General features: G+C 43.1%; 2 protein-coding genes across 15 annotated transcripts; one reads left to right on the top strand and one right to left on the bottom strand.

The window, feature by feature from the left end:
- Positions 1-44,557: 44,557 nt before the first annotated feature.
- On the bottom strand, positions 44,558-263,838 carry UNC79 (unc-79 homolog, NALCN channel complex subunit). Of its 14 annotated transcripts, none has more exons than XM_061612016.1 (52): positions 263,159-263,838; positions 253,866-253,986; positions 246,806-247,110; positions 243,465-243,635; positions 234,805-234,897; positions 230,908-230,963; positions 226,349-226,478; positions 224,356-224,420; positions 220,372-220,460; positions 218,122-218,162; positions 215,439-215,467; positions 208,162-208,391; positions 203,218-203,389; positions 200,507-200,737; positions 199,791-199,981; positions 196,387-196,510; positions 193,593-193,733; positions 191,609-191,857; positions 188,530-188,757; positions 187,382-187,541; positions 173,871-173,953; positions 172,984-173,132; positions 171,210-171,367; positions 169,302-169,483; positions 166,766-166,967; positions 164,387-164,566; positions 159,729-159,794; positions 150,231-150,517; positions 142,918-143,100; positions 140,585-140,747; positions 137,128-137,280; positions 133,489-134,724; positions 125,625-125,732; positions 113,530-113,646; positions 109,230-109,313; positions 107,235-107,337; positions 101,886-102,026; positions 100,269-100,307; positions 98,472-98,584; positions 98,289-98,374; positions 95,666-95,839; positions 93,700-93,768; positions 91,411-91,521; positions 81,403-81,507; positions 69,044-69,121; positions 64,640-64,729; positions 63,398-63,573; positions 62,117-62,303; positions 60,273-60,467; positions 59,500-59,577; positions 54,442-54,483; positions 44,558-46,920 (listed from the first exon to the last, which is right to left on the bottom strand). In XM_061612016.1, the coding sequence occupies exons 1-52, from the start codon at positions 263,178-263,180 to the stop codon at positions 46,720-46,722; spliced, it is 8,187 nt and encodes a 2,728-aa protein (XP_061468000.1). In that variant the 5' UTR covers positions 263,181-263,838; the 3' UTR covers positions 44,558-46,719. The 14 variants fall into 14 exon arrangements, with proteins under 14 accessions (XP_061468000.1, XP_061467997.1, XP_061467998.1 ...); XM_061612013.1 differs by having other exon boundaries at positions 60,270-60,467; positions 263,159-263,837; XM_061612014.1 differs by having other exon boundaries at positions 60,270-60,467; positions 137,128-137,277; positions 263,159-263,837.
- LOC133376089 (vesicle-associated membrane protein 3-like) lies at positions 214,375-214,729 on the top strand. Its single transcript, XM_061607496.1, has one exon. It carries the CDS (start codon positions 214,424-214,426, stop codon positions 214,727-214,729), a length of 306 nt encoding a protein of 101 aa, XP_061463480.1. The 5' UTR covers positions 214,375-214,423.
- Positions 263,839-267,726: the final 3,888 nt, after the last annotated feature.

Here is a 267,726-nt window from a genome sequence, read left to right as displayed (position 1 = left end):
AGTGACTGGCCCAAGGTCACCCAGTGAGCTTCATGGCTGTGTGGGGATTTGAACCCTGGTCTCCCAGGTCGTAGTCCAAGACCTTAACCACTACACCACACTGGCTAGATTCATCATGGGCTAGTTCCACTCTGACCTTAGAGTCTCTCCACACTCTTCAGGAAAGGTATATTCACCCTCAACTCTTGAGTTCCTTTCTCTTCTTTTTCTGCTGTACGGCGTGATACAACTCTGACTATACTGTAGGTTTAGGGTCTCTGTTCAATTCTATCTATAACACTAGGGAACTAATGACTGGGTAGAGACAGACACTGCTCACATTGATTGTAATTGTAAACATTATATTTTTCCTGTTTCTTCCTCTAATAAAGCAACCTTTATTTTACTCTTCGTGTGCTTTATTGGGATTGAGGGTAAGATTATACATGCATAAGAGTGAAGTGCAGGTTTAATTCCAGTAAAAGGTTCTGCTGCACTCTTGGAGGGGGGGGCATTTGAGTTTCCAGTGAGTATACACACATATGGGGATTCAAACGTACACATGTAACATATTCAATAGCCTGAGTGCACTCTAAAGACATTTGTCTCAAATATGAAGGATTATTATTTTATATTATTTTATTCTATTTTATTTACTTTAAATCAATTTTAGATTTCGTGTGATTCATTGTGATGTATAATGTATAAGTTACTCACTGAATATTGTAAATTGGAATTCATGCTAGAAACTTGTACACTGTAAAACTGCAATAAAATTTGCAAAAAAAATTGATGGAGTGTATCATTTGTTCACACTGCCTGGCCCCATGCCATAGAGAAGAATAATCTGGGATGCCTAAAAAGCCGACTCATCTCTTTTGATGGCTGCAGTCTAGCAGCATGTACTGGAAACAAATGGCCTTTTATCTAATAAAGAAACCAAGCCAGGCCTTTTATTTATTAAGGAAACAGAGTTGATGGAAGCAACATGGTGTTCTGTGAAATCCCAAAAAATTGGAAGCATTTAGCATGGGCATTATCACTGGAACAGGTTGTGCTTACCTTGATTTATGCCTAAACAAAAGCAGATTTCAATCTCTTGCTGAACCAACTACAACATCTTTCCAAAGTATTCATCTGTACTCAACTCCCAAACTATCAAAAAGTTCCAACACATCATGATTTGCAATCCAAAACTTTCTTTCTCCCTCCGAAACCTATTCTCAAACACAAGGCATTGTATGAACAAATTACTTACGACCACCATCTTAAGCTTTTCTACTTGAAAGTAAACCCTGTTGGTCTGGACTGAGGCAGAGGTGGCTGCTTGTCACCTTTGCTTGGATCAATATCGGCTTGATTCCCTAGAGGATGTTGACAAGCTATTTGAGGTTGCACACGTCGCTTATGTCACAGTCCTTCTTGGTTTGTAAAAGCTGGACAGTAGAGTGAGGCCATTGCTGAGGGCCTTCATATCTAAATAAAACTTAGGTGATATTCACACTATAGGAACATAGGAGGCTGCCTTATTCTGAGCTAGACCACCGGTCCATCTAGCTAAATCTTATCTATACTGACTGGCCGTGGGTTTCCAGGGTTTCAGGTAGTGGACACTCCCAGCCATACTTGGAGATGCTGGGGGTTGAACCTGGGACTGTCTGCATGCAAAGCAGATGTTCTACCACTGAGCTGTGGCATATCTTTCCCTTAAACTTCTGGGTTATCCTTCCCACAATGCTCCTTAGTAGGAATGGGGAGATATTACAGCAAAGTGTGAAAGGAGTGATTAAATCCCCCCTTAGGGAGACATTATTTTTTAGATGAAAGAAAGGACACTAACAAGCAGCCCTTGAAAGCAAGGCAATGAAAAAAAAAACGCTCAACATTTTTTGGGGTGGTAAAAAACAAAAGGGATTTCAAGGACCTCCAAACGGATCTTTCCACATTGGGTGAATTGGTATTAAAAGGCCAAAGGCAACTGAATGTGAGCAAGCATAAAGCGATGCACATTGGCAGCGACCACCCACAGGAAGGAGAACTTGGGGTTATGTTGGGGTTATGTTGGACAGATCAATGAAAATATCAAACCAGTGTGGAGACAGCTGTGAAAAGGCAAATTCCATGTTAAAAATGGTTAGGAAAGGGACTGAAAATAAAACTGGCAATATCATAATCATATTATTAATAACATAATCATATTATTAATATCATATTATACTAATCAATGTTGTGACCACACTTAGAATACTGTCTATATACAGTTCTGGTTGCCATACCAGAAAGAGCATATTCTGCACAAAGGCACAGAAAAAGGTGACCAATATGATCAAGGAGTTGGAGCAACTCCCCTTTCAGGAAAGGTTATGTTTCAGAGCTCTTGAGTTTGGAAAAACAATGCATAAATGAGGACACAATAGAGGTGTATAAAATTATGCACGGTGTGGGGAAAAGGGGTAGAGAGGTTCCCCACACACCCCTTTTTTCATGATACTAGAACCCAGGCTTATCCAGTGAAGCTGAATCTTGGGAGATTCAGGACAGACAGGGCACAATTTCATGATGGAATTTGATACCATAAGATGTATTAATGGCCACCAACTTGGAAAGCTTTAAAGGGGGCATAGACAAATTCACAAATTCACAAATTCAGAGATGGGTTGATTCCAATAATGCTGGGAAAAACAGAAGGCAGTAGAAAAAGAGGAAGACCAAACAAGAGATGGATTGATTCCATAAAGGAAGCCACAGACCTGAACTTGCACAATCTGAACAGGGTGGTTCACGACAGATTCTCTTGGAGGTCACTGATTCACAGGGTCGCTGTAAGTCGTACCTGACTTGAAGGCACATAACAACAACAAGACAAATTCACGGTGAATGAGGCTATCAGTGGCTACTAGTCATGCTTTCTATTACTAATACCAGTTGCCAGGGGAAAAAAGTGGAGAGAGTGCTCATGTCCTGCTTGCAGCCGTTCCATAAGCATATTGGGATCAGGATACTGGACTAGATGGGTCTTTAGTCTGATCCATCAGAGCTCATCTTATGTTCTTAACATGTGTTCAGTGCACTGTTTTTGTCTTATTTTTTATTTTCCTATTTTTTATATTCCTAATGCAACCCTATTGGACACTTATCTTGTGCAAGTCTCCATTTGAGTACAAATGGCATTCAATTAAATGGGCCCTGCATAAGAGAAATTCCAGCTGATTACTATTAGTGTTATCCAGTGGCAGCTGGTGGCTCCTCATCAGTGGGGCAGTGGAATCTGCTTTAGTCTGAACTTTGAACAAGTTGTTCAAGGAGCTGAAATCTATTCCCAAAATAGTTTCAGCATCTTGGAGAGCTCATTGGAAGTTCAGTCTAAAACTCAGAGCAGATTCCACTGCCCACTGATATGGAGCCACCAGCAGCCACTGAATGTAGTAAAGTAGCTCATCAAACCATTGCATAATAGTTGATGGGTATTTTCCTTCCAGGCTTGAAGTATAAGTCTGTCAGTGATCATTAGGGCATTTAAAGTCCAGTCTTGTTGCCCTGCCCTTAATCCTGATACAGCAGGAACATAAAAGTACATGAACATCCACAGGTTTCAAGGATTTTGCCAATACAGAGTTAATTCGAACAACAACTTCAGACTAAAAAGATAATTTCACTGAATATTACATGCCCATATCATGTTCCTCAATTAGGCATTTCCAGCATTGCACCTCCAGGGCTGTGTTGTCACATTTTGGAGTAAGTGACATAATACATGTTATCATTTAAAGAGGGAGAAGTGGTGGCATAAAATAATTAAATCCAGAATCAAAAATTATCTGATTTGCACTGCTGGAATGATTTAAATCTTTAACTGAAATGTAAAGCGAGTCAAAATGAAGTTCTTGCGTACTTTCACAATAGCTTTTTGCACAATGCAGCCACAAACTTAGGCGTTTTCCCATTCCACTGATTTCAGTGGAAGATTTAGGTTACACACATGTACCTAGGTGTGGTCTGAGGGCACGTGATGCTGAAGCTAAGCATATCTGGGTCTGCTCAGTGCCAGGATGGGAGACCATCTTGGGAGCTTTAGGCATGCTGAGTTCCATGATAGGTGGGATATAAATATGAAATTAAAATAGAATGCTTATAAACAGACACAGGTTATACTGTATGGAACAAACCACAGTTTAGGGGGGAAATTTTCATCAGGAAAATAATGTAGCAGAAAGGGTTGGATCCCTTCCCCACTATGGCTGCTATTTACTTAAGGACCACCTGAAACCTCACATCACACCTCATTCACTGAGCTAGAGGGAGCCCCCAGCTGACGAAGCATCAAGGCCCCAGCTGACAAAGCGTCAAGGTGAGTTAAGCAGCAGAGCAAGAAGAGGGTAAGTAGCTCCCATTTATTTCATTATTTAATTGAATTAAAACAGCTCAGAGTAATAAGTAATAAGGGCAGCCTAGGGTCACCGTGAGCTAGGAGCCAAATCCTGAAAGAACCTATATCTTAGGACACAGATCCTAGGGGTAGGAAGCCTATAGAAAGCTAGTTTTCAACACCACCCTAGCAGGAAAGCTTCAGGGGACACTGTAAACAAGGCTAAATTCCAGTTGGAGAGAAGGGGGAAAAGGAAACTCCACCAATACATACAGGGAGAGAGTCAGCTCAGTCTTTGCTAAAAAGGGCAGCTTTAGCCTCCCTTAAATACAACCACAAGCTCTGTTTCCCTAGGTTAAAGAAAGGTCAGGCTGTTCTAGGTGGGAAAACAAAAAACAAAAAAAGACTTGTCTGGAAGTCGCAGCCCCTTGCTTAGATTAAAAGCAGCGAAAAGCTAGTCTAGTTTGTCCAGGCCAGAGTGGAAGGCACCACTTAAAACTACCGGGGAACTTGCAGTGATAAAAGTGGTTGTTGTCGGCAAATAAAATAAAAATAGAGTAAAAGCTAGTTAACCTTTCTTAGTACCACTAGTCAAAATCCTTAAACAGCCCCCCTCGCTAAGGAAGGAAGCCTGCCTTCCTGCCTTCAAAGGAAGGAAGCCTGAGATAATCCTAAGGAGTTAACCCCCAGCTGATAGTTGAGCCATCAGCCTCAATTAACACATCATTGGCTGGCAGCAGCAGCTGGGAGGGACCAGCCACACATATAAATTCAGAGCACCCTAGCGAGGGAGCCTGCTCCACAAGCTAGAGGAAGCCCCCAGCTGACAAAGCATCAAGGCCCCAGCTGACAAAGCGTCAAGGCGAGTTAAGCAGCAGAGTGAGGTCGGCAGCAGGGCGGGGAGGCCAGGGTCCCCCACTCTGCCCGTCTGTTCCCTGACCTCAACTAAACCGCAGTCACCAACCCATTAATGGAATAAACCTTAAACAAAACTATGCAGGTAAGAAGACAGCAGGGGTGTGGGGGCTTTCCAGTGTTTTGCACTGCCTGCAGCATGTATGACTATCTGCCTGTTGGACAGAAGTCGTGGGTGTGCTCTTGGTGCAATGAGCTCCTGGCTCTCCGGGAACGACTTCATTTCCTTGAGGCGAAGGTGGCGGACCTGGAAACGCTGAGAAAGGCAGAGAGGTGTGTGGATGAGGCCTTCAGGGACACTATAGCTGTGTCCCACTCCAACGATGATAGCTCTCCTGCTATCATGGAGTACGATGGTCTTGGGGAAGGAAAGCATCCAGCCGAGGAAGAGGGAAACGATCCCTTAGAAGGGACCCATTCCTTGGGGGATGAGCAGCTATCCTCTCATGCTGAGGATATATCTCCAGGGGGTGGAGGGATCCTTGTAGTGGGCGATTCGATCATTAGGAACATAGACAGTGGGGTGTGTGATGGGCGTGTAGACCACAAGGTGATTTGCCTGCCTGGTGCGAAGGTTGCAGATATCGCCCGTCGTTTAGATAGTTTGGTAGACAGTGCTGGGGAGGAGTCAGTGGTCATGGTGCATGTTGGCACCAATGACATGGGGAAATGCAGCCGTGAGGTCCTGGAAGCAAAATTTAGGTTGCTAGGTAGGATGCTGAAAGCCAGGACCTCCAAGGTGGCTTTCTCTGAAATGCTACCGGTTCCATGCGCAGGACCAGCCAGACAGGCACAGCTTTATAGTCTCAATGCATGGATTAGACGATGGTGTCGGGAGGAGGGGTTTGGATTTGTTAGGCACTGGGGAACATTTTGGGACAAGCTGGGCCTGTACAAAAGGGACGGACTCCACTTGAACCAGCATGGAACCAGACTGCTGGCACTTAAAATTAAAAAGGTGGCAGAGCAGCCTTTAAACTGACTGAGGGGGGAAGCCCAACAGGAGCCCTCCCCCCTGGGATAAAGACCAAAGAAATGATGACATTGTAAAAGGGGTAGGCCTAGAAGTAGGCATTGTGAGAGCAGGGGCACAGGATATAAATTCAAAAGAGCAAAATTACCACAGGCCAAACCACAAGTGCCAAAGACACTTGAAGAGAGACACTGCTTACAAGTGCCTGTACGCTAATGCTAGGAGCCTCCGAACCAAGATGGGAGAACTGGAGTGCTTGGTCTTAGAGGAGAGCATTGATATAGTGAGCATAACGGAGACATGGTGGAATGGAGAAAACCAGTGGGATATGGTTATCCCTGGATATAAACTATATCGGAAGGACAGGGAAGGACATATTGGTGGCGGTGTCGCTCTATACATGTCAGGATGCAGGATTGGGGTCCTGGCACTTCAGAGGATGAGGAGGGGGAGGAGATCATTTTCCCAGAGTGGCTGCTGCCCAGCAGTAGAGACCTTGAAACTCTAGCCGACACAGACACAGACTCTTCCCAGGAACTTCCCACGCTCACCCCCCTTCCCGAATCAGAGCAGTTAGAAATGGAAGGAGAGGGAATTCAACTCCCTCCTCAGCCAGAGAAAAGCCCGCCTGATGGGCATGGCCTCCACCCCCCTCTTTCCCCAATACCAGAGATAGAATCCTCAGAAGGGGAGGGGGCAGCACTTCCCCCTTCACCACGAACCCGGAGAAAACAAAAGAGAGCAAGGGGGAGAGAGAGGAGGGGTGTGGAAGAGAGCACCTTGAGGCGGAGTGAGCGAATTCGTGCCAGAAAGCCCCCTTTATAAGGGTCAGGGGGAGCAGAGATTCCTTGTTCTGTCAACTCTCTTGCATGTTGCTGGACACGTGTTATTGTGTTGCTTCATGAGAAGACGTAGTTTCTGTTTGGATATTACTTTAATAAAGACTGAATTGCTTTCACCCACTGGTCTGGTTCCTGAGTTCAGTCCTGGACATGACAGATTGACAGAACCACCTACTTCACCCTCAACGCTCCCACCGCTTGAACGTGACAAGATGGAGAAGGGAGCAGGGGGAACAAATCCCACTTCTGAGATGGAGGAAGTGAGACAGCTGAGAGCTAATGTGGCGGATCTACAGGCAGATGTTCAAAACTTGTTAGCGGCTGTCAGGACTTTGAAGACTGACAATCAGACCTTGAAAACCACGATTGATCAGATGCGAACAGCCCCTCAGGCCGCTGTGGTGAAGATTCCTATAGGATTGCCACCAAAATATGCGGGACAGAGTGAGCAGCTCTCTACTTTCGTGGCTCAATGTGAATTGTATTTGGACATCAGGAATGCAGAGTTTCCTAGTGATGTGGCCAAAGTGGCCTTCGTGATCAGTCTCTTGGAAGGAGAAGCTGCCAAATGGGTAACTCCGTACCTGGTCAGAAAGGATGGCCTTCTGGGAAGATATAGAGAATTTATGCGAGCCATGACTGAGATGTTCCAGGACCCTCAAAGGGCTGAGACGGTGGCCAGGCAGTTGGGAGCCTTGAAGCAAGGAAAAGGAACCGTGTCGGAGTACACTAACGCCTTTAAAATTCTGTCCCAGGAAACTGGTTATAATGATGCAGCCTTGATGTTTATGTATAGGAGCGGACTGAGTTCTGAAATCTTGGATGACTTGGCTAGAACTACCCCCCCAAATAATCTGCCTGGACTGATTAGGCTGTGCCTGCAGATCGATCACCGGTTGGAAGGGAGGCGCCTGGAAAAGAAACAGGAGATCCAGAGATACTCAGTTTCGGCATCTCGCAGCAAGACCCCTTCAACCCCAGGGACATCAGGAAACGCGACCGAAGGATGGGGGGGGCTAGGCCAAAGCTGTCGGAAGAAGAAAAGGAGAGGCGACGTCGAGAACGTCTCTGCTTTACTGTGCCAAGCCGAACCACGTGGCTAGGGATTGCGAACTGAAAGGGAAAAAACCAGAGCCGGTGGGAAACTAACGAACCCAGTCCACGTACAGCCCGGTCGACTGGGGGCCGCGACGTACAAAGGGCCTCCGGTGGCAAAACCTCCTTCAAAAGGAGTCTTGGTGCTACCAATTCGGATTATAACTCCCAAAGGAGTAATGTTTAATTCCACCGCGTTAATTGACAGTGGAGCAACCACGAATTTTATTGATGCAGAGTTGGCAAAGCGTTACGAAATTTCCCAATGGAAATTAGACACCCCCTTGTTGGTGGAGACCATAGATGGGAGACCCTTGAAATCAGGGGGGGTAATGCGAGCCATGGAGGAATTGAAACTACAAATCCCGGAGCATGAAGAGTTCATTTCGCTGTATGTGTCAGACCTCTCAAACTTTGATGTGATCCTGGGAATGCCCTGGTTATTCAAGCATGACCCAAAGGTAGCGTGGAAGGACGCGGTGGTGTGGTTCACTTCTCAGTACTGCCAGGAAAACTGTCAGCCCGAAGAAACCACCAACACGTTGGCAGGGGCAGTGCAGGAAGCCAAGCAAGTGACCCTTCCCTTGAAGTATGTGGAATTTAAAGATGTATTTGATGAAAAAGAGGCAGAGATCTTACCCCCCCCACAGCCCTTATGACTGCGCAATTGATTTATTGCCTGGAGCGAGCATTCCATCGGGAAGAATTTACTCTCTCACAGAGAAAGAGAGAGAGGCACTGAGGGAATTTCTGGAGAAAAACCTGAAGCGAGGTTTTATACGTCCCTCTCAGTCCCCTGCTGGAGCGCCCCTGTTGATCTTGAAGAAGAAAGGGGGGGAGCTCAGGCCTTGTAATAACTTCCGTGCCTTAAATCAAATCACTATTCCTAACAGCTACCCGCTGCCCCTGATTTTGGAGTTGTTAGACCGACTGCGCTCTGCAAAAATTTTCACGAAACTGGACTTAAGATGAGCATACAATCTGATCAGAATGAAGGGGGGACATGAATGGAAGACAGCATTTCTGACCTCCTATGGTCAATTTGAATATTTGGTAATGCCATTCGGACTTTGTGGAAGTCCTGGCGTGTTTCAAAAGTTCATGAACGAAGTGTTTAGAGACCTCCTGGACAAGTATGTAATTTGTTATTTAGATGATATTCTGGTGTTTTCAAAGAACCAAGAAGACCATGATCAGCATGTGAAAACTGTGTTGGGAAGACTGAAAGAGAACCATTTGTATGGTAAGTTAGAGAAATGTGGGTTTGACCTATCGTCTCTGGACTTTCTTGGATATCGTATCTCAGCAGAAGGAGTGGAAATGGACCCAGAAAAAGTGAGTTGTATATTGGATTGGGGGCAACCAGCCACTAAAAAGGATGTACAACGTTCTTTGGGATTTGCCAACTACTACAGAAAGTTCATTCCAGGCTTTTCCAAGTTAACAGCCCCTCTCACTGACTGTTTAAGGGGGGAAAGGACGTTTCAATGGACAGAGGACGCTGCAAGCACCTTCGAAGAGCTGAAGAGAAAGTTTTCCTCTGACCCCATTTTGCATTTTGCCGACCCCACCCGTCCTTTCATCGTGGAAGCGGACGCTTCGGATTTTGCTATCGGGGGGGTTCTCTTACAGCTGAATGGGGAAGGAATGGAGCTACACCCTTGCGCATATTTTTCCAGAAAACTCAAGGACGCTGAAAGGAATTACACAGTGTGGGAAAAAGAGTTACTAGCCATCAAAGATTCTTTTGAGAATTGGAGACAATATTTGGAGGGAGCTTGGCATCAGATAAAAGTGCGTTCAGACCACAAGAACCTGGAGAGCCTACAGACGGCCCGAAAGCTGAATCAGAGACAGATACGCTGGTCGCAGTTCTTTACCAGGTTCAACTTCAAGATTACTTACCATGCCCATGCCAAAAACCAGAGAGCAGATGCTCTATCCAGACAACCGCAATACAAAGGAGGTGGAATTGACAACCAACCCCAGTACGTTGTTCCGCCAGAGAAGCTGATGTTGGGAACATGCCAGCCTTCTTGGGAAGAAGAGCTCAGAAAGGCTCAAAAGGAGGATCCAGGCATGCAACAGTACATTCAGGAGATGGAACAGAGTCAGGACCCAGAAGTAAACTTCTATTGGAAAGATGGACTGTTGTGGTTTAAAGCCACCAGATATGTGCCAAAGGGGGATCTAAGACTCAGAGTCTTGCGTCAATGTCATGACTCTATCATAGCTGGGCAGTTTGGCATCTTTAAGACCATTCAGAATGTAGCCAAGGACTTTTGGTGGCCCCAAATGCGCAGAGACATTGAGAACTATGTAAAATCCTGTTCTATCTGTATGCGGGCAAAAACAGACACGGGAAGACCCCCAGGATTGTTGGAACCCCTCCCCATTCCGAACGAACCCTGGAAGGACCTATCCATGGATTTTATAACTGATTTACCGAAGTCACAAGGAATGACGGCCATACTGGTCGTCGTGGACTCCCTTACCAAGATGGCACATTTCCTCCCTTGCCCAGGGGCCTTAGAGGCTAAAGAGACAGCCAAGCTGTTCATAAAGGAAATCTACCGGCTGCATGGTTTGCCAAATAGCTTAGTTTCGGATCGGGGAACTCAATTCACAGCTACGTTTTGGAGGGCAATTTGGAGACAGTTGCAGACGGAGTTAAAACTTTCTTTGGCTCATCACCCCAAGACGGACGGGCAGACCGAGAGACTGAACGCTGTTTTAGAGAGGTATTTACGCTGTTATGTTTCCTATCAACAGACTGACTGGGTTTCCTATTTGCATTTCGCAGAGTTTGCATATAATAATTCCTTGCACACTAGCACTGGACAAACACCCTTCTTTGCTAACTATGGATTCCATCCCAAAGCCTTCCCCAGTAGTACAGAGAGTGTACTTGTGCCTGCAGCAGGGGAATTTCTGCAGGAACTACAGGCCGTGCAGCAGGTACTTAAACAACAATTAAACGATGCCAAAATTAGGCCTGGATGGCATCCACCCGAGAGTTCTCAAAGAACTCAAATGTGAAATTGCTGATCTGCTAACTAAAATATGTAACTTGTCCCTCGGGTCCTCCTCCGTGCCTGACTAGAAAGTGGCAAATGTAACGCCAATCTTCAAAAAGGGATCCGGGGGGATCCTGAAAATTACAGGCCAGTTAGCTTAACTTCTGTCCCTGGAAAACTGGTAGAAAGAATTATTAAAGCTAGATTAACTAAGCACATAGAAGAACAAGCCTTGCTGAAGCAGAGCCAGCATGGCTTCTGCAAGGGAAAGTCCTGTCTCAGTAACCTATTAGAATTCTTTGAGAGTGTCAACAAGCATATAGATAGAGGTGATCCAGTGGACATAGTGTACTTAGACTTTCAAAAAGCATTTGACAAGGTACCTCACCAAAGACTTCTGAGGAAGCTTAGCAGTCATGGAATAAGAGGAGAGGTCCTCTTGTGGATAAGGAATTGGTTAAGAAGCAGAAAGCAGAGAGTGGGTATAAACAGACAGTTCTCCCAATGGAGGGCTGTAGAAAGTGGAGTCCCTCAAGGATCGGTATTGGGACCTGTACTTTTCAACTTGTTCATTAATGACCTAGTATTAGGAGTGAGCAGTGAAGTGGCCAAGTTTGCTGACGACACTAAATTGTTCAGGGTTGTTAAAACAAAAAGGGATTGCGAAGAGCTCCAAAAAGACCTCTCCAAACTGAGTGAATGGGCGGGAAAATGGCAAATGCAATTCAATATAAACAAGTGTAAAATTATGCATATTGGCGCAAAAAATCTTAATTTCACATATACGCTCATGGGGTCTGAACTGGCGGTGACCGACCAGGAGAGAGACCTCGGGGTTGTAGTGGACAGCATGATGAAAATGTCGACCCAGTGTGTGGCAGCTGTGAAAAAGGCAAATTCCATGCTAGTGATAATTAGGAAAGGTATTGAAAATAAAACAGCCGATATCATAATGCCGTTATATAAATCTATGATGCGGCCGCATTTGGAATACTGTGTACAGTTCTGGTCGCCTCATCACAAAAAGGATATTATAGAGTTGGAAAAGATTCAGAAGAGGGCAACCAGAATGATCAAGGGGATGGAGCGACTCCCTTACGAGGAAAGGATGCAGCATTTGGGGCTTTTTAGTTTAGAGAAAAGGCGGGTCAGAGGAGACATGATAGAAATGTATAAAATTATGCATGGCATTGAGAAAGTGGATAGAGAAAAGTTCTTCTCCCTCTCTCATAATACTAGAACTCGTGGACATTCAAAGAAGCTGAATGTTGGAAGATTCAGGACAGACAAAAGGAAGTACTTCTTTACTCAGCACATAGTTAAACTATGGAATTTGCTCCCACAAGATGCAGTAATGGCCACCAGCTTGGATGGCTTTAAAAGAAGATTAGACAAATTCATGGAGGACAGGGCTATCAATGGCTACTAGCCGTGATGGCTGTGCTCTGCCACCCTAGTCAGAGGCAGCATGCTTCTGAAAACCAGTTGCCGGAAGCCTCAGGAGGGGAGAGTGTTCTTGCACTCGGGTCCTGCTTGCGGGCTTCCCCCAGGCACCTGGTTGGCCACTGTGAGAACAGGATGCTGGACTAGATGGGCCACTAGCCTGATCCAGCAGGCTCTTCTTATGTTCTTAAGGACCACCTGAAACCTCACATCACACCTCATTCACTGAGATCATCCAGAGGAGCACTGTTTGATGTCGCCATGTTACAGAGGCCCAGCTGGCCTCAGCTAGAAGCCGGGCATTTGGTGTCACTGCTCCCACGCTGTAGAATACTCTTCCAGCAGAGATTTGGCAGACATCCTGGCTTTTGACTTTCAGGTGTCTCTTGAAGACTTTTTTTATGCTGACAGGCCTATGTAGCTAGGGTTGCCAGGTCGGAACCATCCAAAAACCTGAGAAAATGGGGGCGGGCCCTAGTGACGTCAGGGGGCGGGCCCTAGTGACGTCAGGGGGCGGGCCCTAGTGACGTCAGGGGGCGGGCCCTAGTGACGTCAGGGGGCGGGCCCTAGTGACGTCAGGGGGCGGGCCCTAGTGACGTCAGGGGGCGGGCCCTAGTGACGTCAGGGGGCGGGCCCTAGTGACGTCAGGGGGCGGGCCCTAGTGACGTCAGGGGGCGGGCCCTAGTGACGTCAGGGGGCGGGCCCTAGTGACGTCAGGGGGCGGGCCCTAGTGACGTCAGGGGGCGGGCCCTAGTGACGTCATTAAACATGATACATTGTATCAACCACAGTTGCTTGGAGCATACCATTCAAAAAAAATTCTCTGGAGATTAAAATAGAAATCTTACCTAAAATAGGGTGTTCCTAGGTCCATCTGAAGTGACAAGGTCATTCTTTCTCACAAGCTTAGGGTGATGCAAAATGGAAATGGACTGCCTTCAAGTTGATCCCAGATAGGGTCTTCATGGTAAGCAGTACTCAGACAGAGGTGGTTTACTATTGCCTTCCTCTGAGTCTGAGAGGCAGTGACTGGCCCAAGGTCACCCAGGGAGCTTCATGGCTGTGTGGGGATTCAAACCCTGGTCTGCCAGGTCACAGTTCAACGCCTTTAGGGAACATTTAATCTAGCTTACTTGCTTCTGGCAAGAAGGGTTTATGTGCCCTCAGGCCAGGCCATTATTGGAAGAAAGGAGCTTAGTGTTGCAGAGACGTTAGATGGGAGCACAGATAGATGCCCCTGAAGGCAGCAACTGTAAGCATGCTTATTAAGGAACTAAGCCCCATAGAACTCAATAGGACTTACTTCTGAGTAGATATGGTTGCAGCCATGTTAAGGACAAGGGAGGGCATTCTAGGCAAAACAGACAAATAATTGGGTGTCAGAACAAATTAAACCAGAACTATCACTAGAAGCTAAAATGATGAAACTGAGGTTATCATACTTTGGACACATCATGAGAAGACATGATTCACTAGAAAAGACAATAATGCTGCGAAAAACAGAAGGGAATAGAAAAAGAGGAAGGCCAAACAAGAGATGGATTGATTCCATACAGGAAGCCACACACCTGAACTTACATGATGTGAACAGGGTGGTTCATGACAGATGCTCTTGGAGGTCACTGATTCATAGGGTCGCTATAAGTTATAATCGACTTGAAGGCACATAACAACAACAACAAACCTCCCTGATAGACTGTGGGAATGCTGTGGACACAATATATTTCAACTTTAGCAAAGCTTTTGACAAAATGCCACATGATATTCTGATTAGCAAGCTAGCTGAATGTGGACTGCATGGAACAGCTATTGGGTGGATCCACAGTTGGCTACACAATCATATTCAGAGTGCCAATCAATGGTTTCTTCTCAACCTGGGGGGGGGTAACTAGCGGGCTACTATAGGGCTTGGTCTTGGACCCAGTGCTCTTCAACATTTTTATTAATAACTTGGATGAGGAGGGGCAGGGAATGCTTATCAAACTTGTAGATGATGCAAAATTGGGAGGAATACCTAATTCCCTGGAAGACAGAAACAAAATTCAAAGGGATCTTAATAGGCTGGAGCATTGGGCTAAAAACAGCAGAATGAAATTTAACAGGGATAAGTGTAAAGTTCTACACCTAGGAAAAAGAAACCAAATGCAGTTATTAAGATGGGGGATACTTGGCTCAGCAATACTACATGCAAGAAGGATCTTGGGATTGTTGTTGATCACAAACTGAATATGAGCCAACAGTGTGATGTGGCTGCAAAAAAGGCAAATGCTATTTGAAGCTGCATTAACATTTGGAGGCAATATGCCTCTGAAGGCCAGTTGCACTTATTTATTTTATTTATCTATTAAACTGATATCCCGCCCTTCCTCCCAGAAGGGTCCTGCTTGCAGGCTTCCTATTACGGTTGGGGTGAGGAACTAGATGTTCTTATGTCCTTAAGGGAACCTGAAAACTACTGAAAGGTACCAGGAGAATAGATGGGCCCAACTCCTGCTGTGCAGCTCCCAGCACGGGCAGATGAAGCAGGGTGGCCAAGGCAAACTAAGACTCCGAGCCCTGGCCTGAGGCAGGATTGGACCAGTTGCAAGGATCCGCTTCATTTACCCAGGAATGTTGGATGCAGACCCATGGGTGCTCTCTAGCCCAGTGCTGTCTGCACTGGCAGCGGCTCTCAGGGCTTCAGGCAGGGGTGTCTCTCAGCCCTACCTGGAGATGCCACTGAGGACTGAACCTGGGCCCTTCTGCATGCACAACAGTTTCCCTAAAAATAAAGTTTCTAGTCCTTATGGTTCTGAATGAAGGGTGATTTAAACAGGGAGCTGCTTTATACTGAGTTAGGCCATTGGTCCATCTGGTTCAGCATCAGCACTGTCTACAGCGACTGGCAGCGACTGTCCATGTTCTCTACCACTGAGTTACGGCCATCTTCCCTTGATTTAAAAGGGGGGGACGGGCTCTGGCCTGCAGGTCCCCCAATATCACCTGCTCCACAGGCTCTTCTCAGGTGGGAGGGTGTTCAGCACTGGGCAGTCTCTGCTTGAGGAGAATTTTGAAAGTGCACATTGGGCAGGCTGGCAGCTGACCCAAGGCATCTCCTCAGGCCACTGACCCACAGACAAAGCCAGCTGGGGCCTCAGGTTGATTTGGCTGCTGGTGGTCAATGGCTGTTGACAGACAAAAAGAGGCTTCCTACTCTGCTGCGGGGGGCTTTGCACGCACACTGAGAGGTTTAACTTCCAGAGTCTTGAGTGGAGGCAACTCAATGCTGAAAAAAGACTAGAAACTTGTTAGCAGTTAGGTTTGGGATCAAGAGCAGACCCAGCGCTGATGTGTGTGTGTGTGTGTATGTGTGTGTGTGTGTGTCAGAGAGAGAGAGAGAGAGAGACTTTTCCTGTGAAGAAGAAGACTTTTACGCTGCAGCAATAACTGAGGATTCAGACTTAGTAAAATAAGGAACAGCTTGCTTCATTGAAGGAAATACACAATAGATAGGAAAGGGATTCTAGTTCTAGTAAACTACCTGCATTGGAGGTTCATGGACCTGACATGGCCTTTGCCCTCATGCTGCAGGTGAGAGAGACAAAGCAAAGACATCTCTTCAAGAGACAGAGAAGAAGCAGGAAGGAGAGAGTTGGAAGGTGTGGTCAGCATTCCTAAGAGGTATCAGTTTTCAGGAAGGAAGATGAGCATATGACCAAAGGAAAGGCACAGCCTAGCAACCTGGAGGTCTCCTCTCTGTCTCCCTGCAGACGTGGAAACACCCAAATCGAGTTGCATTTCCACAATTCCAACACAAGTGATGCTTAAAATGGAAACTGTGATTTATAGGGACAGGGATTAGGAAACAGACATTGTTCCTGGGGAACCTGGCCTGGTTTTCCCTGCCTTCCATCTGCAAGATTCTTTCTTTATTTTAAGACCCACTCTGCACCCACCTGTTCCCCGGGCTGCCAGCTTTCTTTGGGTGGCAGCCAGAAATTCAAGATGTAGAACTTTCATTGTCACAGAGATGAGGGGACGGGCCTGTTCACCTGCTGAAGTTCCATACACACACAAACCCAGCTGGAAAAATCATATGGCAACCTCATCCTGCTATACATTTTGCTTATTTAAACATTTAGTTTTCAACAATCCAAGGAGCAGTGGCAGACATGGAACCACCAGCTTTCCACAATCAGAAAAGGAAGAGGGGGGGCCCAGGGTGTGAGAGTGTGTGTGATGGAATTTCCTCCCCCAAGGTGTGGTGATGGCCAGAGACTGCTGAGCCCCATCTCTCAGGCCTCTCTCTCTCTCTCTCTCTCTCTCTCTCTCTCTGGCCTCTCTTTCTCTCTGGCCTCTCAGGCCTCTCTCTCTCTCTGGCCTCTCAAGCCTCTCTCTCTCTCTCAGGCCTCTCCCTCTCACGCCTCGCTCTCTCTCTCAGGCCTCTCTCTCTCTCTCAGGCCTCTCTCTCTCTCTCAGGCCTCCCTCTCTCTCTCTCTCAGGCCTCTCTCTCTCTCCCTCTCAGGCCTCTCTCTCAGGCCTCTCTCTCTCTCTCTCTCTCTCTCAGGCCTCTCTCTCTCTCTCTCTGCAATCAGCCGCAGTCCAACCTGCTCCAGCTCCTGCCACCCAGCAGCCTTCTGCTTCCAAACGAGATTCCAAACTGCTCTATCGGCCACGATGCAAACCGCAGCCAGAAACGCCCATCGCGGCCGCTCCTCCCACCCAGCAGCCATGCGTGTCAATCACGCATGCGTGCCTGAGGGGGACGTCCAAAAGCCAGAGATCAGCCTCTTCACACCAAATATGGCCGGAGGCCGGAGACGGCCCACTTTTGCTGGAGACTCCAGCAGAAAACCGGAGCTGGCAACCCTAATGTAGCTGTTTGAAGCTTTTTTGACTGGCCAGCCATTTTAATGATTGTTTTGTACTGTTTTTAATGATGTTTTATGTTTCCTTTCTGTATACTGCCCTGATATTGCAGCATATAAATGGTGACATAAACAAACGTTTATAAATATAATACATTTTTTAAAAGAAAAAGAAGATCCAATCACAGATTTTTATAAGTTCATCTAGATGGACCCTTAAGCATATGCATATGCATGAAAGGATATTCTTTAGCATGGGATTCTGTTCTTGTTATATGCCTTCAAGTCGATTACAACTTATGGCGACCCTATGAATCAGCGACCTCCAATAGCATCTGTTATAAACCACCCTGGTCAGATCTTGTAAGTTCAGGTCTGTGACTTCCTTTGTAGAATCAATCCATCTCTTGTTTGGCCTTCCTCTTATTCTACTCTCTTCTGTTTTCCCCACCATTCTTGTCTTTTCTAGGGAATCATGTCTTCTCTTGATGTGTGCAAAGTATGATAACCTCAGTTTCATCATTTTAGCTTCTAGTTATAGTTCTGGTTTAATTTGTTCTAACACCTAATTATTTGTCTTTTTCGTAGTCCATGGTATGCACAAAGCTCTCCTCTAACACCACATTTCAAATGAGTTGATTTTTAAATGCCAGTCAGACTTCTGTAATACAGGGGCAACTAACAGCACTCTCTAAATGCTCTCAGCGATCAAGCTGGGATATAAGGTTTCAGGCAGTCCTTAAGTTATCCTGGAACCAGTTTGTTCAGGGCTTTGTATATTAACACAAAAGCCTTGAACCTGGCCCAGTAGCATACAGGCAGCCAGTGCAGATATTTTAACAAAGGTGTCACATACTGTTAGTCATCTGCCCCCATACGCAATCTAGCCATTGCATTCTGCACCAGCTGGAGCCTGCAAACCAAGCCTAAGGGTAGCCCCATAGCAGTAATCCAATCCTGGGATAACCAGTGCATGGACTACAGTGGCAGACTATCCCTATCCAGCTATGACCATGGGAGGGATAACAGACAAAGCTAGTAAAAGGCACTCCTGGCCACAGAGGTCACTTGGGCCTGTAATGACAAAGATATAGCCAGTGTTTCTGTTCCTTCAGAGAGAATGCAACCCCATTCAGAACCGGCAGTTGACCTATCTTCTGGGCACAGGAACCACCTACTCACAGAGTCTCCATCTTCCTACTTTGTGGGTTTGAAGCCTGAATCTGACATAGTTTGTGTTTCTGCTTTTGGCTGGTTCACACATCCATATTCCTCACTTTACTGTACCTGCCTATGGGTTAAATAAGCTATATGAGTAAAGATAACATGGGAGATACTGCCAGGAAACCCACCAATGTAGAGTGGAGAACACTAGAGGACACTTTGCCGAGAGTCTCCTCAAGTATGGAGCCATACTACCCCTCATTACCCAACAGCTTGAAGACAGAAAGACAAAATGTCTTCGCACAGCACATAAACTATGGAATTTGCTTTCACACGAGGTAGTGTTGGCCACCAACTTGGATGGCTTTAGAAAGGGTTAGACAAATCCATGGAAGATAAGGCTCGCAATGGTTACTAGCCACAATGGCTGTGTTCTGCTCCCACTGATGGAGGCAGTGTACTTCTGAATTTCAGCGGGGAGATCCTGTTGCACTCAGGTCCTGTTTGTGGACTTCCCATGGCCTATGCTGCCACACCCTCTGATCAAGGAAGTACCTCAGGCTCAGAAGAATCAAGAACTGAACCTCTGGACTTTGAAATGAGGAACGGCAGCTCCCTCCCCCCCCCCGATATGTGAAAACAAGAGTAAGACTTTGAAGCACCCAACACAATTACCCCATTTTTACCACCACCATCCCACCTCTTTCTCAAGCTATGGCTGCCCCCACCTTGTGCCTCACAACAGGTATTTAATTAACATTAACACAGTGAGATGATTTCAAGTGGAAAGAAAAAGGGAATACATGATAAACAAAACAGTGAAAGCAGGACTGAGGAAGATCACTGGAGGACAGGCCATCTAGCGCTGCCTCATGTAAATTCCATTATTTACAAGGCTCACTGAGTGATTGATTTTAAGGGAAAGCCAGATCCTATGGATAAAGGGTTGTTATTACATAAGTGCTGATAAACTGATGCCCTGCAGCTCATCTGGGGAGGAAAGGCTCTCTTGTTCTGTTGTTTGTGTAATAAAAAAAGATTTGGAGGGCAAAGAGTCAAGTTAAGATCTTCGGCCAAAGACAAAAAGTCTGTCATTGCATGACTGTAAGAAAGTCCCACCAGGCAGGAAGGGATCCTTTCAACATTTTTTTTCTTCACTGGGGAGGTCCAAACTAGGAACATCCTGCATGTGACATCACCACTCACTGACTCAGCAAAATGCAGCTACTTGCCTCCTGTTGCCCGGGGGGGGGGGAGGCACATGGAGATAAAAAGACAATGGGTAGTATTCAATGCTACTACTCAGAGTATTGAGTATTAATTGAAATTAATAGACATGACTAATGCAGGTTCTTTATTTTCAATGGGTCTACTTTAAGTAGGACTTATATGAATACAACCCAGTCTATTCGGCTTATTTCCTTCCATCTTCACTGGCTGAGGCCCAGTCTACATAGCCAACAAAAGGGTGTCACAGTGCTGATGTGATAAACTGGACGGCGCCATGTCAGACTGTGTGGGTTGGGCAGAGGGCATTGTTCTTATTTGTAATGGCCCTGTGTATATGAAAACTTCCCTGCAGATAGAAAACCAGCATAAGAAGCTGAGAGCTGGACTACACTGTTCCTCCCTGCTGCATTTATTTTCTATTTGCAATGTGTGTGTTTTTTTTTTACATAGAGGATCATTCAAATTTATATTCCCAATCTGACTGGTGTAAGGAATCTTTCTATGTTCCTGTTCATATGAGCAGTCCAATCTATAAGCAGTTGCCAGGTCCCCGGTTTTCGCCCGGGACTCTGGATTTTTAGGGTGCTCTCTGGGTGTCCAGGTGAGTCACCTTAATCTCCAGACTCTCGGCTTTAATTTTTTAAAATAAGTTTCTAGGTGGTCTGGATCACGAGATATACACCAAAACGTCAACCACCCCCCTACAACTTCAGTTAAATGAGCTCATAGCTGGCTGCTCTAATCTCGCCATTTCAGGTTCGTAGCCAACTAGTGAAGGCAGTAGTTAGACCACTTTGCAAGTCAGAAAAGGTGTTTTTCCTGCTATCTGAAAATTTCATAAATTGAGTAAGTATATAGTATTCAGCCTTTTTCTCCTGTGTGCAGGAGTCAAACAAGTTTAAATTTTCCTGGGCTGTTGAAGAGGGGCAGTGTTTTGAAAACCTTCCCGATATGAAGCTTTAATCCAGTACTTGCTTTTCTGGGAGTAAAACTGCCACGATAATCCCACATACCCAGAGTAAACCCCACTGAATTCAATAGGACTTACTTTTGAGTAGAGATGGTTAGGGTTGTGCTATAAATTGATGGGACTTTTGAGTGAAAATAGCAAAGAATTGTGTTTGTGTTGTAAATCTTTCCTCCTCCAATCCTATCTTTTAAAGCAATTAAGCAGGGCTTACATAGGTATCACTGCCTTGATTACATTGGAAACTAATACAGATTTTTAAATGTTCTGCAATAACCAACTGGTTTTGACAATAAACTATCATATTGGGTGTATGTATTTTTACATCTACAGTGTGTGTGTATATATGGAGTCTTCCCAACAATCCTGTGAGGCAGGGTTGCAGACTGGAAACCAAGGCAGCTCACAATAAGAAATAAATCCCTTTAAAATCCAATAACCATAAAAACAAGTATAAAACAGTTGCAAAACAGCTTAAAGTGGCATGATTCTGAAAATCTGGGTCAATGAAGTTCCTTATCACTTGAGACTGCAGTTCTGTGCACGTTTCCCTGTTTGAGTAAGCCTCATTGAATACACTGGGACTTGCTTCTGAGTAAATAAATATAGGATTGCACTATAAATATATTTACAGCTTGTGTAAATAATAAACATATTTGATAGTCATGCTTATATAAATATTTATTCATGCTATGTCCCAATAAGTATCTGATTTCACACTATGGTTGTACATCATTAGTTCCTGTACATTTTAAGTGTGACCTTCCTTGGGGTGTTTATAGCTTCCCTTTGTTGCTTTCATCCTGAGGGGCAGATTGAGATATGGTGAATAGCCCATGGTCACCCAGTAAACTTTATAACTCATTTCCATTTTAAAAAATTAATTACAACAATTTACATGCAGGCAAAGTTTATGATGTAGATCCACACAATATGTTTAAAGCACATCCAACTTGCCTTTAGAGCACATGACTTCCCCTAAAGAATCCTAGGAAGTGCCAATGCTGGTCCATGTCATCAGTACTCAGCTAGATGGCACGAAATGGCCTGAGTCAGTTCCTAAAAATGGAACGAGACCCAAGGGCCACAACGACTCTAACATTTATTAATGTATTTTATTTACAACAGTTATATACCGCTTTATTGTAAAGAAATCTCAAAGCGGTTTACAGAAAGAATTAAAACAAAATTATTAACAGTTAAAGACACGTATTTAAAAACATTCAAAATAATAAAACCAACAATGAGTTAAAAACAGATAAAAAACACAATAGCTTCTACATGCCTGGGTAGGGTAAACAAACAAGTTTTTAGCAGGTTCTGAAAAGAGTACAATGAAGGTGTCTGCCTAATGTCAATAGGCAGGGACTTCCAAAGAGTAGGAGCTGCCACACTAAAGGACTGATTTCTTACAAGAGCAGAACAAGTACTATGTGGCACCCGTACCATGGAAAGGACACCTTGAACTTGGCCTGGTAGCAAATCAGCAACCAGTGCAGATTTCAGAGCAGGCGTATTATGTGCTGATAGGGTCTCATTCATGTCAGCAATTATGCCACAGCATTCTGCACTAAGTGCAGCCCCAGGGTCAAGTTGTGCTGCATGGGGATTTCTGTGACCTTGGCTGACTGGCTGCTAGGATTTTGTTAGTTTTGGTTTTTGGTTAGGAATCCTGACAGGCTGTGGGATGCTGAGTTTACTGCCTTACTCATAGGAAACTCGTTGTGGTTGGTATGGTACTGCATTTAGGAAATCATCACTGTCTTTTTCTTTTCTTTTTCTATTTGCATTTCATTTACCTTTAACCTCACTCCCTTTCATCAATAGAAGCAACTACAGTGGTTCCATGCGCTCTGCTGAACCCCTTAAACCACTTATGGTGTACCTTATTGTTTGCATAATGGAATGTTTCTTGCCCAATAGTGGTAAAAATGATTTCAGATACTGGGCAGCATGGCTGCAATTGTTATTATTCCCAAACTGCTACCTATGAAGGTTGACCAAACCATGTGTGTTTTCTCTCTGTCAATTATTATTCACTGGAATTGGGTTACCTGTCAATGTGAGTTTAAGCAGCCCACAGGGTAGACAGAAAAGAGTAGAGAATATTCTTACTCTTACTCATTTCTCAGACCTCTTTCTGAAGTGAAGGGTTAAATCTGTAAAGAAATTTGGAGCAGCCATGTTAAAAGGTAGGGGCAGGGTATTCCAGGCAGTGGATCGCCAACCCTGCCTGGATATGGATATCTTTGCAAAGGATCCCTAGTCAAGTTTTACCAACAACACAATCCAAACTATATCTACTAAAAAGTAAGTCCTATTGAGTTCTATGGGGCTTAGTTCTTTAGTAAGTGTGTTAGAATTGCAGGCTTTAGGGGCATCCATCTTTACTTCTGATTGCTCCCATCTAACATCTCCACAACACTAGGCTCCTTTCTTCCTACAATGACCTTCTGGTGACTGGCCTGGCCTGACGGCACTTAAACCCTTATTGCCAGAAGCAAGTTGGCTAGATTAAATGTTCCCTACCCAGGCTCCATCTTTTAGCTAAGATTTCTATCTTAATTTCCAATCAGAGAAATGTTTTTGTTTGAATTGTATGTGCCAAGCAACTGTGTTTGATGCTTAATGTATCATGCTTAATGACATCACCATTGCCTCCCTCTGAGGCTGAGAGGCAGTGACTGGCCCAAGGTCACCCACTGAGCTTCATGGCTGTGTGGGGATTCGAACCCTGGTCTCCCAGGTCGTAGTCCAACACCTTAACCACTACACCACACTGGCTCTCAAGCAATGAATCTAGCAGTTGGAAAACACAAAGTTGGCTTGCCCAAGATGCATGTTTTCAGCCTGCTGTGCTTAAACCACTTATTTATTTTTTGTTTTGTTTTGTTACAGTTTATTTCTATGCCACCTTTTGGCCAAAAAGGCCCTCAAGGCAGCTAACAAAAAATAAACACAAATAAAAAACACACATCAGAAAAGAACAATACAGTTTACAAAAGATTAAATAAAAATATTAATATTGTTAAAAAAGCAACAGCAACATCTTTCAATAACAATACAATAACAAACGTCATATTGTCTCAGACGCAATGCTTCTTAATGGAGTTAGTTTGTATGTTCAGCTCCAAGTCATCCAGAGATGTACATGCATGTGTGAAACAGCCCCATGTGCCTTTGCTGGATCTCTTTGCAGGCGTGTAGCTCCTCTCCTTGAGTGGCGGTGCTTGCCCAAAACAGCAATACCAGAGAAAGCAAGAGAAGCGGCAGGCATCTCTGCCCGAGCTTAGCAGCACCGAGACACCACCAGCACCCAGCTGTATCCAGAGGAGGAGGATGGAGCCTATCAGTCCCAGCCATAGTGGCGTAGAAGCAGCAACGAGTACTGGTGGCCTGCCCTTCCTCCCAGCAGGAGCCCAGGGCGGCAAACAGAAACGCTAAAAACACTTTAAAACATCATAAAAAGACCTTAAAATGCGTTAAAACAAAACAACATTAAGAACATTTTTTTAAAAAGCTTTTAAAACATCTTTTTTAAAAAAGGGGTTAAAAACATATTATTAAAGAAAACATATTAAAAGCAATTCTAACACATACGCAGACTTTAAGGAAAGGTGGGCATGGTCAATTAAAAAGATAGAGCACACCTAGAATTTTGCTAGAGTAAATTTCACCTCCCACTGTTTTATCTTGTGCAAATAACAATAACAATAACAATGATAACAACAACAACAATAATAAAAGTGCCATTCTTCCACAATTGTTTTTGGAGATTTTTGTGTATCTGTACACATATTCACAGAAACGGAAGGAAAAGAAACTTCACTAAAATTGCAAAGTAAATCAAACATATTTAAAGTGACTATTGGAACTATATCAACTGTCTCAATAACGTTGCTTCCTCCTTGCTAAAACAAGATCAGCCCAGCACATGTCTTGTTCCTGTCATTTGGGCTGATTGCAGGAGTTGCCACCACTCACCATATGTTCAGAGGCACATGTTACCAAATTCTTCCAAGCTACACAGGAAGTGAATGAGACTGTGAAAGACCAACCGAAATAGTGTTTGCATTTTGACAAATTTGTAGAGCAGTGCAATATCTCAGAGAGGAGGTCAGGTCTCCTGCTTCCCTAGTGCATTCACTAGAGCTGCCCAATTTCCCTGTTTTTTAAAGTTTGATAGAAATATCTGTTGGCTATAGGTACATTCTTAAACCGCAAGGGTTTTTTTTTTGCCTATTAGTGAATTCTCTCTTTTAAATCTGGGAGATAAGAAATGGGATCCTGTGTAAGTTTGCTGAGAATGGATTTATCATTTATTTATTTATTGTATTTATATACCGCCCCATAGCCGAAGCTCTCTGGGCGGTTTACAGTAACTAAAAACATTAAAAACAAATATACAAATTTAAAACACATATTTTAAAAACAATTTAAAACACAATTTAAAAATATAAAACAATTTAAAACATTTGCATACTTATTGATTTCAATGGGATTTACTCCCCTGCAATCATGCTTAGGATAGGTGAAACTGGCCATGGGGGAGGGGGAGGAGGGGGAGGGGGAACAGAGGGCTTGAGTGGGCATGGGAGGAGGAAGAAGGAAGACAGAAGGGGAGAAGGAAGGGAGAGGAGAGGGGAAGGAGGGGGAAAAGGAGAGGGGGAGGGGAAAGGCAGGTCTGATCATTTGCATGCTTATTGAGTTCAGTGGGAATTACTCCTGTACAATTATGCTTAGGGTAGGTGAAACTGACTTGGGGGAGGGGCAGGGAGGGGGAAAGGGGAAGAAGGCGGAGGGGAGAGGGAGCAGAAGGGGAGGACATTGGGTGGGTGGGTACTGGGCAGAGGGGAAGCCCCTTTCCTTTCCAAAAGGAAAACATTGTGAATGGTATCATTCTTTTTCAGGGTGTCCCCCACCTTTTTATTCTAAGCAGGCATGTGTAGATTCCCACCCAAATTTAAACCATAGCTGTCCCTGGCCACATCCACACCAGGCCTTTATTTCACTTCAGACTGTCATAGCTTCTCCCAAAGTGTAGTTAGTGAAGGGTGCTAAGAGTTGCTAGGAGATGCCCTATTCCCCTCACAGAGTTTCAATCAGAGTGGCTGACCGTTAAACCCCTCTGGCCACTGGAGCTCTGTCAGGGGAGTAGGAGTCTCCTCTCAACCCCCTTCACAAACTACACTTCTCAGGATTCTCTGAGGGAAGCCATGACTGTCTCAAGTGAAATCAAAGTCTGGTGTGGGTGTGGGCTCTGATTAGGCAAGCCCAGCAGCTGTGAGTCTGGCTTTTAGAACACTGACAGCTGGTTCTTACTGAGCATGCCTAACATTATAATAGACTTCAATGCAAAATTTCTTAAATTAATTAAAAATCAGCCAGGCATTTTTTTAAAAATTTTAAACGGAAGAAGTTGAACGTTAAGAGTATGTGGCAAGGTCAGGAATAGGATTATAGGTAATCTGTGAACATGGCTGATTTTTAATTAATTTCAACAAAATATGAGACCACTGACAGATAAAAGTCTAACAGAAGTCTTTTTATCTTGGTTTACACTTTGAACTCTCAATTCTCTCTGACTGTTGTGTATATCGTTATGAAAACTTAAGGGGTTGTTAAGCCAGCATTTCTGAGTTCAGGATTGTAAATTTTGTAAGGTTTTGTTTTGAAATGTGCTTATGGGAAGCAGTAGAATGGCATGGGGGAATTTTCAATTTAACATTGTGGAATGCGAAAAATCCGTGCTGGCTACAGTATACAGCCACTCCTGTGTCTGTATAATCATGCTTTAACCTTGAGAAAAAAACTACTTTCTATTTTCCCTGCTGCTGCTTTCCTCTGTCAGAATCTCTTCCCTCAACATGAGTGCTTTTAACAAAGACCAATTCTTTTCTGCCACAGGACATTCTGCAGCTGTCTTATCCAATGAATCTAATCAACCTGCTGCAGTGAGCTAAATTGTTACAAATGTGAGACTGATTGAAATTAGTGAGTGTTAACTCATGATCCCAGTATGACAAAATGTGGCTTTGCATACTTAAATATCAGGCGATCTCAGTAAGTCAAAGGAAAAAAATAATAGCCTGAAGATGAGAGAGTATCTGTGCTGATCGTGTTGGAGGGACTAATAAAACACTGAGTAAATCAATGTAGCAATGAAAACTTAATGTCTGCGAAGGAGGGGGGTATTCTATTTTTAGCATTATGCTACTAACATATGAAATAGTTATTGTTATTATTATTATTATTATTAATATTAATATTAATATTAATATTAATATTATTAATATTAATAATAATATTTAATATTTGATATTAATATTAATATCTTTATTTATACCCCGTCCTTTTTCCAAACTGGAACTCAAGGCGCCTTCCAGCTAAAAGTAAGTACATATCATTAAGAACATATAAACATATAAAAATCAGCATTAAAACAGAATTAAACTATTAAGATATTAAAACCAATTAGACATACTCTTAAAATACTGCAACCCAGTTTAAGAGCCTACAAGTGAAACAATAACATACAGCACCCTCTTGAATCACTACCCTTAAAGCCTTCAGTTCCAATGGCCTTCCGGAAGAAAAAAGTCTTTAGCTGTCGGTGGAAGGACTGCACAGAGGAGGCCATTCTTGCCTCCCTAGGGAGGGAGTTTCAGAGCCTAGGGGCAGCCACCGAAAAGGCCCTATCTCGTGTCCCCACCAGTTCCACTTGTGAAGGTGTTGGGATTGCGAAAAGGGTCTCACCTGAAGATCTCAGGGCCTGGGCAGGTTCATATAAGGAGATACAGTCTGACAGATAGCCTGGACCTAAGCCGTATAGGACTTTATAGGTCATAACCAGCACTTTGAATTGTGTCCGGAAACAGACTGGCAGCCAGTGGAGCTGTTGCAGCAGGGGAGTTGTATGATCACTGTAACCAGCCCCAGTTAACATTCTGGCTGCAGCTCGTTGCACCAACTGAAGTTTCTGAACAGTCTTCAGAGGCAGCCCCACGTAGAGCGTGTTACAGTAGTCTAAGCAGGATGTAACTAAGGCATGTGTCACCGTGGCCAGATCAGATGACTCCAGGAACGGGCACAGTTGGCGCACTAGTCTTAACTGTGCAAAAGCACTCCTAGCCACTGCAGAAACCTGGGCCTCCAGGTTTAAGGCTGAGTCCAGGAGCACACACAAACTGTGAACCTGCATCTTATAGGAATTGCATTCCTCTCTCCATGCAGAAGATGCTCAGAAGTGAGATCCAAAGGTTCAGACCTTTCCAGAATCTGGACATGTTTGAGAGTGCATGTGAACTTTGTGGTTTGTGCCCACATCCAGTGGGGTATAGTGGGGTGGAGGTGCACACAGCTCTAGTGTTTTTTTCGCAGCAGGAACAATGATGTTGCCTGCTGGTGCTGTGCTAACCAGTGTTGCAAGCCTGAGAGATTAGAGGTTAGGTCTGACCTGGCACATGATCCCTTTCTTAGGCAGGCTAGACAGGGACTGGTCACCCAGCTATGGGAACCCAGATCTCTCTAGCCGAAGTCCAACATGCAAATTGCTATACTGCTCTTTGCAAGCTCAATGTGTTATGACTGTCAGCTGATTCCAGTCAAATACGGCTTGGATCCTAATATAAGTTAATTTAAGGAAGTTCACAGAAGGAAAGTTTCTTGTTCCCTCCTCCCAAGTGTAGATGCCTACACTCCCTGAAAAGTCTCTCTCTGGAAGGTCAGTGAGCCCTCCTGAACAACATGGGATGAGATGAAGGGGGGGTGCTATGAAAGTGGGGAATTGCCAAGATTGGACTTGGATCCTAAGATAAGTTGACTTAAGAAAGTTAATGGAAGGAAATTTCCTCCTCCCTCCTGTAGCCTTGTGCATTATTCAGGAGGGCCCACATATTTTCTGGATAGGCTTTTCAGGAGTCCCTGGTGAATGCGGGGGGAAGGTAGGAAAAAAGAAACTTTCCTTCTGTGAACTTCCTTAAGTTAACTTATCTCCATCTTAGCAGCTCTGTGTGTCTGTGTGTGTACAAATATGCTACAAGCAACACACACACACTTGTGAGTGGGTGGATGAATAGACAGGTAATGGATCAGCACAGGTGTCTCCATTTTTAGACCATTGAGGCTTTTGACACTGTCCTTGGAAATGCAGCTGCGGGGGCTGTCATGATGGAAACATGACATCATGCCATGGTGAGAATAGGCTGCTGGACTAGATAGGTCATTGGCCTGATCTAGCAGGCTCTTCTTTTATGTTCTGATCAGCTCTTGCAACTTCAAAATTTGCCACTACACCACTGGTCACTTCTCTTCCAGATGGATGCCTCCAATAGAGAAGGCAACTAAATATCGAAACTAATCTCTAGTCTGATTTCTGCATGGTGTTTAGTCAGTGGGTGTCAATGAAGGTTGGCGTCAAATGGGAGAATAACCATCAGAAATCCTAAGTTTTTATGCAGAGCTGCATTCAGCTGAGGATATGTATGATGAGAGACTTTGAATGCCTGAAATGTGCCTTATCAATGCTACGTTGGTGTGTAAGTTGTCAAGTATGCTAGCTTCTGTTGTTCACTGTGATTGTGAGTGGTTGCCTTCAAAAACTGGCTTCAGGAAATGATTTAACTACTTTATTTAATCCCAGTTTGTGTCTGTGTCTGTAGTGGATTTGAAACTGTTTTTACATACAAACATGTTTTTACTTTTAAAAAATGTTATTTATAATTGTATCATTATTACTGTGGTTTTTATTGTGGAGATATTTTATGGTTCATAAATGGAATTACATGAATAAATAAATAAATCATGTTGTTTACATCTGCTTTGTGGTAAAGCATTTTGATGTTTTCATCTGCTGTTTATATTTTATTCTAATGATTAGGGACACTATTTTAATTGATAGAAATGCTACCTGAAAGAATGTAAAATAGCATGAATTCTCTGAAAGCAGCACAGTATTCTTTGGAAAGACCCCTCACCTTGAAACTAGGCTCTTTCTTGCCAACTAGCTGCAACCCACCACCACAGACATTCAGTTTGCCAAACGTTCTCTTAGCTAGTAGCCAATAGCCATCAAAAGCCATGAACAAACATCCTAAGCTATTAGTTGTAACTAGAAGCTCACTGGGTGACCTTGGGCCAGTCACTGCCTCTCAGCCTCAGAGGAAGGCAATGGTAAAACCACCTCTGAATACCGATTACCATGAACACCCTATTCATAGGGTCGCCATAAGTTGGAATCAGAGCTTGGAAAAGTTACTTTTTTGAACTACAACTCCCATCACAGATCCTTGCTATTGAATTTATGGGCTGACTACTGAACACTCGGGTTAATAGCCAATGTTAGTCATACTCAGAGTAGACCCACTGAAATCAAGGGACTTGAATAGTTTAAGCTCATTCATTTTAATGGCTCTACAATGTGGTGTAGTGGTTAAGGTGTTGGACCTCTACAGTGTGGTGTAGTGGTTAAGGTGTTGGGAGACCAGGATTTGAATCCCCACACAGCCATGAAGCTCACTGGGTGACCTTGGGCCAGTCACTACCTCTCAACCTCAGAGGAAGGCAATGGTAAAACCACCTCTGAATACCGATTACCATGAACACCCTATTCATAGGGTCGCCATAAGTTGGAATCAGAGCTTGGAAAAGTTACTTTTTTGAACTACAACTCCCATCAGCCCAATCCAGTGGCCACGCTGACTGGGGCTGATGGGAGTTGTAGTTTAAAAAAGTAACTTTTCCAAGCTCTGGTTGGAATCAACTTGAAGGCAGTCCATTTCCATTTTCAGAGATAGAAGCATCTGTCCATTTTTGTTCTCTACACTTCTCATTTTTACAACCTTAAGTTCATTTCTCCACATTTCTGCAGCAATTCATGATTTTAAAAAAAAAAATCCTCGTGAAAATTCTTCAGCATTTTAGTGCAATTTTCTTCCTAATAAACACATTTTTGTGTGCAGGTTTGACTCATGTACACATTTTGCAAGCAATTTCTCCTCATATAATGCATGTTTGTATGTTGTTTTCACCAATGTGATATATTGTTCTAAACTGTTTTTAATGATGTATTTTATATTGTTATGACCTGCCCTGGGACCTAATAAAACGTATATTCATTTTTATGCACACTTTCCCCTAATGTATGCAGTTTTGTAAACATTGGTTGGAGAACTTTCAGATTCACATTCACAACATTCAGATAAGTGCAAAGTTTGAAGGATGGCTGTGTTTCAGAAATTACATAGATTTCAGGAATTACAGAGCCTGCCGAAGGACGCCTGGTCGAAACCCTGGTGATGGAGTGGAATAGAGAACTCGCCGGGGCATTAGACCAGGTGGCTCTGAAATATCCTCTCCCCCTGAATAGAACTCAATTGGCGCCGTGGTACACTCCAGGACTGCGAAAATTGAGACAGGAGGTGAGACGACTAGAGCGTCGGTGGCGGAAATCTCACTCCAAAGATGATCAGACACAGGTCAGAGCAGCAATAGCGGCCTACCATGTGGCAACAAAGGCAACAAAGAGGGATTTCTTTGCTGCCTCTATTGCGTCCGCAGAGTGCTGTCCCAGGAGGTTATTCCAAGTGGTCCGAAGTCTGGTCGGTCCAGTTACTCAGGAGCCCATGGAATATTCAAAAACCTCCTGTGACATATTTGCAAAGCACTTTGCCGATAAAATTGAGCATTTAAGGAGCTTAATCCCGTACACTGTGGATGCAGTAAGCGGTCCAGAGTCGGCCAATTGCAATCCAGTCTTGTGGGTTCGATTTCAGCCTCTTCCTTCTGAGGATGTGGACAAGGTGCTCTTAACTGTGAAGCCGACCACTTGTTTACTTGATCCTTGCCCACCGTGGCTCATTATGAGCTGCAAAGAGAGGTTGAGCAAGGGAGTCAAGGCAGTGGTAAATGCATCCTTGGAAGAGGGTGTAATGCCATTAGCCCTCAAGGAGGCAATAATAAAACCCATCTTAAAAAAGTCCTCCTTGGACCCCCAAGATCTGAACAACTTTCACCCAATCTCAAATTTACCATTTCTGGGCAAGGTGATTGAACGAGTGGTGGCCAATCAGCTACAGACACACTTGGATGAAGCGGATTATTTAGATCCATTCCAATCAGGCTTCAGGACTGGACACGGAACTGAAACAGCCTTGGTCGCTCTGGTGGATGATATGAGGAGGGCATTAGATAGGGGTGAATACACCTTCCTTGTCCTCCTGGACCTCTCGGCGGCTTTTGATACCGTTGACCATGGTATCCTGTTGGATCGTCTGGAGGGATTGGGTATAAAGGGCACCGTTTTACGGTGGTTCCGCTCCTTTCTCTCCAATAGACACCAATGGGTAGCATTGGGGGATGAGGTCTCTGACCCTTGGCCTCTCACTTGTGGAGTGCCACAGGGCTCTATCCTCTCCCCCATGCTATTCAATATCTATGTAAAGCCGCTGGGGGCTATCATCAGGAGATTTGGGCTGCAGTGTCACCAAAATGCAGATGACACTCAGCTCTATCTCTCGTTCAAGTCCTCACCAGAGTTGGCTGTGAAGACCATGTCCAATTGCCTGGAATCCGTGAATGGTTGGATGGGAAGAAACAGACTGAAGCTAAACCCTGACAAGACTGAGGTGCTACTGGTGGGAGACAAGGCAAGGTTAGGTGATATAGACCTGGTATTCAATGGGGTAAGATTGCCCCTAAAAGACCAGGTTGGCAGCCTTGGGGTCATTCTTGACTCCCAGCTGTCCATGGAGGCTCAAATTTCTGCGGTGAGCCGGGCAGCTTGGTATCAATTACATCTTATACGAAGGCTGCGACCTTACCTTCCTGTTCATCTGCTCCCGCCGGTGGTACATGCCTTGGTCTCCTCTCGCTTGGATTACTGTAATGCGCTCTACGTGGGGTTACCCTTGAAAATGGTCCGGAAGCTGCAACTAATACAGAATGCAGCGGCACGTTTAATTAAGAACAGCCATCGCTATGATCACATCACCCCAGTGTTGGTAGATCTACACTGGCTGCCAGTTGCTTACCGGGCCCAATTCAAGCTGTTGGTGATGACCTTTAAATCCCTATACGGTCTCGGCCCAGCTTATCTGAAGGAGCGCCTCCAGTATCACCAATTATGCCGCCAAACAAGATCAGCCACACAGGGCCTTCTCTCAGTTCCATCAGCTAAATCAGCTCGGCTGGTGAGGACTAGAGAGAGGGCATTTTCGGTGGCGGCCCCCACTCTCTGGAACTCCCTCCCGTTCGATCTTCGTCATGCCCCTTCCCTGAATGTTTTCCGCCGGGCCTTAAAGACCTGGCTCTTCAGGCAGGCCTATGGGATTTCTGTGGCGAGTTAGTTTTGCTGCTGCTGTTAATTTTAGTTCTTAGTTTTAACCTATTAATTATTGTGTTTAATTATTGTTATATTGTATTTTATTAATGGATTGTACGTCGCCTAGAGTGGCCGTTTTTTGGCCAGATAGGCAACTCAGAAATAAAATGTTATTATTTATTATTATTACATAGATTCAGCTTTAAATTAAAACTGAATCAAATTTCTCCCCCTTTGTAATCCACCTTATAAAGGCATTATCCTAACAGGCAGAATGGTAGACATAAATAAATTTAGACTATTCAGGCCTTGAGACAAGGCTGGCTACTCAATGGACAAGTTGCCCTTCATTTCTCCCAAGCTACTGCCAAGTACAAGCATGCTGAAGGTTGTTCCATTCCCGGCACAAAAGATTGACCTTGATGGATTGTCTTGTACAATTTTTTAAAAAAATCCATCACTTGCAAATCAAGTTTGAATCATGAAACCTAATTAATGAAAGAATGAACAAGCAAACAAGCTTGGGCAGGGGGAAAGATCTTCAGGATGGTGGAGAGAGCTTCCCTGAATAATTTGCTAAGCAATAGTCATGCTTCAAAAATTTCAGTCTTGTTAATTTCATTTAGAATGGAAGAAGCTGGAGAAGAGGGGATGGAATATGAGAAAAGCAATATAGGATTTTGCTTCAGTTTTGACAGGCACATCCATCTCAAATTTGCCAGGAATGGCAGGACCTACTATACCTGCCTTCCAAAATATTTAATGGTGCACAACAAAAGAGCATTACAAGAGGAGGCAACTGACTGAGCAGTTCTGTTCGATATTTTGTTTATCAAGAAGTAGATGACTTGACGCTTCCCTGCTGCTTAACAAAGTGTTGATTGTATTAAAAACCTAAACCTTTTTTGGGGGTGCTTCAGGCTTGATTATGCTCTGATTCTTAGCGTTACCAATTAGTCCTGCAGTACCTGAAATTGCTATTGCTCCTCAAAAAAGCCAAGGGGGTTCACTTGATGCAAGAGCGCAAAAGGGAGGGGGATCCTGCCTTCGTGTAATCAGCAACTAAAGTTGTTTGTTGCTGCTTCTTGATGCCGTAGGAGGAAAGGAGAGAGACTAGAGAAGAAGAAGCAACATCAGGCTTAAAGCTTGGCTAATCACCTTAAGGGGGTGGGGAGTCACTGCAAAACAGCCACAACACAATTACAGGTAGCCAGAGTTGTTTAGAATTATTTGTCTACTGTATATTGTTTGTTTGCTTGCTATATATTGGGACCCCTCTTAAGATATTGTAACCAAATTTTGCATGATGGCTCCTGAGATCAAGGAGCGGGTTTATGTCTATGTTTGGATACAACAGGACACCATTTTGAATCAAGACAGCAGACTGTACCTTTCAAAATGCCACTGATTTTAACCACTGATTTCAACACTGCACTGTTGTTGTTGTTGTTGTTGTTGTTTTGGTTGCACGAGCAACCCCGGTACGAAACTAAAAGTGGGCACTTTTTTTTTTTAAAAAAAAATCAATTTACATTTCATAACATTAACAAATAAGAGCTTATGCCCTCCAGGACTTTGTAGATAAAAATACAGACATGGTGTCATGTCCAACCATAAACCTGTTAAGAGCAGATGACACCTCAGAGGAAAAGGAGGGCCCTATTGCTGGCCCTGTAAGAGTTCATCTACAGGGCTGAAAGGAAGTCAGTAGACCATAACACACACCCCTGAGACCACAACCTAGGAAGATACCCTGTTTGAGGAGGCCACAGATGGACCAATGCACTTTGCTTGGGCCCCCTCCCCAAAGCTGCATACCTTCCAAGACCACCTCCAAGATCCTGTGAGCAGAGGCAGCAGCACATCTGAGCAGAAGTCCAAAGATGCTGCGCCTATCCAGCAGGACAAGGTATGCCATCTCTAAGCTGTACTCAGGAGGAGGAAGCCAGACTCCTCATCTGGTCCAGATCTGTGCCCAACAGACCAAGAAGTGGTGGAGCAGCAGGAACTGACCTCCTCCTGTAAACTGATTTCCCAAGCCATATTATTCTGCCTTGTTTGTCACATATCCTTCGCATTGCTTTAATGGTTAAGTGAATAGGGCAGCTATCAGAAGAGCTTAGCTGCAGTCCTTGATATCTCCAGCTGGTGTAAGTTCACCTCCACACCATACATTTAAAACACAGTTAAAGCACATGGCTTCCTCTAAAGAATCCTGGGAACTGTAGCTTACCTCTCACAGGCCCAGCAGTCTTAACAAACTACAGTTCTCAGGATTCTTAGTGGGAAGCCGTGTGCTTTAACTGTGCTTTAAATGCACGGAATGGGAGTTGTTTGTTTTTAAAGGTCTTCTGCTCAAGAACAGGGAAAGCTGCCTGCCAGTCAGGAGTCGACAATAGTTCACAATGTGTTCCCTCAGTCTGAATCATGGATGGTGCCAGTGAGAGAGATGGGGGAGTGACCTTTACAGTGGTGCTCTCCCCCTAGCTATGTCTGTGTACACACCATACATTTAAAGCATATTATTTCCCCAAAGAATCTTGGGAACTGTAGTTTAACCCTCACAGAGCTACAATTCCCAGCATCCTTAACAAACTATACTTCCCAGGAATATTTGGGGGAAATAATGTGTTTTAGATGTATGGTGTGTAGGCAGCCTATGTGTGGAATGCTCTCCCTAGGGAAGCCCACCTGGTACCCACATTTGTCTTTTTGGCACCACATTAAGATTTTTCTGTTCTCTCTGGCCTTTTCAGGATCTGTTTTCAGGTCTGGGATGTGGCTGGTGGTTTTCATCTATGCATCTGATGGCTTATTGTTAGGGTTGCAAGGCTCAGGGCCTGAGAATGATTCTGTATCTTTAAGAGAAGAGACAATTCAGCCAAGTGCAGGTTTTCTTTCAACACTGTAATGGGAAAAACCACAAGGTGGAATTCTCCCTTCCCCCTGCACAACTTTTAAAGATACTGAAGACCTCTTGGAGGCTGGGCCTGGCAACCAAGAGGTCTTCTGTATCTTTAAAAGTTGTGTAGGGAGACGAGTAGAGTTACCAGATCTCCGGTTTTCGGCCGGAGTCTCAGGTGTTTTGGGGGGCCCTCCGGCTCTCCAGCTAGCACCCCTTAATCTCCGGACTCTCAGCTTCAATTTAAAAAAATTAAGTTTCTAGGTGGTCTGGTTCCTGAGATATACACCAAAGCGACAGCCGCCCCCCCCCCATGACTGTTTAATCTATTTAACTGATACAACGCTGAAGTTGGTTCCTAGTTCCCAGTTCCTTATTTGCTTGAAAGTTCAAAACACTAAAAAAGAAGAAGAGTTGACAACTACAGCAACTTCAAACCAAACTTAACATGTCTCTGAACCCCAAAATATATGTTGCGGTACCCTGTATGATATATCACTGTGATCGGGGGACTCTCCCCGCCAAGAATAACAATACATTTATGCAATCAAAATAATCAGGCTTCTGATATTATCATAAATACATAATGATGTCATAAAATCTTAAAAAATAAGTAACTGGGGGTGCCCACCCCAAACTCTGCTCTGGGATAGGACAAATCATATACCCCAGGGAAAGGGGAGGGTATCCTCTATGAGATGCCACTGCGTCCCGCCTGCCCCAGAGCTTCTGCTGGGCGCAGGGCACGGAACGGTGCATCTATGCAAAATCAAAGCAGACCAAAACATACAGGAAAAAATAAGTAACTGGGGGTGCCCACCCCAAACTCTGTTCTGGGACAGGACAACTCATATACCCCAGGAAAGGGGACGGTGTCCTATATGAGATGACACTGCATCCCGCCTGGCCCAGAGCTTCTGCTGGGCGCAGGGCATGGCAGAGGGCATCTATGCAAAATCAAAATGGACAAAAACACGTAGGAAAAAAAAGTAACTGGGGGTGCCCACCCCAAAATCTGCTCTGGGCCAGGACAAATCATACACCCCATGAAAGGGGAGCGTATCCTCTATGAGATGCCACTGTGTCCCGCCTGGCCCGGAGCTTCTTCTGGGCGCAAGGGAAGGATGAGGGCATCTATGCAGACAGAAAGGGTAGAGAATCTTCTTATTCTTACTCATTTCTCACTCCTCTTTCTGAAGTGAAGGGTCAAATCTGTAAAGACGTTTGGAGCAGCCACATTAAAAGATAAGGGCAGGGCATTCCAGGCAGGGGGTTGCCAACCCTGCTTGGATATGGATGTCTTTGCAGAGGATCCCTAGTCAAGCTTTACCAACAGCACAATCCAAACTATATCTACTCATAAGTAAGTCCTGCTGAGTTCTACGGGGGCTTAGTCCCTTAGTACATGTGTTTAGAATTGCAGCCTTCAGGAGCATCCATCTTTACTCCCCAAAGCTCCCATCTAACATCTCTACAACACTAGGCTCCTTTCTTCCTACAGTGGCCTTCTGGTGACTGGCCTGGCCTGAAGGCGCTTAAACCCTTCTTGCCGAAAGCAAGTAGGCTAGATTAAATGTTCCCTACCCAGGCTCCATCTTTTAGCTAAGATATCTAGCTTAATTTACAGTCAGATTTTTTTTTTAATTGTACGCTCCAAGCAACTGTGATTGATGCTTAATGTATCATCCTTAATGACATCACTTGGGCCCGCCTCGTGACATAACTTGGGCCCGCCCCTAAAATCTCAGGTTTTGGGGTGCTTCTGACCTGGCAACCCTAGAGAAGAGAGAATTTCACCTTGTGTTTTTTCCCATTACAATGTTGCAAGAAAACCTGCACTTGGCTGGATTTTCTTTTCTTTTAAAGATGCAGAATCATTCTCAGGCCCTGAGCCTGGCAACCCTACTTATTGTAGTTTTGTGCTGTCTATTCTGTTTTACTGTGCTGGTTTTGCATTTGGGTTTTTATTACCACTTGTCCCTCAGATTTATTGTGGTTCTAGTGTTGAATAGGTTTCTTGTTTGGTCTTTTATTCTATAATAATAGTAGTAGTAGTAGTAGTAGTAGTAGTAGTAGTAGTAGTAGTAGTAGTAGCAGTAGTAGTAGTAGTAGTAGTAGTACAACACTGAGACAATTTATTTCATGAGGCATCTCATAAATCCCATGAAATACATAAACAATAAATAACTGGGCTAGGGGGACAAATGGTCTGACTTGGTGTAAAACAGGGTCTCACATGCCAGTTTCTCTCTGTGTTTGATCATACCCAAAGAAAAGCCATGGACTGTGAAAAAGACAAATAATTGGGTGTCAGAACAAATTAAACCAGCACTGTCACTAGAAGCTAAAATGATGAAACTGAGGTTATCATACTTTGGACACATCATGAGAAGACATGATTCACTAGAAAAGACAATAATGCTGGGAAAAACAGAAGGGAGTAGAAAAAGAGGAAGACCAAACAAGAGATGGATTGATTCCATAATGGAAGCCACAGACCTGAACTTACAAGATCTGAACAGGGTGGTTCCTGACAGATGCTCTTGGAGGTCACTGATTCATAGGGTCGCCATAAGTTGTAATCGACTTGAAGGCACATAACAATAACAAAAAAACCATCAGAAAGTGCAGAGTCACTACAAATTGGGGCTGTTTGGATGAGCCAGATGAATGATAGAGGCATGCAGCTTAGCTAAGCATATCTCAGTTAATACAATTCATTGGCAGATGGGTAGTATTAGGCAAACCCAATTTCATTTCAGTGAACAAGGTATTAAAATCCCACTCATAAAACCAATAAGCATAATCACTGAGAAAATTGGGAGAAAACAAATTAACATAGGATTCATAATGGGTAACACTCTGATCCCGAAAATGCTTCATTTTGTAAGTGAAAGTTGGAAAGGCTTGCACACCATCCAGCAAAGATCTCTCTCTCATCTCATTAAGGGAATGAAGGGACATTATGTTAAAATCTTTGAGTGTCATTAGAAAATTCAGTTGGCCCATCAAGGAGATTGCCTCCTCTGTGGGGTTGGCAAGAAAAGCTTTAAAAAAGGTATCTCGAGTGCTTGCATTAAGTGATATGCAGCCTGATTCTAAGGCTTGCTGTGCAGGCACACAAGCGCACAACCCATTCAAAAAATACAGGCTCACATAGGAACAAACGAAGAGCTCTGCTGCACCAGGCCAATAGCTCATCTAGTCCAGCATCCTGTTCTCACAGTGGCCAGCCAGATACCTATGGGAAGCCCACCAGCACGACCTGAGCATAGGAGCACTCTCCCCTCCTGCAGTTTCCAGCAACTGGTATTCAGAAGCATACTGTCTCTGATCATGGGGGTGGAGCAGAGCCATCATGGCTAGATAGCCCATCACAAATGGGGCCACCACCATTTTTCTGGAAAGATTCTCTTTCCCTTTAGTAGGTCGCAGAGCTTGGAAAAGTTACTTTTTTTGAACTACAACTCCCATCAGCCCCAGCCAGCATGGCCACTGGATTGGGCTGATGGGAGTTGTAGTTCAAAAAAGTAACTTTTCCAAGCTCTGGCGCTGCGCACAGAAATACTACAGGTGCATTTTCTCCTGTTGCTGTATCTCCCTATTGGGGAAAGCAACAGAAGTGTGGCTCCTGCCTCCTGAAGCTGCTTAAAAACACAGTCTCTCCTGAAAAAACGGAAAGGCAGCAACCCCTACCTTGCCACCATAAATACAGAACTACCCTTGCTGGCAATTTGTGTTTGTGTAAATGCTTAGGATATACTTTTTAGGCAGCCCTCTGCAACCTGGTGCCCTCCAAATATTTTGTACTACCATGCCCATCAGCACCAGCCAGCGCAGCCATGCCAGCTTGGGCTGATGGGTGTGGTAGTCCAAAAGATCTGGAGGGCACCAGGTTGGGGAAAGCTGATCTATGGCATAGCTGTTTTTCTTTCTTGTTTTTGCTGGATGTTTCAATTGTAGGAAGGTTTCCAGCCCTACAATGCTCCCCATTTGCTGCAATTCGCTGAACAGATTTTATGCAGAATTCTTTCCTTATATGACATAAGAACTTGTGAGGGCTGGGGACTGCACAACTTTGGAACAGTATAGAACCAGAAGATGCACTTTGGGAGTCTTCATCAGAAATGATGAATTCAGATTGGAGGGAATCATTGTGAAAGAGCTGTAAATGCATTCATTTTGTGAACCCTGATTGGTGAGACCACACTGATACATACAGGAACCCTTTCCTTTATTCTAAGTGGGCTTCATTTGCTCTTCATGATATTATTAACAAGTATTCACATCTGACTGGCTACATAAAATTAAGGCACTGCCCTTCCGATATGAGAATCCTGATTGGCTGGGACTACTTGAAGAACAGTGAAACAGAGGGGGGAAATGGCCACTGAAGTAGCAGCCGGGGTGTGTGCGATTGTGAACACAGACACAAAATTAGGATAAATAGGGCTTTCAGACACACATGCTCCAAAACCACTTCCTGGAAGCCAGAAAGTGAACCTGGAGAACATTCAGCTGCTTTGGAATCTGCAACTTTGAAAGTGAATAGGTCCTTCTTGTGGGCTTCCCATAGGCATCTGGTCACTGTGAGAACAGGATCCTGGATTAGATGGGCCACTGGCAGGATTTTCGTATGCTCACCTAGGAATTTTTAAGGTCTTGCATAAATGGTTTTTATTATTGTTTTAGCTGTTGTGTGTGTTGTAAGTCACCTTAGGTTCCTTTCAGGTAGAACAGCAATTAATATTTTACAAAACAAAAGAAACAAATGAAAAATGGCATTGTTACCCAAGCATCTAGATCCCTAGGCAGACCCTTCCACAGACAATGTTGGATCTGAAATTGAATTTAACCAGCTCGCCATCAAAACTGACAAACAAACCATGACAGCCAGTTTGATAGATGTAATGGAATGCTAGGTCAACTCTTTCCATGTATAATTCAGTAGCTTGGCAAACAAAACGGTTATGGCTGTTTAATATTTCACTAACTTTCAAGGAGATAAAATAGAACATGGGCAACATTTTTTTTTTATTACACACTGTAAAAATGTCACAGGCGATCTTGCGGTTTTGGGAAGGATTGTGTTTGCGTCCAAGAGATTCTGCACAGAGCACTGGAGACTTTGAGCTTGATCCCTTGCATGTGTCATTACATATGATTGGCTGGTTGCATGTAGTAATTCTATATTCCTTCCCACAAATGACTCGCAGGGTTGCTTGCAACACTCAGCTGTTGGGAAGGCTTCCACCAGTGGAATATGGAGGGAAACAATATTTGGCAAACCCCCCCCAAAAAAAAATCTGCTCCAGAGGGTTGGGGGCTCACCAGAGCAGACTAAGAGGGCCATGGAAGGCTGCAGGAGGAAGGGGGAATTGCTGAAAACAGCTCTCCTCAATTCTGCTTAACATCAGCTAGGGATGGAAGGATCTGTCAATTTCACTTCCCTCAGTTTCTCATTTTTGCAATCATAAATTCAGATCTTAATATTTCTGCAGAAATTTATTTTTAAAAAAGAATCTTCAGGAAAATTATTCAGCATTTGAGTGTGACTACAGACATTTTATATGCAGTTTTGACTAATTCAAAACTGATTCAGTTTTTGAAGCCATTTTTCCTTACACGGTGCATGTTTTATCTTATTTTCATTAATATATTCACTTTTATGCACACTTTCCCCTAATATATGACTTTTTGTAAACATTGTTTGGTTGGAGACCTACATTGCAAAATTCAGATAAGTGTGAATTTCAAAGGATGGCTGTGTTTCGGCTCTCACATTGTTTTGGAAAGTGCAAATTGGATAGATCCAGCTTTAAATGTAAACTGAGGTGTCAGCTGAGCAACACTGTTGGACCAACCCACTATCTATACATAAGTTTTGTATTGATTTTTATTATGACAAATCAAAGGAGGGTCCTTCAGTACATTTGGCTGAACAAAAGAAGGCCCAGTAAGTTTCTGCAGCAGGGCACTCGCACTGAAGATAAAAATAGCCACCTGGAAAGCCCACATTTTTTGTAAGACAGACCACTTTCAGTTTTTGTTAAATGCTGGGTTTCTGCTTAGAGTTAAATACCAGTAACTCAGATCTTAAATGAGGCTTCCCAAATGCCAGCTTTTATTGTACACATTTAAAAAATAATAAATCCTGCCCCCGCTCCCAGGGCTTGCAGTCCAGATTTCCCTCCAATATTCCTGTACCCAAAACGTTTTACAGATAAAAGTTACAGATCTTCATGCACGGAGCATGTGTATAGTCCTCCAATTACGGTAAAGAAAGCCTTCGACATGTTTAGAATTCAGAACCCACTCAAATTTGGTGAATGCTCTGGTAAGCTGGGTGGTGTCTAAAGATGGTGTAGAATATTTGCAAAACTGGGTTTAGTATTGAATTCTGGGATAATCCGCAAGTTCATCTTGTCGTTGATTAGGCTCCCACTCTTTGCGTGCGTTTGCAGCTGGTGGTGCAGATGTCAGCAACACCGTAAAGAAATCCACGCTGAGAATTACATAATTATTTACGTAATTATGTTTGTAATCAGCTGCTGCTATATACATTATACAAATTATACAGCAGGATAAGGAATAACAGGAAAAACTGTGTAATTATTCAGAAAAAATACTGGAATAAAAGGGAGAACCAGGAATCACGATAACTAGGGGAACACAGTTTATCAAGAATTGTAACTGGCTGCCCATTGAAAAATGAAACGTAATCAGATAGTGAACTCCATCCCTAGTGGTGTCTTCCTTCTGATTTACAAAAGTGATCTAGGAACTAGACACATGTTGGGTTCTCATAAAGTTGTTATGTGCCTTCAAGTCTATGTCGACTTATGGCAACCCTAATCAGCAACCTCCAATACAACATGGACTGCCTTCAAGTCGATTCCGACTTATGGCGACCCTATGAACAGGGATTTCATGGTAAGCTGTATTCAGAGGGGGGTTTACCATTGCCTCCCTCTGAGGCTAGTCCTCCCCAGCTGGCTAGGGCCTGCTCGGCTTGCCACAGCTGCACAAGCCAGCCCCTTCCTTGTCCGCAACTGCCAGTTGGGGGGCAACTGGGCTCCTTGGAACTCTGCAGCTTGCCCACGGCTGCACAGGTGGCAGGGCACATAACCCCTGAGCCACTCGCTGTGGGGTGATCTTTAGCTTGGCCCTTGACACCCAGGAGACACAAGTGGGGATTTGAACTCACAGACTAAGGACTCCTAGCCAGGCTGTCCTCCCCACTATGCTGTACCAGCTTCATATAGCATCTGTTATAAACCACCCTGTTCAGATCTTATAAGTTCAGGTCTTTGGCTTCCTTTATGGAATCAATCCATCTCTTGTTTGGCCTTCCTCAATAGATGGATTGATTCCATAAAGGATGCCACAAACCTTCATAAATAATTTCCTAATATTTAATATAATTAAACAACACCTTTTATTTCATATTCTTCTTGCATCTGATCCAACAGTAATCACACCGATGTAGTCAGGGGCTTGAATGTATACAACAGTTGAAAGTGCATTGAACTCTATCACAAAGGAGGAACAAAAAATGGCAGATCCAGTTTATGTCCTTCCATGACCACTTGTTTGCAAAAGAGCATTCTTGGATCAGGGTATAAATTCAGAGAACAGGGAAGCTTTATATTAGGTAAACATTAAGAGGATGCTTCTTACTAGTGTGAGTTCCATAATCTCCATATAACTGGCAATGGCCACAAAATTTAGGTGTCCTCTCATACCCTTCTCTGATCCCTTTGGACACACAGAAGCAGAGCCACAGGACATTTTGAAGAACAGGAAATCTGGGTGTTACTCCCATATCCCCATCCAGCCTTACTTCTCTGGATGACACAAATTACTTGAGATTCAGAGCTCAAGTAACTTGCACAGCACAGAGAGAGAGAAATGCACAGGCTGCCCATTCCTCATAATGCTCTGTTATGTCACCTGCTTCCCCCGGGTGGTGACAGAAAGGGGAAGCCAGAGCTCAAAATCCTACAGGGATCGCTTCCCCCGCATACACTAAGTGCTCACACACTAGGAAGGTTCATCCATGACTCCTCCCTGAAACCCTGGGGAACTGTTGCCAATCATTGTTGACAAACATCAGCTAGATGGACCAATGGTCTGACTTGCTGTAAGGCAACTTCTTATGTTCTTAACATCTCCTAAACGTGCAGCTTCTTAGTAGTGATTTCATTTTTTTTTCTGGATGATGAACTGGCACATCCCCTTAACTACATTTAACGCGCTACACAATGCTCCTGCATTTTTTATTTGATTTATTTATTATTTGATTTATATCCCGCCCTTCCTCTCAGCAGGAGCCCAGGAGCTTACTTGCATGCAAGTAACAGTGCAAAACTCACATGACCTCCACAATGGAGAAAGTGTTTACCATTTTATCTACCTCTGTTATCAGAAAACTCTGCTGTGGTACAGGTAAACACAGAGATAAATGATTACAATAAATCCAACATAATATGCTTGTGAGTTTATTTGAAGGAAAATAATAACAAATATTATTAATAGTAGTATTAAAGAGTTACTCGTTTTATAGCATTTTAATATAAAGCTGAAAACTGTATTCTTTTATCCAGCAGATTACAGCAATAAATACAGTATATCTTGGCTATGTATACACAAAAAAAGTTAAATTTTAATTACAAGGAGTTCTGCTGTTGTTAGGCTCTGATCCAAAGCCTGCTGCAAAGCAACAATTGGCTTTTCTGTACATCTCAGTGGATCAGTCTATCTCAATGCTATTAAAAGTTAATTTTAAAAAATATTTAACATCGCTTTCTATGCTGTGACATTATAATTTCTATGTACTATATGCAAATCTACAACCCTAAACCTTTTCCCCAGAGAAGCCAAGGAAGTTCTCCCTAGGAATGGGACTTGTTTTAAATCTTACAGTGTACAAGTATTTAAGAAGGAATAAAATACAGGATTACTATACAGGTAGTGTACAGAGGGATACTTAGTAGCTTGAGGATTGCAGGAAAGTATCAAAGATGAAACAAAATTAAAGCACTTCAATGTACTTAAACAAAAAAAGACAAGTGAACTGGCACAGTTTAACCACCTAATTTCTAAGTGCACTTTTGTAAGAAGGCCCCTTGCGAGCATGACTGGCTTCAGGTTCCCCTGTGCAAAAGGCCAGCATTGATGCTAGAACTCTACATTTTCAATTGTCGTCTCACCTACCCTCCTTTGCAAGGGGCACATATCAGCAAAAAGGTGCATGCCAGAGGGGGGGGGAAGGGAGAAGGGGTTAACCTGGAAGGTTTTCTCTCTCCTGACATGCTGAAGCCAGAGAAGACACCTGAAGGGCCCTTCAGTGCTACAGACGTCCCCATTCCCACCAGCAGAGAGGGCGGCCTGCGGGCACAGAAGGAAGTCCGCTGCCCGAGGCCTCCTCATTGCAGTGCTGAAAGCATAGCGCTGGAAAGGATCTGTGGCAGGGGCAGGCTGGGGGAGGATCTGCAGGATCCAAAGCCTCCCCCTCCCCAGATAAAGGAGAAAAGTGACGGTGGCTCTAGAGCTGATGTAGGTATTTTCCCTCCCATAGAAGGCAATGAGAATAAATTGATACCCCCTGCACACACACGGTTTTGCCTTGGCCACCACAGCCGTGGCAGGTCTTTGGAAATGATGGGTCCTCTACCACTGATACTTTCACACCCTGCCCTTCATAGGATTGCTTTGTAAAGCTGCAGCCCTATATGTGCATACCTGGGAGTATGTCCCATTGAATTCAGTAGGACTTTCTTCCTAGCAGACATGCATAGGATTTCTCTGTAAGTGGCCCCTCCTGAATCTGCAAGCTGTGGGCCAAGGCCTGAGCAGCTGACCCTCTGGCACCAGTCATGCTTTCAAGCTGTCACTATCATTTGGAAAACAGAAGGGGGGAAAAACCCTTACAAAAATCCTCATTATACAGTCACTATTTTAAAGTGACAATATTTATTGCATTACCTTGTTTGAGTTGCAAGATGACGACAGCAGCTAGAATGCACTGAGAAGGTTGCTAAAAACCCTGCTTATCATTTATAAATAGCAGCATAGAGCACTCATTGGTATCTATGAACACACACACACACAAAACTGTGGCATTGAAAAATATTTAAAGTAATCAGGGGTGGGGGGAGAGTAATTTCCTAAGGGGGGGATAAGAAAACGTTTTGAAACACATATTTCACATCTTGCTATGCTCAGGCCTCATTTAGTGAACCCTCATTTTGGAGAGCAGCCCTGTAAATTTTATGGGCCATTATTCACATGAGCAAATACGCAGCTATGGTTAGGGGTGGATGCAGTCAGACCAGTAACTTGACCCATTTCACCTATTTGTATACATCTACCAGACAAAGAGAAAGTGTTGCTACAGTACTGTTTTATACTTTTTAAAGATGGCCTTTAATCATATAGCTTTAGCCAGTGGCAGCTGTTGACTCCATGTCAGTGGGGTAGTGGAATCCACTATGGGTTTTAGTCTGAACTTTCAAGGACCTTGGACAGCTCCTTGAAAATCTGGACTAAACCCCGGACTGGCTTCCACTGCCCCACTGACATGGAGCCACCAGCCACCACTGACTTCAGCCCTATTATTGCTAGACTAAACAGAAAGTCCTGGAACATTCTGCCCAGCTCATAATGGATAAAACTGAGATGCTGCTTCAGACGACTGGATTTCCACTTGAGCCATTTTGAACTGGGTACACTGCAGCCATTTGCGGAGGACAGCGGAGTTAGCGTTCATCTGGCCCGAGCCCTGCAACATCCGAAGGGTATGATGGTTCACGTTGCTCTGAATAGCTTGCAGACGGAGCTGGAGCCCAGCTGACAAGTGCTGTTAAAAATATGGAAACGTTTGTGCTGCATCAGTCATTTTTTTTACTCTACTATAAAACATTTCAACCATAGGCCATAAAAAGCAACTTACAAAAACAATGATTTAGGACAATGCCGTCTTAAAATAAAATTAAAAAATCAATATTCAAAGCTGCCACAACACAGCCATAAAAGCTATTGCCCTCCTCTCCCCTTAGTGATGTGAACTTCTTTGGCAGACAATAATGGCCTGAGAAACAGGACGGACAGACAGACAGACACACACACATCAATAATCCATAATGAACACCCAATAAGCAATAGCATCATTCGGTTAATGAAAAGTCCATTGAACACCACCAAATGCCTGGTGCCTAAAAGTTATCAGAGTGGAGGAAGCCATTCCACAAACAAGATGCCACCACAAAAACATTAAGAACATAAGAAGAGTCCTGCTGGATCAGGCTAGTCTAGCAACCTGTTCTTGCAGCAGCCAACCATATTATTATTAGTAGTAGTAGTAGTAGTAGTAGCAGTATTGATATTGATAAATAATAAGATTTATATCCCACCCTTCTTCCAAGTAAGAGTCCAGGGCGGCAACAAAAGCACTAAAAATACTCTAAAACATCATAAAAATAACTTTAAAATATATTACAGCAAAACATCTCTAAGAACATATTAAAACAAAACGCCTTTAAAACCATCTTAAAAAGCAATTCCAACACCGACGCAGACTGGGAAGAGGTTTCTACTTAGAAAGCTTGTTAAAAGAGGAAGGTCTTCAGTAGGCACCGAGAAGATAACAACAGAGATGTGGCCTGTCTAATATTTAAGAGGAGGGAATACCAAAGGGTAGGTGCCACTACACTAAAGGTCCGTTTCCTATGTTGTGCAGAACGGACCTCCTGATAAGACGGTATCTGCAGGAGGCCCTCACCTGCAGAGTGCAATGACTGACTGGGTATATAAGGAGTAAGACAATCTTACAGGTATCCTGGTCCCAAGTTGTATAGGCCTTTGTACACCAAAACTAGAACCTTGAACTTAGCCCAGTAGCTAATGGGCAGCCTGTGGGAGATCTGCAAGCGGAACACAAGAACAACAGCACTATCCCACTCATGCTCTCTAGCAACGGGTACACAGAGGAATGCCGCCTCTGACAATGGACAAACTTTACAGCCACTGCAGCTAGTATTCACTGATAGCCTTATTAATTAGACCAATTTATCTAATCTCCCTTTTAAAGCCACCCAAGTTGGTGGCCACCACTGCATCTTATGGAAGCAAATCCCATTGTTTAACAATATACTGTGTGGAGAAATACTTCCTTTTGGGGATGGAGGAGGAATCTACCAAACTCTGATTCCAAAGCAGATTCAATCCAGGAAGATCATGACACAGATCAGATCATGGGTCCACTTCAATATCTATAGTCCTGCGGACCCCATTTATGAAGCAGTCCAAGGGCTGCAGCACTGCCTCTGTTCTCCAAGAGAGCAATGGAGCTTGATGATGCTCCATCACTCTCAAGGGGAATTATATGCAAAAAACAAACAAAAAACCTTGGCAGCCCCATTTAAAAATAGGGAGCACCCATGTTTATTCTATACAATTCCACTTGAAAGTGACAGGACATTGTCAGAGGTTCAACATCCTATATGGGTGAAAAACCTTTATGTTGGAACTTGAGAGGCCCCCAATAAAGCAAGGGCGCCTCAGATTTTCCCAAAAGCTATAAAGGTTCTACCCAATTGGGATGGCTCTTTGCACAGCACACCTGAACAGAATAAAAACAGAAATGGTCTTTTCTTATTTTCAGCTTTTTCATTATAAAAATATTCTCTTGCATTATTAATTAAACAGGATGGATGAGAAAGGTCAAAAGTAAGTAAAGATGGATAAAAGCCCATGGTCCATACAAATATATGTAATTCATTTCCCTTTGGTTTGTCCCAATCATAGTATTATAGCAGGCAAGCACAAGTATGTTGACATGTATCTAAGTTGACATGTATGTATGCTTCCCTCTTCCCTTGGTCACATACTTTTAAACCCTTCTTCCCTTCCCCTCAGCTTGCACAAAGACCTTGGGCTTGCTTGGTAACTATTATCTTGTCAGAAACTCAAGCAAGTAAACAAGGCCATCTAAGTTGGTTGTGTTTCCAACACAGACTCCAAGGTAACATGATCTCACAAAACATGTCCTTGAAAATAAAGCACAGTTCACTGTTCACAAAACTTGCTTCACTGGTCACTGGGTTACAAAATGGATTTCTTCTGGATATTTTTGGAGGCCTTGGTTTTCTGTTAAATTGCCAAATATGAGTTGCCAGCTAGGTCATCTGAGGTCTGTCACAACATCAAGTTCCATTGCTGTCAGGGGGACTTGCTGTATTGCATTCGAAGTGTATTGTGGCAGGAAGCCCTGCACACTAGTCACTCCAGGTTGTGGGTGGCTGGATTAGTCATTTTAAACAGTTAAAACACAAGAAATTTATTTTAAAGGGTTTCCCCTTGAAAATCCACATAGAAACATGATGAGATGGACTTAGCTCCATCCTCATGCACAACTGGGACAAACTGGACTTTAATGACTCAATTTGGGTTCCATTTCTGATAGCATGGAGACACTGATTCTGCTATTAGATGGAATGATCATAATGTTATTACTAGACGGGTGCACCAAACACAATGTTCAGTTTAGACTCCAGTTCATCCCTTCATGAAACAACCCAATTCAGCGGTCACTTCATCTCATCCACCCCCATTCACTATTGGGAAATCAAGAAATAGCAATAACGTTTCCCTTTTTGACACATGTGGATGGAATCTGCAGACATTATAGCTCTCCCAGAGTGGATGAAGCCTGCCAAATTACAGGCAAAATAGGTCTAAGGGTTTTTGTGCTGGACACCTCTAAAATGTATTTTTCTTCCTCAAAATGAAATGTCTAACTTTTTTTAAAAATGGTCAGAATTGGATGAAATTTGCAGGCAAGGTTACCCCTTCTAAAGGAATGAATCCTGGCAAACTTTGGAGTGGTTTTCTGCAAGAAAAGGGATTTGCTTTCAGAATAAAATCATTCCCCTCCCCTTCCTGACATCTTCCTTAAGCTTAGATATGTTTCACTCTTCTAAAGCTGCTCCTTTCTCCAAAAAGCAGTGAGATTGGACAGTACTGATGAAACCATTCCCTCTAATTACAAGCGAGACCTGTCAATCATAGCAGAGCTCTTCCTCCTCACTCTGCTCTCTCTTCCCACCATCATCCCACCCTGGCAGTATGCTAAATTAGAAGTCATTACTTTTGCTCTTACAAAATGCTAATGTTTGCAGCATTTTTTTTCATCTGTGGATTGCAGAGATGCCACAAAACACTTCAGAGGTTCCTGCTTCAACTCATGCCGCCAGGCTCACAGAGATCCTGCATCACATCTGACAAGCCCAATATACCTGCAAAGCATCCTGCTACACCTCTGGATTCATCCGAATCCAATGAATACCCCTAATTATTATGAAAGGTCTGTAAAAATAATCACTTAACTGGTTGCCTAGGATTATACATTGCCACCCCAAAGGCAATAAGACTGTGATGAGTGTGGCCCTTTAAAAAGGGGGGGAAAGCCACCTTGATTTCAGATAATCCATTCAGGTCCAAGGGAGTTTTCAGTAGCCACATATGAACAACTGAGCCAGTACTTCCACTTTTCTCTCCTGATGCTTCCTGCTCTGTTTTGCCAACAGCATGGCTGCTTGGGGGCTGCCTTTGTATTGTCTGTACTGCACCTAATTGAGACTTCACAGAGAACTGCCTGAGTCAGCTTCATTATCTGTGCCAGTATCTGTTCTCTTCTATGGGCTTCTGGTTTGCTTCTTCTGCATGGCCTGAGGCTGAGCCACTTGAAAGCTCAGCAATTCCTTCTTGGATTCTGAAGGACCTGCAGCTATTCTATCTCCTAGAACAGCAGTTCCCCCCAAAATATTTCCCCATGGACCACTTGAAAATTGCTGAGGGTCTTGGCAGACCTAAAGACCTTATCTTGGAAGACAATCTTACTCGGCCACGAGTGATTGCCAATGAATGAACAAATGCATCGTGCTAGATGCTGTATGATTTTAATTGTATTTTTATTGCTTCCTTTATTTCTTATATATTGCATTTTATTGTATTACCATTTGAATTCCATAGGATTCAGATTGTAAGTATCCTTCAGAGACATGCCACGGACCACCTGAATAAAGCTTGTGGACCACTGGCAGTATACGGACCATTGTTTGGTAATCCCTGTCCTAGAAGAAACATTGTGATGAGGGTTTTGTTGCTGGGAGTCTTTGAAAGCTCCCGGGTCCCTTGCTCCAGGGCTCCATTATAGCAAGGCTCAGTCATGACACTGGAAAAATGGCTTCTGGGGCTGAGCTTTGTTAGACTGGGTCAATGTTGGGGAGGGGCTGCACATCCCTACTGTGAAACATCCTTTGAAATAAAGGGTAAATTGCAGCTTTGTTCTATGCATGACATTGCAAATAAGTCTCACCAAATTCAGTGCGGCTTATTTACAAGAAAGCATATTAAGGATTGTGCATGGATATTCAGACCAGGTATAGGCAAATCTGTCAATTTCGGTTTCTCCCTGCATCTCATTTAAGTTCAGTTCTCCCCATTCCAACATCAGTTTGTATTTTTTTAAAGTCCTCATGAAAATTCATGAAAATGGATTCTCAGAATATACAAGTTTGCATCCAGTCTTGCCTAATATACACATTTTTGCGAAGCAATTTCCCCTAAAATAATGCATTTTGCATGCTGTTTTCATTAATATGTGTAGTTTTATGCACACGTTACCTTAATAAATGCATTTTTGTACACACAACTTGGCTGAACTGGGGTGCAAAATTTGGAGAAGTGCACATTTTGAAGGATGTCTGAATTTCCATCCTCACATTGTTTTACAAATAGCACCTTTAAACATGAACGGAATCAAATTTTCAGGCGAAGTATAACCAGAGATGGCAGCAGGGATGTGTAATTCCATAGCAGCTATTCCCCCACCCCATCCAGCTCACCTGTGCACACACATACACACACCCATGACTTTTAAGCACATGAGATTAAAGCATATTTTCAGAAAGTATTTTACAGGTATGAGCCAGGTGCCTAGAAAAACAACAACAAATAAATGTTGGTCTGGTAAGCTTTGTGGAATTATTTTCAAGACAAATTCCCTTTTTTAAAAAAAGGAAAAATAGGACTATGGAGCTGGAAAGGACAAACAGTATACTTAGTCTGGGGAAGAGAAGATTAAAGAAAGGTATTATAAACAAATATCTGACAATCTCTCATGCATAAGTAGGAGCAGATTTGTTTTCAGTTACTCCCAGTGGAGGCTGATCGCTCCGATATCAGTGGGACAGCAAATCCACTCCAGATTTTAGTTCAAACTTTCAAGGTGCTGTCCAAGGTTCTGAAAGTACAGGACTAAAACCAGTGGGTGGAAACAGCAAGGAAGCAGACTGTATGGTGGAAGCCATATGTTCGACAGTGGAACAGACTTCCCCAGGAGGTGCTGAGGTCTCTTTTGCTGCAGTTGTTTCAAGAGAGGGTGGATAGTCATCAGTCAGTGATGCTGTAGTTGCATCCTGGAACCTTCACTGTGCAAGAGGGCTGACCAGAGGACCTTCAAGGTACCTTTCAACTCTATTGTTCTATAAGCTCATCTAATCCAAGCCCCTCCTGCAAGGTGTGACCATCAATCCATCTGCCTACCCACTAGGTATAGGCAACCAATCCATGCCAGCCACACCATGGTGTGTCATAGGCAGGGAGCAGGTGGAATGCAGGTGTTTGTTTTGACAGCCATCTTCACAGGGCTTGTGGGAGGACAAAAGGAGCAGGGCGTGTATGTTGCCCTGAGCTCTTTGCATGAAGGACAAGTAAATAATAACAGTTTCAGATAAACCAACCTGTGCTTATAGGGGAGGAGCAATTAATCACTTTCCCTTCCTCTTAGTCTACAAGCTATTTATGGCTTTGTTCACACATGCATGTTCAATCACATGATGACTGCACTATCCAGTGATGGCTTGCATGTGTGAATTGACCAGCACAGATATATAGGCAGAACATTCATGTCGCCTTGCAGCAAAAATAACAAAGAGTCTCATGGCACTCTAAAGACCAACAAATTTAACATGGCATAAACTTTCATAGACCAAAGCAGGGATGGGAAACCTGTGGCCTTTCAGGTGTTGTTGGACTACAACTCCCATCATAACATAATGGCTATTATATCATTTTTAAGCTAGTTTGAACTCTTTTAGCTATATGTGTGTATGGTTTTAATATTGGAAATAGTTTAATCTTATTTTAATGCAGACTTTGTATGTTTTTAATTATATGTATTTTTTATCTGGAAGCCGCCATGAGTTCCAGTTTTGGAAAAATGGCGGGGTATAAATAAAGACAATAATAATAATAATAATAATCCCTGATCATTGGTCAAGCTGGCTAGACCTGATGTGAGTTGGAGTCCAATAACATTTGGAGGGCTACAGGTTCCCCATCTCTGGACTAGAGTCCACTTCATCAGATGCACCATGTCATCTTCTATCACCTCACACATAGTATTTAGAGTGGAATCCATCCACATGTAAAGTTACCAGTTGTCAATCAATTATGTACACAAAAGTGTGAATGAGTCTCTAGGGCAGCCTTTCCCAACCAGTGTGCCTCCAGATGTTGTTGGACCACAACTCCCATCTTCCTGACCATTGGCAATGCTGGCTGAGGCTGATGGGAGTTGTGGTCCAACAACATCTGGAGGCACACTGGTTGGGAAAGGCTGCTCTAGGATATCTTGGGGTGATCAGACAAGGAAAAGGGCAGACAGAATTTGCACCTACTGAAATTCCTTCTTGTACACATTTAGGTATTGAACATTTTGCACGATCTACCTAATCTAACCGGATTTTAAGTCACGAAAACCTTATGTGGCTCAGGACTTCAAAACCTTAGGATTGTCTCTCCCCAAAGGAACCTCTCCAGACCCTGCATTCGTCATTTGAGGTCCTTCTTCATGGGCTCCCTTCCTTCCAAGGGAGGTGTGGAAGGTGGCAACATGAGAACAGGCCTTTTCAGTGGTGGCTCCCCAACTGAAAGATGCACCTGGTGCCTTCATTGTTAACATTTAGGCACCAGACAAAGATGTTCCTGTTCACTCAGGAATTTGGCCCTTAATTAGGGTTACAGGGTACAATGATATAGTCTATTGTGGTATTCATCTTTTAGTAGGGTGGGATAGGATTTTTCCCTTTTTATACAATTGCATGATGATCAATTTAGTCTACTAATGTTCTTTTATCTTTTTGATGAATTTTAATTTTTTATCATGTATGTTTTATATTATTATTATTATTATTAATTATAATCATAATCATCCTTATGGATTTGTGCACAAAATTCAGTGTACTTATTTTCTTGACAAAAACTCATGCAAAAAGTTCGGGGAAGTGTTGCGGGCAACTGAAAGGGAAGAACCTACCTTTAGATTGGACTGAATCATCGGCAGCCACATTGGGATCAGCTGATGGAAAACAGAAACATTGTGTTATTTTACTTAGCATGGCCAGAATTAATTACAGTAACCTTGTCATAATGGTTAGAACTTGTCAGAAGAGGCTCTGATTATGTTCTTAGTCTGAAGAATGAACCATGATCCATGCCAGTAACATTAATTCACAAATAACACAAACAGCTTTTGCAGGCAGTACTGGCCAAGCAGTGTTCTGCGAAATGTCTTTTATTTATGCATCCATTTAGACACTTTTTGATTTATCAAAGAAGTAAAAGTAAAGTACATTATTTTTAAAGACAGTATTTAAATGTTATTCACAGGACATGAATTTGTTTTTAAACAAGATCGTATTTCTAATTGTCTGCAAACTTTTTTTTTATTTTTAAAAGCTATTGTTGAAACTCTGAATATCATGATCAGTTTTCCATTTCTGCTTCCTAAAGATACTGCAGCTGGTGCCCAGGAAATGGCCATAGTGTGGAATCTGCTTGAAACTGATTTTGGTGCCTCCTGCTTTTTGTGTACAGCAGCATGCAGTCAGGATTAGGCAATTGTCTTCAGGCTGCCAAAGGCAGGGGAGGCTTTGGCAGCCCTGTTCAAAAGCTTACACAGTCTGCATTGCATGCCATTGGACCTGAGCAACTGCCACACGGTGCAATTCAAATCATCCTCTATGTGGTGGTGATTTTATGGGGAAGAGCCGTTGCGGTTTATTATTTATTTATAAAAGTATTTATATACCGCCGTCTCGCAAAACATCAGGGCAGTGTGCAGCTGTTGGGGAAAGCTGTAGCTCAGTGGCACAGCATCTGCTTTGCATGCACAAGGTCCCAGGTTCAATCCCTGGCATCTCCAGGTTGGGCTGGGAGAGAGCCTTGCCTGAAACTCTGGAGAGCTGCTGCTGGTCAAAGTAGAGAGTACTGAACTAGATGAGCCAATCGTCTGACTCAGCATAAGAGGCAGCTTCCTATGTTCTTAGCGATAATGTGTAACCTCCCTCTTTTCTGCCCGTCAAAATTAACCCAAATTAATATTGCTAGTATTACTAAAGCTTCTGATAATCTTTCTTCTGTTTTGCCTGAGCAGAAACCTCCACATTAATGATGGGTGAGCAACTTGGTCCTTGCTCCCTAAATCAATCAGGCCCTTAAATCATTCAACACCCTCCTGCCCAATCCCTGGTGTCAAAAGATGCTGGCAGCATGAGCCACTTTCCTTTCTTCTGGGAAGGAGAGACCCAGAGGGCCTCTCTCATCCCTGATGGAGTCTTCTGACACCTACTATCTCTCTCTACTTCCCCAAGGTGAGTTTTTTTCAAGTGCAGCCCTCATGAAGGACAGGAGCCGGGAGAAAAGTGAATCTGACACTGAAAGCAAATTGATGCCACTATTTTTTATTTGTAATGCTATGGGTTGTGTCCAACACAGCGCTAAGACAAACATTCCGTCAGGGCAAAGATTTGTCCTTGTGTGACTGAACCATCTCCCCCTCTTGTTCCCCCATCCACCCCATAATCTGTTCTGGGAATTCCCCAACTGTCCAGGGCAGATTTGCGGATGGAGCAGGGTGCACACAGGGGGAGGAGATGAAATCTTGTTGTTCCTGTGCTAATCCTGGTGCTAGCCAAAAAGGTTAGTTGAGCACAGCAAATGAAAGCGTCGCGAGCTGATCTTTTGGCCAAAATGACTGTATGAATGACCTGCCACATGGCCAGATCACAACCTCTTGAAGACCACCACCTCTTGAAAAGACTCACATTGCAGAGATTTATCAAGACATCATAAAGCCACGAGGTTAATGCAGTTCTGGCAGGCATTCTTGATACTGGTCTCTTTGCCAAGGTCTCTATGGGGGGAGGGGATAATACACTTCTACTCATAAACCTAATGCAAACAAATTGGTCTGTGATGGCAAAGTGGCACACTCTATAGGGGGTGAGTATCCAACTAATGCATTCCAAAAGCTCAAGGATTTCTGCTTGTGCGACAGAACCATCCCCCCCAATGCCCTCCCCAAATCTGCAGAGGGTTGCAAGAATCCCTAGAACAGATTTAGGGGTGGGGAAAAGAGATATACTGCCCACTCTTGGCCTCCTGTATATGCTAGTGTGACATGCAAGGTACTTTGGTATGAAACAATGCAGGTAGCCTGTAATATCTTGAGGATAGCATTTAACCACCACAGTTCTTTTAGCACATAGACACATCTGTATCCCCACCCTGCTTTCTGACTTCTACAATGGCTCTACTTGAAGATACACCATAGCATCTGTGAACTGTGGTTGTTTCTGGCATTTGCTAGCTCAGATTCTGTCTATTCGCACTGTGGAAGAAACAAAAAAGGACTGGAAGTGCTGCTTTTTAAAAAAGTGTAAGCCTGAAGGCCTTTTTGACATGTTATCCATACTCTCCAATATTATTTAGAGTTGGACATATTATTCTAAAATGTTCCTTTTGGCATCAAGATCTGCAATTTTCCAATTAAGCTCCCAAGAGCTACATGTGCATCCTAATCCGTATTGACAGCATAAGATAAATCACCCTCCAGAGAATGCTATTTCATTGGCCAGACTAAATGGCGTAATATTTGGCTGTATTCTTCTGGCGGGCCAGCTTCAGTGCTCATCTCATTCACCCAAATTACCAACAGCGTTGTTTAGGGAATCCCAGTGAAAGACTAAGCACTTTAGTGAGCACAACTGATTTACAGCGTGCAAGGCAAGAACCTGAAGTGCTGGGAAGATGGCTTTGCCCTTTCAGTGACTGTCAACTACACAAAGAGGTGGAGTTGGATAACAAGCAGGCAGAAATCCAAACAGCTATGTCACTAGAAGCTAAAGCGATGAAACTGAGGTTATCATATTTTGGACACATAATGAGAAGACATGATTCACTAGAAAAGAACATAATGCTGGGAAAAACAGAAGGGAGTAGAAAAAAAGGAAGACCAAACAAGAGATGGATTCATTCCATAAAGGAAGCCACAGACCTGAACTTATAAGATCTGAACAGAAGGGAGTAGAAAAAGAGGAAGGCCAAACAAGAGATGGATTGATTCCATAAAGGAAGCCACAGACCTGAGCTTACAAGATCTGAACAGGGTGGTTTATAACAGATGCTATTGGAGGTCGCTGGTTCATAGGGTCGCCATCAGTCGTAATCGACTTAAAGGCACATAACAACAACAACAACAACATGATGCAGTATGAACAGATGTGTGGGGAAGGGCTGTGACTCGGTGGTAGAGCACCTCCTTTGCATGCAGAAGGTCTCGGGTTCAGCCTCTGGCATCTCCAGGTAGGGCTGGGAATGTTCCCTGCCTGAAACCCTGGAGAACTGCTGCCAGTCATTGTGGTCAATACTGAACTAGATAAACAACAGAAGGCAGATTCCTGGGTTCCTATGTGTGAGAGGTACATTGAACTCTATAGATCAGGGGCAGGGAATCTGTGGCCCTCCAGATGTTGCTGGACTCCCAACTATGGGAGTTGTGGTACTCTTTGTTTCCAAGCAAGCTACGTTCTGCCAGCCATCCCACTTTGGAGAGAAACTTTTCCTGTGCTTCCAGTTCAGCATCCTGGTGCCAAACAGGGAGCCAGAGACCTCCTTGTACAGACATGTCCCGCTGAATCCTCCCTATCATTACCATACCACATATTTGCACTGGGGCAGTGGACCTTGCTCTGGCATCTTCCTCCAAAATGGTATGTAGCTTGTGGCAATGCTATCCTTGCTAGGGGAAAAGCAGAAAGGAGGGCAATGGGGAAGATGTGCATCAATGCAACAGGCTGAGCAACAACTCAACCTGAAACTTTTATATGCTCCATCAGCTCAACTTTCTTGTTTGCTGATGTCTTTGCTGGCTCTTGAAGGAAGCTAGCTGCTGCTATAGAATGTTATGTATATTTTTACTGGATTGAATTTTAGTTGTGTTTGTATACAAGCAGTATAACAATATCTTAATCAAACAGAATAAAAATAAACTTTCTGTCTGCATTCTGAGAACTGTTTCCCACCTAATGCTCCAAGAAAAATGTTCATCAGTTGGCAACAAATGCTCCCTTTTATATAATACAGGAAGCTTTTTGGTAAATGGCTAGAATAAAGCAGAGAAAAATGATTGTTTATATTTTCCTCTTGTCCCTTTGACCCTGCTTTACTAAGAACTACATCCCTTTTGGAAGGGATGTAGCCAAGTTATATAAAAGCTGTACTGAAAGCTATTTTACCAGCTGTATCCAATAATCAGAGCTATTTTCCCCTTATTACAAGTGAAGAAATTTCAGCCTTGCATGCTAGCTCCAGGACAAGAAACAATCCAGTTCTGTTGACTGCTATCTTTTGCACTGGATCAGCTGCTATTCCAGAGAATCCCCCAATGGAACACTATGCACTGCCTTTTGGGTTCCAGCCATCTTTATTTTTTTTAAAGTATTGTTTTGAGCAGGGGGTGTTGGAATGGATGATCCCTGTGGGTCACCTTTCCAGCCTCTGATTTGGAATCCTGTGCCTTGGAATGAGGAACTCTCTGCTGGTCAAATGAGTCTTTTGTTAACCAAATACATCAGCCAGGTAAGATAATGGGCCGATCAGTTGCCTAGCAATGGAGAATGGGCTAGGTCCTAGGAAGACCCCTTTTGTTATTGAAACTCTTCTGGAGGAGAGCCTCTCCCCCACTCCTGGGAGCTAGTAGAAGTTGTGTTTGTAGTTTTGCGTGTGTCTAGAGAATGGCTGGGGCTGCAGGCACACAGAGAAGCTATCCCTCTGCATCATGGCTATAGAATGCCCCTGCACCCAGATGGAAAAGCTGAATATTGGACTGCTGATGCATTGAACCCCTCCATCTGAAGCTCAGGTTGGAATGTGTGTAAATAAATAAACCATATTTCATAAAGACACCGCAGTCTCTGCTGACCTTCTTCCCAAAGGAAACCAAACCCTGGATGAGCGCAGGGACCCCCGAAATCTCACCGCTCGGAGATTGGGGGAGGTGCGCAACAGTATTCTCAACAGAGAATTAACCTACCTTGACAAAAATAGTAGAATTACACTCCTGCAAAGCCTCCATTAAGCTGATCACGTGGAGACACACCATTTCTACCATCTGGGGGAGAAAATAAATTTTGAAATACAATAAATATTCAGTGCAACATTATCATGAAAATGCAAACCAGTGGTTGATGGGATTAACCTAAATTCATTAGTATGGAATTTTAACTGAAAACGGTGTAAAACCAATATAAGTCACTTAAACAAAAAAACTCTTTAAGCAGTGTATGCAATAAAACTATCAATAAAACACACCTAAAATCTTCATAGTTGTAAAAAACAAGTTTACAAAAGATAACGATCAATAAAACACAGATAAAATCAGTAAAACCTTTAAAACAAACATAGATAACTCAATCAGATGTCCGGGCAGGATTGCTTATTTTTTTAAAAAACGTTTTCAGTAGGAATCTAAAACAATATTTATGTATTTATTTTATTTACTTATGAAATAAATGCAATATAGCAAAGACACCTGCCTAGTGTCAACAGGCAAGGAGTTCCATAAGTCAGGACTGACTTGAAGGCAGTCCATTTCCACTTTTCCCAAAGCATATGTGCTGCCACACTAAAGGACTGGCTCCTCAGAAATGCATATGCTCCACTTTCTGAGCTATGGCCCTTGCCCCAAGTCTGCCAGGCGTGTGCATGAATACACAGCCTTGGGGTTTTCATTTTCAAATGGTACACCTATTGCTCTGGGCTTCAGGACATTGCTCTCAGCTCTTATTACTACATCTGACTCACCACCTTGTTATGCGCCATGAGCTGGAGGATGCTTGGGGTCACTCGGCTCCAGAACTCCAGGGCTGTGAGGACTGCTGTAAAGCTAAATTCATTCTGGTTTTGGACCGTGGGAGCAACTGCTGCTTGTTCACAATATACTGTCCAAAGCTGAGCAAATATAAAGGCATGGAAAAGGGAGCACATGTGCAAAACGGATGTCTGTAGAAAGAGAAATTGGCGGGGGGGAGAGATATTTGTTTTTCCTTCAAACAGCGTATTATGAGATGTGCACACACTCCCTCAGAGTACTAGAGCCTGGCAATTCCCTATTCCAATAACATGCACACCCGTCAAAGTAATCCTAATCAAATATGGCTCTGTCAAGAATTCCCTCAGCTTTTCTTTTCTGTCAACAAACAGTGAATGATATGACAACTCATTCAGATCGAAATAGCCGGCTTATAATTCATAGGCTAAAGTAGGCAAAAGGATGGACGAGCTAAAGGCTATGAAAGAAAATCACAGAGCTGTTTGGAACAGGGAGAGGAAAGGAATCAAAGAATAATTGCATGCTTTGAACAGCCTTCCCCATCCTGGTGCCCTCCAGATGTTTTGGTCCCCTTGACAGAGTTTGTAACACAGTTCTCCAGACAAGGAAAGTATACAAATATGCATATGCTAGGATAAAGTATGCATAAATTTATTTTATTTATTTATTATTTCAATTTATATACCGCCCTTAGCGAAATAGCTCTCAGGGCGGTGAACAAACAAAATAAAATACAATATATCATAATAAAAATACAAAAACATATACAAACAAACAACGAAAAGCACAGCAAAAACAAAATAAATACTACAAAAATTAAAATACAGATTAAAAGATTAAAAAAGTTAAGAAGATTAAAATGCCTGGGAGCATAAAAAGGTCTTTACCTGGCGCCGAAAAGATGGAAGTGTAGGCGCCAGGCGTACCTCTTCGGGGAGGCTGTTCCACAACTCAGGGGCCACCACAGAAAAGGCCCTAGATCTCGTAACCACCCTCTGGGCTTCCCGATGGGTTGGTACCCGGAGGAGGGCCTTAGATTCTGAACGAAGTGAACGGGTAGGTTCATAGTGAGAGAGGCATTCCACAAGGTATTGAGGTCCCACGCCGTGTAAGGCTTTATAGGTCAAAACCAGCACCTTGAATCTCGCCCGGAAGCAAATAGGAAGCCAGTGCAGACGCGCCAGGACAGGTGTTATATGCGAAGACCGACTGGTCCTCGTCAATAATCTGGCAGCTGCGTTCTGCACCAGCTGAAGCTTCCGAACTGTCTTCAAGGGCAGCCCTACGTAGAGCGCATTACAGTAATCCAATCTTGAAGTTACCAGAGCGTGGACAACGGAGGCGAGGTCGTCCCTGTCCAGATAGGGGCGTAGTTGGGCTACCAGACGAAGATGGTAAAACGCATAAAAATGCACGTTACTAAAAGTAACATACAAAAGTGCATTAAGGACATTTGCTGTGCAAAAAAGTGCGTATTAGGGAAAGTTGCATTCAAATGCATATTAGGAGAAATTTGCACTGAAATTCTGATGAATTCTCAGGAAGATGGAATGAGGAGAACTGAACCTAAGATTGGAAAAATGAGAAGCAAAGAGAAACCAAAATTGACAGATTGCCCCATCCCTAACGGTCAGCAGCCTCTAATCAAAAGCCTGTCCAACAACTGCAGATTCTTCACTGCCAAGGGGCAATAGCTCCAGCAATTATCTTAACTACTCAGGCAGGTTCTCAAAAGAGCAGGTGGCCATTCAAGTAATTAAGCTACAGTCTATATTGCTGGGCATCATTTAGTCATAACCATCTTGCAGAACACTTGTACCTTGGACTGCTCCGGAAACCCAATCAGGATCACAATTAGATGATCGGCAACATGAGAGCCTGCATCCAGTGGAATGGGCATACACACTGATGGAGAATTCGGACAGATGACATTGTGTGTCAGTGACCCCAACAGGAGCCAAGAGAGCAACCGGATGTGAGATACGCATTCGATGAATTCTTTGGGCCTATTGGAAAAGAACATTTGTTTCAGATTCTTATCATCTCAAAGGCTTGTTTTCCCCCAAACAAATTATTATTATTATCATCATCATTAATAATAATAATAATAACAATAACAATAATAATAATTATAATAATAATAATAATTATAATAATAAAAAGTATTAAAATTATTATAGTTGCAAAACATGGCCACAGCAAAGTGCAGACAATAATGCCTTTCCAGGTGATTCGCTTGTTTCAAACAGTAAATCAGGGGCGGAGAACCTCAAGCTGGGACCCAAATGTGGCTCTTCCAGCCTCTGTATCTGGCCCATGGAACTCTCCGCAGGCCACACCCTTCACTGGCCCTGTTTTGCACCTTGAATATTTTTGCCTGGCTGGAATGTGCGTGAACTCTGATATTGCATTTTGCTTGTCAGGACAGAGGACAGGGAGGGGGGATGCATGTAGAAAACAGCCTACTGTGCAAAGGTAAAATTTACATTTGTTACTCTGCCCACTTTTGCTGCTGGCCTTGCCCACCACTGGCATGTGGCCCTCAGAAGGTTGCCCAGAAGGGAATGTGGCCCTTGGGCTAAAAAAGGTTTCCCACCCCTGCAGTAAATAAACATTTGATAGGAATGTGTTGCAGATTCAGATGTCTTTCCTCAAGGTGTCATTTTTGTTGAAGGGATATGGTCTCTTTAGGACTAAAGCTACAATATTTTGTTAGTAGTGCAGTTTTCTCCCTCTCCCCAACTAGTGTGTACATGAAGAGGCGGCTAGTGGCTCCATGTCAGTGAGGCAGTGGAATCCACTTCAGGTTTTAGCTGAAGTGCACTGGACAGCTCCTTGAACATTCGGACTAAAACCCGGAGTGGATTCCACTGCCCCACTAACATGAAGCCACCAGCCTCCGCTGGTATATTATCAAGATGTAGTTGCATGCAAATAAACTTCTATTGGATACAGCCTGTAACATTATTAGTAACGAACACAACTCCCCACCCTCGCCCCTCATTATGCTACACCCATTTGGTGATGCATTTAACGTTCGTAATGTACTCTGTATTCTGAACAGAATAACATATTCTGTTCATAACCAATACTTCCTTACCCCTGTTGCATTGCAGATGGAGGATGGTACAGCCAAGGTAAGTAACGAACCACAGCCTTGTTGTCCCTATGGTTGCCACGTGAGATTTCCGTTGCAGCAATCTGAGCTAAACCGACCTTGAGATGACCACCAAAAGTGTCCTCATGCAGTGGCTGGGAACATGTCTTCATGTGACTCTGCGGTGCAAGGACATTCAGCACATTGAGGGAATTAAAAGGAATATAGTTGGGTATTTAAAAGTATTTTGAATATCAGGGATATTGTCACTTAATCTGAAAACAGTGTGCTCACTAAAGCAGCATTCGCCAACCTGGTGCCCTCCAGGTTGAACTACAACTGATGGGAGTTGTAGAGCAAAACATCTGGAGAGTGCTAGGTTGGGAAAAGCTGCACTAAAGAGTGAATGTCTAGTTTATACGATACTTTCATCATTTTACCAAAAAGTGATACTTTTATTATTTTGGTGCCAAGTGAAGATGTAGCAGAGCATCTGCTTTGCATGTAGAAGGTCACAGGTTCAATCCAGGTAAGGCTGGGAAAGACACCCTATCTGTCCTGGAGAGTTGCTGCCTGTCAATATAGACACTACTGAGCTAGACAGACTCAATGGTCTTCCTATGTTCCTAAGACTAATTTGTTTCATATAGCATCTAGCACAGTACATCACAATTGCTACAACAGGCAGGAAAAAACCAAAATATGGGCCGCCAAGAACATCAGCAATTTTCAAGTGGTCCATGGGGAAAAATTGGCAGAACCTCTGCTATAAACAATACAAAAAAGAACAGCCTAAAACCCCAGGGCAGGCTCAACGACTCCTCCAAAAGCCTGCCCTGACTGGATTAGATGACAGAAGTCCAACAATGATGTTGCGGTCCACACCTCTAAGGGGAGAGAGTTTCAAAATCAGGGCACCATCACCAAGGCGGCCCTGTCTCACCTTCCAGCACAGCAAGCAATACTCAACAGTTCTACTGGGCTAACACAAGTTCTTTGCAAGAACCTCAACAGTTCTATGAATCCTGGCCGCTATTTTCTACTCTGTGTCATGCATACCACCACCCTTTCTATAATCCTTATTGCAGAAAGCTGCTTCTTAAACCTTTCCATAAAACATGGCATGGGCCTTGAGAAACAGTCTTACACCTAGAAGTACTCCCAACTATAGATGGCCAGAATGCAGACCTCCACTAATGATGCAATATTATCATTTGAGCTGATGTCTCTGAATGCTATACTCACCTTTAATTTAGTCAAAGTATGCATATCAGCAATAAAGTCCAAAACTTCCCCAATATACTGTCTCATGCATTCCATTGCTGCTGTTCCACACTGAAACACAGAATAACAACTATCAACTTTCAGGATTCTCCAAAGCACAACAATAAATACCCAAGTTCCTCCCCCACCCTCAACCTAATATCAACTGAATCCTACCCAAAGAAAACCTGCCACCACCGCTCCCAAGATCTCACAACACTTCTGAAAGACAATTGGTCTCTAACGGGAAGATAGACACTCTCTTTGCATGATCTAGTACAGCAGCCTTCCCTAACCTGGTCTCCAAATAGTTTGGACAACAATTCCCATCAGCCCCAAATCAGGCATGATGGGAGTTGCAGTCCAAAACAGGTGGAGGGCTCCAAGCTGAGGAAGGTCAAGAGAGTACAAGACAGAACTCTTGAATTATCATAAAGATCACAACAGGATGCAGGGAAGACATTATCCGAGGTCTAAGACTTAAAACTGGCTTAATAGTCATCCACTATCCCTAGGAAATGTGGCTCTTTCAGTGATGCCAGTCTAAAGCTTCTGTCTGTTCAGAAGTAAGTTCCACTGAGTTCAGCTGGACTTACTCCCAGGTAAGTGGGTACAGCTATGCAGACTTAGAATATTATATTGCTTTTTTAAAATGTGTTTTTAAATTTGTATATTTGTTTTTAATGTTTTTAATTGTTGTAAACCATCCAGAGAGCTTTGGCTATGGGGCAGTATACAAACGCAATAATAAATAAATAAATATATTACAATCTCAATGAAAATATTGTCCCTGAAGAGGCAATTCACACAGATTTATACTAGGGTAGCCTAGTGCAATAGTGCTGCAAATGGTGACGTGTTCTCCCAAATATCCTAACATCAGCTGCTGCCAATAGCTATAGTTTTAAGAGCATAGGGAGAAATCAGAATGTAGGTGGTCAGCTCTGCAACAAAATATTCAACCTTGACTCCCTTTCCAACTCAAAATAATCAGTTGAAATAGATAACAAATTGCCCTTGGTTAACAAGGGGTGATTTGGGCCCTCAAATTCAGAGGGTCTCAACTGAGTTTTGCTTGCTGGATTTTGGAAGCTGGGAGAAAAAAAAATATGCTCAAATTTTGTATTTTAGCAGCTGACCCGTGTGTCTCATTTCTCTATGTTAATATAAAGACTACATGGGGCTGAACTACATCACCTTCTGTCTCCTCTGCTGTTATGCCTGTCAGTTGACTTGACAGGACAACAAAGAGCAAAAATAAGGTCACAGAGAGCCCTGTCAAGGTGTCCTCCATCTTGCAATAGGTTTGGAAGAAGGATTCCACACATTGCTTCTTTCAAACTGAGTGACTGAACGATAAAGGGTATTGTGCCAGCCTCTTGAATAACAATAATTGAATCTGAAGCCAAAGAGTTTTCTCTTCTTTTTTATTCACATTCTCTCCATAGCACTAAATATGTTGATTGCAAACAAAAATCTGTCCTGCCACACACACCCCACCCCCATTAAGTTACCAGATTCTCCATTGTATCATCAGAACTCAAAAAACAAATAGTTCAACAGGGAAATGGTGTTGATTGTTTGTATTGTTTAAGTTTGGAAGGTTTGTTGGGGAGTTCTCCCCCCCCCATGAAAGAAAACATGTACTATACTGAACTTTTCAATACTCCACATGATTCTGCAGTGGGTTAGCACAAACAAGAGAACAAAATAAGAGACCTGCTGGATCAGGATAGAGGTCCACGTCCAAGGGAAAGCTGCAACCAAGCTGAGCACAAGAGCACTTTCCCTTCCAGCGGTTTCCAGCAACTGGTATTCAGAAGTATATTACCTCTGACTATGGAGGCAGAGCATAGCCATCATGGCTAGTAGGCACTGATAGACTTATCCTCCATGAATCTGTCTAATCCTCTGTTAAAGCTATCCAAGTTGGTGGCCATCACTGCCTCCTGTGGGAGCGAATTCCATGCGTTGTGTGAAGGACTTCCTTTTGTTTGTCCTGAATCTTCCAACATTCAGCTTCATTGGATGTCCACAAGTTCTAGTGTTATAAGAGAGGGAGAAAAACTTCTATCCACTTCTCCACTGTCCATCAAGCTCTGGCCCCATTCTGTACCTAAAAAGAGTCCAACGGTATGAACACTAATAGATTTATTGTGGCTTAAGCTTTTCACTTCATTGGATGAAGACAGCCTCAGGCGTGGCTAACCTGTGACCTTCCAGATGTTGCTGGATTCCAACTCCCATCAGCCTCAGCTAGGGATATCAGAAAATTCCACTGGAAACAGGAGCAGAAATTGACACAATTTGCATGTTCATCTGAGGTCAGGAACGAAAATCGTGCAAGCAAATAAAAACAGTATTATCTTATTTTTTTTTAGTCCACAAATGGTATGTAAATAATTACATTATTTTCTGCATTGTTTTTGATGTGTCTCTTCCACTGAAATGCATTGAAATTAATTACATAATTTATTATGTTAATTTCAGTCATAGTGAGACGAATATTGTAGGTTTTCACAGAAGCAGAACAGAAACAGCACTGATTGTGATGAACACAGGATGGGATAAAAATTGCTGCCTCCTTACATCCCTAGCCCAGCCAGCATGACCAAGGTAGGCAAGGTGCTGGAGAAGATAGTGGCAGTCTAATTTCAGGCATATTTGGAGGAGACTGAATATCTGGATCCATTTCCAGTCTGGCTTTTGGTCGGGTCATGGCATTGAAACTGCCTTGGTTGCCCTGGTTCATGACATTTGTCAAGAGACAGATGCAGGGAGTGCAACCTTGCTTGTTCTTCTTGATCTCTTGGTGGCTTTTGATATTGTTGACCATGGTATCCTTCTGGAGAGGCTCAGGGGAGGTAGGGGTTGGAGGCACTGTACTTCAATGGTTCTGCTCCTACCTCCAGGGAAATTTCCAGAAAGTAGTTAAAAGAGGCTTCTGTTAAACACCATGGGAGCTTTCCTCTGGAGTCCCACAGGGTTCCATCTTGTTCCCCATGCAATTTAACATCTATATGAATCAGCTGGGAGCAGTCATCAGGGGTTTTGAAGTGGGGTGTCACCAGTACATGGATGACACTTCGCTCTGTCTCTCTGCTCCATCTGAATCATGAGACGTGATTGAAGTGCTGGACCACTGTCTAGAGGCAGTGATGGGCTGGATGTGGGCCAACAAACTGAATCCTGAAAAAACAGGGGTGTTATGTGTTCCAAGTTGTCGAGTTCAGGAGATGGGAAGAGGGCCCGTTCTGGATGGAGTTGCACTCCCCTAGAAGAAGCAGGTTCATAGCTTGGAGGTGCTCCTGGACCCAACATTGTCCAGGCGGTCTTGGTGGCTAGGAGTACCTATTTCCAGCTACAGCTGGTTTGCCAGGTATGGCCCCTTTTGGACAGATATGACTTGGCAACATTACTCCATGCTCTGGTAACTTCCAAACTGGATTATTGCAATGCAACCTCCCTACAGAGGTGTATCTGGCACCTTTGCTATACAATTTTTGGCAAATGCTAAAGATGCTCCTCTTTACTCTGGCCTTCAGCACTTTCCAGTCCCACCTTATTCTGGGTGAATGTAATGTATTTTAATTGTCTTTAATACTGTATTTTAAATTTCTGTAACCCACCTCAGAACCTACTGGTTGAAGGGTGGGCAATAAATATAACAACAACATTACTGAGAGAGAGAAACACAGGGTCACTGCATTTGGCAGAGATCATGGAACAGCCATAATGTTGTTCCAGCCTGAGAGTGTATCATAGTTATTTATAATCTATTTCATGTGGGTTCAGTGGTATAGGAATGGAAATAAATGAATACCTCATTTTAATTTTTTTGTTCATGTTCAGACTTTGTTACCTCCTAGTAGCGTTCAGGGAAATGGCTGTGGTAAAAACCGAAGGAATTAAATGCCGATAAAATATATATTCATTGTTTTGGAAGGGCTTATACTGGCTTTTTGAACAAAGCATGCCCCCCCAAACTTTGTATTCTTTGCAAGACGAGGCTGCAATGGTCCTGTTTTGTTTCAGGGGCTATAGTCTTGCCTAACGGAGGATCATGTCCATCCTTTTTAAAAAGAGTTGTAGGTTCTGGGCTTCAAGTGATTGCTGTGGAGAAGAATTTGGCACCTAAACTGTGAGACATAAACACACACTTATGTGCCCACACACCTCTTATCTATTTATACCTTTTCCCCAATGGTCTTCTTTCTTCCCTTCCAAATTCCCTTCACCCTGTTCTCTGATTGGTTGTCCTCGAAGATTCTTTTTTTCTTTTGTTTCAAGTCCCTTCCAACAGGAAAATTGGGGCTACATATATACAAAGCTAAGAATTGTTGTAGAAAATTGGAGAGTATAAAGAGCATCTGTTTTGTTACTTACTCCAGGGATGGAAGCGATCATCTGCTTGTGTAAGATCATTGATTCTGCCAGTTTTGTTCCCGCATCTACACAAACAAACTAATAAGAAATAAAATATTAACCAATTTTGTGTGGAGGTGGGAGGGATGCAATAATCTGCAATTTATGATTTTATTAAATAAAGTTTCTCCTTGCTGGTATTTGTGGAGATTTTGCTGGACCTAAATAGCAGATCTTAATATTGGAAACAAGCAGCATATTATATTGGAAACAAAGCATTATTCAACCAGTCAGTTAATTCAATTCTTTTTTTATTTTTAAAAAAGCACTTTACTATATAAAAATTAAGATGTGTATTCTCATTTCTGCAGCAGCAAGTTTAAAGCAAAAGAGAATTTTCAGTCAAGGCTCATTACACAGCATGTAGTCCTGGTGCCATTATGCCAATTATAGTTCCAATTGATTTAATGAAGGCTTTCATTCCAGAGCAAAACATTTACCGTCCTTGTGAATTTCCCCTTCTTTTTCTTACTGAGTGTGAGTCCTTCTGACTGTTCTACACAGTCTGGTTTGTAGAAGTTATAAATGATAAATATATGGGCAGTGTGTTAAACCAGAGGTCGCCAAGCTTTGGAGGCCCATAAGCATGTTTGTAAAGCAGGGGAACTGTCATCAACACCACCCACACGCCATAACCAAGCACACATTATAATCTATTCTACTGGTTACAACACTTCTTTCAAGCTTAATTATTGGGGGGCATGGGGAGAGGACTCTGTGGGCACAAGGAAAGGCTTCTGTGGGTGGATGTGCGCCCACAGGTGCCATGGTGGCAACCCGTATTAAACTCATATGCCCCAATCCAGACAGAGACATCTATGATTGAAAAGAGATTCCAACACATGAATCTCTCTTACCCAGAACCTACAGAATGCAATGGATGAGGCAACCTTGCATTCAAGGGTCAATATGTGGAGTAAATATGCTACATTGGGAGATCACTGAGTGACAGAGCATCTGTTTTGCATGCAGAAGGTCCCAGGTTCAATCTCTGGAATATCCAGGAAGGGCTGGAAATGTCCCCTGCCTGAAACCCTGGAGAGCTATAAGGGCCAGTGATATAAGAGAGCTCCCTATGCTCTTATACATACACCACCTAATGGATTATCAAAGCGGCTTACTCTGAGGACAGCAAACATAAGAACATAAGAACATAAGAAGAGCCTGCTAGATCAGGCCAGTGGCCCATCTAGTCCAGCATCCTGTTCTCACAGTGGCCAACTAGGGGCCTGGGGGAAGCCCGCAAGCAGGACCCGAGTGCAAGAACACTCTCCCCTCCTGAGGCTTCCAGCAACTGGTTTTCAGAAGCATGCTGCCTCTGACTAGGGTGGCACAGCACAGCCATCACGGCTAGTAGCCATTGATAGCCCTGTCCTCCATGAATTTGTCTAATCTTCTTTTAAAGCCGTCCAAGCTGGTGGCCATTACTGCATCTTGTGGGAGCAAATTCCATAGTTTAACTATGCGCTGAGTAAAGAAGTACTTTATTAAACATCTATTAAAGAGATCGGGAAAAGACACTGGGCTCACTCAGGATATCCATTGCCTTCCCCTCCTGACAGCCTAAGCACATGATCAGCTCTGTCAAACCTAACAATGTTGATCATATGGTAAGAGGAAGAAAGGCGTTGATTGAGTGTTCCTTAGTGAGTTATGTGGCACAGGCAACCATAACAGTAAAAGTAACACACTCTAATATATCCCTGCCACTGAAAAGTTGGGAGCAGTAAAGGTGGGTGGCATTTGCTACAAATGATGTCATGACATTTCAGAGTGATGTGTGATGATGACGGCAAACCCCTGCTGGGGAGTACCACTGGGGAGAGGAATGAAAATGTGGTAATGAAAAAAAATGGTCAGTACTTCTGCAGTACTTGGTAAGAGCCAAGATGTATTACAAGGATAGGCTAAAACAGCTGTCCCCCACTTGGTGCCCTCCAGATGTTTTGTACTACAGCTCTCATCATTCCTGACCACTGGCCATGCCAGCTACAGCTGATGAGAGTTGCAGTCCAAAACATCTGGAGGGCACCATGTTGGGGAAGTCTAGAATACTTTTTCTTTTTACAGGATGCCAAATGGAGAAACTGGGGACAAAGGTCTATGGTCATTAAGTATCTTTAATATATGTGTGTGCATATATGCTCCCACAGAGGTGCATGAGTGTTCCTTTTTTCTATCCTATTAATCTGCCACATGTATTATTCATTATTTATTTATTTATTAAATTTATATCCCACCATCCCTCCCAGAAGGACCCCAGTTTTAAAACACTAAAACACTCTAAAACATCTTAAAAACAGACTTTAAAACATATTAAAATAAAACATCTTCAACAAACAACTTTAAAAACATTAAAAAGAAATTCCAGCACAGATGCAGACTGAGATAAGGTCTCTATTTAAAAGGCTTGTTGAAAGAGGAAGGTCTTCAGCAGGCGCAGAAAAGACAACAGAGATGGTGCCTGTCTAATATTTAAGGGGAGGGAATTCTAAAGGGTAGGTGCCACTACACTAAAGGTCCGCTTCCTATGTTGTATGGAATGGACCTCCTGGTAAGATGGGGTCTGCAGGAGGCCCTCACCTGCAGAGTGCAGTGATCGACTGGGTAATATAAGGGGTAAGATGGTCTTTCAAGTATCCTGGTCCCAAGCTGTATAGGACTAATTAAGCTGAACGTGTTTTGAGATCATTTAAATGTGAACAGGTGACAGCAGCCATGCATTTGCAAAGAGCAACAGCCTCCAGTTCATCTTATCATTGCTGAAGTTATCATTTTGGACAATAGTATCTGCAGCCCTCCAGGAAGTGAAGTAGGTTTCTACCTGATACCATAAGCAAAAGTCCCACACTCATTTCCAAAGCATCCCACCATCGCCCATATCAGCTTCTTACAAGACACCAAGATGTCACCGACAACAGATTTAATGCCAGTATTGTAAAAGGAAAGCCACACAACAAAAGAACAGAAACAGGACAAATGTCTGCTGTGCCTCTTCCTAGAAATCTGCTGTTTGAGATAAAGTGCTGGCAAAGGCTTCAGGGATAGGTGGGTGGGCAGAGATCCAGGAGGCCAACTAGCCCAGGTTTGGGAATGAAGAGAATGGGTTCTGGCAGTGAGGTTGTAGTCCAGACAGAAGGCTCCAGCAATATGGGGAAGTCTACACAAGGACCTAGATCAGAATTTCAGGCTAAATCATTTATAAACATAGGAACATAAGGAGCTGCCTGAGACTGACTGGCAGTGGCTCTCCAAGGCTTCAGGTAGGAGTCTCTACCAGCCCTACATGGAGATGTCAGGGACTGGACCTGGGACCTTCTGGGACCAAGAAGATGCTCTACTACTAAGCTAAAGCCACACGGCATTCTGCCTAATGCTTACTGCTGAATCCCTATTGCTAAATGCTGCTGTCAGGAGAAATTAGTATGGAGACAGTATAAGGTCTTAGTGGAAAAACTTCCCTAGCATTCATGACAGAAGAGGTTCTACCCAAGAAGCAATTACAAATAGATTCCTATGAACAGAGGCGATAGGCAGGGAAGAGGGGTGAGCACAATTCAGTGGCGGAGAGTACATAGCTTGCAGGCAGAAGGCCTCAGATTCAGTCCTTGTCATCTCCACATAAAAGCATCTTAGGTAGCAGAGTGAGGTAAGAAGCCCCTTGCCTGAAATCTGAGATCAGCCTTCTGCAACCTGGTATCCTCCAGATGTTTTGGACAATACATCCCATTATCCCTGACCATTGGCCATGCTGGCTGGGGCTGATGGGAGATGTAGTCCAATGACATCTGGAGGGCTCCAGGCTGGGGAAGGCTACCTTGGAGAGATACTGAGGCTGGTTGAAGCAAACCAAGGCAGCTTCCCTCGGTATATCCTTCCTATGTTATTATGATCAATTTCCTGGGAAAACTTCCTTGCCCCAAATTTCATTGTATTTACATACGGTGGTCCTTGCACTTTTTAATTCAAATTAGGAAACTCCAGAACTAACCAGCATTTGCTTCTACTTCTTTTGCTGTTGACCGAGACACAATATGTAGCTTATAGTAAATTGCTGTATTGAGATTCCACCACATAAGCTTGTGGGGGGGGGGGGAGGAAGGCAGTGATTTGGGGGTTTGACATTTGGCCACAAATCTATTAATGCCATACATTAAAACAGGGTCGGGGAACCTGTGGCCCTCCAGATGTTGTTGGCCTACAGCTCCCATCAGTTCCAGGAAGTGTGGCCAATGCTCAGGTGTAATGGAAACGGTAGTTGGGCAATGTCTGGAAGGCATCAGATTCCGCCTTCCCCCCACATTAACAGATCAACTGGGATATCATAGAATCATAGAATAGTAGAGGTTGAAGGGGCCTATAAGGCCATCAAGTCCAACCCCCTGGGTTCATTGGCGATCACTCATGGCCAAGTAAGATCGCCTTCCAATATAAGGTCTTTAACGGTGGGTCCGTAAGTGACTGTGGAGGCCTGTCAACTGGGCTATGGGAGTCAGTGGTTGGTAGGGTGGGGAGGACATCTCTCCACTGAGTCAACTTTACCCAAAGAATTGGGCTACACAATCATCCCTCAGGCGCCATGACTCATGCTTGGACCATATGATTACAGGGAAGCTTTCGCCAACTTGGTTCCTTTCAAATGTCTCCCATCATCCCAGACCACTGGCAATGCTGGCTGGGACTGGTGGGAGCGGTAGTCCAATGCATCTGGAAGGGTACCAGGTTGGGGAAGGATGCCTCACACCCTTCAACATCCCATACAGCTGCTAATTGCAGGAGCTGCTCACTCCAGTGAATTCCCTCCATCCCCATGTTAAGAGCATTAGGACAGATTGGGATCTTCCACAACCCATAGGCTTTTCTCCTAGATATCATGAGACTCACCTGCAGTTCCACTCTTGCTTCCAAAGGAGGAAGGTAAGTGGCACTGCATCTCCTCACCCCCACAACCATTCTTCTCATGAGTGGGGCAGGGGGCACCCTGAATGCCTCAGGTAGATTCTACACCAATCATAGAAATATAGGGAGCTGCCTTCTACTGAGTCAGACTATTAGTCCAACTAGCTCAGTACTGTCTACACTGACTGGCAGTGGCTCTCCAGGGCTGTAGATTGGGTTCTCTCCGAGCTCTACCTGGAGATGTCGAGGATTAAACCTGGGACCTTCTGCATGCAAGGCAGATTGTGTAACACTGAGCTGCGGCCCGTCCCCAAAAAAGTTTGGAAATCCAAACTTTCCCATCTTCCAGCATAAGAAAACCCAATGAAATTTCATTCCTTCCTCTTGTTTGTGTCACTCCCAATGCTGATAACGATGAGTAAAATGGAAATAACAGGGGTATCAAATATAAGTGTCAGGAATATATCTTTTGTTATTCAGCCCGCCTTGCATCTTATTTAACACCCTGAGCTCCCATATTGCCATCTTTGTCAGATCAAGTAGCTTCCTGTGTCGCTACATGTCTCATGCAGCTAGAGGTTTATAGTTTTATATACAGGAGAATTACAGTACATGGTAATTAAAGTGATATTTCCATGCTCCACCTTGCTCCACCCTCTTCCAGCTGTGAGAGGTTGCTTCTTGTCCATTTATATAGCAGGGGTGGGGAACTGGATCCATCCAGTGGGCCAGAACCTTCTCCCCCACAGGCCAAGCTTGACAGGTGGGCGGGACCATCCACCTATCAATCACCTGAAATCACAATGCCATGAGGTGACCCTTTTTCCTTTGCCAACGTGGTTTAAAATCAAACCACATGGGCAAAGGCACAGGGCTTTGCAGGCGCAGCCAATCAGCTGATTTTATTGGTAATTGCAAAGCCCTGCTGTGCCTTTGCAAATGACGATGATCATGGCAGAGTGGGCAAAGGCAGAAAGGTTTGCAGGCATCGCCGATCAGCAAACCCCACTTTTGGCATGGAGCCACACCTTTACTTGCCCTATGCCTGATGCCACATATTGGGCAGGTGGGCATGGCTTGGGCAAAATGGTATGGGTCAAATGGGGAGGCCTGGTGGGCCAAATTGGGCCTATGGGCCAGAGGTGCCCCCTACCCACTGTTTCAGAGACTTTCCCTTCCTGTCCTAATATAAATTCTCCCTTCTGTCTAGCAGCCTGTCTTTGCAACAAAGTATCTATTGCATGCAGCTCCCTGCTTTGCCCCTGCCTATCGCTGCTCCTTGCTATGCCTTGTGCTCCTTGCCCATCTCTGCTTTGCCTCTCTACTGTCGCTAGGCTTTTCCTGGTTCGTTAGTTCCCCTAACTGTACTGCCTAGGCCTTATTTGCCAGGGCTGTATTTTGCAACTTACCTCGGCATACCCTCCAGCCCACAGTCACTTCCTCCTGATGACTCATTTGAAAAAGCCCAAATCTGCAAAGATCCATTTTGGGAGACTGGGATGGACAGGTTTTTATCACACTTGTTCTCCACAGGGTTCAGGATAATGCACATGGTCCTCTCCCCTGCACCACCACCATTTTATTCTCACAAGAAGCTTTTTGAGGCAGGTTGAGCTAAAGCTAGACCAAAAGACAACCCATGGTTGAGTGGGGATGTGATCCCCACTCAGTCTAACACTCTAACCATTCCATCACACTGTCTTTCCTTCTCTTCTGAGAGGCTCTAACCAAATCTTAGAGGGGTCTCCTTGAGCGCACTGCAATGCTCCTTAACAATTTGCTCTTTCTCTATTTCTCATACCAGGCTAGAATCCACAGGGGCAACCTGGCCAGGCACTAGTTGCTCTAATACTAGTCTGGTCTCAACTAAAGAAGCAAGTAGAGAGAGGTGTATGTAAAGCTCTGTCTACATGGAGAGAGCCTGACTGAGAGTTAAAAGTGCCTGAGGCTTGGCATGCATGTGGAGGAGGTTCACCAGGGATGCAGGTGGGTCTGGGGGATAGTCACTAGGGTCAGAGGTTGATGGCAGAGCTACAACCTCACAAACAGAGGATGGAGGCCTCATTGTCACCTGGGGATCCTCCTCCATGGAAGTCTTTAGCAGGGTAGTTGAAGAAGTCTTCCTCTGATATGGGAGGTGGAGTGGAGTGGCAGGGTCCTGGCCCGTGATGGTATTAATCACCCTCCCCAACCCTGCACCCTCCAGGTGTTTTGGGTTAAAACTCTCATCAACCCTATCCATCATGGCCAGTGGCCAGGAATTATGGTATTTGTGGTCCAAAACATCTGGAAGACATCAGGTTGGGGAAAGTTGGTATTAGTGCTGGGGCCAAAAATGCCCACCCAACTTTCGTAGGACCATTCATCTCCCACAAAAGTGTGTGTGCTTGTGTGTGTGTATGTGTGATCTTCAGAGACTTTTGCAGGGCTGATGCTGAATTCTAGTAAATTTTGGTGGGATAGGAGGCTTACCATTGAGACAAGTCAGCCAAGGGGAAACCCTCTCTCTTATTTTTAACAGAACAAGCTTTGCCCCCGCTTCTGTCATGGACCCCATGGAGACCCCTTGGCAAGACTGAGGAAATAAGTGGGTTATAGAAGTTTGGAAAGGGGCTGGAATAATCCTGGGGGAAATGCTTCTAGGAACCTCAGACCATTTCATGCTCAGAAAGCCTATTAGTGTTTCTGCCATGGAAAGCCCACAAACTCTCCCCTTGTCTACAACTGACAGAGAGCTTTTTCAGAGAGTTGAAAGCAAAAGTAAGTTTATCAGAGCAACTGGCTAGAAAAGAGATGCTGCTAATTAGGCAGTTTTCTTTCTGCTTCTAGAATGAGCTCCCGCCTTATAGCAGGTGCTTGAATCAACCTGTGGTATGCAGACCTCACTCTCCATTGATATATAAGCCTTGCACCGCTTGCAATTGTCTGTTGTGACAATAGTCTTGCTGCCTCCACTGTGCCCAGTTCTATCCTGAGGTAAGCCCAGTGTGTTCCTGTAGTCCTGATTTATGCCTTAGAGTTTCCTAGAGTGTAATGCTGCATTCCTGTACTAAATTCTTAACTAAAGCTTCATGCAGAAATATCCAGTTTCCCAAGTTCTGGTTCTGGTTCTTGGTTGGGAGCCAGAACTACTTCAGTGATAGAACTAGAATGAGCAGCCTATCCCATTCTTAAGTCCCATATAATGTCCCACTGGCAATGGCACTATGGGTGGTATTCAACTAGTGCAATGGGGCTTCCCCACTGTCCTCCCCCCACATGCCATCCTCAAATCTGATCTGGAGGAATGAGGGGGAAACCCATAACTGATTTAGGGGCACAGATTGGGGGCAGAGGGAGAGAATGTTCCATTGCGCAATGAAAAATCCTTACACTGATGGAAACAGCAACTTAGCGCTATATTGACTTCAACTGTATATCATGACAGACCCATGTTGTGTGAGGAGGAATATGTCTACCCCACCAGCCAGGACTCTTTCATTTTGTGTAGCATAGCTTGTCTGGCATAGAAGCAGAAATGAATACCCCTTTAAACAAAAAAAAAAGCAAGATTTTTGGTTTGTTTCCTTTTAATTAATAAGGAAGGACCTGATCAAATGTACTTGCAAACATCACCTCTTTTCTTAACCCACCCGCCCAACTCCCCAGCTTCTTCTCTAACGCTGATATTATAATAGTTGTTTTTAAGGAAATTCTAAACCCTGTGTAATTCAGAACGTCAATGCTTCCACTCCTCTGGCAATGGCTAATTTTCTCTGACTAATGTGTCCATTCTTATGAGAAACAGCGACTTGCAGAAACATATGCCTGAGCACAGCACCAGGCATTTTAGGGGTGTGGGGGGGAAGAGGCTGTCAATCATATGGAACTGTGCGTGACCCTGAGATCAAGTCTGCAGAGCTCTGCATGGTGCTGTGGGCCATCCCGGTCACTTCCATTTCAGCTTCTTGTCATTTCGACGTTATTAAGTGCCAGAGATTGCCAGGCCAGTCATTTTACAGTGGAGGACAGCTACTGCCAGATTATTTTAAAAAGTGTGCGTCTCTAGTGAGTGACATCTTTGCACTCAGGTCCTGCTTGCAGGTTTCTCTTGGGCAACTGATTGGCCACTGTGAGAACAGGATGCTGGAGTAGATGGGCCATTGGCCTGATCCACCAGGCTCTTCTTATGTCCTTACTGCTGTGTGCTTTCATTCCAGTCAGCTGGTGACTGTCAATTGTCTCAAGGCAATGAATAACAAAAATAGCAAAAACAGTTAAAAACACAAAAACAGCAGATATATTTAAAACAAAACAAAATATACTCATGGCAAAGACCTATACATTGAGTTAGGAAAACCCATCAGTTGTTTCCAGAAAGTGCAGATAGTGGGTGCCTGCTGTCATATCTCAACAGGAATGCTATTTCACAGTCCAGGGGCACCACACTGAAAGCCCAGCTCCAAATTATTATGGAGTAGGCTTCTGATATCTTTGAACTTGCAAGAGAAGCTCTCCTGAAAGGATAAGGCAGTCTCTCAAGTAACCTGGTCCTGAGCTGTATATGGCTTTATATGTTAGTACAACATCTTAAACTTGGCCTGGTAGCAGATTAGCAGCCATTGCAAATCCTGTAAGCAAGGTGCTATGGTTTGCCCCCACAAGCAACCTAGCTGCCATGTTCTGCACCAGCTGCAGCCTCATCATTCTAACTAAAAAACCCGACTTGTTTGCTGTTCTTGACCTGCTAACTCTTTAGAAACTTATGAATAATCTTCAGGGCTCCATGGAATACAGCTTGGAACCACTGCACTCACTCAAATGTTTTTTCATCTACTAGAGTTCCTATACAAAGGCTGAAGTAGGCATACACACAAAGACTCTCTCCTATCTACCCTACCCTGCTGGGGGGGGGGGGAAGAAGACAGAAAATATTCTCCCTCTCTCAAAGTACTGGAACTTAAGCCTTGCCAATGAAACTGAAAATCAGTAGGCTGATGAGCTACTTATTCACAAGTAAATGAGGTACTTATTCACAAAACCTATGACTAGCTTATAGGATTCACTACCACAATGTGTGATGGCCACTACCTTACAGAGATTTTGTAAAATGGAGTAGGCTGCATTCAATTGTCACTATAAACCATGGTTTATCCTGACAGTGATGAGAGTAGCCTCTCCCTGGGCTTGTGCTCCTCCTCTGGAGTGACCACAACACAGGAATTCAGAAGCGTTTGTTTCCATTTTTGATTATGACATCTGAATCCAACAAACTGTGTTTAATTTTCTCTATGGCTTGTTTGAAACATGTCAACTTTAAACTATAGTTTCAACAAAACAAATTACAGTTAAGATTAACCACAGTTTTTGGTTCAGATGTAACACTCAAATATGGCTAATTCAAATAATAACAAGGTTGGCTTTAGAAGAGGTTGGACACATCCTCCAGCATTGGAGACAGTATGCTTATGAATACTAGTTGCTGGGAATCGCAAGTGGGGAGAACACTGTTGTACTCAGGTCCTGCTTGTGGGTTTCCCATAGGCATCAGGTTGCCCACTGTGAGAATTGAATGCCAGACTAAACTGGCCTTTGGTCTGGTCCAGCAGGGCTCTTCTTATGTCCTTAGTCCTTATGTTAAGCTTCCAAACTCCTATCCACAGCTGTGCAGGAGAAGACGAGGGCTGGAGCACACAAGCCTGGGAAGATACTAGGATTGTTCCAATCATGATAAACCATGGTTTATCTAAACAAAGCCAAAGTCTATCAATGAAAGCATTTTCTGATCATAAATCACCTTGGAACTTCTCTCATGCAATTTGTGTTAGCAATTTATGTTAACATCTCTTCACTGTTAGTTGAAACATTTGCCATGAGCATTCGGGCCAATGTAGATTTTACACTGACTTTCCAAAGCAATTGACAAAGCAACCACTTTGAAAGTTTCATGTGTGAAAATGCCCTCATTTTGAGTTGCTAAATTTCCAGTTGCTAAATGGATCCTCCATGTTAAGAGACAGTATATCATAGTAGCAGGTGTATTGGGGAATGAACACTCCTTTCACACTCTACTTAAAAATGTCCAAGACATCTGATGTGTCCCCTGTGGAAATAGGATGCTGGGTTAGGTTTTATTTGGTCTGATCTAGCAAGAGCAATTCTTATGTTCTTGTTCTCCAGTGATGGGAAATTCTGGCCACAGAATTTTCAGGCTCAGTTTCCTTGGACAGGGAGTACATTGGAGACTGTAATGTAACAAGTCTATTTATCTACACACACCTTTAGCTAGCTGGGGGAAGGGTAGTATTTTAAAAACTGTCATCATTTCAACAAATCTGTTCTTTTGAAAGCATATTGGATTGCTTATCGCTTTGTGTCATTAATTGTCATCTCTCTTTCATTACACAAACTGAAATATTATATGTGTATGAATTACAGATGTGCTTTTACAGGGAGGGGGATTTCAGTGGGTGTTTAATTGCAAACTCTGTTGTTTTGTCCTTGAAAACTCCTGTAATTTAATTTGTACGATGTTTGTTCCTGTCTCTAAATGGAAGCATAAAGGGCTGGATCCAGCTTTATAATGAATGAAGTTCTATTTGTGATTGGGGGGGGGGAAGGCAATTTTTGCCAATTCCCCCTTCTCCCTGTAGTTCTCTGTGGCCCTGCAAAAGCTGCTCTAAAAGGTCTAGGGCCCTTTAGAACAGGGCAAGAGGTGGTGCTGGGGGCTGCAGGAGAAATCAACAAAAACAACAAAATCTCCTCCCCCCACTTCCTCCAGCAGGGAGACTCCACTGGATTCCAGTCTCCTTTGCAAATGGAAGGAGCTGAACCTTTCCATTTTAAAAGAAAAATGGAAGAGAAAGACAAAATGACAACAAATGTGTAGGAAAAGCAGGCACTGCAGAGACATAGCTGTAAATATAATAGGCCCAAATTTAAATGTAATACTCTGTGTGGGGATGCTTGACCGTACTTGGCAGTTAGGTGAAGCAAGCTGCTTCACACGACCGAATTTAGGGGGATGGATGAAGGCAGAACAAAGGGGAGGAGCTGCAGCTCAGTGATGAAGGCCCTGCTTTGTATGTAGGAAGTCCCAGGTTCAACCACTAGCAGCTCCAGGTAGGGCAGGGAGAGACTCCTCTCTGAAACCCTGGAGGGTTGCTGCCAGTCTGTGTAGACAATACTGAGCTAGATGGCATGAGGCAGCTTCCAGTGGTCCTAAGGCAGAAACTGAAGGTCCGAGTGGTGCAGCAAAGCTTGTTAAAGTGTTTGTGCCCTACCCTTGCGGAAGGGTGTGAGGTGCTGTTTGGAGCTTCAGGCAACAAAATTATACTGTCATTGGGGCCTTTAAAGCAACAAGTCATCAAGGGACTAAAACATTCACTGTGAAACCATTAAGAGAGAGAGAGAGAGAGAGAGAGAGAGAGTTTGTTCTGTACCTGGACCAAAAGAAGCAGGTTTGTATCTGGCAAGGGTGACTTTAACTTCAGAGCTTGCAGTAACTCTAAGATGACGCTGCGGGTTAAGTAGAACTTATCCCTTTCCTGAAACCAAAGTGAACAAAGCGGTGTTAGTTAAAGCTTCCAATATTCATGCGTGCCAAATCCTTGAACGTTATCTATTTGGATGATTTATATACCATCCTCTGCACAAGCCACAGGGAGTTTTATGACAACGTCAAGTAAGATAAAAAGAGTAACAGGAAATCCATAACATAACACAATCCTTAAAACAACGACACGGCGACTCATAACAAATCACTAAATCGCTATTATGTATGCATCACACACAGAGGTTTGGATCCTGAGTTGCCCTTCCGTGAATGAAGCCTCCATATCTAGTAGAGGGTCCGGAAAGGCGAAGGAGGCGAGTCCTCTCCCCCACCCCCTCTCTGCAGCCCCCAGCACCACCATGCTGTTCTGGAGAGCCCCCCCCCCAACTCGCTAGAACAGATTTTCAGGAGCTACAGGGGGCTGCAGGGGAAACTTGGTAAAACTGCCCTTTGCCCCTCCCAGCAGGCACATTCCGTGAGTGTGAATTTAGGATCCAGCCCCTAAAATTCGAATGAGAAAAGGCAGTTGAAGAAAAAGAAAACCTGTGACTTATGCATTTGCCTCACAGAGCACATACATTTTCATAGCTACTGGGGCTGTCCAAATTCCACAGTTCCTATGCCCCTGTAGGGGCAGAGGGGTTCTGTTCCACAAGGGAAGGGAATGTTATCTCAGAGAGGATTATGGCACTGACATCTGCTGTTCCATTGAGCGTTTTTGTTCCATGGAGAGATGGAGAAGGGCATCTCTCCACTTCCCGTAAGCTAATTTGCTCCCCTGTGAGATATACTCCAGATGTCCCTACAGTTTATTGATCTGGATTTTTCTCCAATGGAAACTCCCCCCTTATTTTCTGGGAGGAAGGACAACCTAATGCATGCTCAATAGAGTTGCTGATAATTCAAATGCCACAGCAGCAAGGTAAATGGCAGAGCACAGAGTAAAAACCCTGAAATCAAGGCAGGTGTGGAAAACGCAAGCACCTTTTTTCACATTCATGTAATGTTTCATCTAAAGTCACAAATGGGGGAGAACAACGTCAAATTCCGCAACCAGAATTAAATGCATTACTTTGTTGCTGTGTAATATATTTCACATAAGCCCTCTAAATGGGATGGCAGGGGCAGTGGAGCTGTGCATTTAGCCCCACCCCCAAAGTCACATAGATCCTTCCACCTCTGCTATGTTGACCATGTGGTGTAGTGGATAGGGTGCTGGACTGGGACCTGGGAGACCAGAGTTCAAGTCCCCACTCAGCCATGAAGCTCACCAGACAACCTGGGGCCAGTCACTGTCTCTCAGCCTAACCTACCTCACAGGATTGTTGTGAGGATAAAATGACGAGAAGGAGAACCACATTTGTATACCACCTTGTACTCCTTGGAGGAAAGGTGGGATACAAGTGTAATAAATAAATAAACTTCTGCAGCAGAGAGCCTCCTTTATACATGAGGTTTCCCATGACATTTAGAACCCTGACCGTCCATCTCCATCATAGAGCAGGTTATCTACAAGTAGAGCAAGTTCACCATGGCAGCAGTTATGGTGAACGTGGCAGCAGTAGCGTAGTGGGCAATTCATTTTTTTTTCCAATTAATTTTTATTCAAATTTTCAAAACCAAAACAATACAAAAAGAAAAAACACAAATCAATAACTAATACAATAAAAAAAGAAAAAAATTAAAATATTGACTTCCGATTTGTCGTAGTTCAGCTATAAGTCTATAATATATAACAAGCCTGTCTCTTAATAGATTATAAAATCACCTTCCTCCAGTGGTTATCTTAATTGGTATCAAATCTCATTAACATCATATCATTTTATTCTTCCACAAAAAGTCAAAGAGAAGTTTCCAATCCTTGAGATATATGTCCATCAATTTTTTTTCTAGATAAACATGTCAATTAATCCAACTCATCAAGTCTACTAAGTCCAGTAATTTCAAATCGCTCTTCTTCCATTATCCTTGTTGGTTCCATCTTCCATCTTCACGCACCCAATAATCTTGCTGTCATAGTCATATAATAAGAGTCTGATAGGAATTTCCTTTATCACAGATATTTCCTTGCCATCAATTCCAAACGTATCACTGAAGTATTGTTGCAAAGCCGCATCTCTGTTCCTCTTTTTTACAGAATACACTAGCACATCTCTTGAAGATTTTTCCATTGACACAAAACAGGGATTAATTCTGTTAACTTTCTCCATTTCAAGTTCCATCAAATCCTTCCAGTCCAGGAATTTTTTCGAACCGATAATATCTTTATCTCCAATCTCTTCATCAATTCCTTCAGGGACAGCGCTGAGTTCCAAACCGTAATATTTGTCTCCAGGATCCATCACAGCCAGGAAATCCAAATCTTTTTCCAGGTCCATATTTAATCCAATCTCCATAGTTTGAACCTTGCCTTTAATTTTTCTTTCATCCTTTTTTGGTTTTCCAGATCTATCTTTATTCTCCTTTCTCATAGAATCCTGAATTTCTTTCAGCTCCTGTCTCATTTCGTCAAATTCAATTCTCAACGCTTGACTATTATTTCTCAGTTCTTGTTTTATTGACTTAATCCCATTCATTATTTTCTGAAACATATCTAAAGATAAAGTCCCTTCTTGTACATCCATGATCTTCTTAATTGTCATTCTTAAAACCAAAGGAACAAAACTCCTTCAATTTTCAATGTCCCAAGCAAAGAGCAATTTATTTTTTTATCCAGTTACAAAGGAGTTAATCTTTCAAACCAACTGAAGTCACACTCTAGACAGCCCTTATCTCTTATATGCCCAGAAGTGCAAAAACAGCTTTAGTTCACAGCGTCGAAATAACTAGTAGCAGAAAGAATGAGCAGATTCATCAAAAAAAAAAAAAGTAGACCAGAAAAAATAGTCCCAGACATATATTACACAAAAGTCTTATAAATCAAAAAGATTTTTCTTTTCTCTTCCAATCAGAAACCCCTCATCCGTTCTGATCTTTATAATGCTAATTTCCATGTCAGCTTTTTGCAATAAAAAAAAGATAGGCTATTTTTATTTTCTTCCCCCTTAGTTCCGTGAGTAAAAGAGAAAGTTTTGACTCACCCAGGTTTTCTTAATTGCTGGTTCTTTGACAAATCTCTTTAGCTGTATAAATAACAAAATAATGAGCGTAGACAGGAGAATGCTTGCCTGTTAGACCGTTTTTCTTTGAAGAAAAAAAAACGGCTCACTTATTCAGCTGAGCTAGCTAGAAATCCTAGCTCCGTCTGAGCTGCTGGAAGACCTTCTTTCACAGACAATTCTGACGAATTCCAGTCTCCAACAAACACAACAAAGCTGTGTGGGAAATCTCACGTTTCTTCCTTATCCGGAAGAAATTATCCCCAGTCAAAAAAAAAACCTTCTGACTGGATTTAAAACTGAAAAAGTTTCATCCAAGACGGGAGCCCGTCTCAGAGGCTGCACAGGCGGAGGGATCCTCCTGGGAAGTCCACGTAGTGGGCAATTCAGAAATGCAGAGTCTCTTCATGATAGTCACAGCCACCACCACTCTTTTTTTGCTGCTGAGATCCTTGTTAGTGCCTTCTCCCACAACAACAGATGTTCCTAGGAGCCAATATGCATGAAAGGGGAGAGTATTAGCTACTGAGAAGAGTCTTCTCAGTGGCTGACTCACCTCCTTTCATTCTGATTTTCTCCAATCAGCAGGAAAGCATGTTAGAAGGCTCTTCTCAATAGCTAATACACTCCCCTTCATGCTGATTGGCTTGTAGGATGCTAGAGACAAAAGCACCCTGCTCCCAAAAAAGGAAGGGATCTAAGATCCCCCGAGACTCTGTACAACTACACCCCTGCACGGCAGGGATGGCAAGAGTTCAGTTACTTTGGACATAGGGCTAAATGCACAGCTCCACAGCCCATGTCACCACACTATCTGTGAGTAATGTGTGGAGAGGGCATTAATCTATTCTAAGGCCACATCCGCACCATACATTTAAAGAACCATGATATCACTTTAACAGTCATGTCTTGCCCAAAGGATCCTGGGAACTGAAGTTTGTTAAGGGTCCTGAGAGTTGTTAGGAGACCCCTATTCCCAGAGTGGTTTATCGATCAATTCCTCTTCCCAGGGACCTCTGGGAATTGTAGCTCCCTGAAGGGAACAGGGGTCTTCTAACAATTCTCGACACTCCTTACAAACTACCATTTTTGGGGAGAAGCATTGACTGTTGAAAGTAGTTTGATAATAGTTTAAATGTATAATGCAGATATGGCCCAAGATTCAGGTTTTCCAATATTTTGGGACAATGAATGGGTGAACAGACAGATTTGTTCTGGCTGTTGGGGTCAGAAGAGCAACAAAACATAGCCATTGGAATAGCCTAAAGGGTTGAAGAAAGCCCAAATGCTTATACTGCCACATTACCCTGACTAGAAAAACAAAGGATTAACAGTAATTTATGAACCTTCAGTGGACTCTGCCTACATGGTTTCAAATTTTCATCCATAATCATGAGAATTAGAACCCTGGATTTTTTAAAAAAATGAAAAGCTGACGTCCACCAACTGTGCGTTCAACTAATTCATACTCAGAACAGAACCACTGGTATTACTGGACATACGTTACTCAAGTCCATTGGTTTCAATGAGCATAATTTAGTAGGAAATGAGACAGGGCCACCCACCGTGGAGAATAATTAGGTATATATGCAGCCCTGTCTATGCTTTTTTTGGAAATGTGAGTCTCTTTGTGATGCTACGGGTATAGACATGAGAGAATTAATGAAACAGTTGGCCACTCATCACATTTTAATTGGAAAGAATAAATGCTGTGCTAGTCACAGCCAGGAATTGTCAACCTTTTTGGGCGAGTGGGCACATTTGGAGTTTTGAGAAAATGCAGTGACTGCCAGTCACAAAAAGGCTGCAGCAAGATGTAGCATAACGCAAAATGGCCACTGTGGGACACCGCATAGCGGCTGCCACGTCTAAAAGAGCAGAAACTGAGACTGGAGTGGGCATGTCCCCCCATTGGCTGCCCCATCAATGGGAGAAAAGGAACCTACATCAGCCACTACTGTGCTCACTCACAAGGTTCGTTGCATCTCCCCTCTGTTCAGAATGGAAGGGAAGGTGAGTGTCCAATCCCGGCATCCAATGAAATTGTGGGCAAGTTTAAGCAGGGGGTGTTCAACATAGGAGAGGCTGAGCCAGTGCAAACAGGGGCTGATCAGGAAGAGTCAACAGTCTCTCATGCAGGACAAATTTTTGAGAGAATATTTTGCAGAGACCTTTCATGAGTGCCATAAGAGCTGGCAGGCACATTGGCACCTGCAGGCACCTCACTGGCAACCCCTGAATAAGCCATATATAATTCAGTCTTGGAGCCCCATGTTTTCGTTAAGCTCAAGATTTGGACTTGATTCTGCATTCTTCTGCTGCTTCCTCCATAAAATCAGAGTGCCTCCGATAAATAAGCGTAGGCATCTTAACTCTATATTCATCAGGCATACAGTGTTCTTTCACTTCCATAGGGTTAAAAAAAGAGAGTTTCTCAGCTATATTTCTCACTACCGCTGTCTATATTAAACAAAGGACAACCTTTTGGCCAAGCCCTTACCTGCCTGACACCTAATGTCATGTAAGTATGACTCCTGGTGGGCGTGGCTTGGCCAAAATAGCCTTGTAGACCAAATGGAGAGGACTGGAGGGCCTGATTAGGCCCGTGGGCCAGAGGTTTCCCAATCCTACTGTGGAGCAAGCAGGAGCAGTAATAGGCCTGCTTAGCTGTTTCCAGGGATTATCTTTGTTGTGAGTTTGTGGGCTGTGTTTGGGGCCCAGGCAAGAGTCAGGGTGCATGCATGGAGTCCCGGGTGAGAGCCAAGAGGCTGAGAGAGGAGGTATGTCAGAAGAAGGAATTGATATTGGTCTGTATTTATTAGTAGTTTGCATTAATACAACGTTTGTATATGTAACATTTGCTAGATATATTTTTATATAATAAGCGGTAAGGAAATGAGCCAGTAGTGGTTAAGAGTGTTGGACTATGATCTGGCAGACCAGGGTTCGAATCCCCACACAGCCATGAAGCTCACCTTGGGCCAGTCACTGCCTCTCAGCCTCAGAGGAAGGCAATGGTAAACCTCCTCTGAATACCGCTTACTATGAAAACCCTCTTCATAGGGTTGCCATAAGTCAGGATCGACTTCAAGGCAGTCCCCAAGGAAATGAACTAAATAAATCTTCAGCTAACCTCCATGGAGGCAGGGGGAAAAAAGTTTCAGTATTTACTCTACAAAAGGCGATACAAGAAAAGAAAGCCTTGACTTTCCATGACAGAATGAGTCCTACAAGCTTTGCAGAGGACAGTATTCCACAGATACCATGACTAAAATGCTCTGCCCTTAGTAAAAGCCAGTTTCATGTCAGCACCTATATCAGGGCCACATTTGAGCCCACTCCTTGGGCCTTTGCCCTTTTAATGTCCCATTTTTTCTGCAAGCAAGTCAGAAGTTACAGACATGAAATCAATGGGAATGAAAGGAAAGAGCATAAGAAGAGCCATGCTACATCAGACCAAAGGCCTATCTAGTCCAGCATCCTGTTTCACACAGTGGTCCACCAGATACCTCAGGGAAGCCCACAAGCAGGACATAAGGGCAATAACCCTTTCCCACTATTTTTCCCAAGCAACTGGTATTCAGAGGCTTAGTGCCTCTGATCCTGGAGGAAGCATACAGCCATTATAACTATTTCCAGAGGAGTTGCCATTTTAGTCTCTCGAAGCAAAACCAACAAAGAATCTTGTGGCACTTTAAAGACTGACCTATTTAATATGGCATAAACTGTTGGAATAGGCAAATGTTGCATATTCACTTGGGGGGGGGATATTTGGGAAATATCCCATGTACCTGTTCGCCACGATGTAACTTCCTTATGGGCGGGGTTAGTTACCTGGTTTCCTCCTTCCTTTGTCCTGGAGGATTTTTGAATATTCTCCTTTGCTGATCAATCCACCATTGAGAGAGGCCGCATGGCAAATGATGCTCTCTGCTGAGCATCAATACCAAACACCAAAAATGGACTGAGACTTCTATTTTCTTTCATCTAAGCTACAGCCTATGTTTCTAACATATGAGGAGGTCGTGAGTAAATGTTTTTATCTTTTATCTAAGAAGATTGTGTCTGTTGTTATTTATATAGAGAAAGGTGGGGCTGGTTACATTCTCACTCTGCTGCTTGTGTTTTTATATCTCTGCTAAGAAATAGGACCAACCAAATTAGTTCCTATTTCTCTCTGGTATTTTTATAATACTGAACATAAATGTCACCGGAACAGAGTCCACTTCACCAGAAGCATGAAGTGTTATCCTGACTTGTGGGTTATGAGATTGATGGATTTCAATCCATAAGGTGAAATCTGTTCCTTTTAGTTCACTGGGTCTACTCTGAGTAGCATGAATATCACTCATTGTCCGGTATAATGCGTGTTTCTGAGGCAGTATTATAACAACAGGAGTCTTCATCTACACCTAAAATGGTCAGCTAGACTCTGGTCTGTTGAGCCCAACTTGAGTGAGAGCAACAGATAAGAAATTAAAAAAAGACTTCAACAGTGGTTGAAGGGGATGGAAGATCCTGAGTTTAGGATGGCACAAAGAAAAAAGCTCTTCTCAATAGAGAGTAAGGCTGTGCACCAGATTCACCTGAGACTCAAGCCCGGAGCCAAATCAGGTCTATTTGGATGCATTTGGTCCTTGGCTGTGGAGGGTTGATAGCCCCAGATCTGTATGGGTTGGGTTGGGTTGGGCAGCCCAGGGTGATCCAGGCTATCAGGGGTCAGGGTATCAGAAAGAAAGGAGAGGCAGGCATGCTCAGGAAGAAGGCAGGAAATCAGGAAAAGGAGGCACCTCTTTGAGGGAGAAGCTAAATGCCTTTCCTGCCCACCTCATCTTCCCACCAGGCCTTCCCAAGCCCTGCACCATATCCAAGTCCCCTTTGCGAGTGGCGTCCCTGTATGCAGAGAAGCTGCTCACAAAGGAACAGGACCCAGCAGGATGGAATCCTCCCACTGATCAGCTGCTAAGCAGGACAATTCATCCTGACAGTGCCAGTCACTGCTCCTTCATGGGTGAAGAAACTCTCAAAGAAGCAGCGACCAGCACCATGTCACCTACCTACAGGAGAAGGAGGTGCAGCATCTTCTCCTTTCCCTGCCCCCAACCATATTTTAAACCCTATTTGAAGTTAAAATATGGTTGAAAAATGCCATAGCCCCACCCCTCAAATGGCTTCGGGGATGGATCTGGAGCAGGCGGTGGTCCTCTGGTCAGGTCAGGGTGGATTGACCCTCATTTGGGCTCATAGATTGGGGCCATGGGGAGGATTGGCAGGATGGTGAAGTAGCATTATGGCAAGCGGCATAACATGCAGAAAGAGAGAGAGAGAAGAAAAGAGGACCGCGGAGAAGACATCCATGTGTGACAGATATGCAAGGACTCATTCACATGGCTTATACCAGTTTAGACAATTTCTCCATCCAGCCCAGTATTGTCTGCTCTGACCAGCAGCAGCTCCCCAAGATCTCAAGCGGAGAAAAGTCTGGGGAAGCCAGCAGTCAAACGTAGGACCTTCTGCATGAAAAGCAAGTGCTCTGCCACTGAGCCATGGTTCCACCCCAATGGTCCTTGGCATTAAAACAAACAATTGTAATAGTGAAAGCTGGTTTAGAGAGGAGCTAAGAGTGTAAGATGAGACATCCCTCGTTAAAATCTCACCTGAGCTATAAACTCATGGAAAAGACTCTGGCTGCATACACACCATACATTTGAAGCACATTTAGTGGGTTTCACAGCTGAGCTGAGATCTGGCTCCAGGTCATCTTAGTCCTAGATGATGACTGGCCTACATGCCCCACATTGTGTGCTCTAACCACTATACAACACTGGCTCAATGTATTGGAAGCACCGCAAACATATTTATAATGTGCTATGAGAAAGCTCAATATTTTTCATAGAAACACAGTTGGAAGGGACCTTTGAGGACATCTAGTCAACCCCCCTGCATCTGCAGTATCCTTGATAGATGCCTTTTCAGCCTTTGCTTAAATATCTGCAGGAACAGCTCAAACTGTGAGGAAGTTTCTCTTGATGGTTTAGCTGAAATTGAAATTTGCAATTTCCACCCATTGGTACTAGTTCTCCCCTCTGGAGCAATCAAAACCAAGTCTGCTCCATCTTCTGTGTGATAAATCTTCAGATATTTCTCACAGGATTTGGTTTTCCGCACTATCCTGGCCACCCTTCTCTGCAAATATTCCACTTCGTCAATGTCCTTCTTAAAGAGTAGTGCCCAGAACTGGACACAAACTCCCATTTTATTATCATTTGCTTCCTAGTGAACACAATGGTAACATTTTTTTAATTATTTGTATGAATGAGGAGTGCATCAGAATACTGGAAGCAGTCTTATACAGAGTTAGATCCATTGGTCTATTTAGCTCAGTGGTGTTTACACTGAGTGGCAGCGGCTTTCCAGGGTTTCAGAGAGGGAATATTCCCAGCTCTACTTGGAGATGCCAGAGATCAAACCAGGGACCTTCTACATGTAACGGATATGCTCTGCCACTGATCACAGCCCTTTCCCACAGCTTGGGCTGAATCCACATAACCATATGGACCGTAAAACTCTGCAACAGTAGGATTCCAAACCTGTATTTTATATAGTCTTTTTCATAGGCACATTGACATTACATGTTTGCGGCATGTCCATCAGGTCATTTTTATCCCAAGTTAATGAATGCATTCTGTGATCATGGTAATCATGGTATGCAGCTGCTCCTGGTGCTGCCACCAGTACTTTCTAACGTTCATTTAGTACTGGAGTGGAGAACCTTAAAAAACAAACCAGTTAATTACCTTTGTGAAAGCTCTGTGACATAAACCACACAGTTCTACCAAGTAAGCTAGGGTGAAGACAGCATTCTGAATGACAAAAGTCAGCAATTTTGAAAATGGCTCCAGCAGACTCTGCAATGAAAGAAAAATGGAAGGCATGTCAGGAAATATGCACTTCCTTCAGCAAAATGAACTGCAAGTGGATTGAGAAATTGTTGATTATAACAAAGCCTGCTCTTTTCACTTGGAGGACATGAGGTTGCAGGTGTCCAAACTGATCCAACTACTGTAGTCACACTTTGGGATTCCCCAGCCAATAACTGAGTGAACTCCTGGAAAGTGCTCCAGGAAAAAAACAGGAACCTCTTCTCCTGGGGTATTCTCAGGGTGAGCACAGAAAGCCAGATTAGCCGTCTGTTTGGCTCATATTAGCCCGTTAACCATGTGGATGCAAGAAGGCATCGTTCTCAGTTCTGCCCTGTATTCGTCACTTGCAGCACTGCTTCTATTCCACTGCAGTTTGTCTTCTTCCAAAAACTGCATTATTCATCTCACGTTCACTATCATAAAATTACATAATATACATAAATTACATTGTCATTTTGTTATTCCACTCCGTTCATGACAATGCAAAGGAAACACAGGGTAGGTACAGAAATGTATTCAATTACGTATCATTTGCAAACTGGAAGTGAATACCGATCATATTCATGGGAATGATTTCCATTCTGAACACGGGACGAATAAGAGAATATTGGCAATTTCCACTCCTGTTTCTGTTTTCATTGGAATTCTCCAACATCCCTAGTTAACCATGTGGATTAGCACAGATTTATTTATTTATTTGTATTTATTTATTAAATTTATTAGTCACCCATCTGGCTGGCTGTCCAGCCACTCTGGGCTACGTACAAAATAAAAACATACAAATACATTAAAACATTAAAAATCTCAACAATAATAATAAAACCTAACCTACCCCAAAAGCCTGCCTGAAGAGCCAGGTCTTCAAGGCCCGGCGGAAGCTCATCATAGACGGGGCATGGCAGAGATCATTTGGGAGGGAATTCCACAAAGTGGGGGCCACAATTGAAAAAAGCTCTCTCCCTAGTTCTCACCAGTCTAGCTGTTTTAACTGGTGGGATAGAGAGAAGGCCTTTTGAGGCTAATCTGATGATGCTGGAGGCACTCCTTCAGATAGACTGTGCCGAAACCGTATAGGGTTTTAAAGGTCAGAACCAACACCTTGAATTGGGCCCGGAAAACAACCGGTAACCAGTGCAACTCCTTCAGCACTGGAGTGATGTGATCTCACCGGCGGCTGCCTTTAATCAGGCGAGCCGCCGCATTCTGTACCAGTTGCAGCTTCCGGACCATTTTCAAGGGTAACCCCACATAGAGCGCATTACAGTAGTCTAGGCGAGAGGAGACCAGAGCATGTACCAGCGATGGGAGCAGATGGTTGGGAAGGTAGGGGCACAGCCTCCGTATCAGATGGAGTTGATACAGCGCTGCCCAGCTCACAGCCGAGACCTGAGCCTCCATGGACAGCTGGGAGTCAAGAATGACCCCCAGGCTGCGGACCTGGTCTTTCAGGGGCAATTGTACCCCATTGAGCACCAGGTCAACATCCCCCAACCTTCCCTTGTAAAGGAGATCAGCACAGACAAAAGCATCTCACTCTCCTAGGGACTGAAGCTGTTCAAAGAGTCATAGGAATCTGCCTTATACTGGCTCAGGCTATTTGTTCATTTAGTATTGTCTACTCTGACTGGCAGTGGCTCCTTGGGGGTTCAGGCAGGGAGCCTTTGTCATCACCTGCTACCTGGCTCTTTTAACTTGAAATGCTAGGGATTGAACACGAGACCTTCTGCATGCAAAGCATGTGTTCCGCTCTAATTAGAGGTGCCTGGTTGACCTCTTACATCTGGAAGACCAGATCACACAAGCATGATCAGTCTCTGCTACCCAGTATTTATGATGAACCAAAACTTGTACTTGCTCTCACCTCAATTTGGTTTGGACAAAACTGTGAATGGCAGGATCAGGCTCTAGGTAAGTCAAGTGGTGCTGAATTTTTAAAAAAGCAAAGAAAGAAAGACAATTCCTGAAGAAGATATAAGCTCCCACCCACATAGCGAATGTAATCCCATGCACACATTAATGTACCCTTGATTCTGAGACCTCCTATCCTTTCACATTGCACAATTTTACTCGGCTGCAACTTTTCTCCTGCTAAGAGAAAAGAAACTTGTAATGGTGAGAAACAAGGGAGGCTTTATATACATATATAAAATCTTGGGAGCTTACTCTGGCAGCACTGCTGGTGGGTATCTTCAGCAAGCAGATCATTATTCTTAAACTGGAATCCAAAGAACACTGAGGGTCAAATGGGAGAGGATACAGGGAAAAAAGAGTTAGAGCCTTTCCTTAAATTTTCATTTAGTATCACTGGGTATAAAATAGGCTAAAGACATTTGTGTGGGAGGGCAGCAGGGCAGAATGTGATACTCTCTGAGAGGCAGCTAAGTTGGGAGTTGGGGAGTTTTGCAATGGTTCCGGTGGTGGCTTGTGGCTCCATGTCAGTGGGGCAGTGGAATCCGCTCTGGACTTTAGTCCAAATTTTCAAGGAGCTGTCCAAGGTGCTGAATCACCTTGGACAGCTCCTTGAAAGTTTGGACTAAAGTCCAGAGCAGATTCCACTGCCCCATTGACATGGAGCCCTCAGCCACCACTGAATGGTTCCACTCCCACTTGAGTGATTGGCTCCAGTAGGCTGTGCTTGGGAGGTCCAGTTTGGCCCCAGCATGGGGTTCCAAAGGGTGTGATCTTATCTCACCTGCTCTTTAACATGTACATGAAACAGCTTAGAGGAGCCATCCAGAGATTTGGAGTACGTTGCCATCTATATGCTGCTGACATCCAACTCTGATTTCTCCTTTACATATCAAGCAGGTGTGTACAGAACTAGTGCCCAGCTGCAGTAATGGGAGCCAATAATCTAACATTCAATCCAGATAAAAAAGAGGCAGCATTAAGAGGGTGGTTCCTCCAATTGAATGCAACCTGTTCTGGATGGGGTCACAGTTCACCTGAAGGAGCAGGTACACAGCTTGAAGAAATTTATGGATCCATTATTGTTAACAGAGGTACAAATTGTCAGGTTTGGCTGGTGACCCAGCTGCAACTCTATCTAGCCAGGGACAGCCTAGCTTTAATTGTCTACACTCTGTAACCTCTAGGTTAGATTAATGCAATGCATTACATGTGAGACTGCCTCTGAAGACTTGTTTGGAAATGGGATGCTCTCCCAAGAAGGTTTGCCTGGCACCAACATTATCAGTTATTAGGCACCAGACAAAGACATTCTTGTTTTCCCAGGCATTGGGAAATGGGTGTGGTTTGATATATGGCCTGTTTTTGGTGTTCATCTTTCAGTTGGGTAGAGAAATATATTTTTCTTGTTATTACTGCTAGTGGATGAACACTCTTCAATATGGTTTTATTGCTTTTGGCTATTTTAGGGTATATTTCAGGGTATATTTGCATTCCTAGCTTGTAAACTGCTTTGGGCCTTTTTCTGTAAAAAACGATGCAACCGTGTAATAAATTGATAAATAAAATGGTATATCAAACTCAACATTCCCAAGGAACTAAATGTTTGCTTTTTTAAAAGGGCACGTTACTAGCCCGTATGGGTGCAAACTGTGCTGGAAAGTGTGTAACTAATGCCTGCTGAAACTCAGAACCAGAAGCAGACTTGGCAGGCCTGCTCCAGGTTCGGAGGGTGGTAGTGCTGGTGGCACGGACTAGTGAGGGCAAGTTGCCCTAATTGGGACCCCCCAGTGTGGCATCATTCTGCCAACAATGTCCATCCCCTGCTGCTTACTAGATGGTGGGTAGGCTGAGCAGAGCTCCAGGCTGACATGTATTTACCAGCCTGTAAGAACTTGACCAAACTCCATTCAGATTGCACAGAAACTTGCTTTATAACAAGTCAGACCATAGGTCCATCTAGCTCTGTATTGTCTACACCAGCGTTTCCCAACTAGTGGGCCACCAGATGTTGTTGGACCACAATTCCCATCTTTCCTGACCATTGGCAATGCTGGCTGAGGCTGATGGGAGTTGTGGTCCAACAACATCTGGTGGCCCACTAGTTGGGAAAGGCTGGTCTACACTGACCACCAGCAGTTCTCCAAGGTTTTAGGCAGGTAACTTTCTCAGTCCTACCTGGAGCTGCCAGGAATTTAATATGGGACTGTATCCACCATACCTTAAGTGGTAAAACACAGGGCAGCTTTGTAAAGAAAGTCTGAAACTGGTTGCTGATTGTGGTCCAGAGGTTGCTTGGGGAATCCATTGGCAAAGCTTCCATAAACGTAGCAATGTTTTCTAAGCAGCGTAACATTCCGCCCCCTGCTGGTAAATTCTTTTTGTTGTTTAAGCCCTAGGAAAATAAATATGCAAGCAATTCAGTTTCTCTTCCCCCAAAATTAAGACAGCAAGGAGCATTTTTTAAAAGTACAAATGGTAAGGACCACAGCCAGGAATGGAGTTCCCACTCCCTCGTGCAAATCAGTTATAAACCACCCTGTTCTTTCATTCATTCAGCAAATGGTATGTGAGCCTTTCTCAACCTGGTGCCCTCCAGATGTTATGGACTCCAGCTCCTGTCAGTTCCAGCCAGCACAGCTGAGGGGGGTTCAAAACATCTGGAGAGCACCAGTGTTGGAAAGGCTGGGCTATGTTAAGCATCACAAGAATTAAGTGAAACAAAAAGATCTGGAGATGCAGAGAGAGAGAGAGAGGAGAGAACAGAACAGAACACTATATATCTGTAACACATCCTGGAACCTTATGGTGAAGGTTGGGAAAGAAAGTGAAATGAATCCAGCATCCTACTTCTTGCAGTGACCAGCAAATGCTTCCGAGAATGCCACAACCAGGGCATAAAGACATCACTCCCTTGATTTTGCCCCACAGCAACTGGTATTCAGTTTCATGCTGTCTTGGGACACAGAAGGTATTTTTACCTATTATGACAATAGGCAACATCCTATTATGTCTGCCCACCTGCATAATGGAAATCCACTTGTACAATGGAAATTCCAAGGTTTTTTGTGTGTCCCCAAATCTGCCCCAATCCCTCTCGAGCAGATTTGGGGGGCTGCATGTGAGGCTACAGAGAGGAGGAGAGGAAGGTGAAATCCCATTGCACGAAAAGGCATCTGCCTGAGCTATATTGGATCTCACCCAATATCGTCCATATTTTTTTTCTAATCAAAATCATCTAGCAGCAGCTAACACTACATCTTGTGGAAGTTAATTCCATAATTTAATTATGCAGTGTGTGAATAATTTTTTTTGTCTCTCGTAATTCAATACAGTGATGCTCAAGGATGTTCTCCAGCTAATCTGTTTCCAGTCCATGTCACATTCACATATGTTGACCCGTAAGTCCTAAATGTTTTGGGACCATATTGTCTGAAGGACTGCCTACACCTAGATGAGCCTGCACACAAATTAAGATCCGTATCAGAGGCCTGATCTCTGGCCTGCTAGAGACAGCCACTGGGATGGCAGGTACTAGGGGATAAGCCTTTCTCGGTGATGGCCCCACACCTTAAGAACAGGGATGGGGAACCTGTGGTCCTCCAGATGCTTCTGGACTACAGTTCCCATCATCCCTGAACATTGGCTATACTGGCTGGGGGTGATGGAAATTTGGCTCCAACAATATCTGGAGGGCCAAAGATCCCCCATCCCTGCTTCAGAACTTTCTCCTCAGGGAAATATGTATGCCCTCATCATTGCTGGTCTTAAATAAACAGACTCTGAAGATCCATTTATTCAAGTCTGACTTTGGCTGAATTGGGTTGCACTTGGGGAAAAATCTTTAGCTGCTGCATTTTGATTTTTCCCCCACTTGGAATTGTATTTCCATGTATTCCATGTAAGCCACCTTGTGAGGGCAGTGTGCCCTGAAAGATAATTTAAAAATCTCTTAAATAAATAAAATAATAATAAATGTCCATTCCATCCCATTTCCGAATTAATGTGGTATTCTTTTAAAAAATGCACAAATGAAAATTCACATTCAAACACATATTTTTAATCATGCTTCATATCAAAATGCACATTAGGGGTTTGGCATCAAAGGATGCATTCCTGAATGAATTTTGTCTCAAAATATGTATTTTTGTGGGTTGAGAACTGTCAGAACATTTTGGAAGAGAAGAAGCCAGTAAATACAGTAATTAAATTCCAGCCCACACATCAATCTGGGAGGCGCAGAGCAGGTCAGTTCACAATGGAATTCGCATAGATCAGATTCCACAAGCAGCCCTACAGGGCAGCTACACAATCCCTAGCCTGCCCCTTTAAGGACAACACGTTCCTGTGGGCCTTGTGCAGTCCACTATGAAACTAGCGATAATCTCAGGAAGAGCTGAGAAAAGGGAGTTATATTTGCATGTGTTCCCTGGCAGCCAACCTCATTTACTTTTAATGCACACATAGCTTTGTTATAAACTTTCTCTCCTGACAACATCATCTGTTGTTTTTAATATTCAATATTTAATATTCAGTCTTACAAAAGAGGAGACCAAGGTCAATGGCTACTAGCCAAGATGGTTATATTCTTCCTCCACTGTCATAAGCAGTATGCCTCTGAATACCAATTGCTATGAATCACAAGTATGGAGAGCACCACTGTGCTAAAGTTGTACTTCTGGGCTTCCCATACACAAAATGAAAGTGTGCAAACAATTTCAACACTGTCCTAGTAAGAGTACAACTTGAGGCTACAAAAGATAAGGGTTGCGAGGATCTAAAATATGCATCCAGTGAGGGGAAAAAAACAGCATTTGTGAAAGTTACACTGATGGCAGACTAACCTCTAGGAGTTGGCTCAAAGCAGCTATGGAACTCAGTTCACTGAAATCCATAAGAGATGTGGCCAAGGTCCGTAAAAAACTTCCATCTGCAAACGACAACATTTGTTTTGTTTTTTTCAGAGAGGTTTCAGGATGGAGGTGGTGAAGAGTAGCAGAAACAAATTGTAGGCATTTGCACATTACCTTTGATGTTGCTCTGGAACAGCTGGGGAAATATACCATTGGGAGCCAGCTGATGGAAAATACAACGGAGAAACTGCTTGGCCACGCCTGCAGCATTCCCTGGGATCATCATGCTGAGGAACAAAATAAAGGAAGAAAGAGAGTGGGAGATGCCATGATTCTTCAAGCATATCTCACCATGGAAAAACTAAATATGACCCACTTTGATCTATTCAGTAGGAATTCCATTTTGAATATGGTGTGGCAAGAAAAGAGTAAGAGTAAACTGTGGGCAGGGGGGACAACACTGCTTTGGAAAATCTGTTTTTATTTTTTTAATTAAACTTCCATTTTTTTAAAAAAGACATTTTGGTTTCAGGCCAGATTTCTTTAAAAATGGATGCTTCTTGGTAATCAGTTCATTGCAGAACACACACTCATTTATTGCATGCGATTCAAATGACTTCTCTCAAATGTTTGCTTCTGTTTTGAAGTTATCACTTCCAGCTTGCATATTGTAACATCATCATCATTTCTCCTGGTACTCAGGTCATAATTATTTGGAACACTTGTCTACCATGGGGAATGCATAAGTGACACAGGCATTGACTGAATAATTCCCATATTACTGCTGATGAATGATGTTAACTCACATGCACACAACCCTGGCATACTACCTTCCAAAGACGGAGAAAACATAGGAGTTGAAACTGACTAGCCTAAGACAAATTGAAGAAAGCTTATTATCAATTTCTCTCTCATAATCAGACATGTGCATATAAGAACAATTCCAGTCCTATCATTAGGCAGAGTGAGGTGGCTGCCCCAGGCAGCTGGCTCTGGGAGTGATAAAAGGGTTCCCCTTCCCTGTTTTAGGGCATCTCCTCTCCTCACATTAGGACATTGCACATGATCATACACAGCTGCTGTACACGCAATGTACTTGTGATTTTTGAGGAGTTTAATCCGTGCTGACTTTTAAATTCACCACATGGACAGTAATTTACACAACCATCTGTACTTGTGTACAGACTCCTTGTACATGTGAACAGTTCTACTGGGTGATGCAGCATGGCTCTTTTTTGCAGCATTCAGGTCATGTCAGAAACCCCAGATCAGCCAGAAGGAGTCCATGACATGGCTCCTTCAAACAGTAGCATCGCCCCTCACAAGACTCACACTAGCATGGAAAGGAACTGCATTTTGGACTCCTCCTGTATGGTCTGAAACTTTAGATGGTATTTTGACAGTGTAGGAAGGAGCTCAGACCACAAAGCTCCCTTTGGGAGGAAGGGTAAGATATAAATTTATTGTTATCATTTATTATTTGAATTTATATCCTGCCCTTCCTCCCAAAGGAACCCAGGATGGCAAACAAAACAAATAAAAAATAAATAAAATGTAATGTGAGAACAGGTTTTTAATTAAAAATATGGCTATCAAAGCTGCCTCCCGGGAACATTTGCAAGTTCACAATTCCTTTCTAGACTCTAGTCTGTATCACCTTCCCCCAATGAGGTGCCCTTCAGGTAATTTGGACTGCGCTGGCTAGGGCTGATGGGAGTTGTAGTCCAAGACATCTGGAAGGCTCCAAGTCGGGGAAGGTTGGTATATACGCATAGTAAGCCATAGAAATCTGTCTGATGTAAGAAATGGCTCTATGTTTCGCCCTATGCTTGGATCCAAGATTTCCTAGTCCACAGATGTTTACTGTGGGCATTTGTTTTTAAAATTCAAAATCACCTCTGCCAAACAAGGGATATTTATACCCTTGTTTGCAATCTGTACACAAAAGAATGCATTTTTATTGTACTGTACCTTTCTGCTTGATTAGAAAAATTGGTGCTTGAAGCCAGCCTGGTGGAGAAAAAGCCAAACAAGAACAAGTCTTTATTTTTATTAATAGAAAAGAGCCGAAACAATCAAACCAATGCAATCAAATCAAATCCCAGAGAAATGACTTCGCAGCCAAAAGGCTTTAGCATCTGGTTGATAAAAACTGCCATCCTTGTGCTAAACCATTATGCTGTGAAACCGTTCCCCCCCCCTTGCAAAACTGTCAGAAATTCTATTCACATACCTTTATCATCACAAAGGGGAAGGGCCATAGTGCAGTGATACATGCACTAAGAGCACATGCACTTAGTATGCAAAAGGGCCCAGGTTTAATCCCTGCCATCTTCACAGGTAAGTGAAAGTACAAATTATGGAGAGAGTGAAAAGAGAGGCCATGACATGGGGAAAATCACGTTCAGCGGGGGGGGGGAGGCACTGTCTTCTGCAAGATGCGTTTACTGCACATAGTTCTCATTGTGAGGTGGAGACTGAGCACAGTAATTTCATCAGTTTTCTGACATTTACACCTCTTCCTGCATAGAATCCTCTAGCAGCAACGTCTAACCTGTTTTTCCAGTTTCTCCATGATACTTATCATATAAGCCTGAATTGGGGACTCTGTGCCTGCCCCCCAGGGAAGGGGAACCTGTGGCCCTCCAGATATGGACTACAATTCCCACAAGCCCTAATTGTTAGCCATGCTGGCTGTGGCTGGTGAGGCTTAGAGTCCAACATCTAGAGGTCCACAGGTTCTCCATCTCCTATATAAGCAGCAATCACTAACCAGTTTTCAAGTTCTTTCGCTGTACTTTCCTCTTCTCCCAGGTATTTTAGCATGTGTTTTTAATTTTTTTTAATTGTGTTTTTAAATTGTTTTTGTGTTTTTAAATTTGTATATTTGTTTTTAATGTTTTTAATTGCTGTAAACTGCCCAGAGAGCTTCGGCTATGGGGCGGTATATAAATGTAATAAAATAAATACTTATCAGACAACCTAAGAGTGAGGGAACCTGTGGCCCTCCAGATGTTGTTGGACAATAACTCCCACCGACTCCAGCCAGCATGGCCAACAGTCAGGGATAGGATTGCCAGGTTCTTGGCCTGAGACTGATCCTGTATCTTTAGAAGAGAAGGTCAGCCAAGTGCAGGTGTTCTTGGAACTCTGTAATGGGAAAAACCACAAGGTGGAATTCTCCCTTCCCCCTGCACAACTTTTAAAGATACAGAAGACCTCTTGGTTGCCAGGCCCAGCCTCCAAGTGGTCTTCTGTATCTTTAAAAGTTGTGCAGGGGGAAGGGAGAATTCCACCTTGTGGTTTTTCCCATTACAGAGTTGCAAGAACACCTGCACTTGGCTGACCTTCTCTTCTCCTAAAGATACAGGATCAGTCTCAGGCCATGGACCTGGCAACCCTAGTCAGGGATGATGGGAGTTGTAGCCCAGCAACATCTGGAAGGCCACAGGCTCTTATCTATTGATATACACTTTCCCATATAGTCAGATCTATCAAGTGACATTGGCAATAGTAAAAGTAATAAGTAAACTGCCTTTTCATGGTGAAACATTTCTACACAGAATGAAGGAAAGGAAAGGTTGTTACCTTCCTACAGACTGCATGATATCCAGCAGCAAAGGAGCAGCCAGATCTGGGCTGAGGTGAATAAAAGTGGACAGAACCACGATGGCCAGACCTAACGTTTCTTCATCATACTCTTCCAAGATGGCTCCACAATCATGGCATCTTGTAAGGAAATTACAAAAAAGAGATCTTGGCATTAAAAAAGGACATTACATTACAGTGATTAAAGTCATTACATTACAGTGATTAAAGTCATGAGTGATGGAATGATGGGCTGCAAGACAGGAAGGGACTCCCTGACTTTAAGGAGTTTGCTCCCAGTAGGCTGCTTGATCACTGAATAGCAGGCTGCTCTCACAATGCAAAGAGACATCTTTGACAACTTTGTCAACATTCTGTTATGTCTAATCTTAAGAGGCATGTCAGATACATAAGAGATGAGGCAGAATATTGCAGGTTATTTATTTGTTTGTTTCCCTGTTTATCAAAGTATTTATAAGCCACACTTTCATAAAAGTACATCAAGGCGGCTTACAACATACAAAAACATTATAAAATTAAAAAGAAATAAAAACATCATTAAAAACAATAATAAAAGCATCAGCGAATACTGCATTGGTTGAAAGGGGAAAAAAATCATGTTCAAAGGCATGTCTAAAAAGTTCAGATTTTAAAGAGACCCCAGGAAGAGATGGTTCCTGCTGAAGCTCTAATGGTAGGGAGTTCCATAGGGCAGGGCCTGCCACACTAAAGGCTTGGTTCCTGGTGGAGGCCAACTGAACCTCAGGGGTGTGGGAACCACCAAAAGTGCCCCATCAGAAGATCTTGGTGATCAAGATAGCACATAGGGAGTCAGGCCGTCCTTAAGGTACTTTGGGCCCAAGTTGTTTAGGGCTTTGTGAATTAACCCCAGTACCTTGAACCTGGCCTAGTAGCAAATTGGCAACCAGTTCAGCTCTTTCAGCATTGGGGCAACAGTAATCTGCTCCTGTAAGCAGTCTGGCCGCTGCATTCTGCACTGGTTGCATCTTCTGGACCAGATACAAGGGCAGCCCCACATAAAGCACGTTACAGTAATTGAGTCTTGAAGTTACCAATGCATGGACCACTGTGGCCAGGCTATCATGGTCCTGGAATGGTCACAGTTGGCATACCAGCCAAAGCCGGCAGAAAGCACTCCTGCCCACAGAATTCACTTGAGCCTCTAGTGACAGAGATGGATCATGGTACCCACAAACTGTGTACCTGCTCCTTCAGAGGGATTGCAACCTCAACCTCCTGGACATGGGAACCGCCCAACCACAAAGCCTCCATCTTCCCAGAATTCAAGTTCAGTTTATTGACCCTCATCCAGTCCTCCACTGCATCCAGACACCAGTCCAGGGCTTGCACAGCCTGTCCTGATTCAGATGTAATGGAGAAATAGAGCTCAGTATCTTACGTGTACTGATGGCACCTTGCTCCGAAGCTCCTGATGACCATTCCCAATGGTTCATGTAAATGTACTGGGGACAGGATAGTACCCTGTGGCACTCTACAGTATAAACACCATGGGGCCGAGGAGCACTCTCCCAATACTTCTCCCTGGACACAACTCTGCAGGTATGAACAGAGCCACTGCAGCATGGTACCACTAGTACCCATCCTGCAGAGCTGGTCCAGAAGGACACCACAGTCAGTGGTATCAACAGCCGCTGAAAGATTGAGCAGGGTTGCATTCCCCTGTCCTTCTCTCTATAAAGGTCATCCATCAAGGCGACCAAGGCTGGAATGGATCCAGTTAATCAGTCTCATCCACGAATGCCTGCAACTGTTCTACTACAATCCTCTCAATCACCCTTTCCAGGAAGGGGGTATTTGTTGCTGGGCACTAGTTGTTACAGTCCATTGGGTCCAGGGCTGGTTTTTTCAGTAGTGGCCACACTACTGCCTCTTTTAAGGCAGCAGATACTACCCCCTCATGCAAAGAGGCACTTACCACTTCCTGGACCCACCAAGTCAGCCCTCCTTGGCTCAATTTCATGAAAGCCATGATGGGCAGGAATCGAGAGGGCATGTAACACTACAAGCACCCTGTCCACATCATCAGGTCTTATAAACTGAAAGAGATCCCACAGAGTCGGAGAAGTCATAGCATTGGACACCTCAGCTGGAAATGGAACCCTAACAGGAAAATCTAAATCGCTGCAGAGTAGAATGAACCTTAAAATGATAGGCCAAATGGTCACAGCAGGCTTCTGTTGCCTCCAGAGGCCCATCCCCACCAGCAGGTGAGATCAGATTCTGCATGACCCAGAAGAGCTCTGCTGGACGATTACCTGAGAATGCAGTAGAGGCTGTGAAGTAAACCTTTTTTGCTTCCATTATTGCCACATGGTAGGGGCGATTATGCTCTCTAACCAGTTTTTGGTTGGCCTCAGAACAGGTTCTACACCATCCATGCTTTAGCCGTCAGTCTTCCTGTTTCATCGTATGCAGCTCCCTAGAGTACCAGAAGGCATTGTGGGCTCCACAGTGTAAGAGAGAGCACTCAGGAGCAATCACAGCAATAGCCCATCCACATCTCACCATTCCACAGTGAGAAGGGAGCCTGGACAGGATCACTTGCTCTATCCACTGGAAAGTCCCCCAACATTCAGGAATCCATCAGCATTCCTAAATCTCTGGGGATCAACCATTTTAACTGGTCCCCCCACCCTTGCAGAGGGGGGAATTTGCCATGAGTCCTAACTTCACAAGGAAGTGGTCTGACCATGTCAATGGAGTCTCAGAGACCCCCCCCCCAATTTCCAGACCATCTCTCTCTCCACTTGGAGCAAAGACCACATCAGGGATATGTCCTGCTCTGTGCACTGGGCCAGTGACAACCTGAGTCAGTCCCATGGTTGCCATGGAATCCCCAGCCAGTCCAGCATCAGCCTTGGAATAAATATTGAAGTCACCCAGGCTATCATCCAGGATTCCTTCAACACCTTGCTTGATACTATCTTGGCCAGCTTGGACAGGCAAGCTCTTGGGCAGCTGGGTGGGCGGTACACCAACAGCATCCCTAGGCTGTCTCTAAGGCCCAATGTGAGATGCAGGCCTTCAAATCCCATTCCAAAGTTTCCAGTGATGAAGAATGAACTCCAATAAACCACAGCAGTCCTACCTCCCTGACCCTCTAGTCTGGACTGGTGCTGCACCAAGTACTCATTGGGGCAGAGCTGGGTAAGATCTATCCCTCCTTACTCCGCCTCGCAGGTCTCAGGGATGCAAGCCAGGTCGGCACTCTCATCCACAATTAAATCATGAATGAGTGTGGTCTTATTATATACCAACCTGGCATATAGCAACAGCACCACCAAGCTATTGGGCAGAATGGAAGAGCACCCAACAGTACCATGGGGTGGGGTGGAGTCAGATATAGGCATGAGACGCAAGTATCTGTTGTCCCGTCTCTGCGCTCCCCACCCCCAGCCCCTCGATCGCTGAGACACATGATACCAATGTATCCTGGCTCTGTGTTACTCCGCCCCAAACACATACTGCAAGCAGCTAACCACAAAGCAAAACAACCATGTCAGACACTCACAGTACAGAGGGCCCATCCAATCAACCAGTCAGTACACAACACAAGGATACATGAACGACAGGAAAGGAAGGAGGGAGGTATAGAAAGGAACTATAGGAGAGAGAAAGAGAAGGGGGGAAATGGAGACTCAGGGATCCTACCCCACCTCTCACAGGAGGTATTGTGCAACTTGACCACCCCCACCTCTCACTTAAAGAGACAAACAACATTGGGAAACCAGTACATCTTGGCCCAATGGGGATGCTTCGTTAATTTGATCAACCACTCGCTAATGTCTCCAACAGATTGTGATATTTGAACTTAATGGGATTGTACAGGCAATTTTCCTCTTCCCTCTCAGCAGCAGGAGAAAATGCCAGCAAGGTCATGAGAGTCAATCTCATTTAGCCCAGTTTACTACCTGCTGCCAATGCTTTTTGAAATCAACCAAACCAACTGGCTGAAATAAATTAACCTCACAGGATACTTTGTCATTTACAAAACAAAAACAAAAATCTAAACCTACTTCCTTTTAGTTCCACTGTTATGCAACAGTTATTTTTCAGAGGTAATTGGTTAATGCTTTTGGGGGTACTGCATAATGGTCAGAGCACAAGATGAGATACCAAAGGATTCCAATCACATGTCTGTCTGAATACTTTGCCTCTGGACATCTGCTAGGATGGCTAAATGTCCTACTTTACAGAGAAGAGTCCCTTATTTGAAGGCTGCTCAATCCAAGTCCAGTTTAAAGATTTTTTTAAAAAAAATGCTAAGGAGGAAGAGCAGGGCCTTGAACTTGCCCACCAACAGTCAGCTCCTGGATAGCACAAATAGTCCCACTATTGTGAGGTGTATTGTATTTCTATTTAAATTTTAGTCATTACTTCAAATTTGCATACATATAAGCATATGCAAATTTTATGCACATCTGTTCATTAGTCCTCTTTTTTGACAATGTGCAATTGGCCATCTAACATTTGCTCTCTTTCCATAGTGTCCCTTTACAAAATGGTTGGAAACACACCTGTTCAAGATTGCATTGCAGTTTTCTCTTGTTATTTCCCTATTACTGCTCCCGAGAGCCAGTGTGGTGTAGTGGTTAGAATGTTGGACTACGACCTGGGAGATCAGGGTTCAAATCCCCACATAGCCATGAAGCTCACTGGGTGATCTTGGGCCAGTCACTGCCTCTCAGCTTCAGAGGGAGGCAATGGTAAACTACCTCTGAAAAGCGTTTAGCATGAAAACCCTATTCATAGGGTCGCTATAAGTCAGAATCGACTTGAAGGCAGTCCATTACTGTTTCCCCCCCCCCCGCTCCCCGCCAAAAGATCATGGAAGAAACAACACCCCCCCCCACTGGGGGAAAAGCAAGTTTCCTGCCTTGATTGGACATTTAAAAATCCCCATCGCCCATCTAGTCTAACACTTCATGCAAGTACCTCCTATTTATCTAGAATTTCTTCTAAGTTATAACCAGGAAACTGCCTATTATAACATCTTTGCCTGCTCCTGGAGTTAAAATAATAGCCATTAATTTGAATCAAATGGCTCAGATACAAATCAAGCTTTAATTCATGTTCTGTTTCTACATCACACAGAAAAGCCTATCAGAATTGTTTTCTCATATACAGGTACATTGTCAATCCAGTGTTCTAGATTAAAAGTTGAAGTAAGTCTTCTGAAGAGGATTCCAACGTTACTTCAGTTACAAAGTGCTATTCTGCTGCTGTCTTTGCTGTTTCTAAATCACCTCCTATGTCTATTGTTGGTCTTAAATGACAAATCATTCAAAGAAATACAAAAGTGCTTACTTGTCAGTCATCATGGTAGGCTGGTCATCAATAAAATCTTCTGGTGCTGGTACAAACATACTGACTATACTGGGTGCTGACAGCAAGCTGGATTTTGTGGCACCTAAAGAGGAAAGGAAGGAAGGAAGGAAGGAAGGAAGGAAGGAAGGAAGGAAGGAAGGAAGGAAGGAAGGAAGGAAGGAAGGAAGGAAGGAAGGAAGGAAGGAAGGAAGGAAGGAAGGAAGGAAGGAAGGAAGGAAGGAAGAAAGAAAGAAAGAAAGAAAGAAAGAAAGAAAGAAAGAAAGAAAGAAAGAAAAAGAAAAAGAAAAAGAAAAAGAAAAAGAAAGAAAAAGTAAGAAAGAAAGCTTTGAATATTAATGGGATCTTTTGGACAAAAGTAACTCTTCCATATGTTAAAGTAGATTACATTTTGACCAATGGCTTCTACAGATAACCTTTTGCTGATGTAAATTTTATTGAAAGTGATGGGATATTTCTAAAATAATTAGCCAAAAATCTGATAGAGGATGCTACTCCAGAGAATAGTAGAGGATTGTCTCCAATGAAGAGCTGTGCTAGAAAGGCAAATGACAGGTTGTTTGGATAACCCCTTTGATCATCCTTAGGCTCTTGTTCTTCTATGACATTTGCTAGGCAAATCAAGACAGCAACAGAAGAAATCAAGAGGATGCCCTAATTCTGAATTCATAAACTTGTTTTGTTCCCTTCTGCATGTAGAGGAAAGGCACACTGCAGCAAAGAACGGGGCAGCCAGAGGTTATTTCAATCAACAGGTTTTTCATGTGATGTTGGATGAAACATTTCTCACTTTTAAGGAAGGACAGGACTAAAAGATTGCATTCGTCAAGACTTGGCAAAAGCTTTTGATTAGATAAAGATGAAATGGAGTCTTATAGTTGCCTTATAGTCTGTCAAAAATAAAATCATCTATATATGCTGAGTGATTAAAGAGCACATTTACAAGTGGAACACTATTGTACTGGCACAATAACTTTCTATGTGCAAGATTCCAAAAACAGGAGAAAGCCATGTAAACCTAGGGGGAAAGTCATCTCTTGCTGTTTTTATGCAGAGTGGGTCATAGAGTTAAGGCTATCTGGAAAGCACAGGGAAGTAATGAAATGCTGGACGGTTAATAATGTTTGAAGGGAAGAGGGAACTATCATGTCCAAAGAAGCCTGGTAACCAATAATACTGGTGCGATTTCAACAACTGCCATTACATATTACCTATATTAAATAGTCTATTGCCACAACACATCATATATAAATTGATACTGTGGCGTTAAAATGGAGAAGAGGAGAATTTCAAACAGTCATTGTGTTAAGTTTGGATACAAATATTGCTTCTCTGTAAAGACTTCCTGAGCTTCACTTGATGGATTCTCAGTCTTCTTTAACAATGGTAACACAGAATGAAAGCTGTATTTTTATTACCTGCCTGGCCAAAGTCTTTCTTTGTGGCATAACTCTGGATATTTTATGGCTTCCCTAGCAAAAAGTTATATGACAGCTGGAGGATGATGTGTGCAGTTAGCAGATAACATGAAGCCGGAGGCCACAGATCTGGGCGGAAAGTCACCTACTCCAAGTAGTGCTTTGTCAGAAGAATGTACATTTTCCCTAACATATTGTGCTGCAGAATGAAATAAGGGTAGCTCAAAATCCATTGCAGGGGTTAGAACAGTGATATGCCTGAGACAGAAAGTGATTTCAGAGTCAGTTTGCTGGTCTTTTGTAAAGAAATGCTCACTTAAACTTTGCTTGAGATCATAAAGGAGAAAAATCAGATTGCTGTAAAGAAGAACAGCGAGACCTGTACGTTTCCTACTGGTTTGGAGAGATAACTGAATGTTATAATCCAAGGCCCTGTGCCAAGTGGGTCAATGAGGTCAGCTAAAGGACTACCAGAACCACTATCACAGTCAGTACTAACTAGGACCTTGGTTAGGAAGCTGCAGACACAAAACCAAGGTTGAATGGACTCTGAACTAACCTCTTATTCTTAGTGGTGGTCCCTCCAGGTCAGGGTTTAGGCAAACCGAGACATTGCACGGCCTCTTCCCATGCTGTATCTGTTCTGTGGATAAACAGAGAACTTCAGTCCCCTCTAGCCTCCATTGAGAGTCTGCCACCAGTATCACAAAGACACCACACACAGCTAGAAACAAACAGCTAATGCAAGGCAAGGGGGGGGGGGAGAGAAGCCTACATGAATATAGGAAGCCATCTTATACCAGATCAGACCATTTGCCCATCTAGCCCAGTGTGGTGAACTCTGACTGGCAGTGGCTCTCCAAAAAGTCTCCTAGAAGGAGCAGCCCTGGGCTCCTTCTGGGAGAAAGGGCGGGATATAAATTTAATAACTAACTAAATAAATAAAATAGATGATGAGCCCACTTCCCAACTAGTAAATATAGTTTTTAAAGAAGGTGGAGAATGCTTTGAAATAGTATCAGCCTGGTTAACCCCAAGACCTACTGATTATCTTGGATCTGAAGTTCCTCAGGTCTTTAGATTTGGGTACCACATCATTCCTACCAAACTCTAAAAGAGCTGAAGAGGACAGAGGATTTATGATATCTATGTATCAGATTGGGAGATTAGGGAAACATTTAGAAAGAAATGGAATACATAAAGTGCTGAAGTAAAAGGCAATGTCAAGCACACCACAAAATAAGATCAAAGACGCTCACCACAATGGTACAGGATACTTCAGATATACACAGTGAATTTGCATTGCAGAAAAAGACTTCAAGGGCGAACAGTTTGAAATGAAGGGTGAGAAAGGTGAACCCAAAGGTCATCTCAACAAAATGGAAGTGGTGGGTTTTTTGGTTTGTTTCAAATTGAGGTCAGTTGGAAAAAAATGTTGATGAACACAGCAAAGGACAACCAGAATGGCAAGATGGGGACATTGTGAGGATATAGCAAACAGAAGAATCATCTTCCTGCAAGAAAGACTAGCTAGATAACCAAAATAAAAGGAAAGCCATTATGACTCACTTCTATATCACTTTTTAATATACGAAGTGTTTTACTGTCTAATTAAGTTTACCCTCACTGCATCCACAGTACCATAAAAAGAGCCCTGCTGGATCCAGAACAAAGGCTTACTGTATCTCATCCAGCATTCTATTTCCCATAGCGGCCAGCCAGATACCAATGAGAAGCCCACAAGCAGAACATGGGTGCCATAACCCACTGTTGTGGCAACTAGTTAAGAGACATGTGCCCTAGAGGTAGTATACAGCCATCATGACTAGTAGTCACTTACAGCATTATCCACCATAAATCTATCAAATCCCCTTTTAAAGCTGTCAAAATTGAACGTTGGGGGCCATCAATACATCTTGTGGTAGCATATTCCATAGTTTAACTGTGCACAGTGTGACGAAGTACCTCCTTTTGTCTGTCCTGAATCATCTACTATTCAGCTTCATTGGATGATCCCAGGTTCTTATATTGTGTCTCTCTATCCACTTTCTTCATAGCTTTCTGCATACTTTTTGTACAGTTCTATCATGTCCCCCCTCACTTGTTTTTTCTACACTAGAAAGCACTTAACGGTGCATTAGCAATCCTCTAGTGTTCCATTTTAAAAAAAACAAATCTGGACTTTGCACAGATCATGTTGCTCTCTGAAGTGGAGCCCAAATTCCATTCCCTGCTAGAGTCAAAATGTTAAACAGTTTTACAGCACCATTCAGATTCCTGTTTTTCTATCTCCCCCCCCCAATCACAGTGCCATCTGAAGAAGGTAGTTTTATCATTGTCCCTATGCATGGCAGGAATAGCGCTGAGATCATTGCACCCGTGCAATTTGTCTTAGTTTTTAGTTCCTTTTGTTCATTTGTTTCTCATTTTCCCCATCCAGGTAGGGTGGCTATGTGTCATACTTTAAAGGACAATCTTCTATTTGAAAGGCTACTGAGTCCAAGTCCAGTTTAAAGACAAAGAACCATGAGAAGGATATCAATAGCTTTCATGCTTGCCCATCAACAGTTAGCACCTGGACAGCAGACTGAGCAGGCACACAGATCACCTAATAACCATTTTTCCATCAAGGTGAGATAGACTCCTAGCATATTCACTGAAATTAATGAACGTAAGTTAGGGTAGATACATACTGTTGTGCTGGTTCCAGTACTTCTCCATTTCTGTTATATGAAAACTGGGGCACACAACGCTAATCAAACTCTGCCGCTTTTTATTCTAAAATCTGGTTAGATCAGCTCGAGTGCATTTTTTTTTTAATTCAAACAGATTTTGCAACTGATTGGTAGATCAACCCATTGCTGCTTTAGGTGTGGCCAATGGAAATGCTTTGCTGTAGGCTCATGCAGAGACAGTGATTGGCACAACACTTTGCTGTGGGCGGGCATGAAAGGTTTGAAGTCAGCAGTGAGGAAGAGAGGTGTGTCCAGCAGAGGGCAGAGTCACTTCAAAATGCAGCCAGAAAAACCATTGTCATCACTACCAATTTTGTGAGGCTGTGTTAGGGCTTCAATCTGCTGCCTGCATGACACAGTTTGGGCCCATGCCACTGTCCCCATGCACTCACACTGCAGCTCCTATAATGCCAGAAATGCTAACCAGCTCTGAGAACAATGGGGGGGATGGGCAAGCTGTGCAATGAAACACTGTAAAGGCCAGGACACATGTCAGTGACATCATCAGCACACAACAGGGCCTAACAGAGGAAATTTGACCCTATAATAATAAACAAGATATATGAAAAGAATAATCCACTGCATCTTGACTGTTCATAAACTAGAATGTTTGCCCCATCCCCAGGGATGAATTATGCAAAACAGTGCTGATCTTCGAATAACAGGTGTCCAAGAAGGAACAGAAAACCAAACCAATTCTGAGTGAAATAGCTGTTTCTGATCTGTTTGTATCAACTAATCTTATGATATAAATATTTCTCTTGCTTTCTATCTCTGGAATTCTCCTGGCACTTCCTGCTTCATGGCTGAAGTCCCCGAATGCATAATTTTGGAAGATAACTGCAGTGAAGCATCTAGTATCTGCAATTTGCCAGAATCTATCATTCTGTAAAATCATCAGTGGAGTGAGATGTTCTGGAGGATTTTACAGAATTGGCGGCAGTGGGGGGGGGAGCCAGAGATTTAATAAGTTGTTAGGGTATTTAGTAGACACATACTTCACTTAAACACACACTGAAAGCTGAATGTCTTCATTTTATTTTTAATGAGGACAAGGGAAGGACAAGGACAAAGAACTTAATTATAAAAACTGCACATCTTGTAGCAGACCAGCCTGACTCAGTCAAGGATGAGGAGCCTATTGCTCTCCAGATGTTGTTGGACTCCAGCTGGCATGGCCAATGGCCAGGGATATTGGGAGTTGTAATTCAGCAATCTCTGGAGGGTCACCAGTTCCTCATCCTTGCTGTAGGGCATCATCATGCTTTACTTCAACATCCCAATGGTTGTAAGTGAGGGGGAGAAGTGAGGTGCAGGGTGCCCAGCATGGTGTGGGTATAGCACCAGGAGTGTTGGATTGGCTCTGCAGCCATGCCTGCACCATGCTGAGCTCCCCATGCCTCGCCCTTCCCCGTCTCAGAAAGTGTCAGTGAACCTTGGTGTCCAGAAGCCAGGTATGCAGTGCCACTCTGCCTTCATTGACCCACCAACCACTACTGCTTGTATTCATGCATTTACAGTGTAGTGTTGATATAATGTATTAAGTAGTATTCTCCACAGAATACTCCACGTCACTGGGACAATGGAATCCACTCCAGGGTTTAGTCTGAACTTTCAAGGAACTGTCCAAGGTGCTTTTTTGGACAGCTCCTTGAAAGTTCAGACTAAAACCCAGAGCAGATTCCACTGCCCCACTGACATGGAGCTACCAGCCACCATTGATTCCCCGCTTTAGTTATAATAAAAATTGACCACAATGAATGTATATACCCATACTTTCATTGTTGCTTCGCGTAAAGCATTAAAGTAAAATTTTATGCCTGACAAACAACTCTCTTGCTCAGGGCTCCAAAAACCCTAGGGCCACCACTGAAGTGGCTGAGTCAGAACAGCATGCACATTGTCAGTTTAGATAAAAGTGGAATACTGTGTACCTATAATCACATAAGAAAAAGAAAAACTCTATCAACAGTATTATAGTCTTGCTGCTGACTTGGTGTTCAGCCCGGCTCCTTTTCTGCAGTGTAAGATTTTACACCAACAATTCAACACAGTAAGCAGAAACAGCCACTGGTTAGTCTATGGGACAAGGGCCACAGAAGAGAAAGAAAGAGACATACTTACCAGTGTCCCATGTGCTGATATTATGGGGAGCACTAGATTGGTGCTCCAACTGCCTCTTCATTAGCTGGTTCATGGTGAGAGCTCCCAGAGAACCCCTTTTCATTTGTCGGAACTGAGCTACAAGTCAGAAATTAAAGAGGGAGATTTCATATTAGGGCTAGAGGAGATTTTTGTTTGGTACAAATTTCTTGCAAGCACATTTTTTGAGCAACCAAAAAGATGACTGTACACAAGGGCCCTGTTCACACGTTACAGTCAACGAGTGTACAGTCTGTGTACCTGGGTACAGAAGTAGTCGGGCTGTACACTCGTACAGTTATTCACATGTAATAGTCAACGAGTGTACAGTCTGTGTACCTGGGTACACAAGTAGCTGGGCTGTACACTCATACAGTTATTCACATGTAACATTCAACGAGTGTACAGTCTGTTATATACACATTTGCTGCCAGGGAAAGAAAATGGCTTCAATGACACTTTTTAAATGCACCATTGAAGCAATTCCCTTTTACTGGCAACAAGGCAAGGCATGCTGGGTCTGTTATACTTCCTGAAACTGTTTCCTGTCAAGGGGTACATTCAATAGAAAGAGTTTTGGCAGAAACAGGAATGTAGTTTTACTCTTTTCATTTTTCCTGCAGATTCTTAAGTTTTTAAAATCAAAACCCCAAGTTTTAAAAAGAAAATACTCACCTGTAACTATCATAATTATAGTTATTAAAATATTGCATTTTTCATTGCCTGTTATTAGAGTATGGATGGGTTTTGATGTAGGCTTTCATGCAACAATCCTATACATGTCTATACAGTCCTATAGAGATCAATAGGACTTACTCATAGATAAATCTATGAAAGTGCAGACCTAAATTTATTGAATATTTATATATGAAAATATTTTGAGGGGGCTGCAACATAAACAAGCTGCTTAAAAGAGTATAAACTGAAACTATTCTTCCAACATGGTACACCTGATTCTTTCTTGAGGATATCATGCGTTTTAATACACAAAACTACACTCAAAATATATATGTGGGGGAAATTCTTTATCAGTTGGGCTTTCCAGCCTACTGCTCCCATTGTAACATACTCTGTCACCTGGAAAGCCTTTCCTGGTATTTGGGAAACAGGAAAGCTCTGGGCTGTGGTTTTTATGGTTTTTCAGTAGAAATGTTTGTAGCTCAGTATCAAAGTGATCATCCGTATCTCTTTTTATGATCTATGTCAGTGGTTCCCAACCTTTATGAGTACGGGACCCCCTTTATAAGCTCAAAACATTTTGTGACCTCCCTCCAGGAAGGCAGCTTGGCTGCCAGGAAGGAAGGGGGAAAGCAGCCTTTGCTTGCAGCCTTGCTTCTTTTTGCTTCACTAAAAGCCCTCTCATTCTGAGTAAGGGCATCAGCAGCAGTGGTAGTGTGAGGAGATGGCAGTCAGTGGTAGTAATTCCCTCTTCTTTCTGGTAGCTTCACCCTCAGCCTCCTTTGGTGTCTGCCATGTATTTTATACCTTTGGTGCGCCTGAAAGATGCTCTAGCACTTCAGCAAAAGTCCTCCCCTCTCATTTGGAGCAAGGAGGTGGCAGTGGCAGTGGGGAGCAGACAGTGTCCAGGGAGTGAAGACTTTTTAAAAAAATAAATAATTAATTTCTTTACTGTTTGCAGCCCCCTCTGGATTACTTCGCGGCTCCCAGGTTGGGAACCGCTGATCTGTGTCATAATATTTAGCTTTTGGACAGCACTTTAAATGCAGGGTGGGCAGAAAGTAGATCAAAATGTATTGGTGTATCTCAGGATGACTCACAGAAGATCAGTGAAGATTTCAGACTCCTGTTTCACAATGAAAACAAGAAAATGACCACCCCACCATTATACTGCTGAAATGAAGAAAGTGCGGGGGTAATCAGAGTGGATTTTTGTGTGGAAATACTGTGAGCTCAGTTCAATTTTGGAACTCCAAACAAATTCCTGGGCTAAGAATTATTTAACTAAGTGCATATATTTTGTGGCTTGCTCTGGTTGGTGGATCTTGGGTTTTTGTAATAATAATAATAAAATCAATGCAAAAAACCTGAAGTCTAACCATCCTGATCTAGAGTATTAGATCCTGATCTAGTCTAACCATGAAGTCTAACCATCCTAACCATAGAGTATTTGCCACCCTGGGCTCCTGCTGGGAGGAAGGGCAGGATATAAATCAAATAATAAACAAACAAACAAAACATTACAACCCTACAAGGCAGGTTTGTGTTACCATAAAACCATGTGATGCAGCTACTTCTGACAGCAGTTTCTAATGGAGGCAGCCATTATCATGTGTTTGACCATCAGGTGTGTCTAATTTTGATGCATGACACTTGACATAGAAAGTAAGAGCTGCACAGAGATGAGCAAATCCACAATTTTTCTCTTCTCAATTTCTGGATACACAGTAGAAAGGTGACATTGCTTTTTTGAAAATGCCTTCTTTGGCAATGTTTTGAAGAGTCTTACCTCTGCTACTGTAGTTTCATTCTTGCAAGCACTCTTTTGAACCATGCTACAACAACCCTGCAAGGTAGGTCTGTGCCCATACAAATGATTTAGTGCAGGGATGGCCAGAAGATAGACTGTAATCTATTGGTAGATCCCTGGGAGATTTGTAGTCAATTGGCAAGCGCTTCTGGTTTCCAGTTGTTTAACAATAACAACAAAAGGGCACACATCCGTTTGGAAATTTGACAACTGAAATTAAGAATACTTGTGTAAAGTAGGAATAGATCTATGTGTGGAAAGACTGTGAGCTCATCTCAGGTCTGATAACCCTGTGCTCAGCAGCTTCGCAGAGACACCATGTTCTTTCATACTAGACGTATGTCTTGTGCAGCTGGCTGCAGCTGGTGGTTCTTGAGGTTTTAGCAAAACACAGGGTGGATCCCAGACTCTGCAATAGCAGTGCTCTCTTAGTAATGGCACCATTGCCACTCACTGAATGGGGCAAGGTGCCTGCAAGTTCAGAGCTGGTGACACCACCATCCTGCAGCAGGTGGGCACACACCTGCAAGCTTGTGCTGCATTCCACCAAAGTACCCCCAACTTTGCCATCTCTGTGCCACTGCCATTCTCTCCCCCCCCCATGTATCACTACTGACCTATGTCATCAAATTATTGGAAGAGTCTTGGCCATATTCCTCTTTCTTGACCTTTAGGAGGAAATAGAAAGCACACAACAGAACTTACCTTACCATTGATTCCAATAGGTTTTAAAAGACCAAGGAAGAGAAGTATAGTGGGCAATTTATATTGGATTTATAGATGTACTGTAGTGTACAAGTTCTGCAAAGGCCAGTGAGGTGTAGCAATAAGAGTACTGGGCTAGGGCCTGGGAGACCTGGATTCAAACCCTCATTCAGCCATGAAACGTACTGGGTTTTTGGGCTAGTCACCTTCTCAACCTAAACTACCTCATAGGGCTATTCTGAGGTGCTGTGTGTACGTATGCCACACTGAGCTCTTTGCAAGAAAGTTGAGATGTCAAGGAAATAAGGCATTAAATAAGATTAAGGCTACAATCCTTTGCACAATTACTTGAGAAATTATATATATAATTTCTGAGCAATGTGTTACCTAGCCATTAAGTTATTTTATTATTGCAGCTGTGATAGCAGCTTTTATTCATTACCTGAACAGGGGGGTTGGAGCGAGTTTTGGAATCTATTTGTGGCACTATCCTGAAAAGCAGGTGTACTAGTAACAAGCAACAATAAGAGTCACATAATGACACATTGAACATTTAACAGACATTATAAATTTTATAATATTTATTGATAAATCACCTAGTATTTAAAGGAAAGGACTGAATTTAGAAGTTAAAGGCTGTAATTCTATATTCACATTCACTTCAGGTGTAAGCCCTATTAAACTCAGTGGGACTCACTTCTGGGTAAACATGGGTAGGACTGGACTGGACTGTGAGCAGACACAGAGACAAACTCCCCTCCCTTTCTCTGCCCCGCCCCCCACTGTTTCTTTTAAGAGGTTGGAATCCAAATGCTTCTTACCTGGGAGTAAGTCCCACCAAACTTGGAATTTACTTTAGAGTAAGCATGGGGTTAGGATTGTACTAGGAATGTAATCAAACTTAATTTTGTAAAAATTAACAATGTAAGTCCTTGCCTAGCTCTAGCTTCTCTGACAGAACACTTGCTTTTTTTAGGCAATCTTAACTTCAGTTACCTGTGAGTAAGCCCCATTGAACTAAGTGAGACTTACTTTTGAGTAATGTTTTTAGAATGATATTGTGAGCCCTCAGAATCTCTGCCCTTTTCTCTCTTCACTAGTTTTCTGATTACTGCTTCCTTCTGCCCTTCTCTCAAGACAGCAGTTTTCACTCGCCTGAGCCCACAAGAGGCTTAAACTCCATTTAAGTTTGTAAAACAAATTTATTTTTTAAACCTAGCTCTAGCCTCCTGACAAGTCTCTCACATTTTTAGTCACTCCATTTACCTGGGAGTAAGCCCCACTGAACTCAGTGGGATTTACTTCTGAGTAGACCTTTTTAAAATTCAAATGTGAATTCTCCAAAGCTTTCCCTCTCCCCCATTTTTTCCCTTCCTTTCCTCAAACTCAATCACTGCTAGCATACAGAAGCATTGCACTCAATGGGACTTACTTCTGAGTAGACTTTTTAAAAATTGCAGTGAGTCCTTCAAAGCTCTCTCCCCCCCCCCCGTTTTTTGCCTCTTCCCCTCCTCCATTTCTTGCCTCTTTCCTTCCCTCAAGCTCTTTCGTTGCTTCAGGCTGGTCTCCCTTTCCTCTTCCTTGCACTTGCCTCCGTTTTAGTTTTATTCTTCTTTCCCTCTGTGGCTCCAGCAACTGACGTTTTTCTTCAGCCCATTTCTGATTGGCTGTTGCTGCTGCTGCTGCTGCTGCTGGTACAAGGCTCAGGCTGTCCCCAGGGAGAAAAACTGATTGCTCACGATCAGCAAAACGGGGACAGCATGCAGGGAGAATCACCACGTGAGCAGAAGATGGTTTTTTTCAAGGTACCTGTACACGTGGTGATTCTCCCTGCATGCTGTCCCCGTTTTGCTGATCGTGAGCAATCAGTTTTTCTCTTTCTCACGAGCTGCTGTACCCAGGTACAGGGGGCTTGTACCTGGGTACAGAGTAATGTGTGAATACCCCTAAGGACATCACCAAATGGTCAATATAGGAATCAAATTGATTATATAATTGGTAGCAGAAGATGGAGAAGTTCCATACTCTCTGCGAAAACAAGACCAAGAGCAGACTGCGGTACAGATCATGAATTGGTCGTATCGAAAATCAGAGTAAAGCTAAAGACCAACAAAGCAATCATAATGCCAAAATACAATTTAAATAACATCTCAGAAGAACATAAAGATCAAATGAGGTATAGGTTTGAAGCTTTAAACTTAGTTGACAGAGAACCAGAAGAACTATGGGAGGAAGTCAGAGACATTATCAGGGAAGAATGCAAAAAGACAATACCTCTAGTTAAAAAGAGAGAAAGACCTCAATGGATGACTGAAGAAACTCTTAAAATGGTTAAAGAGAGAAGGAAAGCAAAAGCAAAAGGAGATAGAAACACGGTCAGAACCCTAAATGCAACAATACAGCGACTAGTAGGTAGGGACAAAGAGAACTATTACTATAGTTAGTGTATAGAAATAGAAGAGGACAACAAAGAGGGAAGAACAAGAGCCCTATTCCAAAGGATTAGAGAAATGAAAGGGAAATTTAAACCAAGAGTAGGGATGTTGAATAATCAACAGGGGAACACACTGACTGACCGAGATGAAATAAAAGAAAGATGTAACTAATACACTGACGAACTCTATAAAAGAGATGCAAGGATGACAGATTCATTCACAGAATGAAGAACCAGAAATTTTAGAATGTGAGGTGAAAGCTGCTCTTAAATACTTGGAAGAAACACATCACCAGGAATAGATGGCATACCAATAGACTTGCTACAATTACTGAGACTGAATCTGTCCAAATTTTCACAAAAATTTGTCAACAAATATGGAAAACTAAACAATGACCCACAGACTGGAAGTGTTCAATAAATAAACCTAAATTTTTTGTATGCTATTGAATCCCTCTCACAAAATGCTGACAGTCTAGAGAAGACCATAAATTGCAAGTTCAAATGTAAATATTATTCCAAGGGGTTGCAGTTTTTACAACCTCCCTTTTTTTTCATCTCAACTGCAGGGAATCCAACCTTCAGTACATGGATACAAAATGCTACTCAAATTTGGAAGGATTTGGCTTGTGGATGCCACCAGTACGCTGATGACACGCAGCTCTATTTCTCCTTTTCATCTTCTACAGGTGAGTCTGTGGATGTGCTGAACCATTGCCTGACCGCGATAATGGACTGGATGAGAGCTAATAAACTGAGACTCAATCCAGACAAGACTGAGACACTGTTGGTGAGTGCCTTCCCTGTACAGATGGTGGATGTTTACCCTGTTCTAGATGGGGTTACACTCCCCTTGAAGGAACAGGTTCGTAGTCTGGGGGTGCTTCTCGATCCTTCCCTGTCTCTTGAGGCGCAAGTGGCCTCGGTGGCAAGGAATGCGTTCTACCATCTTCGGTTGGTAGCCCAGCTACGCCCCTATCTGGACAGGGATGACCTCGCCTCAGTTGTTCATGCTCTGGTAACTTCTAGGCTGGATTACTGTAATGCGCTCTACGTAGGGCTGCCCTCGAAGACAGTTCAGAAACTTCAGCTAGTGCAAAATGCAGCAGCCAGACTGCTGATAAGGACCAGCCGGTCAGCACATATAACACCTGTTCTGGCTCATTTGCACTGGCTACCTATCTGTTTCCGAGCTAGATTCAAGGTGCTGGTTATGACCTATAAAGCCTTACACGGCGTGGGACCGCAATATCTTGTGGAACGCCTCTCCCACTATGAACCTACCCGGTCACTTCGCTCAGCAACTAAGGCCCTCCTCCGGGTACCAACTCATCAGGAAGCCCGGAGGACAGTTACTCGATCTAGGGCCTTTTCTGTAGTGGCCCCCGAATTGTGGAATAGCCTCCCCGAAGAAATACGCCTGGCGCCTATGCTGATATCTTTTCAGTGCCAGGTTAAGACCTGGCTATGCTCCCAGGCATTTTAATGTGTTTAACTTTTATATTTTTGTTGTTCCTTGTTTGTGTTTATTATGTTTGGTTGATTTTATTATGATATTTTGTATTTTAATCTTTTTGTACACCGCCCAGAGAGCTATTCGCTATGGGCGGTTTAAAAATGAAAAAAATAAAAAAAAAATAAAGCCAACATATGCACCAGTCTTCATATCTTCAATGGCATCTGCTGGTGAATGTCACAATGAAATCATTTGAAAAACATTTCAATGTAAAGTGTTGCCCTCTGATGTATTTATATTCTGGAGCACTTTCAAAATGCTAGCTTGATCCAGTGACAACACAATTATATAGCCCAACTGAGCTGCTGGAATAAATGCAAATTCAATTCCACTTGATATAGGATTCTTTGCTTTTTTTAAAAAAAGAAGACAGAAGACTTTCACATCCAGTTTGGTAGAACATAATTTCTATTTTCTCCAGTGCAATGATTTAAAATAAAACATTTTATCAGTTTATCAGACACAGGATTTCCCAATGAAAGGACAGCAATTAAAATTTCAGAGCAGACAATATTGCTTGGGGTGTCAATGACTTAAAAACATAGGAAATTGGCTGTTTTGAACTCACTCCTTGGCTTTTATAATGGAAATTAAAGCCTCTCCCAGGCGTATTGTGCCTTATCAGAGGATTGGTTTCAATTCTGAGAAAGAATTACTTATCTGATTTCTCAAGGACAGCTTTGGCTTTTAATATTGGGGGGGGGACTCCTGAAATGATTCTCTAGAGTTTGAGGCACAGGTCAGCCAGTAAAGAACAGTATGCAGGTTTCTGATTATATGACTTCTGTGACGTCCTTCCCCAGCACCACCAGTGAAGCTCTCACTTGTGGCTATCAGAAGACAGGAACGTCAGGTTTTCTTCTTACTCTTTTCAGCTCTAGCACAGATTCAACAAATTCCACCGCTAGGCAGCACTACCAGTCACTTTCTGTAACCCAAACTCCCAGAGACTTTGCCTAAGTCTCTCTATAGCTTGTTACTTTGTGACTGTGTGCCTATGCTGTTCCCAACCCCCTTGTATCTTTATATTTAAAGCATACAACTCTGGGTTGCTCTGGATACGCGACTTGTTACCTCTGCCACCATTAGATACAGTTTCTGTTCAGCCTTGGTAATTACCTTGCCCTCCCTTCTGGTCTGTATATTCCCCCAGCCAAGGATCAGGCCTTTGGTAAACCAAATAAGTATTTATTAAATATCAGAAATAACAAGATTACTTAAGGAATGTTTCACAAGCGTATGGTTTCATCTATATTCTGTTAGGTACTTGACTTTTTACTAATTGCCTCAGAACTCCGACTCACTCTCAAACACCGCCTCTCAACCTCCAACCTCCCTCTCAACCTCTCAAAGACACCACCTCAACCACAACCTCCACCCCTCAATTCACCACCTCCTAGATTCAACTGTCATTCTTCCATTTATACTCCCAGCCATTCAAACACTCAGCCAATCATCCAGCATTCTACTGCTCATGTACTCCCCCCTCCTCTTTCACTCTATTTACCATATATCTTCTATATAAACAGCACTTACCATATTTACAATATAAGCATGAACATCACAACTTCTCTCACAGAATATTTTATGTATGTATTCTCTTTCCACTATCAATGCTTTTTAAACATAATCTGTTATTCTCTTTCCACAGTGAATCTATTTTTAATGGCTACACATGGCCCTGAAAACTTGAACATTTATGGCAGAGGTGGAGAAGTAGATCCAGTTGGCTGGATCCTTATCTCTTCCCCCCCTCCGCAAGCCAGATTTGACAGATGTGCTAGGCTGCACACCTGTCAATCAGCCTGAGATCACAATGATATCAAGTGACCTTTTTTCCATGCATGGATGACCAGCTGATTGTCAGTGCTTGCAAAGCAGCATGCACAGGACTTTGCAAATCCTGGTGATCAGCTGATTGTCAGCACTTGCAAAGCCTGGGCACAAGGCTTTGCACAGGACCTTGCAGATAGAAACCCCCTTTCAGCCCAGCTGCATCTTTACCTGCAGCACACTTGATATCATATATGTATCAATTTATTACAATCAATAGACAAAACTTAAGATAAAAGATACTATTTATCTGTAACATCTGAATCGGGAGAGGCTGTGCAAGCCCTGGACCAGTGCCTGAACTCAGTGGTAGGTTGGATGAGGGCCAATAAACTGAGCCTGAATCCTAGTAAGATGGAGGCAGTGTGGGTTGGTGGTTCCCGAGTTCAGATAATTGGTCAGTTGCCTGTTTTGGATGGGGTCGTACTCCCTCTGAAACAGCAGGTTTGTAGTCTAGGGGTGCTCCTGGATGCATCTTTGTCACTAGAGTCCCAAGATCCGTTCTGCACAACATAGGAAGTGGACCTTCAGTGCTGCAACACCTACCCTTTGGAATTCCCTCCTCTTAAATATTAGACAGGCACCATATCTTTTTGGCACTTATGGAACACCTTCCCCTTTCAACAAGCCTTTCAAGTTGAGACCTTATCCCAGTCTGCGTCTGCATTGGAATTGCTTTTCAATATGTTTTTAAAGCTGTTTTTTAAATGTTTTTAAATATGTTTTGTTTTAATATATTTTTTACGATGTGTGGTTTTAATATGTTTTGAGGTCTTTTGTTTTTAAGATGTTTTAGAATGTTTTTAGTGTTTTTGTTTGTCGCCCTGGGATTCTTCTGGGAGGAAGGGCAGGATATAAATTTAATACATAAATAAAATAAAAGCATACAATAACCAGAATCTCAGAACAAAACAGGTTCAAAAGTGTGACATAATTATATAGAATTACAGTAATCTTGGGTTGGTCCTTCTAGTTTCAGATAGTGAGTTGTTTTCTATCAGTAGCCATGAGAACAAGAGATGTAGCCACTATCAGTGAAACTTTTTGGATCTTATCTTCCATCAGATATTTAACATAAAATTGAACTGACATTCCTGGTAATTTGGTCAGCAAAGGGCCTATCATATGCTGCTGAACTCTAGAACAGAAATTGCAAAACATGTTCTATAAATTCCACAAAATATGTTCTACAGATTCCACACAAGGGAGGGCTAGGGTCTCTTCTCAATCATCCCAGAGTGCAGGACACAGAATAATGGGCCCAAGTTACAGGAAGCCAAATTTCAACTGAACATCAGGAAAAACATCCTAACTGTTATAGTACAACAGTGGAACCAATTACAGCAGGGCCCCGCTTACCGGTGCTTCACTTCCCGGTGTTCCCCTAATGCGGCGGCTTTCATTCCCCGTTTTAAAGCCAATTTTGCGGTTTTGCGGCATTTTCATGTCATTTTCACACGACGTGCCCCATTATACTCAATGGGGTTCCGCTTTACAGCGATTTCCACTTTACGGTGGGGGTCCAGAATGGAACCTGCCGTATAAGCGGGGCCCGCCTGTACCTAGGGAGGTGGCGGGCTCCAAAGCATTCAAGCGGGAGCTGGACAACCACCTGTCCGGTATGCTTTAAGCTGGATTCCTGCATTGAGCAGGGGGCTGGACTTGATGGCCTTATAGGCCTCTTCCATTATTGTATGATTCTATACCTCCTGATTATAACAGGGACACACCCTTGAGGGTCATATGTGACATCAGGTGTAAGGAAGTTGCAGGCCAACTGGGGAGACCTGAAAGGTCTAAATAACATTGCAGGCTGGAGGGTCCCCGTCGCTGTCATAGCTTTTCTGCTCCTAGGTATCTAGTTCTAGTTGTTCAGGATCAGGTGCTTCAACACTATATACAGTCATAGCAATATCCTGATGTATGCAAACAGATACAGGAAGCTTAGAAGATGGAAAAAATATTTCTGTGACTTGGCTCATTTTTTACTGGATCAGTGAAATTGCCACTTTCCTGTGGATGTCTCATTTCACTCTGATATGGTGTGCATGACCAAATCACATGGAGGGGAAGCATGGGGTTGCTCCCCAAGGTAGCATCCCCTTCCTAATCCTGCCATAAGTGTGAAGGGGAGGCTGACACTGGATGCATCTGTGCCTTCAGACCATCTGAAACTGTGCTGGGAAGAATCATGGCTGATGATAGACAGCCAGGCTTCAAGAGCTTTAGTGTTAATTCTAATTCATTTAAAGTATTTCTAACTGGCCTTTCTGCCTAACAGCAGGCCTCCAAAGCAGCTGACAACAGGAAAACTAATACATAAGGAAATGTGCTTATTATTAAAGCGAGTGCAACTGGCAAAGGCTTTGGGAGGACAATGGTGTAAAATAAGGATGGGGAACCTGTGGCCCTCCAGATGGTGTTGGACTCCAACTCCAATTATCATCCCCAGCCAGCAGGGCCAAATGTCAGGGATGATGGGCAATATAGTCCAGCAATTTCTGAAGGGCCACAAGTTCCTCAGCAAAATGTCCACCCCTTAGACATTAGATGTTACATTACTATAAACTAGGGATGGAGGAGAAATTTGGGGGGCATTTCTAAATCAAAATGTGAATTGAAATGCAGCTGTCTTGTGCACTTCTACAAGTTGTAATGCAGTTTTCCAACCCAAAAATGTGTACACAAATGGGTAGATTGGGGAAATGTGTATGTAAAAATGCATGTATTTCTAAAAGTAATATACAGCAATACATTATATTAGGGGAAATTGCTTGCAAAAATGTATATATTGGGAGAAGCATACACAAAAATGCTGAAGAATTATTATGAGGACTTTGTAAAAATAAATCACAGATTGACGTGGAAATGTGGCAAAAGAAACTGAAATTGACAGATTTCTCCATCCCTCTCCAAACCTTACTATTACAGACTGCCAACACCACTCTGATACTCATGCAGTTAATTAATCGGACTGTACACAATGCTCATAAACACTCAGTCAAGCATAAATTAGGAGCTATACCAGATGGCAAAACATACTAAGGAGCCCACAAGTGTAGTAACCAAGTTCCTCTCCTGAAAGTCAGGGGAAAGCTTACTTGAAATGGAAGAGTGGCTACTCATCTCTGGTACACCTGCTTCAAGTGTTGGAGCAGAAGATGATTCCCTTGGCATTTCTAGGGTTGAAAGTACTTTAGCCGAAGCATCTGCAAAGACAAAATGCTTGAACTCAGATTGCCTTTTTTTACTTTTGAAAAATCAGGGAGCACTTGTTCATCAGCTTCCCTTTCTCAGTCTAATTTTTTCCACTTCTCATTCGGCCACCTGGAACCCCAAGTGGTGGTTTGGAACAAACAAAGAATGAGAAGAATGGCATTCCACCACCACCCTCCCAACCACTTTGAAATTAGATTTGGGCATAAGCCTGCTGGAAAATATCCTGGAGTACACCCTTTTACTTTCTCCCCTGTAAGAGAGCAATTGCCATTCATACTAAGAGAACAATAGCAATCTTAGAAGCATTGCATTCTGCACAGAAACTGCGTTCCCACTCCTTCACTGACAGAGATCCCCAAAGGGGGTGCAATAGAGGGGTGCAAATTGCACCTCTTTGGGGATTTCTGAAATATTCAAGCCATTTTTCCATTTCCCTCTCCCAGTATTATCCTGTCCATGAGTTGGGATCTGTTGAGGAAATCCTGTTGGTTGCACCACCATTTATTTACTTACTTATATATTTGTATGCTGCTATTTCATTAAAAACATCAAAGTGGTTTACAAGAAGTTAAAAGAACAACCACCATACAATAAAAACATCAAAAAGAGATCTAGACATTAAGAGAGATCCAATTGGTCAGAAATAGTCAGGCGATGGTCTGAAGGTACATGAGGCCAGCACCCTGCTACAGCTAAGCAGGGTCAGGTCTGGTCAGTGCCTGGATGGGAGACAGCCTGGGAACCATATGTCAGCCGCCTTGGGTTTCTATCATGACAAGAAAGGCGGGGTATAAATAAATAAATAAATAAAATTCAGAACATGGCCTTCTCAGCAGTGGCAATCCAGTTTTAAAATACTCTCCCCTTTGAAAGCAGACAGGTAACCTCACTGGGCAGATTCTGATGGCAGCTAAAAACTTTGGGGTGAGGCAGGGAGTCAGGTGTTTGAGGAACAGCATTTATTGATTGATTGTATTATCAATACACAGTCCCTTTATACAACATTTCTAAATCAAGATATTTTAATGCCTAAACTGTTCTGGATGACAGATTCATTCATGAAGGAACCGTATGATGAACCAGAAATTTAAGAATGTGAGGTGAAAGCTGCTCTTAAAATACTTGGAAGAAATAAATCACCAGGAACAGATGGCATCCAAGAGAGTTGCTACAAGCTACTGTGACTGAATTTGTCCAAATTTTGACAAAAATCTGTCAACAAATATGGAAAACTAAACAATGGCCCACAGACTGGAACCGTTCAATATACATCCCTATTCCAAAGAAAGGGGATCCCAGAGAATGCAGTAATTATCAAACTATTGCCTTAATATCCCATGCAAGTAAAGTAATGCTCAAGATTCTACAACAAAGCCTCTTACCATATATGGAGCGAGAAAGGCCAAATGTCCAAGCTGGATTTAGAAAGGGAAGAGGCACCGAGACTTCCGGGAAGGGTGACTTCGCTTGTGCCTGCTTTTGAGACGGGCTCCCGCCTCAAAAGAAGCTTATTCAGATATAAATCAGTCAGAACATTTTTTTTTTGACTGATGAAATTTCTCCTGGGCAGGGAGAAACGTAGAGATCAACCTCAAAAGCCTGTTTTTGTTGGGAGGACTGGATTTCATTAATTTATGAGAAAAGGTCCAGCCAGCAATGCCGGATGGACTTCCGAACAAGCTCTATCTGATTAATGCGATACGTTTATCTTTTCTTCAAAGAGAAAACGGACTAACAGGCAAGCACCCTTCTTTCTATTATTTTTTTTACTTGGTTTAAATTGTTGCAGCAAAAAGAGATTTGTCAAATGAATCAGCTTTAAAGAACTTCTGGGTGAGCTATAACTCTTCTCTGTTATTCACGAAATTAACAGCTTATCTCTGTTTCTATTGCAAAAAGCTGTCCTGGAAGTGCATTCTAAAGATATAAACAGAAGAGGAATTTCTATTCCGAGGAACATTATATTGTCTGGGACTATTTTCTTTTTGGTCTATTTTATTTTGACGAATCTGCTTCTTCACGACGCCACTAACTGTTTTGATGCTGGGAACTAAATTTGTTTTGTATTCTTGAACATAGAGAGATAAGGCAGGCTGCTCTGTTTATACTGTGATGTCATCAAGCCTGGAATATTAACCCAATTGTTGCTGAAATAAGAAGTGGTTCTTCTTTATTTTTGTTTTGTTTTGTTTTCGTGGTTTTAAAAATGGCAATCAAGAAAGTGGCTGAGAATCTGGAAGTAATTATGTTTCAGAAAATAATGGATGAGATTGAGATAACGAAACAAACCCTGCGACAGGGCAGTAAGGAGCTGAAAATTGAACTGAGCAAAATGACGCAGGAGCTTAAAGAAATAGGGGATCCTGTGAGAGAGGAGAATGAGATCAGAGATGAGAAAAGAAAACATAAAGGGAAGATACAAGCCCTGGAGATTGGAACAAATGTGGAATTGGAAAAAGATCTGAAGTTTATGGATGTTAGAAATAAAATCTACTGTTTGGAATTTAACGTTATCTCTGAAAAAATTAATGAAGATATTAGAGATAAAGTTATCAATGGCTTGGATAATCTTCTGGACTGGAATGACGTGATGGAGCTTGATATAGAGAAAATCTATGGAATTAACTGCAGCCATGTGACAATGGAAAAACTCTCAAGAGATGAGCCAGTGCATTTTGTAAAAAAGAAGAACAGAGATATGACTTTACAACAATATTTCAGCAACTTATTCAGAATTGATGGCAAGAAAATATTTGGGATAGAGGAAATTCCCATCAGACTCTTATTATATGACTATGGCTATGACAGCAAGATTATTATGGAATACTGACAATGGAAGATTGGACACTGAAATTACTGGACTTAACAGGACTATTGAAGATGGAAGATGGAATTAATAGGGATAATGGAATAATGGCTATTGAAATTATTGGACCTAACAGATTTTGATGAGATGGATTAATCGATATGTTTATTTGGACTATGGTTGTGACAATAAGATTATTATTATTATTAACGAGATGGATTAATCGACATGTTTATTTGGAGAAAAATTGATAGATATATTTCTTAAAGAATTGAAACCTCTCTTTGACTTTTTGTGGAAAGAATAAAGTAATGTTTATGAGATTTGATGATTAATTAAGATAACTACTGGAGGAAAGTGATTTTATAATATAATTTAAGAGACAGGATTGTTATATATTGTAGACCTATAACTGATTTGATCTGCGACAAATGGGAAGTCAACATTTTATTTTTTGTTTAATCATTTTTGTTTTGTTTTGGTTTTTGTCTTTGAATGTTTTATGATTTTGTTTTGTATGTTTTATGAAAGTTTGAATAAAAATTATTGTAAAAAAAAAAAAAAGAAAGGGAAGAGGCACCAGAGATCATATTGCAAACATACGTTGGATAATGGAACGGACCAAGGAATTTCAGAAGGAAATCACCCTGTGCTTTATAGATTACAGCAAAGCCTTTGATTGTGTAGATCATGAAAAACTATGGAATGCTTTAAAAGAAATGGGGGTGCCACTGCATCTGATTGTCCTGATGCGCAACCTATACTCTGGAAAAGAGGCTACTGTAAGGACAGAATATGGAGAAACTGATTGGTTCCCAATCGGAAAGGGTGTGAAACAGGGGTGTATTTTATCACCCTATTTATTTAAACTATACGCAGAACATCTCATATGGAAACCGGGATTGGACCAAGATGAAGGAGGTGTGAAAATTGGAGGGAGAAATATCAATAATTTAAGATATGCAGATGATATCATACTACTAGCAGAAAACAGTAATGATTTGAAAAGAATGCTGATGGAGGTTAGAAGAAAGCACAAAAGCAGGACTACACCTGAACATTAAAAAGATTAAAGTAATGACAACAGAAGATTTATGTAACTTTAAAGTTGACAATGAGGACATTGAATTTGTCAAGGATCAATACCTCAGCACAGCCATTAACCAAAATGGAAACAATAGTCAAGAAATCAGAAGAAGGCTAGAACTGGGGAGGGCAGCTATGAAAGAACTAGAAAAGGTCCTCAAATGCAAAGATGTATCACTGAACACTAAAGTCAGGATCATTCAGACCATGGTATTCCTGATCTCTATGTATGGATGTGAAAGTTGGACAAAGATAAGAGAAAAATCAACTCATTTGAAATGTGATGTTGGAGGAGAGCTTTGTGCATACCATGGACTGCAAAAAAGACAAATAATTGGGTGTTAGAACAAATTAAACCAGAACTATCACTAGAAGCTAAAATGATGAAACTGAGGTTATCATACTTTGGACACTTAATGAGAAGACTTATGCCGCCCAACTAGATCAGCCACTCAAGGCCTTCTCGCAATCCCGCCAACCATAACAGCTAGGTTGGTGGGTACTAGGGAGAGAGCCTTTTCTGTGGTGGCCCCCACTCTCTGGAACTCCCTCCCATGTGACCTTCGACATGCTCCTTCCCTAGAGGTATTCCGCAAGGCCCTGAAGACGTGGCTTTTCCAACAGGCCTTTGAGGTCCTTGGGAAGGGTAAATCTTTATGATTTATGATTTTACCATCTATCATATGCTGCTAATATAAGTGCTTTTATATGTATTGATGACTGTCCAGTATTTTTATCTATTGTTATTAATTATGACTGCATTTGATATCGTTGTATTGTTGTATTTGATATTGTTGTATTGTTGTATTTTATCTCATTTTAATGTACGTTGCCTAGAGTGGCTAATTGCCAGATAGGCGACAAACAAATTAAATATTATTATTATTATTATTATTCACTAGAAAAGACAATAATGCTGGGAAAAACAGAAGGGAGTAGGAAAAAAATGGACTGCCTTCAAGTCAATCCAGACTTATGGCTACCCTATGAATAGGGTTTTCATGGTAAGCGGTCTTCAGAGGGGGTTTACCATTGCCTCCCTCTGAGTCTAGTCCTCCCCAGCTGGCTAGGGCCTGCTCATCTTGCCACAGCTGCACAAGCCAGCCCCTTCCTTACAAACAAGAGATGGATTGATTCCATAAAGGAAGCCACAGACCTGAACTTACAAGATCTGAACAGGGTGGTCCATGACAGATGCTCTTGGAGATCACTGATTCATAGGGTTGCCATAAATCATAATCGACTTGAAGGCACATAACAACAACAAAACTGTTCTGTACTGTGGTTGTTTTTTCTTTATTGTTGACTTGATTTAACCTACCCTGAGACCATGTGTTGAAATACGGGATGTAAAATTCCCTAACCAACTAAATAAATACAACATACACCTCCCATCATAATAATGAGTATTTTGTTACTATGCCTATATGCAAAAAGGCCAGTTGACTGGGGGCACATGGCACACAAGCATGCACATTATAATGTTCTCGACATTCTGTCATAGTTTCCCTGTTTTGTCACACTTCAGTGTGACCAGGAAACAGAACTGAGGGCAGGGCTATTCGGAGGAACAGGGCAGAGCTACTCAGAGGGGAATTGGCTTTATTCTCAATGGTTAGGGATGCTGAGGACAGGTTACACTTCCATGCCATTACCTTCTTTCATACAAGCCAATCGTTGCCTCCCATGTCTATGAAAAAAGTTGCATGTTCCTTATGGGAAAACTGTCAAGTGAGAGCAAAAGCCACTGAGGGTCAAACTAGACATGAACATCCATAAGAAAAGCCTGCTGGATCAGGCCAATAACCCATCTAATCCAGCATCCTGTGGTCACAGTAGCCAGTCCAATGCCTATGAGAAGCCCCCAAGCAGGACATGACATCTGTAGCTCTTATACAGCTGTTTAAAAAACCAGATAGGGACCATGTAGTGGGAAAGGGGCTGCCACTTTAGGCGATGCCACAGTCCCAACTGGGATTGGAATACACACTTGTATGCATCTACCATAGATTCCAATGGGAGCTTTTTTCCTATTGTGAATAGCAGGTATGGAGGGGTCCATTTCCAACTGGGATCATGGTGGAGGCAGAAAGATAAAGCTCCATGCCATTGTACCAATCCAGCCCCCCACCCCTGGGCCCTACATGGACTATTTTTATTTTATTTTTTAAAACAGAGATGCAAGGCCAAACAACATGACAAACATCATGTCTAATTCAGCCCAGAGTCCTTATTCACTAGAACGTGCAAAGTGGTTTTTTGCACAGATAGTTGCCCTGCGTCTGTGTTAGAATTGCTTTTAATAGGTTTTCTTTAATATTATGTTTTTAACCCATTTTAACCCTTTTTTAAAAAAAGATGTTTTTAAAGCTTTTTTAAAAAAATGTTTTTAATGTTGTTTTCTTTTAATGTATTTTAATGTCTTTTTATGATGTTTTAAAGTGTTTTTAGCATTTCTGTTTGCCTCCCTGGGCTCCTGCTGGGAGAAAGGGCAGGATATAAATCAAATAATAAAATAAAATATGTTTTTGCAATGCAAGCACTCCTACTGTCCACATATCCTTTGTGATAATGACAGGCATTTTGCTGGTACTTAATAAATATGGATAAAGACACTCTTTTTACAGTTAGGACAACCTCCTGAGAGCATGGTCTGGTCCACTAATAGACATTTTGTGATTATGTATGTGAATGAGTTTTTGGACTGCGAGTGTAATGCTTTTGTTCTGGAACGTTCCCCTTCCACCTTCCTCTTTCAACAAGCCTTTTAAGTAGAGACCTTATCCCAGTGTGCATCTGTGCTAGAATTGCTTTTAAGATATTTTTAAGCTTTTTTTAAAATTTTAAAGATGTTTTAATATGTTTTTAAAGATGTTTTGTTTTCATATATTTTAAAGTCTGTTTTTAAGATGTTTTAGAGTGTTTTTAATGTTTTTGTTCGCTGCCCTGGGCTCCTACTGGGAGGAAGGATGGGGTATAAATTAATTAATTAATTAAATAATCTACATAAAACTTTAGTTTTCCGTGCTTCTTTTTTCCTATTTATACTTGAAAATAAAAGCTTAACAGAAAGACAGAGTTCTTCCCCTCCCATTTTCCTGTTCCAAGCAAAAACAAAACACCCTTAACTTCGAGAGAGGTGAGGAGGTAATGGCAACAGGGAGGGCTCACAAGAGAGGCCTGGCCAACCTCCTAAACAGGTTCTGAGCATGCTTAGAAAGGTTATTTCCTGCAAGGGAGCATGGGATCTGTAGTTTCCTCTGTCTCCCAAATTGAATTTAGCAAGCAACCCTAGTGAGCCTTCCCTCCTTCCAGTTATCACCTTTCCCTTTTCAAATGTAAGGGGTTGGAGGGGCTGCTTAGGAAAAGGGTGATGGAAATTGTGATGTGGGGCTGTCTAATATTAGGGACAAACCTCACGGTGAGCTATACTCAGATTTGAAGGGGTCTGAGCTTGGCTCAAAATGAGATGAGGCCTTCTAACCTGGGGTAGTTCTCATTTCAAATTCCCTCGATTGCAAATTTTCCCCATCACTCATGGAGAGAGCAACGTAAGACATCCTCTCTTTCCTCTAAAACAGCAGGAGGGGAAGTATGGGTAGTATTCAACTAATGGGTCCCGTCAGTGCAAGGATTCCCGCTAGCGCAAAGAGACTTCCTCCCTCCTCCCCCCATGCATGCCCCTCCTCCTCCCCAAATCTGCTCCAGAGGGTATGGAGGACTCCTGATTTAGGGGGTGTTCCAGGGGAAGGAGAGGGGGCAAAGTCCCCTTGCACTGACGGGACGATTATTTAGCGTCACGTTGGACACAACCCAATGTTTTTCAGATGGGATTACCCACAGGCTCTGCTTACCTGTCTCTTTCTGCTCTCCCAGCTTATCTAAGATGTTGAAGGAAATGTCAAGGTATTCTCTCTGGATGGCGCTCACTGCAATCTTCCTCTGCTTCCTCTGCCTAGGAACAATTTGGATCTTAAACTCTGACTCTTCGGCTTCTTCCTCCTGCTTTTGTTCTGCACTTTGTTCCGTATCAGATTCTGCACTGGCCTCGGGCTTATCACTTTCACTTTGGTTCTCAGACTCTTCGGGGACCTTAATGAAGACAGTTTTCCCACTTGAACTGGGAAAGGGTCCAATCGGCTTGATCTCTTCTATGCACAACTCATAGTTGTCATCAATGGACATCTCTGGCAGAGCAAATGACTTCTGCAGCATGTCTCGTTTTTGCTTTAGAGTTAAGGGGCTGCCAGGGGACGCCTCATGAACTTCTTCTGGCTTAGCCAGCTCATCAATATATTTTTGACCTTCCGAAGTAACAGAGGGGGGTTTCTCTTCTGCGAATGACACAATATGGCTTGCTGCAGAAGGGCTTACCTCTTTGGAGCAATCTTCAATGCTGAACTGCACAGCGGGGGTTATGCTAAGGCTGACCACAGAGACACTGGTGGGACTTGATGGAGACAAGGCAGCAATCTTGCCAGAGATGCCAGCATTCAGCGGGCTTGTGATGTCAGTTTCTTCCTCGTCACTTTCCACTATACGGAGAGGAGGGAGCGGCTCAAAGACCAACGAGTCACTATCTGAATTAGAGACCACCGATTGTTTTTCTGGCCCTGAAGTTGAATCAGAGGACAGGTCTATAAGATCTAAGTCCTCCTTTGGTGGAGGAGATTTAACTGGGGAATCCACTTTCACTTCGTATGGCTCCATGCAGTTTAACCTAACTTCTGGTATGATAGGTCTCCGCCTTGCTTGGGTTTTTGCTGGGATGGCAGGTGGGTTCACCTTCTCCCCTGTATCTTCCTCTTCCATCTTGGTGGAGGAATTTTGCCGAGGTCGTCCGTATTCATTCTGCCTTGGTGCTGTGTAAGCGGAAGGGGCTGGTGGCTTCTCTAAGTCACAGTGGTCTATGCACGACTTCCGACGGTGTTCGTCTAATGTAAACAACAGGGAGTCTGCATTTCCTATGTCAAGAGATTTCTGTTTGAGAGAGCGCAGTTTCTTTTTCTGAATGCTTTCTTCTCTCACACAGTGCAGAATGCTGTCTTGCAATACTCCCGTTTCTCTGTATTCAGCCAGTTCTATTTCACCTGATCGAAACAGAAAAAAGCTAGCACTATTTCACTCTGGCATTTCCGCCACCATCCCCTTGCATTTCCATCATTAGGTACTACTGCTTTTTATATACAAATCCTGCTGTTTAAATTTTAAAATTGCATTGGAGGCATCTGGGTAGGTCCATACAACACAGTGCTGGCTCAAGAGTGCCCCAGCTTAAGGTTTTCTAGGGGCAATTTTGTGATACATGAAGTAGGTAAAATAGGGCTGGGGAACATTTGATCCTCAAGGTATTGTTGGAGTCCAGCTCCCATCATCCCTGACCATGCTGGATGAGGTTGATGGGAGTTAGAGGGCCATGGGTTCCACATCCCTGCAGTAAACAAAGGACATGACTTGGGTGGTGGGTGGGGTTTAGCTCAATATCTTTCTCTATATCTACTGAACTCATATCTCAAAATAGCCTGAACACTGGCTACGCACATGCAATTTTCTTGACATGGGAAGATATTTTAAATCAATTAGCAAAACTATATGTTTACAAAACTAGGGACTGAAAGATAGTATGCTTTTGACCTAATGTGGCTCCTCCAACCCAGCTGTTAGAACAAGAGAACTTCTAAAGTGCAATACATTATAAGTGATGCAGCCCAACGTGTTTCAATTATAGTCTTCACCAGGACCACTGTAAAACCACACATACTGTTTCAAAATGACCAGGTAGGCTGGGCAGCTGGCATTTTATTTGACAAACAATTTAAATTTAAATGTGTTGGGCTGAATAAATTACAATTGCACTGTAAAGCAGGAATGGGGAACCTGCAAGTTACAGGCTGTGACCCTGCAGACTTTGTTGCACTTCAGCTCCCATCAGCCCCAGCTAGCACAGCCAATGGTTAAGGATGATGGGTGTTATAGTTCAACAACATCTGGGGGGTCACAGGTTCCCTGTTCTTGTTCCTGCACTGGTGGCCTTACCTTCCTGTCTCTCCAATCCACCTGTTGTTGCACATACCGAACGGCTAATAGTGCCAGGTGTATGTAAGGTCAATAGCACTCAGATGAGCATTGTGATGCAGCATCCAGATTGAAAAAACTGGGGGAACATGACAGGCTGTCACAGAAGAGTCAAATAATCATAGCACTGGAAAGAACCTTGAAGGTCATCATGTCCAAAAATCCCATGCAAGTGCAGGACCTGCAATTCAGGATGCAACTACATCATCCCTGACCAGATGGGCATCCAGCTTCTGCTTAAATACCTCCAGTGAAGGATAGCCCAACACCTCCTGAGGCAGTCTGTTCCACATCAAACAGCTCTCGCCATTTCTCTTAATGGTTAACTGAAATCTGCTTCCTTGCAATTTCCACCCATTAGAGTCCCTTTGCTACATTTTCTGCAGGGCAGCCGTTCAGATACTAATCTTATCATAAGAACATAAGAAGAGCTTGCCGTATCAGCCAGTGGCCCATCTCGTCCAGCATCCTGTTCTCACAGTGGCCAACCAGATGCCCATGGGAAGCCCGCAAGCAGGACCTGAGTGTAAGAGCACTCTCTCTTCCTCCTGCAGCTTCCGGCAACTGGCTTTCAGAAGCATACTGCATCTGACTATGATGGCAGAGCACACACATCATGGCTAGTAGCTACTGATAGTTTTATCTTCCATGAATTTTTTAAAGCCATCCAAGTTGGTGGCCATCACTGCCTCTTGTGGAAGCAAGTTCCATAGTTTAACTATGCGCTATGCGAAGAAGTAGTCATGGAGGCTAAGGCTATCAATGGTTACTAACCATGATGGTTATGTTCTACCTCCATTGTTGGAGGAAGCGTGCCTCTGAATACCAGTTGCTGGAAACCACAGGAAGGGAACATGCTTTTGTGCTCAGGTCTTGCTTGCTGGTTTTCCATAGGCATCTTATTGGCCACTGTGAGAACAGGATGCTGGCCTAGATGGGCCACTTGCCTAATCCATCAGTCTTTTCTTATATTCTCCAGACTAAACACACCCTCCTCTTTCAGCCATTCCTCAACTGTGTTTCCAGAGCCCACACTATCCTAGTTTCTCTCCTCTGGTCAAAGACTTGCTGTTTGCTACCCCACAAGCCATCTGTTGAGGACACTCTATCTCTAGATTTCCTGCATCAAACTGGGGATTGGACTGGACGACCTACAAACCCTCCTCCCACTTTATGATTCTATGACACACATTTTTCCATGCTTGCTCATAGTCCCCTTGGTCCATATTTAAAGATCCACAATACATCATAACAGTTCCAATCCTTCTTTGTGCATGTTTTGTTGTATACGATGCAGTGTCTGGTATACACATCTGTTTAGTTAACACTGTTTTTAAAAGTGTACAAAAAGAAAAATGTCTAACATAAAAGATGATCGATTACATTTAAAATTAGCCCAAATTTTTAAAATGTCATACTTCTCAGAGCATTCATCTCAACTGGCTGGTATTTCACCATTTTGCTACCCCCAATTCTTTTCAGTCTTGCAAAGAACGTTTGTGACTCTTTATTGCCGGTTCCGGTGGGTGTATCATGAATGTCAGATTCATCAAAGACACTGTCTTCCTCTGCTTTAAAGAGAAATATAAGTATTATTCTGCAGTAAAAGTCAGCATATCACACGCGAAACAGTTTGATAATCAAAGCTTCTCTGTAAATATATGTATTTGTAAAAAAAAGGCAAATATTTGCAAACGTTTGCTAAATCTGAATCACAGCAGTATTTCACTGAACGCACATTATGTCTGTGCCACAGTATGCAAACAGTACTATTAGCGAGTTGAGAGCTAATATGTGGAGGAAGGACCATCTGCTTCCTAGAGCAATTTGGGATAGAAAGGTCTCTAGTGGTTAAGATAGTTGTTGGGTTTACTGAAGTTATAGGTTCTGAACCTCTGTTGTATTACATCCCAAAATAACGAGTTTGGGTTTCCTTCATAGAAATCTCTGTATCTTTTGGTGGAAGCTTGAGAACAACTCTGAAACTCCATGGCAATGTCCTAGTCCCTGGTACTAAGAGTAATATTGTTTCCCTTTGATTTCAAGGATTTCTTGGATACCAGCACCTGAAACTAACAAATGTGCTGCATTTGATTTGTACTAGCATCCAGGCAAGCTGGGTAGCCACTTTGGTCACGGACAATGCCACACATTTTTAAACACAGTTTCAAAATAGGATCCAGAAAGACCTAAGTAGCCACCTGCCAGAGTAGACAATACTGGGCTAAATGTCCTAACTCAGTATATAGCAGTGCCTCCCCCTACAGAACTTCAGGTGCTTGACAAAGACTTTCATATTTCAGTAGGCAGTTCAAGGTAGTTTCTATGATAAATTTTAATGGTTTTTATTCTTTGTATGGGTTGCATTCAACATAGCATTTGTGCTTGGCTGATGGAATTATCTCTTCTCTCCTCCCCCCATGCACTATCCTGGGGGTTCTTCTGACCCTCCAGAACAGGGACACAGGGGGGTGCAAGGGCATGGGAGAGGGGAGCCCTGCTACACTAGCACAAATCCTTGTGATTGCTTCCACTAGCTCAAAATGGAAATGGACTGCCTTCAAGTTGATTCCAACTTATGGGGACCCTATGAATAGGGTTTTCAGGGTAAGCGGTATTCAAGTTAGTTAAATAAGGCCCTGTGTGAGATGTGTGTTGGGTTTTTTTATGTTTTATGTACACTGCTTAGAAATTCCAAATATTAAGCAGTACATAAATACTTGAAATAAACATAATCACTGCTCCACCAAGCCAGTCCAGCACCCCAGAGGGAAAAATGCAACCAATGCATCACTACCCTCTGAGGCTACAAGAGGGGAATTAATGTTGTTTCCCCCAATTCAGATGCCACCATCTGTTTCAGCAGATTTTTTTCCCCAGGCTGCTAAAGCAGGGATGGGAAGCTTGTGGCCCTCCAGATGTTGGTGGTCTTACCCCCATTTTCCCTGACCATTGGCCATGCTGGTTGGGGCTGATGGGAGTTGGAGTCCAACAACATCTGGAAAGCAACAAGTTCTCCACCCTGGCCTACAATGAATCCTGTAAAAACTCTGTTGACCAAGGTTCCATTAAATTCAGATATTATAAAACCTTGTCCCAAAAGGTTACATGATTTGTATGGATTCAGCTAGAAACAAGCATTCTTTTATTTTTTCCCCTTTCTTCAAACCAGCAATCATGAAGCAAGCACGCAGGCAAAGTAAGAAAAGGTACTGCTGCAGACAAACATTTTATCCTTTGTCGTCCTAGGATAGCCTTGGAAGGCAAGTCTTCTGTAGATTTTATTAAAAGTAACACCAAAACACCTTGAGGTATCAAGGCTATTTCTGGTTTAATAAAAAGGAAGCCTCTATTTTCCAAAACTCTTCAGGGAAATAATGTAAATTAATGACAATTAAACTTCACAATGCAATTTGTAAATGAAATTGTGAACCAGTAGCCTAATTCATTTTTATACATTGAAATACTAAGGCTTTATGTATGTCATTTATCTTGCCGGAAATTCCAATCTTCATTAAGAACTCCTCCTCTATATTAGACTGAAAACTTTATGGCTATATTATTCCAATTTCTTGTACATGAGGTTTTCAGGTCCACATATGAAAAGAATTAGATCATCTTCTCTTTTATAAAATATCAGGGTTGCCTGAGCTTAATTTTGCTTCCTTACTCCACACCTTTTCATCAAAGTAAAGTTAAGACATTCAAAGTAAAAGGCTTTCAAAAAGAAAACACTAAAATAATGCATTTCTGCACAACATGACTGAAAGAGAGAGAAAGAGAGAGAACCAAGTATATTTATATGATTCTTTACAAGATCTAACAGATGTGCATAAAGGGAAGTGGGATTGCAGCAGCACACAGTGGAGACTAGTGGCTCCAATGTCAGTGGGGCAATGAATCTGCTCCAGGTTATAGTTTGAACTTTCAAGGACTAAAACTTGAATTAAAACCTACTGATATTGGAGCCACCAGTCTCCACTGCCTGCACACGTTCATTATAAGTCTGTAGAGAACTCCTGCAGGTGCAAAGAGTGTGTAGAGAAGGCTCTCTTCACATGATGAGGAACCCTTGTCAAGCAGAGCTCCTGATCATGTGAAGAGGGCCCTCTGCGAGTAAAGGGAGTAATGGAGCTCTTTTCAGACATTATAATGGACACAGGTCATGGCTCTCCCACTCTGTTCACCTGAACATCTAAAAGGGGCTTTCTGGTGTTGTTTTTATTGTGTAAGCCACCTGAAGGGCAGCACAGCATTTTAAATAAATAAGGTTGTTTCCTTACAACTGAAACTATGAACAAAATGTTGGCCATAAGTTGACTGAAATTTGGTAGGGATATTGAGGGTCAGGAAACCATACTCCGCTGGCCCCTTAATCTAGACCAGGAGTTCCCAACTGTGGTCTGTAGACCTCTAGTGATCCATGAGCTTCATTCAGGTGGGCCACAGCACGCCCCTGGATTGGTGGCTGAAGAGGGGAGATGGCACGTCCCTCACATTAAACATCCATATTCATTTTTAATTGTGTTTTTATCACTTCTTTTATTTCTCATATTGTATTTTATGGTATTACAATTTGAATTCTAATTCAAATTGTAATACAGTAAAATACTATATATAAGATGTAACAGGTGCAACAAAAAAGCAATTTAAAAACTCGTACAGCATCTAAGCATGGCGCATTACAGTTGCTACGATGGGCAGCAAAACCATTAAGTGGCTCACCAAGACCCCCAGCAATTTTCAAGCAGTCCATTGGGAAACAGAGCTTGGGAACCACTGATCTAGATCAAACATCCCAGAAAGTATTCTTCCCTTTCTATGCCAACCAGAGACTCACCAGCTTCCCATTCATGTCTTAATATTGTATAATACCTTTTTCCTTCTCACTGTATCGGCTGACGTTGCTGTTGTCACTGTACAAAGGGCCTGTCGAGGCATGAGGCTTGCAGCTGTGATACTGTGCATTTAGTGTGTTGACTGTTATATGAACGAGATGCAACACGATTTTACTGATCTCACAATCTCTGTAAGGATACTGTCCAACCAAAAAAGAAAGGTTAATTTTTTTTAAAAAAATCTGACGACAATGCTATTAACTTAGGCAACAAAATTCACAAATACAAAGGAGAATGCCCCCAAATAGCACAAAAACCACAAACAAAGTCAATGGGGCCCATAACCAGTATAGGTGGTGAGCCATATAATTGCCAGAAATAACATGACAATATATTACAACTAATAATATATAAAAAGCATGTGAAATGGACTAATTTCCTTTTAAAGCTGACTACAAAAAGAATGTGTTGTAGAGTTGTTGATGAGATCTCTGGATCGCAACTCATTTTATTGCTTCATCAAAACCACCTTAAAAATTAGGAATTTGCTCAGCAGCTGGAAATGACCCTCTGGCCTCCAAAAACATAGGCTGCATACATACCATACATTTAAAGCACATAACTTCCCCAAAGAATCCTGGGAACTGTAGTTTACACTTTAGCAAACTACAGTTCCCAGGATTATTTGAGGGAACTCATGTGCTTTAAATGTATGGTGTGTAGGCAGCCATGGTATCGTGTAAAAAATATAAATACAAGCCATTAAATTGAACAGTTAGCTTGATCTGGCAATATAAAAGGTAAAGGTGTCCCCGCACTTATAGTGCAAGTCGTTTTCGACTCTTAGGGTGACATCTTGCAACATTTACTAGGCAGACCATATATATGGGGTGGGATTGCCAGTTCCTTCCCCGGCCTTTCTTTACCCCCCAGCATATGCCGGGTACTCATTTTACCGACCACGGATGGATGGAAGGCTGAGTGGACCTCGGCCCCTTTTACCGGAGATTCGACTTCCTCCTTCCATTGGAATCGAACTCCGGCCGTGAGCAGAGCTTCGGCTGCATTACTGCCGCTTACCACTCTGCGCCACGGAGGGTCAATCCTCCGTGATTGGCAATATGAAGTGACCAATATTACCTGACGTGATTTATCCAGTCTATTTCGCATAAGTTATTCTATAAATTATATTGCTCGGTTCCTATATGGTTTACAAGTCCCATTGACTTTGTGATTTTTTAACACCACTAACTATTTTTTTTTGTACGCTGTTTTCATCCCCAGGATTCTACATTTTCAAAGCACAGTCTACAAAGCAGCAATATTTTCATTAACAAGCCATTATTGTTCTTGTGCTATGTGATGGATGAGATCCAACATAGCATAAGCAAGGAGACGTTCATGCAATGGGGCTTCTCCTTCCCCTCTTTCCCCCTGTAGCTCCCTGTGTGCCCTCCAGAGATTTTTGGGGGGTGCAGGGGATTGGAGGGGCAAAAGAGAAAGCAGACCTCCTGCTGCACAAGCAGATTCCAGTTGTGCAGCTGGGTGGAAATCACTGGATGTTACCCAGTATTCCTCTGTTAATTTTAATCAATGGGGCTGAATAATAAGAAAATGGGGTTTTAGATTCTGGTGAGCTCAGGGGATTGGGAAAAAGCAGGAAAGCTTTAAAGGTAGCCTTTCCTTTTAAAAATAAGCAGCATTTTTTATGTTATGCTGCCCTTTTTCTCACAGAAACACTTACAATGATGTTTATTTTGTATATGATATATTTCTCTACTGCCTTAAATGGTTAAGAGACAGATCATTAATCAGCCGTGATCATTTAAGAGCCCCAAAGAGCTAAATAAACGACACACGAACACCACTCCAAACATCGTCCCACTCTTGATTGATCCATTGTTGCTTTTATTTATTTTTATTTATTTATTTATTGTTTAATTTGTATCCCGCCCTTCCTCCCAGCAGGAGCCCAGGGTGGCAAACAAAAGCACTAAAAACACTTTAAAACATCATAAAAACAGACCTTAAAATACATTAAAACAAAACAACTTTAAAAACATTCTTTTAAAAAGCTTTAAAAATATCTTCAATAAAAATGTTTAAAAAAACATTGTTTAGGGGGGGAAAGGTTTAAAAAAACATATTAAAAAGCAATTCCAACACAGATGCAGACTGGGATAAGGTCTCAAGTTAAAAGGCTTGTTGAAAGAGGAAGGTCTTCAATAGGCGCCGAAAAGATAACAGAGATGGCGCCTGTCTAATATTTAAGGGGAAGGAATTCCACAGGGAATTTTACCATCACACTCGCCCAGCATCAGTGCCAGCTGCTGTAGGAAAGACTCACAGAAGCAACACAGAAGCCTTTACCTTATATAGGATGACAAGCAATGCCTTCAGCCACATCTGCCGAATGTGAGGCTTAAGGGACCAGAGGGAACAGCGGGGCGGCTGCTGGAAGTAATGCCTGAGCTGGGGGCATGTGCAGTACTTCAGCACCTGAGCCACTAAAGGGAGGAGGTGCTTCCCCAGGTTAATATTATAGTCCATCACCTAAAATTAAGGTTGAATTGGAATTCAGAGCGCGTACCAAAAGAGCATTGAAAAATAACAGCACCAGCAAAATCATTTCCTATAGAATCTTGACAATTATTCGAGAAATGGGCTGCAAGCTTTAAAACAGTAGATCAGGAACGCAGAAGCTCAGCCCTGGAGGCCAAATGCAGCCCCCATGTCTCTCTATCTCACTCTTAGGACCCTTCTCAGGGGAAAAGCCTTCTCTCCAGGTCACACATTGGCCCTGCTTCTCATCCTCCTTGGGTATTTTTGCCTGGCTGGGATGTGCCTTGATCCGGAAGGAGGATACAAAAAGGGGTGTGAGTACATGTAGAAACTAGATTACTGTACAAAAGGGGGGGAAATCACATGTAGTGGGTAGCATTCAGTGCTAGTCCTACTCAGAACAGACCCACTGAAGTTAATGAGCATGACTAAGGCTGCCGGGAAACAGAAGGGAGTAGAAAAAGAGGAAGGCCAAACAAGAGATGGATTGATTCCATAAAGGAAGCCACAGACCTGAACTTACAAGATTTGAACAGGATGGTTCATGACAGATGCTCTTGGAGGTCACTGGTTCATAGGGTCACCATAAATCGTAATCGACTAGAGTTGGAAAAGGTTCAGAAGAGGGCAACCAGAATGATCAAGAGGATGGAGCAACTCTCTTATGAGTAAAGGTTGCAGCATTTGGGGCTTTTTAGTTTAGAGAAAAGGCGGGTCAGAGGAGACATAATAGAAGTGTATAAAATTATGCATGGCATTGAGAAAGTGAATAGAGAAAAGTTTTTCTTCCTCTCTCAAATACTAGAACTCGTGGACATTCAAAGAAGCTGAATGTTGGAAGATTCAGGACAAACAAAAGGAAGTACTTCTTTCCTCAGCGCATAGTTAAACTATGGAATTTGCTCCCACAAGATGCAGTAATGGCCACCAGCTTTGATGGCTTTAAAAGAAGATTAGACAAATTCATGGTGGACAGGGCTATCAATGGCTACTAGCCGTGATGGCTGTGCTCTGCCACCCTAGTCAAAGGCAGCATGCTTCTGAAAACCAGTTGCCAGAAGCCTCAGGAAGGGAGAGTATTCTTGCACTGAGGTCCTGCTTACGGGCTTCCCCCAGGCACCTGGCTGGCCACTATGAGAACAGGATGCTGGACTAGATGGGCCACTGGCCTGATCCAGCAGGCTCTTCTTATGTTCTTATGACTTGAAGGCACATAACAAAGGCTACATTCAGACAGCAGTTTATTTTATTTTCTGGATGTTTCCATAACTGATAATTTCCACATTTTATTTGATCCTTCACATGATGAAGGCCACATTCATACCATACATTTATTCCACATATTATAAATTTATTCCTTTAAACAGTCACGGCTTCCCTCAAAGGGTGCTGAGAGGTAGGAGACTCCTATTGCCCTCACACAGTTGCAATTCCCAGAGTTCTCTGGGAAGAGGGGCTGACTGTTAAACCACTCTGGGAATTGTAGCTCTGTGAGAGTCTCTTAACAACTTTCAGCACTCTTCACAAACTAGACTTCCCAAGATTCTTTGGGGGAAGCCATGACTGCTTAAAGTGGAACAATAGCGGAATAAATATATGGTGTGAATGTGGCCGTAAAAGCCACATCTAGTAGAATACAGTGGAAGTTAAGTGCTCATTTCAATATTAATTACTTCCAGAAACAACTCCCTTAACCCAGAAAATCACAAGAGCAAAGTGACAAAATTTGGGTTGGTATAACGGCATACAATTCTTTCCTGCCGTTTTCATAGTGGAACAGAAGTGTGCATGTGCAGAAAGGGCGGGGGAGCAGCGACAAGTCCAATGACTTCATTGTTGTGTCACACCATGCTCACTGGAGTGAATGAAATTTAGCACGACATGGCGGTATATCGGTCAAAAAGTCACGGTTCCTTAAGGCAACAAGTACGCAATGCGAAAGGAACATTAGAAATCGGGACAAGAATGCTTCCATTAATAAAACTAATGCGAGAAACCCATGTCTGAATGCAGCCTCATTAATTTCAGTGGGTCTACTCTGAGTAGGACAATTGAATACAACTCATTTGCCTAGCCCACTTTTGCCTCTGGACCTGCCCATTGCTGGCATATGGCTCCCAGAAGGTTGTCTAGGAAGGAATGCTATCCTCAGGCTGAAAAAGGTTCCACTCCTGTGTGGCAGATCACCCAGCTAACACTTTAAGCTAGGTGTGGGGAATCCATGACCCACCAGATGTTGCTAGACTCCAGTTTCCATCAGTCCCAGACAGCATGGCCAGTGGTCATGAATGACAGGAATTATAGTTCAATGATATCTGGAGGGCCACAGATTCTTCACCTCAGCATTAGGCAACCCTTTGCACACTAACCAGAAAGACAGCCCCACTCAACATAGCAAGGCTTACTTCTAACTAGGATATGCTTTAATCAATCAGTTTTAATCAATGGAGCTGAGTGTTAAAGGAAATGAAAGACTGAGGTTTCATAATCATCTGGAATAGGTCCAGAGAGGCAGACTGACATTTTTGTTAGCCTCTTGTATGGTGTCAGAACAAGGAGTCGTCTTCTGTGACACTGTCACTTTGATACTTGTCACTTCATAATTTCCTGAAGGCAAAATTTTCCCAAGCTCATGGCTCAGCGTTCCAGGACAAAATATGAATGAGCGCTCACCAAGATCATCTAGGACCCTTTAATGTACTGAATCTATGTGCCTGCAAACGTGTAATGAGTCCACAAAATGGTACATCTTGTTACATGTGCATGGCAGAGTAGATATTCTAAGTGCAGTTTTTATTTATAAAAGATGTCAATGTGTGTGGCACTTTTACAGATTAAAGTATAGGAAGAGTTCTTGCCCCTAACCCTTTACACTCTGAACCCAGATGGGAGAAAAAAGAAGCAAGTGGAAGGAAGAATTAAATAGGAGCCATAAGAATGAACCAGTGATCATTAGACATTGGGATTCAAGCTATGACCTTTCACCATCCAAGGTGGAAGTCCTACTAAGGCTGTCACACAAAGTGGATTTGCACATTGCAAGAAGCTATTAAAAGCACATACTGTATATGGACATCTCATATTTTAAAAAAACATTTCATACTTTTGGTGTAACATAAAGAGAGAATTTGCGCACCCCTCTCATACTGAAATGTGAGAGTTCTAAATGCACTAGCCCTGTTCAGACATCTGGTACTCATGGGTACCTAATGTGTGAAAGGGGTAGTGAGAATGGATGTGCTGGCTCCAATATGCACACTGGCTATGCCCCCCTTCTGCTATGCATTTGCTATCATGTACACTGCACAAGTACCAATGTATGTGCACAGGGCTCTGTGATGTCCACTTTTCTGGGAAGCCTGATCAATCAAGATCCAAAGTTGTACTCAAATGTAAGGGTAAACAAAATGTTTCAGCACAACAGTTCTGTAATGCTCAAGAGCCATGAAATCTACATCTACAGCTCAAATGTATAACCCTTGCCCCTTAAAGGACATGGGGAAACCCATGATACCCCATATTTTGGGACCAAAATATTTCCATTTGGTACATACTATTCTACCACAGTGCTTTGCTTCTGACAGTATATTAAGGATGGGTGAGAATTTTGATTCAGTTCACATTTCAAGCCATATCTTTCAAATCCATACTCTCTGGAACAATATGAGAATCAAAACACAGCCATTCATTGACCAATGCAGTTTGCCAACCAAACTATGTTTACAAAAATGCAAATATTTGGGGAACATGCATAAAAATGAATACACATAAATGCAATCAAACTGGAGCAAAACTGAACATTTGCGGATGATACAATATCCTCCAAAAGACCATGGTGGGGGAAAATTTATCTGAATTTTTTGGGAGGGGATTGCCACTTACCTTACAAGGGGGTCAGGAACGGGGGGGGAATCTTGCTTTTAAAAAAAAACACCTTGTGCCACTCATAGCTTCCCATCAGCCAGTTTTCTTAAAATGACTTGGGAGAGACACCGTCACATCACTCCCAAGGCATTCCGGAAAGTGTAGCTGAGTGGTAGCAATGTGATGCTCTCTTCAAAGCTTTCTGCTGGCCACACTTACTGGAATACGTTGAGAACAATCAACATCATGACACCTCACCCCTATGGCATTCCAGCAAATATGGCTTGTAGGAACCCTGCAGATAGAACCCAACACTACCTGTGAATGGTTGAAAAAGCACTGCGGAGGGGTTGGAATGGAAAAGTGTGATGCTCTATATATCTGTGTAAATAATTGTTGTGTATTTATTTCAATGTAAGTGAGGTTTTAATAGGCTAAGTAGTGAGAGTTGGGAGGGGGGAATGAAGGTATGGAATGTTGGGGAATGCTGTGTGTGATTCGCTGGGCGAATGTGGAATATATTTGAAAGGTCTGACAGCTGGGAGTTGGATAAGGATTCAGGTTGGGGAGGGATAGGGATTGACATTTGAAGGGAGAGGACTGGAGCATGTGTGTGGGTGTGAGGAGTTGTAGAGGGTTATATAGGCAGGTAAATATTAATTGACAATACAGTAAAGACTGTTGGAACAGTAAAGAACATATTTAGAAACCACATGCTTGAGTACTCGAAACAAAAACAATCTTGCTTAAGAAGCATCTGTTTAATAAACAAACTTATTTGTTCTTATTAAACACACCTGGTTCTTGGCCAGCTATTACGAGAACGCAAGGATGGCAAAACATAAACAAAAAGGGAGAAACAGAATCAATGGTGGCAGTGAAGTACCTGAGAAAGTAACTGTAGCAGGTTACAGAGAACCACCCCAAGGCTGTTGTTTTTGAGAGACATAAAGATGCACAAGGGGATTGAGGCTTGACTGGAAAGGAGCTGAAGTAAATAGGCAGAGTCTCTAATAGTGGGTTTATTATAAAGGGGGGGGAAGGAAACCACGTCTCTTCTGAAGGTGGAGTGTTGGCAGGGTGGTGATGTGACAAAAAGCTTTAAGCACCTCATAAGGCTGAGTAAGGTAAACAGCAATTCCATCCTGAAAATGCCTCCCATCACAACAAAGCAGCAAAAAAGAGCCCCCCTCCCTTTGGGGAGTATATATTTGGGAAACTAGGGGGATTTTGGCTTAGCCTAAATCATAGCCTCTCTCATTCTCATGCCTTTGTATCTTCCCTCTCCTTTCTATCTTTGAAATCTCCTGTAGTAGGAGCACATTAACACCATAGGTTTATTCCATTATTATTCCACTTTAAACAGTCATGGCTTCTCCCAAAGAATCCTGGGAAGTGTAGTGCTGAGAGTTGTTAGGAGACTCCTATTCCCATCACACAGCTACAGTTTCCAAGGTCCTCGAGGAAGAAGGAATGACTGTTAAGCCCCTCTGCCAATTGTAGCTCTGCGTGGAGAATAGGGGTCTCCTATTAGCACTCTTCATAAACTATACTTCCCAGGATTCTTTGGGGGAAGCCATGACCGTGTAAAGTGGAATAATAGTGGAATAAATCTATGGTGTGAAAGAGGCCTCTCTCTCTTTATGACAGCCAAGATATTAGAATCCTAACTTGTTCTGATCCAGCAGGACACTTCTAATATTCTTATGTTAACAGCCTTCTTAATCTGAATTGTGAGGAATTTTATATGAAAGCAATGTAGGGAGCAGCAGGGGCAGGCTCTCTATATTAGGAAGCGCTTGGCCATTTTATGCTGTAGCAAAGCCTCTTTGTAACATACCTTAGCTTAATGGTTAATAATTTGTCCCTGCTAGGGTCTAATGCTGCCCTGCTCTGACAAATGCAATCTGGACAGATCACAACTACAGTCTATTTCAAACAAACCAGTCCAACACCACCCCCTGGTGGACTAGCATCCAAATGATATTTGCTTTAGGTGGCGTTTCAGTTCTGCAAGCGTCCTTTGAAAAGCAACAGTAATATCCAAATGTAAGAAAGGAACATTTAAGAGTGGGACTAACTATTTAAAAGGCTGATTCATTTTCTGAGCATGCACCTCTGTCCCATCTCTTTGCACATTCTACTCTGCAAAATGAATACTGTCATCCTGTGTAAGACTTCGGGTGCTTCTAGATGGGGGCTTAGTTTGCAAGCAGGTTGTTGAGATATCACAAACAGGTCATTGGCAGGTGGCGGTGCTTTTTTTAAGAAAACTTACTGGATTTCCGCAAACAGGGTAGATCCAGATTAAAAGCAGATAAAATATGGGCTGTCATTTTGATGCCAACAACATTGTGCAGGCACTGCCAGAACCTTGCATGTATAAGGAATATGGATTCCACAATAAATGTCCATCTGGAAGCACCCCTAGATTGTTTTTTATCACACTTGTCTGTATTAGAGGGTAGCAATCTGTACTATGGATCTTTGTGACTATAATTTTGCCAAATCCTATCAGCAGTTTGCAATTTGTTTTAAAGTTGTTCCCTTGAATTCTCACTGGCCAAGTGGCTCTCGCTAGCTAGCACAACAGGTTGCTTAACTTCGATCTGACTGCTCCATGTAGGGAAAAATGAAAAATCAGTGTGGTGTGCTGCACTAGGGCCTGGGAGACAAGGGTTCAAATCCTCACTCAGCCATGAAACTCACTGTGTGGTCTTGGGGTGGTCGTTGTCTGTTTGCCTAACCTACCTCACAGGGTGGTTGTGAGGATAAAATTGGGAGGGGGAGAGCCACCTTGAGTTCCTTGTAGGAATGGCAGGATTTGAAGCTAATAATAAGTAACTGCTACCTAAATTACTTTAGGAAGTTAATGTGTTGGGTACCACCGAGAACATGTTAAAATTAGTGTCAAAATTCCCATGGGCTTTCTTGGAGCAGTATAGTCTTGATATATTGCCAGGCAAAATTCAGAGCCCTGCATTGGTAGCTAACATCTGTAGGAAATTTGAGATCTGAAGTGGTCTTTGTTAGATGCGGTTACAACATCAGCTCAAATGTCAGCATCTTATTCAAAAAGCATGATCAGAGGAGAAAGAGGCAGTGCCAAATGGATGGTACCCAAAGTGGCTGACTGATAATCTGTTGCCCAGGGCCACAGAAACCCGGACCTGGCACTGATACCATGACTAGATAATTTGAAAGCTTGTGCCAATCAAAAACAGCATGGAATTCAGCAGAGGATAAAGCTGACTTACTTGAGCAATCCCTGCTATAAAGGCATTGAAACACGTTGAAATGCGCATTTTTTGAGGAGCAATCATGAAGCATCCTTCCTGTTGATCGTAACCCAGCAAGACATACAAGTGGCGCTTGACCGTGTTGAAGGCTTTAGCACTGCTGATGTCTGACTCTGCACTGCTCTCGTCCTTCGCCATAAACTTCATCAGGACCGTAATGAGTTGGTGGACAGTCTGATGGTCAATGCCAGCATCCTCTGGGAGAAGGTCCTTTATGGTATTATCATTCTCCGGAGAAGTATGCCCTAACATCAGAGAAAAGAACAGATGCATAGATGGCCAATGTGACTAGGGCTATCCCTTCTAGATATCCCTTTCTAAAGGAATCTTGACATGTTCAACTGGTCTAAAATGCAGCAGCCAGATTACCAGCAGGGCTTCACTTTAAAACTCACATAACCAGGGGCATCACTAGGGGGGTGTCGGGGGTGTGGACCACACCGGGTGACACCATCAGAGGGGGGTGACTCTCAGCTTTAATTTAAAAAAAAAATTAAGTTTCTAGGTGGTCCGGTTCTCGAGATATACATAAAAACGTCAGCCGCCCCCTAGTGGCATCACACGGGGGGTGCGGAGTGCACCAGGTGACACCATCAGAGGGGGGTGAGTCTCAGCTTTAATTTTAAAAAAATTAAGTTTCTAGGTGGTCCGGTTCTCAAGATATACATAACGTCAGCCGCCCCCGTTAAATCTACTGTATAGCACTTCATAGCTTTAACCCCGCCCATTCAGGATTGCAGCCAATCAGTGAAGTGTTTGTTTGACCTGTGGCAGTGTCTAGTAAACCTCATTGCAAGGCCAGAAAATGGTGGTCCCCCCCCCCGGTTTATCTGAAAATCTCATAAATTGGGTAAGTATATACATTTCAGTTTTTTCCCCTCTTGTGTGTAGGAGTGAGATCCTGGGCAGTGTTTTCAAAACCTTACCAATACTTGCTTTTGTGGGGGTAAAAGCATTGCTAATCCCATATCTCCAGAGTAAATCCCATTGAATTCAATAGGATTTACTTTTGAGTAGACATGGTTATGAATGTGCTGAAAATCAATGGGACTTTGGAGTGAATGTAAAAAAGAATTGTGTTTGTGTTCTCTTTCTGTCCCTCCCTCCTCCGGTCCTATTTTAAAGCAAGTAGGCAGGGCTTACTTAATAATAATAATAATAAAATAATAAAATTTAATTTATGTGTCGCCTATCTGGCCGATGGCCACTCTAGGCGACGTACATACAATAAATATGGCAAAAAACAATACAAAAATACAGTGAAATAATATAAATTATAAGAACAAACAATACATAATAGGAGGCATTTAAACAGAAGAATATTAAGCCTCCCCCAAAATCCCGAAAGCCTGTTGAAAAAGCCAGGTCTTTAAGGCCTTCTGGAACATATTCAGGGAAGAGATGTGCCGAAGATCTTGTGGGAGGGAGTTCCAGAGGGTGGGGGCCGCCACTGAAAAGGCCCTCTCTCTAGTGCCCGCCAACCTAGCTGCTTTGGTTTACTTAGGTATTACAGTTTTTATTCTGTAGGAAACGAATACTGATTTTTTAAAAACTAATACTGATTTTTCTGCAATGACCAACTGGTTTGACAATAAACTATTATATGGGCTGTATGTATTTATACATCTGCAGCAGAGCTCGGAAAAGTTACTTTTTTGAACTACAACTCCCATCAGCCCAATCCAATGGCCATGCTGGCTGGGGCTGATGGGAGTTGTAGTTCAAAAAAGTAACTTTTCCAAGCTCTGATTCTGCAGTGTGTGTGTGTAGTTTTTCCAACCACTCTGTGAGGTAGGGTTGGAAACCAAGGCAGCTCACAACAAGAAATAAAGCCATTTAAAATCCAATAACCATAAAGCAAGAATAAACAGTTGGAAAACAGCCTAAAGAGGCATGATTCTGAATTTTGGGTTGGGTGAATGAAGTTTATTTATTTATTATTTGATTTATATCCCGCCCTTCCTCCCAGTAGGAGCCCAGGGCGGCAAACAAAAGCACTAAAAGCACTTTAAAACATCATAAAAACAGACTTTAAAATATATTAAAACATCTTTGAAAATATTTTTTAAAAGCTTTTAAAAAAAGAAAAGGCTTAAAAACATATTAAAAAGCAATTCCAACACAGACTCAGACTGGGATAAGGTCTCAACTTAAAAGAACAAGTTCCTTATCACTTGAGGCTGTAGTTCTCTGCACACTTCCCAGTTTGAGTAAGCCCCATTGAATACATTGGGACTTGCTTCTGAGTAAACAAACATCGGATTGCACTATAAATATATTTACAGATTGTGTAATTCATAAACATATTTGAGAGTCGTGTTTATATCAATATTTCTTCATACTGTGTCCCAATAAGTATTTGATTTCACACTATGGTTGTAGATGCTTTTTTCCTCTACATTTTAAGTGTGCCCTTCTTCCTGGGGGTGGTCATGGTTCTCCGTTGTTTTCATCCTGAGGGGAGGATAGGCTGAGAGATGGTGAGTAGCACATTTAAGGTCTCTTCACCTCCCCCCCTTTTTTATTTGTATTTATTTTATATTTCTCCAATATCTTCCCCTGGCTGTTTTTATGTATTTTAAATATTTTTAGATTAAATAAATAGGAAATCATAATTGTGAACCTCCCTAAAAGCAATTTACCTATCCTTATGTTTTGGCAAAGTGATGGTGTGAAGGCATGCTGGTAGAACAAGAGACCATGTTTGAGGCATGTTATAAGGTGTTTGAGGACTTTGTCACACATTACTTTTTGAGACCTGTAGATTCATGTTGGAAAGAACATGTGCACGTATTGAATGGTGGCTTGGGTGCTGTTTTTTCAGTCTACGCTGCATGCGTAGGGAAGGTGATACATCATCTGGCAGCTAGCTTCGTAACGTGAGAATGAAAAACATTTGGATCACCATTCACTTGTTTACTTTTCTCACTGTTGAGACCACTTCATATATTACTTTTTCATACACAGAAATTTAATCTTTGTATAGGAAAAAGTATTTTGTAAAATGTGAAGGACAGTGGCTGCCCAGTCAGTATAACCACTGTACAAGATCTACTCAGCCACTGTAATTACCGTTTTGTTTTGAGTGCCCTTTTGTCTGGGTCTTGGTTCAGGTGTGTATCAAACTTTGATGTGCTTATGGAAGGGGTGTGCAAGTAGTGCCCCCCCAAGTGTGGAGGCTTGGACAAACATTGTGTTATGGAAAATCAAAGTCTGTGTGAAAGTACATATTTGGGAATGCCATCAGTGTAATCCTAAACACACTTAATAAATAATATCGAACTTGCACTTTACAAAATATATTACGGTCATGTCCATAAGCACCAGGAGGGTAGTCGCCCAGGGGATCTTAGTCCCTCTGCTTTTTTGGGAGGAGGGTCCCTATGTCTCCAAGCATCCTACAGTCAGCATGAAAAGGGAGTGTGTTAGTCACTGAGAAGAGTCTTCTAATATGCTTCCCTGCCTTTTGTGCAGATTGGAGCCAATCAGAGTGAAAGGAGGTGAGTCAGCCACTGAGAAGACTCTTCTCAGTTGCTAACGCTCTCCACTTCCATGCTGATTGGCTCCTAGAGATGTTTGTTGTTGTGAGAGAATGCATTAACAAAGATCTCATTCTTAATCCAGGAGCAAAAAAGGGTGTATGTGGCTGTAACATGAAGGGACTCTGCACTTCTGAATTTTCTACTAAACAACTGATAAATACCTATGTAACTTTGTGTCTGGAGACTTATTATTAAGAATCACTTTCCATAATTGTAAGGAGGTGTGTCCACACGCGTGTATCACAGGCACCTAAATGAGGGGTGAGAGCAGCATAGGGACATAAGCAGATGTCTTATACCAGGGGTTCCCAAACTTTTCTTCTACATAAATTGCTGAGGGTCTGAAAGTATCTGAAAATTTACTATGGGCATATGCAAGATAATTAACTCCCATTAGTAATAAGAGCAAGAATTTGAGCTGTGCGTATGATATTGTAATTCAAAGGTGTAATTTTAATTTTGCTAGCTGTTTATGTCACTACTATTGCCATTACATTCAGTGATATATGGGAATTACGATTTACGAGTAACATTAGTACAAAAAACATTACTAAGGATACTGTATGGTCTGATACAGGAGGAGGTCCATGGGGGTGACACCATGAGTTACCGCACCAGGTGACACCAACTCTAGTGACGCCACTGCACATAACTCCTGTTTTAAAGCAGCTGCATTGGTTACCAATTCATTTCCAGCCCCAGTTTAAGGTAATCACATTAGCGTTTAAAGCCCTAAATGGCTTAGTTCCCAAATATCTGAAAGAAGACCTCCATCCCTACAGACCCCCTTCATTGGTGAGATCAGTAGAGGGGGCCCTTTTGGTAGTTCCATCACCCTCAGAGGTTTGGGGGGTATTGGCCTGGGAGAAGACATTCTCTGTAGCAGCCTCTAAGCTGTGGAACTCCCTCCCTACCAAGGTGTATCTGGCAACTTCACTGTATAGCTTTCAGCAAATGCTGAAGATGCACCGCTTTACCCTAGCCCTGAGATGTATATTTTAGGACTCACCCTTTTCTCTGTGATGTTGTTTCAGTTGTTTTTAACTATTTTTAATTATGTGTTTTTAAATTGTTGTAACCCGCTCTAGGACCTGGGTGAAGGGTGGGTAAATAATAATAATAATAATAATAATAATAATAAATGTTTTAGAGATGCTTATCAACAAGAACAAGTATAATCTGGTGAGGGTGGAACAGGATTTCTTAATGTTAAAGGTAAAGGTGTCCCCGCACTTATAGTGCGAGTTGTTTCCGACTCTAAGGGTGACGTCTTGCAACATTTACCAGGCAGACCATATATATGGGGTGGGATTGCCAGTTCCTTCCCCGGCCTTTCTTTACCCCCCAGCATATGCCGGGTACTCATTTTACCGACCACGGATGGATGGAAGGCTGAGTGGACCTTGACTCCTTTTACCGGAGATTCAACTTCCTCCTTCCGTTGGAATCGAACTCCGGCCGTGAACAGAGCTTCGGCTGCGTTACCGATGCTTACCACTCTGCGCCACAGAGGATCATTCTTAATGTTAACACCATATTTTTTAAAAAATCATGTTGCATTTAATCCTGCTTATATATTTATCAAAGAATAATATCTTTTGATCTTTCTCATCAGCAGGGATGGGGCAGAAATTTGATTCAGTTCACGTTTAAAAGCAAACCTACCTACCTCACACTTTCCAAAACTATATGAGAACCAAACAAAGCCATCCTTTGTAATTCGCACTTCTCTGAATTTCACAGTGCAGTTCTCCAGCCAAGTAATGAACACAAAAATGCATATACGGGGTAAATTTTCCATAAAAATGCATAAACTGAAAATAACATACAAAACTGCATTTTACCGGAAACTGATTTGGAAATATATATGAGGAGAAATCACATTTAAAGGCTGATGAATTTTCATTAGGACGTCTTTTATATAAAAAATGAACTTAAAATTAGAAAAATGAAAAACTGGTGGAAACCTGAATCTACAGGTTTGCCTATCCCTACTTATAAGCAACTGCATTAAGGAATGTAGCCAGTAATGTGGAGTGAGAAACTTTCCACAGTAAATTTCCCAAAATGGGACATACTCTGGAAAATTTGCCAGTGTTTTATAAGTTCGTAAGTAATAATAAATGGATGCCAATTGCAGATATGTTATTTGGCAAGCTTGAGAGTTTTAAAGTTTTTTGTTTTGTTTAGTAAATGCAAGTAAAATAAACATGCCCAAATTAGATCACCGTCCAAGACATCCGAAATTTTTCCAATGCAAATTGATTTTTTCCAGTGCAAACTACCCATACACCATCCTTATACAAAAAGCCTCTACAGAGAGAGTTCTGGATACTAGATGCCATGACCCACAATCCAGGGACTATGCACCCTGTGACAGGGGCATCAGAGGAAGACAAGACTCTGGTTCTATCCTTAGTGGAAGAGTTCTTATTCAGGACCCTGCTAGCCAGAGGGCACAGCCCTAACACCCTCCTCTGATTCAGACAAGGATCTCACAGAGTACCCTTGCCTCCCCACCCTGCAGCAGCCAAGGATGTCAAAGTATGGCAAGAACCCTTTAACAGCCAGTTGGCTCCTCTGAGGACATGGGGCTTACTACACTAGTCAGCATAATTAAGACCACAGTTGGATCTCGATACTTGTATAGTTGTCTTAGTAAGATCCTTGGAGCTCGCCAAGGTCCTGCACATGTTCTGGACTCTTGCCATGAATTTCTGACTATGACAATTGACTCAGCCTCTTGAAGGGACGCTCCTGGGCTTCCCCTGTGAACCTCAAGCTCTCACAGAATAGGGCACTGCACTAGATGAATCTTTGGCCAACCCATGTCCGCTTTTTATGGTTTCTCCAGACTTCCCAGAGCCTTTCTGTGAGACTGTGCACCTGAGAAAATCCAATACAAAACATAACAAAGCAGAATCTCCTAGACTGAGTTGCCCATGACTTCATGAGAGTGGTGAAAGACAGTGGAAACTGAACCTTCCCAATTTTCCCTTAGTGCCATAAGTCTAGCTGGGGGGGGGGCAAATAGTGTAGCATGGGATGAGCTCATCTTATTTCAACAACGTGTTGAAGTTTTATACATTAAATACTGTTATTCACTAACAGGCAAAAACCCTTTGCAGTTTAAGAATGTACCGATAGCCAACAGATATTTCTATCAAACTTCAAAAAGTAGGGAAATTGGGCAGCTATAGTGAATGCACCAGGGGAGCAGGAGATCTGACCTCCTCTCTGAGACATTGTACTGCCCTACAAATTTGGAAAAATGCAAACACAATTGGGTTGGTCTGTCACAGTCCAATCCACTTCCTGTGTAGCTTGGAAGAATTTGGTAACGTGCCTCTGTGGAGGGGAGAGGTGAACAGGGAAGGGCAGGGAGGGGAGGAGATTGGATGGGTAGGCACTGAGCAAAGGGAAGCCCCTTTCCTTTTCAAAAGGAAACATTGTTAACAGTATCATTATTGGGGGGTGGGTTCTCCCATCTTTTTATTCTACAGCAGACACATGTAGTCTCCCACCCAAATTTATACCAAAGCTGTCCCTGGCCACATCCACACAATACATTTATTCCACTTTAAACAGTCATGGATTTCCACAAAGAATCCTAGGAAGTGCAGTTTGTGAGGGCTGCTGAGAGTTGTTAGGAGACACCCTATTCCCCTCACAGAGCTACAATCACCAGAATTCTCTGGGAAGAAGGGCTGACTGTTAAACTGCTCTGGCCACTACAGCTCTGTCAAGGAAATAGGAGTCTCCTAACAACTCTCAGCACCCTTCACAAACTATACTTCCCAGGTTTCTTTGGAGGAAGCTATTACTCCCTAAACTGAAATAAATGTCTGGCATGGGCATGGGCATGGGGTCCTAATTAGCCAAGCCAAACAACTGTTAGTTTGACATTTAGAACTCTGTCAGTTGGTTCTTACTGAGCATGCTTGTGCTTATCATAGACTCCAATGTTAATTTTCTTAAATTAATTAAAAATCAGCCATGCATTTTTTAAACTTCTTTAAACTGTAGAAGGTGAAGGTCAGAGTATGGGGCAAGGTCAGTAATAGGATTACAGGTACTCTGTGAAAATGGCTGATTTCTAATCAATTTCAACAAATTATAAGACCACTAACAGAAAAAAGTCCAACAGGGGTCTGGATTTTTTTCTTGTTTTAAACTTTGAACTCTGGATTCTCTCTGAATATTTTGTGTATTGCCATGAAAACTTAGAGGGTTGTTAGGCAAGTGTTTCTGAGTCGGGACTATAAGTTTTGTAAGATTTTGTTTAGAAATGAGCTTATTGGAAGCAGCAAAATGCATGGGGGTATTTTCAATTTAACATGGTGGAAAGTGAAAAATCTATGCTGGCTATAGCATATAGCCACTCTTGTGGCTGTACAATAAGATTGGATGTTTGGATGGAAGAGGGTTAATGGAGCTGGAGTTGACTAGTATCTCCTTAAAATTGACTAGTATCTCTGTTACAGTTTATTACAGCTATGTGACACAGAATGACTAGGAAACAGAGACCCCTTTGGTAGGTGAGAGTCATTTTAGCAAAAGGAGATGTCTTTTTCTTCCCCACTCCCTACCCCTTAGCTAAATATGATGTCATCTCCTCTGGCTAAAGGATTATATAATCTAGGTATCCATAAATAAAACAAAGGACAGGCTACAGCTGAGATGCAGAAAAGGATATGGACAGAAAAGTATGGACTCAGTAATCCGTTTAGGATGCTGGCTATGTCCCTAAAGATCTAATATGGGAACAGTGGGCTTTCACTGTCTCTTGGGAGTGTTCAAGCCCGCCTTCCCAACCTTGTATCATATAGATGTTTTGCACTACCACTCCCATCATCCCTGACCATAGGCTATGCTGGCTGTGACTGATGGGAGTTATAATCTGGAGGGCACTAGGTTGGGGGAGGCTGCTCTAGTTGTTTTTAAAGGCAACAAAACTAAACCATATTGCACTAACATATTGTTTATGTAACAATGGCACTAATATTTAATCAAATATCAAATCAAATTAATCAAATTATTTGATATAAATCAAATAATAAATAATATTTAGGAATCTTTTCTTATCAGGTGACTGGGACTCAGAAATAAGGAACAGCTGCTTGCTAAGGCTCTCAGAATTCAAGCCCTTGCAGAAAAGTTGAGAGCAAAGATAACATATGTGAAGCAGTCATGGGATGAGGTCCAAATCAGGGTGCAAAGCTGGAATTTATCCTGGATCTTTTCAAGATTGGGCCCAGAGCTCTCACATGTCCTGAACGACCCCAAATGGATCTATTAAGGGGCAGGGTCCTTCCCGCTATTTCCCCCCGACTTACATGGATGCAGTGGCTGTTGGGGGTGGTGAGTTAGCAGTGGGTGCTACAGACACTATTAGAATCCAGGGTCACTTATGTAGTTCCCATGATACCCAATGTACCTGAATGCTGGGGACCATGGGAACTTCATTTCACTCTGGATGCCATTGTGCATGCTCACAGCAGTATCTCGGGCCTAAAAGGGGCCCCATCACAGCACTTACCATCAACCTGCCCTCCCACTGCCACACCCAGATAAATTTGAGGAGATGGATGCAAGTGGCAGGGAGGACTCTGGGAGGAAGCAGATCTGCAGAGTAAACATCAAATGATGTTGCTGAATGACTGGAGGAGGTCACCAACATAATCTTGTCCCCCTGAATCATTTCTCGTACACAATGAAATAAGGACAGTCTGCCTATCACTAATGAAGAGCGCTCTGACCAAGTCTAAATCACTGCCTAGATCCCAAGCATATATGCAAGTCTGTGAGGACCAAACTAAACCTCCTTGTCACACTCAAATTTCTGAATATTTGCAGAAATGTTCCTCTCTTGTCTTGTAATCAGTTATGTATTGTACACAAATGTAGCATTTACCTTGTGTTTGTTCTGGTGTCTCACCAAGTGCTGGAGCAGATTGCTCATGCCTGATCAGCCTAGTAGCTAAAGAATGAAAAGGCCTGTTAATATTGCACGAAAGAAACCTCTGTGTATCTATTTTCACAGCTTAGTCACAGAGCACGTTTTGCATCCTAGATTCAGTGGCAGCTTCAGCACCTTCGACAGCTCCTTGAAAGTTCAGACTAAAACCTGGGGCAGATCCCACTGCCCCACTGACATGGAGCCACCAGTCGCCACTGCCCAGTTTCAATACTCGAGAACTCTAGGTAGGTCTGGGAGCAAATCATATTTGAAGCCCTGAAGAGCTGCTACCAGTCAGCGTAGACGAGGGTTGGCTAAGTTGTGGCTTACTAGGGATGTAAGAAAGCATTGTCTTCCATTCCGCCCTCTATTCATCGCATTCAGCACCATTTCCATACCGGTGCAGTTAGTCTTCCACCCAAAACTAAGTTATTCGTCTTACTTACATGCTTTATTTATTTATTACGTTTATATACTGCCCCATAGCCGAAGCTCTCTGGGCGGTTTACAGCAATTAAAAACAATAAAAACAAATATACAAATTTTAAAACACAAAAACAATTTAAAAACACAATTTAAAAAAAAATAAAAAACAATTTAAAAACACATGCTAAAATGCCTGGGAGAAGAGGAAAGTCTTGACCTGGCGCTGAAAAAATAAGTGTTGGCACCACGCGCACCTCGTCAGGGAAATCATTCCCTAATTTGGGGGCCACCACTATGTAAATTGCATAAGTTTCATTGTCATGTTATTCCACCCCATTCATTTAAATCCAAAGGAAATGCAATGCAAAATTGGGGGGGGGGGGGAGAGACGTAATCAATTATATATTATTTGAGGAATGAAAGCAATAACAATGGCAAATACTGATTGCATTCACTGGGTTGAGTTCCATTCCAGACATGGGACAAATAAGCAAACACAGGTAATTTCCACTCCTGTTTCGGTTTGTATCGGACATCTGTTTGATATCCTTAACCCCAACTCCCATCAGTCCCTCCAGAAAAGCCAATGCTCAAAAGATGATGGGAGTTGTAGTCCAGTAACATCTGGAGGACCACAGGCAGGGCCGGTTCTAAAGGGCAGCCAGGTGAGGTACTGGCCCAATGGCCCCTGCAACTACAGGGGGCCCCCTCAGCCGCCCCTCCGCTCCCCTTCCACGATCCGTGCCCCCCACGTACCCCCACCTACCTGTCTGCTATCTTTTACCATTGCCCTTAATGAAGATGGCGGCCACGGTTTCCCTAAGGTATTGAAGCCCCTGCCGCCATCTTAGTTGATGGCAGAGATCTGCGTGCCATCATCAAAGATGGCGGCGCAGGCGTCATCCCCTTAGGGAAACCGCGGCCGCTATCTTCGTTAAGGGCAATGGTAAAAGACAGCAGACAGGTAGGTGGGGGCGTGGGGGGCAGCGTGCATGCACGCACACACACACACACACATGCCGGGGCCCAGGGCAAGCTGATGCCCAAGGGCCCCGGCATTCCTGGAGCCGGCCCTGATCACAGGTTGCTCCATATCCTGGCGTCGATGACACTGAACTAGATGGGCCAATGTTCCAACTCAGTAAAAGGCAACTACCTATGTTGCAGGCACCATCTCTGGTATCTTTTCGGCGCCTTTGGAAGACTTTCCTCTTTCAACATGCCTTTTAAGTTGAGACCTATCCCAGTCTGCGTCTGTGTTAGAATTGCTTGTCAATATGTTTTTTAACAATATTTTTAACCTTTTTTAAAAAGATGCTTTTAAAGGTTTTTTTTAATGATTTTAACATTGTTTTGTTTTAACATACTTTAAGGTCTGTTTTTATGATGTTTTAAAGTGTTTTTAGCGCTTCTGTTTGCCGCCCTGGGCTCCTGCTAGGAGGAAGGGCGGGATATAAATCATTAAATAAATCATTAAATAAATAAATCAGGAAAAGAGTCTGGGGACAACCTGGGAAGACGAAGACTGGGTGTGGGTATTAACTCCAAAACAAAACCTAGGAGCCACTGTTCTCCCAGAGTTCTTTGTGTGAGGGGAATCCTAGGGTCCAGTATTGCCATCATCTACACATCCTGGTGAGGGTACCCTGCCATCCTCCTCAGAATCTGCTTTCAGAATTAAAGGTTCAGAATCTGCTTTTGAACTCTAAACAGAACTAAAGGTTCCTGAGCTTCAATGGAATTAGGACCTGAACAATCAAGCATGGCTCCTTAAGCACCAAAGGCTTCCTCCATAGGGACAGAGCTGGAGAGCCTTAGGCTTGGCTGAGGTTTAGGAAAAGGGGGTGTCTGGGACTCAAGCCCCACTTCTGTCTTGTACTTTGGGCAAGTCCCTTGCCACAGCATTGTTGGTTTGTCTTCTGTAAAAAGGACAAGTTGCAGTAAGGAAGTTTAATATCACAACCACAGGTCATAACACAGCAAATCAAAACATACACAAAAACTTTAGCACATCACACATTCGATAGGCGCAAATATGGAGGGAATGAGTGGCTTGGTGTTTGGAACTCAATCCCCACCTCTGTCTTATGTTCAGTTTGTGGGTCTTGGGAAAATCACTTAAGTCTTTTTGATGCAACATGAAAACTTATAAGCTTGGAAGCAGGACATGAAAAAACAACAGCATTTCCCAGTTGAATCTGGTATATTCAAGGCAGCTCCATTTAGGTAGAAGAGAGAATAGAACAGACTTGCATGGGCAGAGCTGGGTACAGCAGGTGGGAGGAGCTTGGATAAGTGGAACTCAGGAAAGGTATGGTGGAAGTGGCTTAGCCAGGAAAGGAACTTGCAGCACTCCCACTTTTCGTAGGCATCAGCCACCATTAAAAGCAATGCTAGATTATTGTTACTAAATTCTTGTTATTATTTATTTATTGAATTTATTAGTCGCCCATATGGCTGGCTGTCCAGCCACTCTGGGCGATGTACAAAATAGGCATACAATACCTAGATATTAAAAATCTAAAAACAATGAATATAAAATCTAGCCAACCCCAAAAACCTGCCTGAAGAGCCAGGTCTTCAAGGCCTGGCAGAAACTCATCATGGAAGGGGCATGGCAGACATCATTTGGGAGGGAGTTCCACAGAGTGGGTGCCACAACCGAAAAAGCCCTCTCTCTAGTCCTCACCAATTTGGCTGTTTTGACTGATGGGATGGAGAGAAGGTCTTTTGAGGTGATCTTGTTGGACGGCATAGCTGATGATGCTGGAGGCGCTCCTTTAGATAGACTGGGCCAAAACCGTATAGGGATTTAAAGGTCAAAACCAATACCTTGAATTGGGCCCGGTAAGAAACTGGTAACCAGTGCAACTCTTTTAGCACTGGAGTGACATGATCTCGCCAGTGGCTGCCTTTAATCAGGTGCACTGCGACGTTCTGTACCAGTTGCAGCTTCCAGACCATTTTCAAAGGTAGCCCCACGTAGAGCACATTACAGTAGTCTAGGCGAGAGGAGACCAGGGCATGTACCACCTATGGGAGCAGATGATTGGGAAGGTAGGGGTGTAGCCTCCATATCAGATGGAATTGATACAGCGTTGCCCGGCTCACAGCCAAAACCTGAGCTTCCATGGACAGTTGGGAGTCAAGAATGACCCCGAGGCTACGGACCTGGTCTTTCAAGGGCAATTGTACCCCCATTGAGCACCAGGCCGAGATCCCCTAACCTTCCCTTGTCTCCCACCAACAGTACCTCAGTTTTGTCAGGGTTCAGCTTCACCTTATTCCTTCCCTTCCAGCCACTCACCGATTCCAGGCACTTGGATAGGGTTTTTACAGCCAACCTCGGTGAAGATTTGAATGAGAGATAGAGCTGCGTGTCATCCGCATATTGGTGACACTGCAGCCCAAATCTCCTGATGATAGCCCCCAGCGGCTTTATATAGATGTTAAATAGCATCGGGGAGAGGATGGAGTCCTGTGGCACCCCACAAGTGAGAGGCCAAGGGTCTGAAACCTCATCCCCCAATGCTACTCTTTGGTGCCTATCAGAGAGGAAGGAATGGGGGCACTGTATTATAGTTATATGCCTAACCCCGCCAGGCGATCCAGAAGGATACCATGGTCAATGGTATCAAAAGCCGCTGAGAGGTCCAGGAGGACGAGGAAGGTGCACTCACCCCTATCCAACGCTCTCCTCATATCATCCACCAAAGCGACCAAGGCTGTTTCAGTCCCATGTCCAGGCCTGAAACCCGACTGAAATGGATCCAGATAATCCATTATTAGAGAACCCTGACCAGTTCAATCTGATGCATGCGCTTTAATCAAGTATCTCTTTATCATGTCTAGTTGTCTGGTAATAATGACAGAGAATAAAATAACAAAACATACAATAGTAGCATTCAATCGAAGCATATGGTACATTATATTTAATACACCATCCCATAGACTGTTACAAAACTTTGAGGAACATACAGCAGAGTGTTGGTGCGTGGATAAAACAAGCAGTTAACAGAACTAATTAGTTAGTATTCCTTTTTAAAAAAATTATTGTCCTATATCTATCTATAGATATGTCTAAAAGCGAAACCTGTTTAGACATGCTGAAGAGCTCAAAAGTAAAACCATACTCTACCTACAAACATTTTTGCAATAGAACAAAAAAAGTTTGAAAAATACTCAACGGATTTTGGTCGTTAGGTTTTCTGGAAGAGAAAGTGCCCTCTTGGACTCCACTGGGCCCTTCACACTGTCTCTCAAAGAACGCACACTCTTCTGTCGATTCCGGGCGAACCGAGCCCTCTTGATCTTCCACATCGCTGTATCGCTTAAGTTGGCAACATTCGTCCGGACAGCTGTGATCGCTTTTTAAACAGAATTAAACAAGTCTTGTTTCATTTTATAACATATTCCAGACCAAACTGTACCAAGTGTGTCACATATAAGGGAATCCTTCACAGCACCATGGGGATTTAATTGTAAAATAGAAATTTCAGATTGTCAGCCCCATTCCTTTGTTAGATAATCAGAAACAGATACTAAACATTGAGCTCAGGTGTGCCTCATCCAGTATCAGCGAACAACTTAAACTGATACACTAGACCACTTCAGATGTAATGGGTAATATCAGCCCATAAACAAATATTGGGGAATGCATTACGTGTTATGTGTTCCCTCTTCATTCCTCCCCTCTTGTACCCAGTTTCCCATGAGATCCTGGTTTCATATCCTGATTTAGAGGGAGTTCTTAAACCACAGTTTGCTAGTTCTGATTTCACTGGAAACTGTGGTTTAAGAAACTAAGGCTGCAATCCAATACACACTTACCTGGTAGTAAGCCCATTGAACCTAATGAAGTTTACTTCTGAGTAGACATGTATTGGAGTATTCTGAGTAGACGTGTATTTATCAGCCTAAGATAGCTTCACTGAAGCTGGGCACAAGAGGGGAGAAGAGGTGAAAAAATTGAGCATGTTGCTTGTTCCTTTGCTGATAAATCATGGTTTATCGGTACAGGATGGTTAGATCTGAACCAGGCCACTTCCTTTGTTTGTCTGATTTTTTGAGGCAGAAAATGTCATCCAATGAAGGTCCCATAAAGGTGGGACTGTGTTACTGGAGTCACCAACAAACTGACTGAGTTAAACAGGTGTTATTAGAGTTTGTGACTGGATCATTTGCTGTCTGAGGGAAGTGAGTTCCCAGCTAACCCAGAGTGTACCTCTCTACAGGGCTGGTGCCAGAGGGTAGCCAGGTTGGGCTCTGGCCAAGGGCCCTTGTGACCCAGAGGGTCCCCTGAAGGGCCCCTCAGAGTGGGAGGATGGTGCTCCTGTTCCATGATCCGCAGCAGTGTCAGGTCCTGCAACCTGACCTGCCACAGACTGCGGAGCAGCTCCAAGGCACCCCCCAATACAGACAGTGCAGGCTTCAAAAAGCCCACACACACATCCCATCTACCTTTCCAGTCAGTGTGAATACCGTGCACGCTGTGCACACATCTGCCATCACCCACGATGGCACTGGGGGCTTCCCTAAGGGGCTGACACCCCTGCTGCCATCTACTTCCTTCACATGACACGAGAGGTAGGTGGGGTCCACGGGCAAGCTTATTAGCCTTGTGCTGCCTGTAGAAGGGGGTGTTGGGCTATGGTGCCCAAGGGTTCATTCACACCTGGTGCCAGCCCTGCCCTTCTACTCAAACCACCCTTTCTGTGTCAAAAACTTGCTGCCACCAGGTAAAAGGGGGCAGGTTTCTACAAAGCTGTATCAATCAGCCTAAACAAAACAAAAAACCCTTTCCTGTTTTCCCGCAATAATAGCTCAAAGTAGCATGTGATTTGCCTTCAGATGTGGTTTCTGAATAATGGGAGGTTTTAATTAAAAAAAATAAAGTTTTCTAAGATAAAAATAACAAGTTTTAAGGAAAAGGTATTATATGAAAAAGATACAGAAAACTAGCATCACCACCAATGGAGCAAAGAACAAAATAAAGAAGACTAAAATGCCATTCACTTTCCCTGAAACTAAACAGGTCCTCAGCATACCATTCTTTGTAGAATCTTCTCTAGAGTTGCAGCCCTTCCTTCTTTGTTCTTACCATCTGAGCTCCACCTTTGAACTACCTGCCTCTAGGCTAGGTACCTGTAAATAACATCTCTGTTTACCTGCCCCCTGCCAATCACAGGCTCCCGCCCCGCCAGGATTCAGTCAGCAGGAAGTATTGGAGCTTTTAATTTTCCCACTCTCAGACAAGAGACATGCCATCTCTCACATACAGCCTTCTCATCTGAGCCCCAGGACTGGTCAAGTATAGCAAATTAACGCTATAATCTCCAAATGAAAAAAGTTAGGTATGTAGTGCCATATACTATACAACACCTAAAAAAGCCAAGTCCATATAAATAGCCTATTTTAACAAAGTCTGATTCCATCACAGAGTTGCTCCCCGCCAATGAAGCAGAGAATTGAGTAGGTTTTCTTGTTACAAACCTGGGCCTCCCCCCGCCCCCCATGAAGGGGAGGAACATTTAACTGTAGCAATCACATCAGGAAGTGGTGCTTACTCGTTGGGAAGGGAAATTCCTTGTTGCAATCCAGATGAAGCTGTGCTTCAAGAGAGAGTGTTTCAAACCGATTCACAAAGAATTCCCAGCTCAATGCCGGAATGTCTTGCTTGAGAAAATGAAGCAGCAAAAGCTTGCTAAGAATTGTGGGCCTGTCCTTGACAACTGTATCAAACTGGAAATCAAGGCAAAGACAAAGGCCCTAGAGAGCAAAAATAAAATACAGACATGAAGAGTATAAGTGTGTTGTATCTCATGAGACTATAAGCCTTCAGAATGTTCTCAGGCACCTGTAACATCACAGAACAGGGCTTATGACAGGGAGTCACCAATCTTTTGGGATCCACAGGCACATTTCCAAACTGGAGAAACTTTTATGGGCACAAGTCACATACTACAACAACACACACATCACAACCACATCTATGCACACACACATACTCACTCATTCCCCTCCCCCAGCAATTAGACTTGAAAAAAATGTTTTTACTCCTTTTCTCAAGGCTAATGTTTTTTGGGGGGGTGTCTTCCTGAACAGAAAAACTCCTCTCCCCAGCTGCAATTTCAAGAAAGATTCTCCCACCACCCATGTACAACAATTAGGCTTGAAAAAAGCCTTCTATTGGAGCTGATAGGATGCTTTTTCTCAAGCCTAATTACAGGGAGGGGTGATTTCAGGAGGGGCTTGCACCTGGGGAGGAAAGGTTAACCTTTCCCTCCCCAGTTGTGACCCTCAAAATTGTTATCGAAATATGTAAAGGTAAAGGTGTCCCCGCACTTATAGTGCGAGTCGTTTCCAACTCTTAGGGTGACGTCTTGCGACGTTTACTAGGCAGACCATTTTTTTTTATATATGGGGTGGGATTGCCAGTTCCTTCCCCGGCCTTTCTTTACCCCCCAGCATATGCCGGGTACTCATTTTACCGACCACGGATGGATGGAAGGCTGAGTGGACCTCGACCCCTTTTACCGGAGATTCGACTTCCTCCTTCTGTTGGAATCGAACTCCAGCCGTGAGCAGAGCTTCAGCTGCGTTACCGCCACTTACCTCTCTGCGCCACGGAGGGTCTTACAAATCAAAATATGTATATATATATATATATATATATATATATATATGCAGAGATCCTCAGCGGTTTGAGCTGTGTGTGTGCCAGTGTGTGTATTTACCTAAGTAGAAGGCTTTTAGATCACCGAGACGTAAGACTTAGTAAAATAAGAAAAGCTACTTTATATATAGAAATACATAGTAGATAGGATAGGCATACCTAGTTCTAACTAATTAGGTTGGGAGGCACAATGCCCAAACTTGGGTATTGCCCTTGTGGCTCAGGAGAGGGAGCAAAGGCAAAGATGTCTCCTCTCTCCTCGGACAGTCAAAGAAGACAACAAAAGGAGGAGGGGCAGATAAGCTTCCCTGAGCATATCAGTTTACAACGGAAGGAAGTTAAGTAGAGAACAGCACAGGTAAAGGTAGGCAAGCCTAGCCAGCTAGAGGACCCTATCTCTTTCTTCCCTTTGAAATGCAAGCAAAGGACCCAAGCAGGAGTTGCTCATGCCCAACTTCCAACAAAAATCACCAACCCCAAAATTAGTCTTTTTAAAGGCTTCTATAGAATGATTCTTTGAAGCCTAATTGTGGTGGGACAGGTGTTTTGGCAGTAAACCCTGAATGCACCATTCACTACAACTGGCCAATAGAAGGTTTCTTTCATGCCTAATTATAATGGATGAAGGATGATTGGGAAGCGAGAGTGCAACTGGGGAAAAGAAAGATTACTCATACCTTCCCAAGCTGTGACACCTGTCGAAAAAGGCCCCCACTCCATCACAATTAGGCTTCAAATGAACCTTCCACTGACTACAATAGAAGGCTTCTTTCAAGCCTAATTTCAGTGGGGAGGGACAGGGGACCCTATGGGTGCCAGGAAAGGCCTCTGTAGGCACATTTGTGGATGGCTTAGAGCCACTCTCGGTGGCTTAGAGCCACTCTCGGTCTCTGCTGTTGGACCTATGAACCCCAACTCATCATAGTCCCTCTCTCCCTACAAATCAGTTATCCATTCTTACAATGTTCCTCCGGCATTTCTCTTACCTGCCTCTTTCTACTCCCAATGCAATTTTCCTTTCTTGGGTCCCTTCTCCTCCTCCTCCTCTTCCTCTCTCCCTTCTTCAACTTCCTCTGCTGCTCATAATGCAGATGCAGAAACAGTCCCTCCCATGCCTCTGTTTTTCCACTCCCACACCCCTTCAGTCCACTTGGGCTTAATTCTGGACCGCTGGCACAGGCAGGGAGCAAACTGCCTCAGCGTGGCTCTTGGACTCCTCATGGTGACAAAAGCTATTCCTGCTTATAAAACGGACCCATATTTCCCAACTTCATCAAGAACATTGAGAAATTATGCAAATGGATTGAACCACATCTCTGACACGCTCACACCCACTGAGGAAGCCAACTCAGAAAATGGCGATGATGAGTCTTTCACTGAGCCAGTTGCTGGCTTTGACCCCATTTCCTTTTCCACTGTTAACTCACCTGCAAAGCTGGCCTTTTTATGGTATCTAGCAAGAGGCCGGCTCTGGTGGCCACAGCTGGGTTGACATCCTCCACGGCGGTCAGAAAGGAGCAAAAGGCATGTGCCAAGGAATATTTCAGTAAGTGGTTTTTGGTCACTGAGTGAATATCCAGGAACCTACATAACACAGCTACTTTCTCCACTGCAGCAGATAGTGAAGACCCCCAGGATAAAGACAAGAAGCACATTAATTCGACATTAAGCTCTGTCAGAGAATATCTATTAAAAAGATCCAGATTTTCTGTTTTTTCCATTTAAGCTTTGGATAGAAAGATACAACCGGGACATTTTCAGTCTTATAACTAGCCTATATTCATTGTCCCAGTCAGTTCCAGGTCCAAACAGATCTATAGCCAACTATTAGTTGCATGATTTCATCATAGCAGCAAGTGCAAGAGGCACAGCCAGCAGTAGGGAACTTAAAAGATGTAATCCTGAATTTCTGGCATCCATTTTCAGCTAGAAAAAACTGTGGGTTTTAGAGTAAAGAGAGAAAGAATAGCCAGCTACTGTTTCATATTTTCTAATCCCATAATCATCTGAAAATACAAGGCTTGCTTTCATTTCCTTTGTTTACAAATTGCATTTTAATTCTATTCATGACAAAATACTTTGCAATAACTGGTTGTTGGTTATCATTTACACCAGAGGTGCTTAACCTTTTTGGGGGGGGGTTGCCCGAGGGCCACATTCACCATTGCCCAGCCTCAGGGGCTACATGCCAGTGAGGGTGTCACTATCACCCTCTCTCTCTCTCTCTCTCTCTCTCTCTCTCTCTCTCTCTCTCTCTCTCTCTCTCACACACACACACACACACACACACACACACACACACACACAGAGGATGACGTATGCATACAGGGGCACCCCCCCCACCTTAACTGATTTGTGTAGGCCAGCTGAAGAGAGGAGTTATTACCCCTCCCCACTCATCATATGATTGATACGATGACCAGGAGGGGGCAATTTGCATCCCCATCAGGGTGCTGTGCCATCCTAGCACCAGGTCTACTTTATTTGTTTTTTCTTTTTGCCTCTGCCACCAAGGATCTTTTTGGACAGGGCAGAAAAAAATTGCTTGTGGGGCCACATCAGGTCCCTAGGTCGGAGGTTAGCCACTCCTGATCTGCACAGTACTTTAACTGTACATGTCTCTCCTATCTTCACTCACTTCTCCCATTTCACAGACTGAAGAACTGATGCCAAGAGCCACATCATCCTGTGTTGATATTCGAGGCATACAAGGTAAAATTAGAAGCTGCCCAGTACTGTCTACACTGATTGGCAGACATCTCCCAATCCTGTTATCAGAGACCCTTTCGCTGGATATGCCAGGGACCATTTATACATGCCAATCTAAACCTATGAGCTATCAGTGAATCAGGGTCCCCATCCACAGAGGCATAAGAAGCTGCCTGATACCAAATGACACCTATCTGCCCAGACTGGCAGGTGTTTTCTACAGTTGATGCGATACGTTTCACAATCTTGTTCCTTAAGATCCATCAGCGGGAGATTTTTAGCTGTTGAATCTGGAAGTTTATCTATGCAAGTGATGTGCTCTATGAAGAAGGGATTGCACCCTGCAAGAAGGTGTGTAAACTTTAGCCTCCTAAGTCAAACTCCAGCAGTTATCTACTTACATATCCCTTACATGCCCTGCCCTAGTTTCATAGCGGTTTAAATATTTCATTAATCCTAGACTCAGTTAATATTCTACAGTAGCGCTCCCCAACTTTATGTCCTCTAGATGTTGTTGGACTATGGCTCCCATCATCCCCGATCATTAGCCACACTAACTGGGAGTCCCACAATATTTGCAGGGCCACAGGTTCCCCACATCCCTTTTTTCCATGTTAAGGACATACCTGCTTCAAACCTTATCTTCCAGTCTTTGCTGTTGAAGTTGCTATTGATGATGGTCCAGAAAATATCAGCTCCGTGCGGAAGCGACAGCGCATGGAGAAGGAGAGGCACTGCCAGTGAAGAAAGCTGCGAGAACTCTGATTTCACAACTCTCCATAAACTGAGGGAGAGAGAGAAATGACAAACGCAAATCTGCTTACAATCTGCTTAACTTCCCAGCTTCACAAAATGGATATGTTACTTTGCTGAAAGTATAATGGCAGTGGCTACTGCAGAAAGTTCTTACTCCTCCCTGGAGGGTAAGAGGACCCAGTTCCAGAACAATTTTATGTCCCCCACCCCACCCACGTCACTATCCTGCCACTCAAAGGTTTAAAATGAGAGGGAGAAGCATGTGGAAGTAGAACTCTGCAAGCCAGTTTGGCTGCCTTGCCAAAACTACCATAGGACTCTACACTTTCATCAACTCCTCTCTCTAGTTCAGAGGTGGGGAGCCTCAGGCCTGGGGGTCAAATAAGGCCCTCCAGAACTTTCTGTCTGGCCCTTGGGAGACTCCTTAGGCCACATCCCCTCTTTCCAGGCCACCCCCTTCCCCAACACTGCCACATTCTCAAGCACCTTCACTGGGTTGGAATGTGTCCTTCAACTGCAATAATGCCCTCTTGCTTGCCTGAATGGAGGATAAAAGGGGGGGAGAGAAAGAGAGATAGTAGAACCCTCTGGTTTTTGTGAGGTTGAACTATAGCCTATAAAAACATAATAACTATATCCACTGCTCCACCCACTTTTCCCTCTGGCCATGCCCACCACTGGATCAGGGCCCCTGAAAGATTGTTCACAAAGGAATGCAGCCCTCAAGCTAATAAAGGCTCCCCACTCCTCCTCTAGGCCACAAGCAAGGCCATCAGTAATGCAGACTACTTGGTTTCCCCACCCCTGCCCTCTTCATCCCAGCCTTCAAGGACCAGAATGCTCTCCAATGGCCTCCATTCACATTTTGTGGCACTAGATGAATCTGCCTTGCCTGAAATTTATAAGCACAACCAAGTCCAGATTTGAGGGGGGCTCAGTAATGGGCTCCCTCCTACTTCTGTGATCCTGGCAGGCCAGGCAGCTTGTGGTCACCATGTTAATTTCCCACAATGCCACTGACAAAGCTGGTTGGGGTACTGTGAGAAATTTAAATAGCTTCTCCAAGACCTAGCCACCTGGCATGGGGGGGTTCGTGGCAGGCATCAGTACAGCAGTGGGCTCTCTCAAGAGTCCTGGGACCCCAGCAGCTGCCTGAGAGTGTTGTGAGCTGATCCCAGACTTGTCTACAAGGCCACAATTTCTGCCTTTGCATGCCGGCATATGCCGGCAGTTTCATTCCACAAAACACTGATTTTTAAATCTAACCATTAACTTAAAACAGGGATGGGGAACCTGTGGCCCTCTGGATTGTTGGACTCCCAACTCCCATCAGCCCCAGCCAGCATGGCCCCTACTCAGGGATGATGGGAGCTGTCATCCAACAACACCAAGAGGGTTTTGGGGTTTATTAGTTGCCACCCATAACTGATTGGCTTTAGCCCAGTCTTCCCTAACCTGGTGCCCCCAAGTGTTTTGGACTACAATATCCAGCATCCCCGACCATTGGTCATGTTGGCTGGGAATGATGGGAGTTGTAGTCCAAAAATCTGGAGGGCACCATATTGAGAAAGGCTGCTTTAGCCCATAAGCTTGCACTCATTTTATATAAAGCATCAAATCCTCTCTTGGGTAAAAAGAGTGTACCTGGCAATTAGCATATGATCCTGAATGTAGGCTAAGAACTGTGGGTGGTCCTTCCTTGCAATGTATAAACACTCCCCGTGAAGGCAGAGAATCTTCAAGCAGTTGAGCATGTTAAAAAGAATATCTGGCTCTTCAAATTGTGTCATTTCCTTTGCCAGTTTTAGAAACAAGCAGACAAAATACCATGCAATTAATCACAAACTTCAAGCAGAAATAATGAGATCAGAACACTTTGTACTATAATTCTGAGCAAAAGGAGAACTGCATCAACTGAACCATGAACAAACATTAACATAGATAGCAAAAGAGACTCAAGGCGATTTATGCTTCATGTATAACAACACTTTTTGGGTGAAATACAATGATGCCATTGTGCACGAAGAACAGACTTCCGCTCGCACAACTGGGTTTCATCTTCCTGTAATTTCCCCCCTCCCTTGCACCTGAAATCTGCTCCAGAGAGATAGGGGGACCCTTTTGGCCCCTGTCTTCCTTTTTTTCCCTCCACTTAAAGGGTTTATCAACATTTTATTTTATTTATTTTTATTGTTACATTTATATCCCACCTTTCCTCCAACGAGCTCAAAGGAGCGTACATGGTTCTCCTGCCTCTCCATTGTATCCTCGCAACAACTCTGTGAGGTAGGTGAGGCTGAGAGACTATGACTGGCCCAAGGTCTCCAGGAAGCTTCATGGCTGAGTGGGGATTTGAATCCTAGTCTCTCAGGTCGTAATCCAACACTCCATTACACCACACAACAAACTGTGCCCCACACTTTATCAGTCCCAAAAGCATGATTCAAAGATAGTGCCTTATCAAGAGACCAGTATATGACATAATCAAATCCATAAACACCCATTTTTTTTAAAAAAAAGTTAAACTTTACCTGCAATATTGTATAGATAAGTTTCAGAGTCACTGGGAGCTGCTGGTAACAGAATTTCCTCTCGGTGTCATTTTTGATGGCTGCTAAGAAGCAACATATACAAAGGTTCAGAGAAAGTTTGGTAAAAACAGGATTGAAACAAAAAACCCATGTCTCCCACATTTTTTACTCTGGGTCAGTTCAGACAACCTCATCACTCTCATGATTACTGAAATTATCTTGTTAAAGCTTTGTCACCTGAAGCTTTCTAGCTGTTGCACAGAATCGTCTTTTCATTATGCTGGAGGGGCATGGTCAAAGTGAGCATAGCCATAGGTGGCAGTGAGCAGGACCACCCTACACTCTCACACATACATGCACCATACACACATACAGCACACACTGATGCACACAACCTCACATGCATACAGCACAATACTGGCATACAGTCCTCACTGATGGAATTCTGAGTTTGTTCAGGATCTACCTGTGCATACCGCTTAGTGATTTCTGTGTCACCCTGTCACTAGACATCACCTAACACTAACAGTCAGACAAGCAGGCTTGGAACTAAATACAGGAAACAGAATTTGTATGCTTTAATTGGGATTGCTGCACTGAGGCAGGGGGTTGGACTTGATGGCCTTATAGGCCCCTTCCAACTCTATGACTCTGTGAATTTATTTGTTCATTAGAGCTGTCATGCAATTAAAGAAATTAAAAACCCTGTTCAGGCATTATACCTGAGCAGGAAATATCAATCCATCCATGTTAGGGGTACCGGGCTGCGCACATTGGCCCTGCCCGCGATATCCCTGTTCCCACTTGCTCAGTCCCAGCCAACACTGAGCAAGAAAGGTCTGCTTTATTAGGGCTCCCAGTCATGTGGAGGCTTCTACTCGCATTCAAGGGAATATGAATAGAAGCCTCCTTCAGACGTTTCCTACTCAGCATGGGAAGCTCTGGAACAAAGAAGGTGGGGCAATCACACATATAACAACATTGAGGGCGGGGTCAACACATCTTGCTCCCTGTCTCCTACATGCGAGGAGATTTCCTGTTTGGGTCTAATCCCTGAATAGAGTTTTAATCAAGTTCATGAATTTTAGTCAATGAATTGCTTGATTGATTAAATTTACCTATATATTTGCATATAAGAAAAAAGCCAATAGAATTAAAGCAGAGGTTCTCAAAGCATTCCTCCCACAGACCACTTGAAAATTGCTTGGGGTCTCAGTGGACCCATTCATAAACATTTTTCTTCAGCACTGGCATGACTGTCAAAACAGAGAGACAGTGTGGTGTAGTGGTTAGAGTGTTGGACTAGGACCTGAGAGACCAGAGTTCGAATCCCCACTCGGCCATGAAGCTCACTGGGTGACCTTGGGCCAGTCACTGCCTGTCAGCCTAACCTACCTCACAGGGTGGTTGTGGGGATTAAATGAGGAGGAGGAGAATCATGTACTCCACCTTGAGCTCCTTGGAGAAAAGGTGGAATATAAATGCAATTAAATAAATAAAATAAAACAAGCACATATGAAAATCACAGGCCCTAGACTAGGCTGCTGAAAAGGAGACATTTATTCACTTGGGACCCAAATATCTGCAAAGTTTTCTTACATATTGACCTGCCCAGGTTCTAAGATCAGCAGATGAAGACCTCCTTGTGGTCCCTCCTCAGTCTGAGGTATGCAGTGTGGAGGCAAAGGGCCCACATCAGCTCTTCATCATGTTAGCATGCTGCATGCACATACTTACCATCACCCAAAATGGAGGGGGGGCACCCTAAGAGGTTGACATCCCTGCTAACATCTTGGGTGATGGCAGGTGTGTGTGAATGTACAGTGCGCTGGTGCAGGAAGTAGGTGGGGCAGGTGGGTCTATTTAAGCCCCGTGCCACCTGCATTGGAAGGGGATGTTGGGGAGTATGATGCCAAGGGCCCAGTCATGCCTGGTGACAGCCCTGGGAGTTGTAATCAACTACGTTCTACTCAGAGTAGACCCACTGAAATTAATGAACCAAGTTTGTCAAATTTCTTAATTTCAGTGGGAACCTATATGGTTTTTTGATAATGTTATTTTATTTTTAGTTGTACTGTTTTGACACTGATGTGTTTGCCGCCCTAGGCTCCTTTGGGAAAAAGGGAGGGATATAAATTTGAATAATAGTAATAATCTGGAAACGCCACTCCTTCCTCGCTTTCAGTCAGACCCTGATCCAAGCAGGTGTTTCCATGCATTTCATTCACCTCACTGGCAGCTAGCTAGACACTTCAGCAGCAGCTCTGCCTTGCCATCTCCTCTGCTCCTGTTGCTCTGGGGAAAATGGGGGAGGTCTGGGAGCCAGTCAAGAACCCAGGTATCTGGTATGGGACCTCCTGTCCTCTCTGTGTGTGTGTGTGTGTGTGTATGGTATTTTATGTATTTTAATTGTATTGTATGTATTTTAACTGGTGCAGAATGCGGCGGCTCGGTTGCTTACAAACAGCCGCCGCCGTGATCACATCACGCCAGTGCTGTTTCATCTACATTGGCTTCCAGTTGTTTTCCGGGCCCAATTCAAGGTGTTGGTATTAACCTTTAAAGCCCTATACGGTCTCGGCCCAGTTTACCTGAAGGAGCACCTCCAGTACTACCAATTAAGCCGCCTGACTAGATCAGCCACGCAGGGCCTTCTCTCAGTCCCACCAACGAAAACAGCTAGGTTGGTGGGGACTAGAGAGAGGGCTTTCTCAGTGGTGGCCCCCTCTCTCTGGAACTCCCTCCCATTCGATCTTCGCCATGCCCCTTCCCTGGATATATTCCGCTGAGCCTTAAAAACTTGGCTCTTTGGACAGGCCTTCGGGATCTCCGGGGTGGGCTAAATTCCCTGTGTCTTAATTGTTCATTGATTGCCCTTCATCGTTTTATACTGCTGCTATCTAAAATGGTTAGTATTTGACTGCATTGTATTTTCTTGATTGCATTGTATTTTATCTTGTATTTGTATTGTATTTTATTGCATTTTAATGTGTACGTCGCCTAGAGTGGCTTTGGCCAGATAGGCAACACAAAAATTAAATTTATTATTATTATTAATTTATTTTAATGTTTGTGATTTTACTGCTTACAATTTTATTATGTACATGTCTGATTTTATTTTTGTAAGCAGCCCTGAGTGCCCTATTATAGGGTAGAAGGGCGGGATAGAAATATTTTAAATAAATAAATAAATAAAAATAAACTATCAGTAGTCTATAATGGCTTCCAATCTATTTTTGCACCCATACCAGAAGAGGAGGAGAGGTGCAAGTTCAAGACTTGCTGCCAGGGCCGGTTCTAAGGGGCGGCCAGGTTGGGCACTGGCCTAAGGGCTCTGCAGCTACAGGAGCCCCTGGGGGGCCCCTGGGGGGCCCTCCACTTCCCTTCTGTGATCCGCGGCACGAGCTGTGCCGCAAATCGCAAGACAAAACCTTCCAAGCCACCCGCCATCCCCCCCGCTTCACCTACCTTTCTCTGCTGTTCTTTGTGGCTGCGCGCACTGCACACGCAGGGTTGCCATCAATCAAGATGGCGGCCAAGGTTTCCGTAAGGGACTGAAGCCCCTGCCGCCATCTTGGCTGATGGCAGCAATGCATGCGCTGAATGCCATCAACTAAGATGGCGGCAGAGGCTTAAGTCCCTTACGGAAACCTCGGCCGCCATCTTGATTGATGGCAACCCTGCGCGCGCAGTGCGCGCAGCCGCAATGAACAGCAGAGAAAGGTAGGTGAAGTGGGGGGGATGGCAGGGGGGTGGCAGGTGACTCGCAAGGTCTTGTCTTGCGATCTGTGGGATCGCGAAAGGGGAGCGGAGGGGCCCAGTGCAGGCCAATGCCCAAGGGCCCTCGCATTCCTGGAGCCGGCCCTGCTTGCTGCATCTAGTTCTTATTGTAGTATACCAGTTTTATTGTTACATCCAAATACTTAAAATGTCTCTTTTAGAATCATGTTTGCTGACTTCAGGTTTTTATTTTATTTTATTTTAAAGTGCTAGTATTAAAAGTAAATTTCAAATGTAACGGTAAATGGACTCCTACTGGGAGGAAGAGCAGGATATAAATCTAATAAATAAATAATAAATAAACATTAAAAATCTGCTGATTAAACTGGGAGCAGTCTAAAAAATCTGCTGATTAAACTGGGAGCACACTTCTATCAATCTAAATGTTTTAACTGACTAATCTAAACAAGTAATCAACTACATTTTGCAGTCCTAGAGGAGTTTTGTTGTGGTTATTTTAATCATGGTCATTTATTTATTTATTTATTTAAATCCAAAGCTGAGGCACCACTGCAGAAAAGACCCTATCCCTTGTTAAAGCATAGGGTACCCGTACTAAGGAGGGTACCTGGAGCAGGCTATCTTAAGAAATAGACAATCTATTGCAATAAAAATGTGGGGAGCAGGACCTGAGGTATGTGGCTAGTGTTATCAAACTTTAGCTTCCTTTGAAATTCCACAGATGTTTCACCTGAGGAGAAGCCTCTATATTTGCTTCTTATCTCACTTCAGACAAAATCTAGTATTAAACTTGGGATGGGCCATAGACAGGGCCAGTCCCAGGCATGCCGGGGCCCTTGGGCATCAGCTTGCCCCAGGCCCCGGCGTGTGCATGTGCATGTGTATGTGTGTGTGTGTGCATGCAGGGACCCCCCATGCCCCCCACCTACCTGTCTCCACTCCCCTTCTCCCCACACCCCCACCTACCTGTCTCCACTTTCCCTTTCCCTAGAGCTACAGGGGCCCCTGAGGGGCCCCTTGTGATGATCCTGTATTAGTGTAAATAGGGTAAGTGCTGTTTGTTTAGAAGATACATGGTAAGTGGAGTGAAAGAGGAGGGGGAGTGAATGGGCAGTAGAATGTTGGATGATTAGCTGAATGTTTAAAATGGCTGACAGTATAAAAGGAAGAATGTCAGGTAAATCTGGGTGGATGTGGTGTGGACGTGTGTGGACGTGTGTGGACGTTGGTGGACGTTGGTGGACTTGAGAGGGTTGTTTTGGTGGGTTTTGAGAGGAGAGGGTGGAGTTCGGATTAATACTAAGACCAGTACCTCAGGAATAGATGTAACCATATGCTTAAGTGCCTTATGAAGAAATCTTGTTATCTCTGTTATATAATAAAATACTTATTTGGTTTACCAAAGGCCTGATCCTTGGCTGGGGTTTCACAGACCAGAAGGGAGGGTGAGGTAAATACCAAGGCTGAAGAGTGACAAATGGTGGCAGCGGGGAAGGGAAGAATAACACCACAAGTATTCAGAGCAAACCAGAATTATAAGCAGTCTGAGTAAATCAAAGGGATTGGGACAGCTTTAGCACTCAGTCACAGAGGTAACCAGATAGAGAGACTCAGGCAGAGTCTCTGGGACTACTGGTTATAGGACGTGACTGGTGGTGCTGCCTAGCAGGGGGATCTGTTGAGATCTGTGCTAGAGCGGGGAGAGAAACCATAAGAAAGGACAGTCCGGACTGGTGGAGTCCCTGGTGGTGCCTAGAGACAGGCAGTAACCACGAGCAGGTAGGAACCTGACAGGGAGAGCCAGGGAAGGGCATCACATGTGGTCGCAGTAGCGGTGGGATACGAACAAAGGAGACTACGTCACAGGTGTTGGCTGTAGCAGTGGTACGAATACTGGAGAATCCCTAACAGTGGTGTGACAAACAGAAATAACACAACAAGATTACTTGTGAGAGTGACTGGCAAAGAGTGTGTGGCAAAGAGTGAGTGAACTCAAACACCATGGCTGAATATATAAAAATGAAAAGAGAGGAGCTGGTGGAGAAGTGCATAACATTCAATTTACCTCACGAGGGTAAAGGGGTAGATGAATTGAGGGTAGCACTTATAGGATTTGCAACTGCCCAGCAAAAACAACCTGTCAGAGAAGAGACCCCAGAAGGATACTTAAGCAATCCCGCTTATATAGAGTATTTGAGAGAGAAGTTAAGATGGGAGGCTGAGGAAAAAGACAAGCAGAGGGTCTTTGAAACAGATGAGAAAGACAAGCAGAGGGAGTTGGAAACTGAGAGATTGAGGATGGAAACTGAGAGAATGAGAGTGGATGCGGAATTACAGGCAGAAAAAATAAAATTTGATAGAGAGAGATTTCACTCTGAGGAGACAAGGAAAGACAGAGATGGAGCAAAAATAAAAATTACTCCAAAGGACTTTGCTGTCTATGAGCCTGGTCAAGATCCTCAAATTTATCTCACAACCTTTGAAAAGGCAGCTCAGTTGTGGGGGCTACCTGAAGATAAATACATGCAGTATTTATCAAACCTGATTAAAGGGGAATTGGCAGAGGTATACCAATATTTCCCCTCAGACAGGCCCGTCACCTATGCTGAGTTTAAAGAGGCAGTCTACAAAAGATTCAGACTGGGGCCTGATCATTTTAGAAAGCTTTTCAGAAACTGCCAGATACAGACAGGGAGGTCTTTCGTGGAGCTGGGGGCAAAACTGATGGACATATTTGGGAAATGGCTGACAAGTGCAAAAGCTCAGTCTGTGGAGGAGGTGAAAAACCTCATGATACTGGATCAATTATACCATCAGTTACCACCAGAAATAAGGCTCCTGGTCAAAGACCGTTCCCCTACATCGGTGCAGGAGGCCGCAGAGATGGCGGATCACTTCACCTACAAAAGAACTGGCTGGGTGGGGAAAACATCAAGAGATTTTAAACCCAGACCATATAATGCTGGCAGAAAAGATGTGGTGCCACAGCGAATGAGTCCTCCAGTAAAATCTGAAGGGCACAGGACACCCCAGAGTGGATCTGTGTACCCTAAAACAGAGGAGAAATTATGCTACAAATGTGGTAGACCGGGGCACCTACGTTTTCAATGTGAGGTTGCCAACCCCATTAGTAATCCTGCTCAGGCAAGGACAGTGAAAACAGAGCCCAAGGCTTTAGAAACAGCAAAAAAGGTTCAGTTTTGCCAGATAAACTGGACAGAAGTAACAGACCTTGATTCAAGTCTGAGAGAGGAAGTGAGTGTACAAGGGGCAAATTATTGGGCATTGCTTGACACTGGTGCCGCTCAGACATTACTGAGGCCAGATTTAATAAAATCTGAGGAAATATTACCTCAGGAAACTGTGAATATCCAAGGAGTGAGGGGTCAACCAGAAAGCTTGCCTGTGGCCCTGGTGAAAATGGCGTGGAGAGGCCGAGAGGGCAGATATAAAGTAGGCATTAATGCCCAGCAACAAGAACCAGTGATATTGGGAAGAGATGTTATGGGAGCCCAAGGGAAAATATATGTGGTGACCAGACAGCAACTTGGCAGAGAAAAAGAAGCCATGTTAAGGGGGGTTGAAGGAAACAGGGTGGAATCTGTTTCCGAGCCTCAGGTCACCATAGCAACCACTAGCAGGCCTGCTGAAGGAGACAAACTGTATCAACTAGTCTCTGGGGAAGAGACAGAGCATTTCAGAGAAGAATTGAATAAGGATACCAGTTTGAATCAAATAAAGGAGCAAGCCCTGACCCAACAGATTCCTTTCACTGACAAACTGAGGAATCAAGTTGTGTGTGAAAATGGAATTTTATATAGACTGTGGATGCCTGCTGAGAGAAAGGATGAATGTGAACCAGTGAAGCAATTGATAGTACCTAGCAAATACAGAACCAGATTGCTAGAGGTAGCCCACGATGTCCCATGTGCAGGACATCTGGGAATAAAAAAGACCAAGAGGAGATTGGCTGCACACTATTATTGACCAAACATCTCCAAAGATGTAAAACAACATTGTCTATCTTGCGGTATATGCCAAAAGGTGGGAAAAAGTGGAGTAAAGACTAAGGCACCCTTAAAGCCCCTTCCTATAATTGGACAACCCTTTTATAGGCTACCTATTTGTTTCCGAGCCAGATTCAAGGTGCTGGTTTTGACCTATAAAGCTTTACACGGCGTGGGACCGCAATATCTTGTGGAACGCCTCTCCCGCTATGAACCTACCCGGTCACTTCGCTCAGCATCTAAGGCCCTCCTCCGGGTACCAACCCATCGAGAAGCCTGGAGGACAGTTACTCGATCTAGGGCCTTTTCTGTAGTGGCCCCCAAACTGTGAAACAGCCTCCCCGAAGAAGTACGCCTGGCGCCTACGCTTCTATCTTTTCGGCGCCAGGTTAAGACCTGGCTATGCTCCCAGGCATTTTAAGCGTTTGTAATAATTTAAATTTTTTTCTTTTTTTTTTCTTTTGTTGCTGCTTGTGTTTATTGTTTGTTGTCTGATTTTATTGTTGATATTTTGTATTTTAACCTTTTTGTACACCGCCCAGAGAGCCACTCGCTATGGGCGGTCTATAAATGAAACAAATAAATAAATAAAAAAATAAATAGAGTGGGAATAGATTTGGTGGGCCCTTTTTCCAAACCCACAAGGCATGGCAAGAAATATCTAGTGGTGGTGGTGGATTTTGCCACCAGGTACCCAGACGCAGAAGCACTAAGATCTGTAGAAGCCCCTGTAGTGGCAGAGGCTTTATTAAAAATCTTTATGAGGCTGGGTTTCCCTCATGAAGTGCTGATGGATCAAGGCAGTGTATTCATGGGAGAAGGGATGCAATGTATGTGGAAATGTTGTGGTCTAAAACATCTAAAGACCACTACTTACCATCCCGCCACTAATGGGCTAACAGAGAGATTCAATGGCGTTTTGAAGGGCATGATAAGAAGCTATGTACAAGATCACCCTCAAGACTGGGATGAACGTTTGGGATGCTTCTTATTTGCATACAGAGAAGTCCCTCAAGAGTCAACAGGCTTCTCACCCTTTGAACTCATGTTCACTAGAAAAGTGAGGGGACCTCACGATGGACAGCACGATGAAAATGTCGACCCAGTGTGCGGCAGCTGTGAAAAAGGCAAATTCCATGCTAGCGGTAATTAGGAAAGGTATTGAAAATAAAACAGCCGATATCATAATGCCGTTGTATAAATCTATGGTGCGGCCGCATTTGGAATACTGTGTACAGTTCTGGTCGCCTCATCTCAAAAAGGATATTCTAGAGTTGGAAAAGGTTCAGAAGAGGGCAACCAGAATGATCAAGGGGATGGAGCGACTCCCTTACGAGGAAAGGTTGCAGCATTTGAGGCTTTTTAGTTTAGAGAAAAGGCGGGTCAGAGGAGACATGATAGAAGTGTATAAAATTATGCATGGCATTGAGAAAGTGGATAGAGAAAAGTTCTTCTCCCTCTCTCATAATACTAGAACTCGTGGACATTCAAAGAAGCTGAATGTTGGAAGATTCAGGACAGACAAAAGGAAGTACTTCTTTACTCAGCGCATAGTTAAACTATGGAATTTGCTCCCACAAGATGCAGTAATGGCCACCAGCTTGGATGGCTTTAAAAGAAGATTAGACAAATTCATGGAGGACAGGGCTATCAATGGCTACTAGCTGTGATGGCTGTGCTCTGCCACCCTAGTCAGAGGCAGCATGCTTCTGAAAACCAGTTGCTGGAAGCCTCAGGAGGGGAGAGTGTTCTTGCACTCGGGTCCTGCTTGCGGGCTTCCCCCAGGCCCCTGGATGGCCACTGTGAGAACAGGATGCTGGACTAGATGGGCCACTGGCCTGATCCAGCAGGCTCTTCTTATGTTCTTATGTTCTTATGACCTTTAGAACTATTAAAAAATTCATGGGAAGGAACCCTGGGAGAGTACAAAACATCTGTAGTAGATTTTGTATTGGAATTCCGCAATAAATTAACATCAATGATGGAGGTGGTGAAAAAGAATTTGAGTCAAGCACAGCAGAAGCAAAGTTACTGGTATGACAGAACAGCCAGGGAACGTGTGTATGATGTGGGAGATATGGTTATGGCATTCATACCCAGGAAACATGACAAATTACAGGCTAACTGGGAAGGACTATATACCATCAGAGAAAGGCTTGACACAGTGATGTATGTAATCACCACAGACCAATTAAACAAAAGCAAAGTGGTTCATGTAAATATGTTAAAGCCTTACCATACCAGGGATGCACAGGTGTTGCAAGTTACCTTATTTCCTGAGGGAAGTGGGCCTGAACTTCCGGATTTGGTACAGGAAAGCAAAGACAAAGGAGGGGTAGATCAAGTGGAATGGTCAGAAGAGGTGAAGGAGGAAGTAAAAGAAGAGATTCTGAGAGTTTTGAAAAACTATGGGAATCTCTTTAATAATAAACCTGGCCGAACCAGTATAGCCAAACATTCCATTAATACTGGAGATCATGCCCCAATCAGATCTGTACCGTGCTGTGTGAATGGGAAAGTTGTGAGTGAAGTAATCTGTGTAGGACATAAGGTGGGGAGTGGGAAAGTCACCCCGTTATGGAGCAAGGTAGAGGCAGTGCAATCGTGGCCTATCCCCTTGCATGAATTGACCAAGAAAAAGTGTTCTGAGCGTGTGGTATGGACGGATGAATGTCAGAAGGCTTTTGATCTGCTGAAGCAAGCCTTGTGCAAAGGACCCATATTAATAGCACCACACTATGAGCAACCATTCATCGTGGCTACAGATGCATCAGACCTCGCGCTGGGAGTCGTCTTGCTGCAGGAGAGAGAAGGCACCAGACATCCAGTGGCGTATCTGAGTCGCAAGCTGACGCCGAGAGAGAAAAACTATTCGTCGGTCCAAAAGGAGTGCCTAGCGGTCGTGTGGGGACTGAACAAGTTGCACCCATACGTGTGGGGACGAAGATTCACGGTAACAACGGATCATCGAGCCTTGTTATGGTTGCAAACTATGAAAAACCATAACATTATGCTGCAGAGGTGGTCCTGGGCCCTACAGGACTATCAAGTGGACTTCCAGCTCATAAAAGGCAAGGACAATGTACTGGCCGATGGACTTTCCAGGCAAGTGGCTGGGACTGCAGTGACGTGACCAGACGGAGGAACAAAGAAAGACATTTTCCCCATAGAGACTTGTTTATATTGTTAACGCGACGTATAAATCCTGGAACAGGAATAATACTCTGCCGTTGTTTTAAGGGGGGGGGAAATGTGATGATCCTGTATTAGTGTAAATAGGGTAAGTGCTGTTTGTTTAGAAGATACATGGTAAGTGGAGTGAAAGAGGAGGGGGAGTGAATGGGCAGTAGAATGTTGGATGATTGGCTGAATGTTTAAAATGGCTGACAGTATAAAAGGAAGAATGTCAGGTAAATCTGGGTGGATGTGGTGTGGACGTGTGTGGACGTTGGTGGACGTTGGTGGACTTGAGAGGGTTGTTTTGGTGGGTTTTGAGAGGAGAGGGTGGAGTTCGGATTAATACTAAGACTAGTACCTCAGGAATAGATGTAACCATATGCTTAAGTGCCTTTTAAAGAAATCTTGTTATCTCTGTTATATAATAAAATACTTATTTGGTTTACCAAAGGCCTGATCCTTGGCTGGGGTTTCACAGACCAGAAGGGAGGGTGAGGTAAATACCAAGGCTGAAGAGTGACAAATGGTGGCAGCGGGGAAGGGAAGAATAACACCACAAGTATTCAGAGCAAACCAGAATTATAAGCAGTCTGAGTAAATCAAAGGGATTGGGACAGCTTTAGCACTCAGTCACAGAGGTAACCAGATAGAGAGACTCAGGCAGAGTCTCTGGGACTACTGGTTATAGGACGTGACTGGTGGTGCTGCCTAGCAGGGGGATCTGTTGAGATCTGTGCTAGAGCGGGGAGAGAAACCATAAGAAAGGACAGTCCGGACTGGTGGAGTCCCTGGTGGTGCCTAGAGACAGGCAGTAACCATGAGCAGGTAGGAACCTGACAGGGAGAGCCAGGGAAGGGCGTCACACCCCTCCGCTCCCCTTCTGCGATCCGTGACAAAAGCAGCAGATCGCAGGGCAGGAGCTTCCGCCTGCCCACCTTTCCCTCGCCCCACCTACCTGTCGCCTGTCTTTTAGCATTGCCATTAACCAAGATGGCAGACACGGTTTCTCTAAGGGGATGAAGCCTCCGTCGCCATCTTGGTTGATGACACGTGTGCGTGCTATGCATGCGCATCTCTGCCATCAACCAAGATGGCAGCAGGGGCTTCAGCACCTTAGGGAAACCTATGCCGCCATCTTCATAAAGGGCAATGATAAAAGACAGGAGACAGGTAGGTGGGGTGAGGGAATGGTAGGCATGTGGAAACTCCTGCCCTGTGATCCACGGCTGTTGCCACGGATTGCAGAAGGGGAGCGGAGAGTCCCCTGTTGCTCCAGGGGCCCTCAGGCCAGTGCCCCACCTGGCCGCTCTTTAGAACCGGCCCTGGCCTTAGAATTTCACTGCTCTTTTGAAAACTTGTTTGCTTTTCATTAACATCATTGTTTTTCATTAACATCTTCAGATGTTTCTCTTGGGAAGAAGAAGAAGACCTCAAAAATCTCCCCTGGATTTTTTTCTGAAAGTGACATTCTAATTTGAAGGCTGTGTCACATCACAAACAAATGATGACTTCCAGGTTTATGTTAAAGTTCAAAAATGTACCAGAAGGTGGTGTCCTATTCACATAAAATGCCTGCCCTTTTTCAAGCTGCCACTATCATCTAAATGGCTGCAATGGCCCTATGTAAGTAGACAGTATGCCAAAATTCTTCCACATGTTTAAGGTACCTGATAGCATTATAATGTGGAGAAAATAAGCATTGTGTCTAGGATTGGGCTGTTATTGATTTTATTTAAAATGTTTTTATACCACCTTCAAAAGATAAAAGCCTTCTCAAGGCATTTAGAAAGTAAAAAACATGAAACAGTAATCCATCTCAATTAATAAAAACAGCATAAAACTGAAATTTCAAATCAAATTTAAAGTATCAGTTATAATTGAAACCATCTGTAAAATATAAAACCAGCATCAATTAAAAGTAGGCTGAAACATCCAGATTGGTAAGGCCCATTTAAAAATAGGAAGGGAACCAGGCATATTTCCAGTGGAAAATCATTCCACAAGGAGAGAACCAGCAGAGAATAGGCCCTGTCACTCATCCATCTATCGGGGTTTCCATGCCTGATCTTAGGGCCCAGGCAGGTTCATACAAGTGCAGAGAGCCTTTCAAATAACCAGGTCCCAAGCCATTTAGGACGTTAAAGGTAAATCACCAGCACTTTAAATTGGGCCCAGAAATCATTGGCAACTAGTAAGATATAAAATTGGCCTAGCCCCCACAAGCAACTAGGCTAATTATGTTTGTGGAGGCCAAATAATTTTTCTTTGACACAGAAGTGAGGGGGCCACCTGTGATTGGTCACATGCACACCATGCATTCAAGGCCAGTCATGGCTTCCCCCAATGAATCCTGGGAACCACATATGTTAAGAGTTGTTGGGAGATCCTTAACAGAGTTATAATTCCCAGCAAACTACAGCTCCAAAGATTCTATGGGGGATGCCATGACTAAGAGTGCTTTAAATATATGGTGTGCATGTGACCAAAGAGGGAGAATTCTTGTTCTCCAGATGCAAAACAATAATAGCTTTAATGAACACCATAAAATCCAGGTGGTGATTAACACAGCAAAGTTTTGAAACACACCTGCAGTTCTCCAATCACCTGTATTTTCTGTTGTCTCTGTGTGATTTCCTGGGTTTTCTCCATGCTTTGGTGCTGATTTGTTCTCCACTTCCCCTTCAGTTCCTATAATGAACTCAGGTCTGGAATACAGAAGACTGTCCTCCAGATTATCTGTAGGTTCCTTTAAATACAATGAGGAGTGGAGTTAATTTTTAGTTGTCTGCATTTACATGTTCTTGGGTCAAACATGAGGACATCATAGATGAGCCAACAGATAGCAGCCTTGAGCACTGAAAACTCCATGCATAGATTTCAGCAAGAACTACTTCATAGATCATATGGCAGCATATTGCATGACATGACATAATACAAATGCATAAAATTATTCATGGTATGGAAAAAGTGGAAACAAAAAAGTTTTTCTCCCTCTTTCATAACACTAGAACTTGTGGACATCCAATGAAGCTGAATGTAGGAAGATTCAGGACAGGCAAAAGAAGTACTTCTTTACACAGTGCACAGTTAAACTATGGAATTTGTTCCCACCACAGCAGCGGCAGCTGGTGGTTTCATGTCAGTGGGGCAGGGGAATCCGCTCTGCGTTTTAGTCCAAACTTTCAAGGATCTGTACAAATGGCTGAACCTAAAATAGATTTCAGGACCTTGGACAGCTCCTTGAACGTTTGGAGCTGATTTCACTGCTCCACTGACATGAAGCCATCAGCCACACTGCACAGGAGGCAGTGACAGTCACCAACTTGGATGGCTTTAAAAGATTAGACAAATACATGGTAGGAGGCAATATACTTCTGAATACGAGTTACTGGAAATCGCAGGAGGTGCTCTTGTGTTCAGGTCCTGCTTGCGGGCTTCCCATAGGCATCTCGTTGGCCACTGTCTAATTAGAAGAGGATGCTGGACTAGATAAGTCATTGGCCTGATCCAGAAGACTCTTCTTCCTGTGCATATTCACCACTGGTTGTACATGTGGCACAATGCCAAAGCAAATCCCAACAGCTGCATAATACATGCATACTTTACTTTTTTTAATGTGTGCACATAAAGAATGTAATTTATAAAGCATCTCTGAATCTACAGTTGAAACAAGCAATAAGAGTTGTTTGGATGCTTGTGTATGTTGAGTGATACTCATTTTTTTACTTGCTTACCACTAGCCTGATTTCTTCTTTTGGAGCTAGTCTCTCCAGGAGTTCACAAGCCAACTGATAACACAAGATACTAGACTGGCACAGATTACATTCAATTGCCTTCTCATCTTTTTGGCAGGTATGAGAGCCCCCCCAGGGGGCCTGGAACACATTGGTGATGATAGAAATTATGTCTTTGGAGATGCTGTTCTCTAAACCCAGGGTAATGCCATCATCTTGTAGTTCCATCTGAAAAAAAAGTTTTAAGAAGGATAATTAACAAAGCAATTGATACACACCCTATTGACATCAGACAAAATTGACATGAGAGTACAACCTACGCTACCATTGAAAAAAATGGAGATGATCCATGCCTTTAAATAGCTGCATAACAGAGAGACGTCCACAAATAAAAATCACTACTACTCCATGCCAGGAAAAACTACAACTGTTGAAATTCGTCTTGCCAAGCAGCTGTTGAAAGCAAACAATCTCTATCAGGGGAATAAAGGTCACAACCCTATGAAACAGGGGTGAAGAACCTGTGGTCCTGCATATGTTGCTGGATTCCAACTCCCAACATCCTTGACCATTGTGGGGCTGATGAGAGTTGAAATCCTACAGCATCTGGAGGACCAAAGGTTCCTCACACTTTTTCTAAGAGATGGCAAGAATAGTGACAAAGGATATGAGAAAAGGAAGCTTAGGTCCTGGAGTTAGCGGTAAATGTGCTAATTTGCTGTGTCACAAAGCCACCCCAACCCCAAACAGGAAGAAACTATGTCCAGAACCTTGCAAAGTCCAGTTTTATCAGGCTCCCTCTTTCTTTGGGCTAGCTTGCTTGCTATTTTCCTAAATACTGACTAGGTAAAATGTACAATGTAACTTCCTGGGCCATCCATTATACTAATATCTGTACCTCTTCTGTTAACTCTCAGTCATTCTGCTTTACATGAACCTCATCTAAGGAAAGAGCTGAGAATATGCTGTGCATCCAAAATCACATGGTGCAAAGGCATGAGGAACTCACTTTCTTTCATTTATATTTTTTATTTTAAAAAATGATATAGGAACACAGAAGATTGCCTTATATCAAATCAGGCCATCTAGCTCAGTATTGTCTACATCAGGGATGGAGAACTTTTGGACCTCCAGATGTTGCTAAGCTACAACTCCCATCAGGCCTGGCCATTGGTCATGTTTGCTAGGCCTGATGGGAGCTGTATTTCAGCAACATCTGGAGGGCCAAAGGTTTGTCACACCTCATCTACATTGATTGACAGCAGCTCTTCAGTGTTACAGTCAGGAGACATTCCCAGCTCTATCTGGAGGTGCCAAGGATTGAATCTGAAACCTTCTGTGTGCAAAGCAGATGCTCTACCACTGACCTAAGACCGTTCAGCACTGTTTGCCCTTGTTGCAGAGCAAAGCATAAAAGCTTGCAAACCAGTGAAACCTTAGAAGGCACCATAGACAAGGATGGAGCTGAGCTTCCAATGGCCAGGAGTGGCATGTCAGTATAGCTTCTTTTCCACCCTTGCGACTAGCAGAATCAATTAATTCTTCTTAATTTCCATAATTTCCATAACTATGTTACTGAATTCAGAGTTCTTAAAAAAACAATGTTGCATATGTAACCCAGAATCTCGTACTGGTAGACTGCATAGCCTCCCTGATCTTTTGACATATTCGGAAAAATAATATGGTATGGAATGCAGGTAAGGATTGCATAACTGAATGCTCCCCCATGTTAAAAAAAATACTTGAAGAAAGCTAGCATGTTAGAGAACCTATACTGGATGTGTTCACTGAACTTCAGTCTAAGAACATCAGAAGAAACCTGCTGGATCAGACCAAAGGTCTATTTGTCCAGCATTCTGTTCTCGCAGTGGCCAAGGAAATGCTTATAGAATGCCCACAAGCAGGACAGGAGCACAATAGCCCTCTCCCAGTCCACAGCCACTGGTGTTCAGAGGCATACTGCAGCAGATATTGGAGTCATCATAAAGTCATCATAGCACCATCTTACCTTGTACGTCCTAAGTCAATACTGAGATCATCTGTGAAAGCACTGTTAATCCATGGGCCAGAAGCACAACTCATGTCAACAAGGAGTGACGCCTTCAGTGTTGTGGGCTCAACACTTTGGAACTTCCTCCCATTAGAAATCATACAGGCACTGTCCTTGCTGAGTTTCAGTCACCTGGTTAAAATCGTTTTATCTCAGGAGGCCTTTGCATCATGAATGCTTCTCTGACGTTTTAAAATTTTTCGCATGTTTTCATTTACATTTTTGAGATTTTAGGTTTCTGAGGTTTTAAACCTTTTGAGGTTTAATTTATGTTTTAAATTTTGTATACTGTATATTTTTAATGTTGTAAGCCACTTTAAGTCTTAGATGGTAAAAAGTTGGATATATTGTTTCAAAAAATATAAACACACAAATACTAGTCGCCATTGATCCTCTTATCCCTCAAGAATTTGTCTAATCCCGTTTTAAAGGCATTCATATTGGCATCCACCACTGCATCTTGCCGTAGCATCACCTACACAGTCCTGCTCGTGCCGCTGCCCTGCCGTGTCCTAGCACCATCCAGGTACCACCAGTGTCATCAATCTGGCTGCTACTGGATTAGGCAAATTCATAGAGGATAAGGCTATCAATGGCTACTATGTATGTGCTGAACACGAGTTGCTGGGAATCACAGGTGCGGAGAATGCTCTTATGCTTGCAGGCTTCCCATAGGTATCTGGTCGGCCACTGTGAGAACAAGACGCTGGACTAGATGGGCCACTGGCCTGATCCAGCAGGGCTCTTCTTGTGTTCTTATGTTCCCAGTCATAGTGAGGCTTCTAAATACTTTCAGTCAAATGCACTTAGAAGCCTCCTTCAGATCTTCCTGATCAACATGTGAAGATGGGGGTGGATCAGGTGGGGCAGGCCCTGAGCTCCCTACACATTCTTCCTCTGCCCCATGTATTCTTTGAATGCTTAAATTGGGCTTATAAAATGTGCAAAAGCTGTGGTCTCTGACAGCTTTATTTCTGGCCTAGTTTAAAATACCAGAATTCTTTTTTTCTTTTTTTTTTGCATTGTCACCTGCTTTAAGATGAGGTCAAACATCAGGATGAAGCAATTCAAATTCATTTCATCATCATCACAATCAAAGTCAATAGCCTTTCCTCCTCCTCCTCCTCCTCCTCCTCCTCCTCCAGAGTGTCCAAAGTTCTTGAAAGGGCTACGGAAGGGGCTGCGCATGGGGCTGCGAAATGGACTCTGAAATGGACTTGGGAATGGGCTCAGTGTATTATGCTGAACTCTGCGTCCTGGATCAGAAGCAATGCTCACCTGCAGAAGCATGGACAGACAAACACACACACACAAAATTAGTGTTTAGCTACTGACAGGTATAAAATAAGCACATTAACTTCTGCGATAGAAACATGGGCAGTCCATTTAAATTAGAGTTGTCAGCTGATTAGGAAAAATGCTTTGGCCTGCTTCTGTGCCTTCAACAGCAAGCCTCTGTGGAGGATTCAGCTATGAGGAGCTTTTTTACAACACAGAGATACCCATTATTACCTGCTATCAAACAAGCTGCTGTTAAGGCACAAGAGAATGGATCAGTTAAAAGAAAAGTGGCAACAATACCCCCAAGGTATTTCCCCAGAAATAATAATAATAATAATAATGAGTAGTAGTAGTAAATAATAATGTTTGCTGTTTATTTATTGTGATATTCTGTATTTTAATCTTTTTGTACACCGCCCAGAGAGCTATTCGCTATGGGCAGTTTAAAAATGAAACAAATAAATAAATAAAATAATAAATATCCCACCTTTTTTCCAAGGAGCTCAGGGTGGCATACATTTAATCCTCACAACAGCCCCGTTAGGCTGAGAGACGGTGACTGGCCCAAGGTCACCCAGGGAGCTTGATGGCTGAGTGAGGATTTGAACCCTGGTCTTCCAGGTTCTAGCCTACACTCTAACCACTACACAACATTGGCTTAAGCACATCTACTGACTGGTTTGGAAACTTTCAATTGGATTGATTGTTAAAGTATTTTTTAAAAATAGAACAATTCACAGGCACAATACACAGATTTAAGTGCTCCAACCTAAATCATGTTGAAATGATGTGACTGATGGTCAGCCTAGATGGGACGCCATTCACGCAGTTAGAAACTACGTGAATGCTTTTAAAGTAAACAGCAAGTACGAAGAACTTGATCCAGACAGGGAACCTGGTGGAAGATGATGGAGGGGGAATTTAACCCTCTGCTACCCAATGTGGTCCAGGCGGGATTGGGGCCCACACACATGCTATTTATTTATAAAAGTCACTGATTCATAGGGTTGCCATAAGTCGTAGTCGACTTGGAGGCACATAACAACATTCTGACATATCATAAAATATCAAGACGGTTTACATTGTTATAAAACAACATTTAAAAATAAAAATAAAAATACAGATCATCATTAAGGTTACTGACTAATCAAAATAAAAGTTAAATAGCTATAAAGATCTGTCAGCATAAAAAGTCTTCAAAAGATGCTTGAAAGTCAAAAGCAAGGATGCCTGCTGAATCTCTGCTGGAAGAGTGTTACACATCATGGGGCTGGGGACACTAAATGCGTTTTTGCATTGGAAGGATAAAATATTTCCTTCCCTATATAGGCAAACAACACAAACAGGACAAGCTCTAATAGTGGGTGGGAAAAGGTAAGCCCACCAGTCTCCTTAACAGGGTCCCCATTCAGATCTGGAAGCACATACTAACCGTGTTTTAAAAAAAAAAAAAAAAACACAGTTGTTAATTGCAAGAATGAAGTCACATCCAAGGTTGGTCCTGATCCTAAACTTACTTACAATTAAATTTCACTGATTTCAACAGAGATTACTTCCCAGTTGTGTGTGTTCAGTTTTAAATGCTTAGCTGTGTACTCTGTCTCATTTATTTCAGTGGAACTTAGTTAAAAAAAAAACACTTCATTTTCACTGGATTTCCTGAGCTGGCTTTCTCAAAAGATGTGAGATGTGCTTTTCCCTCTGATAATAAAGGAAACTGATAATGAATTACCCTTCGGGCTGCAAGGTTCCCAGTCAATTCACTGACTCTTGATTTCTTCTGATTTGCCAGCTCTTTTACAGAATTAACCCCATCAGAAAACATACTGATTAGCAACTGAAGCGGAACCACAATGTCTAATTCAGATAACACCTGAAAAAGAGAGGATAGAGATAAAGAGTTCTCAGATCAAACCAAAAATATGGTAATGTTAGCATTAAGTCAATATTAGCAGTGAACTTAAGTGTGCATTTAACTCAGGACCAATGCAAATTTTGACCCACTGTCAGGAGCTGCTGGGGATTAAGCTAGGAGCATTTAGAATCATAGAATCATAGAGTTGGAAGGGGCCTTGTAGGCTATCGAGTCCAACCCCCTGCTCACAGCAGGAAATCCACAGCTAGAGCATCTCCCGCAGACAGCTGTCCAGCCTCTGCTTGAAGACATCCAGCGAAGGGGATCCCACCACCTCCCTAGGCAGTCGGTTCCATTGCTGAACTGCCCTTACTGTCAAGAAGTTCCTTCTAATGTCCAATCTGAATATACGCTCCTGCAACTTAAAACCATTAGACCTAGTCCTACCCTCTGGGGCAGCAGAGAACAAATCTGTACCCTTCTCTATGTGACAGCCCTTCAGGTACTTAAAGGGTGCAATCATGTCACCCCCTCAGCCTTCTCTTCACCAGACTGAACATGCCAAGTTCCTTCAACCTTTCCTCATAAGACTTGTTCTCCGTACCGGCTATCATCCTCGTCGCCCTCTTCTGAACCCGCTTTAACTTGTCTATATCTTTCTTAAAATGAGGCGCCCAGAACTGAACGCAGTATTCCAGATGAGGCCTGACGAATGCAGAATATAGTGGGACTATTACTTCCCTTGACCTGGAAACTATAGCTCTGTTTATGCAGCCCAAAACCGCATTTGCCTTTTTTGCCACAGCATCACACTGCTGGGTCATGTTCAACTTGCGATCCACTACAATTCCAAGGTCCTTCTCACACGCACTACTGCTAAGCCAGGTATTTCCCATCCTGTACCCGTGCATTTTGTTTTTGTGGCCAAATGCAGAATCCTACATTTGTCTTTACTGAATGTCATTTTATTAATTTCAGCCCAATTTTCTAGTCTATCCAGGTCCCTTTGGATTTTATTCCTGTCTTCCATTGTGTTAGCTATCTCTCCCAGTTTTGTATCATTTTATCATTTGGGTTGCATGTAGCTGCCCATGTGTGATGAGGCACTGAACTGCATGTTTTTGCCTAGGACAGTTGAGCATCCTCAGGGCCTGGTATGATCCCACCTCCTTAGAGCAGCTATTGGATCTTCCTGGACAGAAAGGAGCATAAGAGGGCTTCTTGTTCCAATTAAACCAAGGGTAGGGCAGCTTTTTTTTTTTTAGCCTGAGAGAGTGGCATTCCTTCTAGGCAACCTTCCAAGTACCATATGCCAATGGTGGGCAGGGGCAAAATTGGGTGAAGCAATAAATGTACAGCTTGGGGAGAGTTCTAAGGGCCAGATATAGAGGCCTGGAAAGCCACATTTGACCTCTCAATCCTAAGGTTCCTCACCACTGTGCTGAACCATGCTTGAGCAATGAGGTCTTCCTGAGATCTGGTGTGTTCCTCTATGCTTTGGTTGGCCTTTGGGCCTGGCCGCTGACTTGCCCCCACAACGCCTGGTTTCTGGCTTACCACTTACACCTGCCCAAGGTCTACCTCTCACTCCCACCAAGAAAAATACAGTTCATTGCCTATGTTCAATGGCCTACTGGAGCGTGATATCCCTCCTCTTTATGCCCAATTTAGAGCTACTTGTGTCCTTAAAATCTGGATATTCTTTAAAAGAAGGTAGAATTCAGTGAAGTGGAGTAGCGGGTGATGGGGTGGGGTGGTGGCACTCACCTGACCTCTGGTCACCTGCACCGCTGCTGCATACCGGGATGGAGCGGTGGAGGGGTGAGGCAACAGCAAGGTCGTGTGATGCAAATGCACTGGTGGGAGCACCAGATTGGCACTGCCAGTGTGTATGCACTGCACTGACCTAGCTGCCTTGCCCCTCCTCACTCTTTCCTGGTATGCAGCAGCGATGCAGGCGACTGGAGGTTAGATGAGTGCCCCCTGCCCATGCCACCATTCTCCACTGGTGAAGTGTGCAGGTATATGGCCTCCAGTCCCAGTGCTATTCTAACAGTTTTGCAGTGTACAGAAGACTTGTGTCATGTTCCTGGTCTTCGCAGTTGGTGAGCCTTAAAGATAAAAACCAATATGAAAACAAACAAATTAGGTTGTATCCAAGTAAATCATACTCAGAGTAGACCCAGCTTAGACTCACTGATTTCAGGGGTCTACTCTGAGTATATCTTAGTCACATACCATCCATTATTTTGAACATATGAGGGTGCCTTTGGTCCATTTAGCCCAGTTGACGTTCCAGCCTTGATGTTTTTCCCAGCCATCTTCCCAGCCATCACAAAGATCAATAAATGCATTGTGGCAGAGGTTGTTCTGGACCAGAGTTTACTTTGTTAGAGTATAAGCTACTAGGTGGCATTCAAATATATTTTTAAGAGGTTTTGATGAGAAAGGGAGACCAAAATGCTGACAGTGACTGTACCATATCACAAAGGCAAAGTAACTATGCACCAGCTTTTGGGTCTAGTAAAGGGGGTCTATGGGATTTTTACAGGCAGGCAAGTTTCACCAGAGGTGGACAGCTTAAGAGTGTCAATATTGCCTGGGGAATTTCACTCCTTCAATACTGGATGCACTTCACAATGTTGACTTCATCATAGGCATGAGGACTCACATGAAGCCAGAGTAAAGCTTGCTCTTGTACAGAAGAAGGATATCCCGTAAACCGACAGCTTATGAAGCCAAACATCTCCTCCATGGAAAAAGGGAGCGGGCACAGCTCAATATCAAACATTTTGCTACAAAGACAAAAGTTTGATCAACAAGGTCTTCTTATGAGCTCTTTTCGCAAAAGGCAGGAAGTTGTACATTAGAAAATCATATCACAATGAAACATTTCTATTTATTTATTTATTTAACAAATGTATAGACGTCATTTCAGGCAAAGTTGGTTTACAACCATATATGAAATAAAACAGAACATTTAACATCCATTTCCTTATTAATATTAAAAGCCAGAATATTAAAAGCCAGAATTGATGATTATTTTATTTTTATTTATTGTATTTCTTACCTGCCTGTCACCATAAGATCCAAGGGAAGGTTGCAACAACACAACACAATGCAATACAAAATAAAACCAGCCAACTGTACACAAGAGGGTAAGATAGCTAATGACAGGGCCAGCTCTGTCAGCAGACCTACAAATGTTATGACGGCACATACTTTGTTTTGCTGTATGGTAGTATGCTGTATGGTCCTTAGCTAGGGTGATATCCAATCTTAGGTACACTCAGAACAGACCCAGAAACTAATGGACATGACTAACTTAGGTCCATTAATTTCAATGAGTCTATTCTAAGGGAGCAATCCAAACTGAAGATCCATCAGAATTAGCAAGTTAGGATCTGGCAGATCTCCACCTCAGTCAGGGCTACACCAGTATAAGTCCTCAATCCCAATTCAGCTGGAGATAGGCCAGTGTAAGTTCCTCATCCCAGTTCAGTCAGGGCTCAGCTGGCTCAACCGAAGCTGTCTAAATTCCAAAAAGGGGATTCCAGGGGCAGGATGAGTGGGGGGGTACACTTACACTTAACGTTGTTCAGCTCAGTCACATGACCTGGCAACCCAGTGGAAGTTACACTGGCACAAATGTTGGTGTACACCTATTTTAAAGGCTTGTTTTCCCTCTGCCATGCTTGAGCTCATGAATGGGGTTTGGATCTGACGTACTTTATGCTGGCGTAACTGAAGCCCATGTACATTATGCTGGCTTCCCATTGTTAGGATTGCTCCTTTCCTTAGATATCACTCATTGTGATGTATGTGGAACCTACTTATGTTTTCTGGCATGATTTTTCATAAGATCTTGCTTCATTACATACATGGGGTGAGCTATGGATACATAAATGATTATGTTTTCCTCCAGTGGTTTCCACCGGGACAAATTCCAGAAAAGTAGCTATATTCAGGGTTTTGGCATTTTTTTGAGAAAATGAAAAGAAAGATCCTCAGAGCAACTTGAAAGACAACCAAGCTTATCATGACATGAGATTTTATGAAACACAGGAAGTGGGCGCTGAAGATGTTGGAGATATAGGGATAGATCCACAAAATGTTCACAAAAGTCCAGGCCACAATACATTTGTCAGTCTTTAATTTACCAGAGAACTCTTTGTTGTGTTTGCTGTAACACACTAGCACAGCTGCTCTGCTGGCATTAACAGCAGGGTGATACTGACAAAAAAGGTCACAACAAATTGAGCACTCTTCGGAGTTGATGAAAACTCTTCGTCAGGGTCGATACTGAGCAAAGAGGAAAGTTGGTAGGGAGAATGGCAGAACTTCAGCAGAGGTGCCCAGTAACATAAAAGAAGGGGAGGAGATTTTCTCCAATCCCACCTTCCATCTGCTGCCCCCCCATGCCACCTTCTACACTCTTCTGAAAGATTCCCCAACCCTTTGGAACAGATGTTCAGGAGGCATGGGGAGGGCTGCAATGAAAAAGGGGAACAGGAGGAAATTATTATTATTATTATTATTATTAAGAATAATTAATAATATAATTAACAACAACAACAACAACAACAATAATAATAATAATAATAATAATGGAGTGTGGAGTGTGGGTGATGATGATGATGATGATAAATTACACATCTATCTCGCCCTTCCTCCCATAAGGAGCCCAAGGTGGCAAACAAAGAACAAAACACTAAAAACATCCTAAAACATCTAAAAAATCATTAAAACTTTTTTAAAAATATAGCATCTGAAAAATGTCTTTATAATAAAAATCTTGAAAAACATCTTTAAAAGCATTTCCAAAACAGACGCAAACTGGGATGAGGTCTCTTATTGGCTCGTCTTCTCTTATGTTAGCAGATGCCTCTGTTATATCAAAAGCTGTTCCTCATGTGGAACAGCTGCATTAGTTTTCACCTCAAATCTCCATATTGTAATAGTCTGAAAATTTTAGGCAAAAGGTATTTTATCAAAAAGATATTGCACCAAGATCTATAGGAGCAGAGAAACACAGTCGCAGTCATTTTGAAAATATAAATGCCAGCACATATTTGGTTCCATCTCTAAAATCTGCTGGAACTAGATAATTTTTTGTTGGTAGTGTAGCTTATGTTTTCCTGAATTTGTACTTTTCATGTAAGTCATTTTGAGCACCTGATGATAAAAGAGAGAGTGCAGTCCCTTCCCCTGCCAACAACTGAGCAGTGCTATATGGGCAAGGAAAAGCCTTGATGGATCAGATATAACCTGCAATGCTTAGGCACCCTACCTCTCTTCTAAAGAATTAAAACTATGGACCAGATCCAATGCTGTAACTCCACTGGTGCAACAGACTTCCATGCACGCAACAGAATGTCTTCTCCTGTCCCCACCATCCCCCCCTGGTGTGCCCTCAAAATCGGCTCTGGAAGGTTGGGGGACCCTCCACAGCAAGATTTTGGGAGCACACAGGGGGAGGAGAGGAAACAGAAGGCATGTTACATGAGCAACCCAAAGTTTTAATAAACGGCATCCCAAAGGGTTTTCCATGTAAGGTCTTACCATTTTCCAACTTAAAGCTCTGCTGACAGAGGTGACAAGAGCACCAGGAAGGAAGCTGAAGACCCAAGCAGTGCTTAAATTCTGGGGCCCTTAACGAAACACACAAGCCCTGACTCCCTCCAATCTTAGTAAAATCATGGCCCCTCTGTAGACCTCTATAGCTAAGGGGGCTATCAGAAAAGGGTAACAGGGCCAAGGCCTCTATGACTCCCCAATAATTTGAGCGCTGGTCCCAAATCAGTTCTGACATTTACTGAAAAAATGACATGCGTTTCAGCCAACAGCTGAGATGCAGTGAACTTTCCCAAGTTTCACAACAGGTGGATTTGAAACTAAAAACATTCCACTTGCCACAATGCAAGCCACTTCAGGATACCTCTGGGTGTGTGAAGCAATATATAAATATCATAAACTAGCAAGTAACTCAGGTGCCAATTTCTCCGCAAAATTTGATTGATACACACACAGAAGCCCCTGCCAAGAATTGAAAAACTTCCACATCCTCCTACCTACCTTAATACTTCCCTGAACTCCTTCAGTTGATTGTCTGGCACTTCAGTCCTGATGGCTTCCAGCCACTCTGGCATAATACAATCCCACACAGGTTGGTTGATTACATTGTATGGAATCAAGCACAGGATCCGATTCAGACCTTCCTTTAACTGCGTCACGGTGCTGCAGGACTTGTCCCAGTATCCACCCACCTATGAGCATTTCCAGGGAAAGACTTCATTAAGGACTCGTTCTTTCAAAACAACCCTATATTGTACATGGCACCATGCAGTCATAAAATGCTGGTGAATAACCAACAGTACATTTTCTTTTCTTATATCTCAAGAACAACTAAATCAAATCTAAACTCTGCAATTCAAGGTCACTGCGAGTGCCCAATATTTATGCATCCATACTCATAGTGGTGGCTGGCACCCATTGGGACTGGTAGGCCAACAGTAGGCGGAGCCACAGCAAATGACAGGCAGAACCAACTAATTCTAGTTTTGTCCTCATCCTCCTTCCTGTTGAGTTCTACAGAGGCAGCACTGGGACTAAGGAGGAGGAAGCTGACAGTCAGTGCCACTTCTGGACTGCCTGCAAGAGGCTCAGGACAGACAGAGGTTGGTAGGGCAATACCCATTCATCCTAAAGGGTTAGCCTCCACTGGATACTAAAAACATTAAACTGGTGCATAGCAAGGTATTGCCAGAAGAAGCGTGATGCACATTTCTTACCCTTGCAAACTCCATTGGTTTAGGAAGGAGACACATCACCATGACATCAAACCGAACATCACACACTGTCTTCAGCCACTTGGTGACAAACTGGGGCTTGAGTTTCTCCACTAGACTGCCAACTTCATCATCCATCATGTAGGCTGTGGAATGGAACCACTGGAAGACCATGCTGACCAGCCGAGCCAAGCTCTCTGTGGGGGTGTTCTCGCTAGGGGTGCAGAGGCTTACCTGGAAAACATGTTTTGTTCAGATGTTAGAACAAGTTCTCACTCTCTCTTGCAAGCAGCATTGTTGCAATAGGAGGGAAGGGGCATATTATGATATATACATCTGGACAATCTTTGAGAAAGACCATAAGGAAGGGCTAAGACTGATATCAAGCTTGAGCAACGGTATTAGAAAAAGCAGTTTATACATGTTAAAGTTAAACAAAGAAACAATGGAGTCACTTACACCCACTGCTGTGCTTCTGCTCTAAACCTGAAGACTAGCAACTTGCTTTTTAATAATAAAAGCTGAGGTTGTGGCATGAGTGTCAGATTCAGATTCTGCCAGATAGGAGAACCAGTGCAACTTTTCAACACTATCAAATCATGGACTGTAGCCCTAGCTATGCATCTCCAGTGTAATACAATCCACATTCCATAAATCAGTGGTAGGGAACCTGTAGATCTCCACATGTTGTTCGACTCGAACCTCCATCTGCCCAATCTGGCATGGCCAATGATCAAGGATGATGGGGGGATTGTCCAGAAATATCTGCAGAAGTTCCAAGTTCCCCACCACTGGCATAGATAATGATTGCACTGACCTCATGCAATCACAAGAAGCTCTCCATACAGTCTATGTACATGCAAGCTGTACAAGAGCTCTCTCTAAGTGGCCTACACCTTGCTAAATGCTAATTACAGCTACCATGTATGAAGCCTGAACTTAGACAGCTTGTCCGTGTGTAGGTGTTCTACAGAAGGCTGGATGCAGATGCACAGATTGGGACAAAGCCAGCAGGCACGAGGGATGCGATCTGTTGGCCAGTGCCAGTTCGAAAGCATTCCATCGACCTAACAGGCTGTCATTGATTCAAGTTCATCTTGTATCTGCTTTGTTGTTATGTGTCTTCAAGTTGATTATGACTTATGACGACTAGCTGCTGCTTTTACCGATCCATTTTTTTCCCACTCGGAAAAAATATTGATATTAATATCAATACTTTTAAGGGAAATATTGATATTTTGAAGAAAATATCAATTTTGAAAAGGAAATATTGATAAATTATCATTCTTACAATTGATGTTTTAGAGGTGGGCTGGTTTATTTTATTTTTTTTAAGTCAATTTTCAAAAATAGCAGTGGAAATTAAAATCCAATCCTCACCTATTAGGAATAAGCAAATTAATGGAAAATTTGGTACCAAATCCGAATTGGGTGGAATTCTAGCACTTCCCTAGCAGGCACAACCCCAAATGCACCATCAACAGGCATTACCCACAGAATTTGGATGATTGAACAGTGATATATAGAAGAGGCTACAGGTATCTTCTCTTAAGCTACCAGGGAGGGTGACAGTTTACTTGAAACTGTTTGTTACATTAAGTTCCAAAATGCTGAATAAAGGTTTACTGTTCTTAAAAGGCAAGATGTTCAGACCTGTTTGTAAAAGCCTAGAGACAAAACAGCCAGCACCAAGTGCTGGATGATAGGAGAAACATAAATTTTTATGAGCGAGGGTGGATATGACTCATTGTTCTGGAAGGCACAAACTGTGCAACCACTATTTGGGCTGTTTTTATAGACTAGATCTGGCTTTTGATGGATTTTCTAAAAGAGGGTGAAATACAGAGGACCCACACACACACCTTTGTTTCCTGGATTTATAGTCTCCATCCCTAATAAAGAGGGCCAATTATGCTAAACTGGACTGTTAAGAAGTATGCTTGATTGTAGATAATCCACTAATTAAGGATATGTCAGTCACTCCTAGTTCAGCTCAAAACCAGGCATAGAAATCAGCAACGTCAGCCCAAACCAAACGGCAGGGTAGCACTTGCTTAGGATGGCAGAATTTCAGAAGCTCCATATGAGCATAGGAAGTTGCCTTGCACCAAGTCAGACCATTGGTCCATCAGTGTTGTCTACAGTGACTTGCAGAATTTCTCCAGTTTCAGACAGGGGTATTTCCAAGGCACAAGAACATAAGAAGAACCTGATAGATCAGGCCAATGGCCCATCTAGTCCAGCATCCTGTTCTCACAGTGGCCAACCAGATGCCAAACAGGAAGCCTGCAAGCAGGAACACAGCACAACAGCACTCTCTCCACTTGTGCTCACCATGAACTGATATGCATCGGCATACTGCCTCCAACAGTGGAGGCAGAACATAGCCATTGTGGCTAGTATCTACTGATGGCTAGGCTACCCGAAGTTGCCAGGGACTGAATGTGGGATCTTTCACATACAAAACGATGCACTCTGCCACTGAGTGATAGCCTTTAACCTCTAGAATAACTAGGAAAATTCTCTGGGGATTCACATAAACCTGTCTGAAAAGGGGTTTCTGAAAAACTACCGTCCCCACACCATCAAAGGCCGTGTTAGTCATGCTTTTCTAGACTATTGGAGGCTCTCCAACAAATTCTGATATTATGGTAATCTATTCTCTTTAGAATCCAAAGAAAAAAAAGAAACCTGAAAGAGCAAAAGGCACTTACCAAGAACCAAATTCCAAACTGGCTCAGAAGGCGCTGGTCATGCTTGTCATCGTCTTTGTTATCAAAGTCTGTGTTGTCCAAAGAATGATGCGAAGAGGACAAGCCCAGCTGTCTCCTGCGATTGAGCTCATACTCTCTTTGCTCTGCATGGAATTCAGCCTCTTTCAATAAGCTAAAAAACAAAAGCATGACTCTGAACAGATGCCTAAAACACTTCCAGGAACAAGCCCCCCCCCATTTATTTATTTATTTATTTATTTATTTCTAGACTGTCCTTTAGGGGGAAGCCATCACAAGATGCATTATATGTTTTAATATCCATAGAATACGGTGTCATAGAATCGTAGAGTTGGAAGGGGCCTATAAGGCCATGCAAGAATCCAGCATAAAGCATACCCGACAGGTGGTTGTCCAGCTGCCTCTTGAAAGCCTCCAGTGATGGAGAGGCCACCACCTCCCTAGCTAATTGCTTCCATTGTTGTACTGCTCTTAACAGTTAGGAAATTTTTCCTGATGTTCAGTCGAAATCATGTTTCAATAAAGCAGCAGTTTCATGGGCCGCCAAAACTCCATTATTATAAAATACATTAAAAATTAATTAAGACACTTTCCAATTATCAGCAATAAAAATCTTCTAAGGCAGGAATGGGGAACCAGTGGATGCTGTTGGACTCAAACTTCCATCAGCCCCAGCCAGCATAGCCAATGTCAGGGATGATGGGAGTTGAGAGTTCAGCAACATCTGGAGGGCCACAAGTTGCCCATTCCTGATCCAAGAGATAGCAACCCTTAAAAAGTGGATTTTCTAAGCATGTTTTAAGAGCATGTGCTGATGCAGCCTTATGCATAATATTTGGGAGGAAATTCCATATCCGTGGGGCTGTGTCTCTCATGTCCAGAAAGATCAAGCAGGGCCTCTGAAGCTGACATCAGGATGGAGGCAGCCTCATACAGGTAAGGGAGATACTTTAAATAACCTTTCCTCAAGCTCCATATATTGCGTGAATCTGCTTCAATGCAAACTGTATTGTCTGTTGTATTGTGGCCCATGAATTGTTTTATGAAGACAGCTACTTAAAAAGCAGAGCTTGGAAAAGTTACTTTTTTGAACTACAGCTCCCATCAGCCCAATCCAGTGGCCATGCTGGCTGGGGCTGATGGGACTTGTAGTTCAAAAAAGTAACTTTTCCAAGCTCTGTTAAAAAGTACCAGAGCCAAAAGGTTAAAGCAGCGTAGAACAACAGCTTCAGACCCTTGATCCTGCTAATATAGATATATGCTGATCTGTATGTGTTCACTTTTCTCTGAACAGCACAATGACTTGGAGAACCACTTTTATTCTAAACAAAATATTAGTCTAGGTCTGGAGTGGCCTGGTTCCAAATTACTGCTATGAAGGTCATTGCGTGATCCTAAGCCAATATGATCGCACTCTTCAAGTACTTGAAAGGTTGTCACACAGAGGAGGGCAAGAATCTTTTCTTCATCGTCCCAGAGTGCAGGACATGGAACAATGGACTCAAAGGAAGCCAGATTTTGGTTCAACATCAGGAAAAACTTTCTAACTGCCAGACTGGTATGACAATGGAACCAATTACCTAGGAAGGAAAATAGAAATATATCCAATAGAAAAATCATTTCATTAAAAGAGGGTGTATCCAAGCATGCTTCCAGACAGAACACTCCTAGGGCTAACCTATTCTTGCTCTCCTGTTGTAAACTACAAGTGGAATTACAGTTGATTTTCCCCACTTCAGGGTGCATGTGTATCGCTATGTTCCATCCACACAGAGGGCGTGGCATACCCACGTGGACAGTCTTTTTCTTCTCCTTTCCCCTTTCCCCCTCATGTTCCGCTTAATTCCAAAACCAGGGCTTTAATTTAATTGTTTCCTGCAAGTTGTTTCTTTCAAAGGGATATAGGAAGGCAGCAGTTGAAACTGACAAGCTGTGTGTCAATGTTGCCTCCCTCTCTCCTGTAGCAGCACCAGCTTTTATTAATTCCATCTCCTCACCTCCCCTTCTCCAGACATTTGAAGCAGCTGCTTAAATTCATTGTTTCCTGAAGTTGTTACCTCCTACCTAATCTTAGTGCCTTTTCATCACAGTTGGGGGTTTTGTTCATAGTTCTTTTTTTCTTTTTTTTTACACTATTGGATTAGCACAAATGCACCTACATTTGTTTTTCTTTCTTTTTTTAAAGTGCTATTTACACCCGCTGGAGTGAAATAGCAGGAATTAAAACTAAAATAAAATAGAAGAGTGCCTACAGCCCAAGAAAACAGGATTGTGGACTTATCCAGTCTCCTCCCCGCTGCTGCACTTTGAAAGGAGAATTGGGTTAAGCACAGAAGAGCACTGCACAATTGAAATAGGGATATTGAGGGGAAATGTATTTTAGCATTTGGGCAGTTTATAGATAATGGGGGTGGGAGACAAAAGCTTTGCTTTGGCTCTGGAGCAGGGATAGCCAACATGGTGCCCTCCAGATGTTGTTGGACTGCAACTCTCATCATCCCTGCTCACTGGCCATGCTACAGGGGGCTGATGGAAGTTGTAGTCCAACAGTATCTGAAGGATGTTGATGGAGAAGAAAAGGAGAACAACTGGTGCAGATCCATCTACAGCAGGGATGGGGAACCAGTTGCCCTCCTACAGCTGTTGTTTGTCTCCAACTCAGCAGAATGAGCAGGAGGGACCCCAAAAGCGCCAGGCCTGGCTAACACATTTTGAAATAAGTGAAAGAACACACATTCCCATCTAAACAGGGGGATCTCGTAAGCCACATAAGTCCAGAATTACTTAATTGCACCACTGACTGACCTCACCCATTCACAGTGCTACTCATTAACTGATCGGTTAAAAACTCCAGCATATGGATCTAGGGAGAGCTCTACTTGTCACTGGCTTCTTTTAAAGGAATGGAGCCACAGCCAGGAGTTGGGACAGGCAGATATCCTTTCTCCAAATGGCTGTGAGGAGGTTCTTTCAGAAAATATGTATGCTAGATGCAAGAAGAACAAGGCGACTGCTTGGTATTGAGGGAAGGCACTGGTGGGTCAGGATTTGAGAACTGTAGCAGAGAAGCGTTGGGTACCAGATGCTTCAAATTCAATCCGGAAATACATAGTTGGATCAGGGAACAATATGGATTATGCTAGGGGAAGGGCAGCAAAGGTGGTCAGAAAAAAGGATGACTCGGTACTGGCCACCTCATTCCCCACTAGGGATGGGATTCACATTTCGGTGCCAGTTTGATTTTTGCTCCATCGAACTTCCTTCCGGTGCTGCTTTGTAAGGGATCAATGTTCACTATTTGCAATAAATACCGATTTGGGTATTTTCCACAAAAATATTGATGATGATGATGATGAATTTAATTTATATCCTGCCCTTGCTCCCAGCAGGAGCCTAGGATGGGAAACAAAAATACTAAAAACACTATAAAACATCATAAAAACATACATTAAAATATATTAGAACAAAACATCTTCAAAACGTCTTTAAAAACATCTTTTTTATTTTTAAAGAAAGCTTTAAAAACATCTTTAAAATGCAATTCCAACACAGACACAGATCTCAACTTAAAAAGCTTGTTGAAAGAGGAAGTTCTCCAGTAGGTGCTGAAAAGATAACAGAGATGGTGCCTGTCTAATATTTAAGGGGGGGATTCCAAAGGGTAGGTGTCGCTACGCTAAAGGTCATCAATATTAATATTGATATTTTTTAAAATATCATTTTTTTCATAGATTTTAAAAAATATTGATATTTTCCTCAAAATATCAATACTGATATTCAGGAAATATAAATATTAATATCAATATTTTTAGGCAATTTTTTAAAAAAATCTGCTTCAGTTGCGGAACAAAACTAAAAAAAAAACAAAAAAGCTGATCTGCAAGGCAAAAAAACCCCATTGAAAAATAGGAAATCCAGTGTCAAATTAGAATTTTGTAAAATTCAAGCACATCCCTATTCTCCACCACCCAGGAAGCTCCATCACAAGAGGAGGCCATTCTGCCAACCCTCCAACTCCAAGGACTTCAGTCTAGACACTTCAACAGAACCACTATCTCCCCTACGCCATAGGAGTCAATGGGTGCAGAAATAAGCAAGTCCTCTCCAACCAGAGGAGCTTCTCCCACCAGTGTAGGGGTGGAGCTAACCACCAAACTAAGTTGCACTCTTATTTAAGGCTTAGTCTGGGGTTCTCCACTGGTGGCACAACATTCTGAACTTGATCCAATACCACACAGGGCTGTCTATCCCGAATGCCTTGCCTCAGACAGAACCAGCTATCTGTTAAAGCCATCACCAGGAGAATAGCAGGCTGCCTCTTGCCAGCCCTGACATACACATAAACCAAGCACTTAGACATTTTGCAGGCAGAGCACAGAATTTTCAATCATGGGGAGAGCCTAAGCACATACATATTCCCTTTTACTGATTTTTCTCCCAATTTATGGGTGGCTGGTGTGGGTGATGCAGATTTATTGTATTTATTTATTTTTGTATTTATTTGCCTATTTATAAACCGCTTCACAACCAAATGTTTCCAGTGTGTATACAATAATGCCAACTTGGATGGCTATAAAAGAAGATTAGACAAATTCATGGAGAATAAGGCTATTAATTGCTACTAGGCATAATGGCTAAGTAGTCTCTCCAGTGTCAGAGGCAGTATGGCTCTGAATGCCAGTGGCTGGAGGATTGCTGTTGTGCTCATGTCCTGCTTTTGGGCTTCTCATATGCATCTGGTTGGCCACTGTCAGAACAGGATGCTGGACCAGATGAGCCACTGGCCTGATCTACTAGATCTTTTCTTATGTTCTGATAATATCACAGTGATGGCCTCTAAGAGCATAACGTTATTTTTATGCACTAATGAGACAGGGAGTGAGTTGGGGAAGAGTCTTCTGTGTTTATTTCCCCAGTATAGATTACCTGATAACAGCTTCCACAGTACAAACTAGTTCCTCAGCTCCACATTCCCGAGTATTGATAGGAGGGGGTGATGTCTGGTAGAGATGAGTCTCAGCCGTTGCCCCAACTTCACTGCTGTGATGGTTTGAGTGGCATCGTTTGCAGTAACGCACTGGCCTGTTCCCATGGCGATCACAGCAACCAGCAGAAAAACATGTGACAACAGCCCTCCTAACATGTGAGCTACAGTTCTGGAAGGAAAAAAAATAAGTGTAATTAAGCCCATCATGGTGCCTGAAAGGATCAAAAAGCTGACATTCAAAGACTTAACCGTTAACAGACTCAGCACAAGCTTCCTCAACCTGGTGTACTCCAGATGTTTTTAAGTACAGCTCCCATCAACCCCAGCCAGCATGGTCAATGGTCAGATATAAGGTTGCCAGGTTCCTGGCCTGAGACTGATCCTGTATCTTTAGGAGAACAGAAAGTCAGCCAAGTGCAGGTGTTCTTGCAACTTTGTAATGGGAAAAACCACAACGTGGAATTCTCCCTTCCCCCTACACAACTTTTAAAGATGCAGAAGACCTCTTGGTTGCCTGGCCCGGCCTCTAAGAGGTCTTCTGTATCTTTAAAAGTTGTGCAGGGGGGAGGGAGAATTCCACCTTGTGGTTTTTCCCATTACAGGGTTGCAAGAACACCTGCACTTGGCTGACTTTCTCTTCTGCTGAAGATACAAGATCAGTCTCAGGCCAGGAACCTGGCAACCCTTCTCAAATATGATGGGAATTGTAGTCCAAGAGTGCTTTAAGACACTTTAAGATGGATTCCTGCATTGAACAGGAAGTTGGACTCAATGGCCTTACAGGCCCCTTCCAACTCTACTATTCTATGAAGAAATCCCTTGTGGCTGATTACTGTTTTGTAATCTTTGCATTTATTTAAAATATACAGAGATAGAAGCACAGTTTAAACTTTCCTCAGCCTGGTGCTCTCTAGATGTTGTTGAACTACATCTTCCAACAGCCCCAGCCAGCATGCTCAATGGTCAGGGATGATGGGAGTTGTAGGCCAACAACATCTGAAGGGTAGGGAAGGCAGGGCCAGAGAGAAAGAAGAAAGTTCATGTCTGAGCATACAGAAGACTGAGTTGTTACCCCAAGCCAAGGTTTCAGCCTTTGTACTTACTGACATGTCCTGCTTCTTATTAGACCACCTACCATTTTTGCTTATCTTTTCCTGAAGGGTGACTCATACGTTTTATACTGCATACCATACGGAGACTTGTAATTTAATGCTTTTGAGATCAGACTGCTTTGTACACTTAATTTTTTTAGTACAGAAGTTATTCTTTTGATATCTTTGTTAAACTCTGCTTTGGAAACATTTGTGGGGAAAAGGTAAAGGTGTCCCCGCACTTGTAGTGCGAGTCGTTTCAGACTCTTAGGGTGACGTCTTGCAACATTTACTAGGCAGACCGTATATATGGGGTGGGATTGCCAGTTCCTTCCCTGGCCTTTCTTTATCCCCCAGCATATGCCGGGTACTGATTTTACCGACCACGGATGGATGGAAGGCTGAGTGGACCTCGACCCCTTTTACCAGAGATTCGACTTCCTCCTTCCGTTGGAATCGAACTCCGGCCGTGAGCAGAGCTTCGGTTGCGTTACCGCCGCTTACCACTCTCCTTAAAATAAATAAATATAAATAAAGTGCAGGTTTGCACTTGAATATGAAGGGTACCCCTCTGTATGGCTCTTGAGGTGCCGGCATAGCCTTTCTTATGGGGAGCACTTGGGACAATTGTCCTGGTCTAAAAAAAAGAATGGCCCCATCAGCAGTGGTGTTGCTAAATGGCTGCCAACTTTTAAATGAAACAGAGCAAGGAACCACCATCTCCACTTGCTGGTGCTTTCAATGGCTGAACTGGCCCCTCCTCGCAGAGGCCATCAGTTCCAACTGCTCAATGAGGGAGGGCACTAGGAGGGCACTAGGAGTAGGACCCCTGTGAGCCTGCCTCTCATGATGAGAGTGTCAAGAACCCAGTAGATTACAGCTAGGCCACCAAAGACCAAGGCCTCACCTTGTAAAGTCACAACTTCCGGCTACATTACAGACACTTCCAGGTCGGGTTGCCAGATTATTGCTCCATAGCCGCCAGCTATTTGACCTGTGAACTACTCATTTCCATCCAAATCTGTCATTATATAAACCTTGCAACATTAAGAATTTGGTGCCTGAGTTTGCTTGTTTTCCTCTTCCATCTCTTTTTTTCCTTCCTTATGATGCTGTTTTAGACCGTAAGCCCCAGGGCAGGTGCTGTATTATTTTTATTGATTTGTAACCTGAACTGGGAGCTTTTCCAGCTGAAGAGCAGAGTGTAAATGCTTTCCATTCCTGGGCAAGGTTCTGGAACGAGTGGTTGCGGACCAGCTCCAGACACTCTTGGATGAGACCGATTATCTGGATCCATTTCAATCGGGTTTCAGGCCCGGGTTTGGCACAGAGAAAGCCTTGGTCGCCCTGTATGATGACCTTTGCCGGGAGAAAGACAGGGGGAGTGTAACTCTGTTGATTCTCCTTGACTTATCAGCGGCCTTTGATACCATCGACCATGGTATCCTTCTGGGGAGACTTGCTGATTTGGGAGTTGGAGGTACTGCTTGGCAGTGGTTCTGCTCCTACTTGGCGGGTCGTCTCCAGAGGGTAGTGCATGGGAAGTACTGCTCAGCACCCTGGGCTCTCCAGTATGGAGTTCCGCAGGGGTCAGTTCTATCTCCCATGCTTTTTAACATCTACATGAAGCCACTGGGTGCGGTCATCAGGAGTTTTGGAGTGTGTTGTCACCAGTATGCTGATGACACGCAACTCTACTTCTCTTTTTCATCTTTTTCAGGTGAGGCTGTCAATGTACTGAACCGGTGCCTGGTCGCGATAATGGACTGGATGAGAGCTAATAAACTGAAGCTCAATCCAGACAAGACTGAAATGCTGTTAGTGGGTGCTTCTTCTGACCAGATGGTGGATGTTTATCCTGTCCTGGATGGGGTTGCACTCCCCCTGAAGGAGCAGGTTCGTAGTTTGGGCATTCTTTTAGATCCATCTCTGTCACTTGAGGCTCAGGTAGCCTCGGTGGCACGGAACGCTTTCTACCAACTTTGGTTGGTGGCCCAACTACGCCCCTATCTGGACAGAGACAACCTCGCTTCAGTTGTTCATGCTCTGGTAACCTCTAAATTAGATTACTGTAATGCGCTCTACATGGGGCTGCCTTTGAAGACGGTTCGGAAACTGCAGCTCGTGCAAAATGCAGCGGCCAGATTGTTAACAGGGACCAGGCAGTCCGAACATATAACACCGATTCTGGCCCGCTTGCACTGGCTGCCTATATGTTTCCGGGCTCGATTCAAGGTGCTGGTTTTAACCTATAAAGCCTTACATGGCTTGGGACCACATTACCTGTTGGAACGCCTCTCCCGATATGAACCTACCCGTACACTTCGTTCAACATCGAAGGCCCTCCTCCGGGTGCCTACTCAGAGGGAAGCTCGGAGGATGGCAACAAGAAAAAGGGCCTTCTCAGTGGTGGCCCCCGAACTGTGGAACGATCTCCTGTTGAGGTACGCCTGGCGTCAACATTACTATATTTTCGGCGCCAGGTTAAAACCTTCCTCTTCTCCCAGGCATTTTAACATTTTAACATTTTAACATCTCTGTTTTAACTTTTTAACATTTAATTCAACATTTTAGTATACTAGTATTTTCGTAGTTTAGTATGTTTAAATAGTTTTCTTTGTGCTTATTGTATATTGAAGTTTTACTGTTGTGAACCGCCCAGACAGCTTTGGCCATGGGGCGGTATAGAAATTTAATAAATAAATAAATAAATAAATAAAATTGGGAGGGGGGTATAAAGAAACAAGCTCCCCTCCTCCCACCCAGAACCTCACCCATCGAGTTCCCTAAGCCAAATGGAGGGGAAATCACTAAACAGAGTCCACTACGGTTTGTACCATGACATTATGAGCAACTGACACTACAGGCAGTGCTAATAGCAGCAGCCCAGCTCAACCACAGTCAGACACTACCAAGCACCTCCAGGCTCTCTGCTCCTCTCACTGCCAGATTCTGATTGGCCAGCAGACTCAGAAAAAAGGAAGGGAAACATTCTAATTGGCCACTGCCAGCAGAGAGGAGAGAGGAACCAAATGACCTGTTCCTTCTCTCCTCTCTGCTGGTACTGCCCAGTTAGAATTGTTCTGCAGTTCCAATGGAATGCTACCAGCACAGAAAAGAGAGAGAACAGTATTAATTGGACACTGCCAGCACGAAAAAAGAGAGAAAAGAGCTCTAAATGGACAGTACCAGCAGGAGGGCATGAGAGACAAAGAGACAGCAAATGAGCAGCTGTGCCAAGCTGGAAGGTTGGCAATGGGGGCGGGGAGGAAAAGATGGAGAATCTAGACCAGGGGCCATGGAAGTAAGGAGGGAAACACAGGATCCTCGGGTTGGGGAAGAAGAAAAAATTGAGAATTCAGGGCCGGAGGGGGTGATTCTGGGACAGAAAGGGTGTACATATGTGTGTGATATGAATTTTATTTAAAGGTGATTTGGGGAAATGAATTGGCTTGCCTTCTGTGAAATGTGTGTTCCACTGGGTTCAGAGGAGTGGCTTTGACTTTGGGTCACAGCTTTGCCTTTTATTAATGTCCTTGGGCACAATATTTGTTCTTTAGCCTCCCCAGTTTGCCTTTGCTGAAATTGATGTCTTGCTGCAGTAGGAAATACTCTTGATTCTTCACATCTCCACAGCAACCATTTTATGATTGGCGACGTTCCTCACCCATCCCCCTCTGTGGCAGCCATTTTGTGGCACTGCCCACACAGCACGCCCAATGTTACCACAAAAAGTTGAAGGCCCCAACAGAATGATTGTCTTAACTGTCATTTTTACTATTTTGACGCCATATACACAATTCAACTATCCGCCCAGTCAGGAAATCAAACCTTCTGTAATTATGTGAGTTTTCAGAAATGTTTACTGATTAAATTCATTGCATCAAGATCAATAGGGCTTATTTCCAAGGAAATATGTTCAGCCTATGAGCATTAATGCAAGCGAATTCAATATTATGTGTGTGTGTGCATGCATGCATTTTAGATACATGGACTCTTAGACTGCTTCAGATGTCAAATACAGATTTTTTGAAAGGATTATATATGGGTATTTCCTTCTTTTTTATAGCTGAGAAGAGAAAATGTCATTTGATACATGGTCAAACAAGAAGGGGGGCGTCAAATGAACATACTGCTCCCATGCCTTTAAGAGGCTAAAAATATGATTTTTCCCCTTATGACAGAATGTGATGTAGAGTGTTGGCCTGGGACCTGGGATGCTAAGGTTCAAATCCCTACTTTACCATGAAGCACACTGGGTGACCTTGGACCAATCACTATCTCCCAGCCTAACCTACCTCACAGGGTTGTTGTGAGGATAAAATTGGGAGGGGTAGAACCATGTTTGTATGCCACCTTGAGCTCCTTGGAGGAAAGGTGAAATATAAATGAAATAAATGTGTTTATGTATTTGTTTTTAAATGTAAGTCACCTGGAGAACTTTTTAGGTTACAAGCAATTAATAAATTTCATTAATAGAAATAATAATAATAATAATAGGCTCTGGCTGCAGAAGGTAATTGGCTCTGCTCCCTGGACTACCGTTTTACCTCTGGCTCCTCCCACATCCACTATTTCATGCATGACTCCACTTGGTAGACATGGGGGTTCTAGTAAAAAAAACAACCAAAGTAGATTCCACAAGCCTGCTTTACACAATAAAGCAAAACTGTGAAACAAGATTATTCTAATTTCATCTTGCCATGATTCAGTCTTCTGGTCTAGGTCTACCACTTTCTAATTCTACCACTATTCCTTAATGTAATGGAGAGTGGGATGAGGTAAAAGGTGCCTTGCTCATATTTTAATAAGAAGGTGATACTTTGATAGAATAGTAGCAACAACTCAAAGGTGCAAAGACTGACTGAAGCAATTTAAGCCAAAGCAAATTTGAGTGAATTTTTTTTTAGGTGGAGGATAGCTAAAAGAAATCACTAGATGAAAGTAAATTTGTAAACATGTCTCTTTTCAGAACACTTTTTTTCTTCTGAGGCCTTTAAATGACCCTTGTAATCTCCATTCACTTCAACAGGCCTCGCTCAGCAGGCCTCACTCAGCAGCTCGACAGTAGGAATCGCCGGAAGCCCCGTGGAGTAGCAGCAGCAGCAGCATGTCGACAAGTGGTCCCGCGGCGGCTTCCTCTGCCCCTGGCAGCAGCCGGCTTCAGCACGCTCAGCACCAAGTCAATGAGGTGGTGGATATAATGAGAGTCAATGTGGACAAGGTTTTGGAAAGCGATCAAAAGCTCTCCGAGCTGGATGACCATGCAGATGCCTTGCAAGCGGGAGCTGCCCCATTTGAGACGAATGCTGCCAAGCTGAAAAGGAAGTACTGGTGGAAGAACTGCAAGATGTGGGCCATTCTGATGGCGGTGGTGATTGTCCTCTTAATCATCATCATTGGTCTCCCCGTCTGAGGAGGAGGAGTCCCCGCTCAGCGCTGCACTGCCACCCCTGCCAGCACCCCCACACCAAGAGGAGTCCTGCGCCTCTGCCGTCCCTCCGCAGTCCCTCTGGGCCGCTGGGAAGAACTAGGGTGGCATCTGATGGAGACTGGTGGAGGCTAAGTTGAAGCTGCTTTAATTCTTTTTCTACTTTTGCAGTACTCACTGGATGTGTAATGTGGCCTTCTATTATATGTTATATTTATAGTGTGGTATTAATTCTTGTATTGTTGTCATATTTGCTATTTTTTTTATTATGGTTGTATTATTTTGTTTGAAAATGTTTTGCAATTGTTTGCTCTTGTTATAAGTTATTTCAATTATTGTGTTTTTTTCTTGTTGTAAGTCGCTTTGAGTTCTACTGTTGAAAAAAGGCGACTAACAAATGCCAGTAATAAATAAATAAATAAAAATACCGAATTGGGCAAGGTGAAATTAATGGTAACAAAAAGGCATTTAAAGTTATGCAATGAATATCAATATCCAGTCATCAGAAGCACAATGTCAACATGTTTCAGCAACATTCCACAAATTCCATTGTGACAGAAACTCAGTTTCTAACAAAAGAAGTGAAGGAAACAAAAATGGAAAAATTCTGCATTGCATGTGAGAAGAAGATGAAATCACAGACAAAAATAAAAAGCTGAGTTGATGCCCCATCACATATATGGGGGAGTCTTACCTTCTTTTGACATATAGCAGAAATTTCAGCTGTAAGGGGAAGGTAAACAGAATATCAAAACAGTTATGATCTCTGCTTTACCATGGGCGCTGCACTGTATTGGTTGATCTAGGGACTTACACAATGTTCTAGAGAAAATTGAATTCTAGTAGCGTCTGACCACTGGTTCTTGTTTGTCAGTTCAGCTCCTTTATGCCTCTAAATACCAATTGCTGGGGATCGTGAGCAGGAGCATGCTATCTTAAGTCCTGCTTGCAGGCTTCACATCTGTCTCTGATTGGCCAATGTGAACCTGAATGCCTGACAAGATGGATCTCTGGTCTGATCCAGCAGAGCTTTTCTTATTATAAGTGTGTTAGAAACAGACTTCTATCCATATTGAGTCCTTCCAGAATAAGGTATTCATTGTAGTTATGTGTGTAAACCTAAAGCGGGTTTAGGCTTGGCAAGCATCTGGTATAGGGCATATTTTGAAGTTCAGAGCTTCTTCCTCTTACCCCTCAAAAACGGTTCCCTGCTTCTGAGTTGCATGGAGATGGTAAATGACTCTTGCCTGTTCAACAGAAGGAGCAGCACAAGCCTGTTCTCCGTGCAAATCAGAAGCTGAAGCCAGAGCAATATGACACAAAATATGCTCAAGAGTAAAGACAGAAGGGATGAGGGAGAATATCCACTAAATCGGATTTAGTACTGGATTCCAACTGAATTCGACAGTCCACTGTCTTTTCAGATCAGACTGATTTCTTGCTGTGGGCTGCAGCTGTAATCATCCCGGATTTTCTTCCAATTTTTTGCCCCCAATTTTATGTAATTATCTTCATAATTTCATTTAAGTTGACACATTCGTAACAGTGTGTAGGTGTGATAAATCGGAAAAAATAAACCACGTGGAACATAGTGATAATTTACATAGGCATTTACATTAAAAATTACACAACTTTTTTTGCAACCAAAGAACACCCAGCAGATTGAACCGGCAAGCACCAAAGCAAGTGGGAACAAAAAAGGGCAGATCGGGATGGAAAGATGGACTATCGGAACACAAGTGGATCGGAACTAGGCAGCGAACCCCATCCCTAATAGACAGACATGCAAAGATGATGTGCAAAAGTACACTAAACTGACAAATGCTTCTGGAATAAATGATGCCACCAAATTCTGCTTTTGTGCCAAATTTACTTAGTAATAATTTGGCAGGCCTCCATGTGTGGAACTCCCAGCACCAGACTCGGGACTTACTAGAATCGATTTCACCGCAAGAAATGCACAGAAAGAATACTAGCCCAACTCAAAACAAATATATCCCCAAAAGGTTCAGGGTTAGGAGAATACATGAAGCCAGGATCAGCTCCAGAGGGTGGCAAGATCGAGCGTTTGCCCAAATTCCAAGATTGTGCCACCATTTCCACTTTGGGCAAAACACCCAAGGTGATCAGATGCAGCCTAGGAGAATCCTTGGTTTCCATATTCTGTCTGTTTGGGGGAGGGCACCTGTCTGAAAGCTCCCAAAATCCTGGAACCAGCAGTGCATGAAGATTTCATACCATATGAAAATAAAACTGGCAACATAGCCAATGTGTTATAAATTTCTTAAACCCCACTCTTCAATAGCACCTATGGGTACAGCACATTCTTAGATACACTGGAACAATTCAGCAGCCAGAGCATTCTTGCCAATCTTCCTTAAGCAAATACAAGCAGACCGTTCTCGTCAAAGCCTCCACAAAAGTTCAGTTCCAAAACTGCATCCTCATTATCCTATTTGCATTTTGGCCTATCCATTGTAAGCTAAATTTACTCTTTGCCTCAAATGTACAACTGGTTTTGAGTGCATCCTGGATCTTGCTGCTGTCTGCTTGTAGCACATCAGTTATATGCTTTACCTTAAGTTGTACGCTTTCCCTGTACTGCCTAATCTGATACATTGAAGCAGGCTTGGGACCTTGAAGTCCCACAGATGTTACTAGATTATGACTCCCATCATTCCCAACCAATGGCCATGCTGGCTCGGGCTGAAGAGAGTTGGAGTCCAACAACATCTGGAGGGCCACAGGTTCCCCATCAGAGGGCATGCCACTTACGGACATTCAGCTGGCATACAATGAACATGTATGGAAAGTGAGCAGCACTGTGGTGGCAGCATCTGCTCATTTAAACAACTGAAAAGACCCTGTGCATGTAACCATGTTGAGATCTCTCCATGTAAGAACATAAAAAGAATCCTACTGGATCAGACCAACGGCCCATGTAGTCTAGCATTCTACTTTGATTTTTCCAATTAATTTGTTTCTCATGGCACACTAGCAGTTCTCTTGCAGGACTTTGATGAACCCAAACACACGTTTTAGAATGAGGAACATCGGAAGCTAACTTATTTCAAATCAAACTATTTGCCCATCTAGTCCAGTATTGTCTACTCTGACTGGCAGCAGCTCTCAAGTGTCTCAGGCCAAGTGTCTTTCCCAGCACCTGCTACTTGATCCTTTCAACTGGAGATGCCAGGGACTGAACCTGCGATCTTCTGCATGCAAGGCATGTCCTCTGCCACCAAGCTATGTTATAGGGGATTGGCTTGAATGACATTTGAGCACCCTTAGAATCTCACAATTCTATGATTCTATAAAACACCTATACCGTTGTATCGGGACTAGTACTTGCTATCCAACTTTAAATTCAGTCTTACCTTGTGGCAAAAGAACATCAATCAACCATTCGCTGTGATCCCTTAAAAGGAAAAAAAAGAAAAGAATCAGAGTAGTTTGTGATGTGTTTCTCCGAACCCCATGTTATTAATTTGCAGGCTGGGCTCATCATGATTATGTCTCAACTGGACTACTTTGCCACATCGCATTTACTGCAAATGACCAGTGTGCTGATGTCAAGTGTGCCATGTACCCATTTTTTTCAGCTTACACTGAAAAGTCTCATTTAGAAGATGAAAAGATACAGAACGTCCTAACTCTCCTCAGATGGCCAAGGGTGTGAGCTGAACATAAAAAGAGGACAAACAGCTCCACCATCAAATTTACTGTGCCTGTTTAAAAGCCAGACCTCCTAGCAAATTTAATTATTTTTGTTTCAGGTGTAAATCAAAGATGACTTCAACACCAAGGTGACTTCTGTAAAATTAAATTACTTTTTTCCCTTTCTGCAAATGGCGCTGCTGTGATGCCAAGACTGTTATAAAACATTGGCCAAAAACAAAACATGCACCTTCTGGTCTATTTTTTCAGTAAATTTCCATTTATTTGCCCTAAAAATGGACAATGACTGAATTCAGAAACTAAAGCAAAATCATATTAAACAGATAAAGCTGTGGTGCATTTTAAAATGTAATACCTCCACCACAATTAAATTGCAAGCGTGGGTTGGATTCCATTTTTACCGCTGCTGTGGCTTTATTACACTATAAAAATGCTCCCTTCTCAATGTCTTGTAAAAGACAATAACAGTGTCTTGTTGTGAGAAAAAGTCATATTATCCCTTGCCTTAAATAACTTGATGAGTGAAGAAGAAATATGCTGTTTTGTGCCAAAGCTTATAAGTGATAACCTAATCCTGTACAGCCAGGGTGGTGTGGTAGCTATAAAGTGCCAAAGTTTAGGTGTGAGAAACACCAGTTTAAGTCCCCTCAGAACCAAACTAGATGCCCTTCATACTTTTTTTTAAAAAAAGTAAATTGCAGATGTGAAGGGTCCAAACCAGATTGGGATCCTGGTGTGAGGGTACCTTTGCCTCTGCTATAGTCCCATTTTTTTGCCTCTGCTATAGTCCCATTTTTTAAAGGGTGCAGTTTTTAGACCTCATGGCTCTTGGGATGTGTTTTTAAAAGTAGAGGGAAAATCAATCTAAAAGCTACAAAATCAAAAGAGACCTGAGCAAATTATTTTGAATATAGATTTCCAGTAGAACAATTTTTTTATCCAGTTTGCTGTCCATCATCCTGAACCAAAATCCTTCCTTCCTCCTACCTGTCAACATTCACTGAATCCTTTTTCTTCTGGGCTGTTTTGCAATTAGGACACAGCAGCTTATCACAGCAAGAGTGGGACTGTGTCCAAATAATTTTTTTTCTGTGATGCTAAATGGACTTGGTGTCTAATAAATCAGATTTGCCACGTTCAGTCATCACATTTGCACATGACTTGGTAATGTGTTTGATTTATACTGTGACCTAGAAGTTTCAGTGTTTAGCCGTTTACTCTACCAGCATGCTGTGTGGTTTTTGTTTTTAACTTAATGGTCCCAAGGTTTTACATAGCTTTTTAGGATCGATACAGAATCCAGCAGCCAGGTTGCTGCCAAGGACAAGACAGGCTGAACATATAACACCAATCCTAGCATGACTGCATTGGCCATCAATCAGTTTTTGGGCCCAATTCAAACTGCGGGTTTTGACCTATAAAGGCTTATGCAGCTCAGGACTCCAATACCTCAAGAACCATCTTTCCCCACATGAACTAACCTGGACCCTGTGTTCGTCATCGGAGGCCCTTCTCCATGTGCCCCTCCGAGGAAGGTGCGGGGGATGGCAACATGATAACAGGCCTTCTCAGTGGTGGCTCCCTGTCTATGGCATGCACTTCACAGGGAGGTATGCTTGGCATCATCACTATCTGATTTTAGGCACCAAACAAAAACATTTTTATTCACACAGGCCTTTGGACCTTAATTTTCTGCTTCTGTTTGAGTGGGCAGAGTTCAGTTGTATCACTTCCTTTATACACATTATTTGTGTATTTTAGATTGTTTTAACCTTGTTTTAAATGTGCTTTTTAAAAGTAACTTTGAGTTCCACTTTTTGTGAGGGGAGGGGAAGCAAATAATAATAATAATAATAATAATAATAATAATAATAATAATAATAATAATAATAATAATAATGCATTGGTCATGTTTCTTTCAGTTGTTTGGCCTCTGTTAGCCTACCCACCCTGCAATCCTCTGGCTGCATTCTTCACAAAGGTAGAGAGGGGGTGGTTTATCACCCAGAGCCACAGACAAGGAAGGATCTATGCACATCTGAAACACACAGGAAGGACAAAATCAGTTTCCAAAAAAGTGTTCTAGTCAATGAACCCAAATCCCCTGCCTGTGAAAACTCAAAACCTCATTGAGTCCACTGACAGAAAAGAATCTATGTTTATGAGCCTCAGACACTCTTGGGCATCCCTACCAGCTTTGTCAGTGCTTCAATATGGAAAAGGGTCACCAGTTAAGATGGCAGAGATGAGCTTAATGTTTTGCTTGGGATATTGTTGATGACATTGCCTTCATCCCAGAGATATAATATGATCCTTTCTAACAGGCTAGCTTTGGTTCAGACGAAAGTATTAAGGGTTTGCAGAGTCCTCTACGGAAAAAATGGCAAGCCCAACCTAAGCAAAACTTACATACAAACAAGATTGTGGTGGATAAGACCGGTAAACACTGTCAAGCTACAATATCAAAGCTACTGTCAAGCTACAATATCAAAAGAGAACAGGATCTGCTTGTCTTCAGAACTGAATTGTAAAACTATCCAACTGAATGGAATGGATGTGTGTAGGCTCTTTCAGAGTGTTAGAGTCATTCAGGGTCATTGTGGGCCATTTGCTACCGGGCCAAGTTCAAGGTTCTAGTTTTGACGTACAAAGCCCTATACAGCTTGGGACCAGGATACCTGAAAGACCGTCTTACCCCTTATATACCCAGTCGATCACTGAGCTCTGCAGGTGAGGCCTCCTGCAGATAGCATCTTATCAGGAGGTCCGTTCCACACAACATAGGAAACGGACCTTTAGTGTGGCGGCACGTACCCTGTGGAATTCCCTCCCCTTAAATATTAGGCAGGCGCCATCTCTGCTATCTTTTCGGCGCCTTTTGAAGACTTTCCTCTTCCAACAAGCCTTTTAAGCTGAGACCTATCCCAGTATGCGTCGGTGTTCGAATTGCTTTTAGTATGTCTTTTAATATCTTTAACCCTTTTTTTAAAAAAAAGTTTTTAAAATGTTTTTTTTAAATGTTTTTAACGTTGTTTTGTTTTAATGTATTTTAAGGTCTTTTTATGATGTTTTAAAGTGTGTTTAGTGTTTCTGTTTGCCGCCCTGGGCTCCTGCTGGTAGGAAGGGCAGGGTATAAATAAAATAATAAATAAATAAATAAATTGTTTACCCTTGACACATGATTTTCCACCCAGGAGGAAACTGGACATTACAGAAGGTGTAAGGATGCCTTCAAAATGGCATCCCTAGGTCAAGTTCTCACCTCTCCCATAACCCGTAGCACCCCTTATCTTGTGTCAAGACATCACTGCACTGTGTGTTTCATGATCCCCACTTCACATTATTGGCTGGAGGGAATGGGGAAATGTACAATGCCATGATACTGCGATATGGAATGAGTGGTACTAAACAATATGAAGGGAGAGAGAAAGAGAGCTCTCAACAGAGGGATGTCATTTTGGGTGGTATCCCTGCATTTCCTGTACTGTGCATTCTGTTCTGCCCTGCTTACCATGAGCTCATACTTTCTGCTCTCCTCAGATGCTAACATATCAACTCAGGAGTATCTAACACTTGGGGTCAAACGAAACGTTACTCTTGTCATGGCCCCGTCAGAGGACTCCTCCGATGAGGACGACTCAGGAGTAACAGCAGCAGACCCAGGAGCAGCAGACCCAGAAGGAGACACGGAGGAGCCTCCTGAGAATCCAGCTCCTTCTCCCCCTCAGCTGCAGAGCACCCCAGATACAGCAGAGGCCCTGCAGCCAGACACAGACAGTGAACAGGATACTCCCCCCTCACCTGCAGAACGTAGACAGCAGAAGGTCAGGCAGAAGAGAGGCAGGCCTGTCTCCTTAAGGCCCAAACGCTGAGGGCTCACACCTGCTGTCAAACCTGCTCCTTATAAGGCACCCCTTGCCTTCAGCTGGTTGCTGACTGCAACATCAGGCGTGGCTCATGTATTCCTAGTTTCCCTGCAGCATCTCTTGGACTGACCCCTTGGCAATTGATCCCGGACCTCTACTGACCTCGCTTCTGGACTTCGGACTTGGAAAGTAAGCTTCAGACAGGCCTGGCCCTTATCAGGTTCCCTCCTCGTTTGCCTGGCAGATTTACAACCAGACTGCCGGCTAAGGACTTTCCTCCCCTGCTAACGACCCAGGCATTTCCAGCCCCACCGGCACTGCTGTCTCAGTGCAGAGCTGACAACTCTTAATGTGTATTTAGAAAGGGTTTTTAAAAAAAATACCAGGTAGAGGGGGGCAATTTTAATTGGGACCACAGTGCATGGAGAGGGTAGGTTTGACGCTTCCCAGCTGTGATCCTGATAAAAATCCCCCACCCAGTGCAACCATTAGGCTTGAGGGGGTGAACTCCCATTGCAGCATGGGGGGCAATTTTTGTTGGGATACAGATAGGGAAGGGAAGATTAAGCTCCCCCACTCCATGCATTGTGGTCCTGATTAAAATTGCCCCCTGTACCTTGTATTAATTTTTTTTAATCCCATTACATGCTTGCTAACTATGTATGTAACAGAATATGTAGTTTAACCCTTAACCTTGAGCTATTTGAGTGATTAGGGGCACAATCCTCCTGATAGTTATGCTGAGTCAAGGGGATTCGGGATGCAGCATAGTTGCGGTGGAGGAAGGAGGGCATTGGCGCAGCCGGGTTGTGCCAGCAATAATCCCCCACCGGGACATATCCGCAGCCCACCCACGGAGCTTTGTCACCACCCAGGCTTGGCCAGTGAAGCTGAGGCTGGTGCAAGGCCCAAGAAAGGGGCGTTCCAGCAATGTGTCAGAGGTAAAACCGAGGAAAGGGGAAATTATGCCACATCCTGGCCCCATTCAGCTCCATCCTGCAGCCCTCAGTTCCAGCAGATACTACGCTGGGAGAAAGAGCGGTGGAAGGAAACATACATTTTTTTTCCTTCTGCTGGCACAGCCAGTGTGCTCCCCTACCCAGGGTTCCTGAACGGAGGTAGGATCTGGCATCCCTTTATGCCACCTTCCCTCCAGCCGGCTCCATTTCTGCCAGCCTCATCTGTATTGGCTTGCTACAAAAAACACAAACCGAAACTGGGAAGAATAGTGGTTTTACAATTCATGGGTAGGCTCACTTTGAACAAGTTCTGCTTACTTGAACTACGTCAGTCCAGGGTTCAAATTTCCACTCAGCCATGAAGCTCAGTGAATGGCTTCGGGCCAGTCACTGTCTCTGAGCCTAACCTACCTCACAGGGTTGTTGTGAGGATAAAATGCGGAGGGGAGAACCATGTACACCACCTTGAGCTTCTTGGAGGAAAGGTGGGATATAATTGTAAGAAATAATAAATAAATATTCTACGCAGAATGCAATTTACTGTTTAGTATGTTCCAACAGCCCAGTCCGGTAGCTGAAGGATGGGTAGCATTGGCTAAAAAAAGAGATAACATCAACTTCAGATAAGTGAGGTTTAGGAACATGGGGAAAGTAAGCAGGCAGGAATATCCAATGGAGAGAGGCCAATCTAGGAGTTCCTATTCTTGGCCACACTTGGCTTCTGGTATCGTAAGACCTCTGGTTCTCTCTAGGGTGTGTGCCCTCCAGACAGGCCAGTGTGAGCAAGGGACATATGGGGAGCAATGTGTCTCTTGGATGGGAGGCAATGCCTCTCCGAGTTAAGAATTAACAGCAGGGTTAAGAAGAATGTCCTGCTCCATAGGCAAACTATTGAAAGGTTTCTAACAAATTGAGCAGTAGTAGTTACTGTAGGGTTTAGTTACATTTGGCAGTGCCATTGTTTGAATAGTAAGTAGCTTTTCTGGACAAGACATTGCCTTCCTTTCCATTTCTGACTCGTGACAATGAATAACCTCACTATTCCAGCAATGTAATTAGAGTGGTTCCTCAGTGAGCATATTCTAAGGGGTGCAAAAAAGTCCATTACCTTCACTGCCGGCTTGTTAATGGCATTATGGCATTCAATGTGCTGACAGTGTATGGGATTCCATGCTGAAAAACAAAACCACCACTGATAAACACACACAAGTTTATTGAAGAGCTAAATATGGGTTACATACAGTACGGACTCTGAGCCCTTTTTTATCAGTTGTATAAATTTCAAGTAATAAGATTTGGTTTCAGGCTCAGTCTTAAATGCTGAACACCAGCCAAATTCAGAATTATTTTTGGTCTCCAGGTCTGATGTTAGGTCTGGCAAATATGGAGATGCAGCGCACTGAGAGTACATGCTTGCCATGCATTATGGATCCTGGTTCAGTGCTCAATACATCCAATTAAACTCTAACAGGCTGCCGATAGGAAAGAACTCTGCCTGAGAACCTAGAGAGATATTAGCTACAGTGAACTAGTTAAGGTATTGGTAGAAAGCATCTCCTTATATTGTAAAGATGAGAAAGTCTTATTTATAATTCTGCATAATTACAATATATATATAGTGTAAAATATATTTCTACAGCTGGTTCACCCAATCATGTTCATCACTTGACTTCTGCAATCAAGTGGTGACTTACCAGTATGAATGGGCCATTGCAGGGTTAACACAAGCATTGGCTGTGCCCATATGTCATGCTAAACCATGTGTCAGAGCAGGAATGAGCCACAGTGAACCTTGGGCTCACATGCTTCCCCCTCTCATCCTCATATGTGCCCACAAGGAGGACAGTGGAAGCTTTCACTACTTTTGCTTAACCATGATTTGTTGTATCATCTGGGCCAACAAACTGTGGTTAACATTAACAATGGTTTCTTTAAAAAAAAGCCAACTTCAAACCATGGTTTCTGAAGCTGTACCATAGGATGAAAGTTTCTGAACTGCTCCTACCATCCAAGTCGTCGTACAGAACATGTGAACTCAGCAACAGTATAAAAATGAGAAGTCACAAGAAGTCTATTTGCCATAGCACATGACTGGTTTCTTCCTAGCTTCACAATCTCAATGGGAGACGTGTATACCAGCACAATGAAAGCTGGTTCAGTTGTCAGATTTTCCTCTTCCTCCCTCCCTCCCTGTGCTTCAGATGGGCTGTTCCCCTTTATAAAAAGTATGGCTGTGTTTTGGTTTGTGTGTTGCTTTGGAAAGTGCAAATTAGGTAAGTTCATCTTTAAATGCAAACAGAATTGAATTTCTCCCCATCCCAATTTGTAGACATCCTTTTTAACACACTGGGGCAGAGCTGCTGTCATTCATGTGTACAACAGACATCTGAAGAGCCCTAATATATGAAGAAGAATTATGCTTTTCAAGGATTTCAGTTCACATCTTCAGCTGTGACTCATCAACTGTAATCAAGTGAGGAGAGAAATCAAGTCATCTACACAGACATGTGAATTGTCTACATGAAAGCAAAGAGAACATGTAGATAGAAAAGGTGCAGAGAACCCAGGAAAGATGTTTTTCTTACCCTTCTTGAATCTAAACAAGAATGATTTCACCTACCTGCAGAAAAGGTGTCAGAGGGGAATTCACACAGTGGCAGACTGACAGTCGCTGTGCCTGATGTATTGCACAACTCAGCAATTTCATTACAGAATTAGAAGGCACCCAATGGATCACCTCATCCAACCCTTTGCCCTAAGAGAGGCCCTCCTACTAAAGCATCCCAGACAGATATCTGAAAAAATACTAAGGAGTACCTTGCACACCATCCTTTGACAGCTTCTTGAAATGTTGAACTCCTTTTCTAGTTAAATAGTTGGAAAGTGTCACCTGCTTTACTATTTTAATTCTCAGGGATCACATTAATCCAAAAATGCATTGCTCCATGTAAGCAAGCACTTACCACACAGTTCTGTGAAAACAATGCATTATACACAATGAATGTGTCTTTGCTCATAAAAAAAAACCCATCCATCTCTTCAGCATTCACAATAACCTTTCACCGGGCATTAACACAGGTGGACTGTGCTCCTTCACTTACCTGTGTATTGTAGTCCTCTGTATTCGCTTATAGCCCCAGGAGGTTTTAAGTTGGGCCAGTAGTGGAAAAGCATTTGTACTGCAGGTGGTTTTACTTGAGAAGGGCCATATGCTATTACATACAGCAAGTCCTAAAAGAAAGCCAGGGGCAGTAGGTTTAATTTCAGAAGGTATCATCATTCACAGGCACAAAACACACATGCAACAGAACACAGAAAATCAGTGCACCTTTGAAGGCTTAAACATGCTTCAGCTGTAATCCACTCACTTGAATTCAATTACTCTTACTTCTGAGCAGACATTATTTATTTATTTATTTATTTTATATCCTGCCTTTCCTCCCAGTGGGAGCCCAGGGCAGCAAACAAAAGCACTAAAACCACTTTAAAACATCATAAAAACAGACTGTAAAATTCATTAAAACAAAACATCTTTATAAACATTTTTTAAAATCATTCAAGACATCTTTTAAAAAAGGTAAAACCATATTGTTTTTAAAAAAAGATTTTTAAAAAGACAAACAGCCTCGTCGATGCATTTTGTGCCAGCTGCAGCTTCTGGACCAACCTCAAGGGCAGCCCCACATTGTTGAGCCTCAGCTAACCCAGAATGGACAGGGAGAGGGGAGGCATGAGTTTCAGGCGCCTCCGCTGCCAGAGGAAGCAGAGTTGGGAATTATTGAGTCTGAGCAGGACCTTGCACGAGGGGGTCAGCCTGCACACCAGCCTGTTCCCACGGATACCGCACTCTCCGAGGAACAGAGCACGCCGCCCCCAACTGATGCAGAAGACTTGTTGGGGGAAGCTCCAGAGACAGTGCCAGCTCCTCCCTTGCCAAGCAGTTCCCAGGAGGATACCAGTGTGGCACAGCCCCCTGATCTTGAGCCTGTTGCTCAGGAGCAGGTGTCTTCCGATGAGCCGTTGAAAACACACCCCTTGTCCCTCGCTCCCGCCGCCGCGAGAAATGGACAGGGCAAAGACAGGAATTACGAAGGAGTCAGAGATTACGTTCAAAAACGTTCCCTTCTTAAGCTTGCCGCTTACAGTGGGGAGTCGTTGAGTCAACTTCCTTCACACGCTGCAGAGCATGTCTAGAGTGTAGTTAGGGATTCTAGTGAGTTAGCGCAGGGTTTTCTATGAAGCGCAATGCCTTTGATGTATCCATTACTCTAATAAAATGAGATTTACTTGCACCCACGCTTCAGCCTCGTCCTTCTGGCTCTGGACAGGACACACATAGAGTGCATTACAGTAATCAAGCCTAGCGGTTACCAATGCATGGATAACAGTGGTCAGGCTATCCCGGTCCAGAAACGGCAGCAGCTGTCTTACCAGCTAAAGCTGGTAAAAGACACTCCTAGCCATGGAGGTCACCTGGGCCTCTAGCAACAAATATGGATCCAGGAGCACCCCCAGACTACAGACCTGCTCTTTCAGAGGAAATAAGACCCCATCCAAAGGAGGCAACTGACCAATTATCTGAACTCGGGAACAACCAACCCATAGCGCCTCCATCTTGCTAGGATTCAGACTCAGTTTATTGGCCCCCATCCAGCCCACCATAGAGACCAGGCAGCGGTCCAGGGCCTGCACGGCCTCTCCAGATTCAGATGCTACAGAGAAACAGAGCTGGGTATTGTCAGCGTACTGCTGACACCTAGCCCAAATATCCTGATGACCACTCCCAAGAGCTTCATATAGATGTTAAACAGCATGGGGAACAAGATGGTACCTTGTGGCACCCCACAGCACAACTGCCAGGGGGGCGAAAGACCCAATGCTATTCTCTGAAAATGACCTTGGAGATAGGATCAGAACCACTGTAAAACAGTGTCTCCGATACCCACTGCACCAAGTCGGCCCAGAAGGATAGCATGGTCAATGGTATCAAAAGCTACTGAGAGATCAAGTAAGAATAACAGGGCTACATTCCCCCTGTCCTTCTCTCGATAAAGGTCATCCATCAGGGTGACCAAAGCCGATTCAGTCCCATAACCAGGCCTGAACCCAGACTGGGATGGGTCAAGATAACCAGACATGCATAGGATTGTACTATTTGCACTACTGACTTGCTTGGCTTGGGAGTAAGCTCAATTGAACTCCATGGGACTTGCTTCTCAGTAGACACAACCAGGATTTCAGTGGCAGCCTCAAAACATCTGCTTCTTCTCTGATAATTTAGCTATTTCTTATTGTGATTATGATATGTTTATTGTTAGGCATCATGTACCACTATAGGGAGATTTATATGGAGTGAATGCTCAGTGGCAGTGCCAAAATTGAAGAACGCCATTCCTGTGCAGATCCACTAGGTTCCTATTCTGCTTGCTCTGAGGCAGATTCAGATAGGGATGGGGGATAATTTCTGTTCAGTTCACATTTAAAGGCATACTTATCTAATTTGCACATTCCTAAATCATATGTGAACCAAAACACAGCTATCCTTCTCAATTTGCACTTATCTGAATTTTGCAATGCAGTTCTCCAACAAAGTAATGTGTACAAAACTGTATATCCTATGGCAAAGTGTGCATATAAATGAGTATATTAGTGAAAATAAAAATATAAAAATGCACAATATTAGGGAAATCTGCTCCACAAAAATGCATACATTAGGCAAAATTTCTTATAAAAATGTGTGTAGGAGAAATTTGCACAAAAATTCTGACGAATTTTCATGAGACCTTTTTATTTTTTTGAAAAAAATCACAAACTGATGTAGAAATGCAGCAAACTGAACTTAAGATTGAAAAAATGGGAAACTAAGAGAAAGTGAAATTGACATATTCGCCCATCCCTAGGTTCAAAGCACTTATTTCAACAATCTCTTCATGTTTAATTATATGCTTCTTTTAGGGATTGCTCTGTTTTAGCAGATGCATTTGTGACTGTTCTATAATTTTTAGTATTGTTTTGTACGTTTATCTTGCTTTTTACTGTACTATAAGTAAGGGTGGATGAATCTGCCAATTTCAGTTCCTCTCCATTTCTCATTTCTCCAGTCTTAAGTTCAATTCACCCCAAGGCCACATCAGTTTGTGAACTTTTTTTAAAAAAATTGTCATTAAAATTCATAGGCATTTTTGTGTGTATTTTCCCTAATATATGCATTTTTACAAGCCATGTCCCCTAATACAATGCATTTTTGCACATTTATGTGCACACTTTTCACTGATGACATGCATTTGGCACACATTTTAGGGTTGGAGAATGCATCACAAAATTCCGTTAAGCGAAATTTTGGAGAGTTACACTTTGGTTTGCATATTATTTCACTGTGTGTGAATTAGGGAGGTTCATATTCAAATGCAAACTGAACAAATGTTTTGCACATCCTTAATTGTAAGCCACTTTTTAATCAAAAAGGGGACAGCTGATGATGACAATTATAAAAGTAGTAGTAATAATAATAATAATAAAAAATCATAATAATACCTCCTTGCATCTTAATTATCAAGGGGCAAATGCTGACCTTGCAAGAATGAACAAAGTAGAAAGAGACAACTGGGGAAGCAGAACAATCGGGCGAGAGAATGAAATAGAATCTTGGTAAGGTCTACACATGTGGATTGGTTGGGAAAAGGGGCTACAAATGTTGCCTTTTCCTTGGGGTTGAGCTGCCCATCACTATGGAGGCTGTAGTTGTAGTCAAGTTCTATTACATTTGTGTCCAACAGTGCAAACATCCAGGCAGGGCTGGCCCAATACATTTTGCTGCCTGACGCAGAACAGCAAATGCTCTCCCCCTCCACACACAGTCAGTGTGTATCATATTGTATTTATGTTATTTATTACTTCCTTTTCAGGGCCAAGCCCTCACAAAATAATATAATAGAACCCAAGGCAGAGTATAAAACACTGAGCGGATACAGACAAATAGACACACAAGATAATGAATTAGAACACCAACATAATTCTCCTGGGAGGGAAATTATACAAGGCTGGCCGAGTTATAGCCACCTCAGGCAGAAAATCTCACAAGTGGTTCTCTCCTTCCTCGGCACTAAAAAATACAACGATAATAAATAGCTATCAATTTACTGCCCGTTCATGACACCAAAAATCAGGTGCCTCATGGTAGGGTCAGGCTTGGATCCAGGCATCCAGCAACCACTAAAAACTGGATCTAGGAATGAGCAACTAGGTTGCTGCAAAGGCCAGGAAGGCAGGTTTCCCTCCCACCCCACACCCTCAGTTTGGTTTGAGGACAATCTGGCCAGGTCCTACATTTTGCAAACTACAAAACACAATACCCAACAATGTTGCACCCCTATATGTGGTGTTTTGATCTGATTTAAAGAAAAGACTGAATCACCCCCAGATTTCCACTAGCCCGAGTCACTTCTAAAAACAAACCAGAAAGGAGGACCTAATATGGAATGGGATGGGGGATTGCATTCACAAATTCATGTTGCAATACAAAACTTATATAAAACTTCACGAAAGGGATCAGACGCGTAAATTGTTCCAGTTGATTTGGTCAGTTTATAAGGTGTCAATGTTAAAATAAACTATTGTTCATTCTACTGTTTTCACAAAATATATTTGGTCCCCAACTTACTTTCCATACTTCTTGTTTGTACTTCATAAGGCATTCCAGTAACTGACAATGGTACACTGAAAGAGAGAAAAAACAGAGCACTTGAAAGGAAAAATCAAGGAACAAATGTCCTTTGTATCATATTGATTGGCTTAAGGCGCAATCCAATTCACCTTTCCATTGGGCTGGGATGAGTTGGATGCTGGCAGGCTCACAGCTGCACTAGGCTGTGCTGGCCTTGTCCTCTGCTGGCAGCAGTCCTCTACCACAGCTGAGCCATGGAGCTGCCAGGAGCCTACCGGCACCACCAAAGATCTGCCACAGACAGCCAGTGCAGTGGAAGGAGGGCCAGCAGAAGCCAGTGGAAGCCCTGAAAATGGGGCATTCCAGAGGCGTGGCAGAGGAAGAGTTGCGGGGGGGGACTTGCACAAGATCATCCTCATGTTCAGATCCCTCCCCGGGTCCTGATACCCCCAAAAATGCCACCAGCCAAAAGGCCAGTGCAGTAAAATAATGTTACTTATTCTCCCATGTGGCCTATGGGGAGCGTTTACTCCCTGGGAGAGCTGTGTGTCGGAGCGGTGCTTCCTGACCAGCTCATGTGTGCGGCTCCAAGGGAGCTAGCGTTCAGCTGGGCCAGCAGCTCACGAGCGGGAGGAGGATCCCGCAGAGGTTTCTGCTGACTCCTCCTCTGCCTGGTCTCCCCTCTGCCAGCTTCCTGGCATATGGATTGCTCTGTTAATTAGTATCTGACAGTTCACAGCCTACATTGTATAAATCTTGTTAATGATGAGCATCCCATACATGGATTTTGGAAGCCAATTCAAATGTTCATCAAGGTCACATGGTACAATCCTCATGAGTCTGTGCCATCTCAGAATCCACATGGGAGATTGCATGTGTGAATGTGCTCCATGTCTTAGTCTTCCTGTATGCAGAAAATTTCCTGGGTTATATCCCAGACTTAGTCATGCTTTGAGTAGGCCCCCTGAAATTGAATTTTAGCTGTTTGTTTCATTGACTGTTTTCCGTGTGTAGCACTTTGAGAACAGTTGGGGAAACATGGTTTTAAAGAAAGAAAGTTTGTAGGTAGTGCAATTATTCCATAACTCTTAAGCTTAGAAGAGACGTATATGATGTCTTACTTTATTTTATTATTTATTTAATTTTTATGCATCATAATCACATAAAATATGTATTATTATTATTATTGTTATTATTATTGTTGTTATTATTATTAAAATGTCTATCTCACTCTTCCTCCCGAAGGAGCCCAAGGTTGCAAACACCAATGTTGTAAAACAATACAATTTAAAAAAAACTTTATTTTAAAACATCTGCATGGTGTGCAGAATGCAACATTTAAAGCCAATACAAATAAAACAGGCAAAACAATACAAAAAAGTAACAAAAAAATCATGTTCACATAAGTTCACAAAAATGCAATGTGGGTCACCTTCAATAGAAAAGCTGTTAAAACAAAAGCGTTTTTACCTGGTGCCTAAAACACATTTCAGATGGTGCCAGCCTAATCTCAGTGGGCAAAGGTTCCATAATCTCAGTGTCACTATACTGGATGCACTATTTCTAGTTGATGACAACATGATGTAACCAGAAACCATCAAGCATGTGCCTCAGTTGCACATCGTAAAGGTCAAAGAGAGGTATAAAAGGTGAGGCAGTCCTTTAAATACATTGGTCACAAGTTGTTTGGGGCTTTATACATTAGAAACAACACTGTGAACTTGGCTCAGGAACAAATTGGCAACTCATGCAGTTCCTTTACAGTTGATGTTAGCTGCAGCTTCCAACCCAACCTCAAGGGCAGCCTCACACAGAACAAATTATAGCAATCCAGAGGTTATCAGTGCTTGAACAGCTGTAGCCAATCTATCCCAGTCCAGGAACAGTCATAGCTGGTGTGTCGAACAAAGACATTCCTAGCCACCAAGGCAACTTGAGCTTCAAGTAACTAAGCTAGATCCAGGAATACCCCAAGTTGCATAATTGTTTCTTCAGAGGAGTGCAACCTCATCCAGAACAGGCACTTCACCTAGACATGAAAACCAATTACCCACAGCACTTCTGTCTTGCCAAGATTCAAACTCAGTTTATTAGCTCCATCCAGCCCACCACTGAATCAAGGCACCAATCCAGAGACTGGACAGCTGAGCCACTCCTGACTTGGATTTTATTTAGAAATAAAGTTGGCTATTGTCAGCATACTGATGGCATCCTTTTTCTCCAGACTCCTAGTACTGCTCCCAACAACTTCACATAGATGGGGAGGGCACAGTGCTCTGTGACACCCCACAGTACAGATACCAGGGGGCCAAGGAGCACTCCCCCAGTGCTACTCTCTGGACACAGTACTGTTGATAGGACTGAAACCACTGTAAAACTGTTCCCAATACCCATCTCACATTATTGGCCCAGAAGGATACCATGGTTGGTGGTATCAAAAGCTGCCAAAAGACCAGGAAGAAGAAGCAATATCACACTCTTCCATCTCTCTCTCTTGATGAAGGCCATACATCAGAGCAACCAAGGTATATTCATTTCTGAGACCAGGCTCAGATTGGAATAGGGCCAGATAAGCAGTCTCCTCTGAGAATACTTGCACGTGAATTGCCCCAAACCTCTCCAATGTCTTCACAAGAGAGGAGGTATTGCAACTGGGAAGCAATTGTCATGAACCAACAGGTCCAGGGTAAGTTGTTTTTACAAGTAGATACACCGTTCCCTTGAACAATAATACATTAACCACACCCTGTACCCACTCAGTCATACCACATGTGCTGGGCTTTATTAACTAAAATGGGCACAGATAGGACACATGGTCAGTCTCATTGCTGCAATACCTTGTCATCATCAGGGCCCATTAACTGAAAAAGAGCTCACAACCAAACAAGACATAGCCCTGGACATCTCAGCTGAACCAGTCAGAATAGTAGCATCAAGGCCTGTTCAGAGACAAATGACTTTACCATTAAAATGGTTGCGAATTATTTGTGAATTGATCACGGTGGTTCTCTGGGAGTATCAGAGAGCCATCCAACGCACAAGGAGAAAACAACAGGCATCCCCCCCGCCCCGGGTATCAATGTCACAATAGGGAAAGGTTCACCTGTTGTTTTTTGCTTGTTACAGAGCTGTTAAAGGAAAGAGTCTTTGTCTGTTAAATCCTTATGCACAATAACAGGCGGCAGCTGGTGGCTCCATGCCAGTGGGAAAGTGGAATCCACTCCGAGTTTTACTCCAAATTTTTCAAGGAGCTGTACAAGATGCTTCAGTGGATTCCTCCGCCCCGCTTCCATGGAGCCACCAGCCACCACTGACAATAACGTAATATGTTTATCAGATCCAGCATGACTGTTCCTATCTTTCTAATTGCAATCAACTTATGAGACTGTAGGAGGCATAATTTGCCCTTCTATAAAGGAGGCATCATTAAGAAACTTACATCATGTGCAGGATATGAAGCAATCAACACATTCTTCTCTAAATTTAATATGAACTTCAGTGTTCCTTAATTATCACTAAAGCAATTGTGATTTTTAAAAAAAACAACCTGATGCTCTTTCATTTTCTGATGTTAAAATAGAATTTATAGAACTGATTTGAAGTCTCTTAACACTAGGATCCAAATGTACTTTTGCAACACTGTGAAATTAATTATCACCAAAATAGCTGCTTTAGGCACCAGACTCAGACATTTTCAAAGGGCTATTTTCAGTTCCTTTTCAAAATAAGAACACAGCAAGGAGCATTAAGACCTTGTTGAGAGTTCATGCAGCATTAGCTTACAAGTAGCCCTGCTAAAGAACATTTTTAAGGCCATTTTTATGTTTTAAATGTTATGTGATTTATCCTGGAAGACTGACAAGTGAACAAACAGCCAGAAAAACCAATACATACCAGGATTGGATGTATACTGCATTGCGATCATTAACATTGAAGATGCAGAAAGATTAACATGAGCAGGCACTCCTTCTCTTCTTGAGGAGCCCACTTCAAAGAAAACAAACAAAATGTTAATAGCTAACAATGCAAATTTACCCATTAGCCTAAACTTTCATCCAAATACAGAACCCATAACTATTCAGCCAAACTGATACTACAAGCACCACATCCCCAGGAAGCTTATCCCATTGCATCTTCCTCCAGTATCCCATATGTCTTATGTTTTCAGTATCTCGCTTATGCCATATTTTATCATAGTAAGTACTGGACTATGACCTGGGAGACCAGGTTCAAATCCCCACCTAACCATGAAGCTCACTGGGTGACCTTAGGCCAGTCACTGCCTCTCAGCCTCATGAAAACCCTATTCATAGGGTCACCATAAGTGGGAATCGACTTGAAGGCAGTACATTTATATTTTACAAGTACTGTCAATGGGCTTTACCTCTGACATGGATGACAGCCTGATGTACATTGGCTCAGTTTGCAGACAACATTAATGATCACTTAGTGAGAATCAGCAAGCATTCAGGTAACCAGAGCAAAAACTGTGGCCTTAACATTCCTCCCTGGGCCCTGCTACTGCCATACAACCTGGAACTAAGCTATGGTTTGGTTTAGCATACCGTGCAAACCTGAGCTCGTGGTATGACTAGCTCTCAACAAACCATTAGCTGAAACTAAGGTTTGTTCTTTGTTTATTGCTCATGGTATGCTTGAGGGAGACAAACCATGGGCCTGGGTTGGTATGTAATGCTAAGCCAAACTATTGCTTAGCTCCAGGATGCACTGCAGCAACAGGACTGAAGGAGGAGTGATGTAGCCATGATTTTTACTCTGGGTACCCACATGCTTAGCATTACGTGTGGCCACTGAGTAATCTGCCCAATGGAGGTAAGAAGCTAGAAGGCTTTTGAAAGCTGGTAGAATGGATACCGGACTACTGGTTCATGGACCTTCTCCATGCTTCTGAACTTCATTCTCAACATTGCCCATTATTTTCTGGCTTAGCTAGCTATGTTGCATGATACACAGACATACAATGGGTCTTCTACAAGTAAATCTGTAATATATTCATACTGAAATACCATGTCAGAATAGAGGAACAAGAGATAGATGCGTAATATCCATCCCTTGTTCCAGGTCTGCTCAAAACCGGAAGATAACTGGGAGATGCAGGATTCTAACCAACCTTCGTTTGCTGTTGTGTAATGCCAGGTCTGTAGTGCAGAAAACATCATGCATCCATGATATGATTTTGGATGAATCTGCAGACCTGGCATGTATAACGGAGACCTGGTTGGACGAAGCCTCGGCACCTATTTTAGAGGTGATGTGCCCGCCAGGTTTCCGCTATGCACAACAGCCGAGGGAAGGAAGGCGGGGAGGGGGAGTGGCTGTCATCTATCGGGAGTCCTTAGTTTTTGCCAGATCTCCTCTCCATGGGACCAAGTTTGTTGATTGCATATACTGGAGGTTGGGCCTGAAGGGCAGTTTTGGGATTCTGCTCGTGTACCGCCCGCCTCGCTGCACGGCAGAATCCCTGACCGAGGTGCTAGAGGTGGTCTCCGGTGTACGTATGATGTCCCCAGAATTGTTAGTGATAGGGGACTTCAACGTGCACGCCGAGACCACTCTCAAGGGAGCCCCTCGGGATTTCCTGGAAACCATGACTTCCTGGGAACTGCACCTTAGTAATACTGAGCCCACCCATGTAGCCGGTCATGCTCTTGACCTTGTATTTGTCCTGGGGGAAGAGGAAAGTGCTCTGAAGTTAGGGACTATTACTTCTATCCCTGTGTCATGGTCAGACCACCATCTGGTAAATGTAGACTTCTCGATGCCACACGCCCTCTGCAAAGGCACAGGACCTATTAGAATGGTCCGCCCCAGGCATCTGATGGATCCAGAAGGATTCCTGAATGCACTGGGGGAACTAGAACCTGCTGAAGGTCACTCGGTCGAAACCCTGGTGACGGAATGGAATACAAAGATCACCGGGACATTAGACCGAGTGGCTCCGAAACGTCCTCTCCCCCTAGAAAGATCTCGGATGGCACCTTGGTACACACCACGGTTGCGTGTTCTGATACAGGAGGTGAGATGACTAGAACGCCGGTGGCGAAAGTCCCGCTCCGAAGATGCCCGGACACAAGTTAGAGCAGCAGTAGCTGCCTATCATGTGGCAATAAAGGCAACAAAGAAGGATTACTTTGCTGCCTCTATTGCATCAGCGGAGTGTTGTCCCAGGAGGCTATTCCAAGTGGTCCAAAGCCTGGTCGGTCCAGCTGCTCAAGAACCCTTGGAATGTTCAAAGGCCTCCTGTGACAATTTAGCTAAACACTTTGCTGATAAAATCGAGCATCTAAGAAGCTCGATTTCGCATACCGTGAATGCAGATAGTGGACCAGAGTTGACCAGTCATAATGTGATCCAATGGGATCGGTTTCGGCCTCTTCCTTCTGAGGATGTGGACAAGGTACTGTCAACTGTGAAACCTACCACCTGTCTCCTTGACCCTTGCCCGACATGAGCTGTAAAGAGAAATTGGGCGATGGGATCAAGGCGGTGGTAAATGCATCCTTGAATGAGGGTGTATTGCCATTAGCCCTCAAGGAGGCAATTATAAAACCTATTTTGAAAAAGCCCTCCTTGGATCCCCAAGATTTAAACAACTTTTGCCCAATTTCAAATTTACCATTCTTGGGCAAGGTCATTGAGCGAGTGGTGGCCAATCAGCTGTCAGCGCATTTGGATGAAACGGATTATCTAGATCCATACCAATCAGGTTTCAGGACTGGACACGGAACAGAAACAGCCTTGGTCGCTCTGGTGGATGATATGAGGAGGGCATTAGATAGGGGAGAACTCACATTTCTTGTCCTCCTGGATCTCTCAGCGGCTTTTGATACCGTCGACCACGGTATCTTGCTGGATCGTCTGGAGGGATTAGGAATAGGAGGTACAGTATTAAACTGGTTCCGTTCCTTTCTCTCCGGTAGACAACAGCAAGTGGCATTGGGAGACGAGGTTTCAGACCCTTGGCCCCTCAACTGCGGTGTGCCACAGGGTTCTATCCTTTCTCCCATGCTATTTAACATTTATGTAAAACCGCTGGGAACCATCATCAGGAGGTTTGGGCTGCAGTGCCACCAATATGCGGATGACACTCAGCTCTACCTCTCTTTTAAGTCCTCACCAGAGTTGGCTGTGGAAACCATGTCCAAGTGCCTGGAATCTGTGAGTGGATGGATGGGAAGAAACAGGCTAAAGCTGAATCCTGATAAAACTGAAGTACTGCTTGTGGGAGACAAGGGAAGACTAGGAAACATCAACCTGACATTTAATGGGGTAAAATTGCCCCTGAAGGATCAGGTCCGCAGTCTCGGAGTGATCCTTGATTCCGAGCTATCTATGGAGGCCCAAGTTTCATCGGTGTGCCGAGCAGCTTGGGGTCAATTGCATCTCATTCGAAGGCTGCAACCCTATCTTCCTGCTCACCTGCTCCCACTCGTAGTGCATGCTCTGGTCACCTCTTGTTTAGACTACTGCAATGCGCTCTACGTGGGGCTACCCTTGAAAACAGTCCGGAAACTACAGCTGGTACAAAATACGGCGGCTCGTTTACTTACAAATAGCCGCCGGTACGATCATATTACTCCAGTGCTCTACAATCTACACTGGCTTCCAGTCATTTTCCGGGCTCAATTCAAGGTGTCGGTATTAACCTTTAAAGCCCTATACGGTTTGGGCCCTGTATATCTGATGGAGCGCCTCCACCGTCATAAATTGTGCCGCCCTACGAGATCTGCCACACAGGGCCTTCTCTCAGTCCCACCAACTAAAGTAGCTAGGTTGGTGAGGACTCGGGAGAGGGCTTTCTCTGTGGCGGCCCCCTCGATCTGGAACTCCCTCCCAATAGATCTTCGACATGCCCCTTCCCTGGAAATATTTCGCTGGGGCTTGAAGACTTGGTTCTTCAATCTGGCTTTTACAGCCTCTGAGATCTCTAAGGTGAACTAGCCACTGTACTGAAATGTTGATAATTTATTATATTGTAATTCTGTATTGTACTGTACTGACTATATCTTATTTATTGTATTTTATCATGTTTTATTGTATGCCGCCTAGAGTGGCCATCGGCCAGATAGACGGCCTATAAATTAAAGTTATTATTATTATTATTATTAAATTTACTAATTTGCAGTGAAGGAGCAGTGTCTGCCTTATACAGGAGGAAAAAAGAGAGCCAATGGAATCAAAGCATTATTGTCGCATTCTTCCCCAGTACCTTGCTTGCTTTAAAAACAGATGTAAATAACTTCTTTGGAGCCATTGTACATGATAACCTTAGAATTGTTGGGTTTAGATTGGGGGGGGGAAACAGCAGGAATTTGAAAAGAGTAGAACCCACTTAAGGCATTCTTGATGCATGGTAATGTGAGATATTCCAGGTCCTAGAGCCAATACAGGGTCTGATATTTGTGACTCGGCTCCCAGTAGAGTTTTGCAGCTAAATTATATTTAAATGATAGATAAATTATATTTTTGTGTTTCCTGCCTCTGTAATTCAAATGTAAAACATTGAACACTGGATTGATAGTATATTCAGTTTTTAAATGGCTGTTTTCTGCTCTTTTCTTGATACTAGCAAGCAAGGTTCTTAAAAGATGGCTTTTCAAAAGTTTTAGATAACCCCATGAAAGACAGGTCTGTCAATGGATTGCCATGACAAACAAAATGAGCCTCCGTATTCAGAGGTAGTGAACCTCTCATTATTAAATGCTGGGGGAAATAACATTGCTATTATATCATATTTTATTATTTATTTATTAAATTTATACCCTGTCCTTCCTCCCAGAAGGCGCCCACGGCGGCACATCATGCCCTGCCTGCAAGCTTTCCAAGGCATCTGGCTGGCCACTGTTGGAGCCAAAGGCTCTGTTTCAACAGCCACAGTGAGCCTCAGGCTCATGCATTCCCCCCTTTCTCCAGCATGGCCACAAGGAGGAGATCAGAAGCTTCTCTTTATGTTTTACACTAACCACAGTTTAGTGGGTCATCCAAACCCTAAACTGTGCTTAATCTTACCAATGGTTAGTTGAAACAAGCCAGCTTCTTAAAGAATGGTTTGAAATTAGTTTGTTTCAAGAAATCATAGTTAAGTATAACCATATTTTGTCTGGATTTGGACATCCTGGCAAGGTGTGGTTAAGGTAAAATGGAAACAAAGGCTTTTGAACTCCACATGGCTGCTCATTCTGAAAATGCTACACTATGGTTTAAACCTTTTTTGGGTCATGGACCCTTTTGAGAATCTGATGAAAACTATGGACCCCCATAAATAAATAAATACGATTCATTTTATTGCATTTGATTTTTTTTTTTTTGCACCCAGTTGACAATCCCCCTGAAGCCCATCTATGGACCCCCTAGGAATCCATGGACCACAGGTTAAGAACCACTGGTTTAACATTACATCTGAATAAGGCATAGCACAATATTAAATAATCCTGTTCAGGAAGGCAATTCTTCATTCTTAACAGATGTACAGAGTTTGCTGAAAGTATTATTGTGTCTCTCTTGAGCTAGGAATGAAAACGAGTTTTTTTCCAGCTGGAACAGGAAAATAGGTACACTCTTTTTGTTAGGCCACCAAGGGATCCATATCATGACCATAAAAAAGAACAACCATGAAACATACTCACATTAGTCTTCAATACATTCATTTCTTGAACATTCCAAAGGCTCATTTTAATATTTAGATACTATAATGTGCACTTTTTATTGTCAAAGGAAATACACATGAACATTTTCAGCATTTCTAAATTCAGGGCACTATAACCATGTTGCGCTACCCATTTCCCCAACTAAACTGCCCAGTATTGTGACAGCTGATACATGCATGCAACCAAAAAGTAAACAAGTACAAACTTGATACGTATCAGAACCTGTATGCTTTACATGCAGAAAATAGGTGACGCTGGAGGGTATACATGCTGATCTTGTATATATTCCTATAGTAAGTAGCAGTATTTTTTTAATACTAGCTGGGGTGGAGAGATTGCTTTTATTTAGTAGAAGATATCAAAGCAAATGTATAGATATGATGTAATCTGGGCAGGTTTGAAAGTTCTGCAACACGTGTTACTCATTGTCAGCTTAGAAACAGCTGCCCTTCACTGAGTCAGGCCATTGGTGCCAGAGTATGGTGGCCAAATGTAAAAGAGGACAAGGCTCCTGCCTCTTTAACAGTTGTGCAGAAGAGGGAATTTCAGCAGGTGTAGCTGTCATGGAGGTGTAGCCCTGCATCTTTTGCATTTGCTCACGCTGTGCTGGAGCAAGAGCTATTGTACAAGAGACAGTGGCCCTCTTTTTCCACCCTATAGGTAGCTGGAGCAGTAGAACTTTGCATTCCCATCATCCTTGGAAGACACTGCAAGAGTGAACAGAATACCTTGTGGAGATCTCCCATCCCATTCCATATTAGTGTGGGAGAACATTCCATTAGGCAAGGAAAAATTTGCACTATGTTGAAAACAACCCTGAGGAAGCTCAGCAACTGAGATGGAGCCTGCTAATCTAACCATGCAAAGCTCATGATTTTATGTTCCACTGTGATATTATCGTAGATGGGATTGAGTCTCAGATGGAATTATTTTCCTTCAGAAATCAGATTCCAGCACACACTTGCTTGTAAAAATTAAGACTGCAACCTTATACCCACTTTCCTGGGAGTAAGTCCCCATTTATTTCTTATTTCTGACTAAACCTGTACACAGTTGCACTGTGAAATTCTAAAAGATATATGCTCCCACACTATAGTATTATCAAGTATGCAAAACACTCATAGAAAAACATCCAAAAGCACAATTGAGAACAGATAAAACAGATATTGTATTCAAGATACATGTCAATCAGGATTTATTAGGCCTCCAACCATAACACAAAGATAAATGTAAAGTGGTAAGAGAAGGAAAAATATCCCTTCCCATCATTATGTGTGCTCGTACATGAATTAATGTTCACTACTGTTTCTGGAGAACTATTCCACAAGTAAGAGAAAAATGTAAAAGCGAATGTGCAGGAAGTGCAGCATTCTACTATTCTAATCATACATATTGACTGATTAATATTTTAAACATCTTTAAGCAGTATACAGTGGAGGCTGGTGGCTCCAATGGCAACTGGGCAGCGTATCTGCTCTGGGGTTTAGTCTGAACTTTTAATGAGCTGTCCAAAGTGCTGAAAGCTTCTTGAAAGTTCAGACTAAAACCCAGGGCACATTCACTGCCCCACTGACATCAGAGCCACAGACTCCACTGGCAGTACACACACGCACACACACACCATATCATATCATTAAACAAAAATACTACCAAATCCCAATAAAACAGCAGTATAGAAACATGTAGAAGCATACAAAAGCAAATCAAACAAAAATTCAGAGGATTCAAGCACATAGAACAGGGTCTGACTGTATGGGTCAGGGAAAGCCTGGGTAAAGAGATACGTCTTTACAAGACGTCTGAAGCAATTGATTGTATGGCAGAGGAAAGGGCATTCCAGAGTGAAGGGACAACAGCATAAAATGCCCTTTTCGGGCCAACACCCTATGGTATTCTCGGTGCCACACATAGAATGTAGTAAGTAGAAGATAAATTCTGATGTCTTCTCAGAGTTATATTTTCTATACAAGGGTATTGCATATTAACAGCAAATCAACAGAGTACTGTGTCTAAAAATACTAGGTAACATTCAAAGTTAGTCCTACTCAGAGCAGACCCATTGAAATTAATGGACATGACTACTTTAGGCACATTTATTTCAATGGATCTACTCTGGGTAGCACTTACTTTGGATACAACCCATGATCTCTAATCACCCACCATGCATCCTGGGTATGGCAACCAGGCAGACAGCTATCTCTGTGGTGATCCCCTTCCTATGAAATTGCCTCCCCTCAGAGTTCTGACAAGTGCCAGTGCTGAAGATATTTTGCCACTTGTTGTTAAAAAAAACATGTATTAGTGCACTATGCCCTTTCTGGGGTTTAATGTCAGGAATCCATTAATGGTGCACTTGAGGCTATCAAAGTTGTATTTTATTTACATTACTATGATTTTACTGGGGGGGGGATATCATTTTATCTTGTTTATCAACTTGAGCCTGATTGTAACACTTTTAAAAAATAAATAGAATGTTAGCATGGGAGCTTCTTGCATTCCTGGAGCTCCTGAATCAGTGGCATACCCACAGAAATGTCCATAATATCCAAGTCAATAGGGAACCCTTTGATTTCCCAAAGCTATCCATCCAGAGGTCATGACTCAGAATGTTGCTTTATTTGCACACATACATAAAATTGAAAAGTTTGCCTTTGCACCTGATGCAAATCTTGACATTACATACAACCACTGGGGTGGCGTGGGGGAGCTATAAGCATCACAACCTATACGTCAGATTCTTATGTAGAACAGCAAGTCACTTTGGGGTTGTTTCTACAGGCTGCTTAACCCTATGCATTCCTATCCCAAGAGGAAAGCCAACATTTTCTCACCAAAGCAGAAGACTCCACCATTCTCCTTTAGGAAGCATAACTGGAATTCACTTACATATTGCCATGGGCAAGAACGAGGTGCTGAGATACTCTATGATGTCTTTGTGCAGAAATGGCGGGAACGTGGCTAATGTGGAGATCATCGTATACGGTAAAGTACTCAAGATGTCATCATTGAGAAAAGGGAGCAAACACGTGGTTGTGTAAAATATTGACTGTCCAAGATCTGTCAAAAGGCACACAGAAACAAACAATAATGAATGTGTGGTTCCCATCAAAATGGGAGAAGGCATACTATGTATGACAGCAACCGTCCCCAGACTGGCACCCTGCAGATGTTTTCAGATGACAACACCCATCAGCCCCGCCAGCGCAACTGGCTAGGGCTGATGGAGGTTGTTGTCCAAAACATCTGGAGGGTCCCAGGCTCTGGAAGACTGCTTTATATCCTTCAGTGGTAGATTTAAGGAACTCTTTTTTGGGGGGAGGAAGTGGGAGGCAAGAGGGTAAGGGATGATGATGGCTATGCTTTGCCTCCACAGTTAGAGACAGTATGCTTCCATATACCAATTGCCAGAAACCACAGAAGGGGAGAGAGCTTTTGTGCTCAGGTCCTGCTAGCCGGCTTCCCATGGGCATCCAGTTGGCCACTGTGAGAGGAGGATGCTGGACTAGATGGGCCACTGGCTTGATTCACCCAGGCTCTTCCTATTGTCTTTATGTTCCTGTGGTGGCTTAAAGCAGAAATTGGGTTTAACTACATAAGCTCTTTCAAACTACTTCTTGACCCAACAGTCCTTGGCCCAGAGCTGAGCCACCCCAAAGTCCCAAGAAGCCCAAATCACTTGAGACAGTGCCATTGCCCAGCCTTCAGTTGCTCCTGATGGGATCCAGCTGGGTTAGGAAGGACCACGTGGAAAAGGAGAAAGAGGTGGTGCATCTTACTTGAGACCACCCAAAGCCAAACTGCACTGGAAATGCATTGCAGATGAGGGAGTTAACTGGAAACGAACAAAGGGAGGATGAGGGGAGTAAGAGTTGGGAGCAGGAGCCTGGTCCTACACATATAGAAAGAGAGGAGAATCTCCTACCCAAGTGCCAATTGCCAAGGCCAGTTCTTTAGACACCTGTGGACTTTTAGGAATATAGGAAGCTGCCTTACACCAGGTCAGACCATTGGCCCATCTAGCTCAGCATTTTCCACACTGACTGGCAATGATTTGCCATGATTTCAGGCTGGGGTCTCTCTTGGCCTTATCTGGAGATGTTGGGGATTGAACGTGGGACCTTCTGCGTGCAACGCACATGCTCTGCCACTAAGCTACAGCACCCTTGAGTGCATAGAACAGCCAAAGTTAAAAGCACTTCTGAGTTCCACTGATTTCAATGGGAGAGCTGATGTAACTGAAATTAATAGGACTTGAAATTGTGCATTGTTGGCTGGATCATGCCCATATTTTACAGCAAAATTAATTTACCATGCCTTCGTCCAAAATTTCTGAATGAGGGAATCTGAGTGAAACAGAATATAGCAGTTGTGTTGATTTACTCCAATGATTTTGATATTATCAGTGTCCTAAATAGAGAAGCACAGACCTGCAATCTCAGTATGTATAATCACAGAATACAAAGTTTACAGTGGAAACAGCAACTCTTGACCAATTCTATCCGTCACACAGTGAACTGATGCAAAGCAAAAAGCTGTTAAAAGACATTTCTCTATATTTAACACATATCTTATTATTACTGTTACTATTATTACAGCATTCTCTCAGCTACAGTTTCATTCCCCACACTGTTATTTGTCAAATGTGGTTTCTCTAAAAATGGTGCATCTATTGCCTTCTCTGGCCATGTTTCACACAATGACAGTCAACAGTATTTGGATTGATGGGCAGTGTAGCGCTGGATAAGGAATACTGGACGTGACCCACACTACTCTGGGTTCCAATCCTAGCTCACTCATAAAATTCAGTGGGCTGTCTCAGCAAAGTCACTCTCTCTCCACCTAACCTGCCTCCATGAAGCATTGTGAAGATAAAACAGGGGTGGGGGGAAGTGATCCCCATGTGTGCCCACTGAATTACTTGGAGGAACACCTGAATGCAACTGGAAGAAACAGCTATTTACTCTAAATCAGATCATCATTTTTCTTAAGCCTCCTGTCTTTAAAGCAAGTGGCTTCTCCCAAAGATGATGGTGAAACTAGTCAAGCAAAAGTGAACATAACTGTTGCCTCATCTCCACCATACATTTAAAGCACAATCACACCACTTGGGCTTGGTTCTTGGGCTGAAGCCATGACTGTTAAAGTGCAATGATGCTGCTTTAAATGTGTGGTGCAGATAGGGCCTATATCTGAACACATGGAGCTGCTTCAAACTGAGCCAGACCACTGGTCCATGTAAGCCAGTATTGTCTATTCTGCCAGGCAGTTTCTCCCAGCATGTGCTATTTGGAGCATCTTGTGCATGCAAAGCATGTGCTCTATCAACGAGTTATGATCTGAGGGCAGGAGAGTGCAGCAAAGGCATTTTAGGAGAGATTGAGTGCTGATGCTCAGAACACAAGCTCCCAATTCTCCAACTGATCCCTCGGAGCCTTTGAAGTTATAGTCATTGTCCTGTCTTGCAGCTACCCTAGATCTGAACCCACTAAAAGTGCAAGGAGCTTGACACAGTGGAGATATACTGGAAATAAGAGCTGTGCTTCCTGGTTGAAAGTGAAGCATGTCCATATTTGCAATAGAGGGGCGGTTAGAACTTCTAAACACAGGGAGCTGGTTCACATGTTGATTCCCTGATAGCTGCAATATCCAATGATGGTTTGAATGTCTGAACAAGCCCTCATAAATCATACACCACAGGGAAAACATTCACGTCACTGCAGACATAATGCTCCTCAGCCAAGCCAATTCAGTTATTCACAGTTACAATTTGCAAGCCATCAAGCATGGACAAATCATCAGTCCCTGGTACCTTCAGGCAGAACCCTGTCTGAAATCCTGAAGAGCCAGAATACTGAGTTAGATGGACCAATGGTCTGACTAAGAATATGGCAGCTTCCCATGTAGGTTTCTAGGAAATTAAGACAATACACACACACACACACAGACAAAACAGTGGATAATATTACATTGTAACTGTCCCTGGATCCTTCAAATTTGCAAAATATGCAACACTTAGATCCCTGCCAATTTAAATTTTTTCTTTCTTTATAGGAGCCTAGTGTAAATAACAACACATCTACAGTATAGATACGAGATACAAAATTTAGATCTGTGCCAATTTAAGACTATCCTTATGGGGGGGGGGGGTTCCCATTCATATAAGTATAGCATAGACCAAATGCCCCAAGTTGTCAATCTGACTGTAAGAATTCAAAAGGTCCACTTACCGTGTTGACCATGTTGCAGCAAAGGGACTAGATCCAGCAGAGTCACCAATGTCACGTATAGTCCTTGATAGTCCAATGATGGGTAGTCTGATAACTGAGCATCACGACTTTGCTGGCCGCGTTCAGTGGGAGCATCTCGCAGGACGCTGTAAAGGAGGGAGCGAGTAACAGTAGGGTTGATGGAACTGACCTGTGGTCTTAGAGATGGGGTGAGTGGGAATGGCACAGGAAAAAGACACATGGTCATGGGCACTGTCAAATTGGAGGCATCTTGATTCTCCTTCTTCCCTGTGCGGGACAAAATGCTGTTGGGGGGACAAAGAAAAAAAAGAGACAACAAAGACACAAAGAACAGCACATTACATTGAAATGACACTATAAAACAAATAATAAAACTCCAGATACATCCCACATGAGATGCAGTCTCTACCAATACTAGTGCATCTTGCAAAATCTAGCAACAGTTCACTTCCATGCTTGGGAGGAATACAATTGAAAATGGCTACTTGTGGGGAAATTTCCATTGCATCTCATGTGTTATCTGGTTCATAAGGAGCAAAAATATAAAAATGCATGTTTCAGTGGCACACCCATGTTTCACAGTTCAGCAAAATTAGATGCAATTTGAGATGGAAGGAAAAAAACGCAACAGCAGCAACATCCAATTGTCTGAAATTTTGATTTTTGAAAAGAAAGAAGCACTCTTGGGAAAACCTTTTGAACATTATCATTGGAAATCAAAGAGGAAATACTTGCAAAAAATAGGTGTGGCACTTGCAGAAACATGTTTTAGCAAAGAATAAACATGTGCGTTTGTTAAGAGAGCCTTAAAAATCACATGTTTATTGCATCAAAATAATGTCTGTATGTATTACATGATACTGTTTCATGACATTCCATCAGTATCATCTGAGATAATGAGATTTCAACAGGCACATGGATTTAGAAATAATATAATATTTCTAAAATGTTAGCTAAACTACATTTGGAAAAGCTTTAAAATAATATGTAGTTGATGGGCTGCAGCATGTTTGTGAGCTAATGAGAATGGTAGTTTGTGTGTGCTTTTAATTTAGGGGAAGGAAACGTCTTATTTTCTGAATACAAACACTGCCTTGTTATATAGTTACTTTTGAAATCTAAGGGCTAAGCAAGCATTACTCATTATATCATTCAGGGTCTTATCATACATTGCTAATGCTACTTATGTTATTTACTGAACAAACTCACTACAGACTAAAGGAGAAATAATTTAGAAAAATTAAAAGGCTTAGCGGGAATCAAAATGAAGGCTAAAAATTGCTATGCCTTCTCAATATCATTGCAAGCAAATTATGCCAGTTTTCTGAAATTACTATTTTTAAAATGGTGCTAATGCAACAAAATTAAAGGGCATGATCCAGCCAAAGCTAAGATGTAACACAATCCTATGCAAATTTACTCAGAAGCAAGTCCCACTCTATTCAATGGGACTCACTCCCAGGAAAGTTGCACATAGGACTGCAGCCTTAAGAATGTGCCTCTCTACAACTAAAATCAGAGAAGCTTAAAGTGCTTAACTTTCTCAATCATGCTCGTCACTTTTTTACTAATTTATCAAAATGACTATTTATTAGAGATTTAACTTATAAAAATCTGTTATGTTTACAATGCATCAAAACAGATATCCATTTGTCTCTGTTTGGCATAGAAGAGGCACTGTCTGAAAGGTCTAAACAAAGGTGGGCAACCTGTGTCCCTCAGATATTGATGGACTCCAGATCCCATCATTCCTGACCATTGGCTATGCTAGCTGGGACTGATGAGAGTTGGAGTCCAACAACATCTGAAAGGCCACAGCTTGCCTACCCCAGTTCCTCATTAGACTCATCCTACACATTTCTATGAGTGATCTTCTATGAAAGGCAGCATTCCACTGACTTTTCATCATTAGGATGTAAATTGGGCCAAGCCTGAATATTTCTGAAATCACCGGTCTCATTACATAGACCTTGTATCTTGTCTTGCACATGAATAAGCAAAGGCACAATTAACAGGAATTCAGTGGGAGTGTTGGCATGGGGAAAGTTGCAGACTGACTTAAACAGTTGCAGGACAAGGGCTTATTTTGGTGACACAGTTAGGAATGGTAAACCTGTTTAGTGACGGCACAAGCATTCTTGATTGTTCAAGTACGCACATGCTGTCTTCCAATGTGTAAGTAATTTGTACCATTTGCTCAATTCTACAAGTCTCATTGATACAAACAGAGGTCACACAGCAGCATTACACAGTGGGCTGTGCCCATGATATCCAGCTTTTAGAAACGCCTTGTTTGATGTGCCTTGTGTAGTTTTCTAATACTTTGGGGGGTCATTTACCCAGTGTCCAGTTGCCATTACGGTATTTAAGAAATGTAAACCAGTAAACCACCTCAAGACCACTTTCACGATAATGGCTGCACTAACAAATTGATACAAAGGGTGCTGTCTTACATCAAGTCAGACCATTGTCATTATTGTTTACACTGAGTGAGTGTGTTTGTGTGTTTTAAAAAAAATTAATCCTGTGCTGCACTGTTCCATTTACTTAGCTATTGATTTTCATTCTGTCCCTTACCAGTGCCATCCAAATGCTCATTTTCCTTTATTTGGCTGCAAAGCATCAATCTTAATCAGCTTTGCCTTTCTGAAGGTATAAGGCACTCAAGGTTGTCCCTCTTCAAGATGGAGCTGAAGCACCTAGAGACTACACATCCCTGCATGCAATCCTCCACTGCCATCTAATCTGCTTTCTGGGCAGAGCAATGAACTTATTTTTGAAACTTTTTAAATGGGAAAAGACCAAGGGATTTGCATGGCAATGTGCTTTCTTAGTAAGTTGAATGGTCAAACAGCTAGTTGCCAGTTTGGTTGTTTGGTATACAGATGACTGAGGAGGCAAATTGTAGAGTCAGGTGGGGGCAGGAGAAAGTCTCTAATAGCTAGTAGCAGCCAGTGTGGCGGGGCTGCGAAGGGGGGAGAAATTTGGTTCCGTTCACACTTGAAGCCGAATCTATCAAATTCACACTTTACAAAACAATATGTGAACCAAAACACATCAATTCTTTGAAATTTACACGTGTCCAAATTTTATGATGCAGTTCTCCAACCAATGTTTACAAAAATGCAGGTATTAAGAGAAATGTGCATAAAATGCATATATTTGTGAAAAATATGATACAAAATGCATTATATTTGGCAAATTGGCTTGCAAAGTTGGATACATTAGTCAAAACTGCATACAAAATGTGTTTATTAGGAGAAATGCACGCTATGCTGATGAGTTTTCATGAAGTTTTTTTTTTAAATCACTAATTGCTGCAGAAATGTGGAAAACTCTTAAGACTGGGAAAATGAGAAACCAGGAGAATTGAAATCAACAAATCCTTTCATCCCTAAGTGGGGCAAAGCTGCCCTTCCAACACTGGCATTACTACAGCTTACCTGGACAGCACGAGGGCAGGGAGGTGGCAAGATCAGGGCTGGTCAGACACATGTGGATGCACCCTCTGAATGTGTTGCAAACTTCCATTATAGTGCAGGATTGGCTGTGCCGGTACAGCCATAAAGCCCTGACCTTGCCACCATCCTGCTTCGCCCTGGTGGCATCCAGGTGAGTTTCAGTGATGACAGTGTTCCACAGCTGTGGTTTCGCAGCTCTGCCTCACAATACTAGCCACTACTGCTAATAGGAGTAGAAAAATAGAAATGTAAGACACACGCACACGCATACACAGAGCATTCTTTCTGTAAACCCTCTCCATAATTACAGGATCTTCAGGTAGTGCTTGTTGCAAGGGCACTAGCGGATTTGGCTACCACTCCTTCATTGCACCAGTAAAGAATGGGTACAGGGAGGGAGGGACAAGGAGCAGAGGAGGAAGAGGGAGTGTGTGTGTGTGAGTGAGAGTGAGAGTGATAAGCTCTAAAGTTCACTGGGTCACATTGGCCCAGTCACTATGGTCAGTTTGGCCATATCCTGAATAGGAGCTAATTTATAGATAAGGATCATATTATTTTTATCTGGGAAGATAAGGATTCTTTTCCCTGTAGGGCATTTGTTATATTTGCAGTCAAAAGTAAGGGGAAACAAGCTGGAAATGAGCAATGCATGAAAATTAAATTCATGCTTAATGCAGAGAAAAGCTTTGGCCTAAAGATAAACTTAAGGAGGAGCTCAATGAATGTGTTATGCGCTGTGTATGGTGATTTTTTTAATGTGATGTTTTATTTGTCAAAAAATAAATGAAATTTCTTTACATTTGCCCACCCATCCCACTAAAACCAGTAAGCCCAATTCCCTTCCCCAAATTTTGGTGCACCCTCAAGATGTCTGCAGATCAAAGGGTCATGTTCTTCTCTGGTGTGACTAAAAGAAAGCCAACTAAATCTATATGCAAACCAAGTCAACCTTGTTATTAAACCCAACAAAGTTTATTGTTCCCCCAAAGGTATTAATGTATTGCAAATTTCCATTACATATCCGTCTTTGTGGACTAGCTAGGAAGACTCCGTCTGAACAACCCCATCCTTGGCACTTTATGTGTGTAATATAATTATCTTAGCTACAAAGAAAATCTAGGCTTTTTTTAAAAAAAGCAGTTGAAACAACTCTCAGATGCTTACTTGGAAGTAAAGCATGTCGAACTTAGTGGGACTTACTTCTGAGTAAGCATGCATAGACTTGTGCTCCACACTTCTAGTGAAACCACAGTAGTGATGCACAGGCACTAGCAATTGAATATGGCAAGACTATGGGAATCGAGAATGAGACCAGTAAACCATTCAATGATATTTTGCAGTAGGCCATGGTCTTCTGAATGCTACTTTAGATTATGCAACTTTCTGCTCTTAAAAAGCATTTAGTTTGCTGGACTGAGAGTTCTCTTAGTATGACCTAACCAGCTATGGTGTCAGTGTGGGTCTAAGGCAGGGATGGGATGGGAAACCTGTGGCCCTCCAGATATTGCTGAGTTACAATTCCCATCATCCCTAACTATTGGCCATGATAGTTGGTGCTGATCAGAGTTGGAGTCCAAAACATCCGAGGGCCACAAGTTTCCTTCCCATCCCTGGACTAGAGTAAGGCTGCAATTCCAACCCTACTTACCTGGGAGTCAGCCCCATTGAACTCAATAGAACTTACTTCTGAGCAGACATGGTTACAATTGCAGCCTAAGAGTTAAAATTACCACCAATTTAAGTAAGGGTAAAGACCATTGACAACATTTAGGTCTAGATCCAGGTTTAAGGTGCAAATGCAACCCACAGGGCACTTCTCCCATGGAAGACTGATTGCAATTGTGAAGGACAACTACTCCTGTAAGTAACTTCCATTTAGATGTCTTTTGTAAACCGCTTAGAGGTTTTTACAATCAAACGGTATATAGATTTTCATAAATAAATAAGGTCATGTAGGATTCTGGCACAATATTCACTGTGCTCAAGGGGCCTTAAACGGAATAATCAACAGTTAATGCCCAGGTGTGGAATTTGTGTCCCTCCAGATGTTGTTGGACTACAACGGCCACCACCCCTGATCATTGGCCATGCTGGCTAAGGCTGACAAGAGCTGGAGTACAACAGCATCCAGAGGGCCACAGGTTCCCCACCGCCAGACTGAACGGGTTGCTTTCACACTCTAGGCCTGGAGTGTAGCCTTACAGCTCTAATGCCTCCTAGCTTCTGCATTGTTCAGACCTATGATTATGGTTATTAGTTCATTTTAGACAAAATAGAAGACATTTTCCCTCATATTCTGAGTGCAGGCTTCAAGTCATCAGCTCAGCCACTAAATGCCGTTGAGCAACAGGATTTGGGTTTAAGTCCATTTTTTAGCACATGGGAGAGGTAATGGGACTTGAAGGCAAGAAGTCAAACTGCACTCCAGCAAATACCCCAGCTTTGCATTCTGCTGTTGGCATGGGAGCCATTATAGCGTTGCTCTCATGGGCTCAGGATGAGGCAAGAAGCCCCAGGTCACAAAGGAGAAGGAGCCTCAGATTCTGGAGGAGAGATATTGGCATGTGAAAGCGCCCCAGCTTTGGCTTCTCCCACGTAGCCCAGTGTTTCTCACATTACCTTTGGCAACATGAAGAAGCACCATGCCAACGTGGCTCCCGTGCCAGCAGCATCACATGAGAAAGGGGTCATTTTGGTGTATTGATCAGGGCTTCTTCTTTAGCAAAACTAATGCACTTCTAGTTGATGTCTGTTCTCCAATGAAGACTTCAGATTTAAGGGAAACAATTAGCCAAACTATCTATTGAGGCCAGGAGAAGAAGTGCAATGAGTTTTCATTATAAGTTCCAACTGCACATTAGGGGAAATTGCAAGAGTTCAGTAATATGGCTGTTGGGAGAAGAATGGATTCCCCTTCCTTGGAGATTTTTTTAAAAAAATTGCAGATGAATCTGCTGGAGCTACTTGAGGGTTAGGATAGCCTGTCTTAGGGTAACAAGTTAGATGAAAATTATTGACTAAGAAGACTTTCATTTTTGTTATGCTGTGATACAAAACTGTGACTATAGTCACTAGTTTTGAAGCAGTTCAGTTGGGCAAACTGAGGCCTGATCTGCATAAATGCAGCAGAATGAGGTGGGGGTGGAAAGCTAAGGCAGGTAGAACAGACTGAATCACTTCCAGCTGGATGTAGGGGATCACAGTTCTGAATGCCCCAGCATATTATTAACAACTTCCTGCAAACAGAAAATCAGCATAGCAAGTAAAGGGTGGGGTGATCGCCTTTCTCCCTGATGCGCTAGTGTTCCATTTGCAGGGAGCCTTCTAGGTGGGAAAGGAGAGCTAAAAGAGTTATGTAGCCTGTCATGGTACAGTTCACCACCTCATTCACACCTTGTTCTGCTGCACATGTAGATTTCTTCTGGGCAACCATTGCTGAAGTTACTTATTACTTCTAGATTTTATATTTCATTGAGTTCTGAAAGTCTAGCAGAACACCCTTCCATTTTTCAATACACTATTCATACACATCACTTAACCAGTATGTATTTTCTTTGAGAGCATAATTTAAAGCTTACCTTAGCAATGTCTGAGAAAAGTATTTCAGAGTGTTTGCAATGTCCGTTCCAGAGGGGACAGGGTAAATGTTGTGAAGGACGCGGTTATGGTATTCTTGCAAGTACCGGATCTTGGAAGCAACTGGTTTTTGTTGCGGTTGAAGAAAAGAAGAAAATGGGGGGAAACAAAGAATATATATCTTAGTTCTGTTCTTGTGGCTATAAAAACCATATAGTTTTTCTATATTCGGTCTGCAATCCAGCACAGAGTTACGGCCAAATTACATGTGAGCCACGATCACAGATCTTCCAGTTTTTTGAAAAGTGAATAGCAGTTGTTGGGAGGGGAGGAGGGATTGATTGGATTGGGACCATAGTGCTGGTGGAGGAAATAGCAGCTGTGTCTTCAGATGCTCCTAAGCCCATTTAAATTACGGGACTTACACATGACTAACTCTGTGTTGTACTGAGGCCATGATCTAATACATTCACGCTGAAGACAGTGGCCAGTTAATTTTATTCCAAATGTTCACCAAATTCATTTTTATTGGTGTTATTGGGGTTTTTTTCCCCTTACAATATTTGTACAAAGTCAAGTAAAAAGACAGGAAACTAATGAAATGATCTTCAAGCCTTGCATAATAATATTTAGCATTTATTTATGGGTTTATAAAATTATTTATACTCCACTTTTCAACCCTCAAAAAGGCCCCCAAGGTGGTTTACATCCAAAACCACAAAAATTGATTTGGACAATCATATCTCCACCTTTTGCCCACACATGCAGCTCTTTCCCTTCTCCCTATGCCATAATTAAATCAGGAAATATTCAATCAACTATAGTTTCCCATTATGTCCAAACTGGGAAACTATCGTTACCATGTTTGAAACAAGCCAGAATCTTTCACAGTCTTCAGATTTTCCTCTCCCCCAAAGGCCTGACCTAGTCACTGTAAGTACAGGGTAGAGAGCTAAGGGGATCCATGTAGCCATTGGCTAAGTGGCTGTAATCATGAAACCAGTATAGGCAAGTAACCTCCCTTGTAGACTGTGGGAGTGATGTGGACATAATATATCAACTTCAGCAAAGCTTTTGACAAAGTGCCCCATGATATTCTGATTAGCAAGCTAGCTAAATCTCTATGTATGGATGTGAAAGTTGAACAGTGAAAAAGGTGGATAAGAGAAAAATCAATTCCTTTGAAATGTGGTGCTGGAGGAGAGCTTTGCGGATACCATGGAGTGCGAAAAAGACAAATAATTGGGTGTTAGAACACATTAAACCAGAACTATCACTAGAAGCTAAAATGATGAAACTGAGGTTGTCATACTTTGGACACATCATGAGAAGACAGGATTCACTGGAAAAGACAATAATGCTGGGGAAAACAGAAGGGAGTAGAAAAAGAGGAAGGCCAAACAAGAGATGGACTGATTCCATAAAGGAAACCACAGATCTGAACTTACAAGATCTGAACAGGCTGGTTTATAACAGAAATTTAATAATAATAATAATAATAATAATAATGGAAGTTGCTGATTCATAGGGTCACCATAGGTCAAAATTGACCTGAAGGCACATAACAACAACAACAACATTGAGTAGGGACAGAGAGTACAGCCTTTGATGGTTTTACTACTGCTTTTAGCTATTTTTATTGCATTTTGTTGTTATTAATTTATTTCATTTATCAATTAATTCCTATTAAACATCTCAAAGCAATTTCACAATAGAATAAAACAGATAAAAAACAATTCCAAATATAAAAACAATTACACACATATATAAAGAACAGTTTCAAATCCAGCACAGATTCCAAGTGGGATAAAAATCTACAGTTGTTTTTAGTGAACTTTTAAGATGTCTTGACAATTTTACACTGAAAGGAAGGGTAGACATGTTTTAAATACACAAATAAACTTGCAACAGCCTATGGTTAAACAATCAATTGATTTATTGTGCAGCAAATGGCAATTACGAAGATAAATGGCAGCTTTTGAAATCTCATAAGAAAAGTATAAAAAGTAAAAACGTACAAGAAAGTTGATATAAAACTTACAAATCAAAGGAATATATGAAAAAGAAATAAACTCTTTCCCCAGATTTTCCCAGTCATCATGTGACAGCAAATGGCAAAGAAAACAGTGACTCATACAGTTCATCTGCCTCTGTTTTCTTCTGTAAGAGTCAATGAGTTGTTTATTGCTGAGAAATCTCAGCATGTCTAAGTGTAGTTTAAAGTGAATATTATCATGAACTACTACTCCATTTTTTTTAAAAAAAAAATGTGTTGCTGAATGACAATTCTCCTCATCCCAGCACATTGGCCATAGTGGTGCCATGAACCTGGAGTCAGAGTCCACATCTTCAAGGGATGAGGATGAGGCTCTGAAGCAGAAGGGGAAGGGCACAAGGGTCAACCACAGTAGTGCTGTCAGAGGAACCTGAAAGGCCAGCGTTTCCCCAGCCCGAGGATGTGGCAGTGCCATCCTCTGACTCAGAGGACCCCACTGCAATAACTCCAGGAAGACCTGATGTTCCCCTGCTCCATCACAGCAGATGATGACTAGAGAAGGCCCTTTAAGTAGAGGAGCATCTTGCAGCACAGGTGGTGCTAACAATTAGGTTGTACCCCTTTCTGCTATTACTATTACTATATAAAGGCTAAGATTCAGTTTGCTCCTTGCTGGAACAACTTTGGAGCTTTGTATTCCCCAAAGTATAGCTGAAACCCTGCCTTGCCCCACCACAGAGGACCACCGCTGGCTGAGGTTAATGGGAGTGTCCAACAACATCTGAAGGGCCACAGGATCCCCTCCCCTACAGTAGATGGAGCTGACTTATTCTCTCTTACTCCACAGGGCAGGATTAGAATTAATGGGTGGAAATTCCAGGGAAACAGATTTCAGTTAAACATTAGGAAAGAAATCCCGACAGTAACTGCTGTTTGACAGTGGAAAGAGACTGCTTTGGGAGCCGGTGGACTCTCCTCCACTGAAGGTATTTAAGCAGAAGTTTGATGGCCATTAGTTGCCATGTAACTCCTGCATTGCAAATCCTGCACTGAACAAGGGGTCGGACTAGATGACCTCCAAGGTACCTTCCAACTCTATAATTCTGGTTCTTGTGATGCAAACATTAGACTTGTCATTCATCAGGAGTCCATTCTTTGTCTTCACAAATACAAGGCCTTCCCATTCCTTGTTTATATTGGGCTCTGGCATATCTACATTCCCTGGAGGACAGCACAATGCACTAGAGCAGGTATGGGGGACTTTTGGCCTTACAGATGTTGTTGAACTACAACTACCATGATCCCTCACCATTGGTTACACTCACTGGGGCTGATAGGAGTTGGAGTTCAGCAACAACCAGAGGGCCAAAGGTTCCCCCACCTGTACTAGTGTGCCAGCACTGCATTCAGCCCTTAGCAGATTGCAGTTAATTTCAAAATTTATAGATTTTTTCTAAAGCCTGACAAAATAAAGAAGAAATATTCTCTCCAAGCTCAGCATTCTCCAGACCACAACTATTGCATGTTTTGAAATCCAGTAACTCAATATACAAATGAAGACAGAAAGCAAGCAATCATCTCCATGTTTACTCAAAAGTAAGTCTAAATTGATTCAACAGCACTTACATCCAGGTAAGTGTGTACAGGATTGCGGAGTAAATTGTTCTGAAGTTATCTTTTAAAAAGAGGGTTTTAAAATATTCTAACCCTGTATTTATTTGATCTTTGTTTATCTTCTTACATTTGCCTTCCGCCTTTCTTCCATCATGGAACCTAAGACAGTTTACATGTGCTTCCTAGGCAGTCACCCATCCAAACGACTGACCAGACCCAGACCTGCTTAGCTTCTGCACGGTTGTGACCTCTTGTGCCTTCAGATCATACTCTGGGACATGGTATTAGTATTCAATAATAAAGATTTCATAACCCAAAAGGTAGCTGGACAAGAAATCAAATCTTGTATACCCCAAGACCTCAATCTAGATAAAGTTATCCATGCTTAAGGCTACAGTCCTAAACACACTTATTAGAGAGCAATCCCCACTGAATAAAGTGAGATTTAATTCCAAGTACACATGAATAGGATTGTGCTATAAGTCCCACTGAAGCCAGCATGCTTTAGGTTAATCACACAACATAGGCTGCAATCCTATTCACCCCTACTTGGTACTAGGAGTAAGCCCCATTTAACTTAATAGGACCCACTTCTTAGTATTTATTTATTTTTATTTAAAATATTTCTATCCCGCCCCTCTACCCTATAATAGGGCACTCATAGGCATAGACTGCACTATAAAATATATTACTGACTCCAATGAGACATGAACATAACTATTTTTTCTTTATTGAGGTCAAACTGTACATGTATTCAAGTAGCAGATCAAATTGACGGAGAAGTTGGATTAATATGGAAATATTTATTGCATGATTGTATGGTCAGAATGAAATGGTCTCAAGTCAAATTTCAGATGCACAAACATAATTTTTAGGGGGTTTACAAGGGATTTGCCACAATGGGCTCTTTTGGAATGACAGAATACAAATTTAATAAACAACTAATAACATGCCAGTGTTTTGTAACAATAATCAGACATTTAGAGCTATACTAGTCAAGTGGCAGGTCTGAAGGTAATGAAGTAATATTTTTAAAAATCCAACACTTTCTCCAGCCCAATCATCTGTAGGGGATACCTACACTACAAAATTTATACCATTTTAGCTATAACAGTTTCCCCAAACTTTGCTCTTTTTGTAATGTGTGTTAAAGATTCTTCACCTCACTCACAGAACTACAGTTCCTAGGGTTCTCTGGTGAAAGAAAGTGGCTACTAAACCCATCTCTACATGTCTACTCTTAAGTAAGCCCCATCGAGTTCAATGGGGCTTGCCTCACAAGCATATGGTTTTAGGAGAACAGCCTCAGTCTGCAGAACAGATACATTTTAAATTGGTTTCCTTGCCTCTGCTTGCTCTAATTTTGTTGTCTCTCCATTTTATAGTATTTGCACAGTGTCAGCCTCACCACCCCTCACCTCTCCCCCTCTTACCTCCCAGCAAGCAGCAGCAGCATGGGTGAGGGAAGGGCAGGTGAGCCTTGTCGCCCTGCCAACTGCTAATGCTTGTGTGATGTGATATTTTAATATACCATATTTTATTGTTGTACACAACGATGGAATCAATCAAGATGAATGGCAGAATAGAATTTTTTTCAAAGAAAAAATATAATACATATAATATATAATAAAATATGATACATATAATATAATATATATATAGTAAAGCTCTTGGAATTGCTTCTTCCAACAGGAAAAGAAATGTTTTTCATCTCTGTTTCAGTAATACTGCTTTCTTATGGGAAGGAACCGTTTGGGGTGTGTTTTTCAGCTTCCCTTTTTTAATACATGCCACCAGGACAGCCTGTTCTCCTTCCTTCTTTCCAAGGTCAAAGTAGATGTGATGGCAGAAGACCCATCTCTCTAAAGGTGAGTCTGCCATAATCACATAAACAGTGGGCATGAACTGGAATTAAAGAGCGAAATGGGTGCAGGGATGACTGGTGCTGAACCCACTATGCACCCATAAGGTACCTCCCTGAAGTCTCCTCTCCAATGTGATTTTGCTCTCAGCGAAGTTCACTTCCAGGATCAGATTCCGGTGTGTGTGGTAGTAGCAAGGACCCATCTCAGGACTGCAGAGAAGCAAGCCATCTGAACAGAAGGAAAGTTCAGGACCCCTACTCTCAGCATACCTCTTTGTACAGGAGTTGAGAAGACCTGCATTTAAAACAAAGGGTATCCAACCACCATGCCTCACATGGCCCCAAGCAACACTCACAAAAAGTTGCAAGGAAGCAAGGGAGCTATTTCATTTTTTCCTAATGGAAGCCAAAATATATGTCAGTGTCTCCTTATATTTTAGATTTCACTGAGATGCACATCCTTCAAAGCCAAGATGGGATGCAAGAGTCTTCAAAGTGTGTGGTTTTTATTTGGCTTGCATGCCACATTAATATAGTCATGCATTTCTATAAAATACTATATTACAAACTTTTTTTATTTATAAAAGTTTTTCCTGTCCTGAGCTTTTTGAGGAGAAAACAACATAGTAGACTCCAAGTGTAATTAGGCGATTGTAAACTCAGATTCTGTTCCAGGTGTTCAGGCACCAACGCAATGCAGCACAAAAATACTACCTTGCCCTTGTTGCTGAATCTGTTGCTGTGATCCCAGACACACTGCCAAGTCCTGTGCAGCACACACCCACAATACAGAAAGCAAAACACGTGAAATGTCCCATGATGAGTCATGACCTATTTTTCAGAAATGTTGACACCATATTATCAGTGAAAGTCACCAAATGCCATATCCATTGGAAATCATCTTATTTTCATGTGAATGTTTTTTTAAATGAGCATATCCAAGATTATTTCACAACAAGTCCAGTAACGTTGGCTTAGCTGGCTTTTCTGCTCTAACTGGTTGAGTATTTGTTTGATTTGTAGATGGAAGAATCTGCAGTCTATCAACTGGCTCTAAGGTCCCATTGAAGGCTTACAGTTCCTCAGTCTTGACATAATTCTGTCCTCAGCAACCTCTTAGACATTAGTTAGTTCAGATCCTCCTGTATGACAATAGCCTCAGTAGAAAGATTACTCTGTGGGTCCTTATTTACCTTCGTCCTACTCTGCCACCACCTTGTCCAAGAGCCCTGCAGTAGATATGACATGCAATTAGCAGCTCTCTCGCTTTCTCATAGAATCATAGAATAGCAGAGTTGGAAGGGGCCTACAAGGCCATGGAGTCCAACCCCCTGCTTAATGCAGAAATCCAAATCAAAGTATTCCCGACAGATGGCTGTCCAACTGCCTCTTGAATGCCTCCAGTGTCAGAGAGCCCACTACCTCTCTAGGCAATTGATTCCATTGTCGTATGGCTCTAACAGTTAGGAAGTTTTTCCTGATGTCGAGTCAAAATCTCACGTGCGTGCGTGCGTGTGTGCTTTTAAAGGAAACAGCAGGTGGTGGGTGATCTAGATCAGGATCCAGGAAAGGACACTTTGTCCTGTTTAACACTTTGCCCCCTGCTGTGCTTCTTATCATGATCATGCCTGGTGTTTGCATTGGAAGGAAACCTCTCATTCACACCAACAGAAACTTTCCAATGTAAATAGCAGGCATTGGGGAGGGCCATCCAGATGGGGACCATGGTGGGGTATAAAGGAATATAAAAACCCTCCACACCAGCATGCTGATCTGGATTGTGCCTTCCATGACTGCTATTTGACTTTAAAAACATTCACACAATTGCTAATTGCATGACTGGATTCATATCTACTTTGGCCCATAGAACAACAGAAAAGGGACTCTAATTGCAAAATTCTGTACATGTCTATTCAGAAGTACTCCCACGTAAGTAGGTATAAGAATTCAGTGTATAGATGGTGCAAATTAAATGACATGGTACATTTATAAAAATGAGCCTTTAGTTCACCATTTGGTTGATATCCAACTGTGCCGATGGCCTTTCTTTTCTCGATGTATTCTAAAATGAAACGTTTCAGGAAAACAATATTGGGTGAAAGGAGGAAGTAGACCCCTTTGTTTCATTTTAGAATACATCGAGAAAAGAAAGGCCATCGGCACAGTTGCCCTGATCTGTGGGAGACAACCAGTAAGAACGACTTGCTACTATAGTTGGTTGTTTTAATCAACAATGATTCAGTTACTCAAGCATCCTGCCGAGGGCAGTTGTATATCTCCTTCCTTCCTGGTCTTCAAGATAAGCCTGAAGAAATACCTGTTGAGAAGCTTCAGATATGTGCATTCCTGTCTTTGGTTGATGGACTGGAATATCCATAAGCACCCCCCTTCCATCTTTATGATTCTACAGTTTGTGACCAGTGACGACATTTCATCCTGCATTGTTCAACCAAAAATAATCAGCAAATACCTACCTTCATTAAGCACACTGAGGAGGAAGTATTCACCAGATGTATCAAGGGTGTTAAACTGAAGCAAGACTGAACATTAGAAGGGCAAATCTAAAATGATTCCTGGTGCTTTCACTGCAGGACTTTGGGGCAGAAGTCTAGGATCCGTCCCAGCAGAATGGGCAAATGCAGCAGGTCTTGCTTATCACATTAAAGTAATAAATGTCACCTTCTAATGGGGAGAGGTTCTAAGTCCAGAATCTAAAATCACCTAAGTTGCACCACTGTAAATGGTGAAACAATTCTATGATGGATTGTGCTTCCAATGGATGTTCTGGAATCTTCTTTCTTGGGTGGTATCAGAAACATTATGGGCAAGAACTGGCCACAGATGCTTTGCCTACAAGAAATCAGAGCAGGTATGGCCTACAATCTATCCACAGGTTCCCTGCACTTTGATCTTGCCATGATTCCGTTATACCTTTTCATTCAGTGCTGGTCAATCAAGCTACAAAAATAGTCAGCTGACCCTGCATCACAGTGATTTGATAGGGTGTCTTAGAAATAACTGACTTGTGTGTATATGGATCTGACCAATCCCTTTTTTCTTCTCTAATCATATCTCCATTTATCTGAGCATGTAAATATTACCTCATTGGCAGCTTGCAAAAGCCACAGAGGAAGACAATGTTATCCAGTCTAAAATATAAACACAAACAGAGTGTAGGTGTGGGAGGAAGGCAAGAAATGCCTATCATGAAGGGTCCCTGAAATTTATTTTTATTTTTAAGTCATCCAGTAATGAAAACAATCCAGCATGAAGACTTCCAAAATCTAGCAATGGAATCAAATCAAAACACACGAAGCTAGGCCCTTAAAAAAAAATCATATATAAGGCCTACATTTCCTGTTACTATTTCGCGCATGCAGATAGAAAAGCATCTCCCTCTTCCTGTAAATATAGAGGTTCAGAGGCTACCTAATCCATAGCCTGATTTGTGTTTTACTGATGAGCGGTGATATATGTCTTAAGGATCGCAATGACGATGGTGGCAGAACGCCCGTGTGTGAGAGAGAATCCCCAGAATCGAGCTCTTTAAACCGCAGTCCTGTTAGATCTCCCCAGATGTAGGCTCTCGCTCCACCCGTCTTCAATCCCGCTGTACGTAAAGGTGGGGGGGGGAGAGAGAGAACGTCTGCCGCATTCAGCACCACGGACAGGGCCATCTCCTCCCGTCCCTTTCTAGCCTCTTCTTCCCCCCCCCCAGCGCACCCCCGTTTCTTCTCTCGCCTCCCTTCCAAAGCTAGCAGCAGCCTCTGGGCCTTTTGTTGCCCAGCCGAGAAGGCGGCAGGACCCTGTTCTCTACTTACACTGCTCCGCTTTGGTGGACATGATGAAGTTCGGGTGGAAATGTTTGGTCCCAATATTGGCGGCGCTCTGTCTCCTTCGGCTAGCGGTGCGCGGCGGTCTCCGGTGGTGGTGGCGTCCCCTTCTTGCCCGAGCTGCATCCCTCCCCCTCTTCTGCCTCTACCATTGCTCCAAAGCTGCAGGGAAGAAGCGGGCGGAGGGGAAGAGGAAGGGAGAGAAGCCACGAGAAGGGGGCTTAAACTGCGCCTAAACGAGAGCTCGGCACGCGTCGACTGGCGACCCCTAGACGGCCTTCGGTGGAGATTCAGGAGAAACGGCGACGCGCCGAGAAGGACCCATTTTGCAATTAAGGGGAAAGACTGCAAGGGACCCCGCAGTTCGGCGAAATGAGCTCGACCGGAGAGGAAACGGCGGGGCGAGAGGAGGGAGAGGCAACGGGAAGGGGGAGTTCCATTCATGCAGACGGGCGTCTGAGCGCTGCCAGCCTTTTAAAGGGAAAGCCGCGCTCAGCCGCTGACGCTCGGGCAGGAACAGCGGGGCTGGAAGGGACTCCCAGATTTCTGAATGCGGAGCGCCGCTCAGTCCTTTGCAGAGCTTACTCGGGCGTTGAATGAGGCTAAGCGTGTTTAGGATTCCAGCTGTGCCTGGCGCCCATCGAGACTAGGGCGGTAGTCGTCCAGGGTCTCGGGGAGGGGGCATTAGACCCCTTACTTTCTTGGGAGCAGGATCCCAGTAGGGTCCCTATGACTCCTTGGTCCTTCAAGCCAATCAGCATGAACATGTGTTAGCCACTGAGAAGCTTCTTCTAACATGCTTCTTTGTCCTTTCCTGTGGACTGGAGCCAATCAGAGTGAACAGAGCTGAATCAGCTACAGAGAGGACTCTTCTCAGCAGCTAACACACTCCCCTGACATGCTGATTGGCTCCTAGGGACGTCTGTTGTGAGAGGAGGCATGCATGGGAAGGACTGAGGAGTGTGGTGATGGCTACGGACAGTAAGCAAGCGAATGAGGGGGTGTGGCTGTGAGACTCTGCACTTCTGAATTTGCCACTACACTACTGGGCAGAACGGAGGCAGCCCAAACAGTAAGCCGAGCCAATGACAGGTGGAGGCAGAGGCAACGGTTCTAGTTTAGTCCCCTCCTCCTCCCTGCTGAGTTCTACAAGGGGCACCGCAGAGACTGAGGATGCACCATAAGGAACTTATCATAAAGTATTGAACTTGACATTGTTTGTATACACATGGTTACTGTTGTTTCCTTACTGTTACATTTCTTTCATAATGATTTCAGCTGATATCACGTTTGAAGCAGTTTCAATAGAAACCTTGGAAACGCATTTCAGAAGTGCTGCCTTTCATAGGGTTGCCAGGTTCAGGGCCTGAGACTGATCCTGTATCTTTAGGAGTAGAGAAAGTTAGCCAAGTGCAGGTGTTCTTACAACACTGTAATGGGAAAAACCACAAGGTGGAATTCTCCCTCCCCCCTGCACAACTTTTAAAGATACAGAAGACCTCTTGGTTGCAACGCCCAGCCTCCAAGAGGTCTTCTGTATCTTTCAAAGTTGTGCAGGGGGGAGGGAGAATTCCACCTTGTGGTTTTTCCCATTACAGTGTTGTAAGAACACCTGCACTTGGCTGACTTTCTCTTCTCCTAAAGATACAGGATCAGTCTCAGGCCCTGAACCTGGCAACCCTAGTCTTTCAGCACCCATCAGCTGATGGGTGCTTAGAATAATTGCCTTTGGAGTGCACTTCCAAGTGGTTTCAGTTGAAAACACACTTCTAAGAGAAGGCTGTGTCTTTCCATGCCTCCCACCTGACTTCATATACAATGTCATCATGGATGATGTCAGGGGCAGGTGGGCATGGTTTGGGGGAAAATGGACTTGCAGGCCAAAAATAAGGACCCCTGTCAGGCCTCCTCAGGCCTGGCTCCTCCGCCAGGAGGGCCAGGATCTCTTCTCGATTGTCCCAGAGTGCAGGACATGGAGTAACGGGCTCAAATTGCAGGAAGCCAGATTTCGACTGAACATCAGAAAAAATGTCCTAACCGTTAGAGCAGTACGACAATGGAACCAATTCCCTAGGGAAGCGGTAGGCTCTCCAACACTGGAGGCCTTCAAGAGGCAGCTGGACAGCCACCTGTTGGGTATGCTTTAATTTTGATTCCTGTACTGAGCAGGGGGTTGGACTCAATGGCCTTATAGGTCCCTTCTAACTCTATGATTCTATTATTCACTCCCTGATAGTGATATAGCCTAATGAAGAGTTTGGGGGAATGCAAAAGTTTGCACATTATTTTGTGATATTTTGGTTGGCCTAATAAAGGTATTGTCCTAATATGGAGTTTGGATTTGTTTGTTCTTTCCTTATGGGCTAACACTACTTTTTGTGTAACTGATCATTCTAATATCTCTTGACTGTCCTACCGGAAGCTGATGGGCAGAGGGCTTAATTGAACAAGAAGATGATCAGCCCTGCCTGGACTGGAGCACTTCTGGCTAGAACTGAAACTATATCAGAATCACAATGGTCCTAATCCCCTAAATGCTAATTTCCATGAGAGTCTTTTAAAAAAAATAAATCTATGTATTTAGAATATTTGTATCCTGCTCTTCAGGCAAAAAGACTCCAGAATGGCTTACATACAATCAGTTAAAACAAGACAGTCCCTGCCTACAAGCTTACAATTTGAAAAAAATGTGACACACAAAGAAAAAGGGACAGGAAGAAAAGAAAGAAAAGAGCAAACTCAGGCACCAGTTCTTAAACACTAGTTTATATAATGACCAGCTGTCATAGAAACAGTTCAGGGCTAGGTGGTGCCTGATGGTGCTAGCCTTTTGGCAAAGCTGATGGAATGGCTGCTTTCCTTCTCTTCCACTGAGACAGCCTGATGGAATGGCTACTGCCAGGTGAAAGCTGAGGAAGAGAAGGGCTGATGGTCTCTCAAGCAGAGCTGATTACATGGGAAAGCATCTAACATGCATCTCCCCACACTTCTGAACTGAAGTGCTACAGTCCAGGGAAGACTTTGCCATTGTTTCTTGATTTGAATCAACTCTGAGCTGCCCAACTTTCCATGCAACACATAGAGTGTAGGTGACAAAAATGAACTATTGTGATTCCTCCCTTTCAGGACCACAACAAAGGAGTCGCTATTTGGCTTGGGAGGTTGTGTTTATACTTAGGTGTGCACAATAGCCACTCCTATTTTCCTCCTGGAAGAAACCTCCACTCCAGTGATGTGAAATTAACAAGACAGTCAGTTTCATGCTCTGTTCTTGCAGATCAGCAAAGCAGTAGGAAGAATGTTTCTTGTGAGCATTTCAAAGGGAAAGCTTGAGGAGTTTTTTTTATGCACACAGTCCAACTAGGACCATGAGACAGGTCGCATATCTGAATAAACATTTTGAAAATGTCAGTGACAATAAACAGGTTACTCCAACATGCAACACATTTAAGAACATTTGAGTCTTGGGAATTAAATTACTCAGGTCTCCTCGGTGCTAAGAAAAGGTCATTATTTTCCAGTGACTTCCCCACAGTAATTTGGTTTACTTAAATCCTCAGTGAACTCCTATAGAACCTGGATAATCCAGCTACAGATTGTTATGCCTTTCCTTTTTTGCAAATCAAGTGGGAAATAAAAACTAATTAGCAAGAAGATTGTGAATGACTACAAAATATTCTGCATCATTTTTTTGGTTTCACTGTCAACTAGCTGCAAAAACACACCTCTCTGTCTTTTTACAGGCTCCATTTACAGCACAATCCTATGAATGTCTACTCAGAAATAAGTCCTACTGAGATCAGTGGGGCTTGCACCCAACTAACTTAGCACAGGACTGCAGCCTCACGGAGTAATTATGTACATGTCTGCTCAGAGGTCAGTCCCATTGTGTTCAAATGGGCTAAACCCCAGATAAGTGGGTATAGGTTTGCAGTTTTAATTGCCTTTCCTTCCCCTCTCAGCCAGCAGAAAGTAATTAATAAGCCAGCAAAGCCATTATTAAGCAAGCATCTTTTCCTAGTAAACAATGCAAGAGCTTTGCATATTCAGAAACCATATCTGCAGCCGTGTAAAACACAACAAGCTACTGATGTTTATATAGCAAGTATTTCTGAATAAACATTATAGTATGTGCTTTGCGGTCTATATTTTGTTGCTGTAACAATGGCCTCATGTGATTTTACTTTTTCAGAAATGCTTGGGAGAGCTCATTAAAATGCAGGGAATTATGATTCATGTTTGCCTTAAATAATGAGAGAAACTTTCTTGATGTAAACCTGGCGAAGTATATCTAGCAGATCTGCGAAAACAGTCTGGCAAGAAAATTTGCTGCTGGTTAATTTTCTGCTACCTTTTTTCAGGAGACAGAAGAAAGTTGAATTTCTCCACATGCTCAGTAGACTTTTGATGGGGAATGAAGAAGCGTAAGAGCTGCACCATGACAGGTTTTTTGATTTTGCTATATGAAAGAGAAAGGTTCCCAAGCCTAAATCCTTTAATGCCCTGATTTGGGTTGAATTCTGGTGAAGTCTTCAGAGAACATGCAGAAGGGAGCT

The sequence above is a fragment of the Rhineura floridana genome, chromosome 2 (genome assembly GCF_030035675.1).
Source record: "Rhineura floridana isolate rRhiFlo1 chromosome 2, rRhiFlo1.hap2, whole genome shotgun sequence".
In the NCBI taxonomy this organism is placed as follows: Eukaryota; Metazoa; Chordata; class Lepidosauria; order Squamata; family Rhineuridae; genus Rhineura; species Rhineura floridana.
This window is presented reverse-complemented; position numbering and strand designations above follow the sequence as displayed.

Excerpts from the sequence above, each read along its gene's own strand:
- LOC133376089 (XM_061607496.1), top strand. The coding sequence starts at position 214,424 with ATGTCGACAAGTGGTCCCGCGGCGGCTTCCTCTGCCCCTGGCAGCAGC.
- UNC79 (XM_061612013.1), bottom strand. The coding sequence starts at position 263,180 with ATGTCCACCAAAGCGGAGCAGT. Across the intron at positions 98,375-98,471 it reads GTTCCAGAGCAACATCAAAG|ATGGAAGTTTTTTACGGACC; the intron begins GTAATGTGCAAA and ends TGTCGTTTGCAG. Across the intron at positions 81,508-91,410 it reads GTCACAGAGCTTTCACAAAG|GAAAGGGATAAGTTCTACTT; the intron begins GTAATTAACTGG and ends CTTTGGTTTCAG.